Raw genomic sequence first — 285,716 nt, forward strand, 5'->3', positions numbered from 1 at the left:
TTTACTAGATTCATGATTATAAGCAGAGAAATGCTGATTATATTTCAGCAAACATATTTTGTGTACCTGTCTCATGCTGTTTTCAAGTGCTGCTGATGGAAATTTTGTGATATAGTGCATTACGATATATGATCAACATTGCTGAAATAAAGGACGCTACATAGAAATGTGTGCTACTATCTACTGAAATAAAAATGTTACTTTTAAACTACACGGAATAGACACAATAAAACTAGCACAAAGGCGCTATTTCAATTTCCTTGGTGATGTGTTAAATAATAAATTGTGCATTGGACCTGTAGAGGATTTCTCTCCTCCTCAGGTATTTTAACAGCGTTCAAGCCATAATGTATTATCAATAAAAACTCTATAATAACCCTGCAAAAAAGAAAATCCAATACTTTAAGTTTCAGGAGCAGAAAACTCTTATACATTCATTCAAAGCAGCATCTGTTCTTTGTGAGGTGAAACTTTCCCCAAAGCTATCACGTCATATTTCTTTAATTATCATGTAATACAACTTTAATGTGAAATCCTGTGCTTTTATATCAGCAAAAGCAAAAACTATGATTCACTGTTCATAGCTAGAGATCCATAGTACATAAGGAATGGCACTATTTAAGAGTTGTTGTTTTTTAACTCTAATGTAGAATTTTAACCATCAAGCGCTGTTATTAAATGCTCATAAATGAGTCTCCAGGACCTTAAAGTATCAAATATATATTGTTTCCTTTCCTTTAGAGCTTACACTAATCAGTGCTGTCCCTCATTACAGGATTTGCCGGGAACAAAGATCGCTCTGTTGAGCCTGAGCACTGATGTGATTTTCCCAGGCTTACAATACAAAGAAAAAAACGCAAGTTCTCTAACATTGCCTCAAATGACAGAGCGTGTCAAAACACTACATTATTATGGTGATATTAAACTAATGACAGGACATACCATTTTATACAAGATCTGGAAAAGAGAGGTCTTGAAAATTAAATGAAACCATCAAAATCATTTTTATTTTTTATTTTTTTTACAGTTTCAAAGCTGATAAACAAGGTATTTTATCGGAATCGTTAAATTGGTAAGCATTTTAAAATATAACATATGAATGACATATTCATCCACCACTTTCAAATGTAACACTTTTTTTAACACTGTGCCCTAGTGTGATAACTTATTTAATAGGATTAACAGTAGTGAGATTTGTTCACCTGTAAATAGAAAAAAAATGAAAATAGGAAGATTCAAACATTTATTATTATGTCAGTAAAGACGTATTACTCAGAGTCATCTGAAGTATCCTCCTGGTCCACATTCTCCACTCTGTTAACCTTTTTAATTCCCTCAGAGTCACTCTCCTGGGCCTGCACACAATAACAGCACACACATGGTAAACATGACTATTTGTGAACACGCATGCATGAAACAGCATTAATGGTAGAGAATAAATACAGCGACTATATGTAAGACAGAGTTACATAGTTATACAGTACACCGCTTCCCTGTTAACTGTCTCAGCCACTAATTTTTAGCCTGCTAGAGAATGACAGTTATCTTATCGGCCCCACTGCTCTACAGCTTCAACTGTCTGTTAACTGACCAGTTAATACTTCTAAAAGTAAGTATAGTGCATTGGAGGGGGGAGGGGCTTGTTTTGTGTTTTATTTTAACCAGTTTTCAGATGCCAAAAAGTTTTTTTTTTGTTTAATAACTATTCAAAAACAAACAACAAATTGTAATATATATACACCACTGCCCACTTTATTAGGTACACCTTACTAATACATTGAACTCAAGGTGCTGCACATTTCTCAGAGATTGTGGTCCATATTGGCATGACAGCATCACACAGCTGCTGCAGATTTGTTGGCTGCACATCCATGATACAAAAAGCTATTTCTCTTTTAAAGGTGCTCTATTGAACTGAGATTTGGTGTCTGTGGAGACCATTTGAGTGCAGTGACTTCATTATTATGGTTCAGGAAATCAGTTTTGTGATATGGCACATTATCCTGCTCGAGTATTGCTGTTGACCATGTCCATCTCTTTATGATGATGGTCAGCAGTAATAGTCAAGCAGGCTGTGATTTTTAAACAACGTTCAGTTGGTACTAAGATGCCTAAAACACCACCAGCAGCCTGAACTGCTAATATAAGGCAAAATGGATCCATACTTTTCATTTTGTCGACACCAAAGAGAGACCCTACCATCTAAATGTTGCATTTGAAATCAAGACTCATCAGCAATGTTTTTCCAATCTTCCATTGTTCAATTTAACTGAGCCCGTGAAACTGGTGTACCTAACAAAGGGTGTGAGTGTATAGGCAACAAACGTCTAAACTGCAAAAAGCCTTTGGAGTGTCGGCCCAATTCAGGTTTTATCTTTTACAAGAAATTACAATTACCTCATCTTCTGACTGCTCCTGTGGAGGTGGTGAACGCTCTGGCTGCTCCTCCTCCTCCTCATCATCATCATCATCTTCTTCTTGTGACCTCTGAGAAAGAATCTCTTCCCCCTGCAGGGTAAATCATATCATTCTTTTAAGTTAATGATTTAAAATGTATTAGGAATTAAAACAATAATACTTAATAATATTTTACCTTCAGGTTGCGATTCTTCAGATTACCCATCCAAAAGGCCTCCTGACAGTTGTTGAGCGTCAGCATGGCCTTCACTCTGTATAGAAACAGCTCGAGGCTCTTCTTCAAGGCTGGCACGTGGTTGGTCAAGCTGGTATCCTGATGCATCTGAGCACCAATGTATTATAATCAGTTAAAGAAATCCCGAGGATAAAGGTGAACACTACACAGACTCGGTTCTTTCTTCAATTTAACAGAAATAATCAAATTACCTTAGAATGTCCACACATGTGATGAAGCTGCCGAGTGCTGAGCTGGAAGGTCTTCAGCAAACTCTGGACATCCTCCTTGAAAGATACAAGCATCGCCATGTCTATTACAGGTTCATCAGCATGGACAAATATTTTCCAATATGTGCTGATATATAAACTTTTCTTTGCAGAACATAACATAGGGAAAGATCCTTGGCTTAAAATGGTCTTATCATATAGCTAGCCAGCAGAGCAGCTCAGGTTCATTGTATGCAATCCTCAAGCTTAACTGAAGGTGGGGTAAAGTTAATTAGATTACTACGCTGATGGTGTTTTTATTATTTTGCCAGTATATAAAATCATGGTTAGGGTATACTCTCCTACAGCACCATTGAGAGTTTTAGTAAACATGACATTGTGTAGTGTGCATGTGACGGGGGTGGGAGATCTGACATGAAAGTATACCGACAGCTGTGAAGTGGCTTCATAACTACCTTGTGCCTTTTGAAACTGTAGTCCAATAGCGGCATTCCCAACTTCAGGAAAGACTCCAGGAAAAGGCGGCCATACTATCAAATACAAGATTCAAACCAGTTAAGGAAAACGTTGAACAGTTAGTGAAGGTGAGATCATAGTCAGCATGCAGAACCCACTCACCTTTAAGCACACGTTGAGAACGGGCCGAGAATCAAAAACCTGCAAGGACAAAAACACACACGTGACATGGAATGGATATTAACTCCCTTTTTAAATATCATTCATTCTAATCACTTTTCCAACAGTACCGTGACCATATACTTAGCTAAAGGTCAGCAGTCAGTCAGTTTATATGTTATACCTTAACCAGGTTGACCAGGATGTGAAAGTCCCTGACAGCCAGATTCCATGTCAGCAGTTTCTCACTCTGAGCCTAGAAGAAAGGCATACATGACTTTCTGAGTTTATGGGTCTGACTACTGTGATTTACATAAAGGAGAACATGCTGGACAGTGTGACACCTAGTGGCTGACCTCAGTGTTGTCACTCATTTTGCTAGCAGGAATCTTGCGAACAGCTTTCTCAAGCTCTGCCATCAAGACTTTGTAGAACACCAGGAATGTCTGCCTGATGAAAGAGAGAAAACCAAAGACTCAGATCTTAATCTAACAGCTTAACCAACAGTACAATCACCAGAGTTGACTCCAGTATGACTGAGAATCAAGAGCTCATGGTAGAGACCTACCTGCTGAGAGTGGGCCAGGAAGCAGAGCTCTCATCTTTTGATGCATTGATGAGCTCTGGGATTCCTTGAGCAGCTATTTCCTCCACTGCCTTTAGAATATCATCAACATGTTCCAGATAGATGCTACAGAGGCAGCCGAAGAAAAAGATATTGCAAGATAAAAAGATCGTGATTCTGATTTCTGAATTACCTTAGACTAAATTTGACACTGATGTGTGATGTACTTAATTTTTTATCGCCTACTGGTGATATATTTATATGCACTCACCGGCTGCTTTGTTAGGTACACCGGCTCAACTGCTGGTTAGTGCAAATATCCAATCAGCCCAAAACATGGCAACTAAACACGTTTAGGCTTGCAGACATGGTCGAAACAACTTTCTAGATGTCACCAGTCAACAGAGAACAGCAAGCTCTCTATGAGTTTGTAGGAAGGCAACAATAAATCAAATAACCACTTGTTACAATCAAGGTATGAGGCAGATCAGCAATTTGCACAGGATCAGCAAAATTAGGAAACAGAAGATTGGAAGAATGTTCCCTCATCTGATGTTTCAAGATTTTTACTGCAACATTTGGATAGCAGAGTCAGAATCTGGTGTAAACAACATGAACGCATGGATCCATCCTGTTTTGCGTCAATGGTTCAGGGTTATGGTTGTGTTGTTATGGAGTGGGAGACATTTTTGGGGGGGGTCCCTTAGTACCAAATGAGCATCTTTAAACAACACAGTCTATCCGAGCCCTTCCCATACTGTAAGCAATTTTTTGATGGCTCCTTCCAATAGGATTATGCACCATCTCACAAAGCTGGAACAACATGAATGTGGTTTATTTTCTTAAAATATATTTTTGGGGTTTTACAGTGGAGAGAAAACAAGAAAGCTGGAAGAAAGATCAGGGGGAAGACATGAAGTAAATGACCAGTCAAAGTGGTTTCTTTAACTTGACCTAGCTTCAACAATCACCAGATCCCATCCAAAAGTGCATCTCTGGGATGTGATGGAACGGGAGATTGTAGCCAACAAATCTGCAGGAGCTGTGTGATATATTGTGTCAATATAGACCAAAATCTCTGAGGAATGTTTCCAGCAACCTTGGTGAATCTGTGCTTGAATGAAGTATAACTCAGTACTACCACGGTGTACCTAATAAAGTGACCAGTCAGTGTATACTCAAGACTTTTAGCTGCTTTCATTTGAGTTTACATTTGCACTAGAGGGCCACAAAAAATGCAGACGTACCTCAGGAGAGTGTGAAGTGCTTCATTGAATTTGGTGCCTCGCTCCTTCTCGCCACTGGCCGTCACCCAGTCCTGGTTCAAGAAACGCCGTGCAAGGGATGCTAAACCAAGAAAAATAAATAAATCAGGTCCTCACACACTCTTTGAAAATAATTCAAGTGAATTAAAATGAGGCATCGTATTAGCCCAACCAGTCTGCTCTCTGTAAGCGGCAGGATTTCCTCCTTTCTCTGACACAGTGGAGAGAAGCTGAGAGAGACACAGAGCTATGCTGAGATTTGGCACTGTGCTGCGGAAGTTGAGCAGATATTCAAAACTGTGTCTAAAAAACAAAACAGAGAAAACAAATGCATTTATTATGTTATGAAACACAAATATCAGAAATGTCTAAAATAAAAACAGAGGAAGAAGAAGAGAGAGAAAGAGTTTCGTGGGGAGCATTCTGTCAACAATAGCTTGGTCCCTGGATATCAAATCTTTTTTTTCTTTTTTTTTTACATGTAAGCATCTACCGCAGAAATAAGACTTCTTAGTGAGAGATGAAAAAAACAAATCAAACTATTTAGAGAAGTGTCCTCTAGCAGAGTCTTAAAACTTAACCACTCACTTCACAAGCTGCTCCAGAGTCAGCTCAGCACCTCCCTCTTTGAGTCGTCCAGCAAAAACTCCCAGAGCCTTCTTCAGTAAGCTCTTCTGTGCTGGTTGACTAAACCCAGACCTGAGAGATGCACATTTGTGTGTGTGTGTGTATATATATATATATATATATATATATATCACATAAAACCCAACACCAGTCAGACTGAGGCAAACACTTCTCAAGGCACACTGCTCTAGATGTCTTCTGAGGTAAACATCAGTGCTGCTGTTTCTCCTTACCAGCTGAAGGTAGTGTTCAGGACCTGCAGGAGCAGCTGATAGGCTGAAGACATTAACTGGTATTCCTCCACATCTGTTGCAGGTCCATCAACAACGCCGTTGTTTTCAGATAGCATAATCTGTGAAAGAGCGAAAGCATGTGTGAGAATTTCTTAAAAACGTGATTTCCCATCTGAAGTCAAGACATTTAATGATTCGATACCTGGAAGTGGTTGTGGCAGTTCTCCAGGTGTGAGCAGAGAGCAGGCATAAGTTGGACACAACAAGAGGCAATATCCTTAGAGCTCCTTTGCTGGAGGTGGGAGAAGCCCACACTCTTATCAGTTCTTCCCTACACAGGAACATAGTTCAATAATTACAGTTAAATTATTAAATTTATACTGTATGAAACTATTGAGTTTCAAGGACAAACAGGCTTAAATTAATTTGGTCTAAATAAATTGCTCCATCTGTGACTAGAATTCCTGCTACAATATATGAAATGTTAACCTAAAATGAGCAGTGTTTATTGTGACAGAGTATTTGTTTTCTCTAACATTGCTCCATAATGCTCGTTACTACTGTTGCTATGCTTTTTTCCACACCTTGAGGAATGGAGCTCTTTTGGCCGGGGCAGCTGTTAGACTAAACTCTAATTTGCGAAGCATATCCTCCAGGAGGAAGACGAGCTCAGCAGGGCCCAGCAGAACCTCCTCTCGCACCTTAGCAATGCAAAAACATTAGCTTGATTCAAATGGTGCACACGGTATAGTTGTAAAATACATAAAGCAGCACACGTTTCCAAAAACGCATATTTACCTTTGTGTGGAGCTCAGAGTCCAGCAGCGAGCGTGACAGCAGCCCACACTGCAGAACGCTAAGCACCTCCATGTCGAGCTCCCTAAAAAACGGTCTGTAGGACGCCAGGCTGACACCTGGCCGGATCTCCTTTACCTTCTCCTTTTCTGGCTGCTCCTTGATCACAAGCAAGTTCATGTTTTAGTTTGTTTTGCTTTAAACAAACACATGAGAGGGTCGACTTTGTGAGATGCTTACCTGCTGAGTTTCATCTGCTTCTGTCGCCTCTTCAGCCTGTGAGCTGCTTTCTGAAGAATTCTTACCAGAGGCCTTCCTTTTCTTTCCTGTGCCATCTAAATAGCATAACGAGGTCAATGTTATTATGTATAACTAACATACACATAACAGAAGCATATAAACAATGTAGGCTAAAATATCCTGTTACAGGTGGACTCACCTTTCTTTATCTTATTCACAGGAACAGTGGAATTAGGTACAATCCCATCTGTACTGTCTCCATCAAAATTAGCAATAGGTGGCACATAGCCAGGTGTTCCTGAAAGTCAAAATAAAGTAAATTGTTAGTAAAACTGACACTGCAGGGCAGAAAAGAGGGGTTCTAAGTCCTTTTATTGTTGGATCAAAAACACACCTGCCAGAGCTCTCTCCAACAGCGTCTGAAGATAAGTGATGTTCTGCAAGCGAGTCAGTACTCTCATCTTCATATCTGTGTCTTTTTGTGTACAGAATGCATTTACCACCTGTGGAAAAACACACACAGCTTTAGGCGACAGACACGCAGGCCTAGAGACCAGCCACTAGGGGAAAAGTGTTGCTGTGTGGCTGGGGCTTCAGTCACACATCTTGTCTTTTCCAAATAAGTGAACTGACATTAACATGCAGTTACCTCTCTGAACCAGTTGATGGTGTGAAAAAGCAAAGTACAGAGGAACTCCCTCTCAGCTTTTGACAAGCTCTCAACTTTCTCTACTACGTCCATGTCTGTTAGGATCAGAGGGCACCCTGTAATGAAGCACATAAACACATAAGCATAAACTGCTTTATAGCCACAATACCATACCGGTTTCCAAAAAGTATTCGTCACTCCCTCTTCCTCACCCAGAAGGCCGTCAATTTCCTCCAAGTCTCCCTGATGCCGCTTCTCCACACACAACCTCAGGAGACGGAAAAATGGGGACAAACACAGAGAAGACACTCGCCTGCTCCCACAAATACAACAAACAGGAAATATCAAATACAGTAAATACAATGAGCAAAACAGGTTATTGATTGAGCATTCTCTTATCATGGGGACGACTCACTTATGTGCCTTATTGACTTGATTTTGCAGCTCTCCTTTGTTTTGGATGTCTTTGGCCAGTAGAGGCATCAGGTTGATAGCAATGCCTCCCTGATCCTCATCTTCATACAATTTGTACATTGCACGGGCCGGAAAGGGAAAGGACCTGAAAAAAAACAAAAAGACAAAAAACAGGGCGGCTCAGTGATACCAATTATATAAAAATATAACTCAGTATGCTGAAAACAGTTACTACGTCATCATCACTAACCCTGATATTTCCGGGCCCAGGTCCACTACAAAGTCATCCTCAAAGTCTTGAAGGACACTTTTTCCAATCATGTCCTAGAAGAATAAAGAAAATAACAGGAAGGTTTCATCTTACAAAGTACAGTACAATCAGTTTTTACTTTAAAGTATAACGCGTACAGTTATTAATGTATAAAAACAGTTTTAAAAAGAAATAGAAACTACCACAAAGAAAGATAAGAATTAAAAGTTATGTCTGAGCAAAGACATCTTTGTAATCATATCCACTAACGCAGCGGTGCCCAACCCCCGGGCCTCGGACCGGTACCGGTCCGTGAGTCGTTTGGTACCGGGCCGCGAGAGTTGAGGCTCAGGTGTGAAATGTATAGTTTTCAGGGTTTTTATCGGTTTTCAGCGTTATTTTGTTATCGTTTTTATCGTTTACTCGGTTTTCCTGGGTCTTTTCACGTGTGTTATGAATAAATTTTCTTTTTTTCGGTACTGGTACTAGTTTTATTTTGTTGTATTTATCCGCGACACCTTAAAGGCCGGTACATGAAAATATTGTCGGGCATAAACCGGTCCGTGGCGCAAAAAAGGTTGGGGACCGCTGCACTAACGCTAGAATGTTGACCAGCTATCACCTATAGCTTCACATAATGCTACTTTGGACCTCATGATGAGACAGTAAATGTAGCCTCCAGTTTGCCTTCAGTACAACATGACAAACTGCATTTGAAAAAGCCTCTTAAGCAGCAAGAGTGAGATATTCTACATATTGCAGAATAAGAGAGAAGGTTTTGTGAGTTTCTGAGACATACCTGGACCTGTGGGTCCAGAGTAGAGCTCAAAATCAGGTTGGCCAGTTCATCATAATAAAGAGCTGCAGCCTCAGGTGAGCTTTCACTGCTCGACTTCACCAGCTCCAACAGAGCCGTCACCTGCAGCGGGAAAAACAAACATAACTGGAGATCTGTGACAGACTTCAAAGGAAAAAAAATACTGGTTCAACCAAAATGAAAGGGTCCAAAGTTTGAAAGGCTCTGAAGTTTTTACAATGTAGATACACCATATATTTAAATACTAGCTGATCAAACACTGTTATCTTAAATAAAACAGGCAAAGATGTGGCAAAGATAAAAGAATAATGAGATTTTAAAGAGTAATCAATAAAAAAAATCATTAGCACCACTTGTTTTAATGGCTAATACGTACCTGTCTGATTGTCTCCTGGGACAGCGACCTGCTCTGCGATTCCTTCGCTTTGGACCTGGAACAGACAAAAGAGGTTAGGGACAGAGTCTGCTGATGACACCGAAAAATTAAATCACAGAGTAAACAAGATGCTTATCTAATGTTTGCCAAACAAGTTTTTACCTGAAAGCCCCCATGCTGCCTACAATCATCACAGCACCAATGATGCCAATGCGCTTGTACTTGGGCACAGTGCTGGAGAGCTGTTTGCGGATCACTATGTGCATATCATCCTGTTTGGAATAAAACAGAAGAACACAGGTCAGTAGATGAGGGACAGTAAAAAATTTAAAAAAAAGCAGAAAAAGTGTCCAAGGCTGGGCTGTCCAATATCTGGATCCCCCGAATGCGTGATTTTGCACCTGAATGTGAGATCCTTGCTTCTGTCCAAAGGCCAGTTTGCTCAGAAGGTGGAAAAGTCTTCGAATCTGCTGCGGAGTGAGGTTGTCCATGTAGTCCAAGATTCCCTATGTCAAATATCATGACTGGTTACAATCAGAACCAAAAACATTTTAAAAACACCGCTGCTGGGTAAGAAAAGCCATCATCCGCACGCTGCTTGCTTTGTATATTTGATTTGCAGCTACAATGTTTCGATCGCCTCGTCACCTTGACAAAAACAGCATACATGGCCATTTCCGAGGGTTTCTCGTTAACCAGACCACAGAGCAGCTCCAGAGCCACGTCCACCTCTCCACCCACACCACTGCACACGTGGGTCACGAGAGAGCCCACCACCTCCTATTAAAATACCACGGGGTTGAATTACTCAGAAGAATCTGTATTTAGAAACATTTACGCATGATTCAAATTATTCTCAAACTCACCTGATGGCAGTAAGAGTCAAACGCAGTGAACGCATGTAGGTACATGTTTCCTCCGAAAGGCACCACGCAGGGGTCGGGTGAGCGTACCAAACTCTGAGCTAAAGCAAGGGTGGAGGGGAAGTACCCTCGCATGACCTAAAACAAGAACAATAATAAATACAATGAAGTATTAAAAATTTTAAAAAAAAACTGCACTGGGCTTGTGTTCTTATATTTAAGCTTCTCTTTCTACAGGCTGACCCACCTGAGCGTAGTCCCTGAAGGTTCTCTGTAACAGAGCCTCTTGGATCAGTCCATTTCTCACTTTGACCTTCAGCACTCTTTCTGCCCCCCGTCGGCTCTGGTTGGCATTGGTGGAGTGAAGAATGAGCAGCACCAGGAGATCCATGACCTAACGTGGCAAAGCAGAAATATTACAAAGAGATGCCTAAAAACCTTAATGTGGTGTATAAACAGGCTTCCTAAATGTCCTCCTTCAAAATGTTTCCCATAATCCAACTGTGACAGTTGACATCAGTAAAGATGAGTAACAACATGGTCTAGTAGGTGCATGTATACATGGTGGTGGACTCAAACAAGTCACTATGATAAGCAAGAGAAATTAATTTCTGTAAAATTATCCAGATGTTATGAAGAAATGTGCTTGAAATGTTAAAAGTAACTATCCAATAGCTTTCTAATAGTGGAGACTTTTGGATGCCCGTGGTTCTCAAACTCTGACGATACAGAAGCTAAAATCACACTCGTCACCCCAGAATGTTTTAAATCTGTCACTAAATACAAAATCAGCAGCTTAACTGCATAAATTATATTAATTCAACTTCTTCTTATGTATACAGCCATGAATTTTTCACCTGGTGACCCATGGCCCCCTTCTGTTTGAGAACCAGTGTATAGACCTAAGAATGGGACCAAGCCGTCAGTTAGCATTCTTTGGGAATATGCTGAACTTACCTTATGCCCCTCCACCTCATCCACAGACTCTATGGCCTATTAAAAAAACAGAGAGAAAGAGAGAGAGAGGGGGGGAAAAGTACATTTAAGTCACTGACACAAGCAATTGACTCAGTCAGTTAAGTGAGGGGCCATAAGAACATTAGTTCATTTCATACCTTGATCCAAGCCTCAGAAATGGTTTTCTGGAATCGCACTGCAGACTTGATGCAGTCCAGTATCAACGAGATGCTGTCCTGGCTGCTGCCAGCTGCTGCCGCGGAGGCAGACCTGCATCAAAAACATCAAAAACTGGATCACATCACCAACAAACCACATTTATTACTTCAAAACTTCAGGTGTGTCACATGTTTTGATACTGGGCTATAAATTAATTGGAATGCGTGTTATCTTACCCGCCTGGTGCTTTGCTATTCATACGACTCTGAGAGACTTGCAGCACAGGCGGAAGGACGCATTGCTCAAGCTCCAGCTTTTTTCGAAGATTACAGACAACCTAAAAACAAGGAACCACTTCTCATATCCATTCATTTAGTAAAATTATGGTGTGTATGGGGATTTTTTGTATTGCTTGACCACTCTGACCTCGTATGCATCAGAGGCCGACACAGAGTGCAGGATGAACTTGACCACTACAGGGAGGTCCTCTAGCTGCACAGCAGCCAGCGTGGCCATAACAGCTCCACGGACCTGAAAAGCCAGAGAAGCAACAAGTAAGAACGCATTTCTACCAGTGCACATGTGTGTTTATATGTGCATGTGCACACTACCTCTGTCAGCAATGAAGATGCGAGGTTAAGACTAGAAAGGGCATCCAGGATGGGAACGGTCAACTGAGTCTTCTCCTGGAGTAAAGAGCTGCAGAGAGGAGTGGTATTAGCAGCAACCTTAAAACACAGATTGACCACAGCACATGTGTGTTAGAGATTTAGTGTACATACTTGAGCTCCCTGGCTATATCATTGTGCTGGGAGTCTTCCAGTATCTCTGGCAAACTGGTGATGATGTCACACTGAACCTCCGCCGGAGCTACTGACACCAACTCCATGAGCTTCGACGCCAAATCCTGCAGGAAGATAAATAAGCACAAAAGAAGAAACATGTGATTATAGGACAAACTCAACAGGCCAGACACACCTTCAATTACAAAAGCAACAAAACCTGTCATCAAACAAATGATTACCTTAGCGTCCGCAACTCTGTCTAGCCATTTGAGTTGGTTAATAATAATGCGTGGGATACTAACTCCTCCATCGCTGGTACTATGGAGTAGAGAAGACAGTTAGATTTTTTTTAAAGACATATTAAAAGTATTCCAAATTTTAAACCAAAAAATTGTGTAGTACATCAAAATGTCAGGAAATACTGACCTATCTAACATATACTCAGGGAGCTTCTCAAGCAAGGTGTTAATGATGGAAGTCTATTAAAAAAAAAGGACAGATGATTGGGGATTTGTGGTAGTGTATTTGTACTAATACATACTGCTTTTCATTTTGACTGTGCTTGTGAAAATGCAGTTTTCTTTTAGAGGTGATCACAGAAAATCTCACCTGTAACATTTCAATCCCCAACAACATCCGCAGCAGGCTTTCCTGGAATGAACTGACAGAACTGCAGCACACATGAAAACATATCAGTTTTATTAGCTTAGTCCAACTTCTAGCTGTGTCCTCCATAATTTATGGAGCTGTCAAAAGTAGCCTTATAATTCATTGGTTGTTTATGGGATGTTTACCTGGAGTCTCGATTAGACGACTGTGGGATGCATGGAAGAAGGCAGTTCCTAAACCTGTCAGTGTTCTCCATATATGACTCCAGTGCTGTGATGAATTCTTGAATGATCTAAGAGATGAAAAGTAGGAACTTAGGGGGAAACGTGTTTTTTGTTGTATTTTTGTGTTTACTGTAGGGTTGTTGTACGGTTTATACTCACACCAGGATACCTGGGGCTCTTCTGAATTTGCTGCTGTATTCGTCTCTGAAACACTACTTGGTCAACACCTGGAGAGGGATAAGACCAGATGTAGGTGAGCATCTCATTTCATTTACAGCCCTGCTTTGTTTCAAAACTGAATTGAGTGCGTTTACCTATCTCGTTAGGCATGCCGCCCTGTCTCAATGTGACACCGGCCACTCTGACAAAGTCAACAAACACACACTGATTGGTCTCCTCTGGGGCAGCTTCCTTAGACTGGCGACCAGCGCTGCGACTCTTCTTCACTTCTGAAAGCAGATATAAACCTTCAAAAACAATATCACAGAAAACAGCTATACAGCTTCTCTCGCGGGAAAATGTGTCAACAGAGGTGCTACTTAGCTCCCAAGACTGATGAAATTTTTGGGAATACACGGAGAAACATGCCTTATACACATACACGTTTTAAACTTACTAGGTGCTACAGGAGCTCCCTCTCCTTTATCCACGGAGGAGCGTCGCTTTTTGCGCATCATCTGATGAAATATGAAGGACAGAAGGCTGTTAATAGCTATATTAGGCTACCATACACACACACACATAGGGGAGTTAAAAAAGGAGGGGACGGTAACCACTGTCGCTATAATAAACGACACAGTTCAATAACTTTAACACAAACGTGCTTTTTGTCTTTAACATCATGTCGATATGAAATGTTCTGGTAAGGTTGACAGAAATGTTTTTATGAAAAATGGTAGACATACTTTTACTGAGCAGACGAAGCCACGGACGACCAAACACCGAAGTTACAAAACAAACTTCCGCGCCAAACAGCTCCGCGTCATCAGTGTCGTCACACTCGCGCATCCTATTGGCTGCTAGAAGAGCTCAGCTATACAGCCATAACTGCACCGTTATAGGTCATTCTGTTTACTGATCTGTGTGCTGTATTTGACTGCAGTCCGTCAGAAATGTGCAATATTTTCATTTTCAAACACTCAGCCGGTTTGTATGAGTTGGTCATACTTAAGCGTTTGGGACTGGATACTTAATAACTGAACCGGCTTTACGGGACGAGCAACTCCATCAAAGAGTACACTGGATCAAGCTATTGCAGTGCCCCTTGCTTTCTTCTTCGTCTCTCTTAGTTTGCCGACAACATTGTCCCGCTAATATTTAAATTTATTAAGTTAATGCATTACTTATTTACATAAAAAATATATTAATAAATATCGTTTTTATAAGTAAATTTTTATTAAAAATAAATAATCATATTTATACATGAGCCTGTATGGAACCCCACAATATTTTCATGACAATACATTAGTGTGTATTTTGAAAGTCCGCCTACAAAGTATTTGCATGTACATTCAGCTTTAACTGTACTTATTGTATACTTTCTTTATTTTTTTACTTTTTTGCTCTCAACTGATGACATGCAGATGCAGCTCAAATAGCTGATTTTGTTTCCACAGAAAATTTAGAAAATGTGGGCCAGTTCTGAAGAAGCACCAAGGTAGGCCTGGCTTTGCACCTGCAGCCAAATTGGGGCAGTGGAAAAGAGGCAGGACACAAATGTGCAATGAATACAGACAGTGTACATGTGCAAATCAATTCACATGTACACATATCAATTCACAGGTTCTCAGGGGTGTTTGGAGCAGGTTATCGCCCTGCGTGGTATACCAGCCCACTAATTTCAGGGAGTGAACTTTCTTGGCAGGCAATACAAGCTCTTTGACCATATAAAGCTGGTCCAAAGAAACAGAAGCGCGCACTGTGTTGGTAGTGAAGAAGGCATCTGCTCTACCTGAAGAAAGGAGGAAGAAAAGAAAACAAAACAATGGCTACAAGTTTTTACGACCTCACGGCCAAACTGTTGACCGGGGAGACGTTTAATTTCTCGTCCCTAAAGGGCAAAGTCGTCCTCATTGAGAATGTCGCTTCTCTCTGAGGTACGACCGTCAGGGATTACACCCAGATGAACGAGCTCCACGAGCGGTACGCCAGCAAGGGGCTTGTGATCTTGGGAGTACCCTGCAACCAGTTCGGCCATCAGGTGAGAAATTTATCCCGTCTATCTGCGCTTTGGAGCACATGGCTAAGGCCTTTCTATCCCGTCAGTCTAGAAATAATCATTCTGTAAGTATCGTTACTCTAAATTTCCTGCTTTCACCGTTAATTTATCCTATTTTCCCGGAAATGGCTGACTTATTTGTATTTAATCAAATTAGAGGAAGTTATTTCCACCCCTTATTTAAAGGTTTAATCTTGTATAGTTTCCAAGTTTACTGGCAAGTTTTAGATTGGGCTTTAGTATAATATTAGTCAGCTTGTAAGTACAAGAGACACGTCTAAATCCATGGGTTATTAGTGCTGTTATTATATTAGCTGAATGCGCAAAGCATTGGTGACTTTTAGGAAGGAGGAAGTTGTGGCTGTGTGTGAGATTTTCGTCTTACAACAAAGAGTTTTTACGCAATATGAAATATACTTTAAAATGGTTAATATTTTATAAGGCGCTGAAGGACTACACAGGTTATTGTTACTAGTTACTTATTGATACATAGTTATTGGTGGGATTCAAATAATATTGAGTACTTGCTGTAGGGAACAGGGAAGTTTGTATTTTCTGGTTCTTCCCGATAAGAATGAGCCAAGAGTGTAACTGTGTGCAGGAGAACTGCAAGAATGAAGAGATCCTCCTGTCGCTGAAGTATGTCCGTCCTGGAAATGGCTTCGAGCCCAAGTTTCAGCTCTTTGAGAAGATTGACGTGAACGGGAAGGACGCCCACCTCCTGTTTGCGTTCCTGAAGGACAAGCTTCCAACACCCAGCGACGACGCAACGTCTCTGATGACCGACCCCAAGCTGATCATCTGGAGCCCGGTGTGCAGGAACGACGTGTCCTGGAACTTCGAGAAGTTCCTCATCGGGCCGGACGGTGTGCCGTTCAAGCGTTACAGCCGGAGGTTCCTCACCATCGACATCGAGGGAGACATCAAGAAGCTCCTCAGCCAGACGAATTAAAACCTCGTCCTAAATGCTGAAGCAGCCTGCAGCTTAGCACTATGTGTGTGTGTGTGTGTGTAGCCTTCATAACGAGAGAAACACCACTGCGCTTACAGCTTCAATAGATGCCACCTAAACTCACCACCTGTGCTCTCCTGTACGCAGTAGCTGTCTCCTGCTTTTTTTTTTTACTAAATGAAGAAATCCTCTGAAACCAAACTGTGAGGAGGATATCTGATGAAATGTAAAAGGCAGGACTGTTTTATCTCTTCAAAGCTGCGCTGGGTGCATGTAAAGCACAGCTGTGGTGTCAAGTTTAAAGGGGATCAATAAATATATTTTTTGCAAACATTTCTCTGACTCCTAATTATATATATTTATATATATTTTCTATATATTTTTCTATATATTTTCTTGTTTAAAGGTCATATTTGAGGAACTATTTTGTCAGCTTAATCTTATTAGCATATCTAAAAATACTCAGACATTTTCTGTAAAGGAGGGCTGGGGAAAGGTTATGAGTGGTAGATTATTCATCCACAGGCAAGTGTTGGCTTTGTATATAGCTACAGTACACCTGATTACAGGTGTGTTTCCTGTGCTTGCATGTAATTGTACATCAGAGTTCCTTTTGCAAACAGTCAGCATTACTGGCAGGCAATTTAGGTTGCATCACCTGCAACCAGAGGTAATTATCTTAACACAGACAGCAGTACTTACAGCTTCAGCGTGAGGGTTATATTGCATGCAATTATTCTAAACAAAGCACCTCATTGAGGACTTGAGCTTTATTACGCTTTGTATCAAAGTACATTTAAGTATTGCATCACCTGAAACCATAGGCAATCTGTGTTATATTGCAGTGCATGTCCAAACAAGTGAGCTTGTTGAGGCTTCCAGTCTTTATTGTAATTTGAATTCAAATATTTTTCAGTTAAAAACAAAACTGCAGATATCGGCAACAAGATAAATATGAGAACAATCATTTTTACACCTATTTAAAATAGTGTTGATTATGTACAGATCGAGTTTGAACTGCTGACATAATTTTGGGTGGATAAGAAGACAAGATTTTCTGCTGCTGAACTGTGTTTTCAGTTACATATCTAGATTACAGATATAAAGCTTTTCTAGTTTTAGGCATAAATGATTATGTTTAGGTAGTTTGAACAACATGATGATGCCAGGACCAACCAGCAGGGAGGACACCCAAAGGCCCTGTATGTTAGCGTGCCATTATAAAACCAGGTGCAGATTTATGCCCCAGAACAAGCCTTGTGGGATTACATTATATTAAGTGTTAACTGTCACAAGTAAATTATTCTAGTTTTTACTTGATCACATTCAAAACATCCAGTCACCACTTACAAATGTGCTCCAGGGGATTGTTGTGTATGTCTGGGCTTCAATAATATAAAATAAAAGAATCACTTTCAACTTTACGTAAGAGCCAACTGCTGTATTAGTATCACTGGAAGGAAAACTGGCTCAAAGTGCCTGCATTCAGTGAGAATGCTGTTAAAGGACTGCTGTCCTCCACCCCCATCTGACATCTAACACATTTTTCCTCGTGATAAGGAGCAAAGTTCAAGTTTCATGAATAAAGCACCACTTTTATTCTAGTTTATTTCGCTTCACTCAGTGTGCTTGGAAGATATCAAATATCATAGCCATTTCAATACAGAGCTGCATTATTGTACAAGACTAATTAGGACAAGCTATCGCAAGTGAACTAAGGGTCCGGTCAGGCAGCTTAAAAGACACATTAAAATTATGTGGACGCATATGACAGACCAAACCCTTTAATGCTAAAGGCCTAACCATACACTTCCATGATTTCTAGATACACCAGAAGCAGGTAGATTTTCATGGAGAATTCAAAGTGCCTCCTTTTTAAACAGGTTGCAGGAATTGAAAGGCCGCTTTTTTCATTATGATTACAAAAAAAGAAAAAAAAAAAAAAAAAAGAAAATACAAATTGTGAGCAGGGTAAGACTCCTCTCATGAGTTTAGGGCCCCGAGAGCAGAGCCCGTGCTGTGCATCAAAACATATTGGGGGGAGAGAAAAAAAAAAAGTCATGGCTGAACTAGAGCAAGGCCAAAACAAACCAAACCCCCCAAAACAGCTTCTGCCACAACTCATGTCAAGGTCTAGATGTTAGGGACCTTGAAATGAGACACCCTCTCTGTGGTCTAGATGCGGCACAGATCCACTGCTAGTCTGAAGCCGAAGGATCCCCTCAGAAATAGTTTCACTTTAAACAGGTGGCATAAGGTAACAGGATTCTTTCAACAAAGAAGGTGCCATGTACTGTCATGTGTGCACATCACACTGCTAAAATTTACCTTAGCACAGCAAGAATATGTGAGATAACTCTAGGCACAAAGCCAGCATCCTGGAAACACATCAGTTTGTTCATTTTATCATAAATACCTTGGATCGCTTTGGTTGAAACAAATGCATTTGGCTTTTTGTTTTAAATATTTCTGACTGGTCTTGTGGGCAACAGAAACATTTGTTTATCTATATATTTGAGGGCACCTCTAACCTTAAGTTTCTATATTCACTTATATTCCTCTTCAATCCAGACTAGCAAACTACTTTAAGAAATCAGCAGACCACCCGCTGCAGGGAGGAAAGTCTCACAGTTTACTCTTATGTCAAGGCTGATGGCTGTAGCTGACAACATATGAGACAAATCAAAATACAGGGAAGGTAGGATTAATAATTTTACGTCTGTGGAATCCTCTGCCACTAAAGTAGCTTTGTGTGTGCGTCCGAGTGTCTCTATTTGCCATATGCATTTCAGTGTGTCCCTTTTCATCGGGGCTTCCTAATTTGTGTCCATGTGGTCATCGGCTGGCTCCGGGGCTCCTCCCAATGACGCCGAAGGTTGAGGTTTGGAGGGGCTTTCTTCATCTATGCGCTGATAGAACAGCACGTAGGCGGCTTTAGTCTGTAATGGCACAACACAGGTAAGATTACATTACTAGAAGAGGAATACTTGACACCAAAGTCAACACACCAACAAGTGTCAGTACTCAAACATCATTCTTTCACTTGAAAGACTAAAGAAAACAAACACCCAGTGATCACCAGTACACAACACTGAAAACTCACCACAATCTGATCCTCTGTGGCAGATGAGACGCTGCTGTCATCAAAGTAATACCACTTTCCGTCCACTTTATTCTTGCCATAAGCCGTGTCTGTTACACAGAGACGGTGTAAGGTTAACGCATGACTTTTCAGGAATTTTGTTCGGGAAGACATAAAAGTCTGATTACACTGCTTCACTATGACAAAAGATGGCATAAAAATAAACTGAGGTTGAGTGCACAATGAAAACAATGATGCACGAGGCTCTACGCCTTATTAAATTTTAACCAAATGCAGCGTCCTTGGAGACAGAGTGACTTTCTGAGCACCCCATCTGCTGACACATACTGTCACATACTGTGTTCATATTTAAAGGCTAAACAAACTGCGACCAGCAGTTGGCATCAAAGACTACATAGGGGAAATTTCATTGTATAAATTAAATGCTGACTTACAGTGACCCCCTCCCATTCCTCCATAGTGGTTTGACACAGCAATAAGGTCGTAGATGTAGGGGCCGGCCTTAGGGTCACACACAAACTCAGACATGTTGAGATCCCTGGCAGAGAAAATACCATCAGATGGTGAAACCCTGCATGTACTGCACTGTTTAAGCCATCCTTAGTAAGTGTGAGTCAGACTTTTTTTTTTTTTTTTTTTAAATAAGGATTTTAGCAACACAATCTGCTCTGTGGTTTCCGTTGGATCAAGTTCCTCAACGGTGTCCTAAGATTGAAATGTAGCTGTTAGCTTAACTGTGAGGCAACTTCCCTTTTATAACACAATAGAACATTTGTGTCTCTCTAATGAGGGAGTGGGGAAAAAGTTAACAAATTAACCAGCGTTGGGAAATCTTATGCATTTGTCACCTAACATCTTAGTCATGTAACAAAATCCATTGTTCCTCAGTCACACACCCACAGCAGCAGGTTGCCTGTCTTTCTGGAGCAACCTTGGGTGTCTAGCCCAAAGTTGCCATGTGGAGGAAAAACAAAAAAACAAAAAACTGCAAAGCCCTCGATTAATGAACAACCTGGGCAAACAAATCAGTGACCATCAGTATTTACAAAAATCCACACAACCGTAAAAGATAAGAGCAGAAAGTAGGTCTAAATGTTCTATTTGGGGTCATGCCAGTTTATAAGATAATAATCCACTTCTTGTAAGTTGAATGAGTGTTTCCTCATTCAGAGCTCTGGTTGGTTATTCTGTGAATTTCAAACTACAGCTCCCTCTAGAGTCAAAGCTATACCAATACTACAGTGTTTTCCAGTTCCTTATTTTTAAATTTTCACTATTTTATATAAAACTGCATTAATGGTTGTAATCATTTTCATACACTTCCTTTAACTTTTAAGACAAATCTTTTTAAAACACACAGCTTTTCCATTTATATTACAAGAGGCCTCTCAATCAATGCTGTAACATCAGTCATGGTTTAATGATGTTAAGAGTTGTCATCTTGATTGACAATGCAAATTGAAATTTAGCTGACATGACTAAGGAAGGAACCATCTTTACAAAGAAGGTTCTGTAAAGAAGTATTATTTTCTACCTTCACTACATGGGTAGCTGCTATGTGGAAAACGAAATCATTGTTTAGCCCATTGCTCTCTTATCTATAAACAAATCACACTAAAAATAAACTGAGAATCATGTCCTTATTTAGTTTTTCAAGAAGTTCTATTTGTAAGTACTGAAGTCAAAAATGTGTGATACTGATCTTGACAACAGTATGCTGACAAAGAGAATTTTAGTTTTTTTTATTTCTCCTACCAAAAGGTACAATATTAAAAAGGTAATTTGTAAAAAGCATGTGACTGAGTATATAAAAGGCAGGAGGATTTTTTTGCATCTGTATTTGCTAATGCTACTGGACACAGCCAATAAAAGGAAAGAGGGAAAACTGAGTAAAATATCAAAGTCCCAAATGGCGAAAAGACCAACTGAGGATTCTGCCACGACACAGTACATACCTGATGGGAAAGTCCACCACTGTGTCCAGCTTGTCCCTCCAGCATCGGTTGTATGAGAAACGCTTTAGATGAACCACCAGAATCCGAGGAAGTGACCATAAGTCAAACTTCTTTGTGGCCTGTTGGTGTTTCTTGCATGTTGGACAATACCTACAAGAACATATTCAGTTTAGATAAAATATAATGTGTGTAAACATTTAAGAGTAAGTTATGCTGAAGGGTCCTCACCATGGGTCATGCTCTCCCAGTGTTTCCATTGTTGTAAAGAGCTCGATGCATTCCCTTAGAGCCACAGTGGTTTTCTTTTTTTGGGGCTGCAGCATGCTCTCATGCTTCTCATAAGCCTAAGCACAATATTTACACAAATATAAACAAAGTGTTTGAGCACTGTGTCACAGAACTGTGTGACGAATATCAACTGACCTCTGCTTCCGGTTCATCATAGTAGAGTTTCTTCGACTCTGTGTCCCAGTCGATGGCCACTGTGGAATGTGCTGCAGAGGAGAGAACGTGGGAGAAGCTGTGTTATCGTAAAGTGGCCTGAAAAAAGGAAACTTTCCATGCAATTGAAGTTTAAAGATGTACACTGACGATTAAGTTTGAGGACATTTCCATCACAAGGCAGCGGGCTAATGTTGGCCGTTCCGTAAGAGTTGACTATGCTGAAAGTAAAGAGCTTGGTCGTGTCTCCTTTGGACCCATTTTCTAAGTCAGAGGCCTCCTCCTCCTCTTCAGATTGGCCATTTTCTGGCTCTGGACTCACTTGGTGGTCCATGGCCTCCTCTTCACCTAAACAGTGACATAAACCACATCTAATTATTCTTGTTGCAATGCTTTTTGAGTGCTCCTTGATGACGACTCCTCAGCTGGATATGAGTAGTTGATGTCAGCTTCGTACCATCATACAACCCATTTGTTTCATTGCAGGTCCCTGAGTGGTTGCTGCCATTGCTGGAGCTGGCACTGCAGGAGGCCCCATCTGATAAGGGACTGCCACAGCCACCCAGGCTGGCATTGAGACTAGAAGATGTAGAACATTCAGGGGCCTGACTGCAGCTGGATAAGGTGGCTGAGGCTGACGCCCTGCTTTCAGTAGAAGGGCTCTGGGAGTGTTTTACATAGCGTCTGCAACACACAACAAGGAACACGAGTTAACATGGTTAACCAATTTTGGAAAGAATTCAGGGTCTGCATGTTCTGCTCCCTTTCCATTAAACTTCTTCATGCCAGATGTACTGTATGCACACTGCTACTACACCATAATATAGCTGAATTTCTTTTTACCAATACAGTAGGTTCTTACCCAATCCTCTCTAGGATCTTATCATAAAGAACGTCTGCTATGAGGTTATGTCTGGGCACGGTGATAAGTAAAGGCTGGCCAAACAGCATGGTGCTTGTGGAGCTTCCAGCATGCTTTGAGTGGCGCTCCCTGAAATAAACAGGCAGGTTCATCCTTTCACTGTTCTCCTCCTGTACCTCATACCTGCAGAGAGCGTTGACACAAAAAAGGAAACACGTCTTACACTCACATTGTACAACCACAGTGAGTGAGTTCTCAGATCATCACCAGGTCAATAACACAAACTTACACAAAGATGTCATCCTTTTCCATGATTTGGTTGAGGCCATCATCCCGTCTATAAAGTTTATGGAATCTGTGATTGTAAACATCTGCCACCACCATCTACAAAGATAAAGGAGGCAAATTTAGAACAAACTATAAACTGTTTCCCAAGAGTAAGAAAAACAAACATGTGAGCATCATAAATTAGACAAAACTCGTGATGTAAAAGAATAAGATTCTAACATTTTCTGAAGGGATTCCACAGAGTTTGGACAAGGCGCTGCACAAGTCTGTTATAGTACCCAGTTTGGGGACCACCACCCGATACTGTAAGACAAAGAAAACAACATATGATGTTCTCAGTGACTATGCTGCTATTTTAAAGAGATATAGAAATACATCTTAGACATATCAACTATCAAATTTTTTTTAAATCTCCAAATCGTAGATACTTATCAGTTTGACTGTGGATTTAGGTCTGGAGCAGCGAGTGAAGGTTAATGCCAACTCACCTGTGTGGGTCTTGACTGAGGGTCTGATCGCACCAGGAAAACTTCCATGGTACGGTCCTTCTTCAAGGGCAGAGGCAATGTGAGGTAGCAAAATGGGTCAAAGGTAACAGATACCTTGGAGCACTCTGGGCATACCAAGGTGGATTTGAAGAGGCCATGGAAAATATCAACTATAATAGAGTCATTGCGCAAACGGTGGTTTGTCCAGGCTTCCTTGGCAACAATCTGTAGTTCACCAAGCAGTGGAGAAAAGGAAGAAGACCTCCATTAGATGGCATTTTAAAACCATCAATTCAACGATGATATTGCTTTCTTGTTACTATACAGAAAAACTATTTCATGTCTAGCTGTCAGTATAAAGCAGACTGGCAGTCATTCTGTTTCAAATTTAAAGGTTCTGTAAAGGTTGATATTTCGGCACCATCATGAGAGAACCAGACAGACTTTTACTCTTTAGAGACAAAACAACACGATATCTACATCTGTACTATACCTCATCTGGACGGCCCTCTGCATCCCTTAGGGCCAAGTAAGGCTTCTTCTTGACCCTATTCAGATCTTCATGGAGCCCGTCAAGAAGGAAGGCCAACAGCTCCTGAGAGTCCTGCTGCTGATAGCCTGAAAACTGGGGGGCAAAGCGTCCGACCTGGGTCTGACAATCAAAGGATGATTATTATTACCTTCATAGGCCTCGATGAGTATGCCTGAATGTATTCAGTCAGTATACACCGACTTCAGTTCAAGCTATTTGACACAACTTACTTTGAAGGTACGTGGGGCCACATAACTGCTGCGGCTGAGCCACATTTGTTTTACTAGATCTGCATAGGCCTCAGCTATCTCCCCCCTCATTCCCAGAGGATTCTCTCTGTTTATCTCTGCCTCATACTGGTCAGTGAGGAAGTACTCTGTGAGTGGAGATGCATTGCTCAGGCACTGAGGGAACAGGAACCAAAAAAAGAAAAGACACGAAAAAGGATTATGTGCACAGAAATATTAAAGCTCACTTCCACTAAGCGGAAGCTGCAAATGCTTGTTGTTTTTTTACCTGAAGGGCAGAGTTCATGAAGCACGTATTTCCCAAATTACTGAGCCCACATAAGCCAGGCTGCGATTGTGACTCCCTGTAATTGTAGGAGCTGTATGAATTGTAGCCCCCATATCTGTTGGCAGAAAGAATGTGATAGTTTGTCTGTAGTATTGTATTCAGGATACAGCTGTTAACACATGGGAATCAAGTAAGCTAGGTGCATATAAAATCCCAGTTGCCCTACAAATATGCCTATAAACTACATGCTCTTTATTATTCAGCATACTAGCACACTAAAGCATGCATGCAATCTACATTTTTTTTAAACTTAAATATGGTCAGACAATAGACAACGGGCATCTTTAGATCTTTAATCACTCTCTCAATGTAACAAAAACTAATATTTTCTCATTTACTATCTACATATTTCTGCAAATTTCATTAAAGCAGCAGACTACATAAAGAGCAAATGCATACAGCTGATTATACCGACACAACATATGCAGCTGCAAACTACTGAAATTTGGTGTGAATATATTTTGTGCTTTATTCTGGGTGACATCAAGGAGCTAAAACAAATACAAATTTAATTAAAAAACTGAGATGTTAAAGGATAAGATAAAGACTAATGGCATTACAGACAAAGTAAAACATCACACTCCTAGTTTTGCAGCCTGTCAAGAATTTTTGTTTGTCTTACAAACTACAGAGTGGTCTGTGGGAACACAATGTGATATAATGATTTGTAAGAATTTAACAAGTTGGAAGATGTCGTCACATTTCCTTGGAATGTCTTTGAAAACTCCACTTGTTGAAAACTTAGATTGGATATTGGAAAGTTGTTTTTTCCCTCTTTTTAAAATTAAGTGACAAGCTGTGTGTAAACAGTGAAAAGAAATATCACTCCTATGCCTTACAAGCTTTGCCAGTATTTATCCATGAGAGGTAAAGTTTCAATAAACAACAAAAGAGAGGGGAGAAAAAGTAGATCAGAAAAGGTGCCTTGCCTGTTGCTGGATGAGGTGCTGTTGTTCAGCGTGTATCCAGGGCTGCAGTTGCTGTCTCCATTGGTTACTGTTGGGGATGAGTTTGAGGAGAGTTTTGGAGAGGTAGTGAAATTCCTGGATGGGGTTGTACTTGATCTAGTAAGAAAGAATGAAATCGTGTTTCAGAACAGCACATTCTTAAATATGTAAACAAACATGCCTGCGTGACTGGAGAGGAGAAGAAGAAGAAGTAGTTAAAAAAAAAAAAAAAAAAAAAAAAAAAGCTTACTTGGGATGTGAAGCTTGTCTGGGCCACGTACCATCCTCATTTTTGCGCTCAATCACAAGCACCTGGGAAAATATTCGACATGAAAGCTAGGTTGGCACACCTGAATTTCATGCATGACTTTAAACATCTCAGGCTTGAGTTTAATGCTACACATATGCCATATGCCACCAAAACTACATTAGCCGTAGTTAGGTTTATGACCTGCACTTTTGTGACTAACTAATGTTTCTTTATTGTAATACATTGTATTTTTCTTCTAACTTGAAAGCTGCTATGACTGATCTGGAATTCAGTGGCCGCTGTTATAAAAAAAAAGAATTGAATTAATGCCTTCATCTTCTCTAACCTTGATTGTGAATATAACACACAAGTTTATTATTGAGCTGTAGTCAAACAATAATCTCAATCTTATTTGAATAGCACTACCTGTCCCTGGAAAAGACCAGCATCCTGTACGGTGCTGTCTGGCTTGTTCAGCTGCTCGTACGTATTGCTCATGTATTTGTTCCAGAGCCTGGTCTCTTCCTCTGATGGGATATTGAACAGTGTTCTCATCTCCTTCTCTATAGTGTCTAAAAATGAGAAAAGTTTGATAAATAAGCATGAAGAGTCAAATAGTTTTATTCAGCAAACACCAACGTATAAATTACACATGTGGATGCTCACCTATAGTATCAGCTTTACTGAAATGACGTGTAACAACATTGTCCATATTGTCATTCTCACACAAGTTCAGCTCCAGCAAATAGACCTCCACTTTACAGTGCTTGACAAACATGCCATGTTCAACGACCTAGAGAAGAAAAGAGACATTTGGAAGCCCAGTCCAGGCACTCTGGTACATGGCTAAAATTAAGAATATCTTTAACAGCCTTACCTTCCTGACGATAGGTCTCTGGCCCTCAAGGCAGCCATACCAGCTCACTAGCTTATTCCATGCCTCAGTAGGTACTAGGACATAATCAAGCTCATCTATAAGGTGCTCTTTCAGGGCTTGAGTCTCATGGTCTTTAAGGAGAAAAAGGAAAAAAACAACAACACATAAGTATAAGCTAAGGAACTAAATGTTTTGTTTTTTATTTCTATGTGGAACTTATATTGTTCAAGCAAAACAACAGCAGTCCATTAGGGGATTCTTTTTAAAATGACAATTTTACCTGAGAAGAGGCCAGAGTTATCAATTGGTCCTGGATAGAGGCTTCGTTCTCCAACATTGTACATATCCCAGCTGTCAAACCCCACATACTTCTTCCACTGTTTGAACCACCGACTGTCTATTAGATACCTAAAACAAATTGATCAGTCACAGTTAAAGAAAAACATATCACTCGTTGGAAGATCCTCTTTTCCCCTTAAAAGCTTTAACATTTATATCTCGTAAAGGATTTCTTCCCCCAGCATAAAAAAGGGTCAAGAGATTCTAAAAGGTATGGTATAAAAGGGCACACAGCCCTACACTTTCCCAGAAGATTATGCAATACCAAACTGCCTTGGCATTTATAGTAACTGCAAGCTAGTTTGACTTAATCTCATCTAAAGAATCTCCTTTGGTTAATAAGCTTGTATCCACACTGCAACACGCATTCAAATGCTAATTCAAAAAGCTGGACTACGGCTCTTTCGTGTCAACACTGTAAAATTAACGGGCTTCAAAGTGTCAAACAAACAGGTGCATGATCTTATCCCGAGATTAGTTTTGCCAAGCTATGCCTGACAGTGTTTAAGGCTCCTGGAAATGAATACCAAAGGACAGTAGTTCAATTTTAACAATACCATAAATGGAAGGGCCGAGTCATTTAAATAACTCCAGAAAAACAGGTTAGCTTTGCAGCTAGTGGCTGCAAGAATGAACGTGACCTGGTCGTTTGGCACCCACTTCTATTAACAAATGAGATTAACGGGGACGCTTGCCCATCTCACATGTCTGTGGTGTTGTGTTTACTGGCTGAGGTGAAGCCTCTTTAGTACACCGGCTGCAGTATGCCCAGGCCTGAGCAGTGTTAATGGTCTGAAACTATGTTAGCTAACACAGTTGGCTTGCCGGTAAGGGGAACGTCACACGGTTTAACCGGTATGTCATGACAAGCAGGTAACTACTTCTCACATTAATTCTGTCAGCGGGCCCATTTCCTCATCATCATCCCGCAACTGACAACGAGACTGTTTCACTGGAAAATGAAACTACAATCTGAATCCAGGGCCTTAGCTATTCTGACAGCCCACTAGCTACCACGACTGCTAACGCCGCTCAACTCATCACAAAACATGCACTAATTAACGTGCAAATGAGTCACTTGGCAGCTGGGTTGCTTGTGTGCGTCAAGGATAATATCTGTTAATACAGGCATTAGTACTAATAGAGAAATTCAAATGTCGGGCTGACTAGCAGCAAGCGTGCTAGCCTGCCAAACTATCATTAGCACAGCAGCTACCGAGTTCAAGCTTACAAGCATTGCTGTCATTAGCTTGCTAGCTTAGCATGCTAACACTTCCTGTTTATCGGCTAATGATAGCTAAAGACCCAAGTATTGGTGGCCGCTAGCTTACCATTCGTCACCCTTTCTCAGAGACGTTTTCAAAAGAGACCCAATAGTCTGTTTTTGACTTTCGGTTGAAGGAGTCGGTATTTGTGCAGCTACCGGCTCCGAGTCGGAGTCCGCTGCGTTACCCGACTCGGGTCCGCCTCCCTCGGCCATCATGCAGCCTGTGTGCCGGTAACGTGAACGCGCTGAAACACACGCACTGGGACGGGCTTCATTTGCCTCATTCTTCCTCTACGGGTGGTGCATAGCCGCGGAGAGCTGCTATTGCACTCCAGCGTTCAGTCACTAACACTACTAAACCGGTAAGTTACGGGTAATTCAAATGCCAACTGACTGACAGCGAGTTTCCCATAAAAATGATCTTACAATTCCTGTGCTTCAACTCTGTGTTCGCTAACCTGATGATAATTTTCACTTATATGATAGGTTTTCAGAGCTCGTTAAACAGACCTCCAGGCAGTTAGATAAAAGCGAAGACTGTAAATTTTAACGGGGACCAAATGCAAATGTTTTGTGTAACAATGAGCTATTATTACTGACGAGGACAAAATTATTATCCTCGCTATGATTTAAAAGTTTTTGTCAACATTTGTCCAAGTGCTTTTTTTTAATATAGCAAGGGGTTTACATAGCATTTGCAAACATAATAGTGCTCTTTAGAAAGCATAAATAATTTCAGAAAAAAGGATGATTACCAGGGTCAGTATTACCCCCGAAAAACTGGTCTTTTCATTGACCCACAGCACAAACCGTTGTTGTGCAATGACGGGTTTTAACTCTGTAATGCTCAAAGCTTGCAAAATCAAGTCAAAACTGAGGACTGTCTTTCAGTTTACACATAGTATTAAAACCCTTAGCAAAGATTTGAGCTGTCACCAGAGAAAGCATTATACCAAAAGCAAAATAAATCAATTTAGGTTTCTGTCAAGAAATTCAAAGAGTGCCACACAGTACAGAACAAGCCTGGCATATGAAGGTATGTATCTTGCGAAATGTGAGAGCTTGTACTGGCAGAGATAGGAAGCAAAAGATTTCAGACACTGTGGAAAGAAATCAAGTGAGAGATGTGTCTAAAGAATAACTGCCAAGACATTACTCAATGACTGAGCCAAGTCAGAAATGGTAGTTTCAAAGAAGACAATCACTAGAACCCTGCACAGGAATGGACTGCGAGGTTGCAGACCAAGAAAAACTCCACTTATGCAGGAATGACACCTTCAGGCTAGACTGAAGTATGCTAAAGACAACTTGGAGAAAGACTCTGTATACTGGAAGTGTATCCTTTAGTCAGATGAGACAAAGCTAGAGCTCTGTGCTCATGGCTCATAGAAATGCTGCTTGTGTTTGAAGAAGTAAGAAGCGTACAACCCAAAGAACACCATCTCCACCATGTAACACAGTGGTAGGAGTATTGTGCTGTGGGGATCAGTTCATCTGAAATGTGGAATCTTCTCAAGGTGTAAGGAATTGTGAAAAAAGAAGGATATGTGAAGATTTGTGAAGACAATGACACAATTATAAGTCTCTTTTCTATAGATCGAAATCCAGATTTGACTTTGGTCACAGTTCTTACTGCGACACTGCCCAGTTGAGCAGGCTTTGTGACTGAAGCGCTCACTACTGAAGCCTCTTTCAAGTCACTTTTTCTTCTTTTGTGCCATTTTGACTACATCCACCCTGCCTTATATCGACAGTTCAGGCTGGTGTTGATGGTGTGGGGAATATTTCCTTGGCATACTTCGGACCCCTTTGTTTTCCACAGAGCATAATTGGATGCTTATGTTACATTTTACACCTGTGTTCAAACATGATCATCCTTCATGTTCCTCAATTCATTTGTTCACTTGCCTGCATTTCTTTACCTTACCAATGTAAACATGACTGACAGGCTGTTAAAACAAGATTGCAGTATAATTAAAAGACAACAACTTACTTTTAAGTGACATTTTGTCCATTTAAAAAAAATTCAACTTACTGCCTCACTACCAATCATCCTAACCCAGGTAAATGAAGCAGACACTGTATTGTGGAAAACTGACAACAAAAGAGTAATGTTAATGTCCACGGTATCTATTCAGATCTTTTACTGAGGATGAATGTGCCATGTGTATTATTTGAATATTCAGCTGTGGTGCTTTTTCTTCCCTTACACTGAATGCTATTATTCAAAGAAACAAAAAAGAAAAACCCCAGCACAAAACAAAAACATCTCTTTCTTCATATTTGAAAAGTAAAGTGTTAGTGTACATGGAAAACAAATACAACTATTTTGAATCAAAACAGACTTTATACTGTACAAAACACAAGGGAGTTAATTACAAAATAAACCGTCTACATACTTCAAAAACAATATCTCGATGACAAAACTCAACATTTCCCCTGCCACAAAACAAACAAACCTAACCTGTTCTGGACCTGCTTCTATCTGCAATCTAAAATATGAGCAATGATGGATGGTTAAAGCATTATTAAATATAGATCATTTTGACCTGTAAAACTGTTTTATGTACTATTTTGTTTTTAAATGACACATACAAAATGAAGACAGCTAATCTAGCTGTGCACGACATTAGGAAAAAGAAGCACTAGGCAGTTCAGATTCTATTACTTAATGGCATTATGATTGCATTCAGTTTCAAGCCAACAAGAACACATTAAAAAAAAAAAAAAAACATCACGTAATTTCTCTAGAACAGCCCCTTCCTTTCTTTGAAATAACAAAGCAGGGCTCCCTATTATGCATGAGGCAGCAGTAGAACCAGTGTATTTGTGTTCATTTCAGTTCATTTAAGGACAGGAATGGAAGGTAGATACAAGTGAAAAGACCACTACAACAAATTACACGATGTAAACTTTGCATATGAAGGGATTTGTCCCAGTTGTGTGGTTTCAGATAAAAAACAAAAAACAAAACCCCAAAACAAATCCCTGAAATAATCAAATTTCAAATTGGATTCTCCAAAAAGGAAGCGATTAGGCCTTCAGAAGATTCCGCTTGGGAGCTCCTTGCTGAACATGCCATCAAAGTCCAACTCCCGGCTCATCAGATCATCCTCTACATTCTCAAGCGCCCACTGATGGTCAGTCAGTTCCAGTGCCTCCCACTCAGCCTAAAAATCAAAAACAAACAGCACATGAAATTCCCAAGGCCCCATGCCACCAACCCCCACCCCTCTGTAGCTAATTCAACTAATTATAGAATACATACTTTGAAAGCTTTATTTGTATCTGCAGGCATGGCCATGGCAGCACCGCTCATCTGCTCCTGCATGATCCTCGACTGGTCTGCGCCTGCGGGCATTCAGTCACAAAGCAAACACAATCAGTATGTGGGCATTTTCACTAAAGTCACATGATGTAATCTAATTATCTGTTTTAACATTTAAACCAATTTCAACTTTGTGAAAGACTCCACTTACCATTATCTTGGCCTAGGATTAAAGAGTACATGCTTCGAAGTCCAAACACATTCAGGAAATACCATGATGCTGAGCTCACCCTGCATAATACACACGCGCAAACAAATCACAATGTCATCACACACTAGCTTAAGCATTTTCATATCAATAAATAATCAGTGGTGCAGTATGAGTCCAAGTATCTTGCTTTATTACCAAGAAGCATCCAATGAGAGCAACTCTATTCCTTGTTGCAGCATGGGCTTAAAGCGCAGCGTGAGAGGGAAGGGAACTTTAGCTGTGCGAAGGAAGCACAAGCAGAACATCGGCATGTAATTTCCATTTAAATGATATCTTGACAAAGGCAAACTTGCTTTTGTGTGGGTCAGGGAGATAAATTACTTGTTACAAATCCTGAAAAAGTCCAGTTGATCCAGCCACCGATGAGGATCATGGGAAGCACGTTGGTTACGTTGCCCTTCATCATATCTGTCAGCATGCTCGGATCTGTGAACATTTTATGGGTAAAGAAAAAACTTTAAATGCCAGAAAACTGAAAAGATATTCATAAATACTTTTTGCACATTGGTAGGAGATCCAGCTTCACTCTTGATGTAGAGAAAGGTGTCAAGGTGTTAAGTTGCTGGTTGGCCAACCTGCAGTATGTATGCTGGTACCATGTACTCTAGAACTAAGGCTGATGTAGACTTCTGTGGGGAACCTTTGTAGAGTCTACGACGTCACCTACGTAAGTTGCCGACATTTATCCTTGTGTGTGGTTACGTGTTAAATACAGTGTGGTCGTGTCCTGGTGTTTTACATGCAGTCCCAAGTCAACAGAAAAAAAGAAAATGCTTTCTGGTAACCAGGTTTTAGTTTTTCCCTGAGCCAAACCTATTTGTCCCTCTAGTCTTTCCACTTCTTTGTACATTCCCCCATATCAATCCTGATAGTTTCAGCACTCTCCCCCTCCAGGAATTTGCTGACATGTGGGAGTCCTTATACTGATGCTATTATACTGGTAACTTCTCTTTATAATTAGATGATGATTGTTATTGCCTCACTGTTAAATTCAAAAAATATGCAGTGGAAAAAGTTAATGTACAGGAGGAATCGACGGTGCAGAACGAGCCAAGCATAATAGTTGTGGGCTGTGTGGATGTGTTGTGTAGTTACAGTTCCAGGGAAGTGCATTTTAAGTTGCGCTGTAGGGTTTCAGAGGGGTTTTGCATAAATCCCCAGTCAGTCTGCTGAAGAGTCCTGCTCTAGGCTGTGCTTTGTTTTTCATGCAGATTGGTTTAACACTATGAGACAACACTTTGCATGGTCACATTTCAGCCATCTGAAAACAGACTTTTTGGGGGTTTACATTTTACATTTATCTCAATAACAATAAAATTTTATTTGACTTTTTACTATGCACCTGAGCCGAGAATCTTCTGAGACCTCCCCACTTGGCCGAGAAAAAATGTTAGTACTGTCTCCCAGTTTAATAGTGACTTAGTAAAACTCTCACAGGGCCTGATTAAAAAGGGTCTAAAAAACGTTATTTCAGTGAGGACATTCAGTTGACCCTCTTGCTATTTGTGTGATCACCCCGCTGATGAAGGCTGCACAGAATTGAGTCATCACCACTGCATTGTTGCATTTTCCATATCTTTGTATTGATCACACCTAAAAACGATGGCATTATTGAACTAGATTAGAGATTTGAGCTACTTCTAAAGAGATCAACCACAAATGTGCAGGATCTGACCCGCAGCGTTTCATTAGGTCAACATTTTCATTCATACTTCTCCTTCCTCTTTGTTGTGTTCTTTCAGTACTGGATGACACACAAAAACACACCAATGAGCTCTGCGGTTATGTAATCACTGATAATATGTTACCATAACTGCATACAAGTAGTAATGTTCTGTGCAGCCACATCATCTGATGTTATGAATCAATCAACACACTTTAAATATTGGTATGACAGCTTTGTACATTCAGTATGCTTTTACTGGCTCTCCTCAATGTCATGTTTGAACCTTGAGAGCAGGGATGGACAATTAAGCTAAACTGCCCATCTCTGATGCTAATACTAATAATAAAAATAATAAAAATAAATAAATTAATAATAATAATAATAACAACAACAATAGAGTCCCGATCAAAAAAATTTAAGAGCACGTGTAAGGCAAAAAAAACAAACAAAACAAAAAACATTTTGTATGGTTGGATCTTAGCAAGGTTCCAAGTAGAGCTTCAACATGCAAGAAATGGGAGTGAGACTAAACATTTTTTTGAGCATGCAAAACTGAAAACAACGCTTAAACTGAAACAGGCTGCTATCAAGTGGTCTTAAACTTTTGATTGGGACTGTAATATTAATGATAATAATGATAATAATAATAATAATAGGCAAGAGAAAAATTTGTATTGTGCTGTTCTGGTTTGCTCCAGCACTTTCTCCTCCTCTGCCTCAGAAACTCTTAACCTTCTTCCTAACTCACTTTCCACCTAAGGAGTTGTGTAATCAGCCAAGACTCTTTATGAATTATTTTACCAGGACTCAGCCGTAGCTTTAAGTGGAAATTCTGAGAATCTGTTATTAAAAAGATTTGTGAAAACACTGCTCGTGTCCCATGTCTTTCAGCCACATACTAAACAACCACTTTTTATTTTAGAAATTAGAAGTTGTTACAATTTCACAGCTTGCTCTTTATTTTTAAAAAAAAAAAAAAAAAAAAGAAAAAAAAGAAAAGAAAAAAAGTCTCACCTGTCATTGGAGAGGGTGGGACAACCTTTCTCTTGGTCTTCTTGAAGAATCCGTCTTCTTGGTTATTGAAGTAGAACTTCCTCATCAAAAAGGACTAAAACACACAGAAATAATCACTGATATAGTCAAAGCACATACAAGTAAACAAATACATTGGAGTTCTCACTCAACTTTGGAACTCACTTTAGGCAGCCTACCTGTTTGGGAATGTATTTTCCATTTTCTCTGAGAATTCTGCTCCGAATAAGTACCTGGCTGGATTTGAAGAAAAAGTCACACATATGAGCTCAGCATTGTTTTACCTCCTTGTGATTCGGTTTATAATTAGATATGATGTATGACGCACCTGTCAGAAACTTGTTCTAATGTCAGCTTTTTGTCACTTTGAAGGAGAATAGATACATAATGCCGTATAACCCCAACCAGAAAAGTGATGAAGACAATGGGCAACACCACCCAAAGTCTAATATTGGAGTCCAGCAGAAGCTCCGGCTCAGCCATTCTGTCTGGTTACCTGACAGGAAAAATAAATAATTAAATAAATAATAATAACAACAACAACAACAGAGCAAAATAAGAACGGCAAACAGAAAACAAGTCTAGCTGCTTAACCGAAGACACCAGCATGCTTTTTTTTGTAATAAATAAAAGAGAAGCTGAAGTCGGGCTGAGACTGACGTTACAGGGATGGGCTGTCAGGTCCTCCGGTTAGCTAGCCAGCGCCCGTGACATTAGCGACTGACACCGAGCTAAGAAAATCCAGTTAAACGACACCATTTGAGTTCATCTTCGCTGTGTGGTAACTATATGTTGAAAGCGTCAACATCTTTAATTAATAAAACTGCTATGTGGATTAAGAAAGCTGACGCTAGCGAGTGCTAATGTTAACATTAGCCGGCTGGCTACCTGCTTCTGGATGTAGGGGTCACTGTAGATGAGAGCTGGCCAGTGGTCTCAGCACAGCAACCGCCGCTCCTAGTGTGTTCCCCAGCGGCGACAGACACACCCCATGCACCGTGTGAGGTAGTTAAATAACTTATATAATTTCTAACGGTTCGCATCCACTGCTGTGACCACTGCTCTGGGAATGAGGAAGATTTTCTGCTTCTGCAGCTCATCCGCGTCGCAATCACTGGGACTGCAGCGCCACCTCGCGGGGATGTACGCATTGCATTTTGCTTTTTTCTTCTTTGTCACACCAACCCTCTGCATGTCATCCTTCACCACATCCGAAAGGTTATGGTTAACATTTTTATTTACTATATTACATTATTACATTATTTAAGGCTTAACATATGTCTTTCGGATTTTCCTGTTTCATGTTTTTCATGTCTTCAATGACAACTTGCAATTGTACAGTGCTGTGAAACAGTATTTGCACTATCCCTCAATTCCTCTTTTTCTTTCCTTTTTTTCATATTTGTCACATTGAAATGTGTCAGATCATCAAAGAAATGTTAATAGTAGACAAAAATAAAACCAGAGTAATTACAAAATCCAGTCTTTAAACTAGGGTTTTGTTAATTTAAGCAAAGGGGTTACCCAAGTCTACCTGGCCTAATGATAAATAATAAGTTCAGTGTAAAGTTAGTGTTCATAATTAAACAATAACAGAGAGACTGCATAAAAACGACATCCACAGGAGAGTTCCAAGAAGAAAACCACTGCTGACCAAAAAAGAACACAAAGGCTCACCTCACATTTTCCAAATCCATTTTGATGATTCCCCAGACTTCTAGGGAAATATTTTGTAGACTGATGAGACAAAAGAAGGTTTAAGTCATGTTACATCCTATCATAGAGCATTTTATAAAAAGGACATCGGACATCGTACCAGCAGTCAAACTTTGTGGTGGTAGTTTTCTGGTCAGGGGCTGCTTTGCTGCTTCAGGCCAACTTGGTGTATTTTATGAAGCCATGAATTCTACCAGAAAATCCCGAAGGAGAATGTCTGGATTTTTTCTGCATTGTCATTAAATGAAATCATCAGTTAAAAACTGTATTTTGTGTTTACTCTGGTTTGTCAGATTCTTTTTTTGTTTGTTTGTTTTTTGCTGATCTGAAACATGTAAGTATGCAAAAAACAAAAAACCCAAACAAACAAAAAAAGAAACCGATTTTACTGTTTTAATGCACCGCATTAGGGGACACCTTGTTGTAAAGGATCATAACCAGTAGGTGGCGGTAATGCTCACTTAAATGCTTTTTAATGCTCTTAAAAGGTGAAGTCAAAGCGAAGAAGACTCTTGTCGCTACAGACCGGAACAAGTGGAAAAGCTTCTAGAAAGGTTTTGAGTATCAGGCTGTCATCGTGTGTAGGGAGGTGATTTATTAAAACGGTATGTAAAACTGACAAAAACTGCATTTTATATCTGCTTCCGGTTATTTATTTATGTAAAGCTTACGTTTTGCTACAGCATCCATGAGACGTATCAATCAAGCATACAGCGAGCCCTAAAGTGACCTTGCTGTGTTAGCGCCTGTAAGCAAGGTACAAAATCAGCCTGTTTTATATAATTACACAATTAATGTCCTCAGTTAATCTCCATATTATATGCTTTGTGTTTCTGCAGTTATGAGTAAGATCAGGCCTGTGACATCTCTGGCTGCCTTTCATCTTTAGCGTAGCTCAACTCATGTTACGTAACGCCAGTTACTTAATCCTCTTATGTTGCTGGTCAATTGACCCATTTTACAGTGGAATAATTACTAATATATTTTTTAAATATGGAACTACTTCTGCTTAGCTGTAATACGTGTAATGAACATATTACACGTTTGTTTTATTATGTTACAAGTGAACGTTAAAGTGGTTAGAAGTATCAAATAGTATGTGTTTCTTTGCAATTGTGAGACATATTTTATGTCAAACAGACACACACAAACTATCTAGCCTATTGACCGCATATGTAAAGTGCGAGAATGAGGGTTGTGTTATATCTTTTGACGGCAAACGTTTCTGTTCCCGTGAGCAAACTCCATCCACAGTCTGTGTAACGCAGTGACATATATTTGGTCCACAGTGTCTCTGGAGACTTAATATTTTCACCAGAATGTGATGTGATAAATGAGAGAGACAAGCTGACAACTGTTATTACACTCTATGGGGAAAAAATCAAAATGTATAATTAATTGGAAAAAAAAATCATAGTCATGAAAAACGATATTATTTTTATGTAAGTTATATGTACATTACAAAAAGTTTTAATATTCCTTTTTTTTTAATGGAAAAACTAGTAATATATCCTCACTGAACCATGATCTGTTAGAGGTAAAGAACACCACTGCACGAAACATTGATTGAAATGGTTAGTAACAGTTAGTACTAATAATATTTTTTTTTTCCAAATCTTTCCACAGAATTGTTCACAAACGCTTGTCCTGTACTAAACCATGGGAACTGATAGAAGGTGAGGTCCACATAATCCTTGTGATGTTCAGGAACACGTTGAACATGTGCTCATATATTTAAGTCTCTGGTGCTTTTGCAGGATTAGTCGTAGCGAACGTACTGGAAGATATGGTGCTGATATGCGCAAACACGATCCAGAGTGCTATGGAAAACGAAGCAGAGATGTGGAAAAGGATTATGATCGACGCTGGGTCCATGATAGGTACAAAGACTACTGTGATGAACGCAGGGACCAAGACAGCCCAGAGGTAAGTGGAGAAGAATTCCTTTGCGGCTTGAAGTACGTCTTGATCAGAGTGACACTGAATTTGTTGTTTTTGAAGTTAAACATTACATTATTATATATTTTTTCTCTTACAGAGGAGCCGAAAACGACGCAGCAGCAGCAGATCTGATGATGAATATGATGGTGAATATCCAGAGCAGGACTACAAAATGGAGGAGGAGGAGGAGAGCAAAACGATTATGCTGAGGGGGCTCCCTGTCCACGTCACAGAGGATGATGTAAGCTCACAGTTCGCCATTCAGTGGCATTCATGCTTTTTAAAGGAAAAAACACACCAAACTGTATATCATATAACTTTTTCATGAGTTGTAAGGAATCTCTTGCAAGAAGTTCAAAGCTGTAAACTGTCACAGGATGGGTGTAAAACTTTGGCACAGAAATCAGCAACACTTCACGACCTTTGTGTGTGTGTGTACACCTGTGCACCTTGCCATCTTTCCCTTCCCTATATGGAATTATCCAGGTGTTAATCTGAGCATTTTGGAGAGGGGGATTGACATCTGTCATAATTAATATACACTGGGAAAAAGAAAAAAAAATAGTGTCTTGTTGGTAAGTACAACAATATGTCAAATATGTCAACAATGTGTCAAATAATAGATTAAAAACTGCCCTAAACTTTACCAGGCATCACTTGACACAGGTGAAAGTGAGAACACACATTCCCAGCGCAGACATTAGTAAGTCTGTAAACTACCTGCTCATTAGTAAAAAGTCTGTATGATGTTGGATTGTGATAGGATATGCTGGGCTGAGCCGATAACATCCAGGGTGGAATGATTGTAAAGCACACATTTTGAATAACTTTATACACGACTTTGGTGCACAAGTTTGAATTTCTTTTAGATTTTCACTAGATGTCACTTCCACCAGACACTTCTGAAAGCCATCAACAAGCTTCTGTTATAATTCCAACAATATTTGACCGATTTTCTTGGCAGAATTGCTAAAATTTATTTAAATTAATTGGTTGGGACCCTGGAAAAAGAAGAGTCCAAAAAATATTTAAAAGCCCAAAATTACCATGATATTCATTTTCATGATGAGTCTGCGTGGGTTCTTTATGGGTACTTCAGGTACTTTTTACTCCCACAGTCCAAAGACATACAGTTATTGGGCTTAGGTTAACTGGTTATTCTAAATTGGGAACATGTACCTCATGGTTCACAACCAGTTTCCAGAAAGATGGTTTTAAGTAAGGAAACAGTAAGTAGGAAGAAGATCTGTGTTCTGATGAGTCTCACGTCTGCTTCTGTTTTGCAGATGCGTACAGCTCTGGAGCAGCTACAGGGACCACAGCCTGTGGATGTACGTTTGATGAAGAAAAGGACAGGTGAGCGATACTCTTCAGAGGAACGTTCCTCGTTCCTTTCCGCGCTTGATCTTTAAACCCATCTTTCCTACTTTATTACAACCCCTGGAAAAAGAAAATTAAATATTGTCGTAGGGTTCTTTGTGTCATATAGAAATTCTGATTTGATGACATGGACAGGTAAGAAGTTAAGGGTATGTAAATTCTACCATCATGATGTTGTAAACATCCCCGCCGCCGTGCAAGCCCATTGTAACTTTGAATTTTGCACCAAAGCATTCTGACTAACACGCCTCCCGTCTATATTTGAATGCTGTCTCTAGGTATAAGCCGAGGTTTCGCCTTCGTGGAGTTTTATCACTTGCAAGATTCTACCCGATGGATGGAGACCAATCAGGTTGCTTCAACAATCACCAAGTCTAGAAATATTCTTGGAGATTAGAACCCAAATTAACCAGTACAGTAATGATGGCACTTTACAAAAAGCCCAATTTGTTTGTATTTAGCCAAAAAATCTTGATCATAGATCTGTGATATCTGAGATGTAGTATTTCAGATATCTCACATCTGGTGATACTTCATAGCAGCATTATTGAATTTTTGTTTTCTGTGAACACCACTGTAAAAATGCACATTTGTTTGGTTTATTCTCTTAAAGCTTACAAAAGAGGGAGAGTTTGCTTCCTGTTAGCAAGTGGACTTGTTTAGTACCGACTGCCCCGGGGTTTTTTGCACATTCTGCTCCAGCTCTGTCACTTTGATAGTTTCTCATCTCCATTTAATATCCGAAGACTGGAGTGAGATGTGGACGGGCTGGCAGCACTCCGGTCCCAAACACTTAGAAATCTCTTTTTGAACTCAATCCCTCATTCTCTGAACTTTCCGTCTCTGCTCCTTTTTTTTTGTCCTTGAGACACCCCCATCTAAGCAACAAGTTAAAACCTAGCCACTCTTTCCTGTTCCCTCTGCTCTCACTCATTGGGTGGGGTAGCACCGGGATCTCAGCACTTGCCTCTTTGGCTCAGACGTGTCGTATTTTGGTGTAACTGTTGTTTGTTTGTCTTTATTTTATTTCACAGAACAAGTTGGTGATCCAGGGGAAAACCATCGCAGTGCATTACAGCAACAGGAAACAGAAGTTTGAAAACTGGCTTTGCAACGCTGTGAGTGTTATCTTTGAACTTATCCCGCAATATTTCTCTTTTTTTCTTTTTGCTTATTGTAACAAAAATACACAATCGATGGTTGTTGCAGTGTGGTCTGTACAATTTTCGGAAGAGGCTGAAGTGTTTCAGGTGTGGCGCGTCAAAAGTTGGTGAGTTTTCCCCCTTAAGATGAGTTTTTTGTCTCTCTGTGAGAACGAGCAGTTCATTATATATCCTGCCTGGTGTTTTTTGGCATTGCTCTTTGTAGGTGACTCTACTGGTGTAAATGGTTTAAATGTCGAGTCTCAACAGCCAGGAGAATACAGTGGAGACAGTAAGTGTTTTTGTTTTGTTTTTCATCGATGACAGAAAGGGTGCAAAACAAAAAATGTATTTGGTATAAATGTAATCATCTTTATGTTATTAGATTTTATTTAATAATCATGTTTTATGTATTCTCTGTATTTCTTTTTAAATTAATAGTAATTAATTTCCACTTTTTTGGGGCAACTTGTGCTTTTTCATGTGAATGAGTGGGATGTCATGAGGTCAGCTTTTTGCTGATCAGTGTCAGGAGCAAACGCCTGCTTTTAGTTGGGAGATTACTGAAAAACTGAAGCGCTTAGATGATCTTTCTGAAAGTAATACTATCAAGTAATAAATATGTAGTAATATAATTAGATATTAAAGAATGGGGAAGACATTAAAATAGCTAAATGAATACTGTGGCAAATAAATACATTTATTGATGACTTTTCTCTTTGTTCACAGCGATCATTTTGAGGAACATTGCCTCTCTCTCTACTGTTGATGGAATTTTGAACTTACTGGCACCGTACGCCAACCTGTCCACCAACAACGTCCGCCTCATCAAAGACAAGCAAACGGGACAGAACCGAGGCTTCGCCTTTGTCCAGCTTTCATCCCCGCTGGTGCGTAGCTTTATTTTTCAGCAGTCAGTATGACTTTATAGTGTACGTTGGTGTGTTTCTAGCGGAGGTGTCGAGACAGTGTGGCTTTATGTCTTTCTACAGGAGGCTTCTCAGCTGCTCACCATTCTCCAGAGCCTTCAGCCACCTCTGAAACTGGATGGGAAAACTGTCGGCGTGGATTTTGCCAAAAGTGCTAGAAAGTGAGTAATTCCGCACATACATAACATATATTTAGACAGCCTGTTTTATATTCGTCATATATTCATCATATACTGTGCATACCTTTTGAGATCCTAGAATATAATAAAATACAAATCGGGGTCTTATTTTCATTCTGCATTAGCTTATATTTAATTTACACATAATTCTTTTCCCAGAGACTCAGTGCCGCCTGAGGGGATCAGAGCCAGCGCTCTCTCTGTTGCCAGCACAGCCATTGCTGCTGCTCAGTGGTCATCCAGTCAGGTACCATAGACTGTACCATGTCTAAGTAGAAAACGTGAGCTTCTATGGCTTGAGGGATTTAAAGAAATGGACCAAAAAGCTACAAATCAGTGATACTGTCGATATTAAGAACTGATTAAAATTACATGGACTCTTATATCTTATTGTCAATTAAAACAATACTTGATTAGTGGAGCCTAACATCAAAATCCAGGAAAGGATTTATTGACTTAACTAATTTATTTGCATTATGCTGATACAGTTGCTCTACTTTGGGTTGCTTTATTTTGTTTCTGACGTCACTTATCTGTTTTGTCTTTTCAGTTGCAGCAAAGCTCAGGTGCAACTTCAGATCAGATCGCTTTTCCAGAGAGTTATGCAAACGTGTGGCCACAGCAGCCTGAAGGACTGGTTCCTGTCGTTGGAGATGGATTACTTGGAGGTAAACAAGGAATCACTCGCAAAAATTTGGGGTGGTTTTATTCCGAGGCTGAGATTCTTGACTTCATCATCACTCTCCCCAGCGGCTCCAGGAATGGCGTCTGTGATCCCCGCATCTACAGCTGTGGTCATATCCCAGGCAGCTCAGGTCTACCACCCCATCATAATCAGTCAGCCTGCTGTTCAGGTAGGAAGTGTATTAATGTGGCGTCTTTGGGGTGAAAAAATGCTACTCGAATGTGATTTCTGTCTGTGTTGAATCCAAATGTTCATCAGGGTTTTTTCCCCCCTCTCCTACCTCTCAGACACATCCACTAGCTGTTGCAGCCCAACAGGCTGCTAGTGTTTGCACCACATCACTCACAACACCAGCCTCTTCCACTGTTGTAGCAACGATCTGTGCCGGACCGACTGCTAACACAACAGGTGAGAGGAGTTAGCTGCAGAAATACTCCTCTGTGTGTGAGTGATGGAGATGATGATGATAAAACTGAAGATAGAAAAAAGGCTTTGCTTCATATCTGCCTCTATTTCAATGTTTTTGTTTTGTTTTTTTATTTGTAGCTGTTCCTGACACCTCCATGTACCAATACGATGAGTCTTCAGGTTACTATTACGATCCACAGACTGGCCTGTACTATGATCCTGGCAGCCAAGTATGTGCACTTGATCTTATTGCATGTGCAGAACCCATGCCATGCAGCATATGTATTTATTTTAAATACACTGTTCACATTTTTTTTGTCTTCTGCTTGTCATCAATAGTACTACTACAACTCAGAGACTCAGCAGTACCTTTACTGGGACAACGAGAAGCAGGCGTACATCCCTGCACTGAGTGAATCCGGCACAAACACAGAACAAGCGTCCACAGCGAGCTCTGCAGCCATCTCTTTAACCACAGGCGGTAAAGAGGCCAAAGAGAAGAAAGAAAAGCCCAAAAACAAGTCCGCACAACAGGTAAGTGCTGCTCTGAAGATGTTGATCCTGTTAATAGCTGTTAGGTCGTCTTTGAAGTAATGTTTTTGGCATTATTAAATTGCAGATTGCAAAGGACATGGAGCGTTGGGCAAAAAGCTTAAATAAGCAAAAAGAAAGCATTAAGAGTACTGCCCAAGGGTTAGGATCTTTTAAGGATGAAGACAGAAAAGAGTCTGCTGCTGCAGATGCAGGTTTCTCCCTCTTCGAGAAGAAGGTAGTGTAACAGTAACTATTAAGAATAAATATGATGTGCTTTGGATCAGTGCAGTGGTGTACGGGTAGGTTCTAACTGGAGAAGCACACTGATTTGGAATATTATATTTAGAAAGTACATTTTCCTTCTATCGTCACGAGTCACTGAATATCTTTTAATCATGAGATTATATATGTTGTGGGTCTTTACTCGTGGGCTTCATTTGGTTCCTTTCAGCAGATCGGAAGCTTTGAGATGCCGTCCCTCATGACTGAACAAATCAAGCTTGAGGATGAGATTTCGTCTAAGGTTTGTTGTAACTTTGCAGCTGTTTCTCCTGTTTATTAGTAAAAATAAATCCTTTAACACTTTTCCTTTTGTCTGTTTTCATGTTAGAGTGATTTGGTCGCTGCCTACAATGGGGATAGCGACCCAGATGACAACGGCTCAGACCGAGCAGCCGATGAGGAGGGGAAAATGACCGACTGGAAGAGGATGGTGTGTCTGCTGTGTCGGCGGCAGTTCCCCACCAAAGACGCTCTGCTGCGTCACCAGCAGCTCTCTGACCTACACAAGGTGAGGATGGCAAACAGCGGGTGTTTAATGTGCAAGCAGCTATGAATATTCTGGGCTGCGCCATCTGTTCAAAGCAAAATGGAGCTCACATGCTGTACCTCACAGGAAATGGAGGTTGCATTTATTCGTGCCAGTGATTATTTTGTTCTCGTGTTTCGCCCATAAAATTACTTTTAATTCTTTTAGAAAAACTTGGAGATTGAAAGAAGAGCTAAGCTTTCAGAAACGGAGCTGGAAGAGCTGGAGAGGAAGGAGGCTGAGGTATTTTGCATCACAATGTCATCTTTCTGTCTCTGTTATTTTAAAAAAAGAAAAAAGAAAGAAATTTGAATGAGAACATAAGTTTTCTTGTGATTTTTAACAGCTGAAATACAGAGATAGAGCTGCAGAAAGAAGGGAGAAGTATGGTATTCCTGAACCTCCTGCACCTAAAAAGAAATTTTACAAAGCACCAAGCCCAACAGTGTAAGTGGGAGGAGTTTAATCTCACAGCAAACAGTCTATGAAAACTTTTAGTAATATCTTCTCCTTCTTCTCATTATTTTTATGTGAATTGGACCTTTTTAACACCTGTAATTCACCATCATCAGAAACTTTGAGCAGCCCACTAAAGACGGTTTAACAAGTGATAATATCGGGAGCAAGATGTTGCAAGCGATGGGCTGGCAGGAAGGCAAAGGTCTGGGACGTCACCAACAAGGCATCACCGTTCCCATCTCGGTGAGCAGACTTTTTTTTTGTCTTCCAAACTACCCCATGTCTGCTGGCCAGATCCTCTTAACAGATGGAATCTGCGCGCCAACGTGCTAATTTCTACCCACATAGCAATTAGCACTGCTGCCTGAGGGGCACCTGTGTCTAATATGTCATCTCTTATAATCGTCTTTGCTTTTCCTAACAGGCTTCATTGAGGACCAAAGGCACCGGTCTGGGCATTAAAGGAAGCTCATATGAACTCTCACCATCTGACACCTACAAGGATGCTGTGCGTAAAGCCATGTTTGCACGCTTCACAGAGATGGAGTGAACTGTGGAGAAAAGTGTGCGCTGTGCTCTGAAATCTTTATCATGTGGACAAAGGATTTGAGCACATAACATACAGGAGATTTTTCCACCTGTACAAACTTTTAACTGGAGTTTGTCTTGTTCGTTTAGGAAAAATTTAGCTTTTTAAAGCTAGATTTGTTTGTTTTCAGTGCACTTTACATGCACATTTTGTATATTGTTTGTACATAAAAATTATGTAGAACCTCTGAAGCTTTGTTTTGTGAGAACCTCTAAGAGTCAGTGTGATTAAATAAACCTGCACAATGTGCCCACAAGGTCTTGTGTGAATTTTTTTTTTTTTTTTTTCTCCTGATCAATGAGGGTTATTCTTGTCATGTTTGCATCTGCAGTGGTGTAGTCAGCTCCTCTCACCTATTAGTCCCACATTGATTTGACAATTACTATGCTCAGGTGTAAATGCTAGACACAGACTCTTAGTCGATTTGGAGTTAATTTTACCACTTTAACATCAGCTACTGCACTTTTATTTTTAACTGTGTGTTGTTAATCCCTGCATGGTCAAGAATTTATGTAGGAGTTGGATGTATTGGGGCTTTATTGAGCTGTCAAAGTATATACAAGACAAATGGTGATCTTCCTGTTGTGCAAAGTTCATCTTTTATTTCTACAATCCTCTCTGTGATTCACAGGGTAACACCGTCCTAAAAAAACCCTCAACATTTCTATAAAGAACCATCAATCTGCGTTCCTATAAACATATGAGAAGAGACCATAAACGTGTCAGCTTGGAGAAAGAAATGAGCATACATGTATTAAACAGATCCCTGGCTCTGGTGAATTTCTCTGAACCACCACTGGACAGTTTGCCAATTATTTCTGCCAGACTCTCTTTGGCTTCCTTAATATCCTCTTTCCTGGAGGGGCTTATGGCTGGCAGGTTTCACCTGCTCTTGCTCTTCTTGCCAGTCTTTTTAAAATACTTCACAGGATGCTTTGCTATGTGTGTTTGGCTCAGTAAATGTCTGATATTTACAGGAAGAAAAAAAAAAATTCCTAAAGACAGGCTGCTCTTCCACCACAACGGATGTGTGCTACTTATTTCAACTTTGTTTTATTAATTTCAACAATGACATACAAAGTTAGCAACAGCTAAGTCAATCTTGATTTCAGAACAGTGGTATGTCAGGATGTGTGCTACTTTGTGTTTCTTCTGTAATGATAAAAGGTGTTTCATGTCTTGAATTCCTACGCTGGGATTTTCTCTGGGTATCATCAAGCAGTGGCTTATCAGCTTTTGTCCACAGCCAAAGTGCTTCAGAATTAGATTAAGTAGTAGAGACTTTATGAGATGCTAAAATTTAAAAAGGTTGTGTCTCGTTTTCATGATACCGGCAAATCAGTTCTAAGATTAAAAGTCAATGAGTCAAAAGTGGAAGTGTTCATTCAGAAACTGTTCCTCAATTTGTAAATGTCATTTCCAGACTGACTAACGTCTGTCCATCTTTAATTCTTGATTTGACCTTTATAGCAGCAGGAAATCTGTAACGTAAAGTAAAGCATGCTCTTTAGGACACAAACATGACCATAAAACGTTGGGAAAAAAACAAGCTTCCGTATTATTATTAATTGATTAAAACTCTACTACTAAAATAATATACCTAGATGTGATATCAAAAATCATGGAAACAGTAACTAATCATCTATGTGTATTTGGAGTTGGGAGGTCGCCTTGTAATCGGAAGGTTGCCGGTTCGAGCCCCGGCTCGCACAGTCTCGGTCGTTGTGTCCTTGGGCAAGACACTTCACCCACCGCCTACTGGTGTTGGCCAGAAGGGCCGATGGTGCGATATGGCAGCCTCGCTTCTGTCAGTCTGCCCCAGGGCAGCTGTGGCTACAACTGTAGCTTGCCTCCACCAGTGTGTGAATGTGTGTGTGAATGGGTGGATGACTGGGTGTGTAAAGCGCTTTGGGGTCCCTAGGCGGGACTAGTAAAAGCGCTATACAAATACAGGCCATTTACCATTTGGATTCACCACATCAAAATCCACAGGAAGACCATACTGCTGTTTTACATGTGCTGTGCAGATGGCTCTGTTGCACAAAGCTTCCCTTTCATTCCCATCACTAGGGGTCAGCATCAGTTTTAGAGCCAACTCCTTCATTCATTCATAAATTAAACAACCAGAAAAAGAAAACTTGAAATTGGTGTGAAATGCAGTAATTGCAGTTATATATCTGTTTATAGCAATGTCTGCCTCAGCAGTAACATGGAGGTTGTCCTCAGCAAACTGCTGTTCATGGGGGTGGGATGGGAGAGGAGGATTAAGATGGTGTTGGTTCGTAATGCAGAGGTCACAATGGTGCAGCTAGAGGCAAAATTTAAATCCTCTTCCACGATCCCTACAATGATGATTCCATGTGTCATACCATGTGGCACAAAAAGGAAAGATGCCAAATCTTCCCAGGTTTCCTCTTGACTGACAGCCAAAAAGTGCAGATTAAGTGACCCTGTAGTAGCAGAATGACAGCACTGATCTCCCTGCTGATTAATACTGCAGCGCAGAGCAAACCGTGCTCACCGTCTCACAGGGACACTTGTGAATGCCTACTCAGTTTTCAGCATGTCTTTGGCTCAGCTTAACAGAATCTGTGTCAGTTGACTAAGCTGTTTTGCATAACACAGTCAGTCGCCACATTTGTGCTCAATAAAATTGTGAGGATAAGGCTGGCATATCTCATCTCCCAAGCGACAAATAATTTTAAGCTCGTGCAGGGGCGCCTCCTGAATTTTTTTCAAAGTGACACAATACGAATGACAAAAATTGTGTATGCAGGAATAAATTACAAGTTAATGTTTCAACTCATTGAGGGATGTCTTCTTCTCTTTTGTGCTCGTGTTTATTAAAATTATGTTTATTAATTATTACTATGACTGTATCAGGCCCTATCTCAGGCTTACATCGTCTGTACTTGGGCTCATTGTTCTGTTGAATGACCCACTTTCAGCCAAGCTTTAGCTGTCAGACAGATTGCCTCACATCTGACCCTAAAATACAGAGAGGTTTGTATTGACTTAGGGACAGAGACATGCCCATGTCCAGTGGCTGCAAAAAAAGCCCAAATCACCCCCCGCCTCCATCACCGTGCTGACAGTTGCTATGAGGTGTTTGTGCTTGATTTTGATCAAATATGGAACTGTGCATTAATTATGTCCAGATCTGTCCAGAGGACTTTGTTCTAGAAATCTTCTGGTAATCTTGTAAACCTAAACTGTGCTGCAATATTCTTTATAGTAAAATAAAAAATAGTTCTAACCTTAGCTGTAACCAAAGCCCCAGATCCTTCCTTTAAACCTAGATTTAACATTTAATAGTATAATATAAAGATTTACATTTGAGGTTTTAGGTCCCATGATGAAGAAGTCACGTCCTCATAATGTGACTCTATAATCTGATTTGGGTTTAACTGGACCACAAACACAAGTTATATGTTAATACAAACACACACACACACACGAACAATGGTTAGCCAGCCTAGGTACTCATGCCCCCCTACAGCCTAGTATATTGTTATGAAGTTTGAATGCGGCATATTAAAAAATTGTGAGTAACAGAAGTTTTTACTGACTTTGACATTCTGTGTGACCTTGACCGTGACCCGATGTTCACCACAGTGAAATCAGCTCAAGCTCTTATTGTTATCTACCATCACACAAAATTTGAACACGATATCTTAAAAACTGTGGCTGTTAGACTGCAAACAAACAGATATAGCCTAAACTTTGGAGCTCTCGCATGAGATATTTTTTTAAATTATTTTGCAGAATGAAGCTTGTTTATTTTGCCTAAATTGTCATATTATAATTTGTTGTAAGCGGGTAATGCTTTCAGAATGCTTTGAGGCAGTTTGTTTGTTGTCAGCAAACAAGAATTGAACCGATTGTGTTCCAAGTCCCCACAGATGCTATCGTCGTTTTAGTGGTTTACAGTGTTTGCTCTAGCTTACAGATGCTCCAGTGTTGGCTGCATGTTGCACCACGAGCAAAAGTTATGTGCATGTGTAGTAAGGGTGTCAATATTTGTTCAAATGCTGAGTGTAGCAATCGTCCCCTGAGGCTGTAGTGTCTGGAGCACAGGGGCTTGCATTGAGAAGTGATTGAGATCTTATCACAGTGAAACCTCAGCTTGCAAAAAATACTACACTGAATCAACAACTTGTCCATTCACAAACACCCCAAGAGACGTATTAATGCAGGCTAAACATTTCTGGCAACCAGTCTAAGCTTACGAGTGCAGCCTGAGCAAAGACCTTCTCTAGGAGTGACCTGATGTTGTGTAAAGCTTTACTGGTGGATAAAAAAATGCCAGAAAAGTAAAATTAATAGAGTTAATCATTGAATTTAATCTCTATTAAGACAAATATCGCCTTATTAGGAAAACTATTTGCATTAATGAGCTTCTCTGTTGAATAAATTGGAAACCATCCTTCAATCAGCTATACATATTTATCCTTCTATAATTCAGCTATTCATTCATATTTATGAGGGGAAATAAATCAAATTTCACTAATTAAACCAACATGAATGTCCATGAATGAACTTTGCAAGCCTTCAAGGAATAAAAAGTAAATAAATAAAATAAATGAAGATCACAACTGCAGCTTCTTCTTTCTCTGCAGTTTCCAAACCATGCACATTGGATAGGTGTCAAACATAGAGAAGAGGCGCCTCTTCTCTATGTTTGACACCCCTGATATGATCTATAACTTTATTAACTCACAGGTTTTCAGCATTAGGAAAACATTTCTCCAACCTCTGTGTTTCTGCCATTTTCTCCCATTTCTGCCAGTATCAAGCCACCTAGAAGTCATCCTCCAAATTATTAATAGTTATTCACTTTATGTACCTGTGGGATTTAGTCTGTAAGTGGAAATTAAACATTTCTTAGAGTTTTCTGCATCAGTAAGGTCAAATCTTTGTATTAGTAAGCTTTATTATGAATATGCCCAGTTCTTTGAAGTTTGTCTGATATGTTATTAATCCAAGGGTGGCATACTGGTTAGCACTGTCACCTCACAGGAAGAAGGCCCTAGGCTGGGCGGGGTCCAGTCTTGGGCCTTTCTGTGTGGGGTTTGTTCTCCCTGTGTCTCTGTGGGGTTTCTCTGGGTTCTTCGGCTTCCTCCCAACGTCTAAAGAAATGCACGGGGTTAGATTAGTTTGAGACTCCGAATTGATCATAGGGATGAATAGTTGTCTCCTTGTTTTTGCCCTTCAGCAGATTGGTCCAGGGTGTACTCCACTTTCTGCACATTGACAGATGGGTCAGGCTTCACCCCCTGGCTAGAAAATGGATGTTTTTATTTAGTTTACAAAAATGACAGTCCATAATTCAAGCCTAGGTCTCTGTTTGTTGCAGTGTGGAAGAACTGAATGCTTATGACCTGCTTTTGGAAGTAGCAAAAATCATTTATAATATTAAATATTAATAATAAATATGTTTACCATTTGTTGACTGAGTTGCAAAAAACTATTGAGAACTGCAAACAGAGCTATAGTGAACTGGTCAGTCAGTGGGATTTGGCGAGAGAACAAAGCATGGCACTCATTTTGTCCATTTAATTAGGTGCATTAGACTTTGCTGTTTATATGTGTGCGTGTGTGTGTAATAAACAATGCTGTGAAAAAGCAGAGTTGTCAGTTTAAACAGGAAAACTTTGTGTGCCATGTTGTCAGGTGGGTTGTTGGGAAAGCCACACAGATCCCCAGGACATGCTGTACATTGTCATGTTTGTCTACGGCAGAAGTGTTTTTGTTCCTTTCCTCGGGGATCTAAAAGGAAAGACATCTAAGACTACACTCAGAACAAATGACTTTCAAACAGAAGAACCCACACTGCTAACACGCTCGTCTCATGCAGGCAAGTTGTTCAAGTGTCCAGGCCAGCTGTCCAAACAAAGCACAACTGAATTCAATATCTGAGGAATCCACTAATCCACACAATAGCTTAGAATAAGCTAATACATTTATTTGGCAGCATTCATAAAATGTGTTATTTCATATTATTTGTTTCCTTGGGAATGTTTTGGATTTCCCCCCCCAAAATGGATTTGATAACCTCTCTTTAGATATTGTCACGAACCGGGCCGTACGGTCATGACAAAGAAAACCCCAGACATGGTTAGGAATGTGTTCCAAGCCGCTTTATTCTTTTAAAACAAATAAAACAGAAAAGAAACCCTACTGTCAAAATCAAACAGTGGTGTGTGTAATCAGTACCATCAGTAGTGTGTGAAGGAATGGATGAGTGGAAGATGATGCGTGCAATAGTGTCAGAAGCAAAAACCAACCCTAGCGCAGCCAGAGTCCAACCTAAACTATGCCCTAAAGGCTTTTTATATAGAGTCCTGACACGCTGGCCCAGGTGCTGCCAGTGTCACTGATTGTAGACGGGAACCCCGCCTCTCCAATGCCTGCAAACAAGACACACACGAGCCAAAAGGAAGGCAGGGTGCAGTGGGTCGTCACAATATTATATTGAGTCTGAGTGTTATTAACTAAGAAAAAGTAACTTCTTCTTCTTTTACCTTTTATCTGTTATATTCATTTTGTACAAATATTATGACTGCATTGTGTTGATGCATTGCTAATGGATGAATATGTTGTCCAGATACAATCGATTGAGGAGTTTAACAAGTTAATGAAATGAGGTATTCAATCACACAAAGATCATCCCAGCAGAAGATTTTCTGGGACTCACCCCAACAAACATCCTTCTGAGCCTTTCATTTTCACTGGCTCTGCCACAGGCTTTAGATCATTAAAATGATTCTCTCAAACATGCAGCTGGATTGTGTGTAATAAGTTAAGAAATTACTTGACCATATGAATGGTTTGGAGCAAAGTCTGTGTGACATCAGAATTTCTAACTGCATCTCTTTTTAAATCATAATACTAAAAGAAAAAAGATTTGGAAAGAGCAAAAATATTTGTTACATTTTATTGGTATCATGTATTGGTAATTTGAAAGGCACATTTTTGATCCCCCCTCTGCTAATGTTTGCTGCCTTCATTCTTGCACACGGACCCTGTTCCCTGTTTGGGCCTCAGTGTTTCAGCTCCCTCCTGGAAAAAAAACAGACTGTCTTTCAGGGAATTCCTCCTGCAGAGAGGAATAATGCTATGGACATTTCTCTGTCGTGCAGAGCACTGTCTGCAATGCAGGGTCTTTGAAGGATGGGCAGGTGGCCCAAGTATGTGTTTGCATGTGTAGAAGAGGGGACACTCTACAAACTTGTTTTGTAAAAACTTTCTCAGATGATTGAAGTCTTGAGAGAACAACAAACAGCAGTCCTCTGGTATGACAGATGTCTCCTCTTGATAAATGCTTCTGAAATTCTTTGATTATTTTAGCTTCCTGGGCCATTATGTAACATTTACAGCTGGTTTTGAACTGATTATTTACATGATTACAGATCTATGATAATATGTATCTACAGATCTGTATCTATGCATGTATGGATGCCTTTCCAAATTGTGATATCAGTTCATATGCAAGTGATGTGTTTGATGATGATGTTGGTGTTGATGATGTTTTTACAATGAGGGTAGTATAAGGCCAGATAAAGTGTGCTGTGCTGTTGAGAAACTGGCAACGAGCAAAGCATGTGCACCTGAAGGAATATCTCAAGTTTGCCAGCAGAACAATCTCAATTTTACTTCCTTTGGTGGATTTTTAGTGCACATCCTCCTACCTTACTCCATGTTAACTATTCTACATGTGCCTATAGTCAAATACAAAACTGGTAAAATAGAAAAGCATATGCCAATTTCTCTGGATTCAGTACTGTCAAAGATTTTAGCCCAAATTTGTTCAGATGGGCTTCAAGAATATGAATCAACCACAGACAGTCAGCTGGGTTCTAAAAATAAACACGGCAGCGATTTGTGCATATACGATCTGAAGGGGGTTGTTTAAAAAATATAACAGACAAAAACGAAACTATATTTATGTGCTTCTTCTCTGCTACCTCCAGCTCCATCTCCTGGGTTCTTGCCATTGCCACCTTCACTACCTCTGCTCCTTACATCTTCACCTTTTCTACCTGTCTCTCTCTCATTCACACACATATTCTGTCTTGCTTCTACTGACCTTCATTTCTCTTATCTTGCAAATTCATACCTCCACCTCCCCAGGCTCTCATCCACCTGCTCTCTACTCTCACTACATATCACAATGTCATCAGTAAAAATCATAGTCCACGGAGACTCCTGCCTGACCTCATCTGCCAACCTGTCCATCACCGCTGCAAACAAGAAGGGGCTCAGAATAGATCCCTGATGTATGTCCAACCCCCACCTCGAACTCCTCTGTCACACCTACCACACACCTCACGCAGTACCACGGTTCCTCTCTTAGATATCCGTGTCGCATCATCAGTAACGATCTCTTTCTGTAGATGATGACGACGTGCAGCGACACTGCATGCACAAACATGTGAAGCTGGCATCCACAATAGCTCCTTTTAGAGCCCGATGTGCTCCACTATATACAGCACATGCACTTACAGTAAAGAGCTTCAGGTGGCATATAATGATGCATTCAGGATCTTGCTCAAGCTTCCAAGACAAATAAGTGCAAACCAAATGTTTGTGATGACCTTTCATGCCATGCTTAGAAATTTTATGCAAAAATTTAGGTGCTGATTAATTAATTCTGAAAATGTGGTCATAATATTCTTAACTGTACCTACTTTAGGTAACACAAGATATTCCTCCTACTTCTGGAAACATTGGAACATTTGCTTAATCATCACTGATGATTGTCTTTTTGTTGTTGTTGTGTTTTCCTGTTTTTCTTTTTCTTTTACATTAAAAATGGACTATGATGTCTGAAACAACGTTTTGGTACAGCAAGTTTTGGCACAACAGTCAGTTCTACCCACAACATCTTCTCTGTTCATCAGCATTTGTTCATCTTTTACTGGGAATGTAAATAATGCAAGATTTAAGCTTCACTGAGCACTTCAAAATGAGCAACTCTGCATTAAAATGTGTCAGCGAGCTTTTTCTTATTACATAAATTGATCCTTAAGGGAAATCGCTGCTTTTAAATTGCAGTAAAAATAGTTATCTAGTTGAATGACTGCTGCCATATTTGATGTGGATCATATTTTCTCTTCCTTCTTATTTACTTTCTTCATGTAAATCAACTTGAGCTGGCATGTAATCCGCTTTAACACCTACACACTGACTCATGCCTGTAGCCCCCAAAGCCCGATGTGAAGTGTTGCCAGTGTTAGCTGATGTTCACACAGCAGAAATACGAATCATCGTCACACTCGATTCACTTGATCTACTAGACGGCCTATAGTCCCACATACAGAATCATCTCACCGAAACCGACTCTCAGGTAATTGCATAACCGCATCATTTCCACAGCAATGGCCGGTTATTGCTCATCCACGAGTTGGCCATGTTTCAGGGATAATCATACAGTGACTGGCATCTCTCTCCCAAATGATGAATGCATCAGTAGACTGATCTTAATTGTCTTTGATTGCAACATCTTTCAATCCTGCAAAGTTAACTGAATGGGTTTACTGGTCTGTGATGAGATGTTTTCTCCCTGTTTCTCCTAATTATGAAGATGGTGGGGGCTGTGGTGCTGTGGAGGACTGACAGGAGGCAAAAAAAGAAAAAATGAAAAATCTTGCTCCAGACTTGTGAGGAAAGCTCCTTGTAAAATACTTGATGTCTCAGTCTCAATGTGCCTTATTTTTTTCTGTTCTGTGACTTTAAAGTCTAAATCCGCTTATTTACTCCAGTTACCAAAGTCATGAGCTGATATACGTCAAACATGTTTCTCCTGACCTCTCAGTACTCCCAGACGCCCATTGTTTTCATAAATCCCCTCAAAGCTGTTCACAAGGCTGCACTGCTTTGTTTCTCTGTTGCAAAATGTACAAAGATGTGTGTGTGTTTTTCCTCTTTTTTCATTTTTTTTTCTTTTTGACAAAATGATTAGGAATTTAAAACAAACAAACAAAAAATTCTGAAAACACCCTTTAACCTTTTAAACATATGCTTCTGCCCAGCAATTCACCTTCAACATCACTTGTCCAATACAGGCATTTTCCCTCCCCTATGACGTCCTATAATGTAAAATAAATCCACCTAGCAGACACATTCATGCTAATATTTCTAAAGAACATGCATTAAAAGCAGAAATTAAATGGTTGACTATAGAATTAGTGCATGGCTTCTTGGTCAGAGCTGTTTCTTCTGACCTGTATTAGTCTCATGATCCCCCAGTCCTCCCAGGTCCTGACTCACCTTCTGTATGTCTCCCCCCTATATGCTCTACTCTGTTTGTGTCTGTGTGGGCTTGTGTGTGGGCTAACGGTGCTTACCTCCTCACAGCTATGGGTATGGTTGCCCTAGTTTCTCCTGGCACACCTGATTTCCACTTCTACTTGCCTACAGTATATGACCTTGGTCCTCCTCTTCTTGCTGGGTTGTTGACACTAAGATCTCCTGGTGATTGAAGCTTGTTTTCTCGTTGCTCAGTAATTCTATTCATTTCCCATATTGACTCTCCTCTGCTGCAGATTTTGAATTGGTTGTGCCAGTCTGCCTTACCTGTGTAAGACTGTTACAATCCTGGGTCTTTTGACCCAGCGTTTTGAGTTTTAGTCTATTTTGATGTTTATGGTTTATGTTTAAGTTCATTAGGTTATCTGAGTTCATTTGTTTATTAGATTCCCCTCGTGTTTTCTACCCCTGTGGTAAGTCTCCCTTGTCCTTTATGTGTTTCATGTCTGCATGTCTTTTGTTGTCAAGTTCATGTAGTCATGTTTTATTTTGGAGAGGTCCTGGTTTGTTTATGGTTATTGTGGTTATAGTTCTTAGGTTTTGTTACCGTATATGGCTTCCTGTGTTGCATGTTGTTCTTGCGTGGTGTCTTTCTGTCCCATATTTCAGGTCCCTATGTTCTGTCTCCCCAGTCTGTTAAGTTTCCTGTTTTACTTTGAAGGTCTGTGTCTCATGTCAGTGTTTCTAGTTTTGCTTCCCTTGTCTCTTCCAGCCTAATTACTCCCAGCTGTGCTCTCCTTCTGTGTCTCATTTCCCTCGTTGTTCCTCAGTGTATTTAAGCCCTGTGTTTCTCTTTGTCAGTGCTGTAGTCTCCCTCATAGCTGTGATTTGCCCTGTCTCTCCTTGTGCTGTAGTTTTCCCAGTTTAGATTTGTGTCCCACCATGCCAGCAATAAAGCTGTGTTTTTTTTTAGTTTACTTTTCATCTCTGCAAGTTTGCGTTTGGGTCCTTCTCTTACCTGCACACAGCCGTTTTGTGACAGAAACCTCCCTGACCACATGAAGAAAGAGTCATCTGGATTCAAACATGTGAAATCTGAGTAGTAGTATTCAGTCCTGTGAGCAAACTGTGACAGCTCCATAGTTTAAAAGCAGAATCTGATTAAGCTCCTTATAATGTACTGTAATCTCGCTAATTGGAAAATACACTTTATTTGGTTATTATTGTTATTGTGAAAAAACTACCATGTTAGTCTGTGTGATGTTTGTTGGTGTCTGAGCCAGAACAACAATTTGTTGATCCAAGTTCACCTGTGAACTTTGGCCAGAGAGACAAAAGAATGCAGGCAGCCAGAAGATATTCTTATTTGCTTTTTGTTGGGAGCTTTTCTGCCAACAAAACAAGTTATCTTCAAGCCAAAAGCAAATAACTGCAACCTATCAATTCATATGCATCTCAAGTATTTAAGCTGAAAGGTTTTAGACTGCAAATGACATCTGAGCATAGCTGGTAGTAACCACATGCTTAGTCAGTGCTGATTGAAAGGATGTCCGTGGAATACTGTCTCCAAAACTTGTTTAAAGCTCTGGATGTAGCTGTGGAGGTTGAGCAGCAGCGAATTGGAAGGTTGGTGGTTTGATCCCTGGCTGCTCCAATTTCCAGGTGGCATGCCTAAGTATTCTTGGGTGAGACACTGAACCCCAACTTGCTCTTCGATGTGTTCATTGGAGTGTGAATGTTAAATAGAAAGCAGTTAGTTGTAGAAAATGCTTGTGTGAATGAGACATGTTGTATAAAGTGCTTTCAGTGCTCAAGCTGAAAAGTGTCAAGTAAGAACCAGTCCATTTCCTGCTCTGCTGTGTTTGTTACCAATTTCAGTGCGGTTATTTAATGACTTACCTTATGATTAACCATGTAGTTGCTCTCTATGTTCGGATTGGCTGAGATGAATTAATTACTGTCATACTTTTGGGTTAATTTCATTAGTATCTCTTCTCAGTGCTCATCTAACATGTGAAACAAACCTTTGGCACAAGCAGTTTCTATGGTTACACCTCGCTCTCGGAGCACTGCGTGCACTTCATCTTGTTAGCAGACAGATAAGGTGAGGCAAGGTGAGACCACATCCTTAAAAGAAGGAAGAACAGAGGGAGCTAAATGAATTGCTGTCCCTCTGGAATCATTGGCTGCATCTCCTTTGCATCCACTGCCTCCTCCTCATTAGTTAATATACTAGCCCCTCATTTATGGGAAAGGGAACCAATGAAAGACAGTTCTCTGGAGTTCAACCACACATTAAAGCATATACATTGATGCACACACTCATGGGGTTCACTCTTTGATGTACCATAGCATACATCTGTTGCGCTCCTCTGCTGACCTTCTGGGTTCCACAAGCCACTTTCTCAGCATCTCTGGCCCTTGCCTCTATGGGTAGCTGTTCCCCACTGGGTCATCCCCAAAGGAGATGCACCGTGGGGTTAAACGTCCTGTCTTTTCCACAAGGTCAGGGCTCAGTGCTGTACAGCTTCAAAGAAAATGGAGGCTTGCATGGCGTTTATTGTGAAGAGACTTTGAAATACATTTAAAGTTTCTAGAAAATTAATATAAATTGCCCATAAATTAGTCATTTTTTTCCCAGTAAATCACCAACACACATACAGTCAGAGACATCCGAGGGAAGAGGCACCTCGTCTAATTTTACCTCAGGTGTGTGTGTGACCTATCCTGTGAACGTGAGCTGGAAGAGGGAGAAAGGAGACGATCCCCGGAGCCGTGTGACATCAAAACGCGCTACTGCCGGTGACCTAGAAATAGCGCTTGCGTCGACCGTGTGCGTAAGCAGCGCTGGTGGCAAATAGTCGAGGATGCTGTTTTACGTTGCTGATGGCGTTTCAAACGGGAGACGCTGCAATTGGTTAAAATTTCATTACATTTTCTTTTGGAGGCAATTAAAGGAGACGCAATTAAATCGAGTAAACAAATCTTCTATGTGTCGGCTCCCTCAGTTCATTCACGATCTCTTTGTCTCACCGCGCGCACGCAGGCACGGTGATGAGAAATGCATGAACATGAAACATAAACCACAACCAACACCGTGTATGCACAACATCTTAATGACGTTTTAACCCATCTCGTGCTGGTCATCATTTCCGCGCGATTAAAGGTGCGTGCCAAACAGAGCCCAGGAGGAGCACGAGGAGGAGGAGGACGAGGGGGGTGTCTCGCGACCCGGCGCGCTCTCGCAGCATACACAACAAGAATTTGATTTGTGTCGCTGTGCATGCAGTAGGCGGAACCCGAACACTCTTCACATCCCACTTTTGAGAAGATTACGAGAAGAATTCATCGGGAAACACATGACAGAAAGGCAGCCGGGAGGCAAGGCGGTCGGACGTAGCGCGACAGAGGCTGTCAACGCGCAGGCAGGCAGAGGCGAGCGGAGGCAGGATTCGTGTGGAGATATTTGGAGTTGGAGGAGGGCATTGGTACTTCTCTGGTAAGGCAATGGAAATCTGCCGTAACCTTGATTTGTAGCTCTCTCGGTGTGTTAAACTTAGCAACAAGCGTGTTTTCTCACGTTGTAGAGATGAAAATGTTAGACTTCGCTCAGGTAAAAGAAAAACGATGCTCTCTGTGCATGCACATACAGAACATGAATATGCTGCTCGATGACGCTGTTGGGTTCTTTCATTCAAGTAACATGCAACAGACAGATGACATTACTATTGAGATCCTGTGCCACCCTTTGGGCTACACAGACTCCCCAAGAAGGCTACTTTCTTCCTCAGGGCTTATCCTCGTAGAACTACAGACTACATACATATTCCTCAGGAGACAGATTTTTTTTCCAGCAGTAAAAAATGGGAGAATTTTTATTTTTTATTTTTTTTTAAAGGAGAGTATTCACTTTAAATTCCCTGACTCTATTTTTTAATGGCCACTGCAAACTTAAAGACCAACTAAACTCTACACTGATTATTTTTCTATTTTTATTGCATATATATGGCGCTCGGGATTAGGAATTGCGTTTTAATGCCTTAGATTTTAGTGACTAGGTTGGATTTTACTGGTTCTGGCTGTTTAATCTGGCTGTGTGTTATATATTTCAGTCAAACTTGCAAGGCATCCACAGCTGGCTCGCACTGTCACAGTGTGGCTACAGGTGCCATCTGGTCCTGGTGTTTGGTGATCTTTGCCAGCCTGAGAGGCATAATTAACACTTCTGATTGCATGCCAATTCTGAGGAGGAAGTGGGGAAACAGAGAATGCTGCACATCACATGCATATATGCAGTAATAACTCTGTAGCTGATGTTTTTGGGCTGTGCTACACATGTGCATTACCTCTGTTTGTTTAACATGATATGGATACTTTCTATCATGCGTGCACAGAATGATATTAAGGATATGCATTAATCCATACATTAATCCATTCTAATAACTCAATAGCAGCGGCAGGTTTTCTGGGGTGACCTGCAGGAAAAGTCTTCAGTCATTCTCTCCTCCATGATGAGTCACTTCAGGGGCTTGAGGGCAGCAGGTGAAACTGTGACTGCTGGACTCGGCAGGCTGGAGCGGGCTGTCAAGAGCTCATGTGTAGCCTACTTGGCCACTGATGTTACAATTGACTGACTCCTCTTTCTGGTCCATGTGAGGGCAGTCTCCCACCCCATCCCAGAATTAAATCACACTGTTAACAGATTGATCCAGCCCCCGGTGACATTGTGTGTGCTGAGCTTTTGAGCTGCTGTGTGATTAAAAACCTCCATTTGACTTGGTCAGGTTGTATTTGTGTGCGTGTAAGCACATGCACGTGTGCACATACATGCATACAGCACTGATGATTGAAATGGAGGTTAAAAAGACTGTGTGATGTAAATGTCACTGCCCCTCAGATTGACTATAAAATACATCGATTGAGAAGACAAATGTGAAAGAATGAGGAGCGCCGCGTAAATGTGTTCGTGGTCTCCGTTCACACCTCTAAATGGTCCTCTACTGTAAAGTGATTCAAGTGTTCATCAATATTTGTGTTTCTTGTCTTTCAAACTCCAGTTATTGAATCAGAGATGTTGACGACTTCTTCACCGCCCTCTTTTTCTCTCCATTGTTAGATCAGATGCAGACACAGGACTTTACGAAGTTCTTGTTTAATATGATCAAAGCTCTGCGTCTGTGAGAAGTATATTCAGATCCTGGAGAAGTATTGGTGTACGTGTGCAAGAATGAAAAGAAAACATGGAGGGATTTCTCAGTCTTAGAAGGCAATGTAGTTCACCGTGAGAAGAAAGCAGCACCCTGCGGTGACTTTGTCAATAGTATTAAACTATGAAAGACCTAAGCCACTGTCTGGTCTTGAGAGATTTGATTTTGGTCTTAAAGAAAGGGATAAACTGAAGAATTTGCTTAACCCTTTCCCCTCCACAGTCACAAATAGATATTCATTTTGCCTTTTAATGATCAGTTCTGTATTTTGTGAGTTTCATGGGTTTATTCTTGGTAAAATGATGGGACATAACAGCTTTGTTGTGTTTTGAGTGCACATGCTTTACACTGGAACTTCTCACCTTACTGACTACAAATGTACATCAGATATACCATTTGTCTATAGTTAATATTAGTTCTCATTATAGTATGTAGACTTACATTCATAGACAAGGAGGTCCTGTGGTTAAGGTGTCATCAGTCACGGCATTACTGCATTTTCAAAGTGCAGACAGGTTTATTGAAAACTACCTGCACATGTCCTGAAGGGTGTTTTAGATGATTTACAGCTTGCATAAGGTCAGACCACTTGGGATAAATGCCAGCCCAATAGATGAGCTCTAAGAAGGGAAAAATAATTATACCAAACTAAGTAATTAAGAGTGGATTGAGAAGAGTCTAAACCAATGCCTCATACGAGGCACTGCCAGTTTAATTGAAATTTTATATTTGCTTAAATTCATGCCTGGTTTTGGAAAGGTGCAGCTGTGTGTATAATAATATATTGATTGGTTTGTAATGTGGATTCTTTTTCATTATTTTTTGTTTGTGAGCCCTTTGGGTGAATACCTGATTTCTGACTTGTAAGCTGTTCAGAAAAGAGTAAAAAAACAACCATTAGTTGTTTTTTTTTAAAAAAGGACCACACAAAGATGGAAATAATTTTGTTCTGTGGGATTTTTCCCCCCCAAATTCCCAGTATCAAGTTTGAGAACCACTGCCAGTGAGTTCTGTTAGTGGACTTTAGGTGATCACAGGGTTTTATTAAATTGGCAAGGACATTTCAGTAGGACACACAGAGGAAAATCTTACCAGTTGTCCAACTTAGAAACCCCTAAATTCTGAGTATGTTACTCCTAGAACTGCATTTTTGCTCATTTTCCATCACTGGCCACTGTGCTCTGTGAATTTCTATAAGGGATTTAATTCTTAAGCCTTACATTGATCTGATTACATTGTATGCCCACTGTGCCCTGGAGTTCTCCGTCATTTGGACATTTGGGATTTGGACTTTCATGGTGCTGTGGCATGTGACATGGTCAGCAGTACAATATCCACCCTGGTGGTCACACACTGCGTGAGTTGTACTTCCAGCTGAATGAATGCACTCTTTCCCCCCACACTTGCATCACCATGTGATGAGGAGGAAACAGGAGAGAGACGGGTAGCAGATGCCAGGAGGGGATGGTTCTTTGTTTTGGGACAAATGATAAAGAGAAGACTGAGCTGGCATTGAAAAGTGTGGCGATGAGGGATGTCTGCATGGAAGGCATTATATAGATGATGTCCTCTGCTGTGTACGTGCTGTCCTCTTTGCTTACTCCCTTGCCAATCTGCTGTTTGAGATACTGAGCAACAAAAGTTTGTGAAGAGACAAAAAGTCATATGTTGTCTGTATGGTTTTCTATCATTTATATACTGTATATTTGTCCTTTAACCTATGTTGGCAACCAAACCAGTTTGCACATGTATTTAATAAACAGGTACATAAGAAAGGAACAGACATTCTTGGTATCACAAGCAGACTCAGACACACTATTTGCAACATTTGCATTAAACCATCATTAGGCAAGTGGTTGAAAAAGAGAAGTCATCTCATATCAATCATAGTATATCTCGTGGCTGTAGTGTTAACGCTTCTGTACATCCCTTGTGTTCTTTACAAAGTACAAAAAATCCAAAACAGAGTTTTTAATTAATAAATAAAGTCTAAACTACAGACCCTGATGTTTTCATGGATAAACATAAACAATTTTAAACCGCATTCTCATAACTTACCAAAAAAAGTGACTTGTTCCCTACCCATTTCGCTTAAAATTACAGTGTGTAAAATACCACCACTAGGTGTCAGTAGATTGCAGATTGCAGTCAACTGAATTTTGTTTTCCAGTGTCTTATCCTAATTAAGATGGCTGCTGTTTACCTCAGCTGTCAATGTGTCCACATCTTTTTACTCTGGAGGAAGCTGTAAATCTTTGTGAAAGGAGTTTGATACCAGTCGATGATTCGTGAAGGTCACTTCTGTCTGATGACAGCGATACTGAGATGAGTTGTTGAGGATATCCTGAACCTTTTGTTTATAAAATGTTTATTAAGCATGTTTATTTATTCCCAGTATTGTCGCAATTACTTATTATCAGCAGAGTAGCTTTGCGACCCTCCTGTCTCTGTACCCTATGGTGGCCCTGAGAGGCCAAACGGACTGTAACTTAAGAAAACACCAGTAATAAGAAAAACGCTGCAAAAGCACACAAAACACAATGGAAACAGGAAAAAAGAAAACAGAAATAGAAAAAACAAAAACGGAAATAGGAAAAAACAGATTTCCGAAAGAAGAAGGAAGTGTTTCTGGGGAGACAATAACCCCAGAAACACTTCCCCGTTTTTCCTATTTCCGTTGTGTTTTGTGTGCTTTTGCAGCATTTTTCCTTATTGCTGGTGTTTCCTTAAGTTACAGTCTGTTTGGCCTCTCAGGGCCACTGTACTGTACTGACAACACGCTGGCTAAACAACAACCAAAGCTGCATGTAAGTTCACATTTTGCTAGCTAAATGCTACATCCAGATGAACAGAATCAACCTTTTGGGATTTACTTACCTGGATGATTGAGCATGCATCTTTGGGTGTCCTCAAAATACACTTGCCATCTGATAAATAGTTTGATTATATCCTCACATCGTATGAAAGTTTATTCGCTTAGGGCATAAGCCCAATAAAGTTGGACAACAATGGTATTCTTTATAAAAATTGTGCTTATTTACCATTTATTTGCAGTTTTTTATCAAACCATCTCACTTTTGTGCTCCTATGCTCTGTGCAGACGATGTAATAGCGTCTTGTGAGCCACCAAGCCACAGGGATTGGATCACATTCAGATCAGAAGACACTACAGATGCTTATTAATCTGTCAAGTATTTGTCAAGTATTTAAAGCTGCTTAGCACCTCAAGAGAAATATGGTCCTCATAGGTGGCAATGTTAGAGAATGAGCTTTTTGTGCTTTCTATTTGGATGCACCTATCTCGTATCCAAACACAATACCCATGTTAAGTCAACAAAAGTCAGCAAAAGTATTTTATTATGCCAAGCACCAAACCACTAAGCGTCAAACATGCATCACAGCCTTGAGCCAAAATATAATTATCTGCTGAGCCAAATGCACGTGTTTGATAGAGGATTGGGAAAACAAGAGAAGGAAGAGAAGGAAGTCTGCTTGATCAGAGATTTTGCAGATTATAGGTACAATAACCTTCATTATGTAAATAGATTTTTTTTTGCACCTTTTAAAGGAAATGCACAGGCATATGATACTACAGGAACATTGTACTAGGAACTGGAATCTTTTCAATATTACATAAGCAGTAATTATAGAAATGCATCAACAAAGTAGGGCTGAGGAGATTTAGTTCCTTTCTGCACTATAGTGATCTTTGTATTTGCAGTGCGAATTTATTTCTCAAGTAGTTACTTGAAATTCTGAGGTGTTATTAGCCCTGTGGATGGCTACTACCAGTCTGAACAAATCCTCATCATCTGTTTCACCCTTTTCTGATGGAGTATAATTTAGTTTTCTTGCATCTTGCATCTTGCACTGGTGATGTCACGTGCATTTATGATGAAAGCTGGAGAAGTGGTACCAAGTCCCAACTCGTGGCACACCCGCAATACCAAGCTAAGAGCGTACATATTATGGGTTTATTTCTGTGAAGTGGCAGGAAATGACATCTTTATATACAGTATGCCTTAAACCCATCCCTGTAGCCATTATTTCTTTATCCAGAGTCCTGCTTGCATTGGTCTGAAGCTCACAGTGCTCTCTTCTCTGTGTGGTTGTTGTTTGACTGTCGCTTCCAGTATTAGGGTGTTCAGTGTTAAAGTTGAGGCAAAGTGACAGAAAGTGTTGGGTGAGTCTATAAATAAATTTCATTTCCACTGAGTCACCACACTGGTGCCCCCATGCTGGCGTATCACAAGTTACTAAATGGTGCAATAGCATTTCCATTTTAGGTTTCAACCGAAGTTTTGGTTATTTTGAAATAGTTTTAATTGTTCCTGTTGTACCGCTGTCATGTAATGCAGGTTTTCTCAGTTGAAAAAGGTAAAGAGGCAGCCCACATAGCAGACAGGTCTGGCCCGGATCTGGTGTCAAGCCAGCACTGCTGGCTGACTTCTGGCATGGTAAGTGGTATGTCATCCAGATCTGGGCCAGGCCTGACGTAGATGACACTGTTTATGTGATGGCATGCCATATCTGGCCCGATTATGGTTTGGTTTATGTGGCCCAAGCCTATAGAAAACAGGTCTGGCCGGGATCCGGCATCAAGCTGGCGCTTCTGACTGACTGGTTTCATGGCAGGGTGTATGCCAACCAGATGTGGGCCAGGTCTGGCAATGATGGCACTATTTATGTTCCTATTTTCCTATTTTAGTTAGAAGACCCAAATGCCATGTTGCAATGCTATACTGCTATGGTAGCCAACGTTTCAAATGCAGGCTTGACAGGTCTATGAGTGTACACTTTATCCAAAACCTGGTGAGGTTTTACTGCTGTTGACCACTGGATGGCTGTAGCTCAGGAGATAAAGCAGGTCACCAACTGATCAGAAGGTTAGTAGTTCGATCCCTGGCTCCTCCAGTCTGCTTGTCAAGAGTGTGAATGTGTATGAATGTAGTTAGGAAGCACTCAGTGTAGAGAAAGTCTGTGTGAATGTGGCATGTTGTGTAGAGCGCTTTGAGTAATCTGGGAGACTAGAAAAGCGCTATATAAGAATCAGTCGTTTCTCTGTCTGAACAGAGTTTTGTCATGTTACTTTTGCACTATTATGTTGCGGCACATGTTGTTATTACATGGCTTGATTAAGGTACTCATTAAGCTGACATCTGGGGCCAGAGCTGAAACTGTTCTGGGCCAGCACAGGGCCAGCAGTGTGTCTGCAACTGGCCCGTGGCTGCACACAAATTACACATGGCCCACATGCCGCAAAGAATGATGGCCCTTTGGTGGCCGAGATCAGGTTTGCCAGAGGTTGTCCACACATGGGCCAGCACAGGACCACCAGTGTGTCTGCAACTGGCCTTGTGCTGGCCCACATGTGGGCCACCTCTGGCAAACCAGATCTGGGCCACCAAAGGGTTGTCATTCCTTGTGGTATGTGGAACATGTGTAAGCACATTGTGTGGGCCAGATCCGGGCCATACCAATTTTGCTATGTGGGAGGGTGTAGCTAGTGCTTTTCCTTTGCCTGACTAATAGTTTTTAGCAGATGAAGTAAAATGATACAGATTGATTTCAGGTCTCAAAATGTGGTAGTTTATCAGTTCATTCAGTCGGGCACTCTCAACCTTGATCAGTGTCTATTTCTTTAATACAGGGGAGACCCATACATCAAGCCAAGGCGTGGGTCCAAGATTTTAAAAGTTGCTGACCAAAGCCAGTGTTATTCTAGCTCGTATGGAGCAATAGAGCCAATAGTCAGGTTTTACTAAGATAAAACCTGACAACCTCTGAGCAACTGTCACCATGCTTAGATAGCCTAATACATACTCAGGATAGTCATTATTAAATTCAAAAAATCTGTACAGATGTTTCCTAAGATTTTTCACAAATTGTACATGATTCTCCGTACTAATGCTACTACTACTACTGAATGTTTTGATGTGAAGCAGAGTATTTTACTGACAGAAGTTCATCTTTCAGACTTTATTAGCACACATCATCATATGTCGGCCAAACATCGGTAACAGTTGGTTAAAATAGTGAGTGTTATTAAATTAGTGCATTCCTACTCATCGTCCACTCTTCTGTTTCAAATGTGGTTTGAAGGAGAAATTTTTGCTTTAAACAGTCACAATGATCATGATTAGAGATTCCCTCTGAAACATTTGCTGTGATATAATGCCTTCTACCTCAGTGTATATTAAAGTGCACTGCTAATCTAGGACCACATCCGGTGTGGTATTATAGTCTCTGACGTGTGTGTCTCACAGCAGCTTATAGGAACGCTGGATATGAGGAGCATCTCAGAAGCTCACGTACAAATCTGTCAGTCAGAAGTTAATCTCCTATTCGCCCTGCTGGCTAATCACAGTAGTGCTTCATGGCCTGCTGCAGAGAGAGAGAGAGAGAGGTCAGGAAAACAACCTGTAAGGAAACAGAAGCAGAGGATGCCAGTATTCATGGGGGCAGTGGTAATGAGAGGCCTGAAGACAGTTAACACAAGATTTTCAACCCTTGTGCATGTTGTGTTGGGAATATTTCATTCTTTTTGAGCGTTAATTGAATAGCAGCAAAACTACTCCAGTCATAGAAACGCAAGCCAACTCATCTGCGATGTGCCGAAGACAATGCTTACTCTGCTTACAGTGAAGTACTATAGAAACTCTGCTGCCATACAAAGGCAGAGTGCAGAAACTACAGAAGCAGTCAAACTGACAAAAAGGTTTTTACTTTATTTTAATTTTTATCAGTTAGGGCATCAAAATGTACAACAAATAGTCCATAATGCTTTATTATGGGATCTTTTAAGGTTTATCAGACATTGCCACACAAGCGAAAAGCATCTGAAAAGGGGAGCTAGTGCTCTACCTTTGGAGAGCAGAAAATGTTTTCTCTGTTTGTATCTGGCCAGTGCAGTGGTTTCCACTCTTGCCTCACAGCAAGAAGGGAGTGGGCTTAATTCCAGCCTGGGGGCTTTGTATGTTCTCTCTGTCCAAAGACATGATGTTAGGTTGATGGGTAATCCTAAATTGCCTGTGGGTGCAAGTGGTTGTTTCTGCATTAGGTCTGCGACAGATTGGGGATCAGCCTTTGGCAGCTGGGATGGATGGAACTGGATAAGTGGAAGAAAACAGATGTCTTTTAAAACTCATTAGATATTAATAATGAAATACTAGTAAATACTGACTGAGTAGCTTTCATATTTGAACTACCGAGGATTTCGTATGACCATCGATATTGGACTTTAAAAAGCCATGTTTAGTGCAAGGTAAATTCTACACTGGCCTCTTATGCTTTTCTATCATAAATAGCTTTATTTTCTCCCTGTAGCTGTTTGGAGGGTTTCCTTCATTCAATAACAGCATGAGATTTTTCCATTATTAAGCTCCATATGCTTTGTGGTTGTGTATCTGTGTAAATTTTACCTTTATGTGAACACCAGAACACCAACAGATGGTTGTTGGATGCTTTAGTTAAGCATTTTCTGCCGATTTGAGGCAGCTGCTGTGTGCAGTGGCACATTCAGAGGACTTAAACACAGCTTTATGTGTGACATGATGTGAGGTTACAGTCAGGCTATTCCCTCGTCAGCAGCTATTTTTATACAGGAGTGACCTGAGCCGTTTGATCCTCATTTCCTGCTTTAAAGAGATGGACCCTAATCTGATCATTTTTATCATCCTGACTTTCAGAGGTGCCAAGTCTGAACTCATTGTTTTAAAGTAAACTGTTAGCTGATAGACTTATTAGCAGCTCATCAGTTAAGTTATGGGCATGTGTAATCTCTTAAGCTCCAGGAAATCTTTTTACATTCATGGACAGAACAGGATGAGATATTTGCTGCCTGTCATTTTTCCAGGACACAAAATATTACAAAATAGTCAAGAGCATTTAATGAGTAATCAAGCACACTTTAATTTTCCTTTTGTTTAACGTTTTTAGTGATACATTAATGTCAGCAAATAGGAAAATTTGTCATAGTTTGGGGCTGCATTTCAGCCAGTGGTGTTTGAGATTGTGTCAAGGAATAAAACTCAGAAAATTATCATCAGATTTTGATCCACCATACAACATCATCTGGAAAGTGTCTGATTGGCAATTTTCAGCATGCAGGATAAGCATACCATAGAGAAACACACAGTGGAGCACTATCAGTCGTAGACTGGGCTCCCCAGAACACAGACCTCAACATTATTGAAGCAGAGTGGGATCATATTGACAGAGAAAAGAACAAAACGCTGCCAACATCCAAAGGAAAACTTTGAATGTCCTTCAGGGAGCATGGAGAGCTGTTCCTGAAGAAAGTAATTCCACGAAAGCTTTCCTAAGAGAGTTCAGAATGTGTTGAAAAACAAAGATGGTCTTACCAAATATTGTCTTTACAGTTTGTTAGAATTTTACAAACTCTGTTTTGCCTCAAACCCCATATGTGCTTGTAGATCTTTTAACAAATCTCTGTAACTATTTCCCATTTTCCCAACAAAATACAAAGAAATGATGATTGACTCAGACTTGCACAGCACAGTCGCTTTGTCAGCTTTTATATGAGCAAAATAGATATGATAATTCACATCCTGCTTTCTTATAGTATTTAAAACATCTTAGGTCTGCTTTACTGGACCTGGGTGTAAAAAACAGTCATTGAATGTCAGACACATTTCAACAGATTAAGAGCCTTGAAAATTACACTGGGGACTCAATTAAGAAGGCTCATATGGCCCCCGGGCCTGTTAGAATGTCATCAAGCAGTGGCAGCAGCAGCAGTATTACAGTTTGAGATTACTCATTACATAAACACCCCCACCACCCACCAAGACGCATAGAGAGCCACACATTTAATTACAGTATACACTAAATTGACTGCAAACACAAATTCACACAAGCACAGCGATACTTTAGGGTGAATCAGTGTTATTTGATTCAGGTATCACTCGGGAATAACGATCAACAAAAACTGTCTGGCTCTGCTTCCCTCCTCCTGGGATGACGTCTCGCTGCAAAATTGCTTACGTCAGAGCCAGCGAATGGAGGCAGACACACTCACTGTGTGTTGGCAAACGGAGGTGATGCTTTAGATGAGGGCTTGAATAAACATAGCCTCTGCAGTTGCTGTGGAAAGACTCATTTACTCCCACCAAGAGCATCACAATGTGGCATTAAGTCTTGCATAGGATTAAGGATTTTTGGAAAGCAATGTGGAAATTCTAGTCTTCCTACATGGGCCTTCTGTTGTTTAGTTAAATAAAAAAAATTTCTGTCTACAATTTTTTGCTTAATTTAAAGTTTTGTAAAGATATTCCTGGTTTTCTATGGTGGTATAGGATTTGAACCCAGAACCCAGTTCTGGGTGTGACAAACAAAGGAGACCACAGACAGTCTTTGAGTGATGCTGAAGATTTTTATTAAGTAAATCAGATAAGCCGTGTATCAGCCATATATATTAGTCAGTACATTTAAATCACCTGAGTTTGTGAATGGAAAACAGCTTTAAATGCTTTAAAGCCTCCTGAGCCCAGCCTGCTCAGGTTTGTTCGATCTCTAACCAGTTCAGCTCCACCCTCAGTTGCCTAAAAGTAAACACAGCCAGCATGGAAAGAACAACACAAGGTCAGCTATAAAACCATCACACAGCCCACAGGTGGCCTAAAATAACAGCAGCAGACACCTTGTGTGACAAACTGCACAGAAACACGTTGAGTGTTTTCTGATGTTTGTTGAGTTGTTTGAAATGTTGCATTTGAAGTTACCTGGCATTTAAAAGATGTGACTCCTTGTAGTCTAGTATAATATGGTGCAAATGGTGCGGTTGTTTTGCAACTTTTGTTTCCACATCGTTTACATCAGTCATATGTGATAAGCATCGATCATGGACATACTAATAGTATTATTTCCCCAATTTAGGTGGAAACTTGGGCAGTAGCACAAAGTAATCAATAAGTCTCAAGCGTGTTAAACCTAAAGTAATGAGCCTGTTACAAAGATGTAAGTAGTGCAAAGTACAGATAATTGTGTGAAAATGTAGGGAGTAAAATTTAAGCATGCAACAAAAATAATAAATATTCAAGTAATGGACAGATATCCAAAAATTCTACTTAAGTACTGTAGTACTTTAGTACTGTAGTATTTTAGCTGCCACCTTTGGCATTTAACCCCAAATAAACAACCTTGAAAATTCTTCAAACCCTTGGATCTGAAATCAGCCTAAACAGATATTACATGCTAGCATGACATAGTGTCTAGAGACTACAGAAAATCCCAGTTTGTAGACACAAGCCTGCCACTGTTTAATATCACAATGGTTCTGTGGCTACTGGGTTTCAAGCTGTTGGGCTGCAACTCCATCGTTTCTTGTCTGTAGTCATTTGCGCTTGTGTGGTCATAAAACTAAGAACAATACACGCATACATGCATGTTAGTAATGGAAAAAAATGATATAGGCCACCTGAGTCATGTGCAAGGATTTTTCTTTTACTGCTTGATGTCTGTACTATGTTCAGACTCAGAGATAATAAAGCAGTTGCTTGCTACTGAAAGGCTAGGTAGGCTTTTTCACATCCTATTTTCAAATCCTATAAACATCCATGCTCACTAATGACCATGTAAGGGATACACAGTATACATCGTATGCTGTCCATGACAGTTTATGGCTTCTCACTCAATTGCCTTCAAGAATGTCTTGTGTTTCCTTTGCTGAACATAATGATTGCCGAAGATACAACTCACGCCAATCAGGTCTGCTGTTTCAAGCTCTGCTGCACAAGGTCATTTAGGAGAAACTCTTGTAGCTGGACAGTCCATCGCATATTGTCTTTGAATGGCTTCCCTGAACTGTTTCGTGATTTGTAGACTGTTTGAGTGGCAATGTGGTTCTGTGCGGTGATTTGTCCCATGAGAGTGGCCCTGCCTCTGCCATTGCTGCCGTCAGCATCTCTGCTACAACTGTGCATGGATACAGGATATTGGCATTTACTGAATTCAAGGTGGCATCTTTTCAATTAGAGGCCAGTAAAATACCTTTTCAGCCTCTCGAGTGGCCTGGCGAACTACAGCCAAGGGGGCCCCGGGAGTATAATGATGCCTGGCACAATAGTGCCACTGTTCTCCAAGCCGTTCCCAGGAAACCACACAACATGTGCCATTGTGCACTGTGCTCTGCTGCCCAACCACGTTGCCTGGCTTTAGCCAGAGATACCAAGAGGCCTGGCTGCGCAGTGAAGCTCACAGCAATGTGGTTGGTAGGACAGGTTCAGAGGACTGCTAGGTGAGGAGTTTATTCAACGCACACTGTATTTGATGCGGTGAAACATTTGTGAAAAAAAGAGCTGGTACATTTAAAAGAGCGGGCTGTGAAACGGAAGAAGCCTGAGAGAAGAAGGAGAGCTGAGTGGTTGCCAGGAATGGTAGTACAGAAAACCCTGAGCATTGTGGCAATGCTGAACCCTCTTCAATAAAAGGGGAAACCAAGAGAAAAGTGACAAGCAGAAAAATGAAGGCACAAAGACGGGTAGAACTGGTTTGTAGCTGGTCTTGGCTGGTTCTGCTCTTTTTATCCCAGTGCTGGGGATTTAAACATTTGTGTGTTCCTCCTTTGTGGCCCCCCAGTGTCATAGCTTCCACCGCTGTTTATGCAGCAGACCAAAGGAGAACATTCAGGGCAAGCCAGATAGGGGGCTTTAGACAACAGCGACCAGGAGATACATGTCACTGGGGCTTTTCTGGGCCTCTCATGTCAGCTGGTCAGCTAAGACAACAAAACACTACAGGATACCCAGGAAATAGAGTCCTGATGCAAAGCCCAGTGTGTCACAGCTAACTCAAAGATGTGTATGCTTAGTGTAGACCTGTCAGCTGATGTGTTAATTATTCATGGCACTTGCCAAAACATCTATTTTAGTGGGAGCTTATTTTTGCTTTTGATTACAGGAGGAAATGTTGGCTAGTTTTACAGTCACGTTGATCTTGATTTACTTCCATTTCCAGTGTGTGGTTTAATAAAAAGTTCATTTAAAAAAAAAGAAAATTTTAATTGAATTCACTGAAATTTTTCGCATTATTTTTCTGAATCGTCTGAGTTGTCTTTGCCATCCTCTTCTTAGCAGTGGATAAAATCATGAGTGTGGTGTTTGAAGATACAGACACCTTTGAATGACCTCAGTGATTCTGTGATTCTTTTCATTGTCTTGTTGTTATTACATGCCAGAGAACTGCCATAATATGGATGATGTTTCATTGCAAAATGGTCATCTTAAACTCCTATTTTTTTCTCTTACAGATCCACCGAGGAAAATAAGAGCTTCACTTTCTCGCAAGAAGTAAAAAAGGTCACATAATTTCAAGGGACAAATTATTAGCTACTGTAGCAGATATGAGTGAGGATAAACCAGCAGAGACTGTGGAGAACACTCCAGCTGAGGCGAGTGCCATTCCTAATGGGAAAGGCCATGAGCCTGGGGAGGAAATCTCAGCATCAGCCAAAACACCACTTGCAGAGGACGGTGAAAAGTGAGTATACTATAGATTATTACAGTGTATACTTGTGTCAGTAATGCACAACGATATACAACAATGCTTAACCAGTTTTTTCCACTTAATTATGTTGTTGATATGCACTTTTCTTTTTTTTTTGCAAAGTTAAAATGTCATGTGTTTTTACATTTAACAAGCAAATCCTAAATAATATCAGTGTTTGAGGTAATCTGGAAGCTACTATCACTGAAGTAGTCATTTAAAAACAAAAGGTAAAACAATGTTTGGAGTAAATTTGGATTTCTTTTATTTTGCTCATGTTGCCTTTGGAAAATACAGGTCCATAAATATGATCTATTACTTACTTTTTAGTAGTCAAAGGTTGGTGTTGTTTCAATAAATCACTAAAACAATTTAAAGGTTTTAAAAAAAATTATTCAGTCTTGGGTCTCAAAAGTGCCTCTAATAAAACAGAACAAATTCTCATAGCAAGATAATGCCAGAGGTCAAGGAAAATGCCAAACTGGATTCTTTACCTTAAATGAAGTAAGTTGATTTCTTCAGTGGCTGCTCTGACTTGAAGTCTTTACCTGTGGCAGTCCAAAGACAAAATACTGTATATGGGTGGAATTTTTTATTTCAATCACTATACTCACAACACATTGAAGACAGATACAGTGCAGTAGATAAGTTTGTTCTTTCCAGTTAGACCGATTATTCTAACCTGCTGCCTGTGGCTTAGCTGTGGCCTAATCATTAGAGTGACTCTCATAACTGAAGGCACAACCCATGTAACAGCAAATAATGGATGAATATTACATGTCTTTTGAAGTGCCTTTAAGTAAAATATTCTCATATCGCCTTCTCAGTTACTGTACCGGAATTTGTGCTGGATAATGGAGTGAGCTCAGTGCCTAATTATCATGTCACTGGCTGTCTAGCAATACTTGTTGTATCCTGTGCCCATGTAATAGATGGGATAATTAAAGCGTCTCTCTCCAGGACACAGGCGATCATTTATAGACAATCCTTTCACTGTAGTGTTATTGCTCTTATTAAATTATGACTCTGGGTGTTGTTTTTCCACTTTGTGCTCTCGTTGGGTGATGGATGACCGCTCCCTACGCTGCTTGTAGGGAAACTGTAGCCAATAGTGCCCAGAATGCTAGGTACGTATGATGCAATAAAGGAGCAAAAAATGTTTCACAGTAAGTGTGTGGCATCTGTCTCACCTGTTTTCTCTTTGTGAAAATTAAGGCAGAAACACAGTAAGGCTGTTAATTTGAGTGTTTTTGCTCCTAGTGCAGCTCCTTTGTCCTCCTCTGACAGTTTTTGTGATTGTTAGTCCTAACAGGACTGAAAATGCAGACACCAATCTACCAGAGAGCCAGGAGTTCTTATCAGGCGTGGAGGAGAAGAAGACTACACGCTTTACAGATGTAAGTTCAAACGGCTTTATTAGAATTATAGGCAAAGCCTGCAAGTGCTTGAAGTTATAACACGCTTACTCTGGCCCTCTGTCTCTTGTCGGTTGCAGTTTGAAGGAAAAACCTCATTTGGGATGTCTGTCTTCAACTTGGGCAATGCAATCATGGGTAGTGGAATCCTAGGACTTGCGTATGCCATGGCCAACGCGGGCGTCGTCCTGTTTTTGTAAGTTGTTCATAAACGTCCGATGTGAGGAACATGTTACTTCCTTGATTGCACGTTAACCGCACTACTTCACTGACACGCCTGATTCATTCCCTCCCTCTAAGGTCATTCCAGGTCGAGATCGGCGTCACTCATAAATAGCACCTAATTGAAAAATATAATTGTTTTGTATTAACCCTGCAGCAGAACTTCATTATGACACAGAAACCGACAACACCGGGCACATTTGTTTGATAAATAATGACTCAGACAGATCGTACTGGAACTCATTTACATGTGCTGTAAACAAGTACATTTGCAGTAACAGATGCAAAAAATTACCACTTTTTTTTCTGTGCGGTTGTTATTCTACCTTCAGACAGTGCATGTGGGTGCTGTGTGTGAGAACAGCTTAACATTTAAAATAGCAGTGCAGTCTGTCAGATTAATGACGTCACAGTCCGCTGCAGTTGTTATTTTCTGTCCAATTACATGCACTGGAGGTCTTTTGACCTTTCATTGACAGAGTTCCCATGCTCTCTATGCTTGATTGGGCCATTTATTTATTTATTGTTGGTTATGGTATTTGTTGAAAAGACAGAAGGCGATCAGAATGATCATGGGCCATCTGACCTCAGGAAATCACATGATAGGGTGGGGTTAGGTTTCACAATGGGCTCACCCAAAACTTTGGCTGATTGTGACCTACACCTGTCTTCATACTTTGTCTTGTGTGATTAGGTAGAGGATCATTAGGGGGTCCATTGTCCCTCCTGGGGGGACACTCCCATAGGGCTTAAATCTGGCACTCTCCACCATTTGATCCTAGAACTGAAGAAGCTTCTCAGATGAGAGGTGAAACGTCTCAGAGTCCAGACGCTTTTCTTTCCAAGCTCCTTAGACCACGATGACCTGGATGACTGAGAACCTTCACAGACGATCAGAATGATCCTTAAAATCTTGCAAACTAAATACTAAATTGCTTTAGATTTTGTTGTTGTGTCATCTCCTGGCATCATCCAGCATATTTTTATATCTTTCTGTCATGGTAGCTGCAACAATCACATGTTAAAGCCCAAAGTCCCAATCTTTAATGCAAAGAGAGGGTCATACAGGTTCAGACAAGCAAACAAACGCACCAAGGCAAAAATCCAAAAACAACAAAAGCATCATTCATCTATAAAGCTCACTGGAAACACAAAGACGCTAGCAAAAATACTCGAGCAAAATCTCAACTCCAAACAAAAGAACTCAAGGAGAACAGAGTAGAAAATGTTGAAGGGAAACCACAAGACCGTCTCTCAAAGGAACGGGGGGACGCAGGGGAGTATATATACTGAGGGTGTGATACACGGGTGTGGCCGTAGACTGTCGGGACATAGGACAAAGAGCGGAAGCAGAACTAACGTGTGTTGGATGAAGGTGAACAATTATAAAAAAAAAAGACATGACACCGCCCTATCTGAATCCCATTCCATTATAGACAGGTCTAATGTATCCATGTATCCTATCTTAGCATCAGTTTCATAATGACGTGATTTATAGTAAGACATAGTAATAATCTGGGGTGCAATATAGCTCCTATTTCTTTTCTAAAACAATATTAAAGCTAACGTGTTGATTCTATACTGGACTGATGAGCTGTCAAAGCTTTGCGTGATTTGTGGGGTCTTAATGTGCATGTTCACAAAGCTTATAGTTTGAAGATTAATCTGTTTTATTGCACAGTTCTGAAAAATAACGAGGTTTGTGTTTCTAGAGGATAATCCCATGGGTGGAATCAGCACTTTCACTCATCTTCTTGTCTTCTTGTCATCCCTGATTGATGGTGAGAGACTGTAAGGTGGCTGGTGCTGAACCTACACATCTTTCTTTGAATGATTAAAGGGCACTGTTCTAAGACGCATAGCACTCAATTTCTTAGAGATTTCTGACAGCCACGGTTTATTGAACTGTCCTCCAGTTAAAGTGAAACGTCAAGTAATAAAATGTATAGTAGCGCTGTGTCTTTGGTGTGCTTGTAGCTTGATGATCGATCTTTAAATGCCATTCCAGGATACTACATCCTTGTTTCTAAATGTAAATCTGTCTTGATCCAAACTGTTTCATTAGTTTGTGCCATACAGCCAACCAGTGATCATTTAACAATGTTTCATTTAAAAATTGAAATCTGAGGCCTCGCTTATTTCAGCAAGACATTGCCAAGCTGCAATGCACACAAAATGTGGTTATGCTGCACATATACCAACACCATGCATCTGTGCTGAAAGCTTGCAATCCAAATCAGTAACCCTATAAAAAACTGTTGCTACAATAGAAAATGAAGAATATGACAAAGTAGTCCATTAACCAACGAGCATGTGTTTTAAGGAAGAAATCACTTTTAAAAATAGTCGACATACCATTAATATGTTGCCTTTGAACTGTTTTCAAGTGGATAGGTGCATTTTTACAGCATCCAAACCTTTTGTATTTGTGATGTTATTTCCAAGGCAATTATGTGTGCGTATAGAAAGCTCCTTATTTTGAACTTTGTTGTGTGAATGCAATAGAATTTTGCTTGACAGTAACCAACAGCTGAAACTAACTCATAGCAAATAAGCATGTGCGAGTTTATAGTACGTGACCAAATGAAACAAGTAGTGTCTATTTATCCATCCTGTTATAGATGAAAGCCTCTTCCTTTTTGTCTTTTTGTCCATATCTGTATGATCTTGTACCAAACAATAGAGCAGCAACTGAGAAACAAAGTCAGGATCAGAGACACCATTTGGCAAGAAATGCTGGAAATGTTTCTGTGCTCTAGATAGGGCTTCAGGCTGTCGATTGCTTCAGAAGTCCCATATAATCTTTTATTGAATGCACTGGTACTTATATAGTGCTTTTGTTACTCAATTTGAACACTCAAAACACTTTATCACTATGAGCTTCATGTACACAAGTGCTGTTTTCCTTATCCTACAGCTTTCACCCAAGGACTCTTTGACATGCAGGACGGTGGAGTCAGCGAACCGCTAAACCCGTTTTTTTTGTTTTTTTGTCACACTATCATACAGTGAACTGTGTCATTCTGAACACAATACTAGTGTTTGCTCAAATAAGTGGAAAAAAGACAACAACATAATAATATAAATGAATGAACTACTATAAGCTAAATTGCATATGTTAATATGTAATTATTTAGGCCTGCAGGGCAACAACCCACATACTGTAAGTCATTATTGACTGTGTGTAAGTCAATAGTTACATGTATTTTAGTTGACAAACTGTAGGGATGTCTGAACAATATGCATGCATGATGTTTAGATGTTTACGCTCACTGAATAATTCATGAAATACAGTTCAAAGTCACGTTCCACACTCGATTTAAACTTCAGCGGGTCATCTTTACCATTTTCTGCCTAAACGCATTAAGTTGCTACAGTGTGATTGTGAGATTAAAAATTTGTGTTAGAGTGCAGTTGAATAGGTGTACCCAATGAAGTGTCCAGTGAGTGTATACCTTGTATTTGTCTACTATCTGTAAATATTTATGGTGAATGCTGACCAGATGTAAGGTGATTTAAGGTTCAGTTATATCTCCAGATGTTTTATATCACCCCGATTTTTGCTTGTGGGTGCTTAAGTGGGTCAGTGTCACTGGTCTGGGCAGGAATGCAGTGGGGTGGAAAGCTGAGAACAGAACTACAGTGACCCAAGTGTGTCAGTCTGTCTGACTGTCAGCAGATCTGTCCTCCCACTGCCACTTGACTGACTAAATCCTTGCCCTCAAGTCAGCCCAGCATTCTTTCACATAGTTGGAAAAAAAACCCCAAACAAACAAAAAAAACTGTAAAGTGGCCAAGAGTTGAAGGAGAGGTGAAAGACCGGCTGCCTGGCCTTTCTAAAGCGAGGGAAATGGAGAGAGGAGGGCGTGTGAGAAAGAACATTAATAATGTTGCCAACAGTAACAGCAAAAGAGAAAGGAGAAAAATAGTTGAAATGAAGTGGACGGGGTCTGGGAAAGTCAGTATATCACGTGTGAAACGTAAACGAAATTCTTAGAATTGTGATATTTCTCTAAACTTCTCTTTTTAAAAAATCCCAGTAAAATGTTAGAATATTACATTAAAGTACTGGCAAGTCATCTATATAAATACACATATCCATCTATAAATACAACACAAGTAGACCATGTCTTTGTGGTTACTCTGTGCATGTATATTTATACACTAAGAACATTTATTTTTCAAATCTTTGCTAATATCAGCTCTGATTTCTAAACAGAGACCACTGCAGATGGTCAGGCATCTGGAGCGGTGTCTGTTTGAACAACGGTGGCTTGAAAAAAACAGAAACTCAAAATAAAATATATTTTTTAATGAGCACAACAGTGAAATCTGTTTTTGAAGGAGAATACAATTAGCCTGTTCCTGTGTCCAATTATATGAATCGAATTATCGAATAGAAAAGAGAAAAGAGAAGAAGAAAAATTGCAAAACAAAAGATCCTCTAAGGAAATAACTCAGTTCTTGAAAATGGAGAGAATGACATGTTGTGGCTGAAGTAGGTTATTTCCCACTGTGGAATAAAGAGAAGGGTGATTACTGTTTACAAAGGATTTTGCTCGTTCTTATTGTCTGTCAATCTTAGGACTGAAAATGTTTTTTTAAACAGCCCATCTGGTGTGTGAGCCGTTAGTTATGAGGCCAGAGGGGCACACAGGGTAACCTCCTTGGTTCAGCTGGAGTAACAATCTGGTATAAATCGAAGCCACGGGGACACCAGTTTTCCTACGCAACTATAGATAATGAAAGCTTATTGTGCAGCTGTATAAATAACCTCTGGCATAATGTGCGGTGTAAAAGTGTTACATATAAAACCACATTTTTTTTAGGGTTGTTGATTAGTCGTGAAAGTTGGTGGGAGAAGTGGCAGTAATGTTCATCTGATGTTGTCCTTTTGTTTCAGGTTACTGCTAACAGTGGTAGCAGTGCTTTCATCATATTCCATCCATTTACTGCTGAAGTCGTCTGGCATTGTAGGTACGTGTGGAGCTAAACGATGTGGATTTTCTCATTAGCATACATAAATTGATTGCAGTATCGAATGATTACAGTGTGTGAATCCTCTCTACTCTATGACCTGGATTTAATCCATAAATAATGTTCTTTTATCTCGCGGCCTTTATCCCTCAGGCATACGTGCATATGAGCAGCTTGGATACAGGGCGTTTGGCACCCCGGGGAAGATGGCGGCAGGTATCGCCATCACGCTGCAGAACATTGGGGGTGAGGTCACACACACTGTCATCTTCCCCACACTGCCACACTGTCTTTTCTATTATTTTATTTTCAGGGATATTTATATTATTATTGATATTATTATCTGCTGCAATATGTTTGTACTAACATATGTGCTTATATGTCTTGTCCACAGCCATGTCCAGTTACCTTTACATAGTCAAATATGAGATGCCTTTGGTCATCCAGGCTTTTCTAAAAGTGGACAAACCTGCAGGGTGAGTTGCTAATGCACACAAAATATAAAATACTACAAATATTTGTTTGCTCACTTTTGCAACGTTTGATATCAGATCCAGGGAGAACAGAAGGCGCAGAATGCAAATACTACTCTATATAGTACTCTTCAAAAGTTTTCATTGCAGTTTTTAAGGTGTTCTTGAGCGATAGTTCTACAGGCTTTCTGAAGGTCATTCAATATTTTTCTTTAGACACTGGCTGCATTTTTGCTCATTGACCATCTTCAGATGAATGTTGCTTTTTTTGGTGCTCATATTAAACCATCTAACACTGTTCTTTGACTCATTCAACAGTGAAAAAGGCCCTCACTGAGTTATGCGTCTTCACATAACAGAAAACTTTGCAAAGAAACTATTTTTGGCCCTTTTTACTAGCATGCTTTTACAAAAACACGTCATTTCCACCCATTTCTTTATCCAAATCTACAACAATACAAGAGATAACAGAGGAAGGCATAAAATAGTATTTTTGCATCAACAGTGTGTCCTTAAAAAAATTAAGGAAAATTGTCAAGTGCAGGACAAAAGAAGTGGCTGATTAAAAACTATTAGCAAACAGCAGATGGAGAGTATCTGACATTTTGACATTTTTGTTGAATTTATTGTCAGTATGTAGAGGGGAAGGAGAGTAGTGTAACAGTGACTGTCTTCAGCCATCTGTAAAACATGGTGGCGGCTGTGTCATGGTTCGGGGCTGCATTTCAGCCAGTTGTATTGGGGATTTCATGAAATTGATGGAATGTGGAAAAGTGCAGTCAGATTTTGATCCACCATGCAACACCATCTGGAAAGCGGCTGACTGGCTGATCCCAAACACACTGCCACCGCAATAAAAGCATATGCGGGTGTAAAAACACACAATGGAACACAATCCATCACTGATAGGCCTCCTCTACACCTTGACATTATTGAAGCAGTGTGAGATCATCTTGATAGAGAATCAAGAAAACTGCAACTAACATCCAAAGAAGAGCTTTGAATGTCTTCCAAGAAGAATGAAGAACTGTTCCTGAATTTTCCCAGCAAAATATAAGAAAGTTAGGGGTGGCTCAGCACTTTTCCACAGTACTGTATGTCAAAAATCTGTTCTTGTAAAATGTAAAAACTATATTTTGGTCTTGTCGCTCAAATTATAAATGCTACATTTCAATATTTTGCAAAAGTATGATAATGCACTTAAATCTGGGTCAGTATGACATTTGCTGACATCCACAAACCTCCTCACACTACAAAACGTAGTGTACTCTTCTCAATGGGACCTCATACAGTCATTCTGCGTCAGCAAAGATTTCAGCATCCACAGAGGAGTCCTGCCAAGCTGCGGCAGTTGTCGGGCCTGGTGCTGCTCTGGATGCGCTGAGCAGCTGGCGTGAGAACAGCTGTCAGGGTCACCCCGGAGGAGGAGAGCACCGCGACCAACGAGAGCACTGACATCAAAACACCGCTAGACTCCACAGCTGAAAATGTAAACCATGGGATATCACTGGTTAGTGCAGGTGGTCTCAGGGACAAACAACACTCCCTTTCTTAGATGGGATTTCAAGTGTGATCCTGCCCTGTCAGCCTTTACCCCAATTAGAGCTTCTCCTCACCTACCTTTTTGTTTTTGAGAGAAGGGGTTGAAGAAGGGGGGAGAAATGAGAGTGTACAAGTTACAGTTGCAAGTTACTCAGCCTTCAGACAAAGAGGCTTATGGAAAACTTTAAAGTGGAGGGACTGTTTCCTCCAAATTATAAAGCTTGCCACAAAAATAGTGCATGCACATTGTTGGCTTTTACCTTTAGAGTGGGGAAAGAAGGCTCACTGCTACATTTGCTCGTAAAAGTTTAGATTGATGTGTCACACTATATGCAGTCCCAGTAGAAGTAATGTACTGTGACGCAGCGTCCACGTTGTTTTCTGGTCTCAGCTCTGTTTTCTCTGTGTAGCAGTCTCGGTGCTGTGGGTCACGGTCAACAATCACTGTTTATTTGAAATGACAGGCTAGATTGTCCCAGTGGCATTTCATCCTGTCAGTGGGTGCGCGTTTATGTTGCTGGACTGTAGAGGGGGCGGCAAAAATAATAGGGGAGCATCACATCTCCTAACAAACACAACCATATACTAAACTGTGAATTTAATTTAAATATAAATTTTGGTGTTCTCTGTCAAATGGTTTTGTTAAATCCTGCTTGTGCTGCACACAACCTCAACAAACATTTAAAATATTAACTTTAACATAGATCATTTCCTTTGTCTCGTATGCACGGGGTTGCATATATTTTGACCACCCTCTGCATATGTAAACGTGTCCGTGTCCTTTTGTGTTTGGGTGTCTTATGTTGCTAGCTCACATACACAATTAATGAACACTGGAGACTGTGTCAGCGTGTTTGATTACATGTTTGATCGCTCAGCTTATGATCAGGTTGCTGGTGCCTCAGTGTCCAGAGGGCTGTATCTATATGTTCTTTTGAAGGTAAATTGTGATTCTACATCTGTCTTTTTTAAGGAATTGTGTGTGTGTGTGCATGTGTGTGTTTCAGTGAGAGATTGTGTCCCATAGGCCAGATGGCTGTAGGGCAGGGTAAGATGAGGATAGACAAGGGATAGATGAGCCTGTTCTTTTCTAAGATACGTGACCGTGGGTGTGTATCCTTCAACAGATGTTGCATCTCTCACCTGACAGAAGGCTGGAAATGAATCACCCCATACTGTGTCCTGCTAAAAATAACTCACAGCTTTCTTCCTAGACGTTGCTCTTCATGTGACTGTAACGTGTGGCCCGTTTTGTCAGAGGAGTCTGTTTTTTGTATGTTTTGCTCAACTCCACATATGAATCTCTTCTTTGTAGCCAAGATTCTGTTTTTCCTGCTTTGCACAATATGTAGTCGTTCCCTGTGTTCCATATAACACTGATATGATATGCAATGATAGTCAGATTAAATACAAAAAAAGTATATACAGTATATTATCTAAACTCATAATATACTAATATAGAAGAACCTCCTTTATGACAACATCCATGTTTGTGTCAGTGTCCATGTTATTCAAAAGAACTTTGGGATTAATGTTACTGAGTATAGTCTTTGTTAAATGTGACTCTTATCTTAATTTGCAGAATAATAACAGCTGACAGGTCTGGAAATCCATTTAATTAGAGACATTAAAGTTAAACTTTTTATGTCCTGTCATGTCGTGCCATGCAAGAGCCCCTAAAAACCCTCTCATAAAAATATTGAGGAACGTGACCTCTGCTTCCTTGTTACAGCCACAGCTTTTTGTGTCGTGTGCTACGGGCAGCAAAGAGGCTTATATTTTCACCTCTAAATGTTTGACTTCAAGCCAGCTGGATTTTGTTTATGCTCCTTTCTTTTCAGATGTGAATTAATTTGCTTGGCATATTTGTGGCGATAAAGAATAATCCTTTTTTTAGCGTACTGTGTAAGGTGTTCACACATTTTTTTTTTCTTATGCATCGTTTTGACATTTAGCTGTTTCTGTCTTGTGTTTCTGCCTCTCTGCAGTGAATGGTACCTGAATGGGAACTACCTTGTGATCATCGTATCTATTGCAATAATATTACCACTGGCTCTCATGAAACAGCTAGGTGAGTGTGAAATGTCATGACTTTTTTTGGAACTGGATTAAGTAGGAGCTTATTTTTTGCTGCTCATGCTAAACTGTGGCTCATACAAGGCCAAGCAAGGCAGTATATTAGAAATATGAATGCAGTTCTTCTCTCGGCATCCTGTTAGCTCGGCTGTTTTCCCTCAGAAAATGTTTCAAACAGAAGGAGGACCCCAGGAAAAGCTTAAAGCCTAGAGCTTAGTGCTAGCTGGCTTTAATTATGCAGCTTTAGAGAAGCTGCTGGCAGCAAAGCTGTGATGAAGAAGAATCCCTGATTGATAGAATGCTAACATTGCGTTTTAGTGTTATTATAACCCAGGGGTAACATAGACTAGCTCATTTAAGCCAAGTTTGTTTGACTTAAAATGATTTAGTATATGTTTTTGTGAAATGGTCTAGTCTGGCCTAAACCTACACTCTGGTCTAAACTGTCTTAGTCAAACCAACCTTAGATATTACAAAAAATTTGGCTCCTAAGATTTAAAATACTTAGCAATCAACGATGCTTTGAGTAGATTTATGTCCACTGTCAGTGCTTAAACACTGAACCAAGCATATTGCCTAAATAAGAATTTCCTCTAACTCGTTTGATTAACTGATCTCATATCTTATAGTATTTTTTTTTTATCAAATATTTTAAGGCCCTTTCATACATGTTTTTGTTTTGATTTTAGGACAGTGAATTCTCTCTCTGGATGATGCCCATGCTTTATTAATAGTTTTACTGGCAGCGAGAAGGTATTTCAGGGCCAAGTGAGATGTTTTTTTGTTTTTTTCCCTTTTTTAGCAAAGAGGACAAAACTCAAATGTAAGACACCAGAACCAAGGTCCCAAAACTACAGATCTTTGATATGAGAAGGTAAAGATAAGTTAAATAACTAAAGCTACATCCATAGGTTAAATGAAGCAGGTTAGCAAATAGCAGATAGGATCCAGGTTCAGTGGGGAAAAAAGAAGCAAAATCTGAAAGAAACGCTACGAAACAGCTTCAACATTTAAAAAGTAAAACGTGAAAGAGAACTCCAAACAATGACACACCTCCTTCTTTGTCACATCCCGTATTCCTCTTCTTTGTAGAAGTTTGCAGGTACAATAAAGAGAAGAGTTCATTCATTTTCTAAACTACAACTCTTGTGGCACACATTGCATTTCAGAAAGACAGTCGGATGTCGTGCATGATAAAGCAGCACAAAATAAAATAAAGGAAAGGAAGAAAAAGGATGTCTAGGTTGGAAATGACAAGAGGGTGCATATTTTCTGACCTCTTGTAAGAAGTCCGTGTCCTGTCGAGTCACCGACTGGAACAACAGAGCCAGTCGGTGCAGCAGTCTGACTCCACTAATGAGCTCTGAGCATATTAAGTCAGTTTATGCTGTGTGTTGTGCTGCTTTACCTCACATGTGATTAGTTATTAGTGATACCTTAGATGTTTCTTATATTTCATGACGACATGAAAGGCTAATGAATCATTTGTGTTACAGGATATCTGGGATACACCAGTGGCTTTTCACTGAGCTGCATGGTGTTCTTCCTCATTGCTGTAAGTCCTCTGATTTTAGCAACGCACACATGTAAACAACACGTCACATCTTTATTATTGTCTGTTGGGTGACAGCATAGTCAGATGTGCTGGGAGCCTCCCACCACCTATTTAGTATTCCCTACTGTCCCTACTCATTGCTATGGACTAATGTCTGCATGCGGCTGTTCCAGGCTGTGTTCTCTGTGTTTCTCTGACCTAGTTTTGGCTGCGTGAGCTATAATCCACTCTTTACTCTCTCTCTCACTCGCTCTGGTTTTCTCTCTGGGGGTTTCAGTGACATATTTTCTACCTGTTTATATATTAACTGCGTCCCAAAGCCTTCGTTTCTGCCTGACACTTTTCTCCTCTGCGATGAACAGGTCATCTACAAGAAGTTCAACGTCCCTTGTCCATTTACGGACTTTTCATTTAACGCTACCAGCACTACCAGCTGGATGAATGTCACAGATCCTGGTGGGGAGGAAGATCCTGCCTGTATTCCCAAAATGGCCAACCTCAACTCTCAAGTAGGTTCATGCATGTCACTCACTCTGCAAATGCACCTCCACTGCCATGGCCACTGACAGCCACCCACTTATTTCACAGTCATCTTCAGCATGTTGCCAGTGCCTCTTCACAGTCTAAGCATGGAAATCTTGGTTTGAAGCACTCAATTGCACTGAGCAAGAGATCAGGACATTTATCAAGCTTTTAACACTAGACACAACCCAGATTAATTAAAGTCTTGAAGGTGGACAGTGACCCATGAGCTGTCTGAAGAAATTGCTTTGGCATTTGGGTTCCTATAGTGACATCACCAGGTTTGCCCTCTCTGGGCCAAAGAGACAGGTAATGAGTGAAATGGGAAAGGCCTGACATTTTACTAAGTACATTTGTTTTGTTTTTTTCTTTACAAAGACTAGATACGTTCACAGCAGGATGGTCTTCAAAGAACCTTAACCACAGCTAGATACATTTATCAGTTCACTTTCTTTCCACGGCCTGTTCCAGGAAGCAGATTTAACAAACTGTGTGCGTAACCCTGAACTCCGAGTTTATAAACTCTGCGATCGGAAACTCCAGAACAGGGATCAGAGTTAACTCTGAGTATGTTCACATTGATTTATGAGCACGTTTGTGGGTAATAAAGAAGAGCCAACAAAAATGCCAGGATTCACCATGGCAACTGGTCAATAAAGACCAGAGCCTCAATTTTTATTCAGTGAAGCTAGAAATATGTGGAAGCATCTTAAGAGACAGGAAGCGGGGGGAAAAATAATTTTACTCAGTGCTCATTTTCTCTTAAGCGATATAGCTGTAATGGAGCTTTTAGTTACCAGTCAGTAAGACTCATTTTGGTTACCTCCAACAAAAAGGCATTTAAGTTCAAACTTTTAAAAATCTTTAGAATGAATCACTTGTGAACACATTTCATTATAAAATTGAGTCAGAACATTTTCAGTCTATCTCACGCAAATATTTACTTCATCCCAACAAGATGCCAATAACAGGCATTTTTTCCAACAATTGCAACAAGACAAATGTTTCTTCATTGAGCAGTGTTTTCAGTTTCTATAGCTTCATTTTTTTAAAATTTTATTTGGACAATTTATTTAAGAATTGTTTCAGTAATGTAGGTCTAGGTCTACATCTAGACCTAGGTCCACAGCACCTGTTACCACAGAGCTGAAAGTTTAAGAACAGAAACCAGAGAATTTCCATCATCTTAGGATTAACAACCTCAAGAACAAGCCCCAGAACATTAGCAAATACTGACTATTTCTTTTGTGATCTTCATGAAATCCTATCAGGATTTTATTAAAGTATGAAACTTTCTTTGCCCAGGCTAGTAAGACCAATTCCTGCTGCTTAGCAGCTTACCAGTAAGGCATTCTTAAATAGGCTAAAGCTGGTCTACAGCCAGGCCCAAGTTAATCACAGGGAAACAATTAGCTCTCTGTGATGTGTCTCGGGGAGTATTGGGCAGTAAAGGCGCGAGGTTGGTGGTAAGACGTCTGGGATGGCGCTGCTGTATCTATGGTGACCTGTTGGGGTTCATTTTCAGACGGCCTACACCATCCCCATCCTGGCGTTTGCCTTTGTGTGCCATCCTGAGGTGCTCCCCATCTACACAGAGCTGCGCAAGTATGTTCTTATAATGGCAACTCCTGCTAAGTTCTTGGATAAGAAATAAATTGCATAACAAAGAGCAAAGATACTGTGTCTGCTTTGTGCTTGGCTGATCATAACCTAGTCACATGCACTGCTTTCACTTTATTTTGAAGTATGTTGGCACTGCTTGAATGATGTAGCATGCTGTTAGTTTAAATGCATCATCCCGCTTTGACCCACTGGTGCTTTTAATTTGAATCTTTGCATATGCGTGCAAGAGAAGTAGCCCTGGAGCAGAAGACGGTATTTTATAGTAGCTGGGCTACATGTTTTCTTTGTGGGCATAATACAGTAATATTTTGTGTGTGTCTGTGTTTGTTTTTGTGTGTGCGTGTTTATGACATCACATGGCAATATTTTCTGGTTTCAGTGCCACCAAGAAAAAGATGCAGCATGTGGCCAACATCTCCATTGCAATAATGTACATCATGTACTTCCTGGCTGCTCTTTTTGGATACCTAACTTTCTATGGTGAGGCGTGGTCCTCTATCTATCTATCTATCTATCTATCTATCTATCTATCTATCTATCTATCTATCTATCTATCTATCTATCTATCTATCTATCTATCTATCTATCAACTGAAGGGCTGTAGGCCAAAAAGAATAATAATGTTTCTATGCCCTCTAGTGGCCATATTGTACATCTAAATTTCTCAAGGTTTTTAGATCTAGTAGCATATTACAGAGTCATTCACAATGCTAATTTTTTCCTCCTATTTCTCATGTTATGCTCATACTCACATTAATTAATATACAAACAAGCAATGTAACCCAAGCATATTAGCAACAAGGACATAATGACATCAATAAAATAAAAACAATGAAAAGCAATCAAACATATTAATACAAAGATTTAGTCTAATACTTCATGGAGATATAATCCCCTAACATAAAATAATGGATTCTGCATTGACTAAAATGCATTTAAAGATCTTCTACGTGTTCCTTAAACCTGCTCTGTTTTCCTGTCCTCATGTCTTCCAGGTGAAGTGGAAGCAGAGCTGCTCCACACATACAGCCGCATTGACCCGTACGACACTTTGATTTTGTGCGTGCGTGTGGCTGTGCTCACTGCTGTCACGCTCACTGTGCCAATTGTGCTCTTTCCTGTAAGTACGCATTTAGAACTTACTGTTTATTTATCAGCTGACACAAATTGTGCTTCTGTCATATTTCATAGAAGCAGTGTGAAACAGTGAACTTTTTCTTTTTAAGGTAAGGAGAGCGATCCAGCAGATGGCGTTTCCTAATAAGACGTTCTACTGGCCTCGCCACATCGCCATTGCTTTCATTCTGCTCCTTTTCATCAACCTCCTGGTCATCTTTGCTCCCAACATACTGGGCATCTTTGGAATCATTGGTAAGTAGATCAACCATGTGACAAGGTTGTTGGGGTGGATTTACATATTAAAACACCAACATGTAAAACCCTGGTTGCTAGTAAAACTGTTTCCTTTAATGTGGCTTTAATTTGTGCCCACTTAATACACCCCCACAACATAGTTAATCAAGTACAAAAAATCCATTTTGGTGAATTGTTCTTGATCAGACCTTGAAAAAATGTGGAATTGACCATCTGCCAAACTTTTGAGCTTTAAATCATTAATATTATTTTCGGTAGTGAAAAATTGAATGTAACTACACCTGTTTTCCATTTTCTGTTAATTTCCATATGATTTATGTTACTACAGTCCTGTTAGAATGGTTTGGAGGACTTATTAAGGACCGAAGGGTGTCATTCACAGAGAATCATTTTCTGTTTTGTGTTTTCCAGGTGCCACATCTGCTCCTTGTCTCATTTTCATCTTCCCTGCTGTCTTCTACATTCGCATTGTACCCAAAGAAGAGGAGCCACTGCGCTCCTTCCCCAAAATCCTGGTGAGCATATCGAGAGAGATAGAAAATTAAGTTCAGCGTTTAGAGATGTCCCCACGCAGTATTGAGTTTTCATATTATTTTACAGTAGGTGCTTTGTGTAACACTCAAAGGAGGAAACGAGGAAAGGAATTAAAACTCCAGTTGAATATTTCATCAATTGTCTGTAGTTTGCCTGATTTTAAATATATCAGAATTAAACAAAAGAAACTGGAGTGCATTTGAGATCATTTAAAAATCTTACTGCCATGTACCTACTGAGTCTATCAGAGAGTTTCATTTTAGTTATCGTTATTGAGGAGACATCATCTGTACAATGTAAACTGTGTTTATGGAACCATTTATAAAATTCACTAATATTAAAAGTTGTACCAGCCTCAGAAATCCTACATGGATGTGCATTATAACCACATGAAGAAATCAACTCAGCCATATTTGTCTCCTGAGTACATGTTAGGTATCATATCATTACATGTATAACTAAGATCTAATGACATGGAGACTCGTAACATTTCCTATACTTAATTAATAAACTTTAACAAACTTTTAATTAATGACACCAAGTATTATTGTACTGCAGTTTTGTCACAGTTTCACCATCTGTGATGTGCCTCTCTTTAACTTGCGTTCTCCGTTTCTGCGCTCAGGCTGCCTGCTTCGCTGGGATTGGTTTCCTGTTTATGACAATGAGCCTCAGCTTTATCATCATTGACTGGACAACGGGGACCAGCAAAGCCAGCAGTGGTCACTAAGCGCCACCTTCCGTTTCTTTTTTTTATTTTCAGGTTTTATATTGTTAATTTAGTCTTGTGTTGTAATTTTACTGTTTTTACTTTGAATCACGGTTGATGTTGAAGATGCCCTCTCTTTCCCATTAGAAGGATATTGTCCACAGAGTGTAGAGTTTGGGGGGAGGGCTCTCGGTTCCTCGGCAAGTGCTCTCGCTCTGACGTGGTTGTATTACACGGCGCATCCTGTCAAACAGTGACCGTAGATCCAGGCCAGTAAGCTTTCGTGGAGGGCTCTTTGGGAATTCACTGAAAGAGCAGGTGCTGACGGTGATGCTTGGAGGCTGTGCCTTGTGAGAAAGATGTTAAAGCAAACAGAAAAGCAACAATGTAGAAAGCTGCCGTCTTTATACACCTGCACCTATGTTAGTTATGAGCATCTGCTCCTCTCACTACTCAGATCTTATCCTAAGATCATCTATAGCTCTGCAAACTCTTACTTAGATTGCAATAAGCAGCCCTCCTTTTAACTGTTGAATGAAATTGATTAATCAATAATTCTTTCATGATTCTCATGGATATTAGTATTATTATTATTATTGAAGTTATTTAAATAACTAAATATGATTCATTATGTGCAATTGCAGAGACAAGTGATAGTAAAAGTGACATTACTGGACTGATAGAAAGAATAATTCAGCATCTTTGGAACTACTTACAGATAGCTAGCACACCTATATCTTAATAGTAAATATGTATTTACAGCCAGTGCACAGTGAGTTTATTTTGGCACAAAGACTTCGAAATGTTGAATTATTCCTTCAAGGTGTGCTGCCTTTAGTTCCCACTTCCTTAACCTGTACTGCTGCTGATATTTTTTATGTTTTTCTGGAGGGGGGGAGTTAAAACCCCCACCTCTGACAGAGCAGGGTGCAAAACCACAAAATATATGGCACAGTCAGCACATTTACTATGAGATTCCTACACAACATATACTAGATGTATATTTTTTATTATTAATCTCTACTTGATGAAAACCTCTGATGATGCAGTATAGACTAAAAGCTTGATCCTCAGCTCCTGCTAACTGAGGCTAGCAATACCAGAGAGAGAGAGAGAGAAAGGGTTTTAGCCGGGAGCCTTTTCAGTGGTTTTCGGGTGTCTGGGTTACACATTATGTGAAAGAACGCCAAGATGTTCTCTTTTCCAGTGTTACTGTGTAAATCACTATCACGAATGGTACCAGAAAACTCATCTGTGAGATTGTACAGACTGAAGACGTAACTGAAATTGGGCAAGATTTCATTGTTACTTAGAAAAAGAAAATTGGGATGTGTTGTATTCGGAACATTTTACCGGAAGGAATCGGAGATAACCAAAATATCTATATTACAATGACAACAGGGTCACTTTGTGAAGTGGTTAGTAAACATTTGCGTGTCCAGCACAAGCCTGATCTCGAACAGAACGACAGGGGTTTTCTTTCTCTTTATCACTCTTGAAAAGTCGCCGCTTAGCAATAGCACTTTTCTTTGATAAGCACAACTTCTTGTAGCATTAATACAGTGAAAGGCAAACACAATATATTCGATAGATGTGATTTTAAGGCCTCTACATGACTAAATCTTAATGTAATGTAAGTGATGAATAAGTAACGTGTTGATGGCTGTCAGAAACTACTTGAAACGACTGCATTAAAGTTAGCTTCCCTGTAAAGCCCCTGTAATCATTTTCAGCTCTCGTCTGTTCTTTAAATGCAACGACTAATTTGTTGGATGTATTCTTGGAGGTTTTTAAGTGTCTGTGTTTAAAAAAGAGAAAGAAAAATCTCTATGATATATATGACCTGTATGCATTTGTGTTGTTTAACCTGCACCTATACTCTGATCGGAAATCCTCTACCATTGATATCTTAACTGTTGTTTTAAACTCCATGTGTTACGTATAAGTTGAATCTGATTCAGTGATGAAACACACGATTATTGTTTTTGTTTTGTTTTTTCTTACATTTGTAGTCAGTGGTATTTTATCAGTGGTGTAGTCGGGTCATGTCTGACTTCCTTGCTGCTTCCTGAGAGTTGTTAGTGACTGCCTACAATTTCTTTTCTTTCGTTTTTTTTCTCCATCATAATTTTTTTACACCACACTACTATAAGTGCTGTGTGGGTAACTTAATATGTTCTGTCTATTTGTTACACAACAAACCTCTTTTAATCAATTTTTATTAAATATTGTCTAGCTGTGATATGTATTTATGTATCTGTGTGGGGAAGAATCATCGGAATCAGCCACCCGTGCATAGCTTAGTGTTTTGGTATTGTTTAACCAATGCAATGGTTATATTTATCTCTGACACCATGTTTTATCGGCCATGTATGTAATGTGACATCATTAGGTAAATACAGTGAGTGTATAAGAGTTTATAAATGGTGCCCACGCACAAAAGCCTCACAACATGCAAAAAATACGCAAAAAAAAAACAAACCCGAATGAGGCATCAACATGAGGGGGATACACTGTGCTAGTGGTTAATACCAGATGATCTCTGCGGACCTCTATTTAGATCGAAGAGTCGTTAGTCTTCTCCTTCTCTCCCTCTGTGTGATTTTTGGAAATGTGTATGACTGAATAGTAACATATTAAATATTGACATCAGCCAGCATCATTTATAAATAATGTATATAAATGTATACCCTTTATATTCTATATTCATATCTAGTTTGTATAATGTAAATAGCGATTAAAGTTTTAGTTCGATTAAAAATGTAAATGTAATCATTTTCAAAGTGCTTTTAAACCTTTTTGTCCTTCAATCCATGTCTATTTTCTGGTATCTCTATATATTTTAATATGTTGCTGGCAGTTGTTGTACTGTAAAACAATATTGCAATAAAGATAAAGGGTAACATGACTCTGAGCTTTCATCCTCTTTTACATGCATCAACAAGTTTTCAGTTTTCTGTGTTTTCAGTTGATTATGAATAACCTACCTCCATGCATTTAAATGCTTACCTTCTGTAATGCAAATTTAAGTTAGCTAAATTATGTTGTATACTAAATAAAATATCAACAGCTTTAAATGAACCACAACAGCTGCGTATGTCACAGTTTAGAATAGTTGGGGCCAAATGTAGACGTGTGAAATGCAGGAATTAACTAAAAAGCAAATGTTTCATAGCTCATGTAAACAGGTCAAAAACAGCAAAGTGCCAAAGAATGAAGAAAACAGTAATACGTAATCACATCCAAAGAAATAAACAGGTTATGCACAGGGAAACATTTACAGACAACTCCACAAGGACAAAGGGGACACAGCACTGCATAAGCTTATTGCTAATACTGGATTGAACCTACCTTTGCCTTCAGAACTGCCTCAGTTCTTCATGGCACAGATTTAACAAAGTGCTAGAAAGATTCCTCAGAGATTTTGTTCCATGTTGACACGACGGCATCACACAGTTGCTGCAGATTTGTTGGCTGCAAATCCATGATGCAAATCTCTGGATCCACCAGATCCCAAAGGTGCTCTATTGAAATGAGATGAGGTGACTATGAGGGCCATATGAGTCCATTGGATTCATTGTGATGTTTGAGATGATGCAAGTGCTTTGACATGACACGTTATCCGGCTGGAAACAGAGATCAGAAAGTGTAAAAAAGTAAGTGTAAAATAAGAAATAACAAAAGGGGACTGAAAGAGACACGAACACTAACAGCTGAGATCTAAGAGACAAGGAAGCACAAATGAACCAAGCCATAAACAAAAAAGTGAGACAGAAGAATGTAAAAACATAATAAAACACAGACTCCTACTTCTAATATTAGACAAGCTATAAAACAGGACACAAAATCAGTAAAAACTATAAACAATAAAGACAGCATGAGACTCAATAATGTGTCAAAAATAAAGTTCACCATAAGAATAACAATAAAGTTTTTCACAAACTAAATATTACTAGAACTGCGGCTCACAAACTAGAGTTAAGAAGAGATCAAAACAGGAAATGAAATACTAAAAACTATATAAAACACTGCAAATAAACCAAGACTCAAATATGTTAACAAAGCAAGAAGATCTCAAAAAGAACCCAACACGTAAAAACAACAACCCTAGGGTCCATAACAGTGCTTTATAAAAAATGTTTCACAAATGCAAATAATCCCCCATTAAATAAATTTAAAAAAAAATTAATTTACACGATGTAGTTATGAATTCATTAATTACTTCATAATTAATTAATGTTACAATTTGCTAGTCATTATGACTTTTTTCAAGATTAAAAGAATGTCCACAAGGTGTCGCTATAGATCTGCAATAAATTGTCTAAAGCGCGAGGACACAATGTATGGACATTTCAGTAGAAATTATTTAGCTCGCACGGGCATAAACTGACTCTCAGTTTTGATTTCATACGGTTTCTGGATCATTTGTTATGGTCAGAAGCTGCTGTTATTTTAAAAACAGCAAACAGCAACCGTTCCCTCGCTTATTTGCATAAACCACACTGGATCACCGGTATGCAAAATACGGTAACAAAACACCTTATTTATCCTACTTTTTAGATTCCGAATATTCTGTGTGCACTTTTGTACAGACTCGTGCTTCTCATTTCTTCCTCCACACTTTAGATCAGTAAACACAATATAAGATTCGTTTAAGGTTATAACTGAGACAAATATTTTAAAAAATATGAACATAATTTTAATTTTAAGGTTACTGACTCAACTGTGTTCAAGCCCAATATCAATAGTGTGTTTACTTAGTAATGAGTAACCTTATAAATATATGTATATTAATATTTTCCTAACCTTAACAACCGTAATGTGAAATTACTGTCATTTATTTGCTCTGCTCTCTGTAAGTTACAATTTTGGGATATTAGCTCGAAATTTACCTCAAAATCAGGGCTGTGGTTGTCTGAGGCTTACCAACTGGATATGAGGCGAAAATAACGCGAATTTGATTTGGCAAAAATAAAACAACAAAAACAAAAAACAAGAAGAAAATGTTTGAGATAATGACCCCAAAATCATTTTATAATTAACACTAAGCTACAGCTCGTGTCTTTTCTTTTTTACATAAAAATCGGCTGCCCACTCGGAGCAGTCCTAATTCAAAAAACTTGAAGACTGAATGCAGAAATTTCCGACAGTTCTTGAAGGTCACCGTTCTACAGCGCTTTACCTACATTTCCCATGAAGCACTGCGGCTTTACGTCTCTCCGCAGTTCGGGTGGGAGGTGACGGCGCTGTCTGCCTGTCGGTCGTAGGGGAACTTCACGGGTGTGGCGAACGTGGTAAATCTCTTCGCAGGGAAAGAATGCGGATCGGCAACTCGGATTAAAGCAATATATAAATATTTTTTTGTAGAAAAAATAGAAATATTCACAGACAAGTGTGGTATGCATCCGGTAGCGTAACTAGCAGCAGGGATCTGTGTGCTCGGTTTTCCACAGCTGGAATACTTTTTTTTTCTAACTTCGCGGTAATTTTTCGGGCGTTTAACCTGCTCTAATGAAATACCGTAGGGAGCAGCTAAAAGTCAACGAAAAAAGTTGCTAAGCCTTTTTTTCCAGGCAGCGTTACCCACGTTAAAAATCTCCCAAATGCGGACAAACTAAATAACAAACGTGCGTATCTTTGGGAAATTCATACGTTAGTTAGAAAACCGAGTTCATTTGGGAAATAATTTGTCTTTTTTAATGATTTTGGTCCCTTCTAGCGGATGAACGGTCTCCGTTACGTTTTTCGCCACTCATCAAAAAAGGGAACTCGCCTCGCTTAACTTCAGCCCTTGTTTTTAAGAAAAGGGGGTCAGCCGTTAGTTGTTGTTTTTTTCCCAGGTGTTATTTTCCCACTAAGCAGCAGACCTGAAGCGTGCACTGGGAACCATGGGTTGTACTGTGAGTCAGGAAGATAAGTTGGCGGCCGAGAGATCTAAAATGATAGATAAAAACCTGAGAGAAGATGGAGAGAAGGCGGCAAGAGAAGTGAAACTGCTCCTGCTCGGTGAGTACAATGTCACAACACTGACACTAGGTTGCAAAAGTGGCACAATGATGGTCACGGGTGAAATGCGCAGCGTCAAAGACATCTGACAGAAACGGGCAATTTGAGCGAGTTACATTTTAACCAGCGCTATTATTAGTCCCCGTTAAGTGTGGGCTCAGGGAAAACACCGGGGCTGTTTGGAATCCTGTGGGATTTTCTCGTATGTTAAAGAGAAAACGTGGCACAATTGCACGCGTCCAAGATCTTCCATCTGCCGATGTTGCTGGGTTGTCCTCGTCTGCTTTGCCCTCAGTGTCAGAGCTGCTTTGACACAAACATGAGGGCTTCAGTGAAAAACGCATGGGAAAGTTTGGAGTAGAAACGGCACGCTAAAGCAAAGGTCCCTGCACAGCAAGGAGTTTCACAATGATTACCGTGAGATCATTTGAAAAAGTTTGGAGGGGGTTGCTCGGGATCTGTTTTTTCTTTTTAGGAGTTAGGCGTTTGGATGAAATTGACTGCTCCCAGGACTGCTAGAGCATAAACTAACTTACAACTCTTTCAGTTGGGAATATTAGCAGATATCTGCTTATGATGGATTTTCTGGATACATTTGAATTGTCTCTAAATATTTAACTCATGGTTTGCTTACCACCTTTTACTCTAAAAGCATTTTTAGGTATCTACTTAAAAAAGTTTCCTAAAGCTTTATCAGATATGAGGTTCAGATACACAGGAACAAAGGCTAATGGGATTTCTCAATGGCTGCTGAATTAATCCATATAAATAAAAAGTTGAAACTCCAATTATTAAGTTAAGAATTGCATTTTTTTGTGTTTTTGTGTGTGTTTTTTAATTTATTTATAAATTAGAGCAGTTCTTGGTGGCACCTTGCTGAGCATATGACCGTCTTAAAACTGATATAGGTCTGAAACAAAAAAAAGAAACTTCAGAATATTTTCTCCCAGAACTGAAACATATGTTTAAAGAAAATCGACAGCCAAGCAGAAATTTTCAGTTAAACATGTCCCGCGTGGAGCCACTAAGAAATATATAAAAACCAAACAAACATCACTTCTTGGCAGTGTTACATCTTTTTCCCCCTACAGTATAAATTTGCACCACTCTCACATATAATCCGTTTAACTTAGTCATTTTAGCTGTCATGTACTTTGTTGGTTGATCACAGAATTACAAATTTAATTTGACACCCTCTTTCTGGACAGAGCAGAAAATTCTGCTTGGTTTGATGGGGAACACATGCTATCTTTTTCTCTCCTGGGTCTTTGAAGAGACGGCTGGTTGTTGAGATGTGCCCCTGGTTAGAAGGCTAATTGCATACCCTGCTCTGTACTGGAGGTTTCATATCAGTAATTACTATCCGCTGCAGTGTGTGAGGGTTGAGAGGAATTACAGGAGAGGTCTGAAAATGAACTGAGGGTTGGTGAGTTTCTACGTAAAGAGCATGGGCGGCCGGTGTAGCAGTCTCATCACCTTTACCGCTGTCACATTCTGCCACGACATGGAGACTGCACTGCCTTCATTTCTTTGAAAAATGCACACTTTTTCAGTTTCAGGACAGTCAAGAGGGAGCTCTGCTTCATACGACTTTGATTAAAATACTTTGCACTCTCACAGATAACACAGATGCACATTATTTGTGGTAGGTATGGCATAGTTGGTCCTACATGAGAATCTTTTGAAATATTAAAACAACACAATATGAGGAAGAAAAAAACAGAAAAAAACCTTTCCTCTGACATGCTTCACCGCTCAGATCTCTGCTGCTCAGCAGCACAGCTCAGTCATAGGGCAAAACGTCAGCATTAATATCCATACCAACTCTATGAATGAATCGCATAACATTTAGTAATTAACCTACATACGGGGACAGGCCCAAATCTCATTGTAATTCCTATTTGGATCAATTAAAACGTCCCTTTTTTGTTTATATTAATTAAATTGGTGTAACAATGTTGCATCCTATAAACAGTTGACTGAAAAGTGGTACAAGCAAACAAACAGAAAACTCATATTACACCAAACAGAGTGCCACTTAAACCGTGGGTCTTCCGCTCATTTGATATTTGAACGTGTCACAACATGCTTTGGCTTTCACATGCATAAAAACCTGAAATGTGTTGTGGGGAATGTCTTTCCGCCTAAAAAAGTCAAAGTTACATTCCAGCTATTTAAAATGGTTTATAGTTGTACGTCAGCAGTTCATTCAAGACTAAACAATGCTCATCTTGATAACAATTTCGCACCCTTAATAGTCACTACTTCCACTCTCCTTTTCTGCCTGTTGTGCAGGTAGACTTGAGTTGGTGACAGGTTCAGTTTAATGGATTAGTCTTTCATTGAGCATGTAATCCTTTGACTGAAAAAAATGATTTGTGACAGAGGTGTCTTATCACAAATCCAGGTAATCTTTTTTTTTTTTTTTTTTTTAAAGCTGTCGGCTGTTTATACACATAAAGTCTGTGCCCTTGATGGCATGCGGGTAAGCTGTCGGTCTACTAAACGGAGCAAACTGTAGACCGTCTAAGATGAGTGGTGGGGGTTTGGGTTCAAAGACGCCTCGGTTTTAGTTGCAGGCAGGGGCGGATATGACAGATCTCCTGTTATGTCAACTTTGATCATTTCTTCCTTTCAACAAATGAAACAAATTAGTCAAACAAAAAAATCCATTCAACACATTGATTTGCTTGGTTTGTAGTTAGCGGCCCAAAGTATGCCAAGAAAATATCTCCTACTCCATTACACCACCACCCCCATCCTGAACTATACAAGGCAGAATGGATCCATGCTTTCATGTTGTTAATGCCAAATTCTGACTCTACCATCTCAATTAGACATTTTTTTTTAAATCCTCTATTGTCCATTTTTGGTGAGCTCATGTGAGTTAAAAGTAAACTGTAGCATCAGTTTAGTTTAATTTGCTGTGTGTGGTCTTCTGCTGCTTTAGCCCATCCGCTTCAAGGTTCGACGCGGTGCGAGTTCAGAGGTGCTCGTCTGCATGCTTTAGTTGTAAGGAGGGTTTGTTTGAGTTATTGTTGCTGTCCTATCAGCTGGAAGCAGCCTGGTCATTTTTCTCTGACCTCTGGCATAAACAAGGATTTTTTTTTTCATTGGATATTTTCTCTTTCTCAGACAATTCTTTGTAGACCCTAAACTTTTCCTGTGTTGGAAAATTCCAGCAGATCAGGAGTTTCTGATATGCTCAGATCAGCCTGTTTGGCACGAACAGCCATGCTATGTTCAAAGTCACTTAAATCACCTTTCTTTACCGTTTTGATGCTTTGTTTGAACCTCAGCAGATCATTTTGACAACGTTCGCATGCCTAAATGTACTGGCCATCATTATGAATGACAAATTCTTTAAGCTAGACACACACATGATATGAAACCAGTCATTTTCTGTTCCTCTTTTACAGCTACCCTTTTCAGCAACATGCACAGATTAATTAGCAGTCATCCTCATGCACATTGAAGTCTTTATCATGGAGTTGGACTTTAAGTAAGCATTCAAGCATTGTTTGGATTTTGTAGATTTGTTTGATTAGAAGTTATTGCAATATTTTTATGTGTTTTACTACCCTTGAGCCCCAACTTGTGGCACCCGTTACCCAGTACTTGTGAGTAACGGTTGCTCATTCTTTTATTAGTTAATTAAAAAAATACATTTTTAATGTCATTACAATGAAAAGACAGAGGCAAACCTGCGAGGATGAAGATTTCTTCCCACTGAGCTTCATTAGATTGTCCCCGCTAGCACATATCTTCAGAGGCAGTTTCCAACTGTAGGTTCCTGGAGGAAAACGGTTACTTTATCAAAAAGTTTAAGAGAAATGAATGTAGCTCTCTCAAAGCGTGGCACTGCAAAGTATCGATCACAGAGTGAGGCTGCAATTTGTGAAAACTGCAATCTAAGCAGATCCAGACTGGGAAACCTGAGCTATTGCAGTTGTGATAGTAGAGAGCAGGAGTGTACATCTGAACTGATTATGTGTTTGCCAGTTGGTGTTCAGTGTGTTTGACTGCTCTGCAAAAACACTGCTAGCGTGCTTCTTATTATTGCACAACGTGTAATACTCAATTTGTTTCATTTGCTCTTCACCTTGCTCTCTTCTCACCACATTACAAATAAGCGAATTATAGAAACACACACACAAAAAGGCGAGGGGGCAATTTAGCAGTAACTCTCCAAATTTAACAGAATTTTCCAAAACCCTGCATTTATTTTTAATGGTGTGCACCCGATCCTGTGCTCAAATGAAGACTTAATTTTTATGAACACGTATTGCAAAGGTGAGTCTTCAACAGGATCACCTATTTACTGTACACGTGCCCGATGACTGCACAAGGTGACGCGTTCTGCCGTTGGTCAGTTCAGTGTGGTCAGCACTGAGACAGAGTGCCTCCCTCTTATTAAAGTCGATGGCAAAGCTTTAGTGGATGTGTCGTGTAATCACAGTTGGCTCATTACAGAGACCCGGGTTTCTCTGGAGAAAACAAGTCAGACTGACTCGTTTTACAGGAATGAACGTCCGTTTACTGAACTTCAACTTCTTGGAGACATATTGGCAGAAATGTGCCTGTTCTGTGAAATGTATCAAGTGAGCTGCTGCCCTGTGTTTTTGGGTGACTTGACCTTGTTTACTCAACAGTCTGCACCACAGTGCTGTCCAATTAACTGTATGACGCACTGGATGGCAGATCTGTGAATTGGTATGTGAAAGGGTTGAATATCCTGCAATTACAGGGAGAGCTCTGAAGATAAAGCCTGTTCCTGCAGACTGCATGTCTCAGTACAGGTCCACTGGGACTTGGCTTCACTATCCTCTTTGCTCTGGAAATACTGATAGCTTGGAAAATCTTCTACCATCGTCTTCTGAGTGTCTATCCATAGCTCATATTTTTGCTTGATTGTTACACAGTTCCCACTGTTTCTTAAAATACTACATTAGCAAAGAGCTGAAAGCAGCATGTCGACATTTTCTGTGTGAATGTGTGTGAATAGTAGCTGTTTTTAAAATGCATCCTTCAGGTTGTTGCAGCTTAGTTCTAGATATCACAGGGTGTGAAAGATGCCAAACCAGATCACAAGCCTCATTTGTGTGCATGCCCATTAGCTTAGATAAAAGAGTAAGGAGGAAGTGGCTACTGCACAGCGCAGACAGTCCGGCACAGACACAGGAATTTAGCATTTTGAAACAGTTCCTGCCGGAAACAGAAAGATGCAAAATAAGATGAATGAATGATTATTTTTAAAGGATTGGGTAAATTGCAAATACAATGAAATGAAATCCAATTTAATCTCAAGGGAATCCATTCATGTTTATTCAGATTTGTCTTGTTATATGTATAGTGTCTTTGATCTTATCCTCTGACGCTTAAGTTGTAGACCCTGTACAGTAGAGAAGGTAAGCATTCAACCTTCAGGTGTTGAACCATGAGTTCATTTGTTTTCCCAGAATTTATGTAATTACCATCCATGATCGTGTGGTTGGTATTTGTTTTTCCTTGTGAGTCTGTGTGCGTTTCATCATGACATGTCCTTGAGACACCTGTTGTAGGGGGAACTACTACAAAGGCAGTTTTGACTACTATGACGCATGTTTATATGGTTGTCTGTGGATTGATTTGGTCAAAATTGTGCAACATTTCGTCACAATTAAGATGTTTTGAACGTCCCATTATGGCGCTGTCTTTTCTTTCTGGGGTGGCGTTACTCTGGTATTTATTGATAGAATGATGAACTCTATGTACAGAGAAATTATGATTGAAACCATAAAAATAGTAGGTTTGACTGACGACAAAGCAATGGAGAGCTAGGGGTCGGGACTTTCTTGGGCTGATCATGTCATTAAGCACACACACACAGTAAATTGCTATCCCCTCCCTTCCCCACCACAATCCATTTCCTTTTTCTTTCCATTGTAGGAAGTGATCTCACTTCATTTCCCCTCCATTCTCATTGGGTCATCCTGTCATTTTTCTGCTCTGGTTGTTCTCGTCCTCCTGAGTTCCAGGGGGAGCATGCACCATCAGCTTTGAGCCTATTTAAACTGGAACAGCTTAAGTACACTTGAAAAGCCAAATGTGGGGGAAAAAAAGGGAGACGGGGGCACTTGGATGATTGGTGAGATTGGGATAAAATTAGGTTGAATTAAATGTAGGATAAAATCATTGTAGAAAAACTTGTGGGATTATGAGTGGAGATCTAAGCTGAGAGAGTGGGCCCATAGTTCAGGTCAAACTTGGTATGCGCATCATGGCTTCTACATTCACCTGTAAATGTCCCCGCTGTGCTTGTTCACAGCGCAGCCTCAGTTTGATCCGCTTTGTCTTATCTTTTAGTACCTTGTGTTTTCAAGGTGGTAGCACGCAGAAAAAACTTCAGGAGTGGACAAATAGAGACAGCGTCTAGATGATAAGAAGGTTAGCTACATCCGAAATTTAATCTTGCAAAATGTCACAAACAAATGAAATGACTGTATCTCTGTTTTTTGTAACTAGTGACAGTGTGCTTCTGTGATGTGAAAGGATAGTGTAGTGACATTGTCAGGAAACAGACTTTAGAAGAATGGAGGTGTCTCTCTCCCAGGAGTGCATGTTAGAACTGTTTTCCTTTAGTGTTTCACACTGTACTCCATCCTCGCTTCTTTAAAGTCTTTCAGTATCTGGTAAAAGTTTGTCTACGATGTCATTTGATCTCTCACTCTACAGGCTTTAAGCTGATGCTGACCTCTGTTTGGTGGTGTTGGTTCATTAGAGCTGTATGCTGTGGAGAAAATGCAACAAGTGAGGTGACTAACATAACTTAAGCTGAACGTGATAGATGGTGGGTTTAGTTTACATGTTACAGTGGGCGAGGGCACGTTTTGTTTTGTTTTTCTCCCACAGAGGATTCAGGGTACTAATATTATGACAGCTGCACTCTAAATGTGCAGTTTCTATGGTGCAGTATTATTGTATCTGCTAACCTCTCCACTATCTGGCAGATGGACAAATAAAATAACTACATGTGTATTATCCACATAATTTCTCTCCATTAAAACCACAGTAAAAGGTAATTAATTTTCCTGCCATGTAGACAGCTATTTTTGTTATCAAGTCCTGTGTAACAATAATACTGTTTTACACAGTTCTGTCCTCTAAAAGATTCCTTGAAAATCTACCAAACTGAGGTCAACAGCAGTAGAGTTTCATTAGAGCACCAAACTGAAACAGTTCATGTTGCTACACTCATGTGGTTTGGCTTTGTGAAAAAGAACAGTTAATTATTAACATAAAAAAATGATAGTCATGGTTGCTGAGTTGCTTAAGTCCCATCTTATCCTTTTTTTAAAAAAAATATCTGAACACATGCTGAAGTTGTGCATTGCTGCTAACCTTGCAGCAGCTGAAACCTCTACTGCATTCTCCTCCCCCTTATCAGACGACCTGAATGGCTTTTTTAATTGCTATACTGACCTCACAAATATTAATATTGCCATAGGATTCATGTTGGTTCTGCAAAATTAATTTTCCCTGGAAATGTAGACTGGAGTGTCTAATAAAATTAAGGATTTCTTCTTGGAAAATTACTTAGTAACTCAAAAAAAAAAAAAAAAGCAGTGGAGCACACTGAAGAAGAATTTTAGATAATCTCATCCCTTTGAGTTCAAAATGCCATTACTGTTTTATTCCTCCCATATTCTTGAAGAGTTTTCATGAAAACCATTCAGAATATTCTTATTCTGCTTATTAAATAAGTAAATAATTTAAATTTTTTTTAATATAAATTTAAGTCAGTACCCCGAATTACCTCAACACCCCCCCCCCCCCCCCCCCCCCCCCCAGTGGTGATGCTCCCTCCTTCATGGTTGCTAACTGTGCAGATGCAATTGATGTCATTTCCTGTTTCAGTACCAAACCCCCCATCCCCCATCTCTCACTTCCTCTTTTAGCTGACTGCATGTAAAAGAGAACTAGATGCAAGCCTTTTGTTTGACGGGTTTGAGGAAACCAGCACTCCCATCCTGTGTCAGTTGCTTGGTTTATGTTGGCAAAGTGCAGGCACGGCAGTGTGTCGCAAAGAGTTAAACAAGTATATGTGACGAGCTTTTTAACAAGTTTTATGAAGCATTTCTGTTTCTTATTTAAAACCGTATGCTTAAGGAAAATAAAAGAAGAAAGTGTGCAGACACTAACAAAAAAAGAGACTGACATATGACTTGCATACCCCTTAATTGGCCAGTAGCATAGTGTGTGTGTGCATAGTTGAACTGTAGTTGTTAAGTGTTTGTGATACTAGACGACTGCTATAAATGATCTTTTTCACATAATAGTCAGATTTGACTGAATACACCCCTCAAGCTAAAAAAGGTTTTTTGGAAAGAATGTGTATGAGCAATAAAGTGTGTTTGTACTTTGTGTGTTGTTTTGTTTTCCACCCCATAAACATTCACTCTTAAAGCAGCAGGGCACAATTAAGACCCCTGGGATTTTTTTTATAAAGAAAAATCCTTGGCAGCATAAGTTGGGTTTTGCCACTTGTTAGTTGTGTATGTTTGTGTGAGTGTGTGTTATTGAGAGCTTTCGTGTGGTGTATAATTTGGCAGGAGGAAAGCAGTGTGACATTCCCTCAAACATGACATCTGAACTTGTGTTCAGTTTCATATCAGCTCCAAAAAAACAAAAAACCTTCCTGTGAAGGAAATGTGTTTAGTAGGAAGTGCTTATTAAATTATGTATAATTAACGGCAACAATAGAAGTGTTTTCTAGTTGATTTCACAACCTTTTAGACTATACTCTCAGTAGCTGTGACACGTTGTCTGGATGATGACATGGTGATTTATTGGTTTTTGCATGTAAAAGCATGAAGCTGTGTCCCCTCCTCTGTCCACTTTGCATGTAGAGGCATTACATAAATAGAACGTCTGCTATTAAAAGCGGGTGGTGTTAAAGTTTTTCGTAAAATATTTAGCAAAGTAAGATAAGTGTCAAGCTATGTGGTAACACATATAACATTTATATAACTGCAGCTTAGTGTCAGAGTACTGATTTATTTAGGGGCTGTAACTGTAATAAGGGGGAGGTATCTCACTTGTATGAGAGAGAGATCACTATCATGTTTTGAAAGGCAGTCTGTCAGCTTTAATTCAAGTTGTTTCACAAAAACAACTTTTTGTGCTTAGTTCCCAATGTAATACCAAAAGTAATTGGCAGATTAGCTCTGTTCCTTCTGCACTTGGTAACTATTCAGTGGAACTCTTAATATGAGAGGTGACAGTACAAGTGAAGGAGGCCATCATCAGCTTGCAAAAACCAAATTAAACATGTCAGAGACAGCAAAAACCTTAGGCCCAATCCACACCCTGGTACATGCTTAAAAATAATGTATCGGCCAGGTCAGCAACCCCAAACATCCTGAATGATTGCAGAAGACAATTAAAGTGGATGATGAGAGAATTATTTCTGTTAAGAAAAGCCCTTTACAACATCTAATCAAGTCAAGAACACTCTGAAGGATGAAGGTGTATCATTGTTAAAGTCTACAATCAAGAGATGCCTTTATGAATGGAAATGCAGAGGGTTTACAACTGGTTGCACTTGGGAACAGGAAGCCCAGATTACACTTTGCCAAGGAAAATACAAACGAAAGAACAAAAAACATCTAAAAGAGTCTGCACAGTTTGGGGGGGGGGCAAAAACGTAATGCGAACATAAGAAGCCACGATTAACTTCTACCAGATTGATGGGAAAAGAAAAGTGTGGCAAGGCATGGGGAAAAGCTCATCTGTCAAACATGTGGGGGCAATGTTATGGTAGAGGGATGTATGGCTGCCAGTGGAACCAGGTCACCAGTGTTTATTGATGCTGTGACTGCTGATAAAAGTTGCAGGATGAATTTTTAAGTGAACAGAGCTATACCATCTGCTCAGATTCAACCAAATGCTGCAAAACTGATTAGAAAGTGTTTCACAGTGCAAATTGGTAATAACTCAAAGCATACAACTCAGGAGTTTTTCAAGGTAAAGGAAAAAACCTATGACGTTAGCCAAATTCTTATCCTTAGAATGCTGGAAGTATAAAGTAGATATTAGGTTATTGTTACTATAAATCCTAACCTAGCCTAAAACTGACACCCTAGCCACTTTCTACTCAAATAACTGTGACTGCAACAACTACACCAATGGCTCATGCTCACTTGTCAAATATCATTGAGCTGAAGGTTAGGAAAACAAATAAGTGGAGCACGTGATGGTTTTATTTACGTTATTCCAAATTCCTTCCCTGAGACACAGTTGTTTAAGTGTTACTTAATGTTGGTGTAATTCAGGGGTCGGCAACCTTTCTGATGACGAGTGCCATTTAAAATTTCCTCAGAAGTCAGTGTGCCACATGATTGCATTATCAATAAATTTAATAACGCTCTATATGAACAGTTACACACTATATAGAACCACTATATAGAACCAACTCCATGAACACGCACAGCTATGGATTCCAGCTGCTTCGATGTTGCATTAACTGGTGTTAACTCAGCCAGTAATGCGAGACAAATCTAGCTGCTCATTAAAGATTTCTGGGTTGATCAGAAAAGAAAACATTGGTCCAAACACCTGAAAGTCCCCAAAACGCATTGTGAATTGTCTTGAGTCTACGGATGTATCCGTGTATTTCCGTGGTGCTGATGCTGCGCTGAGCGGAAAGCTCCTGAAGCTTTTGAAGTGTCAGAATGTGGAAAGCTAACAACGTCCCTCTTACCAGTAGGCCAAGTTATTTTTAGCCAATTACAAGTTGAATCTGGTAGTTGGGGTTGTTAGCTAAGATACCGTCATTAAGAAGCGGCACAACTAATGTGTCTATGCGAGCTGATTTGTGATGTTGCACCGCTGGCGCGACCATTTATTTTTTGATGCACCTTCTCAGATTAATTCACTGCGTGTCGTGCCCAGGGCTGGACTGGGACAAAAAAACAGCCCGGGCATTTTGACTAGAGACCGGCCCACCAGGTATTAAAGCCATAAAGCCTTTGAATGAAAACAAACGCTGTTGTGACAGTGATGTACAGTCTTGTTGGTATATGTATGATTTCTATACATTTTACGTCAGATAAAAACTTTGGTTGTAAGCTTCAGATAATTATTTAATAAAAGCGAGACATTTTAAATGAGAATAAGAAAGTATTTCTTTGTGCCCCCCTCTCCCTGTTAATGCCCTACCTGGCCCCCTGGCAAAACTTTGCTAGACCCGCCCCTGCACAGTTACCAGCTGTCAGCTACTTAGAAAAGGATCCTGGTGTTATTTGTCTCTCAGAAACAGTTCATAACTTCCCTTCAACTCATTCATGTCACCTAAAAGGTGAACCTGTTTCTCCATCACCTGTTCAGCTCTGATGATTCAGTAAGGACATCTCCTGGTTTCATCTTCATGTTTCCCTCTCACCAGATAACCAAACTGACATAATGACCAGCAGCTTTTACAGCTGTGGCTCCAGCAAACATCAGCTGATACTAGAAATTAATATGAAATAAATTCTAACAACAGCTGATCAAGCTTAAACGTGCTGCTGTTATTTAACGCGACCTCCGCTGGTTTCCTCTTTCTGGTGCAAAGTGGGAGATAAACAAACAAGAGAGAAAAGCCGATCAGCTGATCATTGATCAGTTTAATGATTGAAGTAGAAACAGGAGAGGGAGGGGGGAGAATGAGAGAAGAGGCAGCTTTGCAGCGTAACGACAGAATAACTCCAGGTTTGTGTCTTTTTCCATTCCAGCTGAAGTACGGGACAAACTGTGTTCCTTTTCAGCTCAACACGAAACGCATAATATTTTCTCTGAATGCGGGACAATTCCGTTTTTACAGGACGGTTGGCAACTCTAGTAACTAAGCTTATGAATAAAATAAAGTTCAACATCAGTAACTTCAAAGCACCCACCCAGCTGTATAGAAACTCCGTCGTGCTAGCTAGCACGCAGTACGAGTTATTGTAACTGACTGTAAAAAGTCAGCACAACGAAAATAAAATCCACCTAAACTTGGTTCATATCTGACCCAGATGGACTGCAGGTCATAACTTCTTACCTGAAGTTCAGTCCACCTGACACTCGGACCGGCGGCCGCCTCAGGTCTCCCCTCTTACCTCCCCTTTGTCTCATCCACCTGCTGGCCTCCACCACTTGCTGATGTTACTGAATCTGTGGAAGCTCCGCCATAGCCACCACCAAACAACTGAGTTATTTTTACACACCGACCAGCATCTGGCCAATCCACCACCTTTCATTGCTTATACCGTTACAAAAAAAAAAAATCATCGGCCCACCGAGCAAATGCCCGGTGTGCCGATGGCCGATGGCCAGTCCAGCTATGGTCGTGCCATCAGTTAACCCTTCAGCACGCGTGCCCAGGGTTGCCGACCCCTGGTGTAATTGGAGTAACTTTTCTCTAACAGAAAAAGAAAATAATAACAGCCAAAAAGTTGTCAGTGGACATAGAACTAATGTTGTCGCCTAAATATCGACAGAGAAAAGGTGCCGGATGATGAAATCGTGCTTTTGTAGTGACCTACTTTTCCTAGCTGACAAATAAAAACAAGAGCTGACTAAATGGGAACACATGCAATAACTCTTAAGTTAGGTATGGCCTGTCCATAAAAATCACAGCTATCCATTTTTATGACTCTTTAGGTTAATTCTTAACCTTTGAACCTTTTCAAGGATGACTTGTTATCTGTTGTCAGGTACCGGGTTATAAATAATCATCCAGTGAGTGGATACAGGAGGAGCTGATCTAATATCTTATATCTGACTTTAAAAGTAACTGATTTTGGTTATCTTTGTGAAATCATCCTGTGCATGTCTGGATACTTAGTTGTAAGGTCTCACATGCTATTTTGTATAAAAGACTTTAGAGGCAGTGGCATTTCACTTTTTGCAGGATTTATTTATTTCCAGGATTATTCTGCATGCATTTAGCTGTGTGGATTTTCTGTACTGGTTCTATCTCTGTGAGTTATCTTACTTGTGTTTCTGCCCTTGCCATCTTTTCAGACCACCACTTGCCTGTAGCAATAATTGAACCCATATACCTTTTTAAGTCATTGGAGAGACTTGCTTCTTATGCCTGAATGCAGCTTAATGATCGGCTTAGTCTTGTTTGTTTAAAGCCGTAGCTTTAGCTCTTTATTGGACTGTATTAGCTCTTTATTTCGATGGCACCATTCCTTGGCTAATAAAATATTTTTGTGTGTTTATAGTTGGTGCTTTAACAGAAAGTTATTATAGGCTCTTGTAGTGTTGACCTAAACAAAACGATCTGAACAATGTCTTGGTGAGGCACAGCTACAGGTAAAAAGTTGTTGTTGTTTTTTTTATCATTATCTGTAGCTGATCATTGCTCAGAGCCTCTTGGGAAGGCTGAACATTGTCTGTCAACGATGTGGCTGCAGCAGTCCTGCAGCCCCTTTTCCACTTAACTACTGCAAGCTGTAGTATTAAATCTCTACTTCTTAAGTGTTCATGTGAGTTGAAGTGAAGCAGGCTGAGTACTCTATATTAGAGAATAGTTACGACTATAGTGTAGGCTGCTTTTGGAGGATTGTGTGACTTGAATAAAAAAAGGAGAGAGATGGACACAATGAGTAACAGTCCATTGACACATAATGATTCAAAATGCCAGGCATAAAGGTTTAGGTGTAATTATACATATAGTTATGAACTCTTGGTACATCAAACCAATGTCCAGCCAGAGTAGACTGTATGTTATGCCTTTTACAGAACAACTTCAGAACTACAGAGACATGGAGGCACCATACTGCTACCTCGTTTGTATCTGTTTGTCCAAATCCACAGTAAGACTTACTGCAGGGACAAGAGAAAGACGAGAGATGAAAGGGGGGGAGGGTGTGTGTGTGTGTGTGTGTGGGGGGGTACGGCTAAGCAGACTGAAAGAAAGTGTCAAAAGAAGGGGGGCATGTAGCTGTGAGCAAAGGATTCGAGTTGGAGCAGAGTAGGGTGCAGCTGAGCTTCAGGCAGGAACACAGTACTGAGGGCTTTATTGTGATTTGTAATTATGTGGTTTTTCTGTGGGGCCTCAGTTTGGTGTGCTCCCACACTGAGGCTCTTTTTAGCCAGGGAATACTGAGTAGGAGAACAGAGAGAGGGTGGGACCACGGTCACTGTTAACTATTTCTGTTTAACCAAGAGTGAGCAGACTTGGCTGGATCTGCATGAGATCTGAGAGTTGAACTGAAGTCAGACTCAGAAATAGATATTTAAAAGCAGACCTTTTGGAAAAAGAGCTTTCCCTTTTTTCACCATATCCTTCCTGCTGTCGATGTGTGTGGTTGGTGTGAAGCTTGAACTGGACAACTGTTCATTTGTAAAATCAAAAATGTATGGTCAATTGGGGGGTCTCGAGGGGGTGCATGCCTAGTAGCAATTCCTCTATATTTTCATGTTTTTAAGTATCAAATTTATTAAACTGCAATGAATGCAGTTTAATAAATGCTTATGACTAAAGTCTTTTCTCTTAAAGACTTGCTGCATGTGCATATGTTTGAGAAACTGAGTGGCAATGATGGCACCCAGCATACTTAGGCCAACTTGGAGAGAGCTTGGAACTTGGAGTTATCATTTGTGTGGCGCATGGCACTGCCTCACTTTTGTAGCATAATGTTATTTTGCAGCTACATGTTCTTTCTGCTGAAGAGCAGCATCTCATTCAGAAAATGATTCACTCACTTGTTTACTGAGATAATGCTCCCTGGCTTGCTTTAGCTTCAGGACAGAGGTCAATGGATTGCATAAGTTATAATTCCTTTTGTGACACTAGAAGTAACATATAACACTGCCTAGTTTTCTTAAATAAACATTTTCTACCTTTTTATGTTTGTAGTTTTTCTTGGCTGTTTTGTTTTTCTTGTCTAATACTTCATGTAGTTTGCCAGTCCGTCCAATAGCAGCACTGAGGCATGTAACATTATTGCTTATCAGGAGTGTCTTACTATCAGGAGTATTTTGTAAATAAAAGATGTTCGAGGCAGGGGAGGAGACCTTAAATAACGGAGAGCTGCAGTGAGTGATTCCACAGATGCTTTACTTTTGCTTTTACAAGCAGGAAATGCACTAAAAATAGAGCATGTTAGGCAACACTTGATCATCGGTATGTTTTCTTTAATAACATTGAAGGCATCGCAGTCCTGAACTTTTCTAGACATTAGCTAATGGAAGCACATGAGAAAACAAAAATGTCCATTTGTAGCCATATGATTATAATACAGGTATTTGTTTGTCGAATTTACAGTGAGGGAGTGTACCCATGCAGTTCCTTTAGTGAAACGAAACAGTATTTTAAGTGTGTTGTAACTTCGGTAACTTTCGGTAACTTCTACATTACCTGGATTTCATGTGTGGAAACAGACATGTGCTGATTGAAACCTAAATCTTTATTCTTAGCACCCTCTGGAGACTGACAGACAGAAGTCCCTTTTCTTAAAATGTGGCAGCAGTTTAAAAAATAAAGGCTACAGAAAGTGGAACAGGTGAGATTAAAAGGGTTGAGCTCAAAACTTTAGGCCTCACCCAACTCAACATGGCTAGGAATTAAGAGGTTGATGAACAGGGTGCTGAAGGAAGGAGCTTAAAGGGAACCTGATGTGATAAAGGTTTGGGGTGTTGAATGGCTGTGCTGCATGCTTTGCTGTCAGTTAGTAGTTGAGCTCTGCCAGTTAATTTGAAGAGAACAGACAACTGTACTGAGGTGAACTATGCAGGAGATACATGGCTTTAGCAGAAGGCAGATAATCAGTGATGTACCTGCATGCCTCTTTAGTTGTACTGGTTCAGAGACATGACTTTGCGTCCAATTTTAAATGGCTTTTGATCTTAAATGTGAGATGTGTTTTCCTGAGCTTGGTTTGGTGCTGAAAGTTTTAATCTAATCTTTCAAAGTGGTGCTCTTATTTTTAGTTTTTGTGTCAGTAATTCTCTGCATTGACAAGTGATTCTGACCTTTTCTGAGCATCTGACCAATCTTCTTTGAGTATGTCTCAAAGGGAAACTGAGCCAAAGGAAGAATGCTATGCACTGACTCAAACTTGCCCACAACGGCTGCCAGTCACACTAGGTTGACTTCCTGTTTTTCTGCTCGCTTTTTTGCCTCTGTAAAACACTGCACGCATTTAGACTGCAGCTCTGTACCTTCAGAGGGAAACAAATCAGCAGCAAGTGCCGGCAAACTTGAGACTATAATCTTGCACCTTGGATCTGACTTCACAAAGTCTATATTTGTAATGGACTGGATGATAAAAGTATTAAAAAATGTCTCAGTGTGGCACTCCATATTGGAAAAGAAAGGGAAACAGTGTTAGTGTTCAGAGCTTTTTTTTTTTTTAAATCAATAAGAGAAGAGAGGGGCAAATAAAACCTCCAAAAAACATACACCTCCTGTCTCAGATGCATCTTAGCACTTCTGTCCTGATACATTTAGTCTGACTAAACAAGCCCACTAATTTTCTTGGCTGTTTTCAGCAACTTAAAAAAATGCTGCACATGGTATTTTCTGCCACACAGAGTCTAAGCAACCTCTGATATTTCCACACTAGGCCTAGCAAACAGATAGTCACAACTGTGAAAATAAAGGAACCTGACAGTCTGCCACTTGTGTCAGCTCAGAAATCTCTTCAGTGTTCTTCAATTAAAACCGATGCACTGATTGATGTAGACATGAATGCAGCTGTACAGTGGGCACCAGTGAGTGAACCATGCTTATATGAGAGAAGAGGAATCTGACTTGGATTGAAAGAAAAAAAAAAGTAGAGGACTATTTGATGGGGATGAATGCTAATCTCTGAAATGACTTTTAGTGGAAGCCATTTGATCGTAAGGCTTTAGCTTGATATGTACGCTGACCTCTAACAGCCGATGACAGAAAGCTGAGCTCTTGGTCAGCATTGAGGAGCATAGACACCAGCAATTTTGCCCACCCCTCCCTTCATTGTCTCTGTGTTTGCCTTCCTTTTATATGGTATGTTTTGATTGGATAGATTTTTCATGTTTTATAAAAACCATGACATAACGATGATGATGCCAATTTTAATATAATAAGACATACGGGTCTTCGTGCTCATATGAAGGGTTCTTTTTTTTTTTAAAGATCTCCATTTTTAATCAATTTTGGTGATTTTGCCTGGGCCTGTGATGCAAAATGGCCTGCCCTTTAGATTCCAGTTTGATTAAAGACTGTGGGGAGCTGGTGACAATGGAGGATTCTGGGGAGGGTCTCAGCAGTTTCTCAACTTAACCTTAAATAGAACTTTTTCATCTTTACAGGAGAACTGCTTTGTTAACACCAACTTCTCAATTACAGACCAGGTCAGTCCAGGCACATGTGTAGTCCTGATGTTATCCAAGCTGTGTGTCTCGGGGGTTTTCATTGGCTCAATCTCATGTTGTCATTCAGGGGCAAAGACAAGGTAGATTGGACTTTCAGTGCAACAGAATAGTGGCAGTTATGATCTGCAGAGACTTTAGTTTGAATGTTTTTGTGAGTTTAGTATACTAAGGTTAATTCTGCAGATTATATATACACACTGTTAGATAAAATGATGCAGCGCAGTATGTAGCTTGGTTAATGTCTTCTGTTACTTGGTTGAGTTGGTAGTGGTTGGAGCAACGGACATCAACCACTGCAAACTGTATGTGTGTACAAATACAGGCTCAGTGAACAGGAAGGGCAGGGCGGAGCTGTGTAGCGTGTTTCCTGTAAAGCAGGAAGTGAGCAGGGTCAGGCTGCAGAAATGCTATGAGTTATTGCTCTAAGCTGCTACTGCCAAAGTCCAAAATAAACAGTTCATTGATGTCTTGCACTTCACTCTGATTTGTTACTTGATTTTGATTAGGCGGCTACATTCACTTTTGTTTCACTTCCCAGTTGGCAGTAGCATTCTACATTAAAAATGACCCACTGTACCCTTAAAGAGACATTGTGCACTTGAAAGGTATTGATAGATGCAGTTAAAACAGCCACTAATGCATGTTGACTACATTTGTTGCTTCTTTTACCTTAACAGATCATGAATCTGCAAACACAGCACACAGATCTTTGCTCATGCATTTGAATGCCTGTGGTCATGTAGCTCCTGAAATATATGACTTCTGAAGGTTAATGCGCCTCAGAGATGCAGCATGAGGAAGGATAGGAACCTGACATTCGTCTGAGGATCAAACTGTGACCTTTTACATGAAAAGAGACGAGCATTAGAGGAGCAGGGACACGGATGACTCAGTTGTTTGGGTGTAGTCTGTTTATGCTGACGTTAAGTTCTGGACTGCATATGTTCTTTGCTCCCATTTTTGTGTTCAGACTATAAACACATTTACATGCACCCACACAGTCATCAGTAGAGGTGGGAGCTAAATTTTGGAACTTTTCAAGACTCCTACTGACAGTAACACAAATTTGTTTTGCCTTTATTCGATGGAGCAGCTATAGAAAGACAGGAAAGCAGAGGATGTAATGCAGTGATTGTGGTAAGGTCTCAGCCTTAGTGCTTGACGTATATACCGGAAAAGCTAATGTGATGCACAAAAGTATAGTTTCTTAAACAAGAAAATAAATCCCCGAGTTTGACAAAGCTGGCAGCGTTAAACAAATCTTTTTATACCAGAGCTGGTTTTCTTACATGATACTTTTTATTAGCTTTTTTTTAACAAGTCTTTCCACATATCTGTGGAGTTAAATTTAAATCTTTTTCTGCGTTGCTGTATGATATGCAGCTATAACCTACCTTTACTGACTCTCTTACTACTCGTATCTAAAAGCCAGGCTATTCATACCAAGACATTTTTCTTTAAATTATTTATTTAGACTCTCTCAGACAGGCAGCTTGTGTTGTCACACCCCATTACAGTTGGTATTATAATACTAGTCAAAACTGGAGTTTCAGAACATCTACATCTACATTTGCACCTGCATCAGCAGAACTTCATTATCAGCCACCTGAAGTGTTCACATCAGGACGTGAAAACTTGATGACAGCTAGGTTCACTCTGCTCCAGTTTCTGTGTTAAAACACTCCTTGTCAGGTCTGGTGCCTGGCACTGGCAGCCAGCAAATGTACCCCACATCAGAATTACGCATGTTTTTAGATTTTTGGCAAATTTTCTTTGTTTTTTCTTTGTGATTCAGTGTCAGATTAAAGAGATAATCAATGTAAAGCTGTGATTGGCCTGTTACTTGTTTAAATTATAAAAAAAAACAGAAAAAAACCTACTCAGTATTTTAAATTAATTTTGATTGCACTAGAGAGAGGTCTTGGATAGAACTTGCTTTGGATTAAAAAAATAAAATAAAATAAAGAAGCAGATGATGGATAGATGAAGACAAGGTGTTTAGTTTAGTTTTTTTTCTTTGCCTTGTATCAATAGTCTAATAATGGGGACTTGTGTTGGTGCAGCATGTGTTTGAAACTGTAGTCACTAGACTTAATTATAGTCCTATGAGAACATGCACAGCTTCTACGTGAGAGCTTGGACACCATGTTCACATGCACCCAAACAAAACAACTTAAAATTCCCTTGTAATAATTTCTGGGTTAGACAATTACTAAGCCTTCAGAGAACTTGGAGAAAACAATGTCTTTGTCTTTAAGAGTCCTATAGATCTCCTCCCAGACATAAAGTTTGCACAGTTTAACAAAGGCTTAGTCTTGCAAAATGCTTAATGGTTCATGCATGATGAACTGCTTACTGAGATTACATGAGATTATGTATAAACAGTATAAATGAGGGACTTCTTCATTCTTCTTGAGCCTGACCCTCACAACGCCACATTCTGGAGTTTGTTTCGACTTTTGTACAGTCAAAGAAAGTTTTTTTTCCCTTTGAAGTCAACTTCCTCATACTGTCTTTGTGGTTCTGATATGCTTATAATGTTTCCATTAGCTTGGGCTGTTTGTGTTGCGTAGGGCTGCTTTTACCTTGAGTGACTGTTGGGGATGTTTCTGTAAAAGAGCATTAATGCACAGTGAGTCAGTCCAGGATTGACAACAGTTAAAAAGGCGTAAAAAAAATCAGCAGCTGAGTGCAACAAGCAGAGACTATATCTCCACCCTTTTTTGTGCCACTTCTTGAATGCAATTAGGAAACCATGTGAGTGTCAAGTAAATGTTTTTATCATCAAGGGTCAGCTCTGAGGCTTTTCTCTCAGTGCAGTGGTGTTAATGAATGAATCTTCTTTGTCTAGTCATCTTTGACCCAGTGTTTGATGGCAGTCTTGTGCATGTCAGCTTCAGTGAACTGTAATTGTCAATGTGTGGAAAGATCCAGACAGCTTTGGGTTCAGTTCTCTTGTTACTATGGCAATTATCGCTGGAGCAGAGAGTGTTTTCAAAGCAAACAGGACTGTGTGGGACAATAACCTGCGGAAAGGATGTCACCAAGAGTAATGAAGGTGCCCGTGCACCCGGATATGTCTTAAAAGAAAACTTGCGACTCTGTGTTTTAATTCTTGATACCTTAAACCATCATGGAATAAAATACAGTGTTTAATTTATGGCCCTTTTCCCCACTTTTACTTTTACACACTTTGCTTCTATCAATAGATACTAACTGGACTGCATGAAGACCTTTTATGTGCACACAAAGTTTAAATAGTTCTTTAAATCTTTTATTTATTGATTTAGTACTTCTCTCTAAAAAAAAAAAATTCCAGGCACAATATTTTTGCTTCATCAGTGACTGGTGTAGAGTAGTTCATTTCACAGCTGTAAAATCTAGCACATTGATTAGTGAAAGTGTATTTAAATTCAATACTGACTCCATATTGTCATTGTTTTAGATGCAACAGTAATCACCTGCTGAGAATGTGATTGCCTGTGGTTGCTATTTCTAAACGCAAAGATGATTGGCCATCAGGCACGCTTATAAGGAGTGGCTATATCGACTCTTTGGGAACTTTTAAAGATTCACAGATTGTGGCTTTTTTTTCCTCACAGAGCCTCTGGTCTGTCTTTCATGCTTGCTGTTTCTCTATTTCCAGTTGTTCCAGTGGGTTGTTATAGATAGATGGTTTCATTGCTATTTTTAAAACCGTGCCAGTAAATCATACCGTGATTCTGTACCATTAAACGGTATACAGAAAAGTGGACACAACACATGGGCTACAGTATAGTAAAGTGAAATGGAGTCATAACATTTGCCTGGTTTTATTCGCTTTTTAACGTAACTTTTTTTTAAGTCTAAAACAAAATCAATAAAAAACTCACAAAAAGTGTTTTGGACAGGCAAGGGGTCAGCTTAGGTTTGGTGAGCAGTGTAGCTTTTAATACACTGGAGTCCCCATTACCTTTTATGCCCTGTAGGCAACATGAGTAGCTGCAGTCACTTTAGAGATCTGTCAATAACCTTTGCAGTGTGTATTGAAGTTATGAATGGGCTGCATAGCCACAAACTGTGCTAAAATGTTGACAAATGAGCACAGCAAATGAACAAAAATACTTACTTGGCCCTCTCAGCAAGAGCTTATTGAGTTATTTATGGTCTCCGTAGTTGGACCATCGTTCTGATGGTTTTGTTTTTCGCTAACAGTGCACAGGTTTCCTCATTTGTTTGTAAAAATGTCAAAACACCTTAATGATTGAATGAAGTACAGCTAGTTTGAGTGTTCGGTGGCTTTTTAAAATCATTCAGTTATCAGGTGTTGGCATTTATTCCTTTTTCTTTTTTCTCAATAAGCCTCTTTCGCTCTATCCATGGTCATCATTCTGATCAGCTGCACAGAGAGGAACCTGAAAGGAAGTGGAATAAACAAAAGGAAAACAAGCCAAACAAAGCTTCAACGAGGCTTTGGTAGACATGCTGGTTCAGGGGCAATGTGCCCACACAAAGAGCTCTCTGTGAGAGTAGGAGCACTCCGTATTCCTGGAGAGTACTCATCCACTCACACGAACACACACATACACATTAATTAAAATCACATACACAGCACAGTGCACAGATAAATTAGACTTCCTTCTCTCTGCATACCAGTGTGTTTTCTAAAAACACACTCTTCACGAGTAATTAATGTCAGAACAGAGTTCTGAGTATTTCAGTGCTAGTCTTTAATTGATATTCTTAATAATGGTATTGAGCATTGACTAAATAGTTTAACAAACTTTATTTTGATTTCTAGTGCCTCATTTAAATTTTTTTTTTTTTGCCATAATACCTACCTGAACTGAATTGCGGTCAGCATATTGTTGACAGCATAATGAATATTGACAAACAGAACAGGTTTGTGTTCAGGATGCACCGACATGATAAATAACTTGCACGTGAAGCATAAGGGCAGTGTTGTACAAGCAGGTGGTAGACAAATGTGTATGACTCTTGTATAAATACATGAATATTTCACTGTCTTGTTATGGGACAGTGATGTCTGATTGTGTTGAAGTAGTCGGGTGGCAGGGTCAACTTGAAAAGGTCATAGCATTGAGAGAACAGAGAGTTCATTAGGCCATAAAGTGCCAAAGCGTACAGGAAGCTGAGCATTGACATTGTAAAGCAGTGTCCATAACACGCATGGTAATAAAGTGTGTGATAATGAATATATATCCATAAGGGTAAACACATTTACAGTTCCAGGACAATGAGTGGGGAGAAAGAAAAGAACCAGAATTAGAAATGTCTATGACTTGTTTGTCTGCGGACAGGAAACTTACTGCGTCAGTGGTAGTTCAACACAATTGGAGCTTGGTTGGAGTTGTGCTTTTTCACATGTCATCACTGATGATGATGTGTTATTTTTTGGGAAGACGACTTTGTTTCATATTACACTCTGGAAAGAGGTTGTCCTTAGGCAAGTCCAGACTAGTTTCCTTGTTTCTGTGCTTGGCTTATTCTGTGTGGGTGTGTGTGTGTGTGCTGCCCCTCCCCCCCCCCTTTTTAAAGTTGTATAAAATATCAGCCAAAAAGAGCACAAGGCACATTTTTTGCTGCAGAAAAAAAATCCAAGAATTTGTTCAGTCAGGTTCTGTATTAACACTTTTTTGCATTCTTTGCAAAAAAGATCCAATAAAAAAAGAGAACTGTTAAGCTAATCTTTTGTCTAATACTGAGGGGCATATGCCTAAGAATGTAAACACTGTACTTCAGTGGAAATGTTTAAAAAAAAAAAAAAAAAAGCTTTGTAACCTTAAGTAACTTAAATTCCCTGTTTTGGTTTTTTTTGTTTGTTTGTTTTAAATAAATATTTCCGACGTTCTCTTGTATTTGTGATACTTGCCTCTCAGAGAGTTCAGACTAGATTGAACTTGGTTAAAAAAACATTTTCAGCAGTAAGCTGTAGGAAAAGAGCAAGATTGGTGAATCTCCAGGGGAAAACAAATACTTGGGGAACTAGTTAGACAGAACCATTTGCCGGCTTTGCTGCTTTTTCGTCCCTCACCACCACCATGACATGCAGCATGGTGCGCAGTTGACAGTTAATGCCCCAATGACTATATGGACAACTCAAGGTTATGCATAAACCAGAGAAGTCTGGTGGTTGTTCTCAGTGTATAGAGAGCTGTATTCTTTAAGGCCAGTGTGTCATGCTAGTATTTGTGTGTGTGTTTTTTTTCTTTTTTCTTTTTTTCTTATGGCCCAGAACAGATTGTCAGTAAAGACACAAACTCAAGAAGGGGTGTCATCTGCAAACAAACTGAGCAGTCTCAAGGGGCATTTATTATTTATTGCTTGCTTTTATTGTACATTTTTTCTCCTTTGCAAATCTGTTGGTTGTAGATTTAAGTTTTTTTTCTGTTTGAGATGTGCTACGTTAAGAGTGTCTTGACATAGCATTGTGCTAGTACTGATCAAAGGTTTCCTTGGTGAGATGGATACTGTAGTGGTATCTCTCTGTTGCTTAAGTCTCCATGATGACGTCTCAAAGCAATTTCCACATCCTCTGAGGTCAGTAGGTAGGTACAATACTGATTCAGAAATCTAAATGCACTTGTGTGCAATTCCTTTCAGGTGCTGCAGACATTCAGCTTGCAATAATTGGAGGCAAGGGGGTTGGTACTACTAAAAATATTTAATTTTTCAGGAGCGACTGTGCCTAGTGAACCTCCCAGTCAAACCTACAGTGCCAACAGTATTTTATAACAGAACTTTTTAATTCACCAGACACTGAAAATGTTGTCTTTTTGTTTAGCAAAATCAGATCAGTGTAACGTTGAGGCCAGGAACAGCATTTGGCTTCATAATGGGGTGAGGTGGATTGAATTCTTTCATTCAGTGAAATGTGTCAGCTAAGCAAGTTTCAGCTGGTATGCTCTGAAGAAAATGTGTAAACCGTTGAGAGAACCTCACATTTCACCCCTCCTCTTTTCATTTCCTGTGCTTTTTTTTTGAACTTGCAAGTTAAGGTTGCCATAGTGACTCAGAGATGGAATAAACTTCCTGTCTTTTTCCTGTGGTTAATTGCAGCTACTATTGGCCCTCTTCTAATTTTTACATCCTATTCACTGTTTCATTTAGCTTATTATAAGAGACACAGTACATTATTAGTTTGCTTGATGAGCCACAGGCTTTTTCAGAACAGTTTTTAAATGTGAAGCTGAGTATTTTGTTATGCATTTGAACTCTGACAAAAGAATCTTTGAAGACTGTGCTAAAAGCAGTGGAGGAAACAATGAAAGTGTGCTTTATGACTAAATTGGCATCATTAAGTGATTGGCAGCAAGTAGCACGGCAGGAATACGAGTCTCTAAACAGTCTTCTGACCCAGCTGTTCAAATAATTTTCTCTGATTTTTCATTAGGGATGTTCTTAGCAACTGATTTCCCAGATGATTAAGCACGGTAGGGAAATAGATTTACTGCCATAAAAGTATGAAATAATAGTGTGGTTAATTTTTAAAGTGCACCAGTAGTACCAGTTTACGTCCCCTACATGCCTATACTAAATGGGATTATTCTTTGCTCTAGTGGAGTGGGTATATGCCACTTTTTACACAACTTGCACACAAAATTTTCATGAAATCAAAGCATTTACAAAACTTGCAGGATTTTGACAAAATACCTCCAGTTTCATTTCTTAACCATCAAAGTTTACAATGCGCGGACCTTGGTGTTTGTGTGTATAAGACGAAACGTTGTCAGAAGAACTTATCTTTGATACTTTGCATTAGCACAAAATCTGATCAAGGCCTTTTATGACTGAGTTTCCTTTCTTTTACTTTTTTCTTTTTTTTTTCTCTTTTTTTTTCTCTACAGGTCTACAGGACTCTTTAGTCATTTCACTTTATTACACATTATTAAGTACATTTTTAGTCTATTTATTGAGTTGTTTACTTTATAGTTTAAATTGGATGCAAAGTTGGTGCAACGTTTAAATGTAAGATGAAAAGCTGAGTGATGATGTTTGCTTTGGCAACGTCGGATGCATCGGTCTGATCGGGCCTTTCATGTCTGAAGGCTTCAAGGCCAGGACAGCCTCTGATTTCTAGGCCTGTGAGAGGGTCAGGCGTCACAGGCAGCCTTGCTCGCCTCGTTTGCTCTTTGATCGATGGCCTTTCAGTTTAGAGTAATTATCCTGGACCAGGCTGGAGGCTGATGATTTTTGTGGTCTACCATGTCCGCACAAAGGCGGATACTCCTAAAAATTCTGACCTTATGTGTAAAAAGACTTGCATCGAGTACAGACGGCATAAAAAGATGAGCTGCCATGACTGAAATTAAAAAAGTAAATGTCTCCTTGTGTTTGTTTTTTTTTTTTTTTTTTTTTTTGTGTCCCGTTTGGATCTTTAGCCATCAGAATTGTTGTCTTAAGGCCAAGAAAGATGCCAAGCGGATTTATTTTACCAAGTGGCTCATCATGGCCTTGCTATATTGGTCCATTTGATTGACCTTTATTATAATTATGAATTTATTTTATTTTCGGTTGCTACAAACGGGACAGACATGACTGGGGGATAGGACAGGGAGAAAGAATGAAAGAAAGAGAGGGAGAGAAAGAAAACCAAAGGGGAGAAGAGACGGTGAGAAAGGGGGGAAGAAAGAAAAAACAAACAAACAAAACACCTGGATCACCTGTATGGAGGAAAAAAAACAGAAGAGAAAGCAAACAACAAAGAGCAACATAATAAAAAAAACAGCACCATCACAATAAACTAGCTAGCAGTAGATAACAGTAGATACTAAATAATAAACGATATTGTGCAGCACGCAAGATAGACAGCGCACAATGTGCTTTGAGGCAGCAGCCAAGAAAGGTGTAGTCCGCGTCTGTGAACACCCGTGTGTACACCTGTGTGCATACCTGTGTGGATCAGCATGCTTGTATTCCAAAGGTTTCTCCATGTAACGATCTGCTAGGGAGTGTGGGGAGCCATAGCCCCGTCCACCAGGGTATGAAGCAGGTATGGAGGAGATCCAGGCCCCAGATATCAATGTCTCCTTATGTTAGAAAATGTCAAAATAGTGTATTGTAGTGTATTGTAAAGTTTACTGTCGTAAACGTGATTTTAAGTTGACACAAAGAAAGCTGGAGATGGTGGTTTCTAATTGTTACTGTAGTACAACAGCAAATCCAGGCATACTTTGTTTTGTTGATCAGACTTATAACACAAGATTGTCCCTTTCAGGGAAGAACAAAATTATAAAGAAAGTACTTGAGGGACAACATGGATGGACAAAAGTTAGAAATGTATGATTTTAAATTCACCTGTCCTTGGTTGGATAAGGCACCTGTTTGTTTGTAAAGGTGTTTGATGTGTCGGCATCTTTTTATTCATGCAGAATGCCAAAGATATGCAAGACTACTGAAGCAGAAAGACGTACCTATTCCTCTGTTGAATTCCAGCAGAAATTGAACAATGATCATAATATTATATTGGTGTACTTTATTAAGCAACATACAGAGGAATTGAGGCATGTTTTGAGCTCTTTGCTATTGAATTTGTTAAGAATCTTCCCATGGTAATTATTTGGCCATACTTATTCAATTAATATAAAATTAAAACACATGCATACATGCGTACAGATACCTCTAGGTCTGCAGCTACATTACATATTATATCAGAACAATATATAAGAAACTTTTAATTTCATGGCTTTAATGTTTGCTTTTGTCACAAAGCCTGTTTCTTTCCAAATGTTTATATCATTCGACATCTACAGCTCACAGCTTATGTTTTGATACACAAATCCATAATTCATTGAACTTTTTTGTGTGTGTGTGTGTGTGTGTGTGTGTGTGTGTGTGTGTGTGTGTGAGTAAAAAGATTAGTGCAACACGGCAGGAAGGTAATGGATATTTTTATAATGCATAAGCCCGTGATGCAGTAGATGTAGCTGGACGATATGCGTTCATGTTTGCCTTCATTTTATCCAGGTTATTGTAAAAAAGGCACATTTTTCTCAGTGTAGTGTTCAGTGTGAGTGTGAAGGATAAGTAGTACAAATCAGCTGTGATTCAGCTGTATCCAATACAAAAGTGCTTCCAATTGTTCATCCTCACCATTGTGAGGCTAAAGCTGGTATGACTGTGGAATGCTTAATGCCAGGAAGAGACACTGAGCTCCCAGCTTTGTTTGGCAGCTTGAAGTGAAACTGAAGCTCAAATAATAATGGTGTGGAGATGCTCCTACTGTGAGAGCACTGTGAATGTGAAGTAGCAGAAGTCGTCATAATATCATTCAGGACATGTCTAAACAATATGTTCCACTGTCTTTTTTTTTTTTAATACATCAGTATATACATAAAACTTCCACAACTTAATTATTGTTACAGAGCTGTAAAAAAAATCCTGACGTGTTGACTGAAAATGAACTTCATTATTTATATAATGATGGCAAAGGAGAAGGCCAAGGAGGCATAACATATACCAGGTATTGAAAACACATGTGAGTAGTATTCTTAACAGGATGGCAGATTTAGTAGTTTCCGCCATCACTCCCCTCTTGATACGAGTGTGATTTTTGAGAGTCCTTCATATGGATGAATTGTTTATATCAATTACAGTTCCCTTAACAGTCTGTCACTCAGCCTCAGCTTTTGTACTTGCTTTTCCAGGGAATCTCAGCTTCTGCTGATGACTCCTGATGGACTCCAACTCTGTTTTTAACTACAGCTGGCCACACACAAGAATCTATGCTCTGCTCTGGGCCTTGGTGATCTTGGCATATTGGCATGTGATTCATTTCTCCACTTGCTGCAGGTTCTGGTTAGAGCTCACAGCGGCTCTCGCAGCAGAAGGCGACTACCATTTCTTGCTGCAGTCTGAAGTGGTGGAGTTGGACTATGGTTGATGTCAGAACAACGTTCATAACTCGGACCGCCTCACCAGCAACCTAATTGGATGGTAGCTGGTAGCTTCTCAGAAGTGACTGAACTTTTAAAATGAGACTGGGGCAAATGTTCTCTTCAAGTCAGTTGTGGATAGTGTTGTTTTCTTAGATGGATAGCTGACTGGCCAGGTAAAATCTGTGTATAGCACAGAAAACATACAAAAACAAAGAGGGAGGAGTTAAACAGAGATAAAATAAAATAACAGCTTACTGGTTGAGCAGGCGAACCTCAAGTGCTTTGGAGTCTATATCTCCAGTCAGGTTTGAAAAATTTAAAACTACGGCTCTTCCCTCATTAACTGAGGAATTAGGAATTTTAAAGAGGAAACGCAGAAAGGCTGAGAGGAAGTGGAGAAAAGAATAAATTAAATGCTTCCCTCAGTACTTGGAAGAACCTGATGTTGTCTTACCAGCTAAATTCAAGGAAGTGAGGGAAACCTATCTTTTGCAGCTCGTCACATGTCATAATCCCAGAATACTTTTAAAATCAATAAAAATTTGTTGACTGGCCCTCCAAATGCCAGTCCTGTGGAAACAAGTTTCTGAAATATTTTACCAATAACGTTACTGACATTCTTGATTAGTTTGACACTTCTCTATGCCAGTTCACTGTTAATCGCAACATTTTAATCAGCTAACTGAAAAGCAGGAGAGACAGTTGGCAAAAAGGTGAGCATAGAACACACATTTGTAACAAATATTGGCTGACTCAGATTGGAGTTTGGCTAACTTGAGCTTCTTTTTTTATTTTATTTTTTAAATACACTTTACACGCTGCAGGATGTTGGGGATTTCAAGGTTGTTTCATTCATTAGAAGTTAAGGCCAGGGGCAACCATGTCCCACCCACCCGGTGTTCTGGTCGTCCATCATAGTCTGTAAAGGCTGTCTGCTCCTCTCCCTCCTCTACAGCTCCTTTAGTCATGTTTCACTCTCCTGAGTTGATCCTCTTCAGTGATTAATGGTTTGCCGTTGCACTCATCTCACTGTTTTATCAGTGCCTTTCAAACAGGCACTTCTCTTGACCTCTGCTAGGTTTGTCCCACATGTGTCACAGAGCACTTCTTACTTCTGCTAGTCTCAGCAGACCCTCGGCTTCACAACCCTACAGACTGCAATACAGATGGTTTATAGAGATGATTCCTCCTCCAGCAGATTAGAATTGTTTTAAATCCGTGCGTGTGTGCGTGCGTGTTGACTGTTGCTAGAGGAATTGAGACAATTGTTTTTAGATAGTGTATTGAATAAAGCTGGACATGGAGGCAAAGAACTAATGGATTTTTTTGTGCAAGAGCACATCATATTTCTTCTCAGACACCATCATCTTGGAATTGTTTTAATGATGCACTATGGGATTTAAAAAAAAAAAAAAAAAGTGTGTGTGTGTACACACACACACACACACACACACTTTTGCAGGGAAATAAGATGGAAACATTTGTTTAATCTGCTATTATCAGCTGTAGTTGTGAAGTATTTGCTGGGGGGATCTAAGTGTCAAAAATGTTAGCTGGGACTTGTCAGTCTGTCGTAAAACCAGCTGCTGTTTCCTTCTGTGTGTTTTTGTTCACTACATCCTCAGAGTGAGCAAGGAGACAGAAATATTTTGCTCCAGATGTCCCCCTAGCTTCTCAGAACAATGCTCTCCTAATACACTTTCAAGGCTGACTGTTCCTACAAGTGTCAGTTTTGATCTCCTCTCAGACATATCTCAGCCTACCTTTGTGTTTTTATCCTGTCTCTTATTTTCATTTTCTCCTAGAGCAGCTTTTTACATCTCCGTCTTCTACTGAAGGCACGGGGCTGTCTGTGCAGCATCCTTACTTTCAAGTAAGGGAATTGCTTCGTGACTATTCAGTGTGTCTCAGGCTAGTGTCTGATATGAAAACAAAGCAGATATTTATGATGAGCCGCACAGAGACTACCTACTTAAAATTTTAATAGATTTCATCTGCCATCTATTATAAAGGCTTCGTTCTTTTCTCTCCTGGGCTCTCTTGAGTCCTCTGATATGCCTTACTTAATCTTTACCCTTCCTAATTCCTCTAGAGGCATATTATATATGTGGTTCCATTGTGACTAATTACTTTAGAGTTGCAACCACCACAAAGTGCTTCAAGCTCTGTTCCTTTATTTTCTGTGTTTATGGTTCCCTTATCAAATGCATTACATTTGAAAATTATTGCTTTCTTTTTCTGCTTCTAGAGTCGGTGATGTTAATGATTAATCAATTTTAACCCTGAACAGATCATTACTGCAGGCACAGCGCAGGGGGTTTTCCATAGAAAATATTGTTGCAGTCATATTGTTGGAGAGCTGAGGTTTTGCAGCTCTTCACCTTATTATTATGACGGCTTTGTCATTGAGGAAAAGATTAAGACTTTTTATTGGGAGGCTTTTAATGATTAATGGATTTTTGCTTGTTACTGTGGATAGTAATTGTGTAATAGAACTTGCATGTTTGTAAAATTTTAATCAAACATTTTCATCCTCCACCCTGATCATTCAGTCAGCATACATGCAGGGAGTGGAATTGGTCTTCTCTCATCCCTGGCAGCAGTTGTCAGTGTGCTGTCCAGACGTGCTCTTTGCCCGAGGCGTTGTAGCCATCTGTTGGATGAGACCAAATCGCTGTCCCCGTCTTTCAAACAGGCAGATATGTATGGGTATATCTGTGTGTGTGTGTTTTTGTGTTCTACAGCTTACACATGTTCATGCAAGCTGCTTCCATTTCCTTCTTGACTGGTTTTGAGAATAGGAAGTGGCACGTGCATTGTTGAAGTCCTCAGGTCTGGTTTCTACATTGGCACATTTCTTAACATGTAGCTGAGAGGCGCAGGCGGCATAGGGCCACTCACTGTTGGTGTGTAGGCGGCTGAGGACAGCGGGAGGAAGAGTCTGAGAAGTGGTGGAATATAAAATAAATTTGATTGTAGAAGAGGGAGAAATTAGTTATGAGTTGGGGAGGGGACAATGAATATTTTGTTGTATAAAAGCTCCATGTACATCCAAGAGTTCAGGGTGTGTTGGTTTCATCTAACTCTGCCCTTCTCTACTTCGGTTTCTTTGAGGTCCTATTGCTCACTTTATTGCTTTAGTGTACACTGTCATAAGCTGTTTTATTACTTACTTTCTGTTTCTGCTGTTTCGTGTGATGTACTATATGTTTAGATATTAGTAAGGAAATTGTGAGAATTCACACGTCTTGTGCTATTTGTGCATCTGTGTATCTCAGACTGTGGAAAGCGAGGAAAAATAAATTGTTAGAAGTCTCAAGTGAGTCAAAGTGCAGACAAGGCTGCAGCCAGTATTTATCAGCACCAAGCAAATATAATGAAAAAATGGCATAGTGTGCTAAACAGTATTAAGTCTCAGTTGCTCTAAGTGGATATTGATTTGAAGCCTTATGACATCCAATGTTTGCCTCTATTATCTTGAGGGTTGAAATAGATTTCCATGGATCAGCCAGTCACCAAGGGGTCACATATTGATTTATTCATCAGCTCAGTTCTGACTTGGGGACAGGATTGACCATAGGGCCATTGTAAATTCAGTGGAAAAATAAGCCAGACTTAATGTATATGTATTCATTTGCTCTAGTTATTTTGCGGCAGCTACGGTTGTTTTTTCTTTTCTTTTTGTGTGCCTAAGGGTTTAATACAAATTGTCAAGATGGTTAGAAAACAGTCTTATTACACAACAACAATATGTTTTAAATATTTTTAACAGTTTGTAAAAGCTGCTTAAAACCTCCAGGAAACATACAGCTTCAGTAGTGTTCACAATATCATAAGCACGCACAGTATGCAGTTAAAAGCAATGCAGCACAAAATGACTGCAAGAAAAACTGCCTTTATGAAACTTTAATTGGAATATATTATATCAAAGTGGTGTTTGAAGTGCAGGCATAATAATCCATAGTGTGGGTTATTGTAACTCTGGTGTCAGCCAGGAAGATAGAAAATCTAAATGCAAGTGTTAAAAAAATCTTCTATTCATATCATGTCCAAATATACTAGAAAATTTGATTTATTTGTATTTATTTTCCATGTAAACCACATCAGAATTTCTTTTCTCTTTTTCATTCTAATAACAAAAATCCAAAGTGAGTACACCCCCTCATATCCGATCGTTAAGTGATGACGTGACGAATCCTACTTCCGGTCCTAAAGTAGTCTGCGTTTAATATGGCTTTTGTGTTGTTAACATGTTTAATGTTTTGTATTTTCTTCTATTTAATCTCAAAAAGCTCCTAAAACAGTCAGGGATCACTGTTGACCTCCCTCGGCTTTTATTACCGCTAAACATTTATTTAAGCTCAGTTTTTAAAACCATCCATCCATCCATCCATTCGCTTCCGCTTATCCTTTTCAGGGTCGCGGGGGGCGCTGGAGCCTATCCCAGCTGTCATAGGGCAAGAGGCGGGGTACACCCTGGACAGGTCGCCAGTCTGTCGCAGGGCCAACACACAGGGACAGACAACCATTCGCACTCACATTCACTCGCACATTCACACCTAGTGGCAATTTGGATTATCCAATTAACCTATCCCCACAAGCACAAGTTTTTAAAACCTTAGGATGTAACTACAGCCCAGCCCATGCAGCAGTACATGAATGACTAACCTCGTATTGTGGATGGATAATCTCAGTTGTTCTCCTGGCTGAAGTTTGGTCCGTTTACAGCATCCTGCCATGCGATTACATTTGTTCCTGACCACCGAGAACACTCACGTTAACTTTTATCGAGTGGAAAAAAAAGTTAGCTTGTTTATATTGTGCTAACATAGCTGTGTCGCTAGCGGTCACGTAGCACATCATTATATACCAGCTAGCCAAACTTCAGTAACCCTACAAACGTCACTGCTGTTTAGTTTTCTGTCTTCATTTATGCTGGAAGTGATAACAGAACTGTACGTTTTAATTTGTTTCCAAAACCCCGCAGTCAGGACATGCTATATTGTATTTAGATAGAAGCTAGCGAGCTAACTTCCTGCTAACTTCTAACTCCGTTAAATGTCATAAATTCCGTTTTCATGGATGCCTGGATGTTAAACTCAATTGTTACACCTGGTAGAGCAGAACGCTGATCATTTTATTAAAGATGAAAGACTTTAGACAGTTTTTCAACTCTCAGTAATGCCATAGTGATCGTTTGATATATGGACCTGCAGCGGAGTTTAGGCCCAGACACGGCTAGTGACGTCAGACTTAACGACCGGATTGTACTGACCAAAATGTCCCTCAGACATAATTTTCATCTAAGAGCAGTTGATGGATTTCCTCCCAGCCCAGTTTTTGTGTTCAGTGCTTAGTAAGGAAATTTTAGGGGACTTTTAGGGATTAAAAGACAAAATGGTTGTACAATAAGAAGGTAAAAGGGAGTTCAATATTGTCTGTTTTGACTCTTCAGTGCCTGTTGTCTGTTGAGATTTACCTTTTGTCATGTTTTCGCTGGAGAAAGGCTATGGCTGCCCAAGTAAGTTGTCATGCTGAGTGAAAGGAGGTGGTGCAGTGTGAGTAACTTGTGTGAGCCATAGCACTGATTGCAGTGGTCGCGTCTTAAACATCAACAGCGGGCCTGTGTTCTCAGCTAGCAGGGACCCACACTGCTGTCTTTGTCCTGCTCCCAGTCCCACCAGGATAGATCATACTTGCTCCAAACACATGCACATCTATTCAAATACATAGCATAAAAACTTTAATGCCATGGGAGGTAGGTCTTTGAAACTAGTTTCATTTTCAACGCGATTCATTTCTAGCATTAAAATAGTGCTGATGACACAGTGCATAAAAGTTCATCATATCAGGCAGTTGAATCTTAAAACAACAGCAGGAAGAACCTTTCATTTTCTTTCTTGTGTTGTCTAGACTTGTCTGTTTCTTCTTGCTTCACCCAAACGACAAAACTGTAGAGATGGTGTGGGCATGCCGGGAATTCTCACAGAAGCATTAGAGTCATTCCTCTCGTCATGTTTCATTGCTGGTCAAATGTGGGGGTGGATAGAGCTTTGATTTTTGTTGTTGTTTTTTCCCCTCTAAGACCCTGTCTCTGCATAAGAAAACTAAAATCTTGTCAACCCATAGGTTCCTAGGTTAAGAAGAGAGGAAAAAATGAGCTAATGGATCTGTTTTGAGGCTTAATCTGCAAATTAGCCCTCAGGAAATCTCTGTAGCTTGGAGCTAATGACTGCTAATAAGCCAATCCATTACTGCAACCCAACTCAACTCTTTGGGCAGTGGCAGGTGGTGGTGCTGCTGTGTGCATTTGAACCATCACATTCTCCCTGCCGAGACAAATGTGGCTCTAATAGACTTAAAGGCTATACATACAATGACTGTCCCTCAAGGGAGTCTGTGTTAGTGAGGTGAAGTTCTGCAGAGATAATTAGTGTTTCCCCTTCATGCTTTGGGGATTACTGTCTGTGTGGTTAATTGAACACCTACAAGTATCCAAACATTAAACCACCTGTTGGCACACAGGGAGCAGATAGGTTTCCCTTAGGATAATAGAGGTAATTGCATTTCATTCCAATATGACATAAAGCAGCTACCAGCTCATCTGCAAAAAAGGGTAGATACCCAATTACAGGCAAACTCATTTAGGTTTTAACTGAGTAGAAAACACAAACCAAATGGGTCCCTATACATGACATGGTTTTTTCTTAATCTCTATCTGCTCTTTAACGGTTAAATTAATGAAACTCACTGGGTGGCCTGGAGCAACCACACGCACAAATGGATTGTTTTTGATGTCTTACATAACCCGGTGGAATTGATGCATTCTCTCCCATTTCTGCGATTAGAAGTTCTTCTCTCTGTGGCGACCTGGGACTTGATTGAAGTTTTTTTCTTTTTGTGCTGATGTAATGTGTGAAGGGAATACATCCAAAAAGTACCGCAGTCATTTGGGATCATTTTCCTTTAACACAAATGTATTAATGACAGCCCCACCCCATCCCCAAATCTGGAAATTCAGTCAGTCTCCGAAGGGCTTGTTAGATGACGGTGTGTTGATGTCTCAACACTTTGGCTGGTCGTGCAGCTCTCGATATTTGTAATCTGGTTCGTTGTGCTACTTCTGCTGCTGCTGGGTTGAAGACATGAGTGTACGATTCAGTTTTTACCACCATTTTGAAAAAATGTTGGTACAGAAGCTCAAAGATTCACAGATTATATACAGGGAGATGTATGGGTCAGGCCTCAGCTTCATCCAGCTGCAGCTGGACCCCAGTTAATCCTGTGGGCTTCCTGGCACCTTGTACTATCTCTGTGTTGGTTCTGCCAGTCACATGGTAACCCATCAGTAATCAGACAATTTCCTGAGTCTTGCTGGGAGATTTACAAATTCCCTGCTGCTTTTCCTAGTACTACACATCTTCATGCTAATAAGCCCTACTTCAGCAACACTCGTGCAAGCAAGATGAGCTACGCATGTATGCACACTAACATTCTTCATCTTTTATATTGTGTGTATGTTTGTGTGTGTTTTTAACATACTTATGTGAGAGTAAGCTAAACACTAAAGCTGACTGATCTTGTTCAAATGAAACTGGACATTGGGCACTGGCAGTCCTGTTTCCCCCTCTGTGTTGTTTTTCTCCTCATTTTCTGCCATGAGTCAGACACAACCACAACTGTCGTGCACATTGCCCAGTTGCTAGGCAGTGGACAGTATTTATTTTCCCCCTATTTTCCACTTTTCTTCGTCTGCTGCTTTTCCACCAGCAGTGTGATCCCTTGCTGTATTTTCTTCATATAATTAAAGTATATGCATCAATTTGTTTGTAGTTTCATGTCCTTGCGTATACTGAAAATATATTTTTTTAAAGAAGGGGCTAAGTCTAGCATGTGGGGCAGTTGGATTGTCTGACATTTTGTGTATTCAGTCACAAGTTATAGGTAACTGTGGAGGGACTCTATTCAGCACTGACTCATGAAATGTTTCCAAGCACTAGTATTGAAATGGCATTGGGAATGACTTGTCTCTGTGTTTATGGATCTGCAGTCTTCTGGACTTGTGTAGTTCAAAATGAGATATGGTGATCAAAGTATGCTGTGAGAAAATAACAGGATTAGTAGTATCAGTGCAATTATCACAGAAAGTATTTGTATTATACGATATCAAAAGCTTCTAGTTATTTGTTAATCAAAGCAGCAGTGGCATCAAGGTATGTGCCAGACATCATTACTCATTTCTGTTAGCAGTTTTAGCTTCACAGGTCAAACTCCAAAGTGCTTGTTTACTACTTTCAGAAGAATCTGTGTGTAGGTGTGGTAAGAGAAAGGCTAGCTATCTCAGCTCTGGTCAGTCAGATTTATAAACTCTGTGTTTTTTCCCAAGAGGGCCCTGTTATTGCTATATAGTTAAAATAACTACTAGGGATGGGTATCGTTTAGGTTTTATCCGATACTGGTGCCAAACCGGTACTTTTGAAACTGTGCCAGTGCTTAAACGGTGCTCAAACCGGTGCTTAAAGAATGGAGAACACAAAATTGGTCCAAAAACCTCTCATGTTCAGCTGTTTCTTTTGTAAAAAGATAACAATGTTAGCCTTTTCTGCAGCTATGGGGCATATATGGTATGACTCTTGGCTGGAAGCAGTGCTTAATCAATGGAAAAAACACAAACTTTGTCCAAAAACCTCTCATGTTTAGCTGTTTTCCACTTTTTCTTTGGTCATTTTAGCCTTTTAGGCCAGGGTGAAGGGAGTATCTGCCATCAAACAAGAAGACAGCCGCATGTAACTACGACAGTGTTTGCTAGTTCACCTTACATGCATTAATGTAATAACGCGGTTAGCCTACTCAACGTAAATTACACACGAACAACATTAAGCTACTCACGCAGAGAAGAACGGCTGCTGCTGCATCATCATCCGTCATCATTTCTGCTACACTGGCAGGGCTAGGGGCCAGGACTTTCCTCTTTGGGTTTTTGGGGGATGTTGCTAACTCCAGGTCCGATAACAGGCAACCCACCCGCAGTAGATGTGCACGGTGTGAGGTCTCGCAGCAAGCTATCAAATACGGCGCATTTCTCGGCTTTTAAAAAAAACGCTCTGCGTCGCCAGGTGTTTCATCGGATTCGAGGTGTTACCTCCTTTGCACTGTATCACAGTATCAGCTTAAAGCACTTGTTGCAGGCTGCTGAGTTTGCATATTTTGCTGTGAAGTACAGCCAGACTTTTGAACGCTTCGCCTTGGGCATTTTTAATCTGTAGCTCTGCTCTAAAAGAACGTACGTACCTGGACCCGCCTACTATCCTCGGAAACGTAAAATGATTGGCTAGAATCTAAAATGTATCACAGCTCAGGAAAAAAAGCACAGAAAAAAAAGCACCGAAATAAAGCACCGAAATGTGCGCTGCTTTTCGGTCTGGTTACTACCGTTTATGTCAGCGTTTATGCCATCATGGCACCGGATACCGGTACCCATCCCTATTAACTACTAGGGCTGGGCGATATGGCCTAAAATCCATATCGCGGTATAATTTGAAGCACGTGCGGTAGCGATATATATCGCGATATATTCTTTTCTTCTGTATAAGTGTTTTCCACACTATAAGGCACACTTAAAATCCTTTAATTTTCTCAAAAATCGAGATTGTGCCTTATGTATGAATTCTGGTTGTGCTTAAGGACCTCGAACCGATTTTGGCGTGCAGAAATCTGTTAAAAAATGTTTTAGTACAACTTTGGTAAGCGGCACTGCTTGATGGATTGTCAGAGCATTACGGCTGCCGCAGTGAGGAGCTTCGCGGAGTAATCTGGGTCCAAAACTCCAAAAGAACACAGAGTTAAAAACAGTCTAAATTCTTTCATCTTTAATAAAATCATCAGCGTTGCTGCTTTACCAGGTGTAACAATTAAGTTTAACATCCATGAAAACAGAATTAATTAAATTTAATGGAGTTAGAAGTTAACAGGAAGTTAGCTCGCTAGTTTCCACCTAAACATTTCATACCATGTTCTGACTGAGAGATTTTTGAAACAAATTAAAACGTACAGCTCTGCTATCACTTCCAACACAAATGAAGACAGAAAACTAAACAGCAGTGCCGTTTGTAGGGTTACTGAAGTTGGACTACCTGTTATATAATGTTGTGCTACGTGATTGCTAGCGACACAGCTATGTTAGCCTAACATTAGCACAGTGAAGCTGGAGGATGAACGCCAACTTTTTTCCACTCGATAAAAGTTAACGTGAGGGATTCTGGTGGTTAGAGACAAATGCAATCGCATAGCAGGATGCTATACACGGGCCAAACTTCAGTCAGGAGAACAACTGAGATTATTCATCCACAATACAAGGTTAGTTATTAATATACTGCAACAACATGGGAATAGAACAGCTGTGAGAGAATTCAACATTAATGAATCAATGTTACGGAAGTGGAGGAAGCGCAGTTTTTGGCTTTCCCCATATTTCAAAAGTGCTTCATCTCTTTGCTATGACTGTCGGCTGGCATAATTTGCAGATGATAATGGTTGTAGCCGCTGCGATACTTTCAACCAAAACAGGCGCAGCTTGATGACATCATCAACATACGCTATCGCGATAGAGCGGTATAGTCAAAATCTCTATTGTTGGCCAAATTTATATTGTTTCTATCGTATATCGCTTATATCGCCCAATCGCCCAGCCCTATTAACTACTACTAAATACTACTGCTGCAGCTTATACAACATAAATAAAACAAGAAAAGTCTATGACAGCAAATATGATTTATTCAAGGTTAAGTATTTGATCTGAACTCTGAGAACAATAATCGATTAAAATGTTGTGAACACCCCACATTTTTATTTATTCTACCTGCATCATTGTTATTTGAAATACGGAATCAGTTTGTAATTTTTACTTTACACTCAAAGAGCCAGGGACAGTCCATCTTTCTTCCATTTCTTCATAATGTGCCGCAGAGACTGTGTTGCCTCATGAATACTCCATCATGGTGTGAATTGCAAGTTGCCTCATAACCATGAGGATAACGTAAATTTGAGAATGTCGCAATATCCTGCTGAACAACAGCACAATTTCACCTTTTGTCCACTCAGACATTGCTGTGGTTTTTGGTCATATATTTAATCATAGTACACACCGCACACAAAGCGACTTTAGTTAATCTAAATCTTTGGATGTTTGTGTAAGCTGTTTTTATTGAAAGGCGAACTGCATGTGATCTATTAGTGTCTTCACTTGTATACCATGGAGGAGTAGGAGCTGACAGCTGTCTGTGGAAAGTATCTTGGCCCATTCCTACCCTGGGGCTTGATTGTGCGTGCTGCATGCTGCGTAGCAGTGTATTTTGAGGGTCATCCCATAAAGACTTTACCCCAGGCGAGTACGAGCAGAGAGTGCACTGACAGGCACCCCTGGGTGTACGTCTGCGTGTAGTGTTAGATTCCTTGTGGCAGATGAGCTCTCTCTGGTTGCCTCAGGCTGTTAGAATAAACATAGTAGAGGATAAGAAAAGCCTATATCCTGTCAGTGCAAGACATTTCCATTAAAATGTTAACTACGATAAAAGTAGTTTCTTGAGAGTGGCTGTGACGTGTCTGCTGTAAAATTAACAGATCCCTGCATTGCCTTTTGAATTCAGACTGTAGAACTGACTTATGCAGGGGATAAGACGAGGGTCCAGATGTGAGCCAGCCTTACTGGCTGCCTGTTTACATTTCTCAGCTAACAGGAGCATATTTTTAACCTCTGCCTGTTTTTGTTCTCTCTGCAGGTGCTGGGGAGTCGGGGAAGAGCACCATTGTGAAGCAGATGAAGTGAGTGACTGCTCATTGTTTTGCTTTTCCTCCCATCATGAATGCCAATTCAGTATGTGTTTTAAGCATAAGTGATTCTATATGGAATGTATAAATGTGCCATTGGTGTTGTTTAACTATTCATTTTAAGTACATCTTGAGCCACCTGTTTTTCTTTTGTTTTGTGCGAACAAATTGGTGAGAGAGCTATAATCTTGGAAAAAAAACACCACATATTTCTTTTATGCATTTTAATAATGGAGCCTTTAATAATGGCTTACGGCTCCATTATTAAAAGATAAATAAGACAAATTGTTGCTTTGTGCCACTATAAAACAGTAATATTTGGTGTGTGTGGTTCAATAACAATAAAAGTACATTTAAAGCAGAAATTATAAGGAACTGTATACTGTAGCTAATATACACAGAATATTTATATATTTATCACAAGTGTTAATTTTATTTGTCAAAAGTGATTATTTTATATTGTGCAGGCCAGATGGTTGCTTCATAACCTGAAACTGTCAGACAGACTGATAAGGATACAAGGATTTTTTTAGAGGTTTTGTAGAAATATTTACACCAGATGTAGTAATTGTATGAGAAGCTCGTCATACAAGCACTAATATGGTTTCTCTTGTGTATTTATAGGCTTTGATTACTCTGTACTCATAAATGAAACTGCTGGTCTCTCGCCTGATTCTCACTCTCATCAGTCTCTGAAACCCTCTTTACTTGTTCTTACATTGATATCGAACATTTATTTCCGGTGCACGAATGCATAAAATACGCATCAGGTCATACACATTGTGTAGATTTTCTTCACTTGCTGCAGCTTACTAAGCACTCATATAGTTCTTGAAAACCTGCTCACAGGCACATTAATATGCTTGATGTGGGTTGTTTTTTTTTTTTTTTTCTTGGTTTTTTTCGATGCATCATTAGCATTAATCCCAGAGTAACTAAAAAAAAAGAGAGAAAGAGATTCAGCATTTTTGTCTTCCTTCGTCAGAGTACAAAATAAATTTAATATTTGGTGTGTGGAATTTTTCCATTACTAATAATGATGAAAAGGAGAATTTTTGTTGTAAAAAAGGTGTGAGACTCCCAGGGGGCCTGCAGCATTACTGAGGGGGTTTCTTTTAATCTAGTTTTGAAAATATTACTATTGAGTACTATAAATAAATTCTACTGGTAAACATCCAGGTTGTGACAACTTGAGCTTGCCAAAAAATTTGACATTTCCAGGAAATGACAAAATGAGTGGATTACAATTTTTTTTGAGTTCTCTAAAAAATTCCCTCCGGTCCACAGGGCATACAGGCCCATTATATACCCACCGGTGTCCCCCTCACAGAAGTTGGGGCAGCCCAAAAGTGACGCCACATCCGCTGGTGAAAGTCAGAGAAAAAACTTAGGAAGAAAAAACAATAAACTTGTTCAAAGAATATTGTAGCAAGTAGCCACGCCCTCAGTGCCGCTACAGATGGTGACGAGGCTGTGGGGATGTCACTCTTTTGTACATGACACCACAGATCAATACGACAACCATTATAGGCCTTGAAACCAGCAGTCATAAAATGGTTAAATGAGAAAAAAATCAACAAGATTGATATAGTTAAGAAAAACTAAACTGAATACTAAAACTACATGTGACAAAACATTTTAGTTAACAGAAATAAAAATAAAAACTGGTCTTTTGAAAAGAATTAAACTGAAAGTATTTTGTGAACTTGGGAAGTTAACTGATATAAAATAAACACAATGATGCTGCCTGATGAGGCACTGATGAGTGTGTCTAAAACACTGAGTCAGCTGCTTTCATGAAGTTTTGTGTTTTTCCTGTAAAATGTGTTGACTTTTCCCAAATCTAGCCTTTGTACACATGCCCTCCGTACAGTAATAAAAGAAAACAAAGTAATAGTTAAAAAGACTGAAACTAACACTTTAACTAATAAAAACTAAATTTAAACTAAGCATATTCCAACAATAAAAACTAAATTAAAATAAGAAAATCCACTCACTCTTCTAATACTCTTGGTGTTTATAACTTTTCCAGAAGTCAAACATGTTGTTGCATTTTGATGGATGATGTGCGAGTACTTTCTGTGTTGACATATAAATAAAATCTTGAGGTTTTGCAGACATGTGACCGGTAACCACGTGACGTTAACTTGTCTGTAATTTTGGATGTGTGACAATTCGATGACTAAGCTCCCAGTCATATGCCCTAGAGAATGGTCAACCATCGCCACTCATAAGGGAAAACTGAGTATTCCCTGATTGGTTGAGAGTCAGTCATCTGACTGCCACTGGTTTTTAGGGAAAAATGTGTATTTCCCAATCAGCTGAGGGGAAAAAAAACACCTTGTGATTGCTTTGGTCACTAATACAGTCCCAATCAAAAGTTTTAAGACCAATTAAAAAATGGCAAAAAAAAATCATATTTTGCTTGGTTGGACCTTACCAAGGTTCAAATCAGACCTTCATGTTGAAGGTCTGATTTGAAGAAATGGCAGTGACCTCCCAGATCCAGCTGAGTCAGCAGTAGGAAAAATCTGCTTTTCACAGGAACTTGGTAACAGCAATAAGAGAATACGTAGTTTATTCCAAGAAGATATGGTCTCTCTCCCATATATAATATCTTACTGGAACTGATATGTTCCAGATATCAACTGGAAGACAGTCTGGATGATCCCCCATAAATATTTGATTGTAAATAAGGTGAAGGAAGTTTCATTTAAAATTCTACATAAATGTTATCCAGCCAGTCACTACATGGTAAAATTTAAAAGAGACATAAATATTAATTGTACTTTCTGTGGGGATCACCCAGAAACGGTGACATCTTTTTTGGTACTGTTCTTCAAACAGAGATGTGGAAGGAATTTAGCAGGTTTGTTATTGTCCATATTTTAAGGGAGTTTTCTTTACGACGGGAAAATGTTTTATTCTGTTTCTTTAAGTTCCCCAAGAAGAATGATAAATGTTTTTTTTATAATAAATTTGTTAATACTTTAAATTTTTTATCCATAAATGTAAGTTTACTAATAAAACACCATATTTCTGTCATTTTCTTAAGGATGTGGAATTGTACATACAATCAATATCAGACTCCACCAACAAAAAGGCTCTCAAAACAATATATATGTGAATTTTTGCGCGTATTCATATAATTATTACTTTTTTCTTTTTACCCCTGGTTTTGTGTGTTCATGTTCTGTTCTTCTGTATACTTCATCTGTTCGTGTGTTGTAAACTCATTATTTGTTAAATAAAGTTCTTTAAAGAAAAAAAGAAAAAAAAAGCAAAGAAATGGCAGTGAGACAAAACTTCTTTTTTTTTTTTTTTGAGCATGCAATTTATTGGAAACAACACTTAAACTGAAACAGACTGCTTTACAGCTGATCGAACGTTTAGGACCACGCCTCCAAAAAAAACTGTAACACCAGTCGTCACCACACAGACGAGGGCCCTAAGTCATGAGGGATGCTCTCTGCAACATTTGGACATAGCCAGCGGGGTTTTGACGCCTCTGCACCTCCTGAAGCTCCATTGTTCCACCGAAGGAAAAAGCGGCCCCTTATGGCGCCCCTTCCACTGTGGCACCTAGAAATCATCTCAGGTGGGATCTGTTTGTCATGCCAGTAACGTTGGAAACCATCAGGACCATCAAGGTGAAATTTTTTTTTCTCATCAAAGAATAAAACTTTCTTCCACCTTTCAATGTCCCATGTTTGGTGCTCTCCTGCAAAGTCCAAACGGTCAGTTCTGTGGCATTCAAGGAGACGAGGTCTTTGAAGATGTTTTTGTTTTTGAAGCCCTTCAGTCTCAGATGCCGTCTGATGCAGTCGGCACCAGTAAGGGTCAAGGATTTGACAGACACCCAATTGGATCCTCCAGCTCAGTGCTGGTGAAATTGCTTTGGGTCTTCCCCTTGAGATTTTTATTCCATAACCCTCAGGATCATTTAAGAAATTCCAAATGACTGTGTTACTACGTCCCACCTCAACAGCGATGGCGCGTTGCAAGAGACCCTGCTTATGCATTTCAACAACCCGACCACGTTCAAAAAAGAACAGTTTTTTGCCTTCGCCATCAGAACATCATGACAGTGTGACTACCTGACAGAAAATGACAATGAATCCACATTTTTGCACAGATTTGGTCTTTTAAAGGCATGTGGTCCTAAACGTTGATCAGCTGTAAAACAGTGTTGTTTTCAATAAATTGCACGCACAAAAAAAAGTTTTGTCCCACTCCCATTTCTTCTTGTTGCATGTTGAAGCTCTACTTGGAACCTTGTTAAGATCCAACCATGCAAAATATGATTTTTTTTTTTTTTTTTTATTTATTTATTTTTTGTGGCATTTTTCAAGTGGTCTTAAACTTTTGATCCGGACTGTATGTTTGTGGACTTGGTGGAAGTGATGAGCTCGTCTAGAAACCGCTGTAGTGAATATGAAAAGTATAACGCAAAGTTGACATAGAGATCGATTGCCTTCAAATTAAAAGTTACATACTTTAAAACATAGTTGCTGCAGAACAGCTTTTGCTGGAGACAAAGGTCTCCAAGTTGAACTACCGATCAGTTGGCAGTCAGTAGGAGGTTTTTGGTGTAGGACCTTCTTTGCAACTAATTTCACATAGCAAGAGCCAGAAAAGTTCAGGAATCACTTCCAACCAGCCGGGAATACATTTTTCCTTAGCAACTGGCAGTTGCTTCATGTCCATTATGGCGGAAAACTCCCAAGCAATGTGCGCCTGACGTCACATGAGAAACCTCATGTGACGTTTGAACAGTTTTGTGCCAAATATCAAGTTCCTGAGTGTTCTTAGTTGTAAAGAGTTTAATGACAAGTTTATTTTTGCCTTACAAGACTGTCACTTATAAGGACGTAATTCTCTAAAATCATTTAGTGTGAGAGGAAGCCACCCATGCGCTTTCAGTAATTTTGGCTGCGCCTCACATTGCTTCACAGTGGGCTCTCTTGCATTTTAATGAGGTCCTATTCAGTACATCACACAACCACTGAACATCCTGGCTGAGGCAGGCTGGGGAAGATAGTTCTGTTTGGTTTCCAGCCCAGAGGCTTCTGTCTTTTCAAACAAATGCTTTTTCCCCTCTCTACAGTTGTATCTATACAACTCAAAAAGCAAGTAAATATTTGCTCTAGTCTCTTGTAACTGAATGATATATAAAACACCTGAACGTTCCCAGTAGCTCAGACCAGCAGCATCACATGCAAATCTGTGTGTGTGTGTGTTTGTTGTTGTTGTTTTTTAAATTAATCTCATGAAATATACATTTCTATTGTTTTAACAGGTTCTTTTTTTTAGGTGTCTGCTACAGTGCTTTTCATTATTTTATAGCAGCATTCAGCTTTGTGAATAATTGCTAAGTTTAGTTTTTTAACATAAATTATGTATGGGTTGTTGCTTTATCTGAATCACCATCCTTCCCTCTTTTCTCCAGGATTATTCATGAGGATGGATACTCAGAAGATGAGTGTAGGCAGTACAGAGCGGTCGTCTACAGCAACACAATCCAGTCCATTATGGCTATCATCAAAGCCATGGCCAACCTCAAGGTTGACTATGAGGAGTCTGCCAGAGCGGTATGTCTTTAAAATACAGAACTTTTCACCCAGTGCCATCCTCTCCTGAGGGAGATATGAGTGAAATGATATTAGTGATGCAAAAATGTTAAGATTTTGCAGCTCTTTTCATAAATCACTGGAAACTTCTGAGCTTTAGACTTTTAAACTTTGCTCAGTGCACCTGTTGTAATATAATTAATGTTAAATATACATTAAAATGCAGACAAAGGGTCGAAGTGCTCCAATGCTCCCACGTAATTTTAACTTTGCCATTCAAGGTTATACTAAACCTGCAGGATAGTATAGTGCAGTTAAGCTTTAGTGATATCATCTTGACTAATCACTACCAAAATTTTCCTCTCTGCCTTCATCATAACCCTTCATATCTTGCCCTGAGGATTTAAGGATTTGAGGCAGCAGAAATTATGCAGATCAAGAATTTCTCTTTAAGTGCTGTGTGATCTATTCTATTCATAAATGAACACTGGGCAGCAGATATTGAAGATGGAAGCCTGCAGTGTCAGAGTACCACCCGTAAAAAGATCACAGAAATAAAGTCAGTCTTTACTCTAGAGAACATGAAACAAAATCATTTGTTCTACTGAGCTATAATTTCTCATGTGATTCTTGCCTCATATTCCACCCCATCTTAGATTCATGCAGGCTGTGAAACATTGATTGTTTTGTAACTCGAATAATCCTTGATTTGGTTTTTTTAAACACATTTGATATGTTTTCCAAATTTCACCCTCCTGGGTGACCTTTATTTCAGTGTAGCTGTATAAACGTGTGTGCGTGCGCCAGCCAATCCTGACACAACTGCCTGTTGTGTGTCAGGATTGGCTCTGCCAAGGTAGTAAGCGCTGCATGATGGGTTCTGCCGGACAGAGTATTAAAAAGTAATTTTTAAGTTAAGCATACCGCCATTGAGGTGAGCTGCAAAGAGCTTTTTAGTACCCTGTGTCTTTCAATCATTTCAGTCAAGAAGAAACAAGCTGCTTTACTCTACACGTGTGTACATGCGTCTTCATTGTTTACCAAATAAATGTGAATGCAAGGTACTGATATAGGATCAGTTACGGCACTTTCAGACATATACTCCTTTTATCAATCAGATTAATCTTAGTCACATTAACATTGAAGCATTCACAAGATTTAGAGTGCACAGAACTCTTTTGTATGTCTGTGTGTTGCTGAGCTCACTAAAAACATACCTGTTTTGAATCATCACTGAGGGATTTGAGTTTTCGTAATCCAGAATATTGTTTACCTCCCGTAAACTTGACTGCGAGGGGTAAGGGTGAGCTGCAGGACACTGACACAGAGGACAGAGAGAGAATACAAGCATACACGTACTTTTACCATCACTTTGTGGGTATGCCTGGATGAAGCCGTGAGAATCATTAACCCGAGCCTGTTGATTGACTTGTTTGAAGGTCGTACAGTTACAGGAAATTCAAGTTACGTAATGTGGAAAGAAAAAGAAGTTGTCCGGTTATGAAACCAGAAGTGTGTAGGGTTTGTAGTTTGTGCTATTTTTAATTGATGCCGATCAAGATATCAGTCTTTAAAATGCAAAATTACCATAAGCACACACAGAATACGTGGAATAACAGCAGGTTTGTTTGTTTTTTCTGTGGCGGTGGCATATAACCAGTTACCAAATTTAATAACGGATTTTAATCAGAATATCAGTAACCAAGGGAATCTTGGCTGTACGCTTCAATAAACACAAGTTTCAATTTTCTCAGTTGGTTTAAAAAATAATTCTGTGGTTCAGTGATTCATGGTTTTACTGTAATAATATTTTTTTCTGATTTTGCCCTAACTAATGAAGTTAGTATCTTATGTCTCGTAATTATAAAATGTATTCTGAGCCAGGATTATTTTTCCATGCAAACTACAAATACAATGGAAGCTATGTGAAAGCAAAGTCCTGCAGTGTTAGACTTATCAGTCTGTTCCTTCATGAAGAAAAATAAGAATAAATGCATTTTTATATATTGATGTGTATGTTTTGTTTTGTTTTGGTTTGGGTTTTTTTGCACTAGGATGATGCTCGCCAACTTTTTGCGCTGTCAGGAGCGGCAGAAGAGCAGGGCACCCTGCCAGAGGACCTGTCCAACATCATCCAACGACTGTGGGCTGATGGCGGTGTCCAGAGCTGCTTCACACGGGCCCGAGAGTACCAGCTAAACGACTCTGCAGCCTAGTAAGTGCCTTAATAACCTGGGAGTGGAAAGAACAAGAAGACATTCGTGGGCGTATCTGGCACTGTAAGGTGTTTAAAAAAACAAAACAAAAACATGTTTAATTTATGAAACCATTCCTTAATCCAGATTTAGAGCTAAAGTTTAAAACTACTGCTATAAGTAGGTTAATCCCTAATATCCAAACCTTTTGTTATTTTTGTTCTACTTGTATTTTTTTATTTATTTAATTTACTTTCCATTTGTTTTGCTTTTTTAGTTTGGCCTTTCTTGTTATTAGATTCCTCTTTGTTATGTTTAATATTGTCCTATATTCTCTACTTCATCACATCAAACACTGACAAAGCTTGCGCAGGGAACAGTAATGGTTATTAATATTGAAGACATCAGTGTTTAATTTTATCAGTGGCTTTGCCTTATACGGACAACAGAGTTGAGCTCAGTCTCTCTGCAGGTCTTAATTAGCTCAATGACCCTTATCAGTTAAGTGCCCCATTTGTTGGCTGCATCGCTCTAATCTACTGGTGTAATAATGGGAAGAGAATGAGGTAAATGCGAGACGCTACCGGTGCGAGGTGGTTATCACGTCCACCCTCGGGAGTCTTGGGGAATAGAGAGCATTGTTAACCACTATATCCCTACAAGCTTCAGCAGCGATTAACAGCACTGCTTTCTGTTTAAATAGAAACCCTTCGATAATGACACTTTGATCGATGACACCTCCAGATTGTGCTGTGAGGTTTCAGTGTAGTGCTAAGTGCTTCCAGGGGATATTTAGCATCCAGGGAGAATAATATTGTTCTGTGTTTGTGTTGGCCTGTATAATCATAACATCTCAGTCTCGTGTTCACCGCCCTTGTTAAAGCTGAGGGGACCCTGAAACATGCTGCTAACACGGCCTCACATTTAGCACCTCTGGGAGTGGACACTACAGTGTTTCGTCATTGCTTTTATAGAGAGCAGAGTGAGTAGGTTGAGGACCAAATGAGTCTGGCACAAGACCATAATCCATATCTGAGCACCTGCTGAGAGGGAGAGAAAGAAAAGGAGGAGATAAAAGAGAAAGAAAATGGCACAGCGCACATTAACCGAGGCCTCTCTTCTATCACACCCTGGATCTGCTCTTCTTCTTCTTCTTCTTCTTCTTTTTGTCTTCATTTTTTTTAAAAAGAGGCTTTACCCCTAAGTTTATTACTTTCTCTCATCCACGTCTATATACATAAGCTGGGTCAGTATTGGTCTATCACACATATTTTGCTCTTTGAGTAAAAGATGCTTGGTGTATTTTAGAAGTTTTGTCAGTACATAGTTTTCTCAGCAGAACAGCTCCAGTTTCATTCTTTACAATATTCTGAACTGTCAATATCAGCTTCAAGAATCAAGTAACCGTGGTTGTCAATAAACTGGTTTTTCTTTGTGTTGTAATTGTTATGACTGAAGGAATATTTCTAGTCTGCCACTCTACAGATCTACTGTAGCCTTGTGCCAGGTGTCTTAAACTTCTGTGTAATAAATGTGACAATATAAAGCCACCAACCTTCCAAAAAACAACTGCAGTTAAGAACCAAATTCTATGAATATACAGGATTTATAAACACAATGATCAAAGCAAACACTCTTAAATCTGATGTATGAACACCAAAAGCAGCCTAAACCACTCTCTGGGCTGAGTGGGATTATGATTACACTGTCAGGCATGCTGAATGAGTAGTGGTATGAACGCTCAAATATTTACACTTGGGTTGTGGTGTTGTTGGAGATTAAATTAAGTTCCAACACTTGCACAGTAACTCTTTTTTTTATGCAGCTGAATACTGCATTAAAAGATGGACAGATTATATGTTCGCCCTGTAGCTCTTTCTGTGTAGTTTATGAGATAAGATGAGATAAACAAAAGACACTGTCCCTTTGTGCTCGTGTCTGTTTAAAGACTAAGATCTCAGTGTCTCAGCAGAATTTTGTATTTGAGCTGCTGATCATACAGCATTATTTTATGATTGCTGAATGTTTGATGAGAAAAAACTTGAGCTTTTACAAACCGCAGGTTGCGACGTTTGCGGCATTTTAAAGCAAGCTTCAAATATTATTTGTAAAACTTTTCAGTTGGTTTAGAGCAATTTTGTGTTACATTTAAGATGCTATTAATTGATCCCCATAGTGAAATTAATTGTCTGCAATTAAAATTCAAGTTAGGAAAAGCCCATTAAGTCAATCTTAAGTATTCGTGACTGTTTTGTTTTGTTTTTTTTGTTTGTTTGTTCATTTTTAAATGTGATTGGGTAGATAGAAACTGTAAAGGACAAGCAGTCTTGTGGTGTTCTCTGACAGGATGTCAACACATGTAATACGATCATAAATTCGTCTGTGTTTAGACAGCAATGTGCTGCCGGTGCTGTTACTGCCAGCATGAGACATGTCTCACGTCTGTCTCCAGGAACAGATGGGGCTTTGAACCAGAAAGAACATTCTCTCACATCTTACCTCAACAAAGTATCTCAAGATGAAACACCCTTTGTTAGGTTAGAGGAGGATGCTCCAAGGTTGATAAATAGCAATGTGTTTGTATCCTTCCATCAGCTACCTTAATGACCTGGAGAGGATAGCCAAGCCAGACTACATCCCCACACAGCAAGATGTGCTGCGGACTCGAGTCAAGACCACAGGCATTGTGGAAACACATTTCACCTTCAAGGACCTGCACTTCAAGTAAGACTTCTTTTACTGTTTTTCTTGGCTCTTTAAGCTAATTTTATGAAACAAAATTCAAAATTTAAAAAAAGATACATTAGGCTGTAACCTGTAACTTTTTTTTTGCTTTTCCCCCCCAACTGTTTAAACATCAAAAGTGAATAATTGTTTAAGCATGCTAACTAAAAGACATGAATTTGATGAGTCAGGAATTTAACATTTATCTAATAATACAGTTAATCATAGAGCATGAGACGCATCACCTTTACATTTTACCCCTCAGCTATAAACGGATGATGGGGTTTGTCGTCAAACCGCTGGGCAGGCGGGCAGGTGGATATGCAAGTTTGTAAATGTGATAACTCAAAAAATGAGGCAATGTAGACTTTTGAAATTGATACCTTTGGTGCAGCTGCTGAAGGTCGGACGAGTTCGAATCCTGGTGACCTTGACCTCGAGGTCAAGTTTTAAGACAATCTTGTAAATGCAGGATTTTTAAATTGATACCATAGGTGTGTGTGCATTAGTAGGCTGAGGGGTAGTGCTGCATTTTTGTGATTGCTCTGAGCATTTTTATTTACATATTGATAACATTAAATTATGAATGTGAACAAAAAATGACTGAACAAAAGCACTGAAGTCTAATCTGATCTTACAGGCTTTATAATGTCACTTTAAGCTCTATTTAATATGCACATAAAAACGCCTTTCTCAGAAAATGATGCTTTACTGCTTTGACTACAAGTTGTCATCGAAAGGTTCTGTGTAGAGGTCCATAAAGTGTTGGATGCATGTCACACTGAAAATCTTGTGTTCCCGAGGACCATTTTCAGCTGCTATTTAATTATTTAGCTTTTTCAGTTGTTATAATGCAAATGAAGTAACTGTGAATGATTCCTCACTGATAAAGGCTTAAGTCAAGTAAGTCAGGTTTTGACTCTATATACATGACCTCAAAGAGTTTGGGCTCCACCACTTCTAGTAACTTTTTGAATATTGCCAAAGCAGCCAAGAAAGTGTGTTTATGGGCTTATGAATCATGCTTTTATATTTGCACTGTAACTGTTGTGGCTTCTTTGTAGCACACAGTGTTTCTTCTTTACTGAAAGTCATAAAATTCTCAGAAAGGAAAACATTTATTTATTTTCCAGTTTGCAGAGCAGTTGTTCATTTGAACAATTGAGGCCATTATTATTAGTATTATTTTAACCTTTAACAGCTCATGCCATCCATTACTGTACTGTAATGTCACATTTCTACTTACGATTCATAGGGTAAAAAAAAAAAGAGGGGAAAACCTTCAGTGATGAGCAAAGATCGATATCAGTGATTGCGAGTAAACTGTGGGAACGTGTGGGATTTTAGTGACTGAATAGTTGCCATTGCAGGATTATACACATCAGTGAAAGAATTGCAGGAATGCAAACTGTTGCTGTTTTGGAAATTTGAACACTGATTTCTAGCCATGCTTCTCAGAAATGTTTTTGTTTGTGATTATTGCTAGTGGTGTTACCCCCATTGCTATAACCACACACAACCACATTATACTTCATATCTGATGCTCACAGTAGTCAAACAACAGGGGAAAGTATTTGTAAAATATTCAACACCTCTTCACTCAGAGTTTACTGTAAATAAGTGTGTCAGTGTGTGGCTCCCATGTGGAAGGCGTCACATCGTGTCTCGATATATAAAGTAATCCTTTGTAAAGGACATTAACCAAATCCATGCAGACGTGTTTACCTAATCCAGTCTCTTTCGTGCTGGAGTGTATGATATATATGACTTATGTGAGCAGTGCTGTGGATGAGCACACTGGTGGGGTAAACGGTGTAAAGTGTGTCACTGTTCTAAAGATCCCTGCTTCAGTCGGCACAAAGCTGGCCGTTTTGGGAGAGCCAAAGTGCTGCGTAGTGAATCAAATTCTGCTCAGCAGGAAGAATACTGTCATAATATGAGTATTGCTTTAAGATGTCACAAACGGTCAACTATATCTTCTGAGAAGCTGAAAAGAAGGAATATTGAGTCTGGCACAGTCGAGATGAGCATCCTCGCTCGTGCATCCAAGTCCTCTCCATCTTCATGAATAAATTATACATAATCTGAGTGAGAAACCTTCCGCACCATGCGTCATCCTTAAGTCTTTTTGTTACCGGTGCAGCTGCACTGTGCTGAAATGCCTTCAGGAGGCAGGGAAATACAGAGGCCTGAAGAGAGGTAGAAGTGGGAAACTAGGTCGAGAGACCTAAAAATGTTTCCTTCATTGCTGAGTCCCATCCACCTCATAGGAATATGTTTACACTGCGTTTGTTTGTACAGGATGTTTGATGTTGGAGGCCAGCGGTCAGAGAGGAAGAAGTGGATCCACTGCTTTGAGGGAGTCACAGCCATCATCTTCTGTGTAGCCATGAGTGCTTATGATCTGGTCCTAGCTGAGGATGAGGAGATGGTGAGTAAACACTTAGAAAACAGTTGCTGAACTTCACATTGGAGTCCAGTCCCAAGAAAATGAAAAGAACTGGAAGGAGGGCCGAGGTTTCAGTGAACTCATTTCCTTTGTGCGGTCTCGTAGTGTTCTCTAATAATCTCTTTATCTCCGCATTTGTGCCCGGCCCACCCAGAACCGGATGCATGAAAGCATGAAGCTCTTTGACTCAATCTGCAACAACAAGTGGTTCACAGAGACGTCCATCATCCTGTTCCTCAACAAGAAGGACCTGTTTCAGGAGAAGATTGCTCACAGCCCTTTGACCATCTGCTTCCCTGAGTACACTGGTATGTATGACTGCCTCAGTACAAACACAATCATAAACACATTTGTCATTGTGTTTATTCTTTATAGCAAGCCCAGTGATAACGTTGCAACTGTGTAGAATGATAAACACGAAAAACCTGTTTTGAGACTTGTTTTCACTTGCCAACCTGTGTTTTTCATGAAATCATGAAACAAAATCTAGCCCCAGTTTGTATTTCTTGTGCATTATCAGTCCATTCATGTGTCAGAAATGAGCAACTTTTTAGAAAACAAAATCTGAAGGTGTTTTTACAACACTCTTCCCAAAATCTTCTTTAAATCTTCTGGATGCAAATTATACTCCCCTCCTCCCCACTTGCTTTCCACTAAGCCAGAAATGAGCGTACTGTTTTTGCACAAGAAAGGCGCACCCATTTTTAATGAAAATATGAAATTTAAAAGATTCACGTCGGTACAGTGTAAGCAAATGCACTCCATGTGTCCTTCCTGCTGTGTGCTCTAATCAGGAAAATCCTTCACCTGAGAACTCTTTAGAAGCAGGCAGTAAACTCTCGTCTGCTACATGTGAGAAAGGAAAAGTGCAAACAACATTCCCCGGGGTCCTTAAGTAAAACGGGGGTTTCTTTGACTTAAATGTAACAGACTGCCCGTGCATAAAGGTGCAAGTTGCAACTACGTGCACAACTACAATGCAGGATAAGGAAATAATAATACTTGATTTGTAGGAATTGCTGGAAAAGAGTCGATTTGGATGAGTGCCAAGTGAAACTGTCTCTGCCTATCAGCAAAAAGATTTGACTTCTTTTCTACACTGATTAAGCTCTCCTGAAACTTTTCTCAGGCCCCAACACGTACGAGGAGGCCCAGACTTACATCCAGACCAAATTTGAGGATCTGAACAAGAAGAAGGACACCAAGGAAATCTACACCCACTTCACCTGCGCCACTGACACCAAGAACGTGCAGTTTGTGTTTGATGCCGTCACCGATGTCATCATCAAGAACAACCTGAAGGACTGTGGCCTTTTCTGAAAATCAGTCTGAGAGTCGAGGTGAGTCAAAAGAAGAAAGGACTTGAAGTCACTAAGAGCCATGTGGATTCATAAACCAAAGTGACTGAGATATTTTTGTTTGTTTTCTGTGTTTCTGTTAGGATTACTTGAACCGCTCTGACCATAGCGATGGGGGATTATACACGGATCATGAATGACTGCACTGGCCAACCACGATTTATGCTTTGATCTGCTTTTTAAAAAGACACCTAAGAGACTGAAAACCCGACGAGCCTTGCAGATTTTCAACAATTGCTGATCCAGTTGCTCGTGTTATTAACTCTTTGGGCTATGACCACAAAAATCAACATCTATTTTATTTTTTTTCTTTATTTTCAATTACTAGAGGAGGGAAATGTTTTCTTTTGCATATATATATATATATATATATATATATATATATATATATATATATATATATATATATATATAAATGCATTCATTTTACTTTTAGAAATTCCAATGTGCAAATTATTAACCTTTTAATCACATGATGCTTATTTTTTAAGAGCTGAAGCACAGGCATGGACATAAAATATGATTCATAAAAAAAGTGCTTTTGTTATAATGTTTACATCAGTTCATCATTCATAGCAAAAAGTATATATTCTGCATGACTCAACTTGGCAAATATTAGCTCTGTAATCCACACAAAGTATGTAACATTCCAACAAAAACAAAAAAAATAGGAAAAAAAATTAAAAAGCTAAAAAAGAAAAAATGGCTTCACCTGCTGGGGGGAAATTGTGGCTCAATTCTAAACAATATTTAAAGTATGTGTGTACCTAACATTCTTTCACTTTTATAGTATCATTTCCATGTCTGTTGCAGTATATTTGTGCCTTGACTTCTGTTTACAACCATTTCTTAGAAATGCTTTCAGAACTGTTTGACCTACTGTGCTCTGCTGCCTAGAATCTCTGAGTAGTATTGTGATTGTTAATGAGAGACAAAAATCTAATTCCGTAAAGAGGTTAGTGTTTTTGGTAAATAATAAAATGCTTTAAAAATTCCTTTATGATTTAATTTAAATAAAAGTAGACATCACCAGACTCGGTATATTGGGGTTTCCTGTCTGTTGTGTTACATTAATATTGCTGCCAGTTCATGTTTCAGGTGATAACTGAATAAAATGTTCACTGAGAGCTTTGATACTATTTTTTTTTTTTTGTAAATTTGTACAGATGATTCAAACAGGGGGTTGATGGTTTTACACCAGTAAAATAACCGAAGGGTTGTTTTTAATATCATGGCTAAGCAGGTTTTGATTAGATGGTTTCAGCCACGGAGGAAGAACTAAACTCCAGTAATACATATCTTTGTGTTCATCAATGTCAATTGGACACGGTAAAAGCAAAGAATGCTCCTGGCCTTAAATTCTCCACAGATGACTGACTTTAGCATTAGAGCAGCTGATCAAAAGCTGGCAAATGTAGTGAACTGTAACACAGCTACAGTACTGTGCAAAAGTCTTGAATCACCCCCCTTTGTTTTGCTTCCAAGGTGACTGACTTGTAATATTTTTTTAGGTGCGCTTGATTCAATAGTTCTCCGGGCTTTGGGGCTTTCTGGAGGTCTTTCAAAGTTTTCATTTGCACATTTGGCTGTTTTTTTTGTTGTTGTTTTTTTCATTCCAGTCTTTGTCACTGACTAATTTTCAGAGGATTTTTTTTTAACACTGACCAATGAATTATTCAAGCAGTAAATTCAAGGTATCAACCAGTGTTGTGTCTACACAGCCAGTGGTGTTGGGGATCTTGTCAAAATTGTGACGCAATTATGAACAGAGGAAAATGCCGTCGGATTTTAACCCACTGTGCAATATCATCTGGAAAGTGTCATACTGGGATTGGCTTCTTTTTTCAGCATGACAGTGATCCCACATCTGGTAAAAGATTACCTGGTTAGAAAATGTGTAACTATTGGTTATGGATTGGCCTCCTCAGAGCCCGGACCTCAATTACTCTGAACCAGTGTGTGCTCGTCTTGACAAAGAACAGAACAAAAGCAGCCAACATCTAAAAAAAATAGCTTTGAATGTCCTTCAAGTAGCCTGCAAAACGTTTCCTGAAGACTACTTACAGAAATTGCAAGAAAGCTTGACTAAGAGAGCTCAGGCTGTGTTGAAAACTAAACCAAAGAATGATGTTTAAGCTTGTTGGAAGATGAACTGATGTACTGTATTTATAGGTTTCTAATCACAAAAATCGCTGCACCCATTTCCCAAACAAAATACAAAGAAACGAGGGGTTACAGTACTTTTGCACAGTAATGTGTACAACAGTCAGTGTTGGTAAACATGCATCTGTTTGGCATAAGCTACTCCTTATATTAGACCAAAAAAGACTAAAGGAGTGCTGCATTAGCCCTTTAAAACCTGAACCATGAAATAATTGCCAGAAAGCCAGGAGTTTATGGAACCGTCTGACAAATTTGTTTAAAAAATGAATTACATTTTTATTGCCACGAGTTTTCATTTTTATCATATTTGCTACATCTGCCTTTTAAAAAAAAAAAAAAAAAAAAAAAAAAGCTGAAAAATTTATTGTTCTATTAATTTAGATTTTTCAGGGGGAAAAATCTCGCTGATGTCATAGAAGTCTCAAAAACAGAAATCTGCGTGTCTCACATATAAAACACTAGGCGTTCACGGGTTAAACACAAGTGTTCAAAAGTGTTTTGCTTATGCTTGATGTTTCTTTTCATTTACAGGAGGAAGACTTCTTAATTCTAAAGTAAGAGACCTGCTGCTTCAATAATGTCTTCTGTTTGATGTGAGAGGCATGCACGAATTTTAAAAACACTCAGACTGCCATCTGGTGGACACATGCATATAGAGATAATAGCTGATCAACAAATATTTGCAGACTATTCAACTTTCTTGGTCAGTCTCTAACAAAACTATCACCACCAAAAGCATTTAACACTGGCAGGAAACAGAAAACGTCTCGTTTTCTTTTTCCTGTAGCTGTTCTTGCTATATAGCATATATAGTACATTTAGATTGTAGCTTCTACAGGGGAAACTATAGAAGTAGATGAGACTGTTTTGGAGAAAAGGTTTACATTGTACTTTGCAGGTCTAGAGAAATATGTTGCGTCTTAAAAACCACACAGTCAGATGCATCTGCTATTTATTGAAACCTGACTGCATAAACACTTCACCACTCAGATTTTTTGATTAGCAAATGGCAGCGGCAACGTTCAGTTTACCTGGACATGAAAATGTCTGGGATATTGTTATTGTTATTGATGAGCGTGATAAGGTGGGAATAGAAAACAGCAAAAAGTTCACATTAGCTTGTGGCATACTAATAATACAGTCTTACCAAAGCTGTGACTTCCTCCTGAAATGATCCTTCAGGAGGAAGTTGTGACAAAGCGTCTTAGACTTTTTATGGCCTATAAAGCACATATATAATAATACTGACATTCATAATGCTATATTGCATATTTGCATTGCTGTAGGTTTAGTAAAGGAATCTATCATTGACAGGGGTGGTAATGTAAAAATGCTTGTTAGCTGCATGCAGAAAAATCAGCATGACCCTTTGGTACTCTTCAAGCCAGTTTCCCTTGCAAAGTATTTTCTCCAGAGGGCGCTCCGGTTCTGTGAATGAAGGCAGGGTGAAGTCTCAGGCACACAGTAGGTCCCTTAATGATCAGGTATGATGTCAAAGTCTCTGTGCAGTCACCAGTTATTTCAGTTTTATTTTAAGTGCTCATCTGTTGCAAATGCTCATATGCTACTTAATGTTGGATTGCTCCCCAACTGTCTGGATGAATCCGTCATTCAGATTTGCATATTGCATATTTGCTATTCACGAAATGTAAACGGAAGGTGAGGTGTTAAACGACTGATTGTTGCATTTACATTGTGAACCTTTTGTTGTCACTCTGATCCAATGATTTACAACCAGCCAGCAGCAGGAAGAGAGCTTTCCTTCCTCTTCGGGAATTATAAAGAACCACAAAATAACTGTGAACTTGTGGGCTGAACATTTATGATGGAAACAATTGCTGAAAAATTATTTAAACACACAAACACGCACATCACCAAATCTTGACTGATCCTGCCATCTTAGAGTTTTATGTTTTCTGGCTCTCTGACTTTTCTATGTCACACACAATAAGAGTGTATATGAATCATCCTCACCCCATAAAGACTGCCAAAAGCTAACTTAACAGTGCATATTAGGCCCGTACAAGAATAAAATGAATCATTTTGTACCCACAAGTGAAACAAGAAGTTCCTCTTAGCGTTTTTTTAAAGAATAAAACTACACATTTCCTAAAGCTTGAAAAAAATAACTGTATTGTGTGTTTGTGATGTTTTATATATGACTTTAGGCCATTTTAGCAGATGTTTTGATTATTTTTTTATATAGCTTTCTGTTTTAATCCGCTAAGATCAACATCTGGTTAAATTAAGTGTCCCCCTGATCTTTGAACAACAACTTTAAGCACTTGCATGTAGCTCAGGTTTAAAATAAAAGAATTTGGAAAGCCTCCAGCAATACCTAAAAGTGAATTAAAAGTTTATCTTTTGTGCCCTGACTCAGTTACTCAAGCAGCTTCCATAATGAACATAAATCCTAAAACATTTGTGATTTGAAATGACAGGAGAAAACTGAACATAGGCAATGGGATGACTATAATGAAGATAATAAGCAGTTCATCTCTGGTCTGATTGGGGATAGTCAGATTTGCTTAAGTATCAGCTTGTACAATAAGTCAGTCCATTAGGTATTTAGGAGAGCAGCATTGCTCTGCCTGTGGAGAAAAATAATCACAGTTCCATTTAAAGCACAGTGCAGTTAATTACTTAATTCATCCTGTAAAGTGTATGGGATGGGTGGTGGACACAGAAGGACTCTTAAGGGGAACCACTGATAATGGGAGTCTTTTTTTTTATTTTGGGGGGAAACAAATAATTCTCATTGCTAAAAGCCTGGCGTTCTTTAAAACCTACAGGTTGCACTCAGATAGTAGCCTATAAAATGAACCATTTACAGTCTTGTGAGGATTAGATTGTCAGGACAATTCACTTTTTTTCTGGATGGCAGATTCAGAGCCACACACGCACGCAAACACAGGTAGATAGATTCATGGACAAAGCCAAGTTTTCGTAGAAATGTAACTCTGGAACAGGTAAACTGGCTCCGTTATTCTGAGGCTTGCTGTGAGCACTAATCTGCACATGAACAGTGGGCCATCAGGATCATTCCCCAAAGACCAACAACTTAATGCATGCCTTAGCCCATTGGATTTGCATACACATTATTTTGAATGGAAGGTGGGGTGCCAAATGACTGTTGTGGTGGTGGCATGCAGTTACATTTACACTCGGGCACTTACTTTGCTTCGGAATAAATGGATGAGAGTGCAATGAGCCACCAATTGAACAAGCACCACAAAAATTAGACGTAACCTGAAAAAGAGCGCTAAGGTTTGGGTTAAAACACTCATGTGGGAAAGAAAAAAGGGGCTAGGAAAGGAAACACAATGAAGTGTTTGATTACGTATAAATGCATCACAGGGGATATGAAGCAGTCAGTCAGTCGCAGTCAAAAAGAAAGAAAGTTTTTTTTTCTTTTTTTCTTTTTTTACCATCTGATAAGTTAGGGGTTTGCTCTGACCAAAAAAAACCAGAAGCTTCTTAAAACTTCTACTATTTGCAGTTTTGTTTAGTTTGTTTTTCTGAAGCCAGAAAGCGATTTTATGATCACCTTTTCAACAAAATAAGTGAATTAAAATGAAGTAAAAGCTGAATTATTAGTATTATTTCTGGGAGCGATGGAAAGAAAGACTTTTCCTATCTCTCATAATCTCATAACATCATTTATAAATGCTACAGGCCCACTGAAGCAATCTCTAGGTCTGGGTTAAATCTTCCCAGGTCTTTGCGTTCAAACATTACACGACAACGGTGTTTTATGATGAAGGGTATGTTTAAAAAAAAATCTGAATTGAGTTGTGGGGGTGCTATTCTACAGAAGTATCTTTTTTTCTCTCCTGCTGTTTTGCAAATGAGCTCTGCGGGCATCCTGCGCCCTGATTGGCTCATTCAGACACGAGTGGTTGTAACTGGCTGCAGAGCGCGGAGCTGTAAAAGGAGGCCAAGGGGGCTGAAATTTTCACTCAGCATATCAAGCGACTGGAGCCGAAAGGGCTGACTCCTTACTGGGGACACTAAATCCCGCGACTGCTTTGATCGAATCGGGACAATTTTCTCTTAATGGGACGAAGCTGTCACGTTCAAGGTAAGCGCTGTGTAGCCTAAACTCTTGTTATTATATACTTTCATGAAGTGTTATTTATTAGTTATGAAGGGTTTCATGTCTGTGGGGCGCTGCATTAAATCCACTCCATCATTTTCTTTCTTGCAGATATTAAGTTTTACAGATGAAAGGAAAAGAGATGGTAAGTTTGCTTTATATTAATTTATTATAAAAGTATAAACCCCGAAACCATTCTAGTATATTATGAATAGACTAGTAGAGTCAGTCTTTCCACGCGTGGAACATGTTAAATCGTGGTTTTGCACACAGCATTGGTAAGAGTTCATTCTGTCCTCACATAAAAACAAGGTGAAGTTTAACTGTTTACCAGACATTCACTGTTTTCATCAACTGGGACGTTGCTTGATTTGCGTGATAGAACATGTTGTCCGATACTTCATATAGTGCTGATAATCCTCCTGTGCACGTTCCTTACTTCCTTACGTTTTGTGCAGCAGCTTGCAGAGTTATGATAAAAAGCAAAATGGGGGCAGGTCTTGCAACAGGGTCAAATTCTGCAGTAGACTAGGAGATGAGGGGTCATAGAGGTTCAGAGGTTACTGTATTGACAAGAATCCTGCAATTACCTTGCAGTTGTGGTGGCGGGTATTGGACTGTCAGGTTTCCTCCTGTACTGCTTATCCTTTCATAGGATTATGAATTAAAGTGGGTTTAAAGTGGGTTTAAAAAAAGGAGACTTTTCCTTTTTTGCTACTCCATCACCTCTGCTCTTAAACTCTATCTACTCATTATCACATGATCTCTTGTTTAAGTTGGAGTGAGCCACCAGTGTCCACTGGCTGATTCTTACCAATCTGCTCCTTGAGTCAGAGAGGAAGCAGGAGTATTACCCTGGTAAAATTTATATGCAGGCATGTTGCACCCTTAAAGAGACAGGACCCCTGTAGCTAAGCCGAAATCAACTTTTTGTGTGCAGGTCGCTTCACTTTGGGCAGGACGTCTCTCTCTCTCTGGAATAACATTTGTCTGGGTTGTCAGTTGAATCATTTCTGAGTCAATGAAATTAGGGCGTTCACTCTAGTTGTTGGTGTGGTTCAGTGAATTAACGGACAAACATATAGCCTTTGTTTTTGAAATTGGCTTCTTGAAGAACTGCACTCTTTGAACAGCAGGTCAGCTGACCTTAAAGATTACAATAGGAAAAGATGTTCTTTCATAGGCTGAAATGCACTCCAAGCAAGTTTGAACATGTCCCAAAAATAGTCCCTGTTCCTACCTTTACCCAGCACTCCATTTAAAAAGGATTAATGATTACCAGTCATCTACTTTTGTTAGCTTTATTCATGCTCCATATCATATGACTAATTGCCAACTTCTTAACACTCTTTGTCTTTTCTTTGCAGCTTTGCCTAAGTGACTCTGGTGACTGCCTACGGGAGCAGATGCAGTATATGATGAGGTCACTGCAAGATTTAAAACAACCTTGGAAAAGCTGCCCTGCAGCCAGGCGCCCCCTTGCTCCCATCAGCGCTCAACTCCCAGCCTTAGTCCAACACTCGGCACTGGCACGCGCTTGTCAGCAGCGAGCTTTGCAACGGGAGCAACGCGCACGCCTGCGGATGTCTGATGCCAGCACAGCCAGTACCTACGACTCTGCCTGCTGCCTGGCGAGTCCTCTGGAAGAGGATGAGGACGACTCCAGCAGCCGGTTTGGGTTCAGGCTGAGCACGGCCTCTCCCAGCAGTCACAAGAGTCTGGAGTTTGATTCAGGCTACTCCGAGGCCTCGTGGCAGGATGATGGAGTATATCTGAGGAGGACCAGGAATGTGCGGGTGTCATCTTCAGCCTGCATGCGCACACAAAGATTACCAAGCGGACGTATTCGCCCCAAATCCACCTCCGACGTTTGTCTGGAGACATGGACATCATTTGAGGCCAGTGACCCAGAGGACTGGACAAACTCTTTATTGACCAGAGGGCGCAACCGCCAACCTCTGGTTTTAGGTGACAACAGCTTTGCAGATCTCATACAGAACTGGATGGACTTGCCAGAATGTCCAGAGCCTACCAACCTGAAGCCAACTTCAAGGCCTAGGCTGGGAAAAGCCTTCTTCGTCAATATGAGGAGGAAACTAGTTGGACTGTCTAAGAGTGTGGAGGACAAAGTGAGGATGAGATCCACTGAATCTCAGATTAACAGAACTGACAATGCTGCAAAACGTCTGTCCTGTCCGGTTTTGGCAGCACAGTCCAAAGTTCCGTTTTTCCACCAGTCGCACGCGTGCATTAATGAGCTTGATGCGGACTTCTACCGCTTTGCAGCTCTCATGAAGTCAGGCAGCCGGCAGCCTATAATCTGCAAAAATATTATCAGCTACATCTGACATCCATTTTCGTGTGGAGCCATTTACAGACTGAACAATCCTCAGAGTCACTTTATTTTTATATGACTGTTTCCCATTTTTAATATGCTGAAAATAATAAAGAAGTTATAAAAACCCAAACTCTACTTGCTCTTATGTATACCTTTCATTGGTTATTTTAAATTCCCAGAGACATTTGGAACACATTCTGCCATCATTATCTCAGTTTCCTTACACTGATAATAAATCTCCACAGTCCAGTCGGTTAAAGGACGCTTTAAGCGTCCTCTCCTATAAAGAAAATGAATGTGGTTTCATTTTTCATTAGAAATGGGCACATGAGATGGTGGTTGTAGATGGATGGTTCAGTGTAACTGGGGTATAATAAAAAAAAAAGATAAACTGATAGCGTGTAGGAAGCGCAGACCTATAGTCATTCCAGTACTTTGTTAGATACCATGGGACTCATGTTCTTACTCAACAAAAAGTTGAATCCATTAGAGAGGCTTTAACCAGGACAACAAAGCTATTTACAGGCCAGAATCAGAGGCTGTATCAACAGAGTGCTGTGTTCCCGATGAGGTAATTCCCCATGTGTCTGCAGTAAAAGGTGAGAGGAGGCGAAGCAGCTGGCTGCAGATGGTGCACACATTTATTCTCTTTGCTTTATGAAGAACGTCTCGCTAATAGCTCCCTGCATCATTTAACCTGGGCTCTGCTCTTATTGTGGTCCAGCCTTACAGGTGGTACCAACTCATCCACACACTTTACTTAATGGTATACTTAATCTTGTGCTCACCAAGCAAAGGGAGAAAAATGCTGAGTGGCATATGCACCAAGATAAGCTAACAATCACTTCACCTTTGCCTTTACAAATTCACTTTGCTCATCAATTCAGAGGAGAAACTACACCAGACCATATAAAGATAAAGAATTTTCCCCCAATGGGATTTCCCATGCTCTGTGCTGCAGCCAGACTCACCAATCATGTCTGATATCAAGGACAGGGGAGGAGAGGAGAGAAAGATGGTTCTAACTGGGCGCTGTTTGTCTTGGCCTGTTTATCAAGGTCTCCTGATGGAATGTCACTGAGTGCTTACTGCTGAGCACTCACTGGGGATAAAATGAGCTCTTATCATGAAGCAGTTACAATATTCACATGATAGTTTCTAAAAGGCAGCTAAACAGAGCGTCTTTGTGAAGAGAATCTCAGCAAATCGTCTGGGTGTGCTCTTTTTCTCTGGTTCTTCCTTGAGCTCATTACATTTAAGGTGCATGTTAGTTTCCAGTGGGAATGAGAGAAAAGGACACAGGAAACAATGAATGCAACACATTAATCACCTCAATGGCATTTTGCCTACTGAACATATCCCACTACATGCAGTAGATGTGAAAGCAGGAGCATCTTTTACATCTATTTACAGGCCAGAACCAGTTTCAGCAGATGGCTGCCCCTGCCCGAGCCTGATTCTTTCTAACGTTTCTTCCTGTTAAAAAGAGAGTTTTTCTTTCCCACTGTTGCTAAGGGCTTGTTCATAGGGGGTCGTTTAAATGTTGGGGTTTTCTCTGTATTATTGTAGGATCTTTACCTTACAATATAAAGCACATTGAGGCAACTCTTATCGCGATTTGGTGCTATATAAATAAACTGAACTGAATATACCTAACTCCTGAGGTGGAAAGGATCACTGATTAGAGTAGCAGGCACAAACATAATGATTATATATTGATTTAAAGAAAAAGTGTCTGAGAATAGTGTGATGCCCAAATTTTAAGATAAGTTCTTTTCTTAAAATTTGAATCGCTAACTCAACCTACTTGGTACATAGAAATGTTGAGATGTTTAACTCAAAATTTTGAGACCCCTAAACTGCAATTCTGAGATAATAACCTCAAAATATGACCTATGGATAGCATAAGAAACAAACTTCCATACACGTGGGTGAAACTAGGATCAGTGATAAGAACGATTAGGGAACAAATGCCAGGTTACCTGACATTTAAATATCTTACTGACATATTCTAATTTTTCACCGATGTAGCAAAGAACTATGTGTCATTACCCATCCAGCTGATTCCACTGCCTCCTTCTGAAAGCAGGTAAAGGCTTTAGAGGAGCACGTTCACTGGGCACAGAGGTGAGGTTGCTTCAGGAGTAGAAGGTCCTTTTAAAATGACTCCAGTTTCAACAGAATGGCTGCCACCCACATCCTGCTTAGAGCAAGTTCAACTCTGTTACTAACAGCTGTCGTAAACAACATTCATGAACTTGGCACACGAGATGATCTGAGGCAGATCTGTTGAAGCATCGCACGCTTACAGGGTGGCCCAGTCTAACAGAGTGGACACAAAACATATTTCCTGCTAATTAAAAGTTTAGCTGGGAATTTTAGTCCTGGTCCTCACCGGGAGTTTCGGTGCCAGCATGAAATCATGTCCACGAATGTAATCATGTAATTATCACGTTAGTAAATAAAAGGAGTAGATGGATGAGGTGACAAAATTTGCCAAACTCCTCAGCCGTGTAATTTTTTTGTGTTGCCATACACACAAGCTCATGTGAGCGCTAAAATCTACATTGTAACCAGACAATTTTGTTTTTCAGCACGGTTTGCTCTTTTAGTCTTTCTGTGCTCTCAGGGGTGGAAGTTTTTTACTGCTGATGCTGGCTGGTCTATAGGGCCAGTAATTAAACTTCTGACCATCAAATTGCAGGTAAAATCTTTGAAAGGTTACTGGCCATTTAGTGCTTGTCCTAGGCGTAGGCAGGATTATGAAAACAGTAGCTGTCCAGTAACAAGACGTAGAACAAGTAGAGTCAGTAGGGCTTCTCAGTTTCCTGTAGCACCAGTGACTATTGTTTTTTGAAAATACAACAAAGGGAAAAATCTAGCAACGTGCAATTTCTTTCATTTTCTTTTTAGTTCTGTTGAAGAAGAATTTTTCTAGTAATTTACTTTTCAGATAGTTTAGAACAGAGAGTTGGTGTTTTTACCTTGTACATCAAACTCCTGTTGACAGTTATGTAGATCCAAGTGAATCAGTGTTACTTGGAAATAGGAAAATTAAATAGCATAATCTGGCAATTATTTCCATTTTACAGTGGGTAAACCCCCAGGTAACCACTACCTACCCTTGGAGTGGATCAGGAAACTTGTGTTCATGGCATCAAAATGCTGGGATATCGGATGACAGTAATATATATGACATTAATAAAACTAATGTTGATGATTTACACTGGATTCTGAAGGAATTCCAAAGGACTGACTCACTGAGCTGTTTGGGCTACCAACAGTTTCTGGATTCCATGTTCCAGAGAAACAGAAAGTGCAACATCACTGATTCCTTTAGGGGAAAAAACTTTAACTGTCTTAACTTAACTTATCAGGACTGGGACAGGAAGTCTATCTATCTATCTATCTATCTATCTATCTATCTATCTATCTATCTATCTATCTATCTATCTATCTATCTATCTATCTATCTGTCTGTCTGTCTGTCTGTCTGTCTGTCGACTTGATATAGTTAATTGAAATATATATACATATATTCAGTCTAATTTCAAGTCCATGAGAACTTTTTCATCCTTTTGGTGTGTACAAACTGCATTTAGGAGTCACACAGCTGCTTTTCACAATTATAAACTGGTGTCTTAAGTTCGTGGGAATCATAACAGTTGAGATGACATGGTCTAAATATCCCAGGAGGCTTTGCATTGGTTCTCATAGCCAAATAGGGCCCCTTAGGTCAGACCCTACTTCCTCTGTTCAGTACAACACATGCCTTTGCAAGTAATCCAATGCCACTGTGTAAGAAATGCCTCATTAGGAGCTAAATTGCCACACTACTTTGTGCTTATATCTGATGGTTTAATGTTTTATCTGTAGCAGGTCAGCTTGTTTTTTGTGCGTTCCTACATGAGGCAAATATCCATCTGTATTAAACCTGTGCCAACACAAGTTTTCTCACATTTTCCCCACATAATTTCTGTGAATTTATGAATGAATTCTTGATTGCAGGAGATCAGTAAAAACAGTCCATCCATGCTATTTCTCAATTTCAGCAATATTATGAAGGATTACTCTGGGCTGTTTTGCTGTTTTTAAGGCTTGAATAAACACAAGCACCATCTCTGGAATGTGGTGGCATTTTTTAAATTTTGCATTCTATTCTTACCTTGAAGTTGCACTACGTGTGAGCACAGACCTGCCTGAGCTTGTGTAACGTTGTGTCCTATTCACCCACGTTTGGCACAGGTACAAGATAATGGGCCACTGCAGAGCCTGTTCCATGCATATTTGCAAAGCAGAGCAGAGCCTTGGTGCCTGCCAATGCGATGTCTCCGCAGTCTGACATGGAAAAACACCACCGAAGAGGATGGAAAAAACATTAGCTTCTCTGGAGACTATTAATGGGTTTTTTAATTTTTCACAGAACCTCACGTTTCAGCACTCCCACACAGCAGCAATTTCCCTTTCATTAAGACGGGGCCCACAGGGTCCAAAATTGCCTTTTCTAATGTCCACTTGGAAAATGTATTTGGTTTAAGACAGTGGGGCAGAAACACGTATGGTTTGTGTGTGTGTTTATATTTCTAAATAGAGGCTGGTGCTCTCTATAGATCTACAGTACAATGGAAACGGTTTTAACACGCTACCAGTAAATAACACAAAGGAGACTCTCCAAAGCATGTAGAAGACGCCAAAGCCACACATTCTCAACATTCTTTCACGCTTTTGCTTTTGGAGGATGTAAGTGTGAGAGCGACTCTGGGCATTCAGAGTCCATTCACAGCCACATGACCTAATGTCGGTTTGCACTCACACAGTCGGGGCATTAACTCTAACATCACAGCTAAGTCAAACTTTCACTGCCAAACACAAGTATTCACACTCACACACACACAAACATTGTCACACAGTTTACCTTTGATAAAACAGGAAAAGAAGGCTACAGGCAAGAAACCAGCATCCCTGCTGGAGAGCTCAGCTGAACCCAGAAACCAGAAACCACAAAGAAGACGCTCTATTTTTTGCAAAGAAAACAGTTTTTTGGATTTCTCTGCTTGAAATAACTACTGCAAACCTGTATGGAAAAACACACACTATAACCCTGATTTATGTTGTATAGCCACACATATATATACATGTATGGTCAAAAGATTTTTTATTGATCCCTGCTGGGAAATCCAGTCAGTGCATTTAATTAATGTTGAGCATTCGGAGCAGTAAGCAGCCACATGCATTGGGCAACTTCAGCTCAAAGCCAGTGCCTTGGTCAGAGACATGAAGGAGAATTACGCCAAACCTTCCTGCTGTAGGCTACAGTGCTAACCATATTTAATCTGTGCTGACCAAAGCAACCATACAGCACCATCTTCTAATCTTAGGGGATGATTTAACTCAGACTAATCTACATGTAGCCTTGTGTGGGTCATAACTTAAAGTGTTTTCGTGTGACTAACATACAAAGAAGAGTGAAGCAATAGGATCTCCATCTTGCCCAACTACTGCAGACACAGGATGCAACATTGCTGCAAGCAGCGAGGAAGGGCTGGCTTGTGGTCAGATAAACTTTAAGAGTGTAGAGAGACAAGAAGAAGCGATGGAAGAAACATTCATCCTGCACTTATGAAGAAGAAAGAGAAGGCAAGGAGCAAAATGCTAATGAGGAGTTAAATACAGGAATAAATGAGAGTTTTGTGAAGCAAGCTGCAATGAAAAGCCCAGCTATGGAAGCAAGAAGTGTCTGGGTGTGAGAAAAGTAATTAGGATGCGAGCCCGATCAGACAATCGGTCATTCTGTTGAGCAGGAAACTGGGGTCAGAAGAGGGACCTTGATAAGTTGTCTTCCTGTGGCGCTCCACAGCATGGTCTCGCCACTAACTGTCCCTCTACAGCTCTGGATTGAAAACCCTCATTGGATGGTTGCACAATGGAGTCCTTCTCCAGTCTTAAGATGTGCTACACTGATGAGACAAACAGAAAGCAGACATTGTGTGGTCTCAAAGATCTCTCAGTCTCCCGCTTCCTCCCACTCTTCTTTTTTTTTCCTCTGACATTTTTACTTCCTGCTGACATCCTCCGACTCATCTTCATTCTTCGATTCTCCATTCAGAATTCACTTTTAATCGAAATAAAATTTGCCGTCACTCCCCCCCCCCAGCCCCACTCCCTCCCCCCAGCCCCCTGCAGGTATTTGTTAGTAAGATGTGATATTTGTTTGTGCGGACTGTGCATCGCTGTTCGGCTGAACCAGTTGGTCATGGCTGATTTGCTCTCATACTGTTTTGGTTATGGATAATTTGTTATGATGGCTGAACTTATTTAGTGACCTCTTGTCCTGATATATGCCAGAGCAGGCCGAGTGTAAATAGAAATGTTGAGAAAAATGAGAGAAAATGTCCGGGGGGTGGGGGTGGGTTCACACAGTCACACACAAGTAGTGATCGTGGCACTTCACGGGCTGTTTGTTTACATTTTCAAAGATTTATTTCTAATACGATGGAGTAAAGATACACTGTGGATGACTGAACGCTAACCCCACTGTTAACCTCATTTTGAAAGAATCTGGCCATCTTGGACCACTTTAACCAACATGGGCTCCATCCATTAAAAACAGATGCTGATGCATTCAAGGAGCTTCGCCGGTTTCCTTTGAAACCGCTCCACCACTCTCTGTAAGACCATAGGTGAGGTAGATGGCATTTTACAGAAGTTGACAAAGGCCACTCAGATAACAGCTTTACATAACCCAAACTCAAATCATGTGTCATAGAGGATCAGCTGGATTGAACGTGGGTATAAGTGTGCGTCATCATGTGGTTGTTGAGCATCATACTGTAAAGTAATACAATCATGTGAGAGACCAGATGCCTACCTTTTAGATGTAGTAAATAATACAAAACATTGTTCAAGGTTCATAGAAGCAAAGCTAATTTTCTTGCACATCCTATTTCCTTTTGATTCAACGCAACCTCTATTTATGTTATATATACAAAATATTTCCTCTTTTTAAAGGGGATAGTTTGACATTTTGTAATATATATAGTTCACTTTTTTACCACAATGATTGATACAACTTTTCTGTCTATCAATTGCAGGTAAATCTACCGTCCTTGAGTCCTTGAGTAATAACACTGACTGACAGCAGTGTTCACATTACCCTATGGAGCTGCATGGAAGAACACAGATGTTCCACATTGTTGAAAATTAAATTGTCTTTAATCAGCCAGACCTCAAAATCCATGAGATGTCTGATTGATCCCATGTGAGAACAGTGCTGATAACTGTCCCTGGAATTCAAGTGTGCAGTGGAACTACTCTTGCAGACCAGAGTCATGCTGTATTTTAATATATATATTTTTTTAATCTTTAACATTGTTTTTGCACTTCTCCCTTTCACTTGTCAACCAATAAGTATTTGAGCTACGCTTGGTCGAGCTGGGTGCTGTTGGGTTTTTGAAGGACTACATGGGAGCATGTTTGCGTTGGTTGAAAACCCCTCTCCGCAGGCTCTCTGTAGGCAATTACCTATGCAAACAGACAAAGCTCTGTTACCTTAAAACAAGCATTACCATGGAAGTGTTTGAGGACTGTCCACTCCAGGAACTGCACTTTTTGGCAAGCTACCTATCAGCGCCATTACAGTTTAAAAAATTATATCTCTATCCTTTATCTATATAGAAACAAAAGTTTCCACACCACATTATGATAGCTGATGACTGCTGACAGCAGCTTCAGAATTTTTAGTAAGTAAATTTACAACTTGCATAGTTCCCATTTCTGTATAGCTGTATATCTCAGATTCTGTAAAGTTATTTATTTCATATTCTGTATAGTTTTTCATATTTATATCCTGTTCATATCCTGTACATAGCTGTACTCACTACAGCCTGTACATACTTATAGTTATAGAATATCACAACATACTTCATTACCATGTACATTATAACATACCATAATAGACCCATTTCTGTAATATACTCACATATCTATATTATTGCTAATATATATTGTAATATATCTATATCACTAAAGCACTTCTGGATGGATGCAAACTGCATTTCGTTGCCCTGTACCTGTGCATGTGCAATGACAATAAAGTTGAATTCTATTCTATTCTATTCTATTCTATTAAAAAAGAGACTTCTATGTTTCGCATAATTATGGTAGAACCCATAAAGCTCGCTAACCTGATTCTACATTTGCAGATAATGTATTTTAGGCAGCTTTACATTCAGAAAGCTAGGTCGTTAGCTAGCACATGACTGTTTAGTAAATTCGTTATAATGTCATAGCTATATTTGAAAAGTAAAATCCCCTGTCTGGCGGAGCAGCACGTTCTCCTTGTGGCCCCTGTGTCAACACAGGCCAGAGGAGGTGGGCTACTGCAGCAGATGGCTGCCCGCCGCACCTGGACTACTGTTCATTTTAAACAAAGCTGTCAGTCCTAATGCGGACCGCGTGACTGGGTGAACGCTTCAGTACGACTGATGGAGTCAAATATTAAACTCAGAGCCCCCCACAGCCCCCAAGACTCTCTCACATCTCTCTCCCACTCAGCTGATACGCTGCGTACATTGTCCTGTTCATTTACATGTATTTGGCACTCATCACTGTAAAGCTACATTTGTTCTCAAGCTATTTTCCTTTGGCCTTAAACTTCAATGGTTGACTGTTATTATCATTTAATGTGTATTCATTTGATAAACCCATCTACATTGTATGATTTCACATTAAAAACCAGACTCAGTTTTTGACTTTCCACCTTTATGTGAACCCATCTCCGCTGCTACAGAATAACAAATGTTTAAAGTTTTTCTTTCTTTGCTTTTTCACTGATTTTCAGTCCAGTCCTTGCACCTAACCATCTTTAGAGGGATTGTTTTTCTTGTTTGTTAAGTCTCTTAACACTGACCTATGAATCATTTAGGCATAAAAAAGGGCGCCTAACTCCAGGGATGAACCTGTGTTGTTGTCTACACACAACAGACAACTGAGCGACTTTCAAGCTCATTAGAATGAGTTGTTTTATGGCTTATACAGTGCATTTCCGTGTTTTGCTTGCACGTTTTAAACCAATCAATCTCTTCAATCTCCTCTTTCCCTCCTTACCAGGAAACCATGAGGAAATGCGAGGTAGCTGAAGACGTTTGCACATTGCTGTACATTTGTCAACAACAACCACTGTCACGGTTTAATAACCAGAATTTCAAGCTGTGGCTGTCTTTGCCTTAGAATTTAGACGGGATCGGTTAGTTGAGTCAACGGTGTACAAAATAAAAAACAAGACAGGTTAGGTGACACGTTATGAAAGAACTTTAACAGTTTAGTTTGTGTGGAGTTACTCAAAAGAATGATCACTTTCATTTTTACTCAGCTTTAGTTTGTAAATGGACTGCAAAGAGGGATCAATTACATAAACCAGATACTTTAATGAGAGTCACATTTTGATGAAAGAAGACAGTAGCACATAGTCATGGGGTAACCTCTGCAGGCTAATTTGATGGAGAAATTAAACCCGGTCGGGATAGACTATCATATGATCACAACCTCGAGTACAGTCCAACACAATCCTCACATCATGAGAATGTAATATGTGCTTTATTGAGTTTACCCAGAAATGTCTGGTGACAAATTTGTCAATTATAATATGGTGCCAAAGCAGGTCATTGCTCAGCACTAGGAAATTAAGTTGTAATATTCAGCCGCCATTCAATTTTTAGCGGGAAGAAAAAACAGGTGTTGCCTGTAAAATCAGAAATATTCTGGATATCCAAAGACCTAAAGGCCTCTCAACCAACTGCCACTGCAGATCAGCCTTGAAGCAACTTTCTGTCCCTCCTTTACCTGTTGCCACTCCCTTTGTCGCTTAGAAAGGATGTGAATGGTAGGATTTGGATGATGAGTCAGGAAATGGGATGGATCACTGTTACACGCAAGGGAGTGCAATATGGGAACTCTCGAGAGCTCCTTCGACCGGCTAAACCAGCCCAGTAGTAGAAGGAAAAAACAAGCTGGATGGAACTTGGGAAAAACTTACCAGCATTCGTCACATGAAAAGTTTGATGGACTGGAGTAGGTGAACATCCGCGTTCTCCTGCCAATAATCCTGTTTCTGTTAATCCTGTATCTGTCCCTGTAGTGACAGTCTAGTGAAATTCCTCAGAAAAGCCTCAACTGGCTCACCTTGAACTTTTGCTTTATGCTTTTAATTTCCTCCTGACTTATGTAGTTTGATGCTTTTGCTGTTGTTGTTGTTGTTTAACCTTTCTTGGGTATAAAAACCAAAAAATTAACCCCACCAACATTTCTCTCAGCTAAAGTTGTCCCTTTAACTTTAGTGCTAATCACAGAGCTGCTGGTACGCTAACGAGTGCTTGTCAGCAACAGTTGTAATAATTTTCTGGCTAAGGTTTAAATAATACATTTACAGAGATGGAAAAAATGACCTGAAACTCATTGATTCATAACTGATCAAATGCTACTTTGTTTACAATACATATGATCACTCTGAAGTGTCTCTGTGCTTTTCAGTTCTGCTTTGTGTTCATAGGTAAACACTAGATAAAAGATGATATGTGTGTCCTCATTGAGAGAGGGGATTTAATGTAACTTAAGTAATGAGTAGTGTAATGAATTACATTCGCCGGCAAGTAATTAAGAAATATATTGCATACCTTTTAAGAAAACTAGCAATTAATGTGTTATACATTACTTTTTTTGTGTTAAACAACCAGTATTACGGGCTACCCTCAGTTCTTGTAATGACTTTTGTAACAAAGTGAAACCAGAGGTTATACAGACACATGGCAACACTTTTGTGAGTCTATAAGCTGTTGTCCTTTTGGAGGACAGAGTCTATCTCTATAGCCTGTGGCTCCCCATATAAAAACACACCAAAGCAGCACCTAACAGTAACCCTAATCCTAATCAAAGCTTAAACTGAGCACTAATTTAACTCAAAACCATGTCTAAAACCTACAACCTGCCTTAGAGTAGATGCGATGAAGTGAGAGGTGGCCAGATGTCCTCACTTTCCCCAAATGCCCTCACTGTGATGGTGAAAAGCTCAAAATGGCCCTCATACAATTAGCTGCACAGGGACACACAGAGGTAATAAGCTTGTGATGTCGACCACTTTATGACCGGGGCGTTCATGGTGACCTGAGGCACCGCAGCGTCTGTGTAGCTGCGGGGCGGACCAGTACACAGTACAGCCACTTTTACATCACAGGCTGACCACTGTGTTGCTAATTACTGTGTCATTGAGCTCTGTCACCTCTGTGGCCCCTCGTGACTAGTGATGATCCATCCTACTCGCCGACATCGACCCTCCCCCAAACACATGATGCACGATCATCTTTGCCTTGGCAAAATAATAAAAGGACCTGAGGAATGATGAAAGGGAAAAGCCCCCTCCCCACCAACACACATACTTTTATATTCCATCTATCTGTGGACTCACTCATAGTTTTCTGCATAATAAAATTGACATAATTTCTTGAACATTTCTGTTTTGTTTTCTGCCATTTCACCGCCTGTATTTGAATACAAACTTACATCAGCAACACTAGTGCAAATAAACCTCAGCTAATGCCTGTATTTACACAGTGAAATCGGGCAGTGCTCTTGGCTAACTTTAAGCAATACATTGCTCTGCAAGGCTGTTTCTCTTGGTGCAGATAAAACACACTGAGGCAGCATCAGCTATCCTTGTAAACCTGCAAGCATGCTGTGTTTTTACCTAAATTAGGTGAAATCGGGAGACAAATGGGCTTTCCTGGTTCCATGGATATTTTTTTTGTGATGTGCTGAGTGTGCACTTACTGCTGCAACATAATAATTATCCGTGTGTTTATTCAATGAATCAGTTCAAACATTTGTGAAATCATTCCCTTATCTGATGTCTTGGTGAGAGTTAAATGAGAAGATTGTTGCTACATTATAGCTGTATGTAAGTATAAAACTCTGGCTTACATACTTTTTTCTTAGTATAAACTTGCAAAGAAGGAAATATATAAATAAAGATTAAACAATAATGTGGAAATCTCAGACTGTAGGAAAAAGTTGAACATGAACTATGACATGAGTCAAATTGTGGCCTACCGTTTTAAAAAACTTGAGCTAGCATTAGTTTTTTTATTGGAACCCAAAATGGGATGTTAATGGGATTGGCTATGAAAAAAAGCCTCAAACCAACAGGAAATTACTAAAGAACCTGAGCTCCAGTCATCCCATTAGCTGGACTTTCTTCTCTTTGCAGCAATGCCTAGTTGTCTTCTTTGAGTCTTGGTTTTTATGCTAAGCTAAGCCAACTGGCTTTTGGATGTTGCCATATATTATTATATATTCAGTGACTTATACGAGTGGCTATGTCTTAAACTTTCACAGTTTTACCTTTTAAACCTTTATCTTTTATTAAGGACAAATGAAAATGTTTAAAATAAGCTGTATTCAGTATGAATGAATTTAGAATTTTGGCTTCTTCTTCTGCTGCTTCTTTTTTCTCTTTTGCTTTTAATCATGTACTTTTTTTAACCCCACTATGGGCTGAGCGAGTTGCTCCATAATGTAGAGCTTTACACACTTGCCCAACAAGCAAATGGTGATATACCACAGGGCAAATGTGAAACCAGAGTGAAATATGAGGTGCACGTGGGGCACAGCGCCCGTGGGTCTATACCCACAGTGGCCATACAAGATGGTATGTTTGCTAGGCGGCAAGCAACAATCTGTGCAACAATATTTCAAAAGGACAGACAAAAACCTTTCGGGATTTTTGTCTCTCGTATAGAGTTCATTGCATTTATAAAGAATTACTTGACTACAGAGTGAAACTATTGTTCCCAAGCTAGATTTTATTTTTTGGATTATGCTACTTGTTTTAATTTGCTTTTGTAACCTTGTAAATGGTGTACCTTCTCAGACCGGTCTCCTTTGGAAACAGACTCTCAAGGGATTTCCTGGTTAAATAAAAGAAATAAATAGATAAAATGAAAAACAAAAATATAATACAAAAAGTAATTTTGCCGGTCTAGTCTATTTAAAGTGCATAAATGAAAACTGACTGAGACTGAGCCCTGTACGTGACAATGAGCTGTTGACACCTTCTCTGGTAACCCTGAAGCGACGCCAAAGTTGCTGGCTCTAGAAATTAATTACACATAAACATGCAGAGAGAGCATGTGCGCACTGTGATGAGCCGGAGCCTTAATTTGCTTGAGTCATTTCAACTGTCACATGACACGTGACTTGTTGTTTGGGAAGAAGCAAACATTTGCTTAGTCAGTCACACTGCACAGTGACACAGCTGTGAAGCCAAGAGGTGATAATAAATGTTAAATCTCTTTAGCATAAGGAGAATTAAAAATTAAAGATTGGGGGACAGGCTGTTTTTCTTTTACTGCAGCGCCTCACTGTCAGCATTAGACAAATAAGAAACCACATGATCATCACAAGGATACATGTGCATCATCTGCAGTGGGAGCAGTCCGAAGTGCTGCCATTGATTAGATGCTAATGCTATTATCAACATGGCACGTGAAACTGTCCTCCATCAGCTGAAAGAGGTGAACACTGTGCTCCTTTGTGCACAGCTGCCTTCTGCACATGCACTCTCATAATAGGGTTGATGTGATCATCAGCCCCCCTGACTCTTCAGCCACATTCTGCTTCTGTAGCACAGCAGGCAGCAGCGGGGTGGTGATCCTCCAGTGCTGACTTCAGACGCCACTATGAATGACAGAGAGCTTTCATGTCACATCATCAGACCACACCAGACTGTAGTCTGTCTTTCTCACATTCTCATATTCCTGTCTTCTTTTTCATCTTTTACTTTCCCTTTTCTATGAGCTCAGGCTCTCCCTCCTCTAGAACAGACACAAAGCTACACCACAGAATGTCTCGTAATAAGCTCTTCATGCCAGTTTCTGACAGCTAAATTATGTTCTGTGCAATCCCTGTTCTTACTCCTGGTGGATGGAGCATCACTCTCACTAAGTTGATGGTCAATTTATTTCAAAAAAAAAAAAAAAAAGTTTTTTCAGAGGGCTTTTCGTGCTTTTTTCCCTGCATTTTTTTGCACTCAAGTCAATAATTAGAAGTGGGTCAGGTCATGTCACAATCCTACTGACTTTCACTGTTTTCTTAGGTTTTTGAACATTTGTCATATTTCAATGTTTCAGATACTCAAACTGATAATAATTTTGGACAAAGATAACCTGAGCAATACAAAATGCAGTTTTAAATGATAATTTGTTTTATAAGGAGGGGAGAAAAACTATCCAAACCTACCTGCTCCTGTGTGAAATGTAAATTCCCCCTAAATCTAATAACTGGTTTTGCCACACTTGGCATCAAAAGCTGCAATCTTTCAGTCTTTCATGTCACTGTGATGGAATTTTATCCCGCTCTTCTTTGCAGAATTGTTTTAATTCAACCATTATTAAGGCATGATATTAATGCAATGCACACAATCCAAGGATGTAGTTGTGATAATCCAAAGCAGAAGTGTCTTATACCTGGAAAAGTCTTTTCATTTGCAGGAGTGTTTCATGTTGTGACTTTCTACAGATTACTGTCAGGCCCATCTTTCATGCGCTTTTAAGCTTCAGTGAAAGACTGCATTGAAGACTTTGTTAGGTGGAACATCTGGTTTGGGGTGATGCTCTTTGGTCTTTAATGGCCCCTGCGAGAAGCCACATCAGTGGCAGGGATGATAAATCTGAACAATGAGGGAGCCAGTAAAGCAGACAGCAGGGGTTCCATGGCACAGGCTACAGGAAGTGTGGCTCCTTTTGACCTCTGAACCCAGAGGTGATGTGTGCCCTTCAGTCTGCTCTCTGTACTTGGATCTCTGACGCCTCACATGCTACATGGTACAGTCCAGTGTCTACACAGCACATACTGTGTTATAATTCAAGAAAAACTGAGAGAATACAGATTCTCAAAGATTCTTAAAATAACCCAGTCAGTTTAAATGGTTTTTAATTGGTTCATTGGTTCATCTACCTAAGATTTTTTCTCTTCATCAAGAGCAATAAATCAGATTGAAACAAAATAAACGGTAGATTTAGAATGCATATTTCCTTATATGGAAACATATATGGATATATACATATATTTTTATCCTTATATATATTCAGTGTGAAGATCTGATCTTACCACACTGAAACAGTTTGTTTTGCATTGTTTACAGATCAGTATAGCCTACCAGATTATAGCAGATCTTTCAAAGATCTTTTATAAACATGTTTTATCCTCTTTGTTTAGACTGTACAAAAACTAGAGTAGTGGGAAACATCACAGTGACAGCAAGACCCCAGGAAGTTATTGCAATGAGCCAAGATATAGTGCCACTCAAACTCCGCAATGGAATCACACAATTACACATTTCATTTAGTTTAATTACACAGTAACGTAACAGGTGAGCATACTGGTTGTGCATTAGAGGTTCTGGTAGATGGTAGGTTCATGGCCAAGCTATTCCCTTTGTGTGTTTTTGTCGAACTAACTTTCTTCTGTTTTCAGATAAGAGTGATTAACCGAGTGTTCATCTTTACTCCTCGGTCGGTGCCTTTCAGTAAACAACACTTACTTGTTAAGGACAAAGAGACAATTAGATTTTACAACAGCCTGGCACTTTGCTATAGTGGTTGACAGTTGTAGGCATGAAACTTCTCTCAATTAGCACCAAGCAGATGTCATGTTTGCTGAAAAAGATCAATAAGGTCAGTTGTGACAGACTAGTCCCAAGTGTGGCCTGCTACTTTACAAAAGAGGCTACTGCAGACCACTGGGACTGTTAACAACCTGAAAGTAAGTGTGGCACAAGAGCACAAGAGCAGAGGAAAACAAAGACACAAGAGTCCGCTCAAACTAAAAGACGTCTGCACTATACTGCACATACTGACCTCCTGGACCCTGAAGGCTGCTCTTACACAGGGGCTCACTGTCTGCTGCTCTGGAGGACATGAAATGCCGCAGCCCAACAAACTGATGAGCCAGGCCTATATAAGGAGATACTAAAAAAAGCACTGAAAGCTGCTGAGTTTAAACAGTGTACTTACCTTCTGCTAGTCCTCCCTATGGGCAGACGTTTACAGCAGCTTGTCTAAACAATAGCAAGTGAGGCGGATGTGGAGACGAAGGGTTATACGTTTTGTATCCAACACCATATTTGGATGAATGTGACAGGTGAGGCTTATCAGGCTGTTTCTTACCACAGGCAACATCACGGGAGTTTTGAAGCGTGACAGATATGATTTTAACCTTACAAAACTATTGCTTTTTCCAAAAAATGTATAGCATCGTCAAATTAATCAGCAAACTAAACAGTTGAGCTGCAGAAAGAAGTATTTGACATTCCCAGGCAACAGAAAATAACCGAGCGGTTATTTTCTGTTGCCTGTGGAACCACTTGTGTGCTTGCACTGGCCCAAAAATGAAATCTGGCCTCAACTTAATCTTCTTCTTGTCCACTGCTGTTCTTCAAGATAAATTGCTTGCCCCTCCACTCCAGTAACACATCCCACATGCTTGTTTGTACTGAAGGCCTCCCTGTAAAACTCTGGTTCAAGCATCAGGGAAATGAGAGTAAGCTGCTTTCCCAGTTTTTAAAACGGTGCACCACTTTGTGAAGGAATCCGATTTCAATTAGTTTGTCTGAGAAGCGACTAGAACTGAAGTCTAATTTTGTCGAGTGGATCACAGCTGGAATACACCAGTGGTCAGCTGCCCCCAGCCCATCTCTTATTTCAGGTTTTTCATGTGGTCCCACACCTGATGGTGTGTGGCTTTTGTGCTGGGACACAGCATACCGTGGTCCAATCACGATAATTGGCACCAGGCTGCGAACCACAAAGAAAGGTGTGAGTTGGATTCTTTTTGCTTCTTTGCACTCGTATGGGTTTAGTGAGTAGTCAGGTCTAGATAATGCACTGCCATCCCTTAAACCAATATTATTGTGTTTGCTGAAGATTTGCTCACAAGTGATGACTCCATATTTTTTCCGTGGTCGCTGCTGGCTGTTAAAAGACAGCCCTGGTTAAATGTAAGAAAAGCCGTGATCTGTAACTGACCTGTGAACGCCACTCATATGTTAGCATTCAATCACATGTTAAAAATGTATTTATGTATTTATTTATTTTTAAATCAGCAGCATACACATGTGGTTACAAATGTGGCCATAGATATTAAACGCCATCATGTTTCTACATGCTGCACAGTGCTTGATGTCGTACACCCAGCCAGTATGGGAAAAAAAAACAGTTGAAGGAAATGGAAATATATTTTTGGATGCAGGGCTTGTACATTCATGCCTTTTGAGTAGACATGTATTAAATGAAGTCAGAAATTTTTATTGAAGGATCACTGCTGTCACTGACTAAGTCACGGAGTCAACGGTGACTTAGTCAGTGAATCACTGTGTATTTCTTTACATTCAAAGCACATTAACAGATCATGAAAGCCACACAAACAGTCGTAACTTTGTGCATGAAATAATAGGTGGTTTAGCTAAAAATCTTATAATCATCTGACTTCATAGGCCAGACTCTGCACACTGGCAACAGATTAAACACAACATTAAGCTAAAAACTGCTTAGTGATGAAGTGCTCAATGAATGGTATACTGACATGGATCCTGATACTGGTGATTATTTAACGTGGAAATAAATGAATGGAAAGAATAGGCAGAAATAACAAACAGAATACAAGAAAATTAAGTAATATTATAATTTTACTTAATATTATAATATTAAGTAATTTATAACGTCTTCTCCTATTCAGCATTTCCCAGCAGCCTCTTGCAGATTGTGACAGGTTGCTAAGGTAACTGTGCAAAAAATAAATACACAGATAAAGAATTCCAGTATTTTACAAAACACTGGAGGTTATTGCACAGATTTGGTTATTTGGTACATTTTACAGAAAAAGACAACAGGTTAGGTTGTGCTATGTTAATTGCCTTAAACACAATGCCTTTTTCTTCACTTATGCATTGAGTGGAAAAGAACGAGAATAACAAGGTTTCCCTTATTTGTTAATGCAAATATCTAACCGATCACAACTCAGTGTAGTTAGGCATGTGGCAGAGTGGGGAAAAAGAAATTTCAGTGAGTTTGAATTGCACTGTTGTTGATGCCACATGGGCTGGTCTGAGTACTTCAGAAACTGCTGATCTAAAGGGATTTTCCCACAATCATCTCTGTAGTTCACTGGGAACCGTCTAAAAAAGACCAAATACAAGCGGCAATTTTCTGAGAGAAAATGCCTTTTTGATGCCACGTTCACTGTTCGCTCAAATGGCCTCCACAGTCACCAGATCTCAACCCACCGGAGTACTTCTGTGATGTGGTGGAACGGTCGACGAATGTGCTGTAGCACCAAAATGCGAATTTTTTTCAGCACCTTGTTGAATCCATGCCACACAGAATGAAGCCAATTCTAAAAGCAAAATGGGGCTAGCAAGGTGTAGCTAATAAAGTGGGGGTGAGTGCATGTGAAGGCTATATTCTTTTGGGTCCAAGTGTTAACATAAGCAGAACAGCTAATTATAGCTGCAGAGCTGTGCAGCAGTGCAAAAAGCTTTTGAATGCATTGTGGGGCAGGACCACTCTTTTTCTCGTATGCATATCTGCCGTGAGGTTTGCCTCAGGATGACTTGCCTCAACAAGATAAGGATGATGGCAAGATGTAAAAACAAGATAAACTATATGCGGAATGAAAATACGGGCTGTAGTAAAAACACCGGGGGCTCATATACTCGGGTAGCTCATTTGCTTTTGCTTAAAATCACTTTGCTGAACTTTAAGGGTTTGCTTTCATTTGCATTGCTATTCTAAACAGATGTGTGATATTTACAGAAACCTTTTCTTCTATCTTATACAAATTCAACATTGTTTGCAGACTGTGCACGATAAGCAACAATAAAACGATGGCTTTTCATTGTTTATTATGACAGAACAAATTCAGTGGGAAAAGCATGACAGAAAATACTTTACATACAGCGGTCAGCAAGATAACAGCTCTCATATCCCTTTGACCGTAACGCAATTTTTGCACTGTGAGGATCCCAGTTTGTGGTTGGCGGTCCGATCCGCTCAGCTGCTCTCCTCTCTGTCCTAGTATTTAATCACATAGCCACGCCAAGGAAAAACTCCCAGTCTGAAGCCAGAGAAAAGCATCTGGTTTACCACAGTGGAGATTCTCATGTTCAAATATAGACAGGAGCAGAGGGAGAAAATGACAAAGCGAGCACATTTTTCCCAGCAGAAGCTTGCAGCACACACCCTGAGGCCTCGTTCAAAAAGGAGCATATTTGGCAGCGTGGCACTCCTGTGAATAAAATATGATCGAAGGAAAGCCTTTCTCTCACTAACCCCTGTTTAGAGCTCTTCAACTACACGTGTAGGGGTTTTTGAACACACTCACGCTCTCCCTCAAGGAAAGCAGAAGAAGTCTTTCTTTGGCATAACCTACAGCACATATGTTCTCTCTCAGGCAGTTTATTTATATCCCAAGTGAGTCGTCATGCATGCGTGTGCTCACTGATGCATATGGTTGATGTCAGGATTGTTTTAGAATTGAGGCATGGCTGTAGTTGTGGTATTGTTGTAATAAATGGATCTAGTAGGACTATTGTTTTCAGTGATTTATGTGCAAAGTGCACAGTGTGCCCACATCTGCCTTGGCGCCCCAAGATGCAGCTCGCTGCCAAGTTGCCAAGATTCCTCCGGATCATTTAGAACACCTGGAAGGTAAGATGAGGTCTGGCCCACCAACATGTACAAAAGATATGCAGTCAGCCAAAGCAGCACACAGGAAAGAAGAAGACTAATCAAAATAAAAAAGGACCCTTACAGAAATGAGGATTACTGAGAAACGCACCCTGAGGAAAAGCTGAAAAACCCTCAAAGAAGTGACTGATGTAGCAACTTTACAAACCTCATTTAAAATACTGTGAAACTGCATCCAGGCCAGATCAAGGTATAGGTAGATACTTGTGTTTCACTCCTTATTATTCTTTTCTTCTCTCTCTTTGTCTGACGGTGGAAGAGGTGCACAATCTTTTAAAAGCAGCAATATTCATTAATTAATGCCTGATTCATTTATTAATGCCTGGGGAAATTACCGTATGTAACATTAACAAGTCCTGCAGTGACAATATCACTTCAGTGAAAATCACATGGGTTTTTAAAGTAAAGTGTACTCAACGTATCAGGGTAAGAAAATAATCTACAGATATGTTAGATCCATATGTTGTATTAGAACAATATCACTGCTTTTGTGTTCATTGAGATTTACACTTTTATACAACCAGAGCTATTTGAACTGGTTTGTACAACCAGATCTATGATCTCAGTTTTTTTTACGACATTCATCCTAATTAAAAAAACACACACAATAAACTAAAAAGCATGTTCTAGAAAAACACCAGACATTTTATTATGTTTAGCTAATTAGAACTACACTGTGAACGTGACCCTGTGTTCTTTCCAAAAAGTTCGGCCCGTCACAGAAAAAAGTCTTGCAGGAATTATTTATTATACTCTTTATTTATTTATTTCTGCTTGGCCTCTTTGGCTGCTTTAAATTGTCATGAGGTAAACATTAATATCCAGAGATCTAACTGTGTGGCCTTGAAAATCCTGCCTGTATTGTGGGGGGTCCCACCCCCGACGCACTTCCCTTGACCTCAGGGTTATGTTGGAGTATGGTGGTGGCTACTGGGTGATACCTGGACAGAATTAAGCTGCTGATTTGGTGTAGTGGCCCCTGAGGTATTACTTGGTGCATCAAGTGTGACATAGTCACAAACTGCCTTCTCACTGGGAGACTTTATTCAGATCATATTGATGCATTGCCTGCTGTCAGAGGCATGTTAGAATCAGCAAAGGGAGATTTCATCATCAGTGCAGTTTGCATTAGTAAACTATGCCACTGAGCTCAGTGGTGTGACATAAATTCTCAGAGATGAAATAAGGATGGGTTACTGGAGCCAACCCCAGCTGTCATGGGGCGAGAGGCAGGCTACACCCTGGAGTGAAATCTAGCAAACACAGGGAGACACACAACCATTCACACTGACATCTACAATCACTAATTAACCTAATGTGTATGGGAGGAAGCTAGAGTACCTGGACAGACCCCACACAGGCACAGGGACACCATGAGAACTGCACACAAACGGCCAGATCTGAAGCCAGTGTGTTAAAGGTGGAGTCTGTCCGAGCAGTCATAGAGCAAAATTTATTCTTAGCCTGTTAGAGGCTTTTGGAAGGGCGTCAGCTCTTGGTTGCGTTTAATGCTTGCACGTGCAGTTTGCTTGGGCTCTGTCTCTATATGTGTGTTTTTTACCTCAAAGATAATACCCTAATGATGACTTAATAATATCAGATTACAAAGTTCATACCTTACAATGACATCTACTTAAGCTAATGTACGACTAATATGTGACAGCAGGAACAAATTCTTTTTAGCAGTGCTAGATCCAAAAAAAGACACAGAAATTCTGTGATGAATGTTATGCGTTTGTTTTTATTTTAGTTTTGCAATTATTCTCCAGTATAAGCCGTGTACTGCAGGCCAAGAAAATCAACTCCTTAGAAAGTAGGCACATTCTTGCATGTGCGAAACCCAGATATGTGTACGTGTCCACATGTAGCAGGGAGATTGTTTGGGTTGAGTCCAGGGTCAGCTGGATTTCTCCTGACAGTTTTATACACCCAATAGATGACTACTTGCTTGCGCTGAGATCCATATATGTTAACGTCCTTTATTTGAGAGTTTAAAAGCATGCTGTGATGGTGTGTTGCATGCTGTATTTATGTTTGGACCCTGAAAGTTCCATCTGACCACAGGTCTTCGTGGTCCTCACTCTGCCGCTGGGGCTGGGGTAACTCCTCCACGCAGGCTGACTCGTGTGTGTTGACATTTGAAAAACCAAACACCAGTCAGCAATGAAACATGAGACCTGCATGTGAAGGGGAGAAAAAAAGAAAGCGCAAGAGAGAGAGAGAGAGAGTGTGAGAGAGAGAGAGAGAGAGAGAGAGAGAGAGAGAGAGAGAGAGAGAGAGAGAGAGAAATATGTGCTCATAAAAAAAGAGAAAATAATGAAGGAAATGCCCCACACCCTGCAAGATGAGGGGGATGAGTTTCAAAGCTGGCCCCCTCCCACAGTTCCTTCTTCCTTTTCTGTGTGCACTCTGCAGCATCTGAGAGTGCTTTCAGCTGGGCTTTGGCTCAGATCAACCATCTGAGAAAATCTGTTTCCAATATGAGGGTTTCCTGTGAATGCAGGAAACGGCTCTCCACACAAAGCAAGCTTGTGTGGAGTCATCCATGGAGCTACTGCAACTCCTGTCCCTCCATGCCTGCTTCAGGGCCTGCTGCACCACTCACACCTTTTTAGTGACGCCAGCCTCTAAATAGACAGTCAATGGATAGTTAGGCTTTCGGTCATGTTCTGAGAAAATGGGAGTTCTTAGTTTTCAATTCTGAACACATGTGATGAGTTGTGATGTGTTGAGCATTTTCTGATCTAAAAGCCAGCAGTGTAAGGAAATATTTCCCACGGGATGGACTGTCATCGCTTCCACCACGTACCACAACAGGCTTTAACGCTTCTTCCATGCCTGGCCTACAGGAGGTGATGGGAATCATAGAGGCTTTTCCTGCTATTTGAATCAGCAGAACCAATAATCACTCGCAAATCTGCAGTGCTAGCCAGGATTTACCCCCAGAAGTCAAGGTTGGATGACTTGAGTGTTTTTACAGATGAAATAGAACTTCCTGGTGAGCTGGGCTCCTCTTTGTTTCACATTATGTGAAATTTTGACTGTTTTGACAACAGCATGAAGAATATAAAGTAATATACTGAATATGCTTTTGACAACATCAGTCACATCACAGCTGAGCTGGAGTTGCAGCCAATTATGCTGTACAGCCAGATCTTACAGCACTTAGCAGAATAATCCCCGTCTGGTTCCAGTGTGAGGCAATGCCACAGGGAATTAAACATCTTTGGTTGAGACACATACAATCACCATTGCCACACCAGCCCTTTCTTAAAAGTGACTTCTATTTATGATCCTTTTCTCACACCTTTAGCTTTATGACTTTAAGCACTTAGCAGAGTAGTTAACCCCGAGGTCAGTCCTCTCAACGTCGGTGTGGCCGCGCTCCATCTGCATATATACATTTCCATTCAGTGTGCGCTCTGCAACTGTTTGTACACCATTTGTCACCCCTCCTGGTCACTGCAGTGGGACATGTCTTGTCAGAAACCTAATGGTGACTCCAAGATCCTCTGCAGGCATTTATTATTCAGTCCCATGGCCCCTTTCTCCCATTACCAATACAAGAACACAAGCACTGGATGTAGGAGACAGACCCCCCAGCTTATAGTTAGGACTGGATCATATGACCCGGTACTCACCTTTAGTTACGCTCCAGTTGGTCTAAGCTGGCGGGACCAGCTTAGACCAATGATGCACTGACCATTTCTTCTTCAATCATCACTTTTTTTCCTCTATCTGTTTATACACCACCTTGCATTCAGTCATTATTTCAATCACCTATTATCAATCGCTGGTTCTCTTCCACAGTGTGTCCTGTCTTCCTCCCATCACCCCCAACTGGACACAGCTTATAGCTGACCCAGGGGTGGGGTTTCTTCCTGTCAAAAGTTTGTTTTTTCTTCCCACTGTCACCAAGTGCTTGCTCTTTGTTGGGGTGTATTATTAAAGGGTCTTTACCTTACAATGTAACACTTCTCTGGGCAATGGTTATTGTGACTTGGTGCTATTTAAATAAAACTGAACTGAACTGAGCACTAAATGTCTCAATGGGTACAGCATCCAGTCTCAGCAGTGACACACAGTATTGTTAATGGCACCGGTCTGCATTCAGATGTTTGCTTATATGGTGCACACAGTTGTTTTAGCTTCAATATCACCTATTCAATAAGAATAATTTACATATCAAACATGCAGTAAGACACTATCACCACTCCTTTTATTGTCATTCACGTCTGGTCGGTCTTTGTAATGCTTAGGTATAAACTGAGTATTGTTACGAGTTCAATGGCCCTGTGAATACTGTTGCTTTCCCTCTCATTAACCTCATAGCTGACAGCCAGGATCTTGACAGGGGGAGCCTTTCTCCCTAGACGCTGTGTGGAATAACTTTCCACAGAAAAGCATGTGGGAGTGTGCCTCTGGACATGCTCCCTCGGTCAATATTGGGCCTGATTTACATTGTGTTGATGTCCCTGCAACCTTATTCCTGTGTTACAAACTACAAATGGAAGGAATTCAGAAACACTTTCCTGCATGGAAAAATTCAGGTCACGGCGACCTTTCACCAAACCTCGGAGCAGAGATCCTCGGTATAGATGTGCACAGATGTGTACACATACACATATTTGAGTGTGTGTGTATGTGATGATCCTCATGGCCATTTCTATTCAAACGTGTCATGCCTCCATCTGGATCCTGCTCTCAGAGCACATGTCAGGTAAGTCAGTGCTGGGTAACAGAATACGGGCACAGATGATGAGCTTCTGCTTGGAGCTAACCTGCCATTTATCTGATTGTCTATGCATGAAACTGTGGGGTCATGCATACACACAGACTTCCTTGAGGTGCTCGAAGGGGAAAATACAGACTGTCCCATGTATCGAGTTACATACACCCTGTAGCTTCTTGACATTTCCGATTTATGTCAGAACCTTAAAGTATTAAACCTAACCAAATCTAGACCTGCTCAGCTTCACATAAGATATAATGATGAATGTACTTGTGACATATGTTGCAAATGAAAAGCAGGTGAGCATCAGTCAATCCCTCAAAACCTGGCACAAGGTCACCAGAGGTTGAAGAGGAAGAGGTCACTCTACCCCAAGGGGCTGATGAAGAGGGCAGAAAGGCCTGAAACTCTAGGAGTTGGTTTTCAATTAAGTCATGGCTCAAAGTGTCACATATGGACGGGTTAATATTTGCCTTAAAATCCAATCTAGTTTTACTTTAAGGGAAGCTCAAAGGAATCACACAAACATGATCCGAACTCCTGCATCACTGCTCCTTCCCCATGTGTGTACTGCTCTGTGACACATTTGCTGAATTGCCTTTATATTACATTGCATATTACTATGGCAATTTCTGGACATTTATTAAAGTATGCATTGGGGGGGAATGCAACCTGAACATTATTGTATTTATTCTAGATATTCTATTCAGCTTTATCCAGAAAGCAGGGTAATGTGTACTCATACTGTTTTAAGTCTGTTTGCATGAGTGACAGAGAAAGAGCAGCAAAAGAAGACTTCAGAGACGAGCTGGAGACAGAAACACTAACAGAGATATCGTAAATAGAGGAAAGAGAAAGGAACTATTCAGGAGACTTCTATCTCACTGATGGATGGCTCCACATTGGAAGCCCAGACATGGAAACCAGATGGAGGACAGGATCCAAAACAGGACTGTAGTTTGATGAATAGTTCAAAAGGGAAGTTCGTATCTACATAAGAGCATCTCCTGCTCAGTAGGTCTGTAAATTTATCACTTACAGTGGGGCAAAAAAGTATTTAGTCAGCCACCGATTGTGCAAGTTCCCCCACTTAAAATGATGACAGAGGTCAGTAATTTGCACCAGAGGTACACTTCAACTGTGAGAGACAGAATGTGAAAAAAAAATCCATGAATTCACATGGTAGGATTTGTAAAGAATTTATTCGTAAATTAGGGTGGAAAATAAGTATTTGGTCACCTCAAACAAGGAAAATCTCTGGCTCTCACAGACCTGTAACGTCTTCTGTAAGAAGCTTTTCTGTCCCCCACTCGTTACCTGTATGAATGGCACCTGTTTGAACTCATCATCTGTATAAAAGACACCTGTCCACAGCCTCAAACAGTCAGACTCCAAACTCCGCCATGGCCAAGACCAAAGAGCTTTCGAAGGACACCAGGAAAAGTATTGTAGACCTGCACCAGACTGGGAAGAGTGAATCTACAATAGGCAAGCAGCTTGGTGTGAAAAAATCAACTGTGGGAGCAATCATCAGAAAATGGAAGACATACAAGACCACTGATAATCTCCCTCGATCTGGGGCTCCACGCAAGATCTCATCCCGTGGGGTCAAAATGATCATGAGAACGGTGAGCAAAGATCCCAGAACCACACGGGGGGACCTGGTGAATGACCTGCAGAGAGCTGGGACCAAAGTAACAAAGGTCACCATCAGTAACACACTACAACGGCAGGGAATCAAATCCCGCAGTGCCAGACGTGTTCCGCTGCTGAAGCCAGTGCATGTCCAGGCCCGTCTGAAGTTTGCCAGAGAGCACATGGATGATACAGCAGAGGATTGGGAGAATGTCATGTGGTCAGATGAAACCAAAGTAGAACTTTTTGGTATAAACTCAACTCGTCGTGTTTGGAGGAAGAAGAATACTGAGTTGCATCCCAAGAACACCATACCTACTGTGAAGCATGGGGGTGGAAACATCATGCTATGGGGCTGTTTTTCTGCCAAGGGGACAGGACGACTGATCCGTGTTAAGGACAGAATGAATGGGGCCATGTATCGTGAGATTTTGAGCCAAAACCTCCTTCCATCAGTGAGAACTTTGAAGATGAAACGAGGCTGGGTCTTCCAACATGACAATGATCCAAAACACACCGCCCGGGCAACAAAGGAGTGGCTCCGTAAGAAGCATTTGAAAGTCCTGGAGTGGCCTAGCCAGTCTCCAGACCTCAACCCCATAGAAAATCTGTGGCGGGAGTTGAAAGTCCGTGTTGCTCGGCGACAGCCCCAAAACATCACTGCTCTCGAGAAGATCTGCATGGAGGAATGGGCCAAAATACCAGCTACTGTGTGTGCAAACCTGGTAAAGACCTATAGTAAACGTTTGACCTCTGTTATTGCCAACAAAGGTTATGTTACAAAGTATTGAGTTGTATTTTTGTTATTGACCAAATACTTATTTTCCACCCTAATTTACGAATAAATTCTTTACAAATCCTACCATGTGAATTCATGTATTTTTTTTTTCACATTCTGTCTCTCACAGTTGAAGTGTACCTCTGGTGCAAATTACTGACCTCTGTCATCATTTTAAGTGGGGGAACTTGCACAATCGGTGGCTGACTAAATACTTTTTTGCCCCACTGTATGCAGCATACAGCTGCAATAACAAAGCTGGCAAACTTGAAATTTTCCAAGTTTGCCAGAGTTTTTGATAAACACCAAAAGTTTCAAAAGCTGAGTCAGAGAAAAGAATTAAAGAAATGAGGTGGAACGATTACCTTTAGTCATTTATTATCTGTAAGAGGCAAACGTGTGGACCTTTGTGCTATGACTTGATTGTCTTTGGAAAAAATTTAAGAGAAAATGTTTTCTACAACATTTGCACTTGATTAAGGTCAGGAATTACAAAGCATTAATGGTATTTTTCTCTTGAAATTCTTTGGTAGAAAGATGTTTTCTGAGGGCTGTTTTGTTGCATGACACACTTATCTTGGAATTTAGATCAAGGACAGATGTCCTGAAAATTTCTTTTAATATTTGCTAGTATAATTCAAACTTTATTGCTCCTGTAGTGATGATAGGCCAAATGCAGCAAAACAGTCCCAAACCATGATGCTTCCATCACGTTTCACAGCTTGGATGGGATTGGTATCCTGGAATGCAGTGTTTTCCTTTCTCCAAACAGAACTCGTTTTACTTAAAACAAAAGCTCTATTTTAGGCTCATTCTGACACTCAACATTGTTCAAACAGCCTTGTGGTTTGTCTCTGTGATCTTTAACAAAATGCAGATGGGTCGCAGTGTTCTTTTTGGAGAACAGGGCCCTCTCTTTGCAGCCCTGCCATACACACTATTTGTTGTCCAGTTTTCGCCTGATGGTGGTCTTGTGAAAATGAACATTATCCAAAGTGCTTTACCCTGGGTTCCCATTACATACTTGTTCTTGGATTGATTATTGTTGGCTAACCAATTATGTGAAACCTGATGGTATTTTTTACTCACTGGCCGTAGATATCTAACCAGTCAGTCACATGGCAGCAATTCTGTGTATTTAGACATGTAGGTCTAAATACAGGTCAAGGGAAACTGTCCGACAGGCAGGTCTGAGTATTTCATACTGGGATTTTTTTCTCTAAGAGCAAAATATCCAGTGAGTGATACTTCTGTGGGTGAAAAAGCCTTATGATGCCTGAGAAACTAAGGGTACAATTTGCACAAGCTCAGGGACAACAGAAGATTGGAAAAATATTGCCTGGTCTGATGAATCTCAGTTTTTGCTGCAGTGTTTCTTAGCATACTTTAGGCCTGTTAGTGCAAATTGAGCATCATTTAAACACCACAACCTGCTTGAGTATTGTTTTGTCACCCATGTTCTGATGGCTGCTATAATGCCTAATGTCCTAAAGCTTAAATGATCAGCTGGTTTCTTAAACTGTACTCAAATGACCTCCATAGTCATCAGATTTCAGGCCAACAGAGCACTTCCGGGATGTGGTCATGGATGTAGATGTAAGTAACATTTTCTGCCTGTTAGTTATTTGGGGTTTTAAAACAAACATTTGCTAAAAACATTCAGAGCACCTTTTGGGTAGTTTGGATGGTGCTGATGCATGACAGCTACAGCGAATGAATACAGCGGTTATACAGAAATATTAACCGATAACCCCCCAAAAAAAACACAAGAGGGAAAAGGTACGTTACTATTATAAATCCACAAATACATTCATCCCAGTTTGATGAAGAGTCTCTTAGGTGTTTGGCATGAGAATGAAATAGTTATTACAAAGACGACAGCTCATTCCAAAGCGGCAGAGCCAAACATGATGTTGATTAATCAACAGTAAACAGATACAGTCTTTATAGCTTCTAAAGACTTAATGATGGCTGGAGCTTAGCTGCCGTGGGAGGGCAGACAAGAAAGATTCATTCTCAGGGTATTTGCATGAGTGACTCTTTCTTGGCTCTATTTACCCTGGATTTTGGAATCACTGTGTATTAAATAAGGTCAGCATCACTGGCAGCAGAGCCCATTGTGGTAACTCCATCAAGCACTATTTTGACACTTATACAGATCAACTTCAATACGGTGTTGTTTCCCTGTAATGAGCAGAGAACTGCCCAGTGCATGCTGGAGACAAGCTTTTTTTGTTTTGTTTTGTTTTTAAAGTTCCTCACTTCATTTATCACTTTACTTTCTTTCTTAATTGAATTTGACTTTAAATAGTCTCAGATTCATGAATCAGAGCAAGCTTTTCCCTGACGTGGCAGTCACCAGGAAAAAGAAGGACCATGGGAGAATTGGGGGTGTGGATGGGAAATACAGTAGCTTGTCAAACCTAAGCTGCATAAACTGAAATGCATTTACAGAAAAGGGTCAGCATCTCTCATTTTTCTGATTATGATAAAAACATTAGGGTGTCTAAGTGCATGAAAATGCAAAAGAGCATTTATGGAAGTATAATTTAATTGCAACAATTCTGTGTGCAGAAAAGTGTTGTGACCTTTGTCCTACCTTCTACTTTGTAAAAAAAACAGTTTTGGTTCGAGGGGTCATGGTGGATCTGAGTCAGTTGCGGGGGATGTGGAGGATGTGGGGTGATTGGGTTGCAGCAGACTGCACACACTGCAGAGAAATTAGACAGGTTGTCAGCTGAGTGTGCAGCAGGGCTCTGGCGGCCAGCCCTTCTCTGGAGGAGAGGAGTGCAGGATGGAGGAGTGTGCGAGTCTTGCACGAAGAATTGAGACATGGTTTCCTGTGTGTATTTCCTGTGTGTTTAATGTGCAGCTCAGGGCCAGGGCCTGTTTCCTGTGTGTGATGGGTGCCAGGCCCAGGACCCCAACACAAAGACAACACGCCATGAGAACCCACCAATATCAGTGGCAGGTCAAGCAGCTGCTGCATGCATCAGGACAGTTTCAAAGGCTTCTCTCTATATATACAGGCTCACAGTGGTACAAAGTTTACAAAATATAGCTCGTGAGGGGAAGAGATCGCTCTTATCCTGTCCGTTTGTGTCTCTGTGTCAGTACTTCTAATAGGCAGAGATACCAGACTGCTTGCACTGTGTCTCACCTCATAACTCTATAGAGTAAAAGATCCTGGCATATTAAAGAGTGAATAAAATTTTCAATATATTTTACACTTTCTTACTGTTACTAATTAATTAATTAATTATGATTATTTCAATAAGGACAGTTCATTTGAAGAAAGTGAACACGGAATATATCTAAACATTCTCTTCCACTTATCCTTATCAGGGTCGGGGGGTGGGGGTCTATCGAAGGGCAAATGCAGAGAGACAGACAACCATGTGAACTTTTTGGAGTGTGGGAGCAAGCCAGGGTACCAGGAGAGAATCCATGGAGAAAAAGGAGAGAACACAGAAAGACCCCAGCCAGGTGGTGGAGTCAAACTCAAGACCTTCTTGCTGTGAGGCAACAGTGGTAACCACAACACCGTCATGCTGCTCTATTTATATATAAAGTTTGAGTGATAAACCATTTGGCAATTAGACTTTGATGAAGCTACATAGCAGAGCAGGTTCCAATAACAATAATAAGTAAGCCAAGGCCTGTAGTGTTTAGACACCATGTGGCGATCAAGAAGTCAGTCATAAAGCAGGCAAACAAGGCTCTGTCATGGTTTAGACTGCATTTCAGCCAGTGGTGTTGGAGATCTTGTCAAAAATCATAAAATTATGAATACAGGAAATTACCATTAGATTTTTATCCACCATGCAATACCATCTGGAAATCTAATTGACAAGGCAAACACACTGGCAGTGCAGTAAAAGCATACCTGTATAGAAAAACAAACAATGGGACACATTTCAATCTGCGCTTCCAGCTCATAAAACCCATGAAAGCAGGAATTCAAAAGATTAGAATACTGTGAAGACATCACCATTTACTTTACATGTTACATGTTACTCAGTTTTTGCAGAAAAAAAAGAAGGAAATTCACATCAAATCAATGTGGTACTTTCAAAACAATATGTCAATCTACAATACTTGGTTGGGAAATCCCTTTGCTTTAATCATCGCCTCGATGCGCTATGGCATTGAGGCAATCAGCCTGTGGCATTGCCTGGGAGTTTTGGAAGCCCAGATTTCTTTGATGCTTGCTGTCAGCTCTTCTTTGTTTTTGGGTCTGTTGGACCTCATTTTCCCCTTGATAATACCCCATAGATCCTTCTGCTGGTGCACCTTCTCCTGCCACATTTTGCCCTTCCACTAGACTTTCCATTGATATGCTTGGACACAACACTCTGTGAACAGCCAGCCTCCTTAGCTATGAACATTTGTGGCTTACCCATCCTATGGAGGGTATCAGTGATGCTCTTCTGGCCAGTTGTCAATCTGCAGTCTTCCCCATATTGAATTGAATCAAAGTGAAGCAATTTAATGACACCTGGGAAAACCTGTGCAGGTGCTTTGAGTTTAGTAGATGAGTTGTGTGTGACACTCAGTTTAAAACATTCATGCCCTGTAAAATTTGGGCTGATGTCTTCACCATATTCTAATTTTTTGAATTCCTGTTTTCGTGGGTTTTATAAGCTGGAAGCCCAAATTATGTACAAATAAACAACTAAGTACTTGAAATAATTTAAGTTGTGGGCCCTGAATCTATCATTTCTGAAAGTTTAACGTTTTGAAGACAAATATTTTTTTCCCTGATATTCAAATTTTTTGGAAAGGGTCTAGATATTGTATTTCTGATTTGGTTTTAATGAATTACTAAACCTGTTTCTCAGTTTTCCAGCACAATCGGTGGTTCAAGACTTTTGAATAGTAATGGACTTGTGTGTGTTAATGACTTGACTAAATACTGCTTCACATCCACCAGCTGGTCACTGACTTCATCTGTCTGTTTTTTTGGTATTGGGAATGGCAGTAATGAGAGTAGAAGCTAAATCAGCTAACTGAAAAATGCTAAAAACCCCTTAGGGCTGAGGGAAACTGCACAGTCATGTACTGATTTGTCACTACAAGTCACCCATTTTTCATAGTAGTAGGTGTTTTAAGCCACTGTTGTTTTAAAAAATGCTGAATACAGTTGCCTAACTTAGCTGAGCAAATGTTGTATTTGAGCATGTTTGAAGTTTTTGTTTGGACATGTGCTTGAATGTGTGTGAGGGTGAATGTGAGGAGCTCTGACAAAGTGACAAAACCTCTCTCAAGAAAATGGAGCATGTTTGCCCAGTAAGAATAGCCTTAAACACACAACCAACACAAACAAAGACCCCTGAGCAGATGGAAGAACAGGCGGGAGGTAAAAAAAAAAAAGAGGATAAAGAAACCAGAGAGAAAGAGGTGGGGATGGTGTGAACATGACTGGAGTTGTTAATTCACCTCAGACAAGCACAGACACACACACTGAAACTGTGACGCATTAAATGACTCTTCCTGGAATTCTCTTTGAATATATAAGTTTGTGGTGAGGATGATCTGTGCATGCGCATCCACAACCTCGTGACTTATTATAGTTGGGAAATTTCTCAGCAACACCTGAGGATAAATTTAAAGCCAGAAACACAAACACACATATGAATGGGCACAGACACAACTGTTGCGACACAAACACACTGGAAGCATACGATCACGAACACAGTAATTTATGGTCGTAGGGCAGTCAGCCAAGAGCCAGGGTTTCAGACACACACAGATAGGTGAACCAGACTGCTTCCAAGAGTGAGGCCAGATGGAGGAGGCTGCCAGTCTTCTGTCATCACATGTCAGCCCACCAGGGCTACAAATATACAGCAAACCCAGCCTTACTCTCTTCATCTGCACTGTAAAATATCAGACGCATGAGAAGCGTTTCTTTATAGAAATCTTTATAGTCATATATTTTTTCAGGTATTTGAGCACAAAAGCATTTTTTTGCATTTCTCTCCCAATGTTTACAGCGTTATGAAAAACACCACGATTCAATGTATTATAATTCATTATATCATAGGTTACAGACAAAGAGCCATGAACAGATCGGAGCAGTTTTCTTATGTCTTAAATAAATTGGGAGAAAATAGAAATTGGTACTTGGTAAATAAACAAATAAACTGCCAGCGGTGAAAGGCTGATACACCTAAAAATCTTTTCAAGAACCTGACACAGCATCGTTTAATTCAGAGAGCCTGAAAACCAGTCAGAGACCACATTTTAAAACTGGAAATTAAAAGAAAACAATTGGAGCAGCTGGCTTCGATAATTTTCTGGTGCATTTAGACACATACCAACATCTAATCAATCAAAAGCATTTCTGTTTTTGTTTCTCCCCCTTTTTTTTTTTTTTTTTTTTTTTTTTTTTTTTTTTTGTGTTGTGTGTATTGTGCTTCCTGGTTGTGGGGATGCCACCTGGATGGGGGTGGGGGGTAGGGTTCGCAACTTTTGTAAGAAATTCTGGACTGTTTTGTTGGAAAACTATAAATAAAGTTGTAAAAAAAAAAAAAAAAAAAAGCATTTCTGTTTTTAAATCTATTCAGATTAATCCCTTTGTCACATGAAAAGTGGCACTGATGAAGAGTGTCTGAATTCATCTGAGTTTGAAACCTGCATTTTTGAGTGGCATACAAATGATGCTTGTCAGTACTTGCTTAAAAAAACAGTTTTATGAACTATAACATACATCACTAGTGCAAGGAGTCAACTTTCAGACTCCTCGTCATGTGTAAATAACAAAAGTCATCAACTTGAGCGGGTATCAAAGCCTCAAAGCATTATACACACTGTGCCCCTATCACTCAGCTCTGTTTAATGCACATTTGTCCACTCATAAATTTTCTAGTGTGATTAAAATTTCCATTGTTGGAAATGTCCACTGCACATCGTGTGCACACTTGTGTGTATGATACATGTATTTCCTTCAGTGTGGAAACCTAGACTATTTACTATATCTCCTTATGGGGACATGTCTTCCTTATGGGGTCCAAACAAAAATCCTAACATAAAATCCTAAAACATTTTAAGATTACAATCATGGGCACAGTTAGGCAAGCAGTAGTTGAGATTCATGTTAGAGTGCGTTTCCAGGAAACAAACATAAGTCAATGTAATGGTTTCTGAAATGATGGAAAAATGGCCAAGTGTGTGTGTGTGTGTGAGTGTGTGTGTCCAACAGGGCTGAAAGGGCTGCAGGGGAAGTCTACTGTATTTCATTATGTCCAAAAAGAGAGAGCAGGCAGCAGTCTATTCAGTAGGGCTTTGAGAAAAGAAAGGACCTCTCACCCTTTATGAGGACTCTCAGAAAGCCTTTTTTCTTTTCTTCCTCAAGCATCATTGTGTGCTATTTACTACAAAACTCATTTAGCACAAATGAAAGAAACTCTTCTTAATGGGTGTGTGTTCTGTGTATGAAAAAGGGGGGTTATCTATTCCTCTGCTTTCACAACATTTATGACTGATAAAAGCACAGCAGTGGCTTAGTTACCAGCTGTGTATGTCTAAATACTCCAAACATGCAGGATAATGATGCAGCGATAAGTCATTAAGACCCAGACTAAATCTCTCAAAAACATTAGGATGGGCAGGGATCTGAACTCTCCACGCCTTGCTCTATTATTGCTCCACTTTTTGTAGTGTCACAAAACTGACAGGTCTGAACATGAAGAACACGAAGATGAAAGGAAATAAATAAATATGGGTGGAAGGATCAACCGAGAGAAATTTCAGTCACATGTGACTATATTCAAATTTGTTAAGGTGGTATGATTTTGACGATTTGAAATTCTGTGGCAAGCATCGAAAGGTCACCAAAAGGCATCGCGATGAGAAAACAGTAACTCATCCTCAGCTGATCGGACATTTGTCTGTTGGTTTAAACAAAAGGTCACAGGGACTGAGTATTACTGCTCCTCTGTACTAGAACAAAAGCTCGACTTTCAGCTAAATCCTCTGTGAGTAAACTGAGCCTTGACATTTACAGAGTTACTTTTAACCTGTATGCCCAGCGACTCTACACTTGTGTTTACTTCATCTGAAATATGTAACAACTCTTGATTGGTAGCAAAACTGAAATGTAATCAACACAAGACTATGGTACCAAAATTATGAGTTAATCCCAAAGACTCAGTCTCAGTGCTGAATCTCTGCTGCTCTCTAGTGACCATCTACCTTCATGGCATGTTCTTAAAGATGGTTTGTGTAGTGTTTTAAAGAACTCTGCATTTTTGTCTCATCTTCACAGAAAGAATGTAATTCTGGTTTTAATTGTACCAATTTCATTCCCACACCAATACAATATATACAATGAGCACATGTCACAATGAAAAGACTTTCATCCACGAGCTCAGGGACTACCTATCGGTGTGGAAGTATGATTCTTATATTGTATCATGTTTGACTTTGTTTCATATCATATTTGCCTTTTGGGTTTACAGGAAATTACACTTTAGAAATGCTTTTTGCCAACAAGCCCTGACGGAGAACCTTTCCCTGTGCTGACTTTTATTCAAGCGACTGTAAGAGGCAACAAATTTCAGTAAAAGCTAGATGGAGACAAATGAGCTCAAGTCATTAAAAGAAAAAAGCATTTTGACATTACTCACAGGAAGCATCTGGAACTGCTTGAACTTATGATTTTTAAGAAAGAAATATTAAGAAATTACTGATTTAAAAGGTTAAAGAATAATCACGGAGAGTTCAGGTGTTCATCTCTATTCTCCCTAGAAGCGGGGAATCAAACAACCTAGAAGATTTGAGAAGCTTGACTACATTCATTGGTGTTCTTCTTCTACATTAGTCATTTCTTGTCCATTCTTGTCACTGCCAATGAAAATCAGCTCTAACTCGGCCTACTGTCCCCTTCTTCTTAGTGCTACTATCTCCAAATCATACATCACAGCAGGTCTCACTACTGGCACTGGTTTCCACCTACTCCACCCTGCCTGCACTCTCCTTTTTACCTCTCTTGTGCACTTGTTCCTGTCTTTTGCCTTTGATGGTTGACTCCAGGTATTTAAACTCATCCGCCTTCACTACTTCTGCTTCTTGCATATACAATAAGCTCTGTGATGGACAGGCAACCTGTCCAAAGTACCTCACATCTTGCTTAATAACAGCTGGTATAGCTGTTATACCAGCTGTTATAAAGCCCTTTCAAATGATCAGTTTTAAGAAGATGGATGGATGGGTTAGAAAAGAAATCACAGTCCATGGAGTTTGGTTTCCATTAGAAGGATACTAATGAGGAAGCCACCGCTCTCTAAAAACAAACAAAAATCCACAGCTTTTGCCAAAACATAATTTTAGGACCAGTTATTGCAGAACACTAATATATTACACATGGTTTAGAAATGTTCACTTCCTGTCACGTGAGTTTAGTTTGTTTGACTTTTGTAACGGCATACATTAAAATACTTCCACCTCTTTAACGACACTCGTATGACTTGAGCTGGGAAGTCATTGTCCTGTGGCTCCCTCTAGTGGTGGTGCAATACATACAGACCGTGCTATTTAAAAGCAACCCTGCACCAGACAGAACATGTCCCATCCTCTTGGATCCTGCTGTTGTACAGTGATACTTTCCTTATTCACTCCTATGAATTTGTCACAATAAGGGTACAAATGTATTTTAATTGTTGCACAGTTTACTCTGGAGGTTTTTAAGATCGAACATGTGGCCTCCAGATGATGTATGATACCCCCAAATCATGTACATACAGAAACCGCTCCTCTACTTTCTGTCAGCATTAAATTAGAATCTCAGCTGCACATTTTATTCCTAGTGCACATGCACCCTCAGTAAAGCATTAAATCCTTGCAAACTACACATGACTCATTGAATCGCTATTTGAAAATAGCAGATGTATTTTGTAAATAAAAAAAGTATATCCCGAAACACTGGCTGAGTGTTGCTGTGTTTATCCGTGTACATTAAGATGAGCCAGATTTGTTTGTTAGACCACACAAAAATGCTTGTTTGAGTCAATACGCGTGAGAAGAGGCTTAGTCAGCTGTCTGTCTGGAAATCAAGCTAGGAACAATTAAACCATTACCCACCCTTTAAACTAAACCTCAGTATTTCCAACCCATGACTAACACCATCTGATTTTGTTCGTTGCTTCTCACTAAGGTTATAATTTAAATTTCTTCATATGTTCCAAATATAAATGTATGATTTCTGAAAATTATATGTGTACAATTTGTAAAATGTAGAAGTCCCATTTACTTAGAAAGGTCACAGGTTTCACAGTGACAGTAGGCAGTGTGTGCACAAAACATCAACCTCCACAGCTCCTCAGTGTTATATCGCAGCAGTTCCCAGGCAAAATTCACTAAAAGAGCATTTTTTTAATAATTATTTATACAATACAATAAAGGCTAGTGGACCTCATGTTATATCCCGTGGTTTTAGTTGTACTTATTTCCCACTTTAATTTGTGTCCTTTCTTCCAGTTTTCTAGTTTTCTTTGCTCTGTTAGTTTTTCCTTTGAAACCTGTGTTGTAAGCAGAGATGGGCAGTAACGCGTTACTTGTAACACGTTACTGTAATCTGATTACTTTTTTCAGGTAACGAGTAAAGTAAGGGATTACTATTGCAAAAAACGGTAATTAGATTACCGTTACTTTCCCGTAGGAACGCTGCGTTACTGCGTTACTAAAACCGTGATTTTTTTGCGAGAATGTCTCATGACAGTGACGTAAGCGAGTGCGACGTTTGTGACAACAGCTGTATGCAGATCAACAATGGATAATATATCGAGTGCGGGAGAGAGTATGAGCGTGCAGCGTTTAAAGCGTGGAAGTACTGACCTTACTTTAAGTTTGATTCCATAAAAAGTGACAAAAACATTAGTGTCCATCGTGCGTGGGAAGAAAACTTCTTTTTACAGCGAAAAAACCCCCTAAACTTCCAAGCAAGCACCGAGAGTGCAACGACGTAATGGGAAATTCACAGAGAAACTCGCGGATTCTTCCACTGACCGCTGCGGCACACCTGCACCAGGGTAAACCTCCGCCTACCCCACTCCTGCTTTACAGGTGAAAATAGAGCAACAGGACCGCTAGTCTTTGATGTTATTTATTTTCTGCTGTGTTTTACTTGCATCTATTTGAAAGAGTGAGTGTAAACACACACAAAAAAAAATATTTTATGTGCTGGAATGTGCAGAAAATAGGTTTAAATGTTAAACTAATTTATTCAACTCAGAGAATGTTGCATATAATTAAATTTTTGCTTGATGCATAAAGTTAAAAGATTAAAACTAATATAACAAGTTTTAAAAAGAGACTTTTCCTTTTGATTACATTTTGTATGATGGATTATGCAGAAAAAGTAGAATTGGGCTGAAAGATCTATCGCTTTATCACCTATTCAGGTTGTAAATCGTGTTTTGAAAAAGTAACTAAGTAACTAAGTAATTAATTACTTTTGAAAATAAGTAATCAGTAAAGTAACGGGATTACTTTTTTAGGGAAGTAATCGGTAATTAGTTACTGATTACTTTTTCCAAGTAACTTGACCAACACTGATTGTAAGTCTCTGATTGTCTTCTTATATCTTTAATACTGAAGATTTTCTCCCATAGTGGGTGTTTTGCTATTCTTTTTACCAACCTATCCCAAATCTGGTCAAAGCTGATTGCAGGCCGTCCCTGATCCTGGATCCAGGTCACTTCCTGTTAAAAGTCAATTCTTCATTCCCACTGTTGCCAAATCCTTGCTTGCAGGAAATCCTCTTATTGTTAGGAATTTTTTTCTCTTAGGATAGTTGTGTCTGTCGCTAGGACACTTAATGAAACTGAGCCATTAATAATAATAATTATTAATAATTATTATAATAATTAATAATTAAATATGTTTATATTGTCTATTCTGTAAAATAGTCAGATGTCTATTCTTATTAATGTACAGAATTCACGTGTGTCAGGTTACATTTCACTGTGTGTTATACTTGTATAACTATGCATGTGACAAATAGAGAACCTTGAACCTTGAACCTTGCTATTAATTCCAGCTGTGCTTCTGCGATGTCTGCTGGAAAAAATTCCACTGATCCACTCATCAAACTCTGAGAAACAAAGTGTGTATTTCCAAACAATTCAAATAACTGCTTTATCAAAGCAGTGTTTACTGTTGGACCCAGCGCACTACTGCTCAAGTCAAAGGTCAAAAATCCTTGTGATGAACAGTGTATTTCACCTAAAAGACATGAGAAGTTCTACAAGAGGGGTTAATATGTACCTACGCAGACAGAACGCTCACAGGAAGAGCAGTGGAGACCTGAAAGTGAATCACAGTGATATTTGGAAGTCTACGCTCTCTGTTTAAGCCCCACGAACCCTGTTGTTATAGAGTAATGGGACAGCTGGAAAGGTAAAGTGGTGTTTTAAAACTCTGAAAGGGGACCACACACAAATTCTGATTTATAATTAAATTATGCTGGGATGAGCTTCTCCAAAACAAAAAGCAGCTGTCTCTATACCTTAGAGACTGGTACAAAGATTAAAGAGACACATAATTGCTCGTTTTCAATTATGTTTACGTTTTGTTTTTAATTTTTAATTTTAATAAAGACGTGACAGTCATTTAATCCTGAGGTTTTGCCTCTAAATCTTTTAAAACATGTTGGATCTTCCAGCCAAGAATGACAATGCCCATCGGTGCTATTACAGAGGAAATCAACATCCAGCCCAGACTGGTGAATCATCAAAGACACTGCTATTGTTTACATCCGTTTGTTCAGACATGTTGCCACAGTGTTAATAAAAAACCCGGTATTAACATCAACTGCTGCCTTCTGTCTGCAAGCCAGTGGGAACTCATCCCAAGCAGAGACCTGAAGAAGTGAAGCCTTTCAAAGCAGAGCATTCTGCAGCGACGGCATGTTTCCTAACACACAGCGTTTGTTTTGAGGCAACAGTGACACATCTAAGAGCAAATGAAAAGCTTTGAGTCACAGTGTGCTGGTTTGGAAACAGATGATCAAAAAGGTGTTCATCTGGTCAGAACAGTACTGTAAAATATGGACACTGTAATTTACTTTTAAATGCATGTTATTTTCAAAAAAGAAGTAATAACGAGTAAAAGTTAAGATTTTATTCTTGACACTATAAGGTTGGAGGTGAAATTGTCAGTGCAATCATTATATTAATTACACTGACTGTGCTACTGCTTCTATTCACAAATGTCTACAGACGTCTTTATTTCACAAGCATAAGCAGGAACTCGAGTAGCTTTTATGTAGCACTTTACTGCGACTTTTGGGGAAATGTCATTTTTCTAGTCATCATAGCACCACGATTGCGTTAACCTTTCAAACTTCAAAAGAGAAAAAAGGAAAATCACCCAGCCTCCTAACCTTCCTACAAACCTAAATCTTGACTTTAAGCTGCTAACCACCCCCACCAAACACTGGACACAGCTATGTACCAATCTGACAATTTCCCTTTTTAATTATACTTTACCTGTCAGAACACTTCATGCTTTATGTTCTCTTCTCACCTCTCGTTCTTCTGTAATCTAGTTACGAGAGCATTTCATTGTGCTATTTGTCACCTGGACGTGTGGTGTTTAAGAAGAAAGCTGCAGGTGATTAAGGAATTAAGAGGAAGCTTGGCTGTTCATCGCCCTCCTTCCTTGCCAAAACAAGGTGAGTAGTTTGTGAATTCTTAACTAAACACTCCTCTGTTGTGTCCTGTAGTACAGACAAACAGAAGAAAAAGCAGTTTGTATAGATAACCTTAAAGCAGGGATGTCAAACTCATTTTACATTGTGGGTCACATCCAGCCCACTTTGATCCTATGTGGGCCACACCAGTGAAATTCCCCTTTCTGTCAGTGTAAAGAAGCTTAACTACATGTTTAATCCCTATGATATCTTGATATAAAGATACTGAGTGCAGTTTCAACAATATGTCTCAGTGTTTTGTACATGATGAAGAAATGCTTTTGTAGTAAATGACTTAAACTCTTTGGGCTTAATAATTAATTTGCTAAACTGGTGGCTCATTGCTCAGATTGCTTTGTTAATTAACAGAAACTTTTCTATTTAATTATTTATTTTACTTTTTTTGATAGACATTTAATAGACAGCAAAAAAAACCAGGAACTTTTCTTTCATTTAACTATTTATCTATTACTTATCGACTCTGGTGTTGTAAGAAGGCTAGCTTTATGATGAGGGAACGCTCTAAACCTAATGAAAATGCATCAATATTCCAAAATTTCTGTCCTCCTTTACATTTTCCAAAGCCATTCAGAGGGCCAGTCTATTGTCTTTGCCTGGTTGAGTCTGGTAAACAAACACAGATGGTGCATTTCTTTGTCACTTACCAGTCTGATTTAAGACCTGTCTGCAACAAACAAAAACCAAAGGAAGGCTCAAATCGTTTCACACGATTGGTTTGTTTAAAATGGTGACAGAACAAAATGAGTGCCTACATGAAGAAACGTTGCACTCTCCTTTAATGTCTAACCCAGGTAAATCACCTCAACTTGTGCAAAAACATGAAGGGTAAAGGGAGAACAGGAAATGGAGAGATTGGTGTCAATCACAAGGAAAAGCACAGAAAACAGACATCACACGTCACCACCCAGTACCTGTGCGTACCTCTCTTAATCTTTAAAACAACAAAAAAATAAATAAAAATGTTTAGTTGAGAAATTGTAAAGAAAATAGTAGCACCACAGATTATCAAGGCTATTATGGAGTAACTGACTCTGAATATGACAAAACCGAGATGAGATGAAGTAACCAGTGCCAACTCAGTCCTCCACAAACCATGTTCACACTTGCTGATAGCAAGTTGCTTGAAGAAGCTCATTTTTAAAATATTACAAGCTGTAATCCCTGCCTCCTTGATCTTGTTTTAATCATATGGGGTTCATTATGTCCTATTATGTCTCCAGGCTGAACACTGCCATGAGAACTCCTGAACTCACTGCGTGCATGGCGGAGCTCTCATGACATCCCTCCACTGACACGTTCTCCTGGCCGCACATCTATGAAAACAGAACCGAGTAGACGGATGATTCTCTTAAGATATGATTCACTCTCTCTTTTCTTAAACTATTTTTAGGTTTTACTGAACAAGTAAGATGTTTTCCAGCAGAACCCAGTGCCACATTCACACAATTTAATTCTTGCAGCTGAAGTGAATGCATATATTTGAAATAATTACTATAATAACTGTCCACAGTTCCTGGCTACAGGAAAGAATGATCCAAAAAGCTGGGAACAGGATAACTGTCTTACTCACTTCTGCCCTGACCAAAGGAATTCAGCAGGTCTGGGAATTGAATTCAAGCCACATGGGCTGTTTACTGTTGTATCTTGGTTATGATTATGATTGAAGGATACACATGAGACTAAATCAGCGAGGTGATGTGCAAAGTACAAACTTTAAACCACAAGTCATCTTGTCTCAATCGTTCCCAACCAGCAGAGGTTAAAAAAGCATTGTCAGGAGAACATACATTCTGTACTGGAATGTGTTTTTATTAGTGCAGCATGGTTAGGGTTTCAGTTTTGCTGGCTTGTTCAAAAGATCCAGAGCTGCACAACACATCTGCCTAGCACAGATTTCTGTCTGCCTTCCTGCCTGATTGTTTACACCAGAGTCTGCCTTTGGCTCTCGCTTAAAGTGGAAAAAAAAGAAACCTCTGAGGTTTAATTCAGTGGTAAATGTACCCTCTGAACAGAAGAGGAAGAGAGCATGAAAAATCTAATCTGGGACTTTAATCACTTCAGATATCATAAAAACAGATAGAACTCACAACACCATATGACATATGAAGTGCAGCACTTCCATTTAAGAGTAGGAGTGTAATTTACCTGTAAATAGTGCATACAGTCAGAATAATCCCGTATGAATATAATAGGTATAGCTCAGATGTGCAGTCGTTGCTATGGCAACAATAACTAGCACGCTAGTAAAAGTTAACAATAGGAAGCTGCCCTGCAAAGAATGCCGAGCAGTCTAATTTGGTGTTGATGTGAGTTACAGAGGCTCAGAGTGGCTGGTAGGGTGATGACTTTTGGCAAGAAGGAACAGAACCAGGGAGTGTCTGTCAGCTCCCTGTAGAAGAGCATTCATTTTTATGAACAACAGTACATATATTATGAAGGATACACTTTCATTACCATAAATCTTTTTCTTTGATTAAATTGGTAGGTTCTTGCTTCCAGTTTAAAGTGTTTCAAATGGCGTTAACTACAGTGTGAACTACAATTACAGCAAAAACTGTGGATATGTTTCTTGAAGAAAAAAAAAAGCAGTCCAAACCTTCGGTTGCTACCAAAGAAGCTATGCCTGTCACACATAATCTATAACCACACATGAAAACACTTAAAAAAAATGATAAGCTGTTGACAAATGCTGATGAAAACAGTGGCTGGATAAGCATGCTTTTAAAACCTCAAATGATAATGAGGCAATCCTGCCTCTCCATTTCTAATTAAAAATACTTTTCTGTGATTTGCATCTGCACTGAGGTTAAGTAGGAATGTTGATCCAATACCCCAGTGTATACTGATTGCATACTGAAATTTAGAAACTGGTACTTAATTTGCATGATGTTGACAGTTTATGCTTTTTCCACACAAGGCAGTTGTTAAGCTAGTTGCACTTGCTGTCTTGTGTCACAAGATTTATCTCTAAATTTATATCGTGGGAATTTCATTATGTCGCAGGTTTCTCTGACCTATAGGTATTTTTATTTTTTTAAAATCTTAATTATTTTTGTAGTAAAATAAGCATTTCTAGCCTAAAAATGAATGAAAGAGTTATAATAAGGTTTATAAGCCCATAGGAAAAATAAAATAAACATATTGTTTCTACTGCGCTATCCCTAATTTGTTATATTACTATGTGTCTGTAAGCAAATTTCATGAGGGTTTGCCTATCCATGTTACTCCTGACATAATTACATGTTTATTTTTGGAGCCTTCTGGGAAACTCTTCTGCATTTCCTTTTAAGCAAAGCCTCATTTAAAATCTTCTAACTTTGTTTTTATAATAAACAAACTCCACAAACCCCCGAAATAAAGTTGCAGCACCCTGGTTAAGAAGCTGTTTAGAAGCTAGCCTTGAGCATCATTAGCACCACATCAAAGTACAGGCATAGAAAGGCTGTTTTTTATTACAGTTTTTGTTTTGTTGAGGAGTTTTAATGCACAGTCTGAGATCATTGGTTACACATTTTTCAGTTAAACTAAATATTCCATTAAGTACTAGTCATTATTGTTTTTGTTTTGTGATAGTACCACCGGTGCACATAACTTTTTCCAAGTCGGTCTACAGCAGGATAAAAATCATGTGACCAGAAGTTTTCCAGGTAGAAGTAACGAGATTACTGTTCACATGTAAACGGTTGCATGGGCTGCTTTTCAGTCAGCAGCAGGGAGGGACGACAGGAAAAGAGAATGAGGTTAAAAAAAGGCAGCAGAAAGGGAGAGCTCAGGACTCCCCTTCAGGCATCCGAGCAAGTCTGGACTGTTCTGCTCCTGCTTGAGTTCAGCCCACGCTGAGCAGCGCTGCCTCGGGATTCAGAAATAGCGTTCACATCTGACGGTCCTCCACCGGGATGCAGCAACAGGATCTGGGCGTTTGAGCTCCACTGGATTGCTTTTTATCTTTTTGAAGTTGTGATTTTGGACGCCGGGATTGTGATTCTCGTCTGTGTGGTCAAAATACTGCACGGAGATCCAGGGCTGGTGGATATGCCACAGGTGGAAAGGTGGGGAGCGGCAGGCTGCAGTCGGGTGCAAGGAGAAGAGATCCCCAGGTAAGATAAGTGGAAACTGTGTTCTGTGGGAGCCCTTGTGCTTGGGTGCAGTTCGTGCACAGTTTGCATGCATTTCTCCACTGAAGACTACTAATGACAGTCTATATAAGAATGCTATGCATGTGTGCACTGCATTCACTTACTCTGCACACCTTGCAGTCTGGTAAGCGCAACTGTGCAAATGGGGGAATTACCCAAACTGTAGCCAGTACACCGCCCCTTTAAGCCCATCGCTTTGCCATCAGAAAAAAAAAATGCTTCACTTGGCACAAGAACATCCAGAACATTCATCACCTAATTTTCACCCTTCTCATAATTACAAGTGTTTTTAAATGCTTGGCTTTTCTGTATTCTGTATGATAATGAGAATCAGGCACAGGAGTCTTAATAAATCGTAAGCGCCACTGCCTTTTGAATGAAAGAACATAATTTTGCTCTGAACCCAAATCCCTAGATTAGTTGAACTAGACGTTCATAACATCTTGACCTCAGCTGAACTTTTATAGCGAGAGGCCATTATTACACCATGATGCTGCAAAAGAATCTCCCTCCTACGTTTCCTCCTCAGCCTTTTGTATCTTGATTGGTTTCAACTGTCTGTACTACTTCTGAGGACATCATTTTCTTTGCTGTGGTTTGGCTCAGACAACAGCAAAGAAAAAAAAATGCCTGAAAATATTTATAAGGAGTGATTAGAGTCTTCCTCACAGCCTCACATGCACCCTGCCACTTTCTCGCTCTCTCTCCTTTTAATTTGCTGCATTGCTGCAACCATGCTTGGTTAACTTTTTTGGCGTGCCACTGTGGTAGTGGATGTCTCTGGACTCATCCCAAGTGTGTCATCCCAAGTAAGGCCTGCTGCTGCTGGTTACCGCGTGTGCTTAATGTGTGCATTGTCCAGCATTTTCTATTCAGGTTTTAGGAAAAGAAAGTTGCTTTAACAATTTTATGAACAATGGCCCATTTTTACTCTTGCTTAGGTTTCTCTTTCTCTGTGTTTATGTTGGATTAAACCAACTATAAGCCCTGTGAATTTGACTTGTCTCAGTCCATTAATGCTTTTGAATGAGACGGATAACTTCTCATTGAATGTTGTCATTTCTCAGATGCAGTCAGTCTGGCTTTTGATAATAGTAATACAAAGCTAGTCTGATGCTTAAATAGGAGGATAAGACTGGAGCTTATTTTGAAACTTGTTATAGCAAGGGGTCATGGATAAGATTCAAATGTTGCTGTTACAAGGTTTTTGTTTTGTTTGGTTAAAGAAACCATTATTGTTGGAAGTGGGAGATGATATATTTGACTTCAGGGGTCAAAAAAGTCTGCATTAGCCCTCCCTCTTTGTTTTAATTCCCTAATGGCCTCGGAGCAGCGCTTGTCTCTAGTTGCCAAGATCAACCTTTGGGTACAAAGTACACAAGATTCTGAGCGTTTTAGCTCGAGACTTTGAGTAATTTACTGTGACATTTCCACCCCGTTTGATCCTTCCATCCCCTTGTCCACTTGTGTCGCTCTCTGTCCCCTAGACTGATGTTATGCTGGCTCTTACACAATCCTGCACTCTGTCACAGCACAGTGGCCTGTGTCCCGCTGCCCCCCTGGGAGAATGGCATCTCTACTAAAAGTGTAGCTTTTAGAAAGCATAGTCTAGCTCCTGTACGAACTTCCAACAGAAGCTTTAGGATGAGTATTAAACAATTTCCACAGGTTTAAATGTCTTTTACTTCCTCTGTCTGTGCTGTTATGCACACATTACTTTTTCTTTTTAAAAATGACTTCAAGTCAAGTCAGGTTGCTTTATTGTCGTTCTAACCATGTACAGTACACAGTGAAACTAGACAATGTTCCTCCAAGACCATGGTGCCACATATAATATATAACAGACAATCAACACAGGTCTATATAAAGTGCAATGTGCAAAAATTGCAAAAAAACAAAACAAAGACAGCGTAACACCAGATAGAACAATACAGACACAAGACAGTGCAAAAGACAGAGCATTGTGGAAAAAGTAACTTGGTGTGTGTGTGTGTCAGTCCTGTCACTGAGTGTTCAGGAGTCTGACGGCTCGGGGGACTTGTGTTTAGGAAGAAGAAGAAGCAGTCAGCTTCTGAGCTTTTGACCCTTTAACCCTCTTGATTGGTTTATTTGCCAAGTGGCTAGTCATGGGTGTGGTCATGCCCATAAGCCAGTTCATAATTTAAACATTCCAGGTGTGGAAGCCAGACTAGACACGTTGTTAATATAGACTTGATGAACATCTATCAAAAAAACATTCAGAAATAGGTCACCCCACAATTGGCTTGTAAATTGGCAGTAATTACTTGGAAGTATTTCTACCAGGACTTTATGTGAACAGATTTGTGCCTGAAAACAGAAAAGGGTTTGTGAGTGTATCGTGGGAATAGCAAGAAGAAGAAAAATCCATTGTTTGTAGTCCATTTAACATTTAGTGCAACTTTTAGTCATAAGATGGCGTGTTTGGTGACATCTTAAATCGCATTACAAAGTGGTAAGTTAGCCACTGTACTTCAGAAAAGGCTGGGAATATAGACTATAGTCTCAAAACTTGGCGTACAAAACCAGCAATAAACAGAACTTCTATAGATTTCCTACAGTGAAAAAAATAACATAAAAGGTAGGAGTTAACGGTACATAATTTAAATTTGTAGGTGTAAGAGCCTCAAAATAGATGCTTTGATTTTTGAAAAGGGAAAGAGGGGTTACATTTGGAACATATTAAGCTTCCTGTGTGTGATGTGGGATGTGTTTCGGACAAAAATAAACTCTTGTTTAAGGAACAAACATTTATCAGTGATTATGAGCTTCTGGCCTCAAGCAGTGTTTGAACATTAGAAAACTCAGTGTGGTGTTTCTTAATGGTTATTATCTAACTTTAGATTCTTGAATATTTTTTGTCTCTTTTCATTTTTAAAATAATTTCACTGAACAGTATTTAGCAGATCTGTGCAGTGTTATTGTAGAAATGCACGAGTCCTGATGTATTTACAGTAGATAATTACAGCAGAATCTACCAGTGAGCTTTAGAGGTGGTGTTAGTAGGTATTAAGAAGGGATTTGTGGTTTCAGAGTTGCTGCAGTTAAACATGTGTGCACATCAGGAACCGTGAAATGCAAACTTTCCCCCAGAAGTCCCTAGAAAAGTGCACATTAGAATCAAAACGAGGTTATAGATGTTAAAGAATAACCTTAAAGTTGATGCACTCTTTGTTGGACTTTACATAAACTGTAACTAGATTATTTGAAGTCTGAGCAAGCCTCTGCTGTGAAGCTGGGTGTGGCAATCCGATGATAATAAAAGCTTTCTTTCAATGTGGAATTTTACCAGCTAGCTCAATATAACATCTTACCTCAGGTGCGGCTACAAGATCTTAAACTGCATTTAGTAAGAATACATGTATGTTATTTAACCAATCATATGACTGGTTTACATTCTGTCATAAATCAAAATGGCAGTTTGTGACCATCAGACCACAGGGAGTAAATTAAAGGTGGACACCGTGGTGTCACCCATTGTTTGTCGACTCAATGGTCAAGTCACTTTTAATTATGCAGTGCATTTAAAACAGCAGTTTACCCCAAGTACTTTCTAAGTAAGGCAGACATAGACAAATAATATTCCAGATCTTGAAAAACTTGCATACCAAAACATAAATAAATAAATAAACTTACCTAAACAAACAACATGATAAAAACTGAAAAGCAAAGCAAAAATTGAAGCTTCAACTTTAATGAAGCTTTGGCTGCCTCTAATGTTAATTGTGTTCACAGCCAGTGACCATATTTGGATGAACCACCAATCAATCAAAGCAGCCACACCGATAAATTTAAGCCACTTTCTAAGGGGATAATTATGCGTAGACCTCTATTGTTCCAACCTTTTTAAACATGGGTTTCAATGCTGTTTTTTGGGCTTTTTAAAATAGCACTCTCTGTTGATTGTGTGTCTTTTGGAGCTAGTCAAGAAGTTGTAGCCTTTAGTATTTTTCGGTTTAGGAGGTTACTACTTGCTTCTGACAGATCAAGGCTAAGACTAATTTAAATTCCAATTATTAGAAAATAGTTGTATCCTAATGAATTTAAAAGGTAACAATTCATTAGGATTTATGGTAAGGGTTAAAATAAGAAGTAACTTTGATACTCAAAGTACTGCAAAAGTTTTCTGTTTATTGTGAGTCTTATCAAGTCTGGCAGCATGTGTCTTTCATGTGGGTTAGCTCTGACCAAAGCTCGTTGATAGTCAGTCTGGTTTTGGTCAGTGTTGCAACAAAATGCCAAGCTATAAAAGTCTCCAAATGTCAGACGATGTTACTGTTCTTTACATTCAGGCTCAGAAAATCACTTCAGTCTGATGCTGTCCTGCCACCAACATATGTAATTGGTTTGATCCACTTAAATGTTTTTTTTTTCATGTTTCCTTCATTATATTGTGTGTTTACTTTAGCTACCATATCCCTACAGAGTAGATCTGATGTTTCTGTCTTTGGCTCAACATCTGTCAGCTATTTTCAGTAACTTTAATGCTGTGCCTGACTGCGTCAAAGATGAATCAAAGGTTTTCATGAAAACTCCACACCCACATCCAGAATGAATTTCTTCACCTAAAAAAAGCTGTCACCAAAATCATATTGGAAATTTCTTATGACCAAAAACATGGTAACAGTGAGATACACTGTAGAGAATAGTAATGCTGCCATACGGTCTACAAGTGAATCAAGGATCTGTTGGATTTTTTTCCAGAATGGTGCATATTGTCTGTAAGGATCTGCATTCCAGACATACAGTGGCCAAAGAGAAATATGGAGAAAAAATACGTTAAAGCTTTTTTCTGGCCAAACTCCAACATGAGTTACACTAGTGAAGTTTAAGAGTGGATCTGATGCTCGCTGTAAAAAATAGTCTTTTCTGACCACTATCCTTTGAGCAAAGATGAAAGGTGTATGATGCATGATCACATGTACAGAAGCATGTATGCTCTGAATATGCATGTTATGTGAAGGGTGTGTGTGGAGGGAAGAGAATGAGAAGGACAGCTGTAAAAAAAAAAAAAAAAATTCAAACTCTTGTGTAAATTAGAAACATGAACAGGAAGTTTTGTTTGACACAGAATGAATGCAGACTTTCTTGCTGTGAGCTTGAAAGTTCTGGGTTCAAACGCTCCAATTAGTTTGTGGTCTTTCTGCATGAAGTGTGCATGTTTTCGCTGTGTCTGCATGGGTATCCTCTGGTTACCCACGCTTCATCTTACAGTTCAAAGGCATGCATGATTCTAAATTGAATGTGGGTTTGAATGTGCCGTGGGTCGGTGATCTGTCCAGGGTATACCCTGCCCCCTACCCCATGACAGCTGGGAGAGGCTCCATCATCAGCAAGGATAAGTGGAAGCAAATGGATGGGTGGTTGCATTTTATTCTTTTAGGATCAACATGCACAGAGGTCCGTAGAGTGTATGTAAAAGATGGATAGCCTCTGGTAGGGGTCGGTGATATAACCTCAAAATGATATCACAATATTTAAAAGGAATTTGCAACAATAACGTCTTAACGCTTTAACAATAACTAAAGGAGCCTGTGCAATATTGTCACATAATAAAATATATTAATAATTTCCACCTGACATGTTGTATCTTAGATTGAACCTTTTAAGCAGCTACCTTAATGCTCTTTTATGTTAAAGCAACATCAGGCTTGACTTAAACATTGCTTTTCCTACTTTAATAAATAAAGTGCAACAAACTAAAACATATAAGAATATAAATTTACTGAATTGCTATTGTATGAGTAACATTACAAATTGTCCAGGGTGGCTCAGCTCACTGTTTGCTGCTGTCATTTGAAGTAACACTTGCTTCTCCTTTGCCTGCTCTCACTGTGAGTGCACCTACTCACCAAACACACAAACTGCATGCGGAGTGGAGCTAGCATGAGACAGGTAATAGTGAAACAATCCACCTAAGCTGTTTAGTCATGTCAACTCACTTGCCAACATATAAAGAAAAGCTGGCGGTGTGAAATACGGCACTCTGTGTTGTTGATCTTTAGCTGTTCTCTCCCTTTGTGGTTGTTAGCTGTTTTACTGGAAACTGCTGAATGCAAGAGGTGGACTCGTAGAGATCAGCCTGTTGCTTTTTGGAGTCCATACCTAGTGAGAGACATGCAAGAATATGACAAGTAAAAAAAATTTAAAATTATACCATGTAAATCTTGTTGTTTAAGGGTTGGTATTGGTTAACTGAGCTATATATAGTATTTACTTTTTTTCTTCTTCAGATTCACAGGTTTTTGTGGGTTTTTCTCTGAGGTCATCATTCACTATAATATCAAGGACTTTTAAAACAACACTCAGTCATATATACAAGGTTACTAATTTGTAAGTGCATGCACAATGCTTTCTTTCAGGGCTTCTTGTTCACGTAATGTGTTCGTGTAGTGGTCTCTTCAGTGACGATGAATAACATTAATAGTCCATGAGGTAATATGGGGTGGTAGGTATTTGGACACTTTCTCACCAGGTGTGAGAGCTTCTTGGTGCATTGCAAAACCTGGACTGCAGGACAGACTGGTATAAGAAAAGAGACCTCACGTGTTTGTGTTACAGGAAAACATGTTCAAAGTAATGAGGCTGACACGAAATAAAGGCTGTCAGGTAGGTCAGAACAGGTATAGGCAGGAACAATGACTAGAATCCTAAGAAAATGCAGACAAATTACTGGATTGAACTACCCACAAATTATGCTATGGAACAAATGACTAATGAAATCCAGCTGAACAAGAAGAAAGTGGCAGTCAGCAGAAACCGGATTTTCAGTGTTGATGTTTACTATTAATAGATAGTGGTTAACAGAAATGAAGATGATATTAAAATATCTATATACAGTTTGTAATTTGTTCAGACTGTTTTTAGAGATGATATTAATGATAATATTACCTGTTCTTTGTGTGTCCCAGGTTGTGAAGATGTGGAGTTGGGTCTTCACTGTAACTGTCCTGCTGTGCTCTGTGAAACATGCTGAAGCTCAGGGTAAAATGCCTTTTGTTTGAATTAACTTCACTTTACCTTACTGTCACATCTTCCCTGACAGACATAATGTTTTATGTTGCTGTTTCTAATTCTTGTCCTTTATGTCCATCAGACAGGTGTGATAATGTACAAGCTGCAGATATAGTTTTCCTGGTTGATGGCTCTTCCAGTATTGGCCGACCTAATTTCCTGCAGGTTAAGGGCTTTATGGCTGGAATTGTAAAGCCATTCGCCAGCTCCGTGGGCGAGTCAGGGATTCGGTTCGGTGTTGCACAGTACAGTGACACCTCGAGGTGACTGAGAGTAATTAAAAACAAAACAACTAAAAAACACATGGCAGGTGCACAATTGTATATTAATGCACATTTTTCCATCATCAGAGTCGAGTTCACGTTGACTGCCTACCTGAATGGCACTGAGCTTGTCAACGCTGTCCAAAATATAAACTATAAAGGTGGAAACACACGCACTGGTGACGGCCTTAAGTTTGCCTCTGATAACTTCTTCAACCCCGCCTCTGTTCGGGATGTTCCAAAGGTCTAAGGAGTAGCTATACCATTATGATTGATAAATTATTATGTATTCAATGTAGCAGTTCTAGCTAATTTTATCTATGGACCCTCTTTAACTTTCAGATCATGATCCTAATCACAGATGGGAAGTCACAGGACAATGTGAACGAGCCAGCACAGAAGCTGCGCAGTCAGGGAGTTCATGTTTTTGCAGTTGGTGTGTGTTTTATCTGCAGTATTTCCTCAGTTATTCTGAATAATCTGGAATTATACCAGAGCTTCAGGTGAAGTGCTTTGTTTTCTTTGACAACTATTTTGTTTTTAACAGGCATAAAGAGCGCAGACAGGAATGAACTGGCTCAGATCTCGTCCCAACCCAGCAGTGATTTTACCTTCTTTGTTGGGGACTTCAAACTGCTGAACACGCTGCTTCCTCTTGTGAACTCTCAAGTTTGCACGAAAGCAGGAGGCGATTATGCTAGCGACGGTATATTTAACATTAGAATTCAAAGAAATTAAACTGTCACAATTATTGTAAAACTACATGTGATTTTAACCGTGTCTCCTCTCTTCTTAGAGGCGTTTGTTGGTCCATCCAACCTGCAGTTCACAGGCCAGACGTCTGACTCTCTCAGGTTCCGATGGAGTCCTGCAGGGGGCCCTGTGAGTGCCTATGTGATCCAGCACGTGCCACTCACTGGTCTGGGTCAACCAGTCATAGCAGAAATGCGTCAGGTGAGTTCAGGGGTGCGACCAAATAATCAGATTGAAGTGCTTCAGTGCTTCCTTTATTATTTCCTTTAGTATAGGATACACCTTTACACACCACCTGATGATTCACAAGAAATTATCAACATGATTGACAAGTGGAGCAGATTGCATAAATGTTACATTTTAAGTTCATTTTTCATTTATTGCCGTAAACTACTGATGTGTTTAGAATTTTGTAAAACACAGCTTAAACAATTATAAAGTGTATTACTTATATCATAGTATGTTTAAGATTCACTATAAATTGATTTGCATTAGTTACTGTACATCTACAGCTCTATTGTATCATTAGTTTTTTAATCAGGTTAGCTGACACTGAATTGGATGTGACTGATGGATTAAATTTTATGCTGGTCCCAAAAAGATTTATTAAACAAAGGAAGAAATGAGTTATACAAGATCTTTTCTTCAGCAGGAAAAAAAATAATAAAAGAAGATTTATGTCATTTAATAGTATATAATATATTTCTTTTTCTTTAAAATGTGCATTTTGTGGTTCATCTTTGAACTTTGTTGTTTTTATATGGCTGTCACCTGCCAAACGAGTCTTCTAAGTCTCCTTCGCACGTTTCTTTCACCCCATGACTTCTTCCACTGATGTCGAGGTAACGTGACCTCAGGTGTTGAAGGATTTTAGAGAATGAGCAAAGGTGCATTTATGTGACCTACACTGAAACAGTTAATTGCAGTTTTATGAGCCAGACGAAATCCTGCTTTGCTCGAGAAGCATGTGTGTTCAGGCTCAGTATAAACATGTCTAATGGGTGGATCTTCTTCAAGGAAAAGGAAAAATTAAAGTGTGGCAGAGCAAAGCATTGCATTCACTTCTGTGTACCTTGGCATGATGGTGATGATTTATTTTTCAGTCATACACGTGTTTTAGGAGTCTCAGTTTACAAAGATCACCCCTGTCCCAACCTGCAGGATAGTGTCACTGCCAATCAGAGGACCTACACTGCACGAGGTTTAAGGTCAGGAACAGACTACCTGGTGACTGTCATCGCCCAGTACCCCAACAGTGTGGGAGACTCTGTTTCTGCCAAGCAACGGACCAGTGAGTACAAAATGAACGACTCAACAGAGACACAAGAGACTGACAAAACACTTATGAATGTCAAAGTATCCTTGGGCAAGTTACCGAACCCCAGTTGTCTCTGATTCATCCATTAATCAAAGTGTGAGCATTTGAATGTTGGTTTAAGAGTGGCTAGGAATCGGAAAAAGCACTTTTATGAATGTGAGTGTCAATACATGAATTAGGTTTGTAATAAGAAAATGCTTTGAGTTCTCAGATTAAGTGGACAAGCGCTAGATAAGTATTGGTCCATTTGCAATATGAAATAGCCCATTTTCTCTTCACATAGGGTCATTGCCAGGTGTCTCCAGTCTGCGCTTGGTGCAAGCAGGTTTCTTTTCTCTCACTCTGGGCTGGAATCAACCTTCAACTCCTGTCCAGGGCTACAGAATCACCTACGGACCACAAGGTCAGGCACACACGTATTTGTTCTGTTTCCTGCCTGTTTTGGTAATCCGTTCTTATCCTATAATGTCAGAATAGCCCTGCCACGATGCTAACCTTGGCAGAATTATGAAAAAAAAGGAAAAGAAGTAAACACTAGTCAATAACTGTTACTTTTTATGGCATCCAGGGGCCATGCAAAGGGTGTGTAGCAGTATGGGTTCAGTGTGATCAACATTAGCTTCTGTAACATCTAACTTCCCTCAGGCACTGGCTGTCAGCTGGGATGTTTATAACCTTATAATTACCTAAAATATCAAATACATTTTATCATCGCTGATCATGAAGCTCGGCAGACTGAGAAAACTTTTGCTTATGTCATGGACTGTGAGTCATTTTGTCTTCACATTTATAGCACCCGGGTGTGTCAGGAGGTCTGGGTGGGTGCTTAGGCTGTGATTCAGGAGAGGAAAGTGGGCCCCGAGGGCTCATATAAGCTTTTTCTCTCACCACATGCTGTGCCAGTATCAGTTCTTCTGAAGAATGCCACGCTAAGCCACCCTGTCAATCTTACACTGCCACGTCAATGGGTGCATTGTAGTGAGCATGCGCAGCATGGAGTGATGTTCCTACCTATTCACAGTGCACCGTTTGACATTTATAATACAGTGAAACCAGGCAAAGATCAACACCTACATTCTGCACAGGCACACGGCCTTTCTCAGTATGCTCGAGACTAATCAAGCACAGGCGAGGCCCTAAAGGCAAAAACATTCTGTCTGAATGTTCGAACATAGCGCACAGTATAATTTGCGATTAGGGCATTTATTAGTTAATTGCTCTTCTCTGTGTAGGTCAGCCGGCAGCTCAGCTGTTGGAGCGGACACTGTCTGCAGGCTCCACATCTGTCACCTTGGAGTCACTTCAGCCCGACACAGAGTACGTCATCAGCCTCTACCCCTTGTTCCCACGAAACTCTGCATCCCCGTCTGTCCTCAACGCCCGCACACGTGAGTTCGTCCTCTCGCCTGCTGTTAATCCTTTTGCCGCTGCTATATAATGTTCCTGTGATGTGAGCGACCATAGTCAGCAGGTAAAATACAATAAGTGGCACAGTTTGCCACAAATACACAGAAATGATAAATTATAGTGCCTGATCTAAGTGATACTGTCTCCTTGTGTTGACCTTCAGTATATTAACATTATCTTCACGTCTCTCTGTTTATGTTTTTGTGCTAGTGAGCCTTGAGGTTGTGCAGCAGTTATCAGTGGAGACGGAGTCAGAGGGCAGTGTTCGTGTGCGATGGCGAGGTGTCAGCGGTGCGAGGGCGTACCGTCTGGTCTGGGGACCGTTTACAGGTCGAAGGACACATCAGACATCATTTTTTTTAACAGCATTTATTTACTGCGTCACATATCTTTACATCTTTGTCTTTGTTTTTTGTTCACTTAGGTCGTGATGTAGAGACCGTGGAGGTCGGTGGTGACATCAACTTCTACACGTTGTCCGGGGTCCAGCCAGATACTGAGTACATTGTTACTATTATCCCACTGTACGAGGGAAACACAGAGGCCTCTCCAACAACGGCCAGATTCAAGATAGGTAGGCGTGCTTTCAGTTGTCTGCCACACCACCAAACTTCTCCTCTGTTCTCATCCCATCAGTGACTCACAGTACGTTGGGGCAACAATCTACTTTCCAGTTTTCCCGTTTCTCTAGAAACTAATTGTCATAAAGAATGCTGTTTGAATTTGCTCCTGCCTTCTATCCTGTCCTGCCAAGTGCAGCAGCAGGAAGAAGATGGGGAGAAAAATAAAGCAGCGATAGAAATCCTCCTTGCGGTTTATCTCTATTTTAAAATGTCTACATGTGTTACTGTTTAGGGCTGTTTTGTCTGGGGAACATTTTGTAGCACACCTACGCCCTCGTTACACACACACACACACACACACACACACACACACACACACACACACACACACACACACACACACACCATCTGCCTCTCGTGAGCAGTTCCCATATGCTGTCTCTTCATTTGGACCAGTGTTACTTGAGTCACTGTGGGGACACAACACTTAGCAGTGGAGTGATGGGAATGGAGAACTGGAAACTTTTTTGTGGCTCAGTTCTGCCATCAGAGAACTAAAATGTATACAACATGTTCTGTTAAAGCACTTTGTTGTGTGTGTAAGCTTCAAGTTACCTTTTCGTTATCAAACTTTTCTTTGACCTCTGGACCTTTATCGGACACACATCGATGTAGTTGCAGCTCAGTTACAAGAAAAGTGCTCATTCACAGCATTGGAGAGAACGTGTTTGTTTGTCTCGTGGCTGCCGACCTGTGTGATGATTTCTTGTCCACTACGTTGACAGCCTCAGGGCGGAGGTGTGGTATTAAATCTGTTACTGATTTACTTAGCTGTCAATCATTACACTGCTTTCTTGACAATGTAGCTTTAATGCAATTTCGCAAAAGATTCCTCAACCACGAAGATCTGTTTTGACACGAACGTGTACAATTTGCATATGCAGGCTAACATACTGCAACTGGCTGCTGTACAAATTATAGATTTTCAATGGTTTAAGAGTGGCATGCATGTTCATGTTCACTTTTGCTCTGTAGCCACTCAGATATCCAGTTATATCAAAAAGAATAATGTGCAACACCTTGATTATTATCTTTTGTCAGACATTTGGTTGTAGCTTTGCTGATGTGTTTGTCCTGTTGCGTGGCCAAATTTAGCTGTTGGACAGATGGCCTCAAATTTGACTTTTATTTTTAGAATACTTTGATTTACAGAGGCATTATGGTTGAGTCAGTCAGAGACTGAGGTTTTTTTTTTTGGTTTTTTTTTTGCAGTTTCTCTGAGCATTGCACAGTCTGACCTGGGGTTGAATTTGTTAGGATGTCCTGGGAAGATTGTGAGAATCTGTTAAAACAGACCTGAACGTCTTTTTTTATGAAGGTGCTCACAATTGCTTATGACCAGTTAATCAAGTACATTTGATTCGCAACAAATGCCTGGTACTTACCCTATTTACTCCTATAAAAATTGTACTTGTATCAAGTTTAAAGAAGGCAAGTTTCATGTTCGATGGCGTTACTTTCAGTCTTATAATAATCTATCACGACACCATATGAAGTGTGTCTGGGAATACATCTTTGCGTGTGGCTGTAGCTCTCGTGGTAGACTGGGTGTCCAGTAATCATGGGCGTCTATTTAAGTGCAGAAGCGTCGACTGTGGAGAAAAAAGCTCCAGGCGTCCATGCATGTAGTAATTCTGCAAGAACAGAATTTGTAGTATGGCAAATGTACCTTGAAAGTGGGTTTGTCGCCCACTATTTATACTGAAATTGGTTTAGAATGGAAAGTCTGCAGCCATTATAAACAGAAGATGCAATTACAGAACATAATAAGCCATCCCATGTACATACAAACATTTCAAAACATATTGCATAATGTATTATTTTTTCCCCTCAGAGCGTCAAGAGCAGCAGGTCCTCAGAGCAGCTATCACCAGTCCCTCCTCTATCCGCCTCACCTGGAGACTCATTCAGTCCTCTCAAGGGTATCGGCTGGAGTGGAGGGAGGAGGAAGGTTAGACATACATATACCATGAAAGCAAAATTTAAAAAAAATTAATTCTTATGATTTTTTCCCAACTTTGCCAGCTTTAGTTTTGTATTCTATTATATCCCAACTTTAAATAGAAATAGAAAGCATATACTGCACTGATATTATATATAGAGTGAGAAAAAGTTGATCCCTGTTCACTGTTCTTTTGTGCTTCAGGAGGCCCTGTCCGGAGCCTGTCCTTTCCAAGAAGCACCACCAACTCTGTGCTCACAGGCCTGAAACCAAACACAAAATATATCTTCACCTTGTACACCCTGTTCGAAGGTCGTGAGGAAGCCACACCTGTCTCCACCACATTCAGAGGTCTGCCTTGAACCCTAAACTGATTTTGGATTTACTGTATGGGTCATAAACATGCTGATTGTGCCGGAATCACTTTGACCTTGATTTTGCAGAGGAACAGCCAGTGGGAAGGGTTTCCAACCTGCGAGTGGTGGAGTATCTGGGCAGCACTGTCAGACTTGGCTGGACCGGTGTAGCCGGGGCCACACAGTACAGAGTTATCATCTTGAACACTGACTGTACGCTGAACTTAGTCATTTAAAAAGAAAAACAAATCAATATCTTCTGTTGCCAAATAAATAAAAACATAATTGGTGGTAAAATTTCTGTATGATTCATGTCATGTCAGCGCAAACAGAAGAAGTACGACTCATTCCTGGAAACCAGACGACCCTTGACCTCAGAGACCTGATAGTGGGGGTCTCGTATGGTGTTAGTGTCACGGCACTGGTGGGAGAAAACGAAGGAGACCCGGTGACTGTCAATATCAAACCAGGTGAGTTTAGGAAGCTACTGACATTCTGATTCTCCTGTGTCTTTCTTTTACCTGCCAATTTCAGCAACAACAAAAAACAAACAAAAAGATCATCACATTCACTTGCCTTTGGATGACTCAGTGGCAGATGTGTTTGTTTGTTTTTTACCTTTGAAAACCTTGGACCCTGAATGGACCTCTGTGAAGTTCAGGCTTTATCCACTGTTTTTTCCTTAAAAGCACCGTGATGCTATATTTTATTAATCATTATATTAATGATTGCAGAGCAAGTTGTGGGAAGGGTGACTAATCTGAGAGTAATAAATGCAAATAGTCGGAGAATTCGAATTACCTGGACAGGTGTTACCGGAGCAACGGGGTACAGGGTTACTTGGAGACAAGGCAACAGTAAGTGTTATGCATATAAATATTATCCTATATATATATTAGTATATCAATATAAGATCTTAGGGTATATTATCTTTTATGTTGTATTATTCCATTATTTGTTTCTCACTTTATCTGAGTCTCTAAAGAATTTGCACAAAATTCTAACTGTTGCTTAATTGTTTATATTTCTTTTCTGTTTTAGCTTGATTAATTTAGATTTCTTTGTAACCCCATGTTCTCCCTTTTGTAGGTGCAGAACAATCCCGTACTCTGGGAGCGGAGCTCACGGCCTTCACCCTAGAAGGCCTGCAGCCAGATGAGGCACTAATAATTGGTGTTGCAGCTGTTGCTGATCAGCGTGTTGGAGAGGTGGCCACGCTGGCTACTCAGACCAATCCCGAAAGTGGGTTATTGTCTGGACTTCGTGTCCTTGACATCACGCCTCAGAGAATACGCATTACGTGGTCACTTTCCTCGAGGGCAACTGGGTATAAGATCACGTGGCGCCGTGATGATGGTTTGTAATTATTTGCATTAAAACCAAATGCACGCATTTACATGGAACCACATACATGATTAATAAATAAAGGAATGTGTTAGTGTCAAACAATATTCTGCTCGCTGCAGGAGTCGAAACTAGCCGTAACGTTGATGCCAGTGTTTCTACCTACACTATCGATGGACTGCAGCCAGATTCGGCTTACACAGTGCAGGTTTCTACACTGACTGGATCTCGAGAAGGGACTCCTGCAGTTCTAGATGTCAAAACAGGTATCTCACTAGATCAGCCAAATACCCAGAACAACAGGTGCAAAGTGTATCTTTTTACATAAACCTAGCTGTGAGTGTGGATTACTTGGAATATTTTAAAGTAAACAATGCTTAGTATTTTCCTGATCCTACTGACAGAACCAGATCAGTCCACGGTTGGGACTGTGACATCACTGCAAGTCCAGGAGGGCCGCGGAGAGGTTGTCCGAATCACCTGGGTTGGCATGCAGGGAGCAACATCTTATCGTGTGTCTTGGAGGAGAACAGATGGTGTGTGGTTTTTTTCTTCTTTTGTCTCTTCTGATATTAAAGTGTTAAAAAAGCTTGTTTCTCTTAGATCACTCACTCTTGCTGTGTTTTGCTGTAGGTGGTGAAGAGAGGAGTCAGCTGGTAGCTGGAGATGTGACAGCAGTGGATTTAGACCAGCTGGACCCTGGAGTTCAGTATGAGGTGCAGGTCATGGCTTTAGTCCAAAACAGAGAGGGAGCCCCGGTATCTGTCAGCGTTACCACGCGTGAGTCCTGACCTTTGGATATAATTGCAGGAAATGTGTTTTAGAGGTAATTCACAAATACTGATTGGTGCTAACATAAACCTTCAGGAATATGCAGGGTTCTGTGAAGCCTTGCTGCAAAATCTCAAATTTCACAGAAAACCGTTGAAATGTACAAAACTGACTGATAAAGGGGATAAATTGACTACATCTGAATGCACACAGCTGGTGATTATACCCCGCCTTCATTGCCTACCACAACTTTACGAGTGGTAGAGGTTACCCAGGATTCTGTGCGGCTGGGCTGGAGTCCTTTACAAGGTGCCACCGGATATATTCTTAGTTGGAGAGAAGAATCAGGTAAGGCATCGCGGTATACATGTTCACTTTTTTGTTTTGTTTCAACTTCTACATGCTTGCATTGTTAACATTATGCATTTCATTTAATCCCACTGTTCACATTTCTCAGATAGTGGTCGAGTCTTGTCCGTCACGCTGCCTGCTTCATCTAGCTCTTATGAGGTGCCCGGGCTGCGTTTGGGTCTTCGATATCGATTTAGCCTGCAACCCAACTTTGCAAGTGGACTAGGAGGGGAAAGCTCTGTAGTTGGACGCCCTGGTAAAACAAACACATGTTCTTTCATATGCTTTTGTTTAAGAATGTATCGCTTACTAACCCTGACACACACCTCTGTTTGCAGTGTGTGCGCTTGGGTCTCTAGATGTGGTGTTTCTGGTACCTGCGTCTACTGATCGTATTAATCTTGCAAGACCTTTACGTGAATTCCTCACAAATACAGCAGAGTCTCTCAGAACTACTGGAGCCCTCAACACACAGGTACTTTTTGTCAAAATAAAGTCTCACAACAGATCAGGGAAATGCACAACTGTTTTTTTTCCAGTCCTTTTTTAGCTTTTACTTATGGGCTATTTTTTTTTTTTTTTATCTCTTTCAGATTGGGGTTGTAGTATATGGTTCTAGACCCAAAATATGGTTCCTGCTCAATCGCCATGCCAGATCTGACACCCTTCTTCAAGAGATTCAGTCCATACCCTTTGATGAAAGCCCAGGGAGCAACATCGGTTGGGATTTTTGTCTTTCTCCTTATCTTTTCTGACAGTCCTTTGATGTTCTTACTGAGTGCCATCTGAGCAGCTACTTTGTTTTGTGCGATGACATTTGTGATATTGCCTGTCACCCTCTGCAGGTGAGGCGGTAACATTCACCAGACAATATGTCCTGACCCCATCAGCTGGACGGAGACTAAGGGTCCCTGGTGTTGTTGTCATCATCGCTGACAAACGTTCCAATGACGACCTGAGCCTTGCAGCCAGCAGTCTCAAAGCTACAGGTTTTCTTTCAGAGGATCACTGACATGAAGTCACAATATTAACAGAATATAATAGAATGACAGCTGCTTTAACTTGGATGGGTGTTACTGCCTGGTCCCTATGAAGGCAGCATATTTGACAGAATTGGAACAGTTTAGTTGGAACATATCTACCACAAAAGTGTGTCTAAAAATGTAGGAAGCCATGTGTTCAATCTAAAAATAAATGAAAAGCATTAATAGAATGAAACATCTAAAAGCATCTTGAACAGAGCCGGACACACTGCACATCATGCTGAGATATGCCGAGTATTTGGCATATCAGATTTTAATAAACAATTTAATTAATTAACAATGCTTACAAAATAATTCCACAAATAGTTTGTTCAATTGCAGTACACTACAGACATTATGATCTTTTCTGCCTTGCCAACAAATACTGTTGATTTTTCTGTTTGCATGTTTGCTAGGTGTGAAAGTCCTAGCTGTTGGTGTCGACCAGGCAGACACTGTGGAGCTGTATCAGGCTGTGTCAGATGGCAACAACAACCTCTTGTATACAAGCTATCCAGCGCAGCTGAACACGCTACAATCTAATCTAGCCGACTTGCTCTGTGGTATTGCCAGGGCGCAACAGGTGGGAAGAAACCAGAAAAAATATTTTGTTTATAATCTTGAATTAGAGTTAAGCTTGGTGTGATCTGGACTGACATGTACTTAAAAAAAAAGAAGAAGGCAAACAAAACAGCTAGTTTTTCCAGTAACTATTTAAACATCTGTAACACTCACATTAGTGAATATGTGTCGATTATTTTAACGGTGATAAGAATTAAAGTCTAAATCTCAGCTGTTTCTGTTGATGTTTTTTAGACTACTCAAGATACAGATGAGTGCACCATTCAGTGCCCTCGGATAAGTTATTGTGTACCGTCATGCTGTATTTTTACATTTTATAACCTATAACCACAAACTGACTGATGTATGCTGCTCCGATTAATTGCTTGTTAATTATGTAACTGATAAAAGCAAGAGCTTTCTTCTGTTGCCGTTCATATTGTAATTTCTAAATCTTTGGTGTTATTTTTTTTAATTTTCTTTTAGGGTGACAAGGGAGAACGTGGAGAAAAGGTATTGAAGAGCTGAAGTTGCACTTTTTTTTTCTCCAGTGGTCTTGTTCTTCAGCTTTTAAGATGCTGTTTCCTTTGTTTGAACCCACAGGGTGAGAGAGGCAGAGATGGTGCAGATGGACGCAAGGGAGAGCCTGTGAGTCATTTAATTATACTGAACTTGATGATTCAGTTTGGCATTGCAGTAGTGCAGTGTTACTGCAAATGGATATTGATATGACATTTTAGCAAGCGTCCAGTTATTGAGTGTAAAGTCAGTCCAGGCAGGCCACAAAGTCTGGTTCTGTCGCAAATCCAGCAAATCAATATCAGCCCACAACAGTGTTGGCTCAGCTGAACGTGTTAACTGGCAGCTCTACACAGGTTGTGCTGTTTAAGTTGCTTTAGCCTGCCTATGGTTAATGCAAATCTGCATGTCGGTTTGCAGTCCACCGCCATGCTAGCTCTTTCTTGAAAATAGCAATCTTCATACAGGGTCGTGATGGTTTGCCTGGGAGAGATGGCCCCAGAGGCCCTGAAGGTCGTCCAGGAACACCAGGCCAAAGTGTCCCAATTGACCCTTCGCTAGTGGTAAAAGGAGAAAAGGGAGAGCGAGTAAGTGTAGCTGAAATCATTCTAAACCATACAAACCAGCCAAAACAGAAGCAAACTAATATGCCGTGTTCTCTTTAGGGTTTTCCCGGTATTGATGGAAATCCAGGGTTACCAGGGCGACCAGGTGCCCCTGGAAATGCAGGTGTTCCTGTGAGTAGAGTGACTGGAACCCACAGATTGACTGTTTATGATTTTGTTAGCAGCGAGTCAATAAAATACTGTTACTTATTATTTTTTTTATTTTTATTTTTTTACTGCACAGGGTTCACAAGGCTTACCTGGTGTCAGAGGAAACCCAGTAAGTAGCCCCAGCCGTCCTGTACCAGAGAGTTGTTGGTGACCAGGTTTGAACTGCAGTGTTTCCTTTGTTTTCTGTTGTTCTAGGGTGAACCAGGAACACCAGGACCACTGGGGCCCAAGGGTGATAAAGGTGAAAGGGTGAGCTTAAAAACGTCTTAACCTTTTTTTTTTTCCCAATTCAGAAAAAAGGTGAAGTATTATTATTCCACTGTTTACTGCACTTTGTTGATATTTTAGGGTGAACCAGGTTCTGTGACATCTGGTGGTGGGGGTCTTCCAGGGAGGAAAGGAGAACCAGGCATTCCAGGAACAGATGTAAGAAAAGCACCAAATAACCAGTCAGGATGTTTCTTATGTTGACATTCACAGCATTCTTTAACTTCTTTTAAATAGCCAGTGTAATCCTAAAACCCACAGTGGGCCAAAGTGTCACCTGTAAAATCTTAGGTGTAGAAGAGAGTGTAGTTAAAATGGTTTGTATGGTCATCCATCATTCATATGTACTGACTTGAGTTTTTGTTGTGTGGCAAGGGTATACCAGGTCGGCTAGGCAGGGACGGCACCAAAGGAGAACCTGGAGTTCCAGGGACACGAGGCCAGGATGGTCGCCCAGGAATACCAGGAACACCAGGGCTTTCAGTCAAGGTTTTTCTCCTGCATTGTTTCGCTTCTACTAAGAAAAGAAATAGATTTTCATAGTTAATTCTTTTGACATCAGATTTGTAAAGTGCCCTTACTCATGTCTCATGTATGTATGAGCCCACATCCTTTCCTAGTGCAAAACACTGACCGCCAGGTTGACTTCTGTGCAGAAGTTTTGTTCTCTGCCATATCGGTGCTAAAACGTATCTTAAACTATCTACTTAGCACTTTTAATTCTTATTCTTATTTTTATTTTTTATATCTATTTAAGCGTGTATGACAGTATGTTTGCACTAAGCACCGCAGCAATTTCCTAATGTTGTAAACCTGCTCAACATTTGGCAATAAAACCCTTTCTGATTCTGATTCTGATTCTGAAACCACCCAGTCAGTTTCCCTTAGCTCTGTTACAAGTACAAGGAAACAACAGCAGTTTCAAATGCAATGAATTTTTGCTTTGTTATTATATACAAGCTTATTATATACTGGTCATTATATACTTGGGTGGGTACAGTTTTTTCACTCAGTTCTTTCCATTATTTCCATTCCTACTGAGAAAACAGCTGTTGGATATGGTTTATGAACTCTGTGGAGCATTTCTCCAACAAGAAACTGTTATTGTCAGAGTCTCACACATGGTGGTAGTATTGAGCTGCCTGCATATTTCATCAGTGGAATATCAATCATTGGCTGTATATGTAAAGAAATCCTTGGGCAGTTTTTCTTTGGTTGGAGGTTTTTATCCAGGTTTCTACTTTTCAGTTTTCCACTCCATATTTAAAAAGTCTCAGGTCTTTTTTTTTTTTTCTTTTAATGTATTAAAAATCCAGTTTTCATATTCAATAACAGAGACTGATACTAAATGGCCTGTATTTGTATAGCGCTTTACTAGTCCCTAAGGACCCCAAAGCGCTTTACACAACCAGTCATCCACCCATTCACACACTGGTGATGGCAAGCTACATTGTAGCCACAGCCACCCTGGGGCGCACTGACAGAGGCGAGGCTGCCGGACACTGGCGCCACCGGGCCCTCTGACCACCACCAGTAGGCAACAGGTGAAGTGTCTTGCCCAAGGACACAACAACCAAGACTGTCCAAGCCGGGGCTCGAACTGGCAACCTTCTGATTACAAGACAAACTGCCAACTCTTGAGCCACGATCGCCCCAGAGACTGATGCTGTTTGATTTTGCGAAGTCTGAAGTCTGGACATGAATTACCCTGTCTATCATAGTGTTCACTGGTCACTGGCTGGGGATAAAGGGACAGATCGATCAGCTGTGGTGACCCACTGGGAAATAATGAAGAAAAATCTCATCCTTTATTCTCTTTCCCAGCAAAGTTTCCAATTCTTCAGTTATTTTATAAGAATGTCCCGTTATTAACAGATCATTGTATTATGTCAATCTGCTTTAGTTTTAAGGTACCGTAAATCCCGGACTACAGAGCGCACCTGATGAAAAGCCGCTTGCTCTAATCCTAGAAAGAATCAATTTTGCACTTGTACAGGCCGCACCGGATTTTAAGCCGTATGCGTTTCACTTGTAATATGAGATATCTACACAAAAATATTACACGTGAGGATTTTTAACGTTTAATTTAATCCATAAGGTAACATAAACATGGTAACATAAACGTTATGGTAACATACAAAAATACATACTGCAAATGCTTTTTTTTCCTCGAACAGCGCCTGTAACACGGCTACCTTTAAGTATACGTACGTATCGGTAACACACAAATTACGTTGCGTATGTTTTTTTTTTTTTTTACGGAACAGTGCACAAACAACATTACAACGTCTCTTAACAACCGGTAAAAATATATACCGTATATATACTACTTATCAATTTTATTGGTCTACTGTTACCAGGCAAAATGTTTTTGGCCGCATGACAAAAAATATGCATTAGCCGCACGTCAGTATAAGCCGCAGTGTTCACAGTGTGGGGAAAAAAGTAGCGGCTTATGACCGCAATAAAACAATACATAAAACAGCAGAGACGTCCTTTGTTTGTTTTTTGGGGTTTTTTTTACAGATCAACCTGTGAGTTTGTGTGCATACACATGACGCACATCAGTCTCTTGGGAAACCTATTATAGAGTAACAATGTTCTGAATCCTCGTTCTCCCCCCGGTTGTTTTCTCAATCTGTCTTTCTCTCTCCTCCTCCACTTTTTTCTACAGGGAGACAAGGGAAGCCCAGGAGAGAGGGTGAGTCACACCATCACCAACTTGTCCTTTCACTGCGAAGGACCACACGAGCAGAATGATTTCTCACCTTTTATTTCTTTTTGCTGACAGGGACCTCCAGGAGTAGGCAGCGGGGTGGCAGTGAAAGGCGAGAAGGGCTCCCCTGTAAGAGCTGTCAATCGCAGACAGTGTGCTGACACATTATTTTGAAGGTTGGCTCTGTGTACAAGCAAGGCATATTTTGCATTTACTAATTGCTTTTTGTATTATCAGGGTATTCCAGGACTTCAGGGACCTCGGGGTCCTCCAGGACCTGCAGGACTTGAGGGCAGAAAAGGGGAGAAGGTAGTTGCCTATTGAGTCGGTTTAAGAGTGATGCAATGTGTTTATTTCACAGGCCTGTGATTATTTTTCAGGGTGACAGTGCCGAAGGACAACCTGGACCTCCAGGCAAAAATGGGGAACCTGGGGACAGGGTAGGTCAGACACATAGGTGTTTAAAAAGCATGGCTCATAGAACAGTATGATGAAGATGTATCCATTATATGCAGTAAATATCAGAAAGAACAGACAGGATGATGAAGGCGGCTTAGATAAATAAATACATGTGAAAAAAGGGCTTCTGTGCCTTACAGTTACAGAGTTTTGAGGAAATGCTTTCTAAATGGCCATGTTTGGGTGCTGAGAAATCCTGCTAATTAGGAAACAGTGTAATTAGAAACAGAAATAAATTCATAACCCCCTCAGTGGAGCTGATAAATTTAGGTTTGAACATTTTGTTTCTGTTTTTCAGGGGCCCCGTGGGCCTCCAGGAGAAATTGGCAGCAAGGTAAGACGATGGCAGGGAAAAAAAAAAACTTTTGCCATTTTTTCCAACGGAATAATGACTTCTATCACTCTCTCTTTCCTGATAGGGAGACAGAGGGCAACCAGGTGAGCCTGGATCACAGGGAGATAGGGTGAGTCACATGACATGAGACTGAATCTTTCTTTGTGTCACTGTTTATTCGTCTTTCTGTTATATGGATCAAGATAACTTTTCACAATATTTGGGGCCCCTTTTCTATAAGATTCAACATTCATTTAAAAAAAATAATCGTGATGATGTAACAGCTGGAGTCCTTTTATGCTACTCACAAAAAAAAATCAGAATGAATGAATAAGTAACGAGGTCATAAAATGATATATCAAAGAGCCCGAGAAAAGAAACAGTCATGAATTATGATGGATGATGCCATTTTATCACTTGTCAGATGGGAAGGATTTTTAGTATCCTCTCAGCAGACACCTTAGTGATGTCACTGATGCTCAGTAGATTGGTACCACTGATGCTGTACATCGTTTTACCCACACATATTCGAGCACACCCCAAAAAGGTTTGTAATGTTTTCAGTTATTCAGGTATGGCAGTAAGACTCTGTTGATTGCATGTGCTGATTTAATACAGGGAAACTTTCACCGAAAGAGCATGTGTTGAATTTGAACCTTTTTATGTTTGTAGGGGGAGAGAGGACCAGCTGGTGAAACTGGAGGAAGAGTGAGTACTGGTTTAGTTTGTAGTCTTAGTTAAAGGTTAGCATCTTGTGCTTTCAAAAGATTTTTTTCACTCTTTTCTGAATTAAATTGCCTCCTCAGGGAGATTCAGGGAAGCCAGGCCCTCCAGGACCAGCAGGTGTAAGAGTAAGTGACAGACTGCTATGTTATATTGGCTAATGGCATCTGTGTGCCTTTCCATTTCATGCTTGTTGCATCATCTGCATTAGGAGTCTCACAAAATGGTGTTTCCTTTTTGTAACAGGGTTTACCAGGACCCAGTGGACTGCCAGGAGAAAAGGTGAGACTGATATAATTAAGTGCAATGATATGAGAGGCAGCGGGTCAATAGGAACGTGATTTTGCCGTTGAATGTTTCATAATCTGGTGTAATGAATTTCAAAGCAAAGATGAAAGAACAAGTGAACATGTCTGTTCCCAGGGAAATGACGGTGCACGAGGAGAGCCTGGGAGAACTGTGAGCAATCAGACATGAGAAAATCATCACATACATTCATTTATTCATGTGTTTTTTTGGATATACACTTAATATTCATGACAGTCTATGTGTATGATGACAAGCTTTTATTGAATTATTTAAATCATGCAGGTTCAAGGTCTCCCAGGGAGGAAAGGAGAACAGGTAATGTGTAAAATCGCATCTCCTACAACTTTTCATTTTAGCAGAGCTCGCTCAGAGTTCATGGGTGTAACTTCCACCGCTTTTCACCCGCAGGGGGAGCGAGGGGCACCTGGCCCTGAGAGTTCGAGAGGAGAAAAGGGAGAACCAGGGCAGAGAGGAGAGAAAGTGAGGAAAATATGTTAATTATTGCTTTTAAATGTTCATCATTTGCCGTACCTCATAATGGTTTTTGATTTTTTTTCTTATACTGTAAGGGGTCTCCGGGCTCTGGAGGGTCAGGTGTTGCAGGACCTAAGGGAGAGCCGGGAGATCGAGTAAGTCATCCTAACTTCTCTTTATCAGAGCTACAAAGGGCACAGATGCACTGTTTACAGCTGCCGTGATGTATTCCTGACACAAGCCTCAGTTATTCATGAAGCATTCCCTTGTGCCACCTGTTGTCATTCCCAAACCTCTCAGAGCAAAAGTACATAAACATATGCTTTTCCCTCAGGGGCCCGCTGGTATTAGCGGAAGGCCAGGTGCCAAGGTGAGAGGCCTGCTGTGAATGCTTTCAGTTGTTTTTGTTTATTAGTGTCTGTTTGATTGTTTATCTGGTCCTCTTAACTGTTTGTTAGGGAGATCCAGGTGAACCGGGAGAGAGGGGAGAAAATGGACGCGCAGGATTCCCAGGAAAGCCAGGCGTTCCCGGTAAACAGGTCAGAGCGGTGTTTTGGATGAAGTTACTACCTGACCTTTACTGTGACAAGCAACAGTTGTTTTTTTTTCAAGAGTTTACAAATAGGATGTAGGTTTGAGTGATAATTTAAGTTTTACTCCACAGTGTAAATATATTTAGAAAGGACTGTTGACATACATTTTCTGTACTTAAAATAAGTGTAATAATCAGTTGATAATCTAAATTTATGATATATGGAAAATGTTTTCTAGTTCCACATTAATATTCTTATTATAATATCAACCATATGGTCCAGCCTCTATGGGAAACTATAGCTTCTACTGAAACTTTTATACTCTTTTATTCTTTCACTGGTTTACCTTACACAGTGAAGTACATTATATGGATAAAAGTATTGGGCCACACCTTAACAAGTCACTTTCTATCCTGCAAGATATTCCACAATCACCTAAAATACAACACAATCAATTATTGAAATCAGAAAGATATAGGAACCACAGCAACTCAGCTACCAAGTGTCAGACCACGTAAAGTTACAGAGCTCCAAACCTCCTTGTGCATTAACATCAGCACAATAACTGTGTGCCGGGACCTTCATGGTATGGGTTTTCATGGCTGAGCAGCTCCTGTAGGTGTAATGTGTAGGTGTCCATATACTGTTGCACTTTACTCCATACTTCTGTATTAAGATATTAAGGTTGTCCATGTTGCTCTCACTGCTGTAATCAAAAATCAACAGCAACCTTCTTCTGTTTCTTTCAACATGCGCCTCTTTCTAATGGTCGTTTTAGAGGTAAAAACAAGTACCCTTTATGTATTCATGACATGTCCAGTGCCTTTCTTTTGTGCATGTGTACTCTCTTCAGATGCTCTACTGGGTTAGTGTCGATTTTGAAATTTAATGCCACAGAGCTTCACACCCAAATAAATTATTAATCCCGTTTTTTTTAGGGGGAGAGAGGAGAGAAGGGTGATGAAGGCATTCCTGTGAGTATAACATCCGCTCTTTCACATTCTTTCTTTTTTCTTTTTACCTTTTATAATATGTTTGTTTGACTAGAATATCATCCCCATCATATATATCCACAAAGAAAGGATCCTTCTGTCATGAATATTTAGGTGTAGTTCCATCCTTTCTCTTGGCCATTTTCTTTTTTTTTTACTTTAATTTTTCATCAGGGTGAGTCTGGACTTCCAGGGAAGCCAGGAGAAAGAGGACTGAGGGTATGACAAATCTCTTTGAAGCATATTTTAAAGTTAAGTTTTCAATCGTAACCTTTAAATTGCCTCATTTGAAAGTTCACTTAACAGACCTTTTGATTGATGCTGCACTCAGGGTCAGACTGGTCAGCCAGGGCCACCAGGCGAGAAAGGAGACATAGGAGACCCTGGAGAGAGTGGACGAAATGTGAGACGCTCATTTATGTGTTATCATGCCGACAGCTTTTCAGTATGCTCTTGTACTATTCTGTTGAGACCTTGAGAGAAGGAGCTGTGAAAAAGGTCGGCCGCTCAGCACCTTTATTGATCTGTGTTCAATCACAGGGCAGCCCTGGACCGTCTGGACCACGAGGAGAGAAGGGAGAACAGGTATGGTGCTTATTTTCATTTTGGAAATGGGAGATGTGTCTTTATATGTACCGTTAGTGGATTCACACACTTTATTCTCTTCAACCAGGGACTTCAAGGGCCCCAAGGACCACCAGGAACAGTGGTAAAAAAACAGTGTCACAGAACACTGTTTAACAGCCTCCAGGAATCAGCTTAACACTGAATTAACTACTTATAATCCAATTTTGATAACACAGAGGACGCAGAGCTACATGTGACATTTGCCATGTTTGTTTGTCAACAGGCTGATATCCAGGGCCAGCTGAAAGGAGAGAGAGGAGAAAAGGTGAGCGCTTTTTCTGTGCATGTAGACACTGAGAAATTTTTTTTTTTTTTTTTTTTTTTTACAGAATCAAGTATGTTCGTTTGACCTGTTAAAATATCCTAAATAAACACCAATAGCTGAAAAATGTAAGGTAACTGGGTAAAAAAAAGTATATAGCAGCAGATTACATCACTGTGATTCCCAGGGTGATGCTGGTGACCCAGGAGAGCATGGCGGCAAAGGCACGAAAGGCGAGGCGGGGACTCCTGGAGCTCCAGGCCTACGAGTGAGTGTTCCTCATTCTTGCAATTTTTAAATGCATTCATAGCATCTGATAAGTCGCCCTATATATATCTGAATGCGCACAGATCCTGTTCTCAGTAGATTTTAGTATGCAAGAGTGATGTGACTTCTTCTTCTTTTCCTGTCGTCTATAAAGGGTCCTGAGGGACAACGGGGGCCTCCAGGGACAAGAGTGAGTGGACTTTCCTTCTCTCATTCTCTACATTACAATTATCTCTAATGCATATCTTTAACTGTCTGAATTTCATTGACTTTCAACTATATTTATGCCACGTTGATTTTTATAGGGTGACACAGGAGACAGAGGACCACCTGGAGAGAAGGTTTGGAGTCACACAATCTCATCTACTGCTCTCTTCTGACATGTGTAGTTCTGTCATTGTGCTGCAAGGAAACTTCCACTGGTTTTGTTAGTGAAACAGCAGATTTCCAGTAGGAATCTGCTGGCAGAAACATGTGTATAGGGGAAAGTAAGCTTCATAGCAAAGTTAAATCACTTTTACTGCTAACTTACAGACTGTAATAACCATGTGATTTCCTAACTCTTAACTGATGCATTACCAGGGAGAACGGGGAGCATCTGGCTTAGATGGGCGTCCTGGTCTTGATGGTAAACCAGGGGCTCCTGGGCCACCTGGCCAGAGGGTATTTCAGTTTCTCATTTTTTACCAAACTATAAGACTCACAGAGTCTCTGTGTAGCTGATGCACTGCATTTGTTTTTATTTGTGCTATAGGGTGATCCTGGGAAACAGGGAGATCCAGGGAGGGATGTAAGTTTTGTTTCTTTCTGTCTTTGAAGATGATTGTGTGAAAGAGGCAATCATTACAAAATAAACACATTATTTTTGGTTGTATTGTTACTTAAGTAGACGGGTATAATTGTTTGCCCCTTCAGGTTTTCATTCATTGTTCTGTTTTAATCATTTTAAAACAGAACAATGTCTTCTATAGTTTGATTTTAATGAGCATCCATCTATCCATCCGTTCTCTTCCGCTCATCCAATTTGGGGTTGTGGGGTCATTATTTTGCGACATTCTCAATTTTAGTGAGCATATGCACTTGAAGTGGGTGTCCTGCAGAGGGCACTGTGGAAACTGTAAAAAAACAGCTTTTAGATCTGTGCTGAGTTGCGTAAGCCGACTGTAGGGAAAGATGTCTCCAGGCCAGTCCATTTTTCAGAGGAGACTGTTATGCAATATTGACCATAATAATGTTATTAAAAGTCCAGAACTTTGAAACTTAGGGTTTATTTAAAAGATCTAAATCCTGGCTTACAGGGCAGTTGTACAACAGCTCTGCAGCTGCTCATGCACATTAAAGTCTATCTAGCGATGACATCTCTGAATCTGAATCTTTTACACAGTGATCGTCTCAGAAAATAAACAAATCGCATTTAAATCTATTTTGCACTGTATTACAGTGTCTAGTAATTCATTGCAAAATCTACTCTTGGACTATTTGTTGGTTTTTTCTGCCAGGGATTACCTGGACTAGTAGGGGCGCAGGGTCCCCCAGGGCCTGTTGGACCTGCAGGCAATCCAGGGATACCTGTGAGTACCCCTCTATCCCACTCAAAAAGAGACTCCCACAAAGTTCCATCGTTCTGTCTGTCAGGCCTATACATGTTTTTACCGAACTTCCGCTTCCAAATTTCTAATTAACCTTACTTTTATTTGTCAGGGTAAAGCAGGTGAAAATGGCAAAGCTGGACCACCTGGCAAAACGGTAACTCTGACCTCCTGAATATAATATCCTCATAGTTTGATGTACTTGTATAATTGGTAATGGCCTTTTTTATACCTTTATTCTGTAAATGATGTTTACTGATCAAAAGCAGTATGGACATTTATTTCAGGCTCTGCCGCATAATGGTTCGCTTAAGTGAGTTTCTAAAGCAGAGGCACTGAGTGCTCCCGTGGCAGACTGGCCATTATGCACTTTGTTCCTGTTTGTTGTAATGCATTTTGTTTGGACTCACAGGGCGAGGATGGCGTGCCAGGTGAAGATGGTAGAAAGGTCTGTGTCTCTTTTATACGATTTAGTCAACATGATTTCCACAGTTTGACTCTGTAAAGGCATCTTACTTGACCCATTGCACGATGTTTGCTAACCAAGCCACGCGATTGTCATGTAAAATTGCATGTTACATGTACGTACATTAGACATTGGTTTTTATTTTTACATGATGTGCACATAAAGAGTGGATTAAAACAAGAAAACCCATAATTTAGCAGGATTATTTTTGAAGATTGTATTTAATGTCTATTTCTAATCTACAGGGTGACAAAGGAGAAGCTGGAGCAGCTGGAAGAGATGTCAGTTTTCACAAACCTCTTTCATATGATTACTTTTTAAAAATGTGTTTGTTGTCAGTTTGCTTTTTATATATCTTATCGAGATGCCTTATATCGCCCTGCCTTCCTGTTATGACTTTATTGCATATCAGCTTTCCGTCCTTTTTTTCTCCTGATCACTTCCCCCTTCAGCTGTATATTTGTCAGCCATAGTTTGTTCTAAAATTGACATCAGCCTCTCACTGCTGAATCAATGGGCTCCTCTGAAGAAGCTATATAAATTCACCTCTAATGATCTAGCTTAGCCTTTAAGTGGAACGACTTCTGAGTGGAATCCAGAGGGGTGCCAAATGTCAGAGTGCCGGTTTCATGTGCAAATTCATATTAATTATCTCTAGAACATCAGTGGAGGGGTGGCAGCGGCCACCTGCTTTGATTTTATAGTTCAGCCTTTACTATAGTGAAGGAGGAAGAAAGTGTGTGGGGTGAATTTCAGTTGTGAACAGCATGTGTTTTTCAGGGCCGTGACGGGGAGAAAGGAGACCGTGGTCCTTCTGGGCCTTTAGGCTCCCCTGGTCCCCCAGGAGCACCTGGATTACCTGGCAGCATTGGTCCTCCTGGTCAGGTGCGAGTGAAGCCAACATGTGAAAAATAGCAAAGTTAATTTGGCGTTTTGAATGAAACGGGATGTTCCCCTTTCTCAGGTTGTGTATGTGAAAGGAGCTGAAGCGACACAAATCCCAGGTCCACAGGGGCCCCCAGGAACACCCGTAAGTGTGCATCACCATTCTTATTGCCGCTGTTGGTGCTGCTGAAAGTAAATTGAGCATCTTTTAGTTAGATTCTTTTAGCTTATTTATTGGAGAAATATATATTTTTAAAGAGAATAAGTGGCAGTCAAATAATTATTACTGTCCACTATATTCTATGTATGTTGCTCTTGTCATTCCCAAAACCATGAGCCACCAACATCTGCAAGCAGCAGTTATGTGTGTCATATCTACACAAGTTGCTGTTTGTTAGCTGCCAGGGTGTCATCATTTTTGTGTCCCCGTTTTCCTTTCAGGGTGTCCCAGGAATCCCTGGAGCTGCAGGAACCAGAGTAAGTTGTAGTTTCGAGATGTTTTTTCTTTTTTTTCTGGGCTTTTTTGTATTAACTGGTGTCCTGCTTCTGTAGCTGAAACAGGAAGTGAATGGAAATGTGATTCTATGTAACAGCAGCTACAGGTCAAGTCTTTCACCTTCTATTCTTATGAGAACTCATTACACCTCAAGACTCTTTAGTTGGCATATGACATTCACAGTCCTCTTTGAACAATTAACTTACCTTTTAGTTAGCAAGTATAAATTTGGAGTACTTTGAACTAACATGTTATTAAAGCTGAATAATAACAACTCACACACACACTCTAACACCAAAGTTACATTACTAAAGAAATAAGCCCTGCTTTTTTTTCCATTTCTGGAGTACTTTTTCTTGCACAAAAGAAAGATTGCAAAGATCTAAGAATCATTTTACTGTGATGCCGTTATTATTATGTGCAGTTTATTGTGATGATATTGCAGTGCGATTCCCCCCTCACCCTCATTGGTATTTCTCTTTTTTTCTTTTTTGTTTTCAGGGAGAGCGAGGTCTGCCTGGCCTGAAAGGTGAAACTGTAAGTGAAACATTCAGTGAAAATGTGACATCGAGGGTCCACTTTTTTTTTGACTCCTTCATATCTTGTTATGTTTAGGGAGACCCAGGAGAGGATGGAGCACCTGGCAAACCCGGGACGTCAGTGGTAAGACATCAGCACATTGCCTGTCATGTAATTGTCAGTTGTCAGTATTTTACATTTCTACATCTCGGTTTAATAATGTCTCCGTGTTTCCTGCCAGGATGTACAGAAAGCTCTGGCAGGCTTTGGTATTCAGGTAGGTGGACTCCTCAGCTGACTAACTCGATTTGAACACGATTTCTTTTGGCTTTCACTTGCATGGATGGATGGATGGAATAATGGGGAAAAAATGCAATTATCTAAACAGTCTTAAAATCAGCACTTACTCTTGCTTCTGTTATAGCTTATAGAGAAGAACATTTCCTGCAAATGTATGCAAAGTGTTATATTTCCCACTTTGTTCTTGCAAATGTCATCATACTATTTATGTCTGGCCTTGTTTCAGCAGCTCATTTAGTCCAGTAAATGTAGGCATGAGTCTTTCATTTATTATGCACATACACCTGCTTATATATTTTAGAATTATGCCTGGCAGGTTAAAGTGACACTGTTTATGAGCAGTTTTTGAGCTGCTGGGATGAATTCTAAATGACTGGTTTTATCTGGGGATTAAAACATTTTGCAGATGGGCATCTGCTGCTGAAAGTTATAAAGCTTTTCCGTTTTGGATTTCTGCTCCACACAGGTGTCTGATCTGAAGGAGGTTATGGACAGCAAGGACACACTTTCAGAGAAAGGTGAAAAGGGAGATAAGGGTGAGCCTGGACAGAGAGGACCATCTGGAGCAGATGTAAGTGTGACTAAGCATCTTCGAGGATTAAAGTGAAAAGACAAAATGATGTGAAGACTTCCAGTCAGATAGAATGAAGCATCTTGCTTGGATTTTTTCTTTAGAGTGTAATTAATCGAATGGAATTGATAGAGAAATCGTTTTTTATTCTGGTTTTGCCCTAGGGTGCTCGTGGTTTTCCTGGAGAGAGGGGCGGCAAAGGAGACGCAGGGGACCGAGGACCTGTGGGACCAGCGGGGCCTCCAGGAAGAGCCATTGTCGAACGAGGGTCAGAGGGACCTGCGGGGCCTGCTGGGGAGCCTGGCAAGCCAGGGATACCAGGTCTTCCTGGACGAGCTGGGGAACTAGGAGAGGCAGGAAGGCCAGGAGATAAGGTGGAGAGGAGAGTTGGGCAAACAAATGGGGTCTCTTTTTGTGGCATCACACTGATGACATTGTATATTTGTTTTTTAGGGGGAAAGAGGAGAGAAAGGTGACAGAGGAGATTCTGTGAGTCCTCTTATTAGGTTGATGGTTTCATTTCTTCTTTTAGTAAATTTCCTGGTTCTTGTAGTTAACTGATAGTTTGTTCTGTTTCTCAGGGTCGGGATGGATTAACAGGACCAGCTGGCCCGCCAGGTCAAAAGGTAAAATAGTTTTAATTATTGTTGTGATAAGATATTCAGTAAATGTAGAGTAAAAAAAGGATTCACAGATATGTATATGATTATGGTTTATAGGGAGAATCTGCTGACTCAGTCCTGGTTGGGTCTCCTGGGGCTAGAGGCCCTCCTGGAGTATCTGGGTTGAAGGGAGAACCTGGTGCTACAGGACCGTCAGGACCTAAAGGAGACCGCGTAAGATTTACGCATATTACACACATCTTGTGTCATGTCACATCGTATGTGTCTTAATATGAATAAACAATTGGAATGCGCCTTACAGGGTTTCGTGGGACCTCGAGGTGATAAAGGTGAGAGAGGAGAGCCAGGAGAAAAAGGTCGTGATGGCTCACAGGTGAGCTGCCTCTCAAATGGAGCCTTGATTAAAATATTTTGTTACTCTAATCATGAACTCAAAATGTGTTTTAAATATTCTGACTACCACCTCCTGCTTGTTAGGAAGATCAGTGATGAAAAGATGTGATCCTAACATCTGTCCACTAAATATTACACTATTGAAGGCTGCTGGTTGGCTTAGCTTAGTGCAAAGACTGTAAGCATGGGGAAACAGTTAGTCAAGCTATGTCTAAAGCTAATAAAATTTCTCTTCCGCCTCCTTAAATTCCCACTAATTAAAACATTGTTTCTTGTTTATCTTGCAAAACTGAAACGTAAAGATGACCTGTTGTGTTCATATTTGTTGATGTTCAGCTAAATTGCGTTAAGAAAATTTGCTGTACAGGTATTCTTCGAAAGTGTTATTCAGTCTAATATAAAACTATTATGATACTATTATGAGATTTGTCAGCATACAGATGTGTGGCTTGCAATTGCAGGGAACACCAGGAGAGACTGGAAAACCGGGCCAGGATGGGAAACCGGTAAGTGGACTGCTCCCTGCGGGATGTGTGGCAGAGGTTTCTGAAAGTTAACTTGACTCTTACAACACTGTACTTTCAAATTGTCATAGTGAAACCGATATAGCATTGATTTTGTAAATATGTATTCTAAACATTAATTTCAGCTGACTTGGTAAGTGTGTGTATTTCCTTATATCACTGATAATCATTCACAGACATAATGAGCCTATAATCTATTGTTTTCAAAGTATGTAACAAGTAGGAACCACATCTCTACAAAGAACACATTAAAGTTTCATCTTTTTTCCCCAAAACACACTTTGGGGAAATTCTGTAAGTCATGGTTATCATCAGTCATGGTAAAACCAAGGAAAGATAAAGGAAAATATTCCTCACACTTTTTGTTTTCCTTCCCTGCGTGTCTGAGCAGGGTTCAACAGGGCCTGCTGGTCCTCGAGGCCAACCAGTGAGTAACCAGTAACACAGTCTGCTTCTTTTAGGCTTGATCTGCAGAGTTAAAGCTGCAGGCTGGCTGCAAGTTCAAAGCCAACGGAGCTGTTTCCCTCCTTGGGCCGAGGCTTCGTAGATCCTTAGGCAATAACCACGTGCAGCTGTGCGACTAACGCCTCACTCTTTAACTTTCTCTCTCTACCTGTGTGCGTCTTATCTATGTCCATTTCCTTTTGTGTGTGTTGTTCGTTTCCCCTTTTTCGTCACTGTTCTCCACCCACCTGTCCCCCCCTCCCTCCTGTCATCCACTTTCCTTTGTCTGTCATTTCTCCAGGGCTTCCCTGGGTTCCCAGGAGTTCTAGGCAGACCGGTAGGTTCTCTGCTGATGGCTGGCATGCTTGAGCTTTTGGGGAAATAGGTGTAAAAGGTTTGGAGAATCTGTCCTTGTAGTATCAGATATAATTAGGATTCGACCAAAACTGATAAGACGCTGATGGGCAATAGCTTACAAAGCAAGCAGGGTAAAAAATAAAGCATGATTTAACACCAGGAGCACAACCTGTCATTGGGATGCACTCATTGTCATGTACCTCCCAGGCAAATTTCACCTCTTTAATCTTAATTCATTCTTATTAGAATCATGATTCTGGGAGCTGAGGTCTGGGATAAGAGTCAGACCTCGAACTGTTCCTCATGAAATGTCCAAAAGGATCTGTGTCAAACTCAAGGACTACATTTTGAAGCAAAAAATTTAAATGTGTAAAATACCATAAATTTGTTAGACGAGATGAAAGCAAGTCGGCTGACATCCTCAGCCGCAGCTCTTATGTACAGTAGTGTGGGGAATACTAAACTGGGTGCACTCCAGAAAGTACGGTTGATGATTCGCTCGAATCTGCTTATCATGCATGCAGCTGTGCCTGATGTCTGTTGTTTGCTTATCCCTTGCACAGTGCTGTTTTTTCAGAGCTTACCATGCAAGTGTCTCCTTGTTGACATTTCAGATAATCTGTTTGTATTGTTCTACCTGTTGTCCATCAATTAAGTGCTTGTATTTTATGTTTCCTATAGAGACATGTACATATGACAATATTTATCATTCTAAGTTGTAGATTTTTGGGTACAGAAAAAGTGTGCACCTTTTTAAGTACTCAATTTTTCTAAACATATTTATGCATAAATATGTTGCCTAAAGGAATAGTTCTACATTTTGAAAATGAAAGTTATTTGCTTGCTTCCTGGGAGTTGACTGTATACAAAAATTGATCTAGCCAAAGTCTTTCTTTCCCACTGTCTCCAAGTTTTTACTCATCTGTTTGCTGGAGTTTTCTCTGTATTATTGTAGGGTCTTTACCTTACAATATGAAGCAGCTTAAGCGAGTGTTGTTGTGATACATAAATAAAATTGAATTGAATGAGAGGGTGAAGTTATCAGCTGATGCTAGCTTGCTTGGTAAGCAAGATGATCTATAGATTGCATGGGTACAAAAAAGGTAGTATATGTAAAAGCATGCGTCAAACACTGGGGCAGACTTTTAGCCTCTTTAAGCCTGAATAAAAATTTTAATAAGTAAGTTATATTAAAAAATTAGTTCATTACATTATTATGACAACTAAAATTAGCTTTAAAGGCTACCATTTTTTTAAATTATCTGTAGATTTTATCATTTTAACATGTATGGGGTTTTTAACCTTTAAATCTGAAGCCTCAGTTTTAGGATTTTTCTTTTTAAGTGATCATTTTTTTACCTAAGGATTGATGGATATAAAATGCAGTTAATAGATAGCTGCTAATCATTGTTAATATACAAATATATATAGAAATAAAATGTCTATGTACTCAATTTTGGAACCTGCCTCAGTTTTGTGTTTCATAAGCTTAACCTTTGGCGTCATTTTTCAGCTCTGGATTTTGCTACTCAGAGTTGGATGAAAACATCACTTTGTTACATATAAAGCTACTGCCAGTAGTCAGTTAACTTAGAGTTAAAGACTTGAAACAGACACCTCAAAAATACATAAACTCATTAGCTGATCTGTACACAGTTTAATATTCACTCATTTGGTTGTTTTTTGGAGCGGTCAAATGCAGAATTGCTTGTTTCTGTATCAGTGATCATCTCACTGGGACTGCTGTGAATGGAAACTCCTAGCAGAAAGTTATATTTAGCGACCGACAGACACGGCTGACATTCTTACATAACTCTCAGGAACAAAGCCATTTAGCTTTTAAAAATGTAAAAAAAAAACAAAATTCCTTTAGCATGTGGCCTGTGTGCAGATGTTCAATTTTTTATGTGACTTTGTGACTTTGCTTATAGGGAAACCCAGGAGAGCCAGGCATTATGGGGCCGACTGTAAGTATGACAAACATGTCACACACATTCAAAGACTCTTATTAACAGTTACCAACGTTGATGATGTGTTTTTAACAGGGTCCCATGGGTCCCGCTGGGCTGCCAGGTCCACCCGGTGTAAAGGTGAGTTCACTACATTATCAAAACTTTAGTGTACAACAAGTAGATTTTTGTTTGTTTGTTTGTTTGTTTATCAAACTCATAAAACTTTTGTTTTTTACAGGGTAATCAAGGAGAAGCAGGTGTTGGTGTACAGGTATAAACATTTTTACATCTTATATAAAATGCATTAAATTTCTCCGGGACCGAATAATATAACAATGTGCACAGTTGTGATGTACAACAGATAACCCTGTGAGTTTATTTCTCATCTCTGCAGGGTCCTCCTGGTGCACAGGGGAGCACAGGTCTGCCAGGACCAGCAGGTCCCCCAGGAGCTGTGGTATGTGTTCCCACAAATCATAACTTCTCAGCAGGGGAAAATAATTCTGTCATGTTTTCTCGTGAAATTCATTTAAAGTCTCACGGTGTGTATCAAAATGTGTTCCTTCGTACCACTGTAATTTTTTTCTCCCTGCAGGGTCCACAGGGGCCTCCGGGACTGCCAGGGCAGGTGGTGCGTATTTGGTCTTAATCCTGCTGCGGCTGCAATGTGTCACACAGTGAGGAAATGTAAACGTGAAAAAAAAGTCTTGACCCTCAGGCAGTTTTGTTGTAGCTGAAAATAGGGAGGTGATTAACTGAAAATGCCAAAACATCTGTACCAAGATTTTGCTGACAGCTTGAGCTGCATAAGGTTTTTTGGGATATCAGACCCTTCTTTCTTTTTTGGGGATATATCAACATTTCTACCATTATTATTTCTGGTTTTCTCACACATCCACTGCTGGATTTGTGTAATATGTTGACTATTGTAGACTAAATATATTAAAATGTGAAGCGCTTTTTTATAACCTGAAAATAAGTGCTGGCATACTTTGATAAGAAAATCAAGCAAAATAGATGTAAGTTCATTTATCTGGCATTGTGTGCATTATTTAGAGTCTTATTGTGTAGACCATAACTGATCAATGATGTAAAGATGTGAATTTAACACAGGCATCGATTCAGATTTTGAATGAGTAAATGATCTTCAGTGTGAGAGTGATAAACACATTCACATATGTTAAGGCATTTCTGCTCCTCAGGGTGAAGCAGGCAAACCTGGTGTTCCTGGAAGAGATGGGGTGCCTGGCAAAGAAGGAATACATGGATTACCAGGAAAGCAGGTTTGAGTTTATGTCATATTGCTCACCGGTGGCAGCACTATTAAGTGTTTTTTTTCTCAGTGTTAACATTGTGTAATTTGTTCCTCAGGGCATTGCAGGACCTCCAGGCCAGGCTGGCCTGAAGGGGGAGCAGGGAGACAGCGGGTCTCCAGGGAAGGTGAGCAGATGTTGCGTCTAGCGAGCAATCTCTTTCTAAGAGACACAGAAAATGCAGCTAGTTTTTTGGTTGTTTTTATCGGATATAATCCAAGCTACAGAATGGTTTGTTGTATGAAGTAATAATTTTAAAAAGTATAGCGTTATTATTAGATTGAAGAGCTTTTATCTGACACCAGGGGTTCTATTCTGAGTCCTTCTTTAGGAGCAGTAAATGGTAAATGGACTGGTAGTTACACAATGCGTTTCTACTCGGTTGAACACAGTCTCATTCACAGAGCACCTTTTTTTTCTACGCCTAAGTACTTTTCTAACATTCAGACACAATCTCACACTCCAATGGAGAGAACTCAGGGTTCAATATCTTCCCCAACAATACTTTGTCATGTGGACCGGAGTCAGGGAGTCGACCCATTGGAAGGCTGATCCACCAACTTTCCAATAATTCGATGACCCGCTGTACCATCTTAGCCACAGCTGCATCTTAAAGCATGAACCTTAGCCCCAGTGGGTTCCAGATGTGTTCCCCTGTAAGTCCACTCTTCTTAAAGAGAAACTGGAGTACTACTGTTTTATTTGTAGATGATAGCCATGATGCTGAGATGGTTTAATTATGCTGACTGGCAATGTGACACATGAGGATAATCTAAGAATTTAATATGGAAAAGGTTTGATTGAGAGCCAGTATATTGTCAGAGCAATTGGAGAATTTTGGGGTCGTTGGAACTGGAAACTGTAATTCATGAGGTCAAACACAGTCATAAATTGTGTTGTGGAGTAATGCCAGATAAATGTGGACCTGCTCTCATTTCTGTCTGAACACATTTCTGCCTCTGCATATTTAAACAGTCAGGCCAACTGTGCTCTTCTGACCTTGGACATTTTGAGCTGTTTGGAGTGGTCAATAATTCCCGAATAGGTGAAACACAAAGCAGTATCTCTGGGGTGTTAAAAAAGTCTTTTTTGAGTATTTAATCTTAATTTCTCTCTAAGACCCCATGTGTTTTATTTTACAGTAGGCCGTGTCTCCAGTTTATGCTTTCCTATAATAAACTGGATATGGTGGGACTTTATGGTAATAGAAGAATTCAAGCTTCCTGTGCAAAGTGTCAGCTGTGTTAATCTGTTATATGACTAAACATCCCTGCACAAAAATGTTCTCATCATTATAAATTAAATCCTTAACAGATAGTCTCCAGACCCTATTGTAAGTATTGTATGTTTGCAGTCGTTTTCCAGCTGAATGGATGACACAGACCTATACCTCTGCATTCATCCTTTTGCTTTCATCAGCATTAGAATCCTTGATGAATTCCAGTGTGCCACATCTATTGGCAGCTCTCAATGCTGAAGGCCAGGCTTTAACACAACCACCATGGCTGACAGATGGGTTCACATGCGTTAGGTCAAATGCCATTCCTTTTTTATGTGCACTGTCTGTCACTTTAAAGTTAATTTGTTTTTGTTTTTTTATTGATCCATAGATTTTTGTTCCACAGTTTTATTGTTTTTCGATTGGGAAATGAAACCCTGTGTGAAGTAAGACATCTTTGTATACCAGGAGTTTATTATTGACTTGTTGGGCAGTTGCTGTGCCTTGTAGTTTATTCTATTTTAACCACTAATATAATGATAAACCTAATCAAAAATGATCATGCTCAAACAGCTGTGCTGGATGAACATTGGTATACTGTTAACGAATGATGGGAGACATCTGTTAAAGGGGATTGTTTGGCTTCCTTGTGTTGATTCTGTCAGTGAGGATGGAAATTAAGCCAAATTCTTGCAGATGAAAACTAAAAATGACAGAGAAGGACACTTACATAATGTTCCCTGTTAACTGCTTCTTACATTATCACATTTTCCACACTTTAATGTGACTTGAGGTTTTATTACTGATGGTTTGATGGATTCTTTTAAAAATTTCTAATAAAGAAAAAACAGTGTACATTAATAGTTTTAATTGTGGCATAAGCTCTAATTAAACTTTTTGTAATGAATTTCCTCCAATTCAGTCTCAGCAAATCTGATTTGTATTTATGGCAGGCTGTTTGCCACCCTTTATAAGGGGTTTACATTAACATAGTGTACAGTCTAGAATGAAGTGTGTGTTACAGTGCTGGAATTAACTAATTTGTTTTTAAGAACAATACCAGCTGCTTGTTTTTTCAATTTTTGAAACGCAGTGTTTCAAAATTCTGAGTTACCCTATATTTTAAAACATAATTTGGTTCTGTTCATTTAATCTCGGGACGCAAACATTCAGGCAAACGTAAACTATTACAATGCCACATGCTTTTCAAGCCCATTAACTTGGAGCTTCTTTAACAAAAGACATTATAAGATAAGATAAGATAAGTCTTTATTGTCGTTGCACAGTCATTCATAGTACAGTAGTACAATGAAATTGGAAAACTGTCCTACGTCGACACTACATATAACACAACACAACCCGATACGACACATCACAGCGCAACACAAACAACACAACACAGTATAATAACTTATATTATATATAATAAAAAGAAGAATAAGTGTATTTGTATTGCACACTGTTATTATTGCACATTAATTGTTATTGCAACTTGTTATAAATATAAATATTATTATTGTTACTGTTTTTACCATTGTTACCCCGCCCCCCCAAAAAAAAGTCCAGGTAGGTAAGAGAAAGAGATAAGATAGAACTTTATTAATCCCTCGGGTGGGTTCCTCTGGGAAATTCGATTTCCAAAAAAGCACAGCACCTGGTTGACCAAGCACAGAAGTTACAGAGTTACAGAATATTTTTTATATATATATATATATATATATATATATATATATATATATATATATATATATATATATATATATATATATATATATATATATATATTAGGGGTGCAACGATACACAAAATTCACGGTTCGGTTCGATACTTTGGTGTCACGGTTCGATATTTTTTCGATACAAAAAAAATGTTCATGCCTTTTTAATTTGTCATTTATTAAAATTATAAATATATATTTTAACTCAAAAGTACAGTTTTTAAATTTAACCCTAACCCTCGCGTTTTTTATTTTGACAGCGAATGCGCACCTGCGGACCACTTATGTGCAGCCCTGGTTATTTAGCTCGTCATATTGCAGCCACAGAAATTCTTTTGTCCATGAAACCATAAAGCTGCACTTTCTTTTTGCCTTATAGTCTCATTTGTCATAACTTCTCCGTTTTGTGGTAAGCTTTTCTTTGGCTGTCACTTCTTCACCCCGACCTGTCTTATTTGGCTCAGCAGAACTAAAATATATATACTGCTGCTTTTACACATGGACTCACATAAGCTCAGCGATTCTCTGCGCGATCAACCTCTCACATGTTTAAGCTTGCTGCGGGAGATTTCACTTGTCATGTTTGCATAGTAAGCTAACGATTAATAAGACGATGTCAGAGGAATTGGTGCACAAATTATCATCACTCACAGATCAGTGCTGTCGCTCTCTATACACAGTTCGCACGATTGCAAAGTGAAAGCAAAAAAACAAGCGCAAATTCAAACGCGATTTCAATATGTCACATATTGACAGTGGCTCACCGATGCCAATGACATAATTACCCAGCTACATTTCTGAAAGAATGCAAAAGCATTGACATATATTTTCCTTCCTACAATAGCCCGACGGGCAGGGTAGCCCGTCTGAAAAAAATCGCTAGCCCCAGGACGTCGGGCTAGCGATTTTGCGAGCCCTGTATCTGATTGAGGAATCACTCATCTTTGGAAAAGAGAGTTTATTACAGAGAAATGTCTCTTTCCAAAATAAAAGCTATACTATCCGCTTCTTCTGGGCTATATTCTCAGCAGCATAAGGAGAATCATGTGCTAACAGCTGTCTAAATGACTCGGCTAAAGTTAGTAGCATGCTTGTTGTTTTTGTCTTTGCACTAGGATGATGTCGGCGTAAATGTGCAGTCATATTCGTTGTGTTTCCACTAGTGCTTTCAGGTTAATCTCGTTGAAATGACCTTAACGCCACAACACGGCAAATCTCCGTTAACGAGCTACCGCCGATCGCCCCGTGCATGGGGCTAGACGGCCAACACGTTAACGAGCTAACTGCGCTAACACACTAGTTCCCACCCATGTAATTAAGCATTGCGTGGCACATCCAACATACTGTTTTACTTTAGTCCATGACTCGCTTACCTTCAGGGTCATACGTCACATGAAAACCAAAATAATTCCAAACGCCAGATCTGAATGAGAGTGGGGGAGGTCCATCTTGCAAGGAGAGCTTAACTTCTGTCTTGCTAGCTTGCCCTGCGCTCTTCCTTCTGACTATGCTGTCTGTGTTGAGCGCTCAGTGGATCTGCGCTCGACAGTGCAGCCTAGGCGGAGTAGTCGAACGCAGATTCACTGAGCGCTCAACACAGACAGCATCGTCAGAAGGAAAGTTGATAAAATAAATTACAAATGTTGTATTGTTCGATACATATGCGTACCGAACCGAAAGCACTGTATCGAACGGTTTCAATATCGATACGAATATCGTTGCACCCCTAATAAATAAATAAATATATATATATATATATATATATATATATATATATATATATATATATATATATATATATATATATATATATATATCTCTCTCTCAGCTGGATAGCGTAGTGGTTAGACTACACGCCTTTGGAGCAGAGGATCGCAAGTTCGATTCCTGCCTGGGGCGTCTGTATCCAGTAAGGGTCCTAAGGCTAGACCCCCTATGCTAAGCAAGCCTACCGCAGACATGAGCGAGACAGATAAATATGAAGGCATGCCGGCTCGGACGTCGCCCGGATCAACAAGGTCCGCGTCAGGTGTTGAGGAACCAGGGCACCCTGACGAAAAGTGGGCTACTGGAACAAGAAGGCATCGGTGGGCAAGAGACGAAAACAGGGCGTTGTTGGAATGCTACTACGCAAGTAACCCCAGCGGAAGGGGCTACATGAATAGGATGATGGACCTATGGATTCTCCGATACCCAACATCCACAATGACGGCGAAACAACTAGTAGCTCAGTGTTCCAACATTCGAAAGAAGGGACTGCTCTCACAGCTAGAGATTGACGAGGTACAACACAAATGCTACGGCAAGGAGGAGTCAGGACGCCAGGTCAGGGGGGAGATATCATCACCCCCACCTGAGATTGGGTACATAGCCCCAAGTGCGATAGGAGAAGGATTGTTGAGTGCGAGAGGAACTGACCTGAAAAATAGGATCATGGCCAAGCTTGAAACCTGGATCCCCCGTAGCCGGTTACCAAGATTACGTGAAGTACCCTCAGAAGGGCTGCTAGATGATGTTAATGCAGCACTACGGACAATACCTACAACCATGATTACCGACACTAACAAGCTGATCTACACTACGGCAGCAGTGATCAGTGAGATGCTTGGCTACAAGTTGAACAGCCACAAGGGGCAGTACCCTCCATGGAGAAGGAGGCTAGAGGGCAAGATCAAAGTAGCACGGAGGGAGGTTAGCCAACTAACGGAGTTGCAGAAAGGTGCGACAAAGAAGGTGCATAAGAAATACAGCAAGCTGTCCATACCTGAGGCCTTGGAAACTGCCAAGCAAAGACTCACAGCCTTGGCCAGCCGCTTGAGGAGGTACACCAGAGAGATCGAAGGCAGGAGAATAAACCAGCTGTTCTCCACAGAACCAGCAAAGGTGTACTCTCAGTGGCAAGGGAACAATAATAATAAGAGAACAGCACCACCAAGGCTGGAGACGGAGCAATACTGGAAGAGCATATGGGAGAAGGACGCAACCCATAACGGCAATGCTCAGTGGCTAGTGGATCTGAGGGCAGACCACAGCGACCTCCCTGAACAGGGTCCAGTAACCATCACAGTGGCAGATATCCAAGAAAGGGTCTCCAGTATGAAGAGTTGGACAGCACCAGGGCCCGACATGGTTCATGCCTACTGGCTAAAGAAGCTGACTGCACTCCACGAGCGTCTGGCAGCACAAATGAACCAGCTGCTAGTTAACGAGAGACACCCGGAATGGCTAACCGAAGGTCGGACAGTCCTGATCCCCAAGGACCCCAAGAAGGGACCGGTCCCCTCCAACTACCGACCAATAACCTGCCTCAGTACTACATGGAAGCTCCTGTCAGGCATCATATCGGCTAAGATGAACAGGCACATGGGTCAATACATGAGTGGGACACAGAAAGGAATTGGCAAGAATACCAGAGGTGCAAAACACCAGCTACTGGTAGACAGAACAGTCAGCCGAGACTGCAAGACCAGACTGACCAACCTGTGCACTGCCTGGATTGATTACAAGAAGGCCTATGACTCAATGCCCCACAGCTGGATACTGGAATGCCTAGAATTGTACAAGATCAATGGGACCCTAAGAGCCTTCATCAGGAACTCAATGGGGACGTGGCGTACAACACTAGAGGCCAACTCCAAGCCCATAGCACAAGTCACCATCAAGTGCGGGATCTACCAAGGAGATGCTCTGTCCCCACTGCTGTTCTGCATAGGCCTGAACCCCCTCAGTGAGATCATTAACAAGACTGGCTACGGATACCGACTACGGAACGGAGCAGTTGTCAGCCACCTCCTGTACATGGATGACATCAAGCTGTATGCCAAGAGTGAACGAGACATCGATTCACTGATCCACACTACCAGGCTATACAGCAATGACATTGGAATGTCGTTCGGACTGGAGAAGTGTAGTCGGATGGTAACAAAGAGAGGGAAGGTAGTCAGAACTGAGGGGATTGAACTACCAGAAGGCAACATTGCAGACATAGAGGACAGTTACAAGTACCTGGGGATCCCGCAGGCAAATGGGAACCATGAAGAGGCCGCTAGAAAGGCTGCAACCACCAAGTACCTGCAGAGGGTCAGGCAAGTCCTGAGGAGTCAGCTGAATGGTAAGAACAAGATCCGGGCCATCAACACGTACGCCCTGCCCGTGATCAGGTACCCTGCTGGGGTAATAGGCTGGCCAAAGGAGGAGATAGAAGCCACTGACATCAAGACAAGAAAGCTCCTTACCATGCATGGAGGGTTTCACCCCAAGTCCAGCACCCTGAGGTTGTACGCTAAGCGGAAGGAAGGGGGCCGGGGACTGGTGAGTGTCAGCACCACAGTCCAGGATGAGACAACGAACATCCAAGAATACATTGGGAAGATGGCCCCAACTGACCGAGTGCTCAGTGAATACCTCAGGCAGCAGAAACCCAATAAAGAGGAGGGAGACGAGGAACCATCATGGAAGGACAGGCCCCTACACGGTATGTACCACCGGCAGATAGAGGAGGTGGCTGATATCCAGAAATCCTACCAGTGGCTGAACAAAGCTGGACTGAAAGACAGCACAGAGGCACTAATCATGGCAGCACAAGAACAAGCTCTGAGTACAAGATCCATAGAGGCTGGGGTCTATCACACCAGGCAAGACCCCAGGTGCAGGCTGTGTAAAGATGCCCCAGAGACAATCCAACACATAACAGCAGGGTGCAAGATGCTAGCAGGCAAGGCATACATGGAACGCCATAACCAGGTGGCTGGCATAGTGTACAGGAACATCTGTGTCGAGTATAACCTGGAAGTCCCGAGGTCAAAATGGGAGATGCCCCCAAGGGTGGTGGAGAATGACCGAGCTAAGATCCTGTGGGACTTCCAGATACAGACGGACAAAATGGTGGTGGCTAACCAACCGGACATAGTGGTGGTAGACAAACAGAAGAAGACGGCCGTAGTGATCGATGTAGCGGTTCCGAATGACAGCAATATCAGGAAGAAGGAACACGAGAAGCTGGAGAAATACCAAGGGCTCAGAGAAGAGCTCGAGAGGATGTGGAGGGTGAAGGTAACGGTGGTCCCCGTGGTAATCGGAGCACTAGGTGCGGTGACTCCCAAGCTAGGCGAGTGGCTCCAGCAGATCCCGGGAATAACGTCGGAGATCTCTGTCCAGAAGAGCGCAGTCCTGGGAACAGCTAAGATACTGCGCAGGACCCTCAAGCTCCCAGGCCTCTGGTAGAGGACCCGAGCTTGAAGGATAAACCGCCCGCAGGGGCGTGCTGGGTGTTTTGTTTTTTTTATATATATATATATATATATATATATATATATAAATATATAAATATAAATAAAATATACGAAGGGGATAAATAGAATAAATAGGAATAAAAATAAAAATACAAGTGAATTGCACATTTCAAGTATTGAGGTCTATTGCACTGTTGACTATTTACAAAAAGTATTGCACAAGGTATTGTACAGTGAGGTGAAGAGGCACTACAGCTTAGTTGTTCCCCCCTCCCTTGTCCCCCTGTTTCCCCTCCCTCTCCCCTCCAGTGAGGAGTTAAACAGTTTGATGGCGTGTGGGACAAAGGAGTTTTTAAGTCTGTTAGTTCTTGTCTTGGGGAGAAGCAACCTGTCACTGAACAGACTCTTCTGGTTGTTAATGGCCGTGTGCAGAGGATGCCCAGCATTGTTCATAATGTCCATCAGTTTCTTTAATGTCCTTTTCTCTGCCACTGTCACCAGAGTGTCCAGCTTCATGCCGACCACAGAGCTAGCCTTCCTGATCAGTTTCTCCAGCCTGGATGAGTCCTTCTTTGCTGTGCTGCTCCCCCAGCACACCACAGCATAGAAAAGTACTCCAGCAACCACCGACTGGTAAAACATCCTCAGGAGCTTCCTGCAGATGTTAAAAGACCTCAGCCTCCTGAGGAAGTACAGTCGGCTTTGGCCATTTTTATACAGGTGCTCTGTGTTGCATGACCAGTCCAGTTTATTGTCCACCCACAGCCCGAGGTACTTGTACTTGTTGACCACCTCCACCTCCTCCCCCTCTATCTGAACCGGCAGTGGACCTTCTCTGGACCTCCCGAAGTCCACAACCAGTTCCTTAGTCTTTGAGGTGTTGAGTTGCAGGTGGTTTGTGTGACTCCATGTGACAAAGTTCCTCACCAGACTTCTGTACTCCTCTTCCTGATCATCCCAGATACACCCCATGATGGCCGTGTCATCTGCAAACTTCTGAATATGGCATAATATGAGTTGTAGCAGAAGTCAGAGGTGTACAGGGTGAAGAGAAGAGGGGACAGCACAGTTCCCTGTGGTGCTCCTGTGCTGCTGACCACAGTGTCAGACGTGATGTCCTTCAGCCTGACGTACTGTGGTCTGTCGGTGAGGTAGTCGGAGATCCAAGCCACCAGGCAGGGGTCCACCTCCATCCTGTTCAGTTTTTCCTGAAGCATACAGGGCCGGATGGTATTAAAGGCACTGGAAAAGTCAAGAAACAGGATCCTGACCGTGCCTTTTCCCCCATCCAGGTGTGAGTGGGCTCTGTGTAGGAGGTACAGGATGGCATCCTCCACTCCGACACCCGCCTTGTATGCAAACTGTAGTGGGTCCTGGGCATGTTGTACCTGTGGTCGGAGGAGGTTGAGGAAGAGCCGCTCTAGAGTCTTCATAAGATGTGACGTCAGTGCCACCGGTCGGAAGTCATTCAGCTCATTGGGCCGGTTCCTTTTGGGGACCGGGACGATGCAGGATGTCTTCCATAGGGCGGGCACTTTCCCCAGTCGCAGACTGAGATTGAAGCCAGTCAGGTCAGCTGTTTGCATTGATCAGGGCTATTGCTCTGTTGTAAAAGCTGTCCTTGAGTCTATTTGTCCGGGACCTCAGCAGCCTGAACCTCCTGCCAGACGGCAGCAGTTTAAACACCCGGTGTCCTGGGTGTGGGCTGTCCCATAGGATGCTGCGTGCCCTCTTGAGACAGCGAGTGCTGTACAGGTCCTTCAGGGAGGAAAGAGGATGTCCAAGGATTTTTTTGGGCCATATTGATGACCCTCTGGAGTGCCTTTCTGTGTGCTGTGGTGCAGCTGGAGAACCACACACCGATGCAATATGTCAGCACACTTTCAATGGAGCAGCGGTAGAAGACGGTCAGCAGCTCCTTCTTCAGGTCCATTTTTCTGAGGATTCTCAGAAAGTGGAGACGCTGTTGGGCCTTCTTTAAAACCGCAGAGATGTTAGAGCTCCATTGGAGGTCTGTGTCTATGTGCACACCCAGAAACTTGAAACTGGACACCCTTTACACACACTCGCCGACAGGCTGCAGCTCAGACTTCCTGCTTCTGAAGTCAACTACCAGTTCTTTTGTCTTGGTGGTATTGAGGTCCAGGTTGTTGTCTACACACCAATCTGTCAGCCTCTGAACTTCAGCTCTGTACGCCGTCTCATCTTCCTCAGAGATGAGCCCCACCATAGTGGTATCATCTGCAAACTTGATGACTGTGTTGTCTGGGTGGGTATTAACACAGTCATGTGTGTACAGAGTGTACAGTAGGGGACTCAGTACACAGCCTTGTGGTGTTGAGGCTGAGGGCTGAGGAAAGATGAGGCCCCACTCTAACTCTCTGTACACGGTCTGAGAGGAAGTCTCTGATCCAGCAGCAGGCGATAGAAGGAAATCCGATTTCCAGCAGTTTAACTATTAGTCTGTCCGGGAGTATCGTATTGAAAGCAGAGCTAAAGTCAACAAAGAGCATGGCATGGTCTAAGGAGCTTGGAGAGAAAAGAGAAAAGCGTCTGGATTTCTTTAAGTTGCTTGAATTCAGAGGTGAAACGTCTTCAAGGAAACTTAAAGAAGTCCAGACGCTTTTCTTTCCAAGCTCCTTAGACTACGATGACCTGGTTGACCGAGAACCTTCACAGACACATTATGGCATGCTTTTGCAAACATTAGTAATTCAGCATTTTAGCTTCAACGTATAGAAAACATTCAAAAAGCACCGGTATTGTCCGTGTTGCCATGAACTGGTTCACTTCCGATGCCCGACAACACTGAAGAAGATGCATTTAGTGAAAGACATGAAAAATAAAACGACTTATGAAATGGATTTGTTTTCATTTTTTTTCCTGAATGGTTATATTCACTCAGTTTCTTGAGTGACTCTGATAACCTGCTATATACAACTTGTTCATCTGCTCAGGATTTCTCTCCAACATTTGTTGTCACACCTACACACACACACACACACACACACACACACACACACACACACACACACACACACACACACATACACATACTCTTCACTTAAGGGTTGCGCTCACTCGCTTGACTTACAGAAATTTCCAGACTTTCTGTAACACCAGAAATCTCAAAGAAGATCATGGTTATTAAAATAAAAGCCAGAATAAAAAATGACTACATAAGAGTACATGCAACTTTTTCCTCTTCGGCAATCAGGCATATGCTGCCTTCCCAAACTGGCAGTATGTCACTAAACTTTGAGAATCCCTGCAATAATCCTCATCTGATTTGTGAAGATGTTTTACTTCACATTGTTTTTGTGTCTTTTTTGTGTCCAGCTCACAACAAGAATGATCTTTAGCTGCTTTATATTTTAAGGTAAAAACAATGTGATATGAGAGAGAAAAGCTCAATGACCTGGTGATCTCCGGTGAGCAAGCAAACGACAGCAGGGAGGAAGAACTCCCTTTTTAACAGGAAGCGATGCCTGTGTTCTGAAGCACAGTACTTTTGTAGTTTGTCTGTCACACTCCATAATGTGCTTCGTTTATTCCACTTTGCTTCCTTTATTCTTCCTTATCATTGTGGTGAAACATGTTTGAACACCACAAATAAAAACAGAATTTTATCACGAAGTAACTTCTGGATTTAAGCATTTTTTTGAATCAGTCCTTACAATCCAGTCTTTCTTAAATTGCCTTTAAAATATTGTTGTGTACAAGTGATAAGACACACTGGACTTGCATCTGCAGGCTTTTGGCAGTGAAGCTGAATAGATTTTCAAATGTTTTCACAGTCTGCTGTGCTATTCTTAAACAGTGAGTGTGCATTTGTTGGCTGTCCGTCCTGAAGACATTCAGGCTCTTAATATTCGAGAGCTAGAAGCAAAGATGATTAAGCTAATATGATACTTAATACCAAAGCTTTTAGGTACACGTTGGCATCTTTTAATGAACAACAACCCACATCGTGCTGTGCAGGTAATTACTGTTATTTTCCTCCTTCTTCTGTACTCTGTACACAGGCTGTGGCTGGACCTCCTGGACCCAAAGGAGAGAGGGTGAGTCACTCCTATTGCCATTAATGTGGAAGTAGCTGCAGCATGAAGTGACGCAATAGAGCAGCATTTACGAATGCAGCTTACAGCACTTTCCTGGTTCTGATTGATGCAGGGTCCTCCTGGTTTAACGCTGCCAGGCACAGCTGGAGAGAGAGGTCCAATTGGTGAAAAGGTGAGTCTGACCAAACTGCAAGCTCCCCCTCAGTGAGTGAGAGGGACCGACTGGAAATGTTAAGTGCTTTTTCATTAAAATTGTATATCTGAATGCACAACTGCTGTCATTTAGGGTAACAAGGGAGACAAAGGTGTTGCTGGCATCAAAGGAGAAAGAGTGAGTACGATAATGGGACAAAATAATGATGCACTTGCATATACAAATATGAAGGTACACAATGTGCTGTCTGTTGTCATACAAGGGACAAGCTGGTGAATCAGGAGAACCTGGAGAAGATGTGAGTAATCAACTTCCACTGCCCAACTGGATTTCAAAAAGTCATATTCGATTTTTTTAATGAACTCTTAGTCATAGTGTTTATGCTTTTATGGAAGATTTGCAATGCTGATGTCAATAGTAGTGTGTAATTTTGTGTAATTTCACATAAATCCAGTGATCCATTATAGTCGATGGTATTAAAGTCACTGTTTTTATTTTTTGGGAAAATTCATCAAATTTTGAACAGTTTTATATTTTTAAAATGTCTTCTATGCCTTGATAAATATTAGAGCAAAACAATAAAATGTATATTTTATGCATATGTGTATGTAATAAGAGGAGAAAACCCAACAACAGCGTACATGGCCAGCACTTATTAAGAAATTACAACATTGTAAAAGAAAACTAAATGACCTCTTATGCTACACCTTTATGGCTCACTAGAGCCCACACATTGGGGAAACACTGGTCTATAGACAGTGTATCTAATGCTACAGTCACACTAGAGAAAACCCAGGCTGGAGACAATTGTTGCACTTTGTGTAAATGCGTTTGCATTGTTGTTGGCTTTGAAATTGTTCCTTCCGAGTTGGAGCCCAGGTCTGTGACCACGCAGAGTCAGCTGCTGTCTTTAAAGTGACTTTGGTGTATCCAGACAGCAACGAAAGAGCAACAAGATGGAGTCGGTCTTCTACCAGTTTGTGATTGGATGGGGTCAAATTAGCAATTACACACCATCTGTTTGTGAAAATACAGTGATTAACTGAGATAAATTGGTGGAAATCTCAAATCTGTTGCTATCTGTTGCTGTCTACATACACAGGAATTCACATTACACAGAACATGACAGTAATTACTAAACAGAACCTCATAGAGCTGAAACAGAAAATAGTGACGTAGTTGTTCCACTATGGCAATTTAACTATAAAATAACATAAGGCTTTTCAACCTTGCTTTTATATAGAAATATAACCAGAATGCAACCAGCTGGAAACTAGATGAGTTGTATCTCATATTGCAAAGAGACGTGTTACAAATTTTTGTAAACTGACTTTCAGATTTCAGATATCTGGATATCTCGGACAGCAGTTATTTGCATTCCTATTCCAGCGTGTCTGAGAGTGATTGAAGTCAGTCTCATTTGGATGTTATTTATTTGGAGAAAGTTTGCTTCCCACCACACGACCTGTGCAGCACCTTGCAATTGAATGGGGTCAGCCAACGGTTCTGAACCAATGAGCAACAAGCTGGTTGCTGCAACTTCTTTCAATCTATCACTTGAATCTTTCATCTGAATGCAAATAAAATGTCAAAGCAATCAGGGGCAAACACTGCTTTTTTTTCTAGTCACAAGGACATTGAAATTGCTATTCCTGTTTTTACTGTCTTTGCCCAGACGACTGTGATGTGCAAGATTTTAATGATTTGTTGGTTTTGAGGTTTTCAAAAAAACATATTAACGGTTCTCACAACCTGAAACTGGAACATTTATGAAATATTTCTAAATCTGCACAATAAATTTATGAAACAGCAATTCATTCATTAATATTTTTCTGTTTTACTTTGACTAATTTCCTGTTGATACAAATATGAAAAAGTAAATAATACAATAAATAATTCTTCTTTTTTCACAACTTAATTAAGGGGGCACAGGGATCTCCTGGGCCAAAAGGCGATAAGGTGAGCTTTTGTCATTTGGTTTATCGATTTTCCTGCAGTCTAACCAATCTGACAGTGACTGCTATGATAAAATGTGTGTTGCAGGGAGAGAAAGGGATAGGACTTGCAGGTCCTCCTGGTCGGATTGGGCCTCCAGGTTTAAAGGTGAGTAATAGCACACATTGCAGCAAAAGATGATCTATATTTTTATCTTTCCAATCAGATAGCGGGATGTATCAGGCGCACCTCACTTGAGGGTGAAAATGTCACTGCGTTTTAGGGGGATCCAGGGATGCCTGGTCCAGCTGGTCCTCCAGGTCCTGCAGGGAAAACAGGAGACAGTGGGCCACCTGGTGTGAGAGGAGAAAATGGACAACCAGGACCTCCTGGACCCCCGGGAGAGAGGGTTGGCTCATCCACTATGAGAATTATTATTGTTGTTGTTATTATTATTATTATTATTATTATTAATTTAACCTTTACATCTTTGTCTGTGTTTTCACTCTCAGGGTCTCCAAGGCTTTGCTGGCCGTGCAGGAAATGTTGGTCCCCCTGGTCCTCCTGGACCTCCTGGATTGGCAGTAAGTTCCTGTTTTTTTTATTTACAAAGTACATTCTCCTGAGAGCGTCCAGTTTAGGCTTGACTGTTAATTGTGCTTTACCTGTTTTTAGCTGGATCACCTTTTTGTTGGGTTAAATTGAGCTCTCAAAATCAAGAATAGATCTGATTTAGATGGAGGAAGATGCCATAACAGACAAGAAGAAATTGAATATGGATTTATATGATCAATAATATGTTTTCTAGGGATCTCCTGGTACTAACGGGGTCAAAGGAGACAAGGTGATTCTCTCACATGCAGTATTTTATTTTCCAGCAGCTTAAATGTGTATAGATTTTTTTTTGAATTCATATATTTTCTGTTGCCAGGGGGAAACTGGTGTTGGCGTCCCCGGTGCGAGAGGTGAAAGAGGAGATCCAGGGCCCAGAGTAAGACACAGTGGCTGCGTTACTGATTTGTTAACTTCTCTCCTAAAATATATGAAATTAAGAATTGTGTATTTCTGCTCATCTTGTGTCTGTCGTGTCCTAGGGCGAGGAGGGTCGAGCTGGATTGGATGGGGAGAGAGGATCATCTGTAAATATCCAGTTTTTCCTTTATTCAGGAGCAGACAGAGCCTGTCCACCAAAGATCTCAATTTTCTTTTTAAACCAAAGGGCGATCTGTTTTGAGCTGTGAAGCAAAGAACACAAGCAAAGTCTTATTGTTATTATAGAAAAGCTGCCCTTCACAAGTTCACAGTGCATTTCCTGGACTGTAAATTATTCAGTCAGTCGGTCTTTGGCTTTTCAGTGCATTGCAGTTAGAAAGCGCGATCAGCAGGAATCTATTCTACCGATGCTCACTGTTTAATTAAACCGTGCACCCTACAGAGTTGTGACATTACATCATTAATGCAATTTGATGGGGCAGAAGCATCCACGGTCATTTTTCATTATAAAGCTGTTTGTAATGTGTTTGTGTGTCTTTTGTGTTCATTAGGGTCCTCCAGGGAATCGTGGGGCTCGGGGAGAGAAGGTAAATACCACTGGTCCTCTTTTTTTTTTTTTTTTTTTTTTTTTTTCTGTCATCATCCTAGCTACTTCCCCTGAGCTTTCTGCTCATGTAAAGTAGTGAATTAAATTGACACACTTGAATGCAATGCCTTTTCAGGGAGACAGCGGGCCGCAAGGTGACAAAGGAGAGAAGGTGTGTACATTTTAATATCTAATAAGCAGTACCACTGCTCACTCTCTCACTCTGTTGATTGTCTATTTGTGTATATTTGTGAAGGCGGCAGAGACAGTGAATGGATAAAGGACTAAATAAGTCATGTCTCAGATGTGGCTGTTACTAAAAAGAACTCTTACAACAGATTTGGCTCCTTGAGAGCAGGAGGAATGTATAAATGCATACAATGGTAATGACCTGTGATATTACAGGATGCATAGTGAAAGAAGAGACAAAAGGATAAAGCTTGTGTGTTTGGCTTGGGGCTTATAGCGGATTCTTACAGATGTAGTATCACTTACAGGGGGACACTGTGCTGGTGGGAGGACCTCCTGGAGAAAAGGGCAACAAAGGAGAAACAGTCAGTGAACAACAAATGCATGACACCATTTACTGTGGCTAAATATTGACTTTAGTTGTGATAGCGTAATATTTTAAAAAAAAAAACTTGTTCTGAATTTTACTGTTGTTGCTTTTAGGGTGACAGAGGACCCAAAGGTATACAAGGAGAAAAGGGGGTAAAAGGTCAAGAAGGTCCACCAGGAGAAGTGGTAAGATGAATTAATTAACTGTTTGGTTTGAATAATGTCAGAAAAGCAGCCCATCAATTAAGGTTGTTGTCAGTTAAGATAAATAATTTACGGCAACTAGATGAAAGGAACTGCTGCATTTCAGAAACTGAAACTATAGACTGTAAATAATAGATATGGACTTGCTTGGCAGAAGTTGTGTGAACATCATCTTGTGCCTTATTTGTGGCAATATTTAGAGTTATCAGCCAGCACTAGAAATATATTTAGAAAGCTGCATCAATGTCACACACAGAGATACCCGAGATTGATAACATACAAATACAACTACAACTAGAGTAGTGGTTTACACTTTCGCGACCTTTGTTTCTCAGGGAGGAGAAAGAAATCCGTTTGGGATTGTGTCAGGAAGGGCATCCGTTGTTAAAAGGAAAAACAATCTGCCAAATCAAACATGTGGCGCAACCTGCTGTGGCGAAACCTCGTGAATAAGGGGGCATTAAAACTTCACAGCAGTGACTCGTCTTGGGTGTTGTGTAAAAATATCTGCACTGTAATCCATAATGTTTGTCAAATATTTGTCTAAAAATGATGCACAAAAAAATATCTAAGGTAACGTGTTAAACCCACTGGCACTATCTGGCCAAACCTTGTAATGAACATATTTTACCATGATGGAGGAGTAGTTTTAATCGATCTAATCTTTTTTTCCTTATTTTTAATTAATTGGACAGTTTGATTGTGATTGACTTGCTTTTAGAAGCAGTCTTAAGTGGCCATTTGGGGTTACAGCAGTGTTGAGTATGTCTGCCTATATGTTGTCTACTTAATTATATTTTTTAGGCCTGTTTGGCTACATTCAGCAAATATTTGGCATTTTTGGTTGATAATGCCAGATTTTTGTATTAACTATTTTTTTTGTTAGCAATGTTTCAGCATTAAAGAATTTTTAGTGCATTTTTATTGTGTTTACTCTAAAGAACTGATCCATAATGCAAAATCATTGATGAAGTGTATGTGTTGGCCATGCAGGCTTAGACATTGATTTGGGATTTAACAGGAATCAATTCCAACCTTTAAAATGATTTAAATATTATGATATTACCACAGAAAAAAATCAAAATAAAAATGCTACTGTATTGATCTGTAAGAAGATCAATATCTATATTTATGTGCATGTGTCTACTTAACATTAGGGTTTGAGAGGAGAACCTGGAGAACGAGGATCTACCGGTTTCCCAGGTGCCAGAGGACCTGGTGGGCAGAAGGCAAGCAACGCCGCTCATGGATGATGATTGTGTAGTAATTTCACTGCTGTAATTACTGTTTTGTCTCTGCAGGGAGAAGCAGGCCAACCTGGAGTACCTGGTGAATCGGTCGGTGTTTAGCTTCCATCACACTGCAGCTTCTTTATTACCTGTGTGTAGATTTGTCACCAGTTAAAAAAAGCAGAGGTGATTTGTGGTTTTTTTGTGACTTTTAGGGATTACTGGGAAAAGATGGACTGCCAGGGCGTAAGGGTGAACAGGGAGAGACTGGTATCATGGGAATAAGAGGAGTTAAGGTATTTTCTGTGTGTGTGTGTGTGTGTGTGTGTGTGTGTGTGTGTGTGTGTGTGTGTGTGTGTGGTTGAGCTGGTGCTCATTCATTCTTTGTGTTTTTATCCCTTCAGTGTTTTTCAGGGATGGGTGATGACAGGCATAACTGAATAACAGCATAAAATTGATGCAATTGCAGAGGATTAGTGCAAATTGTGTCACACATATAGATACTTTCAACTTCTATTATGATGATTGATAGCAGAAAATTGATGTTTTACTCAACCTGGTGGACTCAATTCCCATTTCTATTTTACTTACTTCATGGATTTAAATTCAATTTGAAACAAAGATCAAAGTGGGAGATGACACAGGGGTGTGAAGGCATGCTATGCTTTTCTTTTATTATAACCTTTATTAAAACGGCTTCAAGAGAAGCATGAAGACAGCAGGTGAAATACATACAAAAGATGCAAATCAAACACATTCACTCAAGGAAACGAATCGATTTGAGGTGCTTTTAATTTCTTTATATTCTGTTTCCCAGGATCCAGCTTTCTTGCCCTATTTTAAAGTGGTATGGAGCAATAATTCTTTAGGCTTTTAAAGGGGCTTTTAAAAGTTTTTGGGGGGCATTGGGGGCTTTTTCACTAATTTTCTGTCCAGTCCTTGTACCTTACCAATTCAAAGGCATGTTTTTTTGTTTTGTTTGTTTGTTGAGCTACTTAACACTGACCTATAAATCATTCAAGCCTAAAAAGAGCACCAGCGCCAAAGCTGTCTACACATCACAGACAATTTATCAAAGAACCAATTTTAAATTTTAAGTTAAATTTATTTAAATGTAATTCATTTAATTTTAAAGACCTGACAAACAGTCTGAGAGATGCATATGGCCCTTCAGCCGATCCATCTGCTGTTCACTGAAGCCTCTTCAGACATGGTCTCATGTGGAAGGATGGCTGTCTAGAAGCCATTCTTAAGGAGGGGAAACAGGCTGAAGTATGCCAGATTACACAAGAACTGCACTGAAAATCAGTGATGAGAGGTCTTATGGAGTAAGGAATCCAAATTTGACATTTTTTGCTCCAAATTGTCAGTATGCACCGAGGAAGTCAGGATAGGTACTGCAACAAGTGCCCAAAGCCATACGTTAAACATGAATATACAGAGTATACTTAACTGACCTAAGTCACAAGCTCATGATCGTGAAGTGTGAATGTTGGTTTCTCCGTGACGTGCCCCCTCATTTGTGACTTGTGGTTTCAAAAGACTATTTTGGGGGTGGTGAAAACGGTAAGCTGGATGCCAACAATAACAACAGGAGACATTTAGAAATGGAGATCACCCGAGTTCTCCATATGCATCTGTAGAAATCAAATCGAAATCAGAGGCATACATGCAGATTTACGGGAGTCCGAGACATTAACTGCAGTTCTCAGAATGCGCTGCAGTTGTTTGGTCACATTTGCTTTTACATACTTTTACATTTTTATCTGAATACCCGTTGCAAGGAGAAAAAAGAAAAAGCACAAAGGTCTGCATCATATCTGTTTTTGTAGGAAATATGCTGCACAAAGTGCTTGTTCGTGTGCACAGTGAGTGCTCGGTAAATGAACGGTGTCAGTGGATGGGCTTTCTGCCTTGCTGGTTTTTGCACTTTGTGGCTCACAAAAGATCTTTATGTCTGTCAGTGAAAAACTTTTGTGTTTCCAGGGTGACCGAGGACCCAAGGGAATTTGTGGAGGCGATGGACCCAAGGGAGAAAAGGTGAGTTTGTGAGGCAGAGAAACGGGAAATGGTAGAAAGAAGAGAAATAAAGATGTAAAGATGAACGGAGAAGTTGTTTAGTTATACTTAATAATTCTGAAGCTTTGTGTTTTCTTTTTGTTTTTTAAATAATGAGTTAACCAAATACATCATGTTAATATTAGTTAAAAGCTGATGGTACTTAAAGCTGCTTGGTGGTTACTCTGCTGCTGTGACGTGGTTACATGTTACATTTCTTTAGGTTAGGTTGCACTTTGTATTTATGGTGTGGAGCATAATGGCTGTGTGTGCGATTTTCAGGGAAATTCTGGTGCCAATGGAAGATCAGGCCTACCAGGGAGAAAGGGTGAACAGGTATGCCTAATATTTGAAGAAATAAGTCATTGTGTGGTGTGTGGATGTCTTTGTGTCCTTTGTTAAGAGTGGTCATCATCATTTGTTTTGTAGGGGGACATCGGACCTTCCGGGGCCCCGGGGATCCCTGGAAAAGAGGGACTAGTTGGTCCCAAGGTTTGTGCTCTTCACATACTCAAGTTCCATATTCATATCCATATTCCAGTGCAAATGCACAGTGTAGTCATTTTTCTTTGTGGATGTAGGGTGACCGTGGTTTTGATGGGATTGCAGGACCCAAAGGGGCTCAGGGAGAGAAAGGTGAAAGGGTGAGTTTCTCACATTAAACATACAAATCTAAAATTAGAGTACTCCCTTTAGGTATGTGATGTACCTAATCTACAGATTCTGCGCCACTGTTCATCCTCACAACAACAGAAACATAAAAATAACAGTCTCTGTGTTTGACGTAGGGTTTACCTGGTGTACCTGGTCCTCCAGGTCCCAGAGGGGCGGATGGAGGCCTCGGCTTGACCGGCCCACAAGGGCCAGCTGGTGCTAAGGGCCCCGAGGGGCTCCAGGGACAAAAGGTGACTATTCTTTCTTTGGCTTCATGATTTCTATTTCCACACTTTGGCCACATGTTTTATGAACGAGGATGTAGGACTGTGATATTAGTATGTTTTTTTTATAAATTATTTATATCACAGTTCATTTTTACGTCATTAAGTGTGACTGTGCAGAATTTTCAGTAGAAACAAAAATGTGTATAACAGAAGAAAGAATAGACGAACGTATCACTTATGTCACTGTTTGCAAAAAATAGCTGCACCCAAGCGTCTCGAGTAATGTGGTGCCAACAAAGATGAAAGATGATGACAGTTTTGTCATAAAAATATGATGCAAGCTTTATATATAGAGAACACTTTCTTTTTGTCTTTCTCTTTCATTGTGTTTAGTTTTTTTCTTACTTTTTCTTCTTTACTTGACACATTTTTTTGTTTCTGTGTATTGCTTCATGATGATTGACAGCTTGATGAGCCCTGTACTTGACTGGTTTGTCTGCTTTATTATCAAGGAAATAAAAAAAATAAAAAAAAGCTGTTGACAATGGAGCAAAACCAAATGTTGCTGATAGAGGCTTTTTTTTTTTTTCTTCAAACTGAGACACTCTTGTCTAGGCCTGTCATGTTATTTTCCTGTATATCAACACACTAATGTTCGTCTTGCTTCTTGTCCGGAGACACAGTAGAGATAGAATATCAGCAAGAACCACTCAGAGACATACAACCTCCACCAAGGCAGCTCAGTTTCTTGCTGTCATTATGTAGGATTAGCTAATTAATAAAAAGAAAAAATACATTTTATAAATGTTTGACCTTATTTGACCTTGAACATGTCAGAGGTGCAAAGTATTTAGGAATCTCGTGGGTGAGGGTGGCTGTAGCTCAGGAGGTAGAGCAGGTCACCTACTGATCGGAAGGTTGGAGGTTCAATCCCAGGCTCCTCCAGTCTGTATGCCAAGTATCCTTGGGCAAGATACTAACCCCAATTTGCTTTCCGATGCATCCATCGGAGTATGAATGTGTGTGAGTGTAGTTAGAAAGCCCTCAGTATAGAGGTAGTGGGTGTGACTGGGTGAATGTGGCGTTTTGAGTACTCTGGGAGGGTAGAAAAGCCCTATATAAGACTCAGTCCATTTACCATCGTGTCCTAAATCCCTGAATGCTGTCAGTAGAAACAGTGGTAGTAAGAAACATAGTTATAAATAGGTCTGTAGAGCAAACTATTGGCATTGAAGCAGAAGTCAAAGCTCAAATGTGACTTGACATTTTAGATCTTTACATGGTAGTTTCTATATGTTGACCTTACACACCACACACTAAGAATCATAGAATAAATAAATCATACAATAAATCCTTAAGCTGACCTTGAAGACCTTGGTAGATGTAAGCCAAATTTTAATGGATTGTTAACATGACCTCCACATACCTGCAAAGTTTTATTAGAATCCAAGCTATCACATTTATAGTCAGATTGAGAACACTCAAAGAGGCATGCAAATGCTACCAAAAACGTACCCTTCTTGGCTGAGGTAATGACAGCTTTTACTGATAAAAACTATACAAGCAGATGCCGTCTGTTTATCATGTGGGCAATGGACAAGGTAGTTAGGTGAATGCTTTCCACTGTGGATGTACTTTATATTAATGTTGTTTTGTGTGTGCGTCAGGGGGAGAGAGGTCCAATTGGCCCTGCCACAGTTGGTCCGCGTGGTATCCCAGGAATCCCGGGGGAGCGAGGAGAGCCGGTCAGTTGTCAAACATGTCTCTGACTGTTTCTTGATTGTGCTGTTGGCCTCCATTTTTGATGTTCCCTACAGAATGCTGCAATAAATGTTGTCATTCCTCATTCAAATCATTCTTCAAGAGTTCAGTATGTTTGGATTTGAGCTCACTCTTTCTAGGAATTGGTCACCAACAAAATCCACCTTATAACACCTTATTATAAGCATCACATTTGTGTTTCCTGACAGTAACGTGTAATTGTTATCCACAAAAGTTGAATTAAACATGATACATTATAATGCCTGGCAACCACCTAGCAATTTTATTTTAGCTTTTATGCAGCTAAAACACTTTATGAAAGCATCCCATCATTTCAAGTTCATGACAATAACATCTCATTTATATGCACAAAAGTTGAATTATGCATGCCTAGCAAACACATTGAAACAGGCTAAATTGAGCCATTTTAATCATATAAACATCTTCAGCTTCTTCTTTTCTTTTCTTTTTTTACTTTTCTAAATGTGATTAACTATATTACTTTGCAAGCAGCATAAAGTAAACACTGCTGAACAAACAGTTTTGTAGAATTGGCATATATTAGTTATCACTAATTATTAGAGGTTCCCAAGAAATACTAGTCCTGTGTATTAAGAGCTTAAGTCACTATTGGTGATTTAACCTTCCACTTTGACTGTGAAGTTCTTTCATGTGTAGCACCTGGTCTCACTTTAATGAATTAATGCGCTGCAAGCCTCTCTGTGGGTCGTATAAGTCCTAATACCTGTCCATGTTGCAGGGAGACATGGGCCCAGATGGAGCCAAGGGAGACAGAGGAGAGGCAGGCATGACGGTCAGTGCTTGATCCTTACCGCAGGGGCGTAATCCGAAGACATCAAACGATACACATGCACGCACGCACACACACACAGTTTTACTTGGAGTGGATACCGGGGTTGTCTTTGCTAAGTGTGTTTTGCCCTGTTTCTTTCTTATTTTGGGTTCAGGAGGAAGAGATCAGAGAGTATGTTCGCTCAGAGATGAGTCAGCACTGTGGTGAGTCTTACATGCACTCCCTTTGCTAATTTATATCAGCGTTGTCCTCAAGTCGAACTTCAGATGTTAATCACAGCACATGAGTCACAGCCATGGCTAAACTTTGAGGAAATATAATTCCATCAGAGCGGTTGGAAACCGTAGTGACCGTACTTGACTGTTTAAACTGACCTTTATTATTCCCCTCTCTTTGTGCTTCCTTCCTGTCCATCTGTCTGATGCTCAGCGTGCGGAGGTGAGTGAGCCATTCAACTGCAACAGAAAAAAAAGCTGACAGAAGGGCTATGATTTAGCATGAGTCACAGTAATATAGTGTAACACATATGTCACTATAGATAGATGGTGACATGGTATCTGATAAAGACAAAAAGTACATTTTGTCTTGTTTAGCACCTCAACTGCATTCGTTCTGAATAAGTGGGCTGCATGAAGGTTTAGACTATATCTTGTTTCCATGTGCATTACTTCTTTTCCTTTCTTTCACTTCCCTACAATGCAGAGAGTGAACAACATTAGCTAAAATAAGGATAAAAAACAAAATATGCTGGCAACATTAGCAAGGAAGCATACACATACTCAAATATACAGTATAAATGGTGTGTTCTCAGGTGCAGCAGATAGTAGGTCCACATTTTTGGTTACTGGCACTTTAAAAAAATAAAACATGTTCTAGTCGTGTGATGAATATAGGCTTAGAGCTGCGGTCCCCAACCTTTTTTGCGCCACGGACCGGTTTATGTCCGACAATATTTTCACGGACTGGCCTTTGAGGTGTCGCAGATAAATACAACAAAATAAAACTAGTACCGGTACCGAAAAAAAGAAGATTTGTTCTTAACACACGTGAAAAGACCCAGGAAAACCGAGTTAATGATAAAAACGATAACAAAATAAAGCTAAAAACCCTGAAAACCATACATTTCACACCCGAGCCCTAACTCTCGCGGCCCGGTACCAAATGACTCACGGACCAGTACCGGTCCGAGGCCCGGGGGTTGGGGACCGCTGGCTTAGAGTGCAGACTTAGTGCTAAGTAGTTAGTACTGAAATTGGGTTGACATCAATTGCTGACTCAGCCACTGCAGAATATTCAATGTTTACTTTCAAAAACTCCTGGATTTTGTTCAAAGTATGTTTTGAGTCATTGCACATCTGTTCTGTGAGAATCCGTCCTGTCAGCTTTGGTGCATATGGGTGAATGTTTCCATGTGCAGTAATGTGAACAGGAAAGTACACGCCATGATTCACTAACTTGCAGAACCACCTTTAACAGCACTAATCGTTTTCTGTATGACTTTACTAGTCTGCAGCCTGGTTGTGAAGGACTTTCAGTTCACTCTTCTTTACAGTGTTGCTTCACTTCATTGCGGCTTGTGGCGTCTGTTTATGCACAGTGCTGTTAAGGTCCCACCACAGCATTTCAATCAGGTTGACTGGGCCATTGCAAAATCTTCTTTTCTTTTCCTGCTATCCTGTTGTCGGTTTTATGCTGTGCTTGAGATCAATGTCCCACCATTTGACTCACTTACACTCAAGTTTTAGCTGTCGGACAGATGGTCTCACATTTGGTTCTAGAATACTTGTGGTTGACTCAGTGACCGTAACGTGTCCAGGTGCTGTGGCCACAAAACAAGCCTAAATCATCAGCGCTCCACCACCGTTCTTGACATGAGGTGTTTTTGGTGATATGCTGTGTTTGATTTTCTACAAACGTGACAATGTGTATTATGGCCAACATCGGTGATTTTTTTCTGTTTTTACGTATGTGGTTTGTTCAGGTTCAGCTTAGCTGCCATGCTTGACCCTGGGGTGAATTTGCTTATAGGAAAATGGTGGCATTGTGTTAAAACACATCTGAAAGCTCCAGACGTCAAAATGTACGCCTTCATAGATGTGGTCACACTTACTGATGATCAGTTACAACAGTGCATTTGATTATCAGCACCTTGCTGCTACTTATCCAGTAATGATGCATTTACTTTATCAGAGGACTGAAAACTTTCTTTTTGACTCTTTACATCTACTTCCAAATTCACCCAGCTGCCTCTCCCTTCTGTCATGTCATCAATAAACAATGACTCAGTGTCCTTGGACCCTATTCGTGCTCATGCATCACCTTGCCTTTCTATTGTTGAGTTTTATAAATGGTTTGCAACTTCTGGTGAATCTATATTTTCTCCTGTGAAGACTTCTGTTTACGGTGATAACAATATCCCCATTTCTTGGAGAATATTCTTCAATTAACTAAATGTTATGGCGATGTTTTTCTTCAACATAAATGAGACCCTGCACTTATCAATCACTATTATCTTGTGTGGCTATGCTTGGCTTTTAAATAGTCTAGCCCACTAGTATGTTCTTTTGTCAGTATGCACCAAGCTATTTATTCTGAGACTCCTAACAGTGGCTGGATGATTGATTTTCTTTGTTTTTGCAAGCATGCCCTTTTTTATTTGCATTGGGAGCTATTTGGTGCATTGTGGCCACTGCTGCCTAATGTAAATGCCACACTTGCAATCATTTCCAGACCTTTTCCTGCATAAAAATAGGAAGAAATAATGAAGAAATGGTTCAGACCTGGTCATGAAACTCTTTTTAACATTTGAATTTTGTTCTCCAAGTGTAATTGGAGAACTTGAGTCTCTGATAATAGGATACAAAATAAGATAATGTATAAAAATTGCTGGAATTTGGTCATTGCAGAAATCAGTGCACTATTTTTTTCAGTCCCTCGGAAAAAAAATGCTTGAAGTCTGCACCTTAAGCCACCGTGAGCAACAAGGTGTTTACTGAAGTTTTTTTTTTTTTTTTAACAGATGATGGCATAAATATTATCAGTGGTTTTCACGAAATAACTTTACTGAAAGTTTATTCAGCTTCTTCAGATAAATCTTGAAAAAATCTTTCATTTTTGTCCTGTTTGGGGATTTTTAATACCTGATTTATTATATTTCTGTAAAAGTAAATAACATGGAATATGCTAAAGTAAATGAATCAAATGAAAGCTGATGTGAACCTCCACTGATAAACTTTCCCAGAGTTTGCACTAATGTGTTTGTTGCTCGAGCTGTTAATCAATGCAAGACCACATCAGTGTTATGAAGCAGCACCCGCATGAGATAAGTGTTGGTGAGGCAGGCTGTTAATAAATACAGTATGCAAGTTTGAGGCCAACACAAAATTTACCTCATGTTTAGCTGATGTATTATTATCTAAGAAATAGCTGCATGTTTAATATTGAACAACTCTGTAATAGTTTTAGTTTACAGTCATTTTTGACTGGAGTGACACAAGTCTTTATAGCACTGATTTGAGTCCTTAAAGGATTAAAACCCGTTTTTGTGAGCTTTTCCTACAGTGACAAAGTCTTGCAAAAACTCAATGAATCCTTTAAGCTGGTGTCTGTGTTGGAATGGTGGAATGATTTTTTTGGTACTTTGGGGTTGTTGTTGGCTTATGTTTTACTACCAGAATGTTCTGTCCTCTCTTTTTTTTTCACCATTTTGCTTTTTCAACCCCCCTTTTCTCCCTTGTGTAACATTTTCCCTGTCCCTCTTGCTTTCTGAATTCTGCCTGTGCCTGTCTCGGTGTCCCTGTCCTATCTGGCTCTCCCAGGTTCAGGTCCGAACATTCGGTACCCGCCAGTCAGGGCTCTGCCTACACCAGAGCAACAATTGGCGCTGAAGGGTGAGGAGGGTGAGTGTTTCCTACCAGTCTGTCCATGTATCTGTCCTAACAAGCACATTTAACTGGTCGTCCTTTATTTGGAGAACTCTGAGCATTTGGGTGGTTTTCTCATCAAGAAAACAGAGAACTCCATTTCTGTTCTACCGACAAAATAATATATACGTCTGATTACATAAAGAAAAATACACTGGTAGAGTATGGGCCTTGTTTTACTGAGGTCAGTTATTTTCAGGCCTCGTTCAGTCCAAAAATTAGAGGTTGTCATTGATGTCTCTGATGATCCTGCCTGATGCTGCTCTTCTTTCAGGCCGTGAGCTGCACATGGTGGTAAATACCAATGACCCAGACTACGAGCATGTCTACTCCGTCGAATCCTATGACGACCCCTTGGAGGAGATGCTCTACTTCACGTCTCCCTCGGCCAACCAGAGTGATGGTAGTTTCTGTTTTACACTATTTCCAGTGTTCTCCTGAAGTAACATGCTTTAGTATCGCAGACATGGGTGAAGAGAGAACAGTATCCTTCAACTTCTCAGCTTCAGCAATAAATCAACATTTTTGGCCATCATGACTGAATATAACCACATTATATAATGGAGTGATGGTGTGTCAGCTGATAGCTTTCTATGCATTCACTTGGCAAACCTCATAGAGAGCACAGTGATTAAACTGCATCTATTCTGCCTAAAGTTGCTCCTGCAAACCAATTGGAAACCCATCTCACCAACTCATGCTATGTCTGAATTAATCAGTGTCATAGTCTGTTTTTTAAGCCTCCATTACACCGTAGTAAAAACAGGATGGCAGTCTCTCTGTGACTAGGAAAAGTCAGTGGTTGCCAAATGATTTCACTGAATTCTTTTGTTGTTGGTGACCGATTGCAAGTAATTGTGGCAACCAGTTTAGATTGCAGGAGAATTGCACAGGTCACCTCACTGGAGGCGACGTGTTTTCAAAAGTTTTGTCAAACAATAGCGGCCTAACTCAGACTTACTGCAACCTCTCACAGACAGATAGGTGAAGGTTTGCAAATACTCACTGTCTAATTCTTGAAAGCAGACATACTGCCAGTGTGTGGGTGGCGATCTTGAAACTGTTGGAAGAGTTGCCTCCAAAAGTGAGATCTTCTGCTTTTTATTTCAACTTGGAGGATTGCAGTTATGCACTGGGGCACCTGTGTGTCATGTCCCGTAGTTAGAAACCCTTGCTACTAAGGGTGTCTTTAAATTTGTTGTCTTAATTTAATTGATACTGAACATTGACATTGACATTATCTTGAAGTTAAATGGCGCAGCAGATTAAATAGTGGTAACTGGTTACTTCTGGCATGTTAAACTGTTTGTGTTCTGTTTGAATTCATCACTTGTGTCTGAAGAGAAACCATGAGACTGAGAAAACTGTGCACATTAATTTAAGCTGTGATTTGATTCTGCACCATCATAACTGGTATAGAGATCCAGAATACGCCTTAATAAATACCTTTTAGGATGTATACTGCAAGACATTTACATCAGATTGCAACATGTTCGCAACTGTTTCCAGTTTATCACAGTTAATCACCGTAATATCAGACAAAAATTTCATGTAATTGTCAATTTGACTCAAACTAGTAAAGATTAGTTAGACTAAAGCTGCAATCATAGTTCAGCAGTGGTAGCATTATCGCGGTCTGCTGGCAGTTCATGGATAACGGGTCTGCTGGCAGAGAGCATCCACTGTTGATGAAAGCAGTGTTCAAAGTATGTGGCACAGCTGGTTTGTGGGCTACTCTCACTTGTGCTGTTTTTGGTCCGTCAGACAGCCTTGGAGAACAGTGAAGTTATAACATAGAAAACAAGTGTAACTCCGTCTTTTTATCATTTTACTGTCTTGACGCACAGACTTAGTCCCCATCTTTGAAGCAACCATTTCAGCCTGTACATACTTATAGTTATAGAATATTCACAACATACTTCATACCGTGTACATTATAACATACCATAATAGACCCATTTCTGTATTATACTCACATATCTATATTATTGCTAATATATATTGTAATATATCTATATCACTAAAGCACTTCTGGATGGATGCAAACTGCATTTCGTTGACCTGTACCTGTGCATGTGCAATGACAATAAAGTTGAATTCTATTCTATTCTATTCTAAAAGCAAGGAGATCACAAATCGCTGGGCATAGTCGCTGTAATTTTGGTCTTCTGTTTTTCCAAGTGTGTAGTTAGGAAGCACTCGGTTTAGAGAAAGTGTGGGATTGGGAGAATGTGGCATGTTCTATAGAGCACTTTGAGTAATCCGGGAGACTAGAAAAGCGCTACATAAGAATCAGTCCATTCACTGTTTGAACAGGGTTTTGTCATGTTACTTTTGCACTGTTTTGCATGTTGCACATGTTGTTATTACATGGCTTGATTAAGGTACACATTAGGCTGACATCTGGGGCCAGAGCTGAAACTGTTCTGGGCCAGCACAGGGCCAGCACTGTGTCTGCAACTGGCCCGTGGCTGCACACAAATTACACATGGCCCACATACTGCAAAGACTGACGGCCCTTTGGTGGCCCAGATCTGGTTTGCCAGAGGTGGCCCACACATGGGCCAGCACAGGACCACCAGTGTGTCTGCAACTGGCCTTGTGCTGGCCCATGTGTGGGCCACCTCTGGCAAACCAGATCTGGGCCACCAAAGGGCCGTCATTCTTTGCGGTATGTGGGCCATGTGTAAGCACATTGTGTGGGCCTGATCCAGGCCATACCAATTTTGCTATGAGGGGAGTAGCTGACATCATTGTGTAGCTGCATTGACAGTGCCATTTTGTCACAGTAGTTACTGTGAGGTACAGATCAGGTTATAGAGTTGGCATTCAGAAAGTTTTGGTCTACGACATATCTACAGTGCAGGAAATTAGCACAAAAGTATAAATCCCCTTTAAGGAACCCCTGATGCTGTGCTCCGCACTTTATGCTTCCACGCCACCAAATAAAAATGACCGCAGGGGGATTTAATAATCTTCATTTGACTATAGTGGCTGTCATTATACTTATGAAAAAGTCACTTTTAGTCAGTAACTATGACCCTGACTTTTGCCAAATGTATTATATGTGCTACACAATTTTCTGTTTCACGTGTTAAACCCAAAAAGGCATGCCAAATTTATGCTTTGAAGCCATAATTGAGTTTGTGCTGGTGAAGCAGCTTATCTTATGTGCCTGCTTTTCAATTTGTTTTTATTTCATCATAATGAGACTCTATTGCCCTTGAGTATTTATCACACAGCCTACTACAAGCCCACACCATCCAGAGCCTGTGACCTGTCATGTTGACAACATGGATTGTTCAGTCTTTGTCCCCCATTATCATTGTTACCATTGTGTTTAGAAATTTTCTGTTGACCTTGTCTGTGCTGTTTGCTGTGTTTCTTTGGTGTGTCTGTGTGTGCGTCGACAGGTGAGGTTGACAGAAAGAAATCTGAGAAAACAGTCAGAGTTGAACCTAACAAATCAGCAAGTGCTGACGATCAGGCAACAGCTGATGGTCAGGAAGCAGTCAAAGTTACACATCTGAAAGCAGTCAAGTCCAGAACAGTCAGGTCCAAGAGGAGAGTCAAAGGGGAAGGTAAACCAGCTCATTCGTCATCCTGTTTGGGGATTTATTCATCCTTACTACTGGCCATCTGGTGTCTGTCTCTCTGTGTATGTCTCTGGGTGCATTGGCTGCTCTGCTGTTGTCTGTTTTTAGTTTTTTTTTAAGGGTGTCATACAGTATTATTTAAGACAAGCATGCATCCAACAAAATAAGGCAAAAACAAAGAAGTGTTAATATGTTGCTTTGGAAACAAGAAGTGTTGAAATAAATAGATTGGCTTGACAATCTCATGATCTTGTTTCCTGCTGCTTCTTATTCCCACTGATCCTGTTTGCCTGGGCTGCCTTGGTCTTGTTTTCTTTGTGTCTATATATGCACAAGTTTTACATGTATGCATGTGTTCTGCAGCTCCAGCAGACCCGTGCTTGCTGCCCATGGATGAGGGAAGCTGTGGAAAGTACACTATGCGCTGGTATTTTAACAGACAGGCTCAAGCCTGCAGGCCCTTCATCTACAGCGGCTGTGAAGGAAATGACAACCGTTTCCTTCACCTGGAGGAGTGTGAAGAGACCTGTCTTGGGGAGGCTGATGGTACAAATAGAAGCAAGACACAGACACACTAGTTTAAGTCCAGTATATAATGCAAGCAAGCTAACAGTTGATCTTTTGTGCAGGTTCTCCTCCCTTTAAGAGAGCGCGATGATTGTGGCCCACTTGTCCTCCGCCACAGGATGGTAGGCTTTTGTAGATCACTATGATGTCAAATGTCAGTGGTTTTATTTTTGTTTATTTATTGTTGTTTTGTTTTTTTAACCTAACCAAACTTTACCCTGCTAAAAAGGGAGACCGCAATGCCTCATAGGTCTGTTTTTTCTTTTGCTTGTTTACCTGACTTTAACACATCTCAGTTTAACGATTCCACCATACTACAGTATTGAGTGCAGTTCATGTGGAACGCTGCTACAGTATTGATACTAAACTGCCAAACTCATCGTACAGTGGAATAACATCTTGCTGCTTAGGAAGGTTACCAATTTGGTGAAGCTCAGTATGTTTCAGTAACTTGCAGGTTGTTTGAGGGAGGCTGTTGTTTGCAGGTTGCAATCATTATTCATCATTTGCAAGATGCTTGCAGTTTCACTTATTACCTGAAAGAAATTGCTAAATATTTCACATTAAGTTAGTTTTTTTTGTTTTGTTTTTTGTTCTGATTTTGTTTTTCTGGTGTTAAATTTCAAACTGCAATCCTTTACAAGCTCTGTTCATAGAAACACAAAAGGACCAAAAATAGAGGATCGTAAACGGTAAACATATTGGCAAACATTGTGTGTCTCTCTCTTGCTATAATACAATGCTAAAAAGGCACAGTTCATTTCAAACTTAGAGAAAATACACAGGAATAAATGACGTTATTTCAGCAAAACAAAAACAAGGGGAAAAAAGCTATATGTAATTTTTCTTTGCAACGCTGAATGACTTTGTTTTAGACGACAGGACAAACAGCATCTGTTATGAACTTCACTCTAATGGTAACTACACAATGCTGTGTAATAAGGTGCAGGTGTAGTTGTACTCTATTTCCATCTATGTACACACTGTTTAACTGGCTCTGTGCTATTTAGCAAAGAAGAAAAAGTTGACACCAGTGTAGGTTCTGGAAACAAAAGGCGTTACCTGCGCAAAGTAACAATATTTTTTGTGAACTGATTTAAAACACTAAAACCATGAACAGGTTGTAGTTAAAAAAAAAATGCCTTTAAACCCTTAAAGCCTAAACTTTGAAATAATTGCCAAAATATTCAAAGTTTTTTGAAAATCCATCCATCCATTCTCTTCCGCTTATCCTTGTCAGGGTCGCGAGGGGGCCGGAGCCTATCCCAGCTATCATAGGGTGAGAGGGGCAGGGTACACCCTGGACAGGTCACCAGTCTGTCGCAGGGCCAACATATAGAGACAGACAACCATTCACATCCACATTCACACCTATGGGCAATTTAGAGTTAGCAGTTAAAATAACCCCAAAAATGGAATGACAAAAATGAAAAATAAATATTGATTTGCATATATGAGTTTTAACTTAACTCATATTTGTCAAGTTTTTGGGAGAAAAAAATCACAGTGATGACGTGGAAGACTGAAAACCCATGAATCAAACATGGCTTTAAAGGATTAAAGGATAATGGCGTCATATGTTACATGTTAACAGCACAGAGTATTTAGGTTAAATAGCGTGATGTAAACACATACACCCTGAAAAACAAAGAAATAACATGAAATGTATACAACTAGCCTCAGCCTTCACACCAGGCTTTCAGAAACGGTGATTTCCTGTCTTCACCTGCGGCGCATCTTAAGAGCTGATCCAAACTTTACTTCTTCAGTTTTCTAATGTTATCCACGCAAACGTTAAATAAAACTCCAGCCCGCAGATTCCTCAAATAACCCCTCGCACTTCTCTCCATGAAAATAATTATGCAAGCACAAATATATTTGACTATTATTACGAATATAGTTTTATCGTATCTGTTAAATATGAAGAATCAAGCGCAATATTCTGCCAATATTTTGTACATACTGTTTTTATCATTATTTGTGGGGAGTTGTGTTACTGTTAATGCCTGCTTGTTTACTTACCAGAGAAAAGGTGCTATTTTTAAATGTATTTTTATAGTTTGTTGAAGGTGTCTTTGTGCGGTGCAGACATTTCTGTTTGTCATGGAACATTTTAATAAACATTTCAAATAAACCAAATGTCTGACTAAAAACAAAGTTGTTGTATGCTTTCATTTAGCGATGAATCACTTTTAGCTTTAAACCTGAAGAGCATGAAAACAGGTTTGCATATTCCATACTGCAGTCAGAAATAATGACCTTTCCCCAACTAAAATCTAAAAGTGTCTCAGTGAGCTTTAAATAATGATGACGTTCTCTTTCTTGATATGATCTGTGTCTGCTCGTGAATAGAAGATTTATAATCAAAGACATGCACTACATAATATTTTTAGTGGCAAAGATAGGGAGATAAGAAATGAAGCGCACGCGTGTGTGGAGGTGTATGTGACTGATTACATGTTCTAATTTCATCAGTGGATTTTATTAATGAGAGGATTTTCTACTTGTTGGCCACGGCTCCTCCTCCCTCCGTTTCTCCATGCTTTCTGCCCTCGCTTGATTTCCCCTGGTTCGAGTCTCCCTGATGCCATATCAGTTTCATCACACTCCAGCTGGCCTCACACAGCTTCATCATCTCGTCTTCCTCTTACTTAAATTCCGGCGTTATCTTTGCCCTGCATCGTGCTTTAGGCTTGCGTGTGTTTATCAGGAGGTTGTGCGACTGCTTGTAACAAGTTATGCACACTCTGGCAAGGATGTGGTTAGGGTTAGTTGAAAGTGAGTGTGGATACAAAGATGAATATGTGGAAAAGGGCACAAACGGACCACGATGCACTCTGTTGCAATGCTATGTTAAAACGCTGTCATCTAGACATCTAGGAGTAATGTTTGCATTTTATCTGAGTATTCATGCTCAACATTCAGTGTATGGTGCCGGAGATTTGGTAGCTATAGTTTTTTTTCAGTAAAACTCTGGAGTTGTCTCCACTCTGTCCAAGCAAGTCTAGTAATTCCTCATCAGACTCACAAACACATTTCTTGTAGGTTTTGGACTGTACAGATATTTATGATCATGTTGTAACCGGGAACAGCTTTCTCCAAATGGTTGATGCACATCATCTTATTTTTTTAAGTATCTAAAAGTACTCCAAATTACAATTAAAGGCCTTACAATCATTTTTATAAAATTAAGAACAAATACAGAAGATTTGTTAGCAATATTTGGAAAAAAATATCAATGAGCAACACAGTCCCATTCAATTTTTATAGTACTGTGCAAAAGTTTTGAGCCTGTTACAGCCTGAACTCTCTTGGGAGGATTTCCCTGTCATTTAAGGAGTTCTCCAGGCTCCTTGAAGGACATTCAAAGTTTTCAAAAAAATTTGAAAACTGATTCATCATTTTACAATGTATAAATGTATAGTCAGCAGATATCTGCAAGAAATGGAATTCAGTAAGATTTCTTTTTACAGAATTTCAAAGGCTCCTTTTAAAATTGAATATAGAAAAGCCCTGCAATGCACAAATTGGAGCAGTTAAATGGTCCAATTTCTCTCAGTGTAACTATTTTTAGTGTTAAATATAAATGTTCTTAAATGCTTTTACATTTCAAAGGACACCAGGACTCTCTGAGCCCTCAGTCAGTTAGTTACCTGTACCAGGCCAGAAGCACCTAAGTTTCATCATCCACACAACTTTTTTTTTTTTTTGACTGACCTACTTTCTGATTCTTGAAAAAGCTTTCTTTTACTCAAGCACAAATCTGACAAAACAGGGAAATTCAACACCTCATGTAGCAATGATGTGTGTGTGTTATATATATATATATATATATATATATATATATATATATATATATATATATATATATATATTACACACACACATTGTTATCTCTAAATTGGCTCAATTCCTCGTATTTGTTATGTCTGTTGTGTGAGTGCTTATCTATGGTGTGTGTGTGTGTGTGTGTGTGAATGGCACACACCCATGCGAATTTTTTCATGATTGGAGTGCTACAGATAGATTTCACATGTCCTAAAAATAGCAGCCATCGCTGATTTCAGCAGCCGTAACAGCCAGCTTTACACAAGGCACCAAAGCCTTTAGAGCCGTCTCACAAGTCTTTGAAAGGACATGTGAAGAGAGTAGCGTGTGTGTGGGGTGGGGGGGTGAGCTTATGTGGAAGACTGACTGCTAAATTGTGGTTCTATGAAACAAGGGGACTTTTAATAAACATAGCTAATTTCATATTCACCCTCCTACCTCTGGGGGTCCTCAGGCTTCTCTCACCCTGAACGCAGACAGACGTAGACTCTCCAATTTTCGGCATTCAAGGTTGTCCTTCACAGATTTGGGTTTGAAACTTGGCTGTAGGCAAATGATAATTTAATATGAACTAATATTGCACTTTATTTATGTGCTAAGCTGTATGTATGCTATAGTCATTCCCATCAGAGCAGTACTACTGGGACAATAGTCATGAAGGAATGTCATTGAGGCTGTGGTGTAAAGCTGATGTAAAAATGTAAAGATGGGAGTTGCTGGTTTAGCGTTCACTCTATAAAGCTTGGATTCTTTCAACAATGCCTTCTGTATGAAGACAGTAAGGATTTAATGGCTGTTTTGTTTATGCGTCTTTGATCGTGACCCTTCAAGGGTATTTTTGAAACAATATGATCCTTCTGCTCATGTGTAGCTGGGTCTAGTAGGGCATGATTAGGCACATGTAGTGGCTCCCTCTGCCTGTGTGAGCTGGAACTGCCCTTTATTGCCTCTCTTGGATTAGAAGTATGCAGAAACACGTTCAGGAGTTGTTCATTTTTCCTCTTCAGTGACCTTGGCTGTCTAAAGCCCCAGGGTCTTGGGTTGGCAGAGAGCTGGATTGGTAGAACCTCGCCAAGAGAGAGAAGCAAGCCAAAGTCTCTCTCTTTCTCTCTCTGTCACTCCTCTCACTCTCACTCTTGCTCTTTTTTCTGCCACCCACTTCCCTCCACAAGTACAAAGGCTGTTGCTATAGCAATGAAACATGCTAGAAATGTGCTCAATCTCACTTTTAGCCTCTCAGCCATATTAGCATATGATCCATATCAATTCTATCTTTACTTCTACCCTACGTGTGTGCACATATTGCTCATCAGGCAAAACATTTGTGTGTGGGTCCTCCTGCCGAGGTGCAGATACTCTTGTTCATCTATATGCACATGCTGAAGTGTCAGGAGAAAAATGAAAAGTACATGTGCCTTGGGATTACTGCAAAGCTTATGTGTGCTGCTCCTAGCAGGTTCTCTCAATGCTTTGACCCCTTATTTTATCTATTTTATCTCCTGGAGTTTAAGTGTGGACTTGGCATCAGACGTTCTTTCTGTCCTGCAAGTCTTTCACTTGAGCTCTCACAGTTGTGCCAGTGTAAGCATTTATTATTTAGTCTATTGATCTGCGCATTTAGGTTAACTTCTCTGCCATCCTGGCTGTACTGAAAACATTCACGCAGAGCAGTTTCAATTAGAAACGGGTATTGCACACAATCCTATCTCTGTTCATCTACTTTATTGGCTTTCAGTCCAGAATTTTGTTCTCAATGTTGTTGTGTTGCAAAAAGTGAAACTGCAAAAATGAAGCTAGCTGCATCTAAATGGATAACTTTGGCCTCATTTTGAACGGGACAACTGTTAGTTTTCTGCAGAGTCGCTTCCCTCCAAACTGCCTCGCTACTTTCTCACTTTGTCATCTCGCTTGTCCATCGTCTCAATAAACAGAGGGCACCAAAGGTGTTGTTTGCTTTCCTTAATTTTTCCTCCAGCAGATGAGTCAGCTATTAGCATATTCTCTTCATTATGGAAAGGATGTGCTTGGGCCAGCCGAGTGTCACAATGCCTGAGCATTATTAAAAGCCTCTCAGGGGATACCTGAGGCATTTAAGCCTCATTTAGCATATGCCATTTCTCATCATTCCCTGCTGTCATTCAGAGGTCCATACTCTATTTCAGTTTATCTTCAAACTACTGATGGCCCGAGATGTTTTCAGTTTCTGAGCTCTCCCTATCCATGACTGTGTCTCTCCTATCCTTCACCTCCTTCCTTCAATCTTTCTCCCCTCCAGTGATCCACTTCCCTCTCTTCACTCTGAGCAAATCTGTAATCTATAATTTTGCAGCTGACTGGAAAGCAAAGTGGTGAAAATTGTTAGTTATTGGAACATTTGGGAGATGGCACTAAGATTGGACCCTGTAAGGCACTTCCTGCTCGCTGGCGCTGGTGTAACACCTAGACCTATTTCTGATAGTGTTAGTGTAGCAGTGTGGCAGCATGGACTCCTGTTTGGCCCCACAGTGTGAGCCATCAGATGATAACTTTTTTATATAGCTGTCATTTTTGTTGCAGATAAAATTGTAAGTAAGCATTTACCATGCAGTAAATTACATGTAGGTTTTGGGAAAAAAATATATCCAGGACCTTGGTAATCTATGGTAGATTTAAGGAAATGCTCCCCAAGTTAAACTTAAAGCTGCAGTGTGAGACTTTAAGATACAAATGAAATCGAGCCAAACAAATGTGGACTGGATTAAGTGGAGGATTTTGATTTATACTGTAAATGTAAATTCGAGAAAACACAAATTATCAAAGCATCATGATCCAATAGATTTTTACATTTTTCACAATTTGTTACTGTTGTTGTTGACTATACAACAACTTGATTTTCTTGTTACCCCATATTATAATTAACTGAAAAAGAAAATCAAAGTCACCAGAACTTAATCTTAGTGAAGCCGACAATAACAAAGCTGATAAAACAGAATGCTATTGAATCGTGCCAACTTAGTAGTTAGAATTTTCTCTACTTTTACATTTTTACAGTGGGACACAAATCCTTTTGGAGTTGCATCACAAAAGGCATCTGGCATAAAAAATCTGCCAAAGTAAACATTGTGGAGCTATCAGGTGCCCACTGAAGTGACCCCTTGTGAATAAGGGAGCAGCTGAAAGCAGCCAGGACCATGGGGTTTAAATCCCATGTGAAACCAACAGTTAGCATTCATTGCTTTTTTCTTTTCTTTTTTTTAGGTGGTGCAGACTTTGACAATAGACATACTCTCTTCCTTTTGTTTTCGTTGATTTTCTAGATTTCTACAGCTTACACTAAATTTGGTTTTAAAATGTCCTGCTTTGGAGTATGATTGGATCTATGGCATCATATTTCCCTCAGAAGGGACAAAGAAACACTTCAAAACAGAAAAGAGTCCACTTTAAACAAAAAAATAACAATCAATATTTTGAACAGTTTACTACTGGACCAATTTTCACCTGTCAACACATCAGTGCAGATTCTCACATTCTTCCTTTATGTACCAATACTAAACTTGATAAATCAAATACCCTAACCCTGACCCCCTACCTACACCTTTTTTAAAAAGCTGTAGGTAGTGTAGAGATTATAGACATTTGTAGGTTTTGCAAATACCTATTTGAACACCGGTCTTTAAGCACACTCAGCTACTTGTTCACTCTCATGTCAAAATAAACCAGTCCTTTCAACATGACAGTTTTCAGACCTGAATCAAGCTTTTCAATTCAATGCCTCCCTGAATGTAAAATGTCCTCAGCAAATGTAGAAATCACAGTTAGAGAGTGAGCAACTTTTAAGTACACCTACACGTAGAGGTTCAAGTGCATCCAGTATGACTGAGATGTCTTACTTAGGAAAGTGGTAAATGTGGAAATGGACACTAAGGCTTGACTCCAAAACAGGACTGAGTAACAGAAAACAAACTTCTAATTAGATGTATGATGAGTCTACAAAACAATGAGAGTAGAAAAAAACCCCAAACACTATCATGGAGCACAATGGGGAGACAACAGAGATGCCACAACAAGATGCCGCTTGTTAACGCCTGGTTAACAAGACACAGCTGACTGTAATCAGGATGATGAGACCAGGGGAAGGTAATCTAAAGACAAGGCACTCGGCCAACGCCAATAAGCAGGAACTGAAACAAAGAACTAAGGCTCAAAATACAAAAGAACTTGAAGTCAGAAGTAAGAGTCCATAAAAACTCAAACCCAGGACCATGACAAGTTTATACTCAGTTTGTTGTTCTGCCAATCCATTTTGGTTTCATACACAACAATCAGGTGAACTATGCACTCGCTCATACACCCAAACTGTGCTGAAGCTTTGGGCCCATTACTTCCCTTCTCTAATACTGCTGCATCCCTAAGTAATTGCCTATTGATTCAATGAAATTTGTTAAAAGTAAAGCTCCCATTGCCTGACCTTGGAACAACTCAACAATCAAACACAGAGAAAGTGATGACACTGATGCAGATAAATTGTCATTTAATCAGGATAGAGACTGATGAGATGAGACAGAGGATTATTTCTCCCTTGTCTGTGTAGATGGATATATGTGAGTCGTCTGAGTGGATGTATCAGTTTGGATTACTGGGCTCCGGGGCGTCTTCTCTCTTATTCAACACATTATATGTGGCAGGCTTCAAGTAATATTTTCACGCTGAAGCAAGTAGCACCCTAAGGTGTAAAAAAAAAAAAAAAAAAAAAAAAAATATATATATATATATATATATATATATATATATATATATGCATATATAAAAACTGGTATATATACACCAGTTTGTAGTAGTGTAGACATTTTCATAATCAGGATTGGCATGCAGACGGGATAGAGAAAGGCCTGCTGTTGGTGCTTGGGAAGTTAGCTAAGTTAGGATTGGAGGGAAGTGACAGGCAATGTGTGTGGATGAGGAACAGGAGGCTGGAATGAAGACAGGACTGTGGATGTCAGATGCAGCACAGGGAGAACAGACTGCACAGGCAGGGGGTCAGGAAAGAAAGGGTCTAAGTGTAGAAGCGGGAGGGGATTGAAGTGACAGGTCAGTGCACGTCTCATCTTCCATCCATCACACAGTCCCTTTGTGGTTCAATCAAACCACAAATGTCTTGACTGAATTTGACTGCAGGAGCACAGGTGAATGCGTATTCATGCAGACACCTGTGTCCACTTGTGTATGCCGGACAAAAATATCCTCCAATCAAATGAGAAGACAAGCTTCTGCTACTGAAGCCTACGCACGTTCTTCACTGTGCATATGCAAGTTCTTAGGAGCTGGGTATTTTGTAATGGCTGCACTGTAATTTAGAGTGAAAATGCATTTTCCAATCCCGGCCTTTAGGGAGACTTGATAGTCCAGAATTGTTCTGTAGCCATATTGTGTGCAGAGATAAAAACTAATTTCACAGCCCATTAGACTTATTTGAAAAGAAGCAGCCAGTAGACTCACAGTGGGAATACAGCATCAAGAAAATTATAGTTTACAGTACTACCAAATACCAGCTCTGGCAGGTCACACAGTCATGGTGACACAGTCATTAGGCCCACAGTGCAGGTCCAAGGCTACTTCCTGGATACACTAATGAGAGGGTGAACCAACCTGTCAGTCTACCCCCTCCTTAGGCAAAACTCCATGAGCTTATACAAACACTCTTCTGAGGTGGCATTTTGTGAGACGCCTCTCTGAGCCCTGCTTCCCCTTCTTTATGCTGGCAAAAGGTACATTTGTTTCTCCGCATTCATAATGCAGGACTGTAATTGGCTGGGCTTCTATCAAATAGCTACAACACTTTCTCTGGGGTTTTTCTTCTCTTCTCTTTCTCTCACTCACTTTTCTCTCTCTTCATTTCTCTTCATCTGCTCTCACTCTCACTCCACCTCACCCATAATCCTCTATGTCTTCCCCCACGCCCTGGCTTTAGTTTTTCTCAAACCTCAGCTCAAGGTCATTTTGTCAAGCCACAGTTGGCTTCAGTTTTTATTTTTTAACAATGCAACTGTCTTTCACGTGTCTCCTTTGCCTCTATATTCCATCTCATGCATGCAGTTACCAGGTTATGCATTCTGAAAGTTAATTTCACCTAGTCCTTATATATTTATGTGCTTGTCTGCATCAATTTAGTATTATTGCTGTAATAAGAACAGCTATTAGGTTTCAGTGATTTTCAAAGGCACACCTAACTGAGTCTGAATGTAAGTCAGCGTCTAAACATCTCTAAAATGTGTTCTTATTTTTTAACAGCTCTTCTGTGTGTTTAAAATTCAGTATTCACATACTGAAAAAAAATACTACTATCTTGATTTTACTTTCTTTTTACTTTCTGTGGTGGTAAATAGCACGTCAAGCTAAAACAATCACTTCCAGAGTTTTTAATAGTTATTAGACACTGTTCATCCCTTTACAACCACAGTGTACTCATCTTCTGGTGTCACAAAGCTGCACTCAAATGAGTTCCACAGTCACAGATTGCAATCCAATAGAGTACCTCTGGGATGTAGTAGAATGGGAGATCAGCATCATGGAAGTGCAGCTGACACATCTGCAGCAACCGAGTGATGCTGTCATCTCAATATGGACCAGAATCTCTGAGAAATTATTCCAGTGCCTTATTGAATCTGTGTTGTTAAGAAATAAAGAAGTTCTGAAGGCCAAAGGGGTCCAACCCTTTACTAGCAATGTGTACCTAATGAAGTGGCTGGTGAGTCTATCTCAAACTATGAATCTGACTATGTGAACTTTTCCCCCCCCCCAACCTTTATTTTCCCAGATAAATTATACTAACTTTTGCAATCTCCACCATTTCCCTGGGAGCACGATAATGTTGACGTTTATGGTTAAAAATGAATTAGCTTACTACTCAAGAGAGTTCTACAAAGTTTTGTACACATAATCATACACTCCTTGAATGTTTATTAGTCCCAATGCAGTCCTCTATCCCTCAATGAGTTAATAGCTATAGGCTGATAAATCTGAGTCCAGAAATGTTTTTTATAGTAATTATTATCCACTGAATCATCTGATCCCTTGACTTTTCCTCAAGCACCATCATGAGACTAACCTTTTTTTTTTACTTCCTACCAAAATGTCTCATCAGCTATTGGATGGATTGTGGTAATATTTGGTACACTATTCTTATCTATGAACTATGAACATTTTATTCCTTTGATCTTTCACCTTTTGGTTACAAAACTTTGTTGATGTAAATCTAGTCTCACTAAAATAATTCCATAAAACAAGACTCACAGTATTATTATTTGTTACAGGAAAAAAGTTGTAATATAAAAGGCATCTCCTATTATAGTCTCTTCAGGATCTATCATGCATATGTGTTGTAGTCTGGCAGTTGTAATCCAGGCCCACCCACTTTCTCTGTTGACTAGTCATCAATGCTCAAGCTAGGCTAGACCCCAGGTCTTGACTTTTTTCCAGGTTTACCAGAATTCATGCCAGTGTCCTTGAAACTACACTGGACAGACGGGGTTGCAGACCACCTCGCTGCTCCGCCTGCTGTCGGACAGGACACACGGATGTACTCAAAAGTCCACAACATGAGAGTACTGTAAACACACCAACTAGTGCATATGTACATTTAAAATGATTTTGTGTCTTATTGATGTCTATAGCAATGAAACCAGTAAGCAGCTTAACTACTCACAAAAATAGGCATTTTGTGTTTTGGGGGGCTTTTTTTCCCCTTCTTATTCCAGGGGATAATTAGTCAAAGACAGACAACCTGAGATGTTTCCAGGTCTGCTACAGTAAAGGCCTGACAGGAAACTTTCTCTAACACATCAGAGAAAAATGTCATATTTGGATATCAACCCTTAAAATCAAAGAGAAAGGGTTTATTTTTAGTCTTATCATCTTGAACCTGACATTTAAAAATGAATGGAAAGGACTCCTCCATAGAGGAAGGAGATGTGTGCAATTCTCTATAGGCTGGACCAGAGTTCATGTTTTGAGTTTCTCAACTGGAAACAAGGTGATGCTCTGCTTTTGTTTAAGCTTCTTAAGGCTCCGCTATATGCAGCAAGATCATAGCCCTTTCCTCAATGTTCTGAGAAGCTATGGTGGATGTATGGGAAATCATGGGGTACACACTGGATCAAAATAGTAATGACTCTCTTTAGTTGCCCTGGAAATGACAAGAACATAAGTTGATTGGTGCTTGAATGCAGGCAAATGCAGTTGTGCCATAGTATCATACAGCTGTATAGGCCCAAGTATGTCTGAGCCACACTGCATGTGAGTGTGAGCATGTGCCTGTACCCATCCCAGCTTGGAAACAGAAGCATGCAAATTATGGTTTGGTACTTATGGTTATATTTATTTTGCTTTCTAGAGTTGTGCGTGCATGTTTAGGTGTGGTGTCTGTTTTTCCTTGGCTAAGTGACACAGGCATATGGTATGTGGGTGTTTGGCAGATGCTTGTAATCACTGCCTAGCTTTGCATTCACATGTGACTGTTTTCACAAGAGATTCAGATTGCTACCGAGGGCAATTTGCTGCTTTTTTGTTTGTTAAAAAAGAAGATGCAGCTGTGAGCTCACAGGGTGCCCTTGGTGTCCTGTAAAATGTTGGGTGCAGCGAAAAGGAAAAGGTGGGCTACTGAAAAAAATGAGGGGACTGAAGTTAAATGTGTTTGGTAGGGTTGGCGTGGTGGGTGCTACCAAATATGCAAATAAATAAATAAAACAAAAAAACAAAGACACTGTCCCAACCCTTTTCTTTTGAGACCATGAGGTGTCTTTTGTAAAATCTGGAAATAGCCACACACAGTCAGCTGTCTAAAAG

General features: G+C 40.1%; 9 protein-coding genes and 1 long non-coding RNA gene across 18 annotated transcripts; 7 read left to right on the forward strand and 3 right to left on the reverse strand.

Moving 5' to 3' along the window:
- Nucleotides 1-1,005: 1,005 nt before the first annotated feature.
- fancd2 (FA complementation group D2) lies at nucleotides 1,006-14,413 on the reverse strand. The gene is made up of 44 exons (XM_040028707.1): nucleotides 14,211-14,413; nucleotides 13,922-13,982; nucleotides 13,620-13,754; nucleotides 13,465-13,532; nucleotides 13,267-13,373; nucleotides 13,082-13,142; nucleotides 12,899-12,951; nucleotides 12,712-12,790; nucleotides 12,470-12,594; nucleotides 12,299-12,386; nucleotides 12,114-12,218; nucleotides 11,924-12,024; nucleotides 11,687-11,798; nucleotides 11,529-11,564; nucleotides 10,819-10,965; nucleotides 10,575-10,709; nucleotides 10,357-10,488; nucleotides 10,110-10,214; nucleotides 9,871-9,980; nucleotides 9,709-9,763; nucleotides 9,315-9,434; nucleotides 8,516-8,589; nucleotides 8,267-8,410; nucleotides 8,064-8,164; nucleotides 7,852-7,967; nucleotides 7,597-7,705; nucleotides 7,402-7,500; nucleotides 7,203-7,297; nucleotides 6,966-7,121; nucleotides 6,752-6,868; nucleotides 6,370-6,498; nucleotides 6,168-6,286; nucleotides 5,896-6,006; nucleotides 5,480-5,610; nucleotides 5,290-5,389; nucleotides 4,046-4,168; nucleotides 3,834-3,927; nucleotides 3,662-3,733; nucleotides 3,481-3,519; nucleotides 3,318-3,392; nucleotides 2,845-2,919; nucleotides 2,594-2,740; nucleotides 2,398-2,508; nucleotides 1,006-1,355 (listed from the first exon to the last, which is right to left on the reverse strand). The coding sequence occupies exons 2-44, from the start codon at nucleotides 13,980-13,982 to the stop codon at nucleotides 1,269-1,271; spliced, it is 4,359 nt and encodes a 1,452-aa protein (XP_039884641.1). The 5' UTR covers nucleotides 14,211-14,413; the 3' UTR covers nucleotides 1,006-1,268.
- Nucleotides 14,414-15,203: 790 nt separating this feature from the next.
- On the forward strand, nucleotides 15,204-16,808 carry gpx1b (glutathione peroxidase 1b). Its single transcript, XM_040028713.1, has 2 exons — nucleotides 15,204-15,505; nucleotides 16,125-16,808. Exons 1-2 carry the CDS (start codon nucleotides 15,290-15,292, stop codon nucleotides 16,473-16,475), a joined length of 567 nt encoding a protein of 188 aa, XP_039884647.1. The 5' UTR covers nucleotides 15,204-15,289; the 3' UTR covers nucleotides 16,476-16,808.
- Nucleotides 16,809-17,230: 422 nt separating this feature from the next.
- Nucleotides 17,231-28,736, reverse strand: usp4 (ubiquitin specific peptidase 4 (proto-oncogene)). Of its 2 annotated transcripts, XM_040028708.1 has the most exons (22): nucleotides 28,465-28,735; nucleotides 27,075-27,202; nucleotides 26,795-26,925; nucleotides 26,584-26,710; nucleotides 26,344-26,489; nucleotides 25,918-25,979; nucleotides 25,650-25,784; nucleotides 24,661-24,775; nucleotides 24,375-24,548; nucleotides 24,106-24,264; nucleotides 23,613-23,837; nucleotides 23,344-23,427; nucleotides 23,126-23,220; nucleotides 22,837-23,019; nucleotides 22,432-22,658; nucleotides 22,125-22,322; nucleotides 21,957-22,027; nucleotides 21,762-21,877; nucleotides 21,534-21,683; nucleotides 20,013-20,116; nucleotides 19,579-19,667; nucleotides 17,231-19,414 (listed from the first exon to the last, which is right to left on the reverse strand). In XM_040028708.1, exons 1-22 carry the CDS (start codon nucleotides 28,614-28,616, stop codon nucleotides 19,292-19,294), a joined length of 2,994 nt encoding a protein of 997 aa, XP_039884642.1. In that variant the 5' UTR covers nucleotides 28,617-28,735; the 3' UTR covers nucleotides 17,231-19,291. The 2 variants fall into 2 exon arrangements, 1 of the variants encoding a protein (XP_039884642.1); XR_005695391.1 differs by lacking the exon at nucleotides 20,013-20,116 and having other exon boundaries at nucleotides 19,295-19,414; nucleotides 28,465-28,736.
- A 1,956-nt stretch (nucleotides 28,737-30,692) lies between these two features.
- emc3 (ER membrane protein complex subunit 3) lies at nucleotides 30,693-35,758 on the reverse strand. Its single transcript, XM_040028712.1, has 9 exons — nucleotides 35,526-35,758; nucleotides 34,966-35,133; nucleotides 34,817-34,874; nucleotides 34,620-34,713; nucleotides 32,261-32,365; nucleotides 32,075-32,156; nucleotides 31,880-31,959; nucleotides 31,669-31,751; nucleotides 30,693-31,570 (listed from the first exon to the last, which is right to left on the reverse strand). Exons 2-9 carry the CDS (start codon nucleotides 35,118-35,120, stop codon nucleotides 31,442-31,444), a joined length of 786 nt encoding a protein of 261 aa, XP_039884646.1. The 5' UTR covers nucleotides 35,121-35,133; nucleotides 35,526-35,758; the 3' UTR covers nucleotides 30,693-31,441.
- Nucleotides 35,759-36,832: 1,074 nt separating this feature from the next.
- On the forward strand, nucleotides 36,833-45,665 carry LOC120731613 (RNA-binding protein 5-like). 3 transcript variants are annotated; one of them, XM_040028709.1, is made up of 24 exons: nucleotides 36,834-36,958; nucleotides 37,980-38,029; nucleotides 38,111-38,279; nucleotides 38,392-38,535; nucleotides 39,581-39,650; nucleotides 39,953-40,026; nucleotides 40,709-40,792; nucleotides 40,884-40,944; nucleotides 41,043-41,108; nucleotides 41,546-41,706; nucleotides 41,809-41,906; nucleotides 42,084-42,171; nucleotides 42,475-42,592; nucleotides 42,675-42,778; nucleotides 42,897-43,017; nucleotides 43,156-43,247; nucleotides 43,357-43,551; nucleotides 43,637-43,786; nucleotides 44,003-44,074; nucleotides 44,162-44,341; nucleotides 44,528-44,602; nucleotides 44,706-44,806; nucleotides 44,932-45,061; nucleotides 45,243-45,665. In XM_040028709.1, the coding sequence occupies exons 2-24, from the start codon at nucleotides 38,013-38,015 to the stop codon at nucleotides 45,366-45,368; spliced, it is 2,496 nt and encodes an 831-aa protein (XP_039884643.1). In that variant the 5' UTR covers nucleotides 36,834-36,958; nucleotides 37,980-38,012; the 3' UTR covers nucleotides 45,369-45,665. The 3 variants fall into 3 exon arrangements, with proteins under 3 accessions (XP_039884645.1, XP_039884643.1, XP_039884644.1); XM_040028710.1 differs by having other exon boundaries at nucleotides 44,006-44,074; XM_040028711.1 differs by lacking the exons at nucleotides 44,932-45,061; nucleotides 45,243-45,665 and having other exon boundaries at nucleotides 36,833-36,958; nucleotides 44,685-44,729.
- A 13,005-nt stretch (nucleotides 45,666-58,670) lies between these two features.
- LOC120731616 (sodium-coupled neutral amino acid transporter 3-like) lies at nucleotides 58,671-92,856 on the forward strand. 2 transcript variants are annotated; one of them, XM_040028714.1, is made up of 17 exons: nucleotides 58,671-59,157; nucleotides 73,134-73,363; nucleotides 74,464-74,496; nucleotides 74,673-74,766; nucleotides 74,865-74,980; nucleotides 79,910-79,983; nucleotides 80,137-80,229; nucleotides 80,378-80,459; nucleotides 83,987-84,069; nucleotides 85,571-85,629; nucleotides 85,992-86,138; nucleotides 87,677-87,756; nucleotides 88,154-88,254; nucleotides 88,770-88,894; nucleotides 89,001-89,145; nucleotides 89,560-89,663; nucleotides 90,308-92,856. In XM_040028714.1, exons 2-17 carry the CDS (start codon nucleotides 73,227-73,229, stop codon nucleotides 90,410-90,412), a joined length of 1,578 nt encoding a protein of 525 aa, XP_039884648.1. In that variant the 5' UTR covers nucleotides 58,671-59,157; nucleotides 73,134-73,226; the 3' UTR covers nucleotides 90,413-92,856. The 2 variants fall into 2 exon arrangements, with proteins under 2 accessions (XP_039884648.1, XP_039884649.1); XM_040028715.1 differs by lacking the exon at nucleotides 74,464-74,496 and having other exon boundaries at nucleotides 58,672-59,157.
- A 2,782-nt stretch (nucleotides 92,857-95,638) lies between these two features.
- On the forward strand, nucleotides 95,639-150,946 carry LOC120731617 (guanine nucleotide-binding protein G(i) subunit alpha-2-like). Its single transcript, XM_040028716.1, has 9 exons — nucleotides 95,639-96,397; nucleotides 136,422-136,464; nucleotides 141,920-142,061; nucleotides 144,095-144,255; nucleotides 146,831-146,959; nucleotides 149,261-149,390; nucleotides 149,563-149,716; nucleotides 150,538-150,748; nucleotides 150,850-150,946. Exons 1-8 carry the CDS (start codon nucleotides 96,280-96,282, stop codon nucleotides 150,726-150,728), a joined length of 1,068 nt encoding a protein of 355 aa, XP_039884650.1. The 5' UTR covers nucleotides 95,639-96,279; the 3' UTR covers nucleotides 150,729-150,748; nucleotides 150,850-150,946.
- Nucleotides 150,947-156,870: 5,924 nt separating this feature from the next.
- LOC120731618 (PAK4-inhibitor inka2-like) lies at nucleotides 156,871-159,493 on the forward strand. The gene is made up of 3 exons (XM_040028717.1): nucleotides 156,871-157,010; nucleotides 157,137-157,170; nucleotides 158,393-159,493. The coding sequence occupies exons 2-3, from the start codon at nucleotides 157,153-157,155 to the stop codon at nucleotides 159,371-159,373; spliced, it is 999 nt and encodes a 332-aa protein (XP_039884651.1). The 5' UTR covers nucleotides 156,871-157,010; nucleotides 157,137-157,152; the 3' UTR covers nucleotides 159,374-159,493.
- A 40,035-nt stretch (nucleotides 159,494-199,528) lies between these two features.
- On the forward strand, nucleotides 199,529-202,617 carry LOC120731620. Its single transcript, XR_005695392.1, has 2 exons — nucleotides 199,529-199,973; nucleotides 201,233-202,617. It is a non-coding gene; the product is annotated as an uncharacterized LOC120731620 (long non-coding RNA).
- Nucleotides 202,618-203,551: 934 nt separating this feature from the next.
- On the forward strand, nucleotides 203,552-273,874 carry col7a1 (collagen, type VII, alpha 1). Of its 5 annotated transcripts, none has more exons than XM_040028719.1 (119): nucleotides 203,559-204,109; nucleotides 211,078-211,150; nucleotides 211,263-211,443; nucleotides 211,531-211,687; nucleotides 211,786-211,879; nucleotides 211,991-212,149; nucleotides 212,240-212,397; nucleotides 213,358-213,487; nucleotides 213,798-213,917; nucleotides 214,747-214,902; nucleotides 215,132-215,251; nucleotides 215,346-215,495; nucleotides 217,379-217,495; nucleotides 217,691-217,837; nucleotides 217,930-218,055; nucleotides 218,166-218,312; nucleotides 218,577-218,699; nucleotides 218,932-219,198; nucleotides 219,309-219,452; nucleotides 219,591-219,722; nucleotides 219,820-219,966; nucleotides 220,171-220,305; nucleotides 220,415-220,564; nucleotides 220,647-220,783; nucleotides 220,902-221,028; nucleotides 221,154-221,297; nucleotides 221,747-221,913; nucleotides 222,147-222,188; nucleotides 222,378-222,404; nucleotides 222,495-222,539; nucleotides 222,878-222,997; nucleotides 223,076-223,147; nucleotides 223,260-223,295; nucleotides 223,382-223,435; nucleotides 223,535-223,612; nucleotides 223,829-223,942; nucleotides 226,128-226,154; nucleotides 226,245-226,298; nucleotides 226,407-226,478; nucleotides 226,550-226,609; nucleotides 226,927-226,962; nucleotides 227,048-227,092; nucleotides 227,635-227,670; nucleotides 227,769-227,813; nucleotides 227,932-227,967; nucleotides 228,109-228,144; nucleotides 228,277-228,309; nucleotides 228,403-228,474; nucleotides 228,564-228,623; nucleotides 228,803-228,838; nucleotides 228,927-229,007; nucleotides 229,940-229,975; nucleotides 230,168-230,212; nucleotides 230,325-230,396; nucleotides 230,534-230,578; nucleotides 230,667-230,702; nucleotides 230,844-230,885; nucleotides 231,070-231,150; nucleotides 231,304-231,339; nucleotides 231,455-231,490; nucleotides 231,732-231,812; nucleotides 231,904-231,939; nucleotides 232,649-232,720; nucleotides 232,851-232,895; nucleotides 233,151-233,186; nucleotides 233,450-233,485; nucleotides 233,985-234,089; nucleotides 234,169-234,234; nucleotides 234,531-234,566; nucleotides 235,087-235,122; nucleotides 235,201-235,248; nucleotides 235,346-235,381; nucleotides 235,871-235,975; nucleotides 236,140-236,349; nucleotides 236,429-236,464; nucleotides 236,557-236,601; nucleotides 236,695-236,811; nucleotides 236,900-236,971; nucleotides 237,453-237,497; nucleotides 238,261-238,296; nucleotides 240,248-240,283; nucleotides 240,362-240,406; nucleotides 240,507-240,539; nucleotides 240,663-240,725; nucleotides 240,864-240,899; nucleotides 241,471-241,551; nucleotides 241,640-241,708; nucleotides 253,774-253,809; nucleotides 253,922-253,981; nucleotides 254,096-254,140; nucleotides 254,226-254,261; nucleotides 255,887-255,922; nucleotides 256,007-256,066; nucleotides 256,182-256,307; nucleotides 256,411-256,482; nucleotides 256,707-256,742; nucleotides 256,830-256,889; nucleotides 256,993-257,037; nucleotides 257,443-257,478; nucleotides 257,614-257,649; nucleotides 257,975-258,031; nucleotides 258,150-258,221; nucleotides 259,397-259,468; nucleotides 259,541-259,576; nucleotides 259,684-259,764; nucleotides 261,455-261,508; nucleotides 261,809-261,862; nucleotides 261,956-262,018; nucleotides 262,108-262,170; nucleotides 262,315-262,431; nucleotides 264,075-264,152; nucleotides 264,929-264,982; nucleotides 265,137-265,185; nucleotides 265,412-265,420; nucleotides 268,801-268,881; nucleotides 269,180-269,308; nucleotides 272,319-272,486; nucleotides 272,865-273,047; nucleotides 273,131-273,874. In XM_040028719.1, the coding sequence occupies exons 2-119, from the start codon at nucleotides 211,087-211,089 to the stop codon at nucleotides 273,157-273,159; spliced, it is 9,240 nt and encodes a 3,079-aa protein (XP_039884653.1). In that variant the 5' UTR covers nucleotides 203,559-204,109; nucleotides 211,078-211,086; the 3' UTR covers nucleotides 273,160-273,874. The 5 variants fall into 5 exon arrangements, with proteins under 5 accessions (XP_039884656.1, XP_039884655.1, XP_039884653.1 ...); XM_040028718.1 differs by lacking the exon at nucleotides 238,261-238,296 and adding an exon at nucleotides 237,907-237,942 and having other exon boundaries at nucleotides 203,560-204,109; XM_040028722.1 differs by lacking the exons at nucleotides 238,261-238,296; nucleotides 272,319-272,486 and adding an exon at nucleotides 237,907-237,942 and having other exon boundaries at nucleotides 203,552-204,109.
- Nucleotides 273,875-285,716: the final 11,842 nt, after the last annotated feature.

This window comes from Simochromis diagramma, unplaced genomic scaffold (genome assembly GCF_900408965.1).
Source record: "Simochromis diagramma unplaced genomic scaffold, fSimDia1.1 OVJJ01000483.1, whole genome shotgun sequence".
Classification (NCBI taxonomy): Eukaryota; Metazoa; Chordata; class Actinopteri; order Cichliformes; family Cichlidae; genus Simochromis; species Simochromis diagramma.

Coding starts and splice junctions, on each gene's coding strand:
- usp4 (XM_040028708.1), bottom strand. CDS start 28,616: ATGATGGCCGAGGGAGGCGGACCCGAGTCGGGTAACGCAGCGGACTCC. Junction 24,265..24,374: donor TGGCCCCACGTACCTTCAAA/GTAAGTTGTGTC, acceptor TTTGATTGTCAG/ACCCAGGTCGGACGCTTTGC. Junction 23,838..24,105: donor CAGAGGGCCGTCCAGATGAG/GTATAGTACAGA, acceptor GGTGAACTACAG/ATTGTTGCCAAGGAAGCCTG.
- LOC120731613 (XM_040028709.1), top strand. Junction 39,651..39,952: donor TTTGATGAAGAAAAGGACAG/GTGAGCGATACT, acceptor TGCTGTCTCTAG/GTATAAGCCGAGGTTTCGCC. Junction 44,603..44,705: donor TGGAGAGGAAGGAGGCTGAG/GTATTTTGCATC, acceptor GATTTTTAACAG/CTGAAATACAGAGATAGAGC.
- emc3 (XM_040028712.1), bottom strand. CDS start 35,120: ATGGCTGAGCCGGAGCTTCTGCTGGACTCCAATATTAGACTTTGGGTG. Junction 34,714..34,816: donor GAAAATACATTCCCAAACAG/GTAGGCTGCCTA, acceptor TGTGTGTTTTAG/TCCTTTTTGATGAGGAAGTT. Junction 31,571..31,668: donor ATACAAATAAAGCTTTCAAA/GTATGTATTCTA, acceptor TTTGATTTTTAG/GCTGAGTGGGAGGCACTGGA.
- LOC120731617 (XM_040028716.1), top strand. CDS start 96,280: ATGGGTTGTACTGTGAGTCAGGAAGATAAGTTGGCGGCCGAGAGATCT. Junction 142,062..144,094: donor ATGAGGAGTCTGCCAGAGCG/GTATGTCTTTAA, acceptor TTTTTGCACTAG/GATGATGCTCGCCAACTTTT. Junction 146,960..149,260: donor TTCAAGGACCTGCACTTCAA/GTAAGACTTCTT, acceptor TTGTTTGTACAG/GATGTTTGATGTTGGAGGCC.
- LOC120731616 (XM_040028714.1), top strand. CDS start 73,227: ATGAGTGAGGATAAACCAGCAGAGACTGTGGAGAACACTCCAGCTGAG. Junction 84,070..85,570: donor GGCTCTCATGAAACAGCTAG/GTGAGTGTGAAA, acceptor TTTGTGTTACAG/GATATCTGGGATACACCAGT. Junction 87,757..88,153: donor ATCTACACAGAGCTGCGCAA/GTATGTTCTTAT, acceptor TTCTGGTTTCAG/TGCCACCAAGAAAAAGATGC.
- fancd2 (XM_040028707.1), bottom strand. CDS start 13,982: ATGATGCGCAAAAAGCGACGCTCCTCCGTGGATAAAGGAGAGGGAGCT. Junction 12,952..13,081: donor TGGGGATTGAAATGTTACAG/GTGAGATTTTCT, acceptor TTTTTTTAATAG/ACTTCCATCATTAACACCTT. Junction 8,165..8,266: donor CAAGTCAATAAGGCACATAA/GTGAGTCGTCCC, acceptor TTGTGGGAGCAG/GCGAGTGTCTTCTCTGTGTT.
- col7a1 (XM_040028719.1), top strand. CDS start 211,087: ATGTGGAGTTGGGTCTTCACTGTAACTGTCCTGCTGTGCTCTGTGAAA. Junction 213,918..214,746: donor AATCACCTACGGACCACAAG/GTCAGGCACACA, acceptor TTCTCTGTGTAG/GTCAGCCGGCAGCTCAGCTG. Junction 222,998..223,075: donor AAGGAGAAAAGGGAGAGCGA/GTAAGTGTAGCT, acceptor TGTTCTCTTTAG/GGTTTTCCCGGTATTGATGG.